Raw genomic sequence first — 288,358 nt, forward strand, 5'->3', positions numbered from 1 at the left:
ATGATAACAGGACATCAGTCATAATCAATCTTTTAGTAGTTTTACTTTATACTTAAGTACATTTGAAGGCAAATGCTTTTGTACTTTTACTCAAATTGAAGTCTAGAGTAAGGACTTCTACTTTTACTGGAGGAATATGTACCTTGGGGTTCTCCACTTTAACTCGAGCACATGATTTGTGTACTTCGTCCACCTCTGGTAGTATTAATGCATCAGGACCTGCAGCAGGATAAACTGCTTGTGGCCTGGTCATTGGGCTAACACAGGCGAATCTGAATATCTGATATCTGTGAAAGGTGGTGAGTTTATTCTGCTTCTGCGTAGGTCCACCGCAGCCTGAATCTCCTGAGGGCAGAGTCGGGGCGCTCTGACGCAGTGCTCCTGACCGTGACGTTTCTCGGTTAGAAGTTGAAACCTGTGTTAGCGGCTTGGAGTTCAAAGACAGAAGGTGATATCTGCCGTAGGCTTTCAACTGCTGGGCTGAGCTGTTCACCACCCAGACATGGCACTGAGTCACATTTTAACACAGATTGACAGTGGAAACGAGGAGGAAATTGAGAGACGTTTGCATGAATACAACAGAGAGGTACGTTCCTGGGCTCTGCTAGCCAGCGAGCTCAGCGCTGCTAGCTTAGCTTTACTGACTCATGAAGACAGACGGAGGCTGAGCGCCTAGCAGCGTAGGCGAAACAGAGGCGTCGCCGGTGGAAATGTGCCTCTTTAACTCTGTGACCGCTGCAGGTGCCGAGGTCCAGGCAAAGTCTGCAAGAGAAATCGCATTTTTGTCATCGCTGCGAGAAAGCTGACACACAGCGTCAGCTAGCTGTGTAGCTACGTTAGCTAACCTTTGCTTCGTTTCTTCCCTAGCCTTGTCAAGTCGGCTCGCTCACTTGTTAACTTGTTTGCTGGCTGTAACTGAAGCTGTCGCTCAGTTTTCATCTGTGTTTTAGGTGTGAGAAGTTTACATTTACAGCATTTAGCAGACGCTCTTATCCAGAGCGACTTACAAGAAGTGCTTTAACTAGAGAAAGTATCATTGCTAGTTACCAATAGCTTAGAGAAAAAGACAGCCCTGAGCTCCGATACTGCTAAAAACAAAAAGGTCACTGTAGACACCCGAGAGAAAAGGAGCAGAGTTGAACACAGAACTCTGTGCCATTCAGAAGTGCCGTGATTTCGCGTTTAAATGTATTTCTCTACTCCCCTGCGAGTGCAACAGCAGTCTCTTCCTGAAGCAGCCTGCCAAACCTCTTATTACAGGAGTGTCCACTGCCATTTGAGTGGCTGCGTTTGACATCCTTTTTTCCATTGATTTGACATGTGAATTCATTTTTGCTGGAGAGGAACCATCCATTCAGCTTTCAATTGGATGATCTCACCCTTGTAGATCTTGCTCCTTGTGTTGCAGTGGAGTCTCTGCTCCCATCCACATTTCCCTACTCTAACAGTTCCAGCACATGGCATTTAACTCAGGGGTTTGCCTTGTGCATGGCACTGAGGTCTCCAGATCTAAATGCTCTGTCGTTTACCTTACCGTTGGATGTCACAGTGATCTAAGGTGATGTCTAGAAGTGATAAAGAACACCCCCTGGCCTGTCCATGATCGTGCTGTATACTTGGCCTTTATGAATGTAAAGTGGCAGTGGGTTTGTGCTGCATTAAAATGCCTACTGTATATTAATGTTTATCACATGGCAGTAATGTTGTGGGGCAAAATTGACCTATGCATTATTAATTGGACATTTAATGTTTAGTGGGGGACAATGAGCAGACGCAGGCACACTGCGCCTTAGTCAAATTAAGCTTTTCACCATCATCAGATGGATAGATGTTCATAGAAATCAAGGTCATTAAGGACATATCATATACATTTGTATTAATTTGACATACAGCTAGGCTGTCCACCAAATTGGCTTAGAAATTCCTTCACTTTTTTTCTGTTATTTTGAGAATGCATGCTGGGCTTAGTCAAGAGACCCATTTGAGAGCGTTTCACAGTTGCTTGAAAGAACAGATTTTACATGACATAAAATAGAAGAGTGTACTGTACTGTTTTCCATTGTTTGAGACTTTGTTCTTATTGTCTTCCAGAACAGTAAGACATTTGCCTTTGACTGTAAAGAAGAGGATGCTCGAATAGTGAGTAAAAGATTGTTCTGTCTTGCCTGAGAGCTGCATATAATGATTTTTTTTCTATCAGTTAATCTATTGCTTGATTAATCAGCTAATTAAACAGTTATACTTTGTACTGTTTGCTCTTTTTGTCTCTTTCGTAGAACCAATTTCATTCAAAGTTAAGTCTGTGTGATGAGTGATTTTCTTCTTTTGTGGTGCAGTGAAACAACAAGACACTTCACCCCTTTTTTCCTAAAGTGTAGTGCAATCTGTCATAAAGATGGTCATGTGTGTCATATAAACATTGCAGAACATTAGAGTGCTTTCAATTATGGATGAACTTCTCATTTTTAGGTCCAGTTCTGATTTTATTTGGTTGTTTTTCTGATTTACATTTGGTTTTAGGCAGACTTTAAAAATCTTTTTCCCCATAATCAACATAGAAGTCAACTAACCAGTTTTTATTGACTTATTGTTGCAGCTCTAATTGCTTAAGCTTTTTGAGTTTGGCAGTTTATCAGTTTGATGCCTAACTGTCGCACTTTGTCCTCCCCTGCAGAAGCTGTGTCAGGGATTGCTCACGGTACTCAGGCGTCCTGTCCAGCCCCAATGCCAAAGTACCTGTCTGGAGACCATGCGCATTCTGTCCCGTGACAAGCGTGTGCTGGGGCCTGTAGTCACAAGTGAGGGCATCCTCACACTGGTGGGACTGGCCCGGATCCCGCTGCCGGATGCTGAGGTAAAGCCTCTAGACGAGGCCAAGTCAGCAGTAGAGGAGCGTGTGGTGGTGGAAGCACTTAAGTGCCTATGCAACGTGGTGTTCAACAGTGTGGCAGCACAGCAGGTTGGTGAAGATGTGCGGTTAGCACAAGGGCTTTGTGCCTACTTGCACTCGTCCAGCTCCACACGACATGAGGTGGGACTCTTCTCTCTCCGTCTGCTGTTCCTGCTGACTGCACTGAGGCCAGACGTCCGTGGGGTAGTGTGCAAAGAAATGGGTGCTGTGGGGCTACTCACTGGAGTACTGGAACGCCTCCTGGACGTGCACTGGGTGGGACCGTATGAAGTCACACCTCCTGACCCCCAGGCCCCACCTGTTCCAAATGAGAAGAGCGAGCAGGTCATGGAAGCCCTCAAAGTTCTGTTCAACATCACCATGTCAGACTTCAGTGATGAGGTGAGCAGGACTGAGGCTGCATGTTGTAGCTGGTACTCTTGTATGCATGTGTCCCACCAGCCATTTAGACATACACTATATGGTCAATAATTATTGACTTTAGATGTTTCAGCCACACCTATTGCTGACAGGTGGATGAAATTAAGCATATAGCCTTGCAATCTATAAAGACAAGCATTGGCAGATTGGATCGTGTTGACCTGTGTCCCTGTGCACAAATTAAGCTCCAGAAAAATGTGGTTTGATTGGTGTGGGGGACCTCCAGTGGTCTGCACAGAACCCTGACCTCCAACCCACTGAACAGCTTTGCTTGAATGGCAATTGTGAACCACACCTTCTTGTCCAATATTAGTGTCTGACCTCACAAATGCTCTTTTGACTGAAAAAGCACAAATTCCCACAGACACTCTCCAAAGTCTTGTGCAAAGTCTTGAAATATTAGCAAAACTTCATATTAATCCCCATAAGTATGGAATGTGACATTTAGCAAGCTCATATGGGTGTGGTGATTAGGTGTCCACATACTTTTGGCCATATAATGTACCTTGGATTGTGATTGAACCAGCGCTTATACCTGAAACAAGTTGAAATAATAGTATAAAATAGTCATAAAACAGTCATAGCATTTTGTTGGCAATATATAATATTTAGTTTATAGGAAATCATAGGTTGAAATGACTGCTTTCTATTTAGCAGTGTTAAATATTTGATGCTAAGAGGAGTGTACACTGTCCTCTGGCAGAGTAAAGTTTCAGCCTACTCTTCAAATAAGAGTCATTCAGACCCAGTGGTAAGAGGCTTATCAGTTAAATGATCTGTCCACTGCAATTCCTCTGCATGCAGATCATGGTCCATGCTGTTTTGCAGAATGTGTGTGTAAAGTAGATTATCATAAATTCATTTACTCAGAGCAAAGTGTAGTGTTGCTCTGTGCTAGGAGGAGAAGCGTGTTTGATCTCTGGACTTTTTTTAGTCATCTTGACACCAGTCACTCCCACGCCGTTCCACTCTCTTTATCTGGTGTAATATATTAATTAACTCAGTTTTTTGTTGTGAAGGAATTTGTTTTGAATTGTGCTATATCTGTGTTACATATTCTGTATAGTGTGTGCCTGTGCTGTGACTGTATTTAGAACATTCCTCTGTCTATTCTTGTTTATTACTATATGGACATGTTTGTCACACCTGTTACTTGTTCTGTATGACCTGGGCCTATTCTTGGCATCAGTCCAGCCATATAGTCATGGTATCCCAATGTCTTATGGGCTAGCTGCGTGTCTGTGGCCGCACGCACATCAATAAACTTCACTGCAACAGACAACAGACTATGTTCCCTGGATTCTGATGGGTTTGAAATTCTACAGTTGTTACTATATGTTGGGGCCTCTCTGCCCAAATGACCTTTTACTGCTTGTGTAATGCACTGTGTAATGCAGACTATTTAAAATAGGTTATATTTCATCTGACTGTTTGGTCACTGTTCTGTTGTCTTTCTTTCGATAGGATAATTACCACCAACTGCGGCTTATAGCAGCCATAATGAGGCATATTTTGATGCTGAGGGCTCAGACAGAGGAGAAAACAGAGGAAACTCACAGGTAAACACTCTACTTGGCTGTTTGTTTTTTTTGTTTTTTTTTTGTTTTTTTTTTAAACATTTAAAAAAAACCTCTGGCACTTCTGAGTGCTCCTGAGTGTTATTAGCAGTTCATCTTGAATTGAAGAAGTTTGCGATTTAAAGTACATTATATGATACCTGAGAATAATTGACTGGTTTATTTTCGTCACACTGCTCGAACGTTTCGTTTCACTTTTTGCTCTAGTGTTAGCCCTACAGAGTTTGTAATGGTTATACCTAAATCCTTACGAACTTTCATGTATGGAATTGCATGTACAATAAAAATATTGAAACAAAATATTGACATTTTGAAAAGGAATTCCACAGCATTGAATGTGATTGAAGGGGTGTCACCTTTAAGTGATTAATGGCACACCCCTTTGCCCTGCAGCAAAGAAGTCAGTGCATTTTGAACCCCCCACACCCTGTTTATGTGGGTTTGACTCATTGTGTGCCCCATGGCTCAGTCGCCAGCCCTTTCACACCCTTGGAATGCCTTGCTGTCTTGACACAAACGCACAATGCATTCTACCACTCTCCGACCCGGCTGACTATATTCTGCCCCTTTAACAAAGCACACTGAATGTGCTGAAGTAGACTTGGGCACTAGTAGCTTGGCTTTTGTTATTCAAATAGGCCCAGGAATAAAGTTCTTCTCTCTTGTCTGACTTTGTCAAATGGGCAGTACAGATGCACTAATACCACTTTTATCCAGTACTGATACCTGATCTTTAAGCATCAGCCGATACTGATATTAGCTCTGTTCAACCTAACTTGCCTGTAAGTCCTGATTTTTAAGCAGTTCCGGTTTGTAAACATTTTCTATTGGTAAAAGCCATAATCTGTGTCACAAATAAAACACCAAACTTGATTGAATTGTGAAAAATGGTTAAAAACAAGACAATGTATAGGTAAACCGGTTATATCCAGGGCAGTTTCTTATTTGTTTTATGGTAACAAAGAAACTTGCTGTTTTTGCTTTTATTATTTTCAGAATGGATTTGTTGTCCACACAGGTTAGAAGGTTGACTTGCTCAGCTTGCCCAAGTTAGTAATGTAATTAAGTTGTAACAAGAAGCAGTAGCTTAGCATGCTGATAGCTTCACACATTACAGCCCTCTGCTCAGTGTATTCAAACATATAGGGTTGTACTCCCCAATGTTGCGGAAGGACTAGCGTTTGGAAAGCGACATGCATAGGGCCATTTTCAATTTGCTTGATTTCAGTTTGTATATTCATAAATCTTCACGTTCTTAATGAGTGGAATGGTGCAATATTAAAATTATTAATGCATAAAATATGTAACAGCATTATTTAGTGATTTTTAATTACTTGCTTTAAATCTAAATATCATAAAAAGAAGCAGTGGAAGAAGTAGAGAGGTGGGGCATGCAACAAACAGTCAGCTTAAGTAAATAACTTACAATCCTGAAAAACTTTCAAATAGATGTTTCAAATACTTGTAGTGTAATCTTTTGAAGAATACTGTGTTAATGTCAAAAGTACTAAGTGATGTTTGTTCAATAATCTCTCCCAGTCATGCCATAAACCTCCTGAGCAATCTTCCTGTATGCTGCTTGGATGTCCTGATTGACGTGCCTTTACAGGGAGGACTTGAGAAATACGGTGGAAAGAACATGGATGCTGTGCAGGTGCTTGTTGACTTCATGGAGAAAAGAATAGACAAGGTACGGGAAAAGAACAGAATTTGATAAGTGAGCCATTTTCAACAGCATCGTACTTGCTGTGTGTATTGTGCAGTATTTTTTTCTGTACTTTCAGGGGTCCAACTATAAAGAGGGCTTGACGCCAGTGCTGAGTCTGATGACGGAGGGCTCCAGATACCACAGGGAGATCCGCAGATACCTCAAGGCTAAGGTAGAGTTCACATTCTGCTGCCTACAAGTAAGCCTGGGTAGTACTCTGCTAGATCAGGTTGTGTTATGTTTTTTTTTTTTTCCTCATTTCTTTAATTTAATTAATTTCTATTGAATTCTAATTGAAAGCGGCTATTGCACAGGTTTTGCCACCTCTAAAAGACGTGAAAGTGAGGCCTGAAGTGGGCACCACAGTCCGGAACAAACTGGTGCGCCTCATGACTCACGTAGACATGGGAGTAAAACAAGGGGCAGCAGAGTTTCTTTTCGTTCTCTGCAAGGAAAGCGGTGAGTGTTTGTCTTGATGCAGGGTTGTTCAACTCCAGATGGTGTTCAGCACAGTTTGGTGATTTTCCAGCTCTAACACTCTAACTCATCACTTAATTGCAAGGTTTAGTGGGTGTGTTTTAATAAGAGGAATTACCTAACTGTGCTAGGCACTGGCCCTCCACAATCAGAGTTGAACATCCCTGACTTAATATGACTATGTCACAGGTATAAGGAATTGTTGTGCATGTGAGTTAGTTCTCATGTTTTTTTGTTTGTTTTTTTTTCAGTAAATTACATCTTGTTAAATGATACATTTTATGATCTTTTACATGGTGTCTCTTTGCCGTCTTTTTTTATTTAATGTCCTACAGTGGATAACCTTTTGAAATACACGGGTTATGGCAATGCTGCTGGACTGTTAGTGGCTCGGGGCCTGCTGGCTGGGGGCAGAGGAGAGACAGAGTACTCTGCTGATGAGGATTCAGATACTGAAGAGTACAAGGCAGCAAAACCGTTGTAAGCCTGTCTGTCTGTCTGTCTGTCTGTCTGTCTGTCTGTCTACACATACACCTGCCACTTTATTATGTTCAATTGCTTGTTAATACAAATAGCTAATCAGCCAATCACATGGTTGCAACTCAGTGCATTTAGGCATGTAGAGGTGGTCAAGACAACTTGCTGAAGTGCAGACCGAGCATCAGAACAGGGAAGAAAGGGGATTTAAGTGACTTTGAACGTGGCGTGGTTGTTGGTGCCAGACGGGCTGGTCTGAGTATTTCAGAAACTACTTGGATTTTCACACACAACCATCTCTAGGGTTTGCAGAGAACAGTCCAAAAAAGAGGAAATATCCAGTGAGCGGTCAGTTGTGTGGACGAAAATGCCTTGTTGATGTGAGAGGTCAGCGGAGAATGGGCAGACTGGTTCGAGATGATAGAAAGGCAACAGTAACTCAAATAACCACTTGTTACAACCAAGGAATGCAGAATACCATCTCTGAAAGCACAACACATCAAACCTGGAAGAAGATGGGCTACAGCATCAGAAGACCACACCAGGTGCCACTCCTGTCAGCTAAGAACAGGAAACTGAGAGTACATTTCACACGGACTCACCAAAATTGGAAATAGAAGATTGGAAAAATGTTGCCTGGTCTGACGAGTTTCGATTTCAGCTGCGACATTCAGATGGTAGGGTCAGAATTTGTTGTAAACAAAAAAAGATTCACATGAAATTTCTGAGGAATGTTCTGAACGCAAAAGGGTGTCCAAACTTTTACTAGCATGGTGTACCTAATAAAGTGGCTGGTGTGTGTGTGTGTGTGTGTGTGTGTGTGTGTGTGTGTGTGTGTAATTAATATATATATATATATATATATATATATATATATATATATATATATATATATATATATATATATATATAAATAAACCGCTGCTGTTGGAACAGAACCTTGTATCTCCATTTTTGTTCATTTGTTTTTCAGTTTTTGACACATTTTGAAAATGTCTGTTGTTCTTTACGTTGTGTGTAAATTTCGGTATGAATGGATCAAAAGAAAAGGTACAAAAATACTTTGAATAAATTCTGGTTCCATGGACATAAAAAATAAAGTATGTTTTTTTTCCTTCTCATGTAAAGTTATAAGTTTGGAGATACAAGGTTTTGTTCCGATAACAGCGATATATATGGAGAGAGGGAGGTTTTTTTTTTGTTTGTTTTTTTTTTTTGTTTTTTTTTAAACATATCTTTGCTTTATAAATGTAGATGGTGGGTTTCCTCTTACTTGTCTCTTTCAGCGTAAACCCGATCACAGGCCACATAGAAGAGCCAATGCCTAACCCTCTTGAGGACATGACTGAGGAACAGAAGGAATATGAAGCTCAGAAACTTGCAAACATGATTGGCGAGTTGTCACGGTGAGATAGCAAGTGTGATTGATTGATTGATTGATTGATTTATTTATGTATTTTGTTTGGTGCACACTGTTCATGACGCAAACAAACAAACAGAGTATAGCTATTGCAAAACATTTAAATTGCCCTTTTATATTTGAGCATAGTTTGTAAAGATACACAAAGTATTCAGATACTGCTTCTAAGTAGTGGATTCTGCTGCTTTGAAGCAGTAGTGTGTAGGGATGGACAAACCACATTAAAATATGGTGTCTGTGCGCTGCTACAAGCTGCTCTGTAAAACTGGAAACAGTAATTTAAAAGTCAGAGGTGTCAGGTTAGATTTCGCAGGAGTTTATCAGATCACGTCATGTCTGTACTTAGAATGGAAGCCCTGGAGCAGCTGCATGTGAGCGTAAACGTTGCGGTAGAGTCATATAAAGTCCCCTAGCAATCCCCAGCTGTGAAGCAGTGGTCCTGTGTTCTCTGGAGAAATGGAGCACCAGCCAATACCTTTGGGATGAGTTGGAGTGGTGTTTTTCATCCAGAAATGATCATCCAATGTCGGCACCTGACCTCACTAATGCAGTTGTGGTTGAAGACTGCAAAGTCCTCACAGAAATGTTCCAACGTCTAGTGTACAGCCTTCTCACAGGACATACTTCAGCAAAGGGGGCAAACTCTGTTATATTATTTTAGATTTCAGAAGAAATGTTAGAAGAACAAGTGTCTACAAACTTTTATAGTGTGTATTCTAAGAGCATACTAGAGTAAGAGTATGTGTATCCCATTCAGCTTCGCTTCCATCAGAGGCTTCTGTAACAGCAGGCTGTGTTCATGTTGACCTTTCTGTCAACAAGTGACAGCAAACACTAGTGAGGTAGCAGTGTGAAGGGACATGGCGTTGCTCTGAACACGTTCCTTACCAACCGCTTCATTAAGGCAGGAATCTCCCGCTGCCTGCCTCTGCCTCATTTACAGCTGGCCTTCCTCTGCGACACAGCATTCAACAGAAGTCAATGCAAGTCACCGGCACCTCAGCTCTGCTGCATTAATTACCAGCTAATTGGCACACACAGTGGGGTCGCAAGCTCAGTCCTTTGTACTCTGCATTCAGTTTTTTCTTTTTTAATAGATATATGTGCCTCTTTTTATACACATACTGCTGTATTCAGAGGTGGTGCAAAGCATTGTCCCAAGGAAAGAAGTGCACAGAGATACAGGCTCAATTAGTGTGGCTTTGGTGTATATGTATGTGTGTTCTTGAGAGTGTTAAATAAGTTTGCAAACACAAGAGGACTTCATTGTTATTGTCCAGCTATAGAGTCGTAATGAGCAGCGTGTGCCCATGAGAGGCAGATTCCTCCCTTTAGAATGGATCCTTGCGGTGTTTTTTATCTACCCATTCTCTCCATCAGGATGGAGGTGGTATAGTGAAGGCAGGGTGACAGTCACCAGTGCGCCCAGTATGGCTGCTCAGGAGACAGCTCAAATCTCAGCAAGAATGCCCCCCAGCGAGCTTTACTCGCTCCAATTAGCACTGACTCTGACCTACCGCCGACACACATATACACACACACTCCCTCACTTGCAGTCATACTTCTGTTCATTACGTCGTCATCTTTGGAACTAATTATTTGGTGTGCTTATGATGGCTTATCACTTTTTATGTTGGACATCTGTATTTATCTGGCACAGTAGAGCAGCACTGAAGCTGATGTACTGCATTTAAGGAGCCCACATCATAAAAAACTGAATTTTACTGAATTTATTTTTACTTTTTATAGTATGGCACTTTTTAATAGTGTAGCATGTAAACACAGTTGAGGTACCACTCACTCCCTAGTCCTAATTCGGCTCAGTCATAAAAATATACTATATGTATAACAAAGATTTGGCCAAACACTAAACAATTTTCCCCTTACCACAAATGTAGCTGATTAGCCAAGACATGTCCACTGTTTTCCTCTTTAGTTTTGCAGTGAAGCTAAGAGGCTAATATATGTACCATGTGGGCTCAACCATTGTGAAAATTTTGTGGCGAGTTTGAATCCTGGCAATACAAGACCAAGAACGCACTATTAATGGAAGACACTGATAATACCACAGGTCACTAACATCGACTAATATTATCAACTAACTGATGTATCAGTCAGGCTCTGCTATCATGACAAAGCTTCCTCTGAACACACAGATGTTTTTGAAGTCTGAAAGGTGAGATGTTAAGCCTAGTATTTATTATTTTTTATGTGGGCATTTTATTTAGTAGCACACCTGGATGTACTGTTTTTGTTGCTTGTTTGTGTGTACTTTTCTGTACATTTAAAGTGTTTTTGGCACTGTATGGGACCAAGTTCAGAAACTGAGTGCAACCCCTCTGTTTCTTGACATCATATTTATTGCCCACGACTCGGTGTACCTCAGATTCATCCATATTTTTCTGAGGAACCTGGAATTACAAGGTAATTGTGAGACCTGCAAATAAGTGCAAATTGGAGTTTTTTTTTTGCAAGCTTTGATTGGATAATGTTCTGATAAATCATCCTGGGCTTTACTTTGATTGGATAATGCTCTGATGAATCATGTTGGGGTGTGCTGGTGACACACAGTGCAGATATAATTGGATTAGCGTGGAGGAGTAGCTGTGGCTTTGAAGAGATTAGAATGAGTACTGATCCTGTAATTAAACTGCAGAGCAGAGGGAAGGGAGGGCCAGGGCTGGGTTCAGGGAGTGTGTTTGAAGGGCTGTCTTTGGGGCCGTGATTCCAAGGGCTCTTATGTGGCCGGATGTAAAGGGAAAGAAAGATGTCCTACACATCAACAGGCCTCTTTAGAGGAAGGACCTGAATGCTACTACAATGGCTGGCACAATGAGTTTCTTTCAAAGAGCAGGTGGATTGTGGTGACAAATTGGTGGCCTGAAAAACCACATTGATGAGACGTGAGGACAACAAATGCATTAAACTGCTGATTCCACTAAGCAGCTATTCGTTACTGTTTTCACAGATTGTCTGGTATCAAATTATTTGCACATATTGATTTAATTCAGTTAACATAGTTGCCACATTCAGTCTGATTAATTTGATTAATTCTTAGCTTTCTAGGTGTTGACACTTTTTTTTTTTAAATTGCAAGGTATGTCATTTGCTGAATGCATTAAATTTAAATAACACTTTTTAAATTAAGGGTCTATTAAGGGTAAAATATAGGGGAAAAAAATATGATTTGTTGATTTCCCCCCCCCCCCCAAGTGAAAATAAACTGCCATATCCTATATAGTAAATGGCATTTATTTATGCCATTTTTCTGCACGTTTTAATGCAGGACTTCTTGCTGAGTTTAATAGTGAGGGGAATTAGTAAGTAATTGATTACAGCTGTACAGCCAAAATTTGAAATTGTCGCCAGCATCTGTCATTCACTGTCTTTTGCAGAAATCAAATCTAGGCCTCTGGTGCATCATATGTATTTTTGCATAGTTTATATTTTTATAGAAATAGTTAAATCCGTTGTAGCCTGTGTATATAATTAGAACTCTGTCATTTTCAACTTCAAAATAAGGAAAAACTAATCTTGACCTCAGAATCAAAAATTGTATTAAAGATGAAAATGTGCATATTGTTAAACAGTGATGCATGATGTCAGAAGCACATCAGTATCAGCAGATAACTGCTTAAAAATATTGTCTGACATGTTTAGATTTGACTAATATTTCAACATAATACGTATGTATTGTACTTTAGCATTTAGGTGATGCTAGGCTACTTTTGCATTTCATTTATTTTAGATAAAAATGGAATGATGTAAGTAAATGTTATTACCCTGTAATGTTAATCCAGGAAGATGTAAGTGATACTTTTTTTTTTATACATCAATATTGTATTCCTTGTTTCTACATTTTATGAATGTTTGTGTATTGGTATCGGGAGATAAGATTAAGAAAAATATTGGTGGCATTGGCCCAGAATTCCCACATCATCCCTATTTAAAATATATAAATAGTATGTTTTTTTTTTTGTTTGTTTGTTTGTTTGTTTTTTCTCCCCTGGACATGTATTTTTGTATAAATGTTTACAGCACTTCAGGATTCCCTGTAGTGTCATTGAAGAAAAAAATAAATAAATAGAACAGGATAAAACAATCAGAACTAGCTATGTTTTGACAACACATCATATTCGAAAGACTCCCTTGGCAGCGTGTGAGGAAGCATAGGTTCAATAACTTAATTAGCGCAGCATCAAATATCATCTGATGCTGTGATGTATTTAGAAAATGCTGTGATATAGGTTTCATCTCTGCCTATACTCAGCACGCCTCTTTAAACACATATTTGAATACCTTTTTTTGTAGACCTAGAGGGCAAAGTCATCTTTGTAGATCTGATAAAATTACTGACGGCTCTTTTCTCTCTCCCCACAGGCAACAGTTGATCAGGCCAATGGGTGTGAGGAAAGATGGCTCACTAGCGCCCCTTGAAGAGGCTCTCCACCAATGCAGTGTTGCAGACAGCAGTGAATCTGACTCAGATTAGCATGAGCCAGTCTTGCTCGCTCAGACACTGCAGGGTCCCCGCTGCCTCTCAGGGCAAAGCCACTGAAAGAGTCTGATATAATCCACATCAGTCTCACATTATAAAAGATCCATACAGAGGTAGAAGCAGGCTGACCTACTGCAGCGGTCTTTTGTTTTAGTACGTCTTGCATGTGTACACTGAGCACAGGGTCAGTCACAGGTTCTGGAGTTTCAGCTCACCTTTTGTAATCATTCCTTTCTTTACTCAAGGACTGAACACTGAAATGTTAGATGCCAGTTTTGTTTAATGAGGATGAGCTATCAGTTCACTTCAGGTGAATGCCTCATATAAATCCAATGTGGCTTTAAAGACACACAGTACAGTAATCATTTGCCTGGAGTGTAATTTTACTGTCACTCCATCAATATTGTTTTTGGAGAACTGTAAAGAACAATGGAAGGTTTATGTGTCAAGGTAAGAAAAGCCATGTAAAAAAATACTGACTGCCTTACTCGGGCCATACAAACACGAATACTTGTTTAATAGATGTCTGAAGTTCTGCTGACAGGCATTTCATCCACAGACATTGGGATGTTTAGTTCATTTCAGCAGAAGCCTTATTTCTGTAGCAGTGGTCAGACAATGGTATTGTGGGTTTTTCTCTGTAAACAGTGAAGCTCTATGCAGATCTGTTCAAACCTGTTAAACACATGGTCATTTCTCTGGCCTTACTGTGGACTCTATTTGTATTGAAGTCTTTTTTTTTTCTTTGTAATCACTTTTTTATCTAGCCTGGAACAAGGAGTTTCAATCAAATTTGTAGCAAGGATTTTGTACACGTCTCCTTTTTGTTGATGTTTCAAGCTTTGTAAATGAATGGTCGTCCTCCATGTTTTCCATTCTTGATCAGGAAGCCGGCTCAGTCATGAGCATGCACAATGTACTTTTTTCCCACCAATGTCCACATAAATTAGATTAGAACTGAGGTTCACTACTCTTGACACTCCACTGACCATTTATCCATTTTTTCCTCTCATCTTTGAAACATTATTTGCACTGTACATATGTGCCTCTTTATGTAATATTCTTAATTTAATCTCAAGACAAATGGCTGTTTTGTCAAAATTATTTGTTTTCACATAAAGCATGGATGATCTTACCAACAAACATGGTGCTGAACTTTCTTACTGTTTGTTACAGTGCAGAAAAAACATGCTACTCTGAAAACTAAGACTAGAAAATATTTGACTATGCAGTGACTTTAGTAACAAACTGGAATCCTTTACAGAACAAATGCCAGAAGTTTGGATACATTGTGGGAAACGGTCATGTAAAAATTAATTGCTATATTTTGGTACACAAATTCATGAAGTAGTTAGTTGACACAAAATGGTCCAGAAAAATGTAGGATATGGGCCCATTAATTAAAAAATGTATTTAGAAAAGCAAATTGGCTTAGATTTTTATTTATTACGTGTTTGTCAACATTACTGGATATGAAACAGGTACATCACCTACAAAACAGCAGCATCTGGATATAAAGAATGCAAAATACGTGTGAGGAGGAAGGAAAAAAAAAAAAACAATTCTAAAAGAAGCATACCATTCACAGGGAAGGCACAAAATTATTTGCATTCCTAACAGTTTTATACTCTTGGGGGTAAAAAAATAAGCACACAGTAAAACAGATGGTCAAGGCTTTGTGCCAACCTATACAAAGAGCCTGAAACATGTTTCAAAACCCAAAACAGAGGATGCGATCAGAGTAGATAAGATCAAGACCACATTATCGTTACTTAATCGACTGTGCAAAATGTAATAATTGCTTTCTCGCAAACACTAGCAAACAAAATTAGCTTTCTCATACAGGCCCCCCCTTCGTATTGACACGCACCTACACACACACACACACACACAAAAACACACAGCAGCAGGATATTGGGGTTCTTTGTTGCCAAGCAGAGACATTTATTAGAGTTTTGGAGGGGGGGCCCCAGCTCAGAGGTTGCATGCATGCACGCACGCACGCACGCACACACACACACACACACACACACACACACACTAGGACACTGCACACTCAGGAGGTCACACCTCCTATGCTAATTTAGCACTGTCCTCTGAGCTGGGCCTTCTCTACGCTCCACAGAGCACCCCTTGACCCAACAAACAAATCCAATCTACATTTATTTCCATTGCATCATTAATGCGGTCCTTCTGCAACACTACCTTGCCTCTAAGGCTCTATGCCCAAAACAATCCATCTTATAACCCATTTATGTCTAGCTACTAAAAAGCTACCAAAGGTGTGATGAAAGTTTTGTGTACCTTAGATGAACATTCAACAGTACTTTGATTACATGCAAGTTTCATATTTAAATTTACAAAAAAGGGATTTTCTGCTGTCTTGCTAAAAAAAAAAAAAAAAAAAGTCAGCAAGTCAATGTGACCAGAAAACTAGATTGAATAAGATGATGAATAAAATGGTATATTGTTTAAATCAGTTTTAAACATTTCTTTGTGTTTTGTGCAGCGGTAAGCTCAGGGACCACATATAGACCAAAGGAATGGATATGGGCATTAATGGGTTAAATTAAGAATGTATGCAGTGTTGAAAGCGAATACATCAGTGTATTCTCTTTTATCCATTAATTAGTAATTTAATATTCCCCATAGATCAGGAAGTGCTATACATTTTTATATATAATTTGTCATAAAAAACCCATATACAGTATTACCTACATTTAACAAGTGGATTAAAAGTGTTGAGAATCATGTTAGCATGTGTATTTTTCATAAAGCTTGTAGAGGTCTGTGGTTACTTAGTACTGATGGCTCTGTGCTCTTGCTCTCCGTCTCTGAGGAGTCGCTCTCTTCACTGCTGCATGAGGGAACTAGAACTCCAGTGCTTGATGGTGAAGTGCTTATCAGCATGGGGAGGGTCTGAAAATGTCAATGTAAATTCAGTGTTTGTTGTTTAAACAAATTATTCAACACTTCCTAGATACAAGTCTTTAATTACGTAAACAAAACCATGCAGGATAACACACCCCATTCTCATGGCTGTTCATCAGGTCCTGAATTTCAGCATGCCAGCCTAGTATCTCTGCCAGCCGTCTGACTGAGTCCACCAGATCTCCCAGCTCCATGTAGTCTCCTCTCCTCAGAGGCTTGCGTTCAAATGGCCCCACTGCGTACCGGTTTAGCAGCAACCGGGGCACGTTAGATTTCACAGTGTTCACCAAGCTGGCAAACGGCTCAATCTGACAGATAAGAGAGGAAGACGTTAGACTAGCTGTCACAATTGATTTTTTTTTGTATATTACACATACAAGAATATGTCTTGAGTGCATACGGATTCAGCATGAAACATACTAAGCAAATGTACAAGAGTGATACAAAATACCACAAGGTTTGAATACAGCAGAAGTATAAAAACAAATGGTGGATATGTAAATATATGCAAGATCTGAAGAAACTATCTAGTATGATACAGTATGAGACACTTGTACAATGATGCTGTGCTACATTCTGGAAGAGTGGTAGACTTTCAGTTACAGTTATTATTTCTTGTCTGAGTAATGAAGCAACAAATGATTTTAAAACGACAAAATCATTGAAAAACAGAGAACTCTGCATTTTTCTCTGAGTCCATGACGCTGATCAAAAGTGCAAGTGTTAAGTGCCAGCACCACTGCAAAGCAAAATCACCCTGAATTAACCTACTGACATAATTCAATTCAACATGGAAGATTCACTAGAGTGACAGTCCATTCCCTGACATTTTCACATTACTCATCAAGTGTAGCTGTTATTTTTGTTTCTTTTTAAAATTTGTGAACTTATTTTAACAAGAAAATTTTTTTCTGTTATTAAATGTTTGCTGTGACAGTAGCTGCCTTGCAGTTAAAACGCCATACTGAATGTGAGAATCATAATGTTTGATGCATTTTTACTTGTAGTTCAGAATTCATTTTGTAGTAGTTTCTGTTATTCAGTTGTGACTGTGTGTCTTGTAATTGGCCATCTACTCTCAAAAAGCCCTCATTACGGTTTGTACTGGCACTGTCCCGATGTCTCTGTGGCACTGCATGTATAAGGTGATTTGATCTTGTTGTCACACCTCTTAATGTGTTTATTGAGGAAACGCCCATCGTAAACAAGATAAAAACACAATTTTTGGTGCAGTCCTACCCCTGATCTAGGCTAATGCGGACCGAAAGCTATCAGAGGCTAGGTGAAGATTTCTCGGCATGCTGACCTGCAAGGAAGTGCCCATGATCATGAGCAGGTCTGCTCTGGGGAAGTCCTGGGCGTGCTGAAAGTATGTTTCAGGTAAATCTTCACCAAAAAACACAACATTCGGCTTGACAGTGGCTGAACAAAACGAACATGTAGGTACACTGTCACTCATGATGGCTGTCTGAAAAAAAGAAAGAATTCAAGTATAACGACTGAAGCCAGATGATCACAACAGTCTTTCAGAAGCAGTTGTAGTTTAGCACTGTTTCTCTTAACCTTAGCTTCCTCAGCAGGAAATGGTGTGTAGCACAGGTGACAGGAGGCTGTGGCAAAACTTCCATGAGCTTCCACCAGCTTATCATCTGGGATACCACACACTGACAAAACGGTAACAGACATCAGTTTTTAGATGCAAATCAATTCACGGCTTGTAACTCACTCTTCAGCAGGCTGAAGATTCTCCATAAGGGGGTGCTGTTAGCTATTTTAGTTGATAGCACTCAATTAGCTTTCGTTGCTTTGCATCATGTGTCCTTGTTTAAATAAAATATCAACAAAAACTTTAACGTTTAACACATTAAATATCCATTTATCATCCGATTGACACTGTTGCCTACACTAGCAGTTCTAGTTTAAAAGACTGAATCGGTAGTTGCTACTTTTTGTAATAAAGCCTACAAATTTAAAGACAGCTATATATCTCAATTAAAATACTATTATACATACTTTTCTCCAGGCCGTCGATGTTCTGAGTGTACATTCGGAGCAGTAGGCCTTTCTGGTGCAGCATGCGGATGAAATAATGAATATAATTGGGACGATGCCGGCCAGGGTACAGCTCTTTGGCCAAGGAGAAAAAAGGACGAGGGTCATCAGAGAAGTAGTCAATGTTAAAGACAGCTTCGGGGTAGGGAACATTGTACTTTTCCAAGTTCGCATACAGGCCTGTCCCTGGCGTCCTGATAAGAAAAGGGAGGGAGGGGGCGGGGGGTGGTGTGGGGTCATAACTTTACTTCAGCATCAATAACTGAATAAGCAAGCTTTATTATTCTGCCACAATTTATAAGAGGAAGTTAGATCCATTCTAGAAGGGAAAAAACTTGTTAAGCAAGTATCCATACAAAGTTCAGGAATGACAGAGAAAACAATACAAACTGAAAGAATTAGTAGCTTCAATGCTTCAGACAAAGTATACCTCTCACCTGAAGTCTGGTATACCACTAGCGGTGCTGATTCCAGCCCCAGCCACCACTACCACATTACGTAGGCGCCCCAGTTTCATCAGCCGGCCCACGGTCTCTAGAGCCCCCCGTGGGGCTGTGCGGCCTGGGGCTCGCACTGAAGAGCCAGAGGGGGAAGGGAGGCCATGCTTAGTGCTGCCTGATGAACTCTCACTGACATCACTGCCTGTCTTTGATGGCTTTCCTTTCCTACATACAGAGTTGGGCAAATGACGAGACAAATAAAAACATATTTGCAAGGGGGCAGATGGTAGTGTAAATAAGGAATCCTGTCCTGCTAACGACAGCCCACTGCACATCAGCCAATTAGTAATACTTATGGCCATTGCATTTTATTGTTGTCATGTCAAAATCAAAGTCCATTTTTCTGGTTATTATTATTGTTATTATCTAACCTCGTTTGATAACAGCAGCTGCCCAAACATGACCTTTTCATAATGAATGGCTCAACAGAAATGGTCCACAACTGCTTTGAATCAAAACTCATTACTTAAAGCAGATTCATGTTAAAACTTTATAAAAGGTTTCCATTTTGGAGATGTCATGGCTTTTATGACAGTGAATTAAAAATGCAATAAGGTAATGGCCATAGCCATTGTATATTTAAAAGAGTAAAAGTATCAGAGCCAGTGAAGGATCTCACCGTGTTAATGAGGTTTGCAGCTCACTGACCCTCATGAGGCTGAGGTCATCAAGTAGGCCCGAATCTGAGGGTCTTCCTTGCTGAGACGCAGCTGAGCCAGAGTCATGTGAGCTGATGGAGCTGCGAGTTAATCTGGTTACTCTCCTGTCTCTGCTGAACCTGGCCTTGCTCATGCCTGCACCTGCAATATTACTCACCATCAGCACCACTAGAAATCAGAGCTAGGCAATAAAATTACAGTTTTTTGACTGTGATGTGATAAATTTAATTAGCATCACATTCTTAATGATAAAAATTACAATGTAATCAAAAACCCTATACTCAAATGTTTTGTTTTCCAACTGAAAGTGGCTATATAACTTCCAGCATATTAACATTTTACCACGTCTTTGATCATGCCAGGTGCCCAGCAATTATCCTAACTATAATCTAGGAATGTTATTTTTTAGATCGCATCCATAGTCGGATTTTGATTTTCTTCCTCCTCCTTTAAATTTACGCACATCCTCAGCCACATTGCACCATACCTCAAGGGCAAGGTTTTCTTAACTCAAAAGAAAAAGGGTCTTTTTCTTCTTGACAAGTTGAATACACAACATACAGAGCCTCATCACTCGTTATTTTTTTTTGTTCTGGGAGATTGTGTTGCAAACAAACTAGTACAGATTAGCATTTCAAAAGACGATAACATTTTTTTTTTATTAATAAAAGCCCCCCTCCTGACTCCCTTTTTAATTTTGGGCAACAGGTTCTTCGCTTTGGCTATTCCAGATCCAGGAGCGTTCAGAGCCATTTTTAAATGGCAGTTAAAATGAAATCACAGAGCAGCTCTTTTGTCTCTTTGCCCTTTGGTGGGTGAAAAGCTTCAATGTTTTAAAACTGTCACCTCTCAAACAAAAGCTAATGGTTGTAATATATTTAGAGCTCCCCCTCTGTTCAGCAGCTATGCTAATACAACCCACAGCTGTGGCAGCTTTACTACCCAGAGAAGGGGAAAAGAAGGAAAGGGAGGGGGTGTTTAAAAGAGAGGTGGGGTAGTAGGGGGTCCAGGATTGACTGTGTGTCAACAAACCCAGCTGGAACAGAAAAGAGGAAGCCCCTTAAAAGGCCCCTCAAACCCTCTCGAAAGGAGGGAGAGTGAACAGAGATAGATGATTCGGAGGTAAATTTCAATAAAGAGAATACACAGAAAACTAGGGGTGGGGGAGCACTGCCAAACGTCTTCTAGACTGTTTTCTAGAGCCTCTGATATGCCACTATCGATGACTGACAGCCACTGACCAACGAATGAAGGAGGGCTTAAAAAGGGAGAAGGAAAATGAGGCGTGAGCAGAAAAGAGAACAGCGGCGATAGAGGAGAGGAAACAAAGAGATACAGCCAATAAAACAAAGCCTGCGTCATGGCATACAAACGTGATAAGGCAGCCTTTTCACTGAGGAACCTTATCACAGGCTGGAGAGGCACCATAATCACATTCAGACGGACAATGAGTCCTGTTCCACTGAGGTGATAAACCCATCTACTATAGGCTGAGGGAAAGCATCTAGGCAAGACCACATGAAAATTTGCAAACCTACACAGCTTTCTGACAAAAGCTCCTCCTGATCTGTTGACAAACTAGGTGCTCTGAAACAGAATTACAAATAAGAACTCATTATTGTTATTTTTTTAAAACACTTACTCCTCATGAGATTAAACTTCCTATCTCCATTACTTTAATTGCCTTTTCTGGGGAGCTATTAAAAACTACAGGGGGTGGGAGTTCACTGCCTTTGTCTCCAGTCCACCCATAGAGACACTGCTGAATAGGGCCAATATATCACAGCAGAGCTTAATAAGACTCCATGCAGATGGCACAGAGCACCTTCTACTAGAGCTCCCTCAAAACAGAGGAATGCAAAACACAAACACGCTGGCATGAAGTAAGAACCTTTTAAAAAGTGTCAGGTGAGGCTGACATTTATACAATTTTCAAACTTCATTAATACTGACCCGATCTGCCACACCCACACAGGACAGGTAGTTTAAGAGCAATTATGCAAAGTTAATACTGAAATGATAAATCTTACTTTCAGTTCTGAGGTGTGGTTTACTAGCTAAATTCAACACGGTGAAAACCCCTGGGGTATTTTCAGAAAAAAAAGAATATTAGGTTTTTGTTTTTTTATGTTACAATATCATGAAAAACAGAATTTTCTTTATTTTTACTATTAAAATAAGACATGGTATGTAAACACTCTTGAGGGTTTCCAAAACATTCACTCCCCAAGACCATATGGTCCATTTATAGAAACTGCAAAAAACATCCCATTCTCAATTCACTGTTTTTGTGATGTCACAAAGTAACAATTTCATATGCATTTGATTCAGTCTCAAGAACTTTTTTTGCCAGGGGCATATTGTGGAGTGTGGTCTGCTGCACCTCAGTGGGAGAGTGACTATAGAGAATTAAAAATAGTTCACATAAATACAGCAATATGTTAATTTTCTTTTTTAATTAAAATAAAAAGGTTTTTGTTGTTTCGAGTAGTTGAAATTTATGTATTTAACACGGGTAACACACAGTCCCACAGACAGGAACCTGGAGTTTTCTCCAGTCAGACATTAACATTACTTTTACACAAATAAATATTATTTCCAAAGCTCCTCACATCGCACTCACCCACAATTTTAAATCACAATGATGTGAATATCTGCTAAAAATTTAACTGCAATCTTTACAGACATTAATGTGCATTTAGTACACAGTCCATCCCTGTGATCTGGCAGAAGTAACATTATTAAAAGTGGTCTACTGCTGCTGCTTCAGCACTGAATGATCAAGAATTATGGATTCAAAGAAGATTAAAAAGCTGTATGAGAACAAGATAGAGAATATGTGACATGTCATCAATAAAATAAAAACTGGTTGTGTTATTTTAGTTTCCTAATGTTAGGTAGATCCGCCAGTGAACTGATGACTGGCTGTCGGGATCTGTGTGCTGATTGTGTGATTACAGTTTGTTTTTCCATAGTAAATGATAATGTTAGTAATATTGCTTAAACACTTAAGTTTGTCTGTTTTCTGATGGATGTTTGTGCATCACATGAAAAAGACGAATATCTGTCTATTCAGCCCACAACAGTTTAGCTCAATCCACTCACACTGAAGCTATAAGGCATGTTTGAGCCCTCACTGCTTTTTGAATGAGGCACAACACAAGGCAGCCAATCAAAACAGTGGTCATTTACATATATCGGTCCAGTTCCAGGAACAAAAACAGCCAATTTCACTGTTAAGTGAGATAAACAGATGGTTGGAAAATGGTTGTGTAAAAACAAATGATGACTGTTGGGGACATACAACCATGCAAATCATAACTGGACCAAGGAAAAAATAAACTAGGATATAGGCCCATTAAGCATGAAAGGGGTAATTGCTGACTTATTTCAGCTTTGCTATCCAGCGGTGAAGTCAGCAAAAGAAAGGGTTCAGAGACAGAGCAGTCTGTGGCTTAACAGAGACTTTACTAAGCACAGGCACATGGAGGCTTCTCTCCAAAGAGAAAGACGAAAACCAACAAGGCCAGCAGTGCGACTGAAACCATGGTGAGGAGACTAGCAACAGGCAGACATGGAAGGTATTAGCTGCCAGTCACACTCAGAAGTAGTAGGACAGCAAAGAGGCTGAACATCTGCACACATCTCCAACTGCGGGCCTGACATATCCACTGCAATTAGTCAAGATGTTTGCTGACCAGCAGAGAACTACTGATGCATGCAATTTCTCAGTGATTATTCTTTCGTAAGATGCGTTTTACTATGAAAAAAACACAGTGAGAGGTACATGCTCATCATTTTTATCTTTTTAATATTTTTAAACTCATTTTACTCAGTTTATGAGCAGCCTTATTCTCCACAGTGATCTAATACTGTAATCTAATTAGTACATTCACACAATGTCCTGCATCACCTTAATACTCACATGTGCATAGCTTAAACTCTCTGACCAGCATTCACACCACTAATCTGGCCTCAGCTCATCCAAAACCCAAGTAAGAGGTTAGTAAGGAGGAGGACAGGCTTTTGCACCAAAGGCTTTCGCCTCAAAGGTTCAGTCATGTAAGCAGCGTGTGTTTGACGTCTGTTGCCCCCTATGCAAGTTCTGGCCTTGGAGCTACGGTCACCATGGTGACCACTTCAGCTCCAAAAGGTCTCTTCTCCTCTTTATCCTGCCTTGGACTAATGACATGTCACTTAGTGTTGGCTCTTTGTTGGATTCTTACATGATACAATGCCACCAATTTGGGCTTAATGTATTGTTTGTTCAGGGGGTGCACATAAGAGTGTCTACATAAGAGCGAGCGAGCACCTGTCTAACACCTTCAATACGCTGGATTAAATCAAAGAAGCAGCACATTGATGCTGATTTACGCTACACAAATTGTACAGATCATTAAGCACTTTGTCGTCATTTGGAAGCCTTTGACGTTACGGCATTAAAAACAATGTGGCAGCTGAATTAGGTCAATTCTTTTGTCCCAGTTGATCGCTATCTGAGATTTAGTCTATATTCAAGATAATGAGAATTATGAACCTAAACTGATTAAATAAAACTAATTTTAGATTCAGCAATTGCTGAAAAAAACTTGCCAAAGGAAGGAGTCACACATGAGCATGGTGGTTGTGGTCCAGAAATAATTATGCAATATCAATACCTGACCTCTCTAATACTGGTGGCTGAATCCTCACAGCAATGTTCCAACATCCAGTGTACAGTCTTTCCAGAAGCATAGACGGTGTTGCTTAGTGGGGACAAACTCCCCATTAATATCCTTGGCTTTATCAGACATGCGGAATAACTTAAGCACCAAGTCAAGTCTTATCAATAAGAAAAGAACTAAGGGACATTCCTATTGGACAAGCCTCAACTGTAAACTTATCTGGTTAACTCAGAATTCCTGGGAAGTACCGCACAAAAAAAGCTGTCATTATTTGAATTAGCCTCACTTTATTTAACCAAATAGGTCACTCCAGGCTCAGAGGGTCCCACTAACACAATCCAGGTGAGACCTGTTACTACTGACTCAAACTGCAATTCAGTAATCAAGGTTAATGCACATGCCTGTGATATTTAAGCAGCCCAGACAGTCTCATAATGGTGGGAAATGTCTTTACGTTCCTGATCCTGTTACATATTCAAAAGTTTGTAAATGGCGTAAATGTCAAAGGCTGTATTATTGTGACAATGTTTGCCAGAGACCCTGTGATTTTCAGCACTACTAATTATCCTCTGATAATGCACATGCATCCAGGAACAGCAAGAGGATTTTCATGTGACAAAGCAGACATTAATGTGAGTAAAGTAAATAAAATGCAGCTGGAAGTCAGCAATTTTGAAGTGGAAATTAAGACAAAAATGAGAAATCCATAAGTAGAGTGCAGTAATTTTACCATGTTAGTTATATATAAAATTAATTAAGGCTTTGTTCTTGGCACAGGCTGAACAAGACCACTAATAAGAAGTGAACCAATGTCCCTCACAGATCCACAGATTCACATGTTATTTTCCTGAAATAAATTGTATCCCTAATGTCAAAGCTAATTAGGCCCACCAGTATATTCATAATAAAATATGAAATATAATGCACTCTTTATGCAGCAGTGCACTGGACAGTATTGAGGCAAGATGTTGTTCTAGAGGGGTGTTTCAACACGTCACACGGTTTGTTCAATAGAATTGATCAAGCTACACTAAGCCTTAACTGTAGCATATGCTGTCACAGTAATTAAACAGGATTTAAGATGATCTTCTTTCATGGAACCAAAATTGATGACAATTAGCCAGGCTCAGTGAAATAAGTCTTATTGAATTAGCCCACTTTGTGGAATACCCCCACCTGGGCAAGCCCCCTACACTATAGCAATAGTCCTTGGGCAAGATTCCTAACACTACCTTTGCCTACTTGTGTAAAAAAAATGATCAAATTGTAAGTCGCTCTGGATAAGAGTGTCAGCCAAATGCCATAAATGTAAATGTCCCCCCCTCTAGCCTTGAAACATTGAAAACAAACCAAAAGCTGCCATCTAGTGGCAAAAGTCAGCAAGAGTAGTGAGAAAAACGTCAAAAATGTCATGTGACTGCAACAATAATTTCACCCTCTACACACTTCTCATAAACAGGCCAATGGTTTTGTAACTTCTTAAATAACACTTGTCATGCTGATGTAAGTGACTATACACTTTTGTGAACATTGTGGTCACTTAAAAACATTGTCATGATAAATAGAAAGATGGTCTGCTCACCTACGTTGCATCCTCACTGTGTAGGAATCTTAATATTTAAAGAAAAAGCAGTTCTGGTATCCCATCCAGACAGGATTTTAGACTGGGTTCAAGATTAATATAATATGAACAATCAAAATGTCCAAATTCTACCTTCACATAGACGTCTGTGCACTACTAGCCAAACAGTATACAGTTGTCAGTACAACCATGCACGTCACTTACAACTGATTCAGCTCAATGGTTTATATCCCTGGCCAAATGACATATTTTGGTGACTTTTGAAGTGAAAAGATATAAAATGACATTTTCTGCACATGCCATTACACGGTTACTTCATATCTGATTAACTTAAAACCAACTAGGGGTCTTTTTATTCATGTTTTAGGACTTTTCACTTACTCTTTTGGCAGAATGCTTCTATTTCTGCAAACTTCTTGGGCTGTTCTGCACACACAGTATGTTTAAGATCTACCAAGAGATATCCAATGAAGTTCAACAGTGCACCACTATTCCTTTGTCAGCTAAACCTTCCTGCAGGCCCTGCTGTCAAATGGGGTTTTATTCTGCTCTTCTGCCACTATATGAGCTGCACTATCTGACCGTCTTCCAGATCACGGCTTGATGTACACAGATCTTCTGAAATTTCTTAAGGTGGCCTACGCTGCTTGATTTCTTGACTGATTTTAACCCCGAATTGGTCCTTGTGACAAGTTTCCATGATCTAAAGTGATTTTCCGGGTCGGCTGATCAGAAGCGGCTGACGGTGTGGACGATGTAGTGATGCGAGAAGAGAAACAAGTCAACCTTTTTCCCTCTGATTGAACGCTGACACCCAGCCTTAACGATGTTTCGTAAAGTGAAAACTGCACATTGGAAGTGCTCTGACATCTTTTTCCAGCCTTCCTCTCCTTTGTAGATATCAGTTAAGCTTATTTTCATATTCAAAGCCAGCTAACAATGTAAGCAGAGTCAGAGAATTTATTACTGACAATAAGCTGACAATTCTTTTTAAGGTTATCTAATATAAGGTAACTGCGTTGACATTTGCAAACAAATGTTATTTTTCCACAATCATTTGTGGCAGAGGCTGTGGTTTACTTCTTTTCATTTCACATGCAATTTGGCCAGGGGGTGCATAAAACTCTCGTATATCCACTGGAATACTGTGGAATTACTTCTGAGTTTCAGTGATATTTCAGATACATTTAAGGATTATCATATAATGCCCCCCCTCCCAAAAAAACAAAGATATCGCTGATGCCAAGCAATGTTTTTAAATTTCTTTTGGGCACCGTTTTGAAGGTATTTTTATTTGGGACCTTTAACAGTTGACTGCAGTGTCTGTTCTTCGCTGTGTGTTTTCAGACTTTTCAGACGTTTTGGAAGAATTATTCAAAGTACATAACTGAAAAGACATTAAGTGTCAGTTCTGGAAATCTGGTGTCTGGTTAAAGTTTACCTTGTGACTAAAATCAAAACAAGCTGTCAGTAAGCAGATGGTCTTTAATTTGACAATTTTAAACATGAAAAATGTTAATGCTGACTTAAAAATGAATATCAAATGCCACCGCAATACATTTGGAAAACGCTGTATACTGTATTATATTATACTGAGTTGAATATTATATTATATTATACTGAGTTGAATATTATATTATACTGAGTTGAATATTATATTATATTATACTGAGTTGAAATCGTCCAGCACAAGATCTTCTGAATGCTCATTTCTAAAAGTTAAGACTGCTGTGTAATATGAACTTTCAAAGTTCAAATCGATCTGTTTCCGTCCCTTAATAACAGCCTTCTGCGTGCACGGCCATTCAAACAAGGCCTGAGCTGTTTTTAAAGAGGTTTATCGCGATTTCGTCTTTCACGAATTTCGACTGAGGCCTCTTAGTTTACAAGGCGAATGAAGCGAAAATGTAAATGCACCCGTTCCGTGGTCAAACCTGCCTCCAGACGGTGAAGAGTCAGTGAAGAGGGAGGGACGGGCGGACAGCCCTCAGACAGACAGACAGACAGACACGCACCAGCCACTCTGTATCCTCCTGAGCTGAAACACGGCGCGCTGACTGAGCCTCCCGTCACATCCCTTTGTGGAGCAGGCCGCGGTCAGGGCTGGGGGCTGTGGGAGCTTTAACGGCAGCGATGCTCCGAGCCCCTCCGCTCAAAACACACCGAGGAGAGAGACGGGAAACACGTCACTCCCTCCGTTAGCGCGGGAAACCAGGCCGCCTCCAAACGCCGTCGCGCCTCCCTCCGCAGGGTCCTCAGAAAGGCCCAGCGGGATGGCTTCCAAACCCAGTTAACATGTCACTCCTTTAAATTTGCCCATGGAAAACATCTATCAAAATTATACATAAAATAGCAAACACCCAACAGGAAGTGGTTTTTGGGGGGTCATCTATCACGTGATCCTTCCCATGCTTCATTATGCACTGCAGAGCCCATATAGACACCAGTATATAAACTACATAGCGGGATTTTACGTTCAAAAAACATCTAGCTGTTTATGTAGTATTCGTTTTCTAAGGCTGAGGTCATAACCAAAAACTACAGGGAGGGATTTTCTTGATTTTAGGAGGGGTATGGGGTCAGTCTACCTTGTCAAGAACAAAACAAAACAATCCCCTTTCCCTACAATTACCACCCGTTTCCCGCTCCGTTTGGATTAATGTTGTTATGTGGTATCAGTTCCAAAAGGTCCTGTCAGTATTTTAGTTCTATGGTCTACATATTTGTGCTTTAGTGTTGTACTGAGGGTGAGGGTTTAACATCAAACCGAGCTATGATAAGAGCACAAACAATTAATAAAGCTTCCTACCACTTTAATGTTATTATAAATTCTCAGTGTTTCACACAATAGGGATGTTATATAGAAATGCACATTTTTACTGCTAATTTGACACCTTGCTTTGCTTACAGTTCAACCACTGACTGTTATTGCCACCAATGCATATGCATTTATCACTCAGGGTACTGGAGAGCAGTAGACCACCTGAACAGGTCTGGGGTCTGCCAGAGCAACACGCATCTGATGTTTTGTGAAAAGGGGTCATCAGATCATATTCTTACTAAATGAGACCTGTACATGTGCTTTAGGCTCAATTGCCTGCATTTTTTCAAGGGGTCAGCTTGGTCAAACTGCCTTCACTGTAAAAAAAAAACAAAACATGAAGCTGCTTTTTTTTAGTGTTGTTTCCTCTTCTGCTTGTGAGAATGAATATATCCTCTTATAGGCAACCATGTTGACTACCAAGAAAAGAGTGGAAGGAGCTACAGATGGCACAAACATATCTTATTGGCAGGGGGTGTGTCATGAGATACCTTAGTGTATTTGAAAAAGACAACTAGATATTTGAAGAACACATTTGACAGTTATGAGAAACATGAGGCAAGTGTTTGTAAAGGAACATGCTCTTTTTCTCTTATTGAAGACTCTTAAATTGTACCACCTGGAGTCTGAATTGAAACCTTTCTTCGTCCTTGTCCTTCGTGTATGTCAAGGCAAACAAAGAGAAAAGAGGGAGAAAACGAAGACGAGTGATGAGGTACAATCTCAGTAACGGTATACTACTTTGTTACTGTAGATGCTATAGATACTGTTTCATGAGGAATATACAGTGTATCATACACACCCTTGTGCAGATGAGATACACATTAAACTGTGGTTGAGTAACGGAAGAGATACATAAACTAATACAGCTCATTCAATACAACAGTCAGAACTTAAATTTGTAACTTGACACTAACCGCACCTTTAAAAGGGAAGAGTGTTTCTTACAAGGAATGCAGGCAGCTTTCACAGGTTTTTATCATGTAGCTGTAACTTTGAGAGCTGTAATTATTTTCTGCAAATATCAGTCAGGTGTCTTCCAAAACATAACCACTAAAAGATATACTATGTTGACAAAACTATTGGGACACACATCCGTATCATTGAATTCAGGTGTTTCAGCCACAACCATTGCTAACAGGTGGATAAAATTAAGCACATAGCCTTGCAATCTATATAGACAAACACTGGGAGCACTGATGAGCTTAGTGACTTTAAACACAGCACTGTCATAGGATGCCACCTCTGCCACAAGTCAGTGTGTGAAATTTCTGTCCTGCTACATCTGCCCCTGTCAACTGTAAGTGCTATTATTGTGAAATGGAAGCACCTCAACCCTGTCAAACACCTTTGAGATGACCTAGAACAGAGATTGTGAGCCAGGCCTGCTTGTTCAACATCAGTGTCTAACCTCACAAAAGCTCTTCTGGATGCATGGGCAGGCAAAAATTCTTACAGACACACTCCAAAATCTATTAGAAAGCTTTCTAGAGGTGTGGAAACTGCTGCAAAGGGGGGACCAATTCCATATTAATGCCTATGGATTTAGAAAAGGGATGTCATAAAAGCTCCTGTGGGTGTGATGTGTTAGTGTCCCAATACTTTTGTCTATGTAGTATATCTGAAGGACACAACCTTTCACCACATGTCTCTGGGACTGTGGGAAATTAATATGCCTCTCATATAGAACATCAAGCCTTTCCAGGTCACTTGGAGAGTTGATGGGTTTGGACATTTGGGACTCTTGGTTGTGTCCAAAACTAAATGCTATATCAGCATATCAGGTATCAAAACCTGCTATATCAGCATTAGCAATGTGTTCATTAGTACAGTGTAGCCCTCAACTCAAAATCAGGAAACATTTAATACGAAAAAAAAAAATACACAATGTACAAGACAAACAGCAAACAGCACATTATAGCAATCAAGTCAGTACATGTCATATGCATATTCACCACTGACCATTGACTGAGACAACAAAGAAAGCAAGGATGAGAAATAGGTATCCAGGTATACAGGTTGGCCTGCACCCATTTTCAAATGAATCTAATTGGCCCAGTAAAGAAATGCAGTGTTTGGTCAACACATGTCAACTCAACTGCCTTTCACACAAGCACGATCAGGTCCGGTTAAGGGTAATTGCTACACTATGGTCAGTTTCCTGAGCAAGAATTAAACTTAGTCCTAGCCTTAACTTTCCTTCCAGTGGGAAAGGTCCATTCAGAATGCTGTGTAGTCCAGAAAACAGTCCCACCGCTCCACCACTTAATGCTAGGAGGCTTTATACCCCTCTATACCCCTCTACACCCCTGTATACCCTTCTGCCCAGCACTTGGCAATGGGCATGGTGAACATGTGCGGCTCCAGACTGGAGCATTCTATTAGGAAAGCTTTTCTATGGATTATAGAAGTTATGTGCATCCAACTGAATGCATGTGTCAGCAATGGATCAACTTAAGCAGCAATTACAAGAGGTGTCTTGATACTTTTGGACGTACAACATACAGGACCTCAAGCAGGATTTTACCCTGTATTGACTCATTTTGGCATGAACTTGCAAGCTGGTAAAAGGGTATCATTGCGTAGCACCATCTTTCCATCTTTGCCATCATGCAATATCATCAATCAAGGTTTAAGCAGTTTCCATATTGCGTGAAGGACTATTATGTGCTAAATAACAATCCTCAACAGGTGGAGTGTTGGAAAATCAACATTTATCTGCATGCCATGACTCGGGGGTAGAAGTTCTGTATCTTGTAAGTACAAGAAGCACAACACGTCACTTCCTTTCTAATGTATCCACATTGGTACTTGGTCAAAAGAGCGAAGTAGGGCGCCACGTACACATCATGCAAATCCTGGACGTGTTGTAGATGAACAGGCTGACAGGACCCACGTACACGGCAGTATTTCAGCGGTGTTGCTTTAAAAATCGTATCAGGAGCAACGTTTAAAGTTTTAAAGCGAGAAGAGGAGGAGGGAACAGAAGTGCTCCAAGTTTAGTGGACAGGAAAAAAAGCAGCGTCTGCTAAACTGCACACGTAAGTGCTTCACGCAGCTAACGTTAGCGGGGTTAGCTAGGTTAGCAAAGTTGTCTGTGATGTGTGGCAAAATTATAGGATAGGTATCCTAGTTATCTAGCCAGTAAGTTTAGTTACATTGAATAACGCAGTTCAATACTTGGTCACGATATCCGTGTTTTGCGAAATCTTCCAACTGGACGGCCGTTATCGATTTTTGCTAGATGGCTAGCTGTTAACTGCTCTCCTCTCCAAGTTCAGCTCATGTTAGCCCTGTTTTTGCTCAGCTCACCTGGTTGCTTTCACTAGAGTCGTGTGACGTATCTGTATTTTAATCCAAACTTTACTGAATTTTATAGCCTCCACGTACAGTTTTTCTTAAGAGGTCCGCTTAAGTGAGCTTACTCTGTAATTATCGTTTAACTTTTTGCTGTGGCCTAATGTTTTCGTTGTGTGTTGGGCGGTTCAGAAGGCTATGATAGTGAAGTATTAAAAAACCCGATTAGTTTAGTTTTCCCCCCTGTTGTATTAGAGAAGTGGTGTTTAAGTGTTAACTACTTGGCGATTGCCGTTTTGCGTAGTCGTGTTTAGCACACGTAATGGAGGAAGCCGACTTTTAGTCGAGATTTAAGGACTAAGTCTAACATAAGGCTGCTTGTCATTGATGCCTACGTGTAACTGCCCTCGGCTCAGTTGTTGTTCTAAGGTTGTTCTTCTGGCCTTTAGTCGGCACACCCAAATTCCCCCTCACAGCCTCGAATGGATCAGGACCCAAATTTCCAAACAGTTGAAAGTTTTGGAAACTTCAGCGTCGATTGAGTTTATCTGATGTTTGATTGTCTTTTTCTTCTGCAGCTCTCCTCACTGTAGGTTAAATAATACTGTCTGCTAGGATGCTTATGTTGTTTTTACAAGAAAGTGGATGTCACTGAGGTCACTAATGTCATAGTGTACTGACTGGTTGTAAACTAGTCTGCCTTGTTTTGTGTTGATATATGCAGCACACCCTAATAGCAAATGGCAAAGAGGCCTTTTCACACACTGCCTTTCACTAGTACGACTGCTGCCATCGTCTTAACCTTTTTTTTGAAAGGTATTTTTATTCAAAAAGTTGTAAATATGATGCATCATTTTCATTTTAATCTGTTTTTTTTTCCTATGCAGAGAAACAATGAGTGACGTGGATAAGCAGCAGGATGATGTGCCTTCATATTTAAAGGATGAACCTCCAGCAGGTAATGCAAATTAAGAGAGTTTTTTGCAGAAGGTCAGTCATTGCTTTTAGTTTTGGGTGATGCTGATAAAATACAGTATCTCAATATTGTTTGAGTAAATCACAGTACCTGATGGTATTTGTTGGCATTACTAAAATTAGTACAGTTAATTGAAGTTGGCATTAGTAAAATTAATGCTTCCTGTGTGCTGTCCACACTACAGTGACTATAGTAAGTTTTTGTGCATTTTTAACTTCTTTCAAAACAACCTGAAGTTAAATCCTGGACCCCATGAGTGCACAAAAACTAAAAATAAGCAGCTTGACGTCAGGGACGCTGCTGTTTTATGAACATGTCAAATACATTGCTAAAGTTATCACGTATCTCAGTATCACAATGTAGACAATGTATATCTCAGGTCTACCTGGTTTATGTGAAAGCAAGTAGTAACAGTATGAACTCACATGGTGGTGCTCTTGTGCCATCCAAGACTCTGTTTCTGTACAGTCAACAAGTTCTGAATTGCTCCCTCTTTCTCATCTGTAATTGGGCTTGCAGTTGAGACGTAGATCATTCTTATGTTGGTTCCTCCAGTTTATACGTTCATTTTCCTTAGATTTGTCACTGCTGGGATGAGAGTGTCAAACAAAATTGCAAAATGTAAAGAACAGAAGTGGTCAAAACTGCTGCTGCGTTGTATAGGTCTCATTGAATAAGCCATTCCCCAGTTCCATGAACCTTTCCTCTAGAATCACTCCATTCATGTACATTTAGCTTTAAGACCACCCAAGGCTCTAGGGTCAAACAAATCAAATTTAGACAGTAATGTGTAATGCTCATGTGACTTGTTTGATCATTCTCTGAAAAACAAGACTGGGGGTACGGTACGGACAAGCCTTTGTCTGAGTGCTGACCATGTAACTGAATATTTGTTTCTTTGACTACAGCTTATCATTATTGTAATTGTTGCCCTTGTATATCATATTTTCACCAGTATAACAGAAGATTATAGTAAGTGTAAAATTGTAGGTTTGCTTGTTGTTCATGTTTTGCTGTCTGTCCTACAGATATTAATAAGGATCACCCCCAGCCTCAGCCAGGCATGTTTTCCAGAGTAACCGGGGGGCTGTTCAGTGTCACCAAAGGTGCTGTTGGAGCCACTGTTGGTGGGGTGGTCTGGATTGGAGGAAAGAGCTTGGATCTCACTAAAACTGCTGTCACTTCTGTTGCTTCTGTTCCTGCTGTGGGGGTAGGTTTAGTAAAAGGGGGCGTGTCTGCTGTGGCAGGTGGAGTGACAGCAGTTGGCTCAGCAGTTGCTAGTAAAGTTCCCATTGGAGGAGCCAAGAAGAAGGATAAGTCTGACTGAAGTGTTGGGGAGGTACTATCAGTGACTATTACATGACTCCTTGGTGGGTTGATGGTTTCTTATTCTGCAACACGAGTGCTGGGACCAAATCCATCTGCTAGATCTGGTCTATAAGATGGTGACTTCAGTATGCTGGGAGCTTTGTTCTGCTCCTCAGATGAGGACCTTTGTTTTTGTGTGTCATGAGTGATATCTGGTGGAATATGTCAAGGAGTGAATATTGCGTTACAAGTAATGCCAATAATGTTTTTCATTTGTGAAGTATTAGTTCTAGGAGAGGTTTGGATATCTGTGTGAGGGACCACAGTAACATTGGCGTCATGTTTCGCCAAGCTACACAGCACAATCCTTTGTCTATCTGACTCCGAACATAAGGAATTCACATTCCCTTGTACCAGAGCCTTACAGCCAAATTAACACAAGCCAAGTGCTGGATTAAGACAGACATCAGCTAGGTGCCCCTCAAGGTACTGTACAAGAAAATCGGAGACTGTAGGGAGGGTTGATGGCACCATTCCATCTGTTGGGATTGATTCTGTTTGTGAGATTGCTGCCCTCTCACACAGCTTTGCTCATCACTCTCTTGCTCGGTCACCTGCAATACAGAAAAACCCTGAGCCTGCACACATACACAGGCTAATGTGAATGTGTCTACTATGCAGCAAAACAGCTAAAATAATTACTTTTTTTCTCTGCAAAAATCTGAATGCTGGTAGCAGTCTTTAAGAAAATGGTTTGAGATGGTTTTTTTCTTAGGGTTTGAAAACTTGCAGAGCTAGAAGCTAATGTTAGAAAAAAAAAACTGTGGGTCACTGGTGTACACTACCCATGGAGTAAAGGTTGATTCGTTTTGACAATACCAGAGTTTCTTTTTCTTGCAAAAAACTATTTCTAGTGGCCTTCCATCTTTTGTCTCAGTCATTTCACAGTTTAGACATTTTTTACAAGGCAATACTGAATCACATTTTATGTTTTTGGTTAAGTATGAATGGGCACAGGCAGTATTTTTCTCCAGTGTGTGTTTAAATGTCTTTATTTTGCTGCAACCAAAGATTGCGAATACATGGTGTGAAACCTTTTCTCAAATGCATTAATATTGACCCTTTTGTATAATAAACAATATATTCTCTGACTTGTTTTTACCAGTATATGTTTATTCGTTTTACACACAAATATGTAAGTCTGTACTTGGAGATGTAATGTGAATTCAATAAATGGATAACACTCAGCGGTGTTGCTTTTGGATTCAGTATTAAGTGAGAAGTCTTAGTAAAAGTAGTTAAGCCACACTAAAGATCTCCTACCTAACCTGGGCCTGACAAAAAGTGATGTTTGGGGCTGGGTTCAGGCAGATTTTAACATGCAAAATCATTCTTTTTTGTCTAGTTTGTGAATTTTTTTTTTGTGTGGTTTTTCTCTCTTGTGAGCAGGTTTGGGTTTCAAATTTAGCGGCAGCAGTCAATTCTACCCCGCACAGATTTGACTCTTAGACCCTTAAGGATGAGTGATGTAGCAAAAATATGAATCTTGAAGACGTTTTCATAATACATGACATGAATCAAGACAGTTTTTATGAAATAGTGCAGAATTTTAAAAAAACCATGAAACCTATTGAATTCAACTAATAAATAAAGTAAGATCATTGTATATCGGGCTGACATCCAGTTGTTATTATGCAGCTCATGCAGTTCTTATACACTATGATAACTGTTTTTTTCAGCGCTTTAGATTCCCTGACGATACCAGTGGCATATTCAAAAAATGTATTCTAACTTAGTTTATCTTAAGAACTTGTTGACTTCTCTCCCACTCTTTCCACAAAGGAGAGTTTGTCATCTTTTGCAGTCACTTTAAATGAAGTCCCAGTTTCAAGGTCATGCCAGATATGAGCAGTGTGGTGCCAGATGCTTTGAGGACATGGCTACAGGGGTCTCCCCCAGTCTGTCACCTTCAGAAACAGTTTCATTCCTCACACTCCTGGTTTCTCTGCTCAGTGAGCACTTTAAAATGCAGGCTGAAAGTGAGGGCTTTAGTCTTGGTGTCAAAAAGCATTCATTGCTGATTGAGATGGCAGCAACGTAGAGTATGGACTCAGGGAAATTGTAATAATGAGTGAGTAATGAATAAGAAATGCTTTATCAAGTTTTTCTTGCGAAAGGCCATATGGCACATCAGGGTTGTGTTGAGACTTTCTTGAGAAAGAGATTTCTGTTGTTCCAGACACTATATCGATAAGCTCATATATGAACTTGTTTGAATGAATGAGGCAGTGTTGTGTGGATGTAGATAAAGATCAGTGTGGATTTGTGCTTACACTTTGTTATATACATGGAAAAGTAAATCAAGGGCATTATTATACATAGAGTGATTAGTAAAGTCAGCAGTTAGGGTTTCAGTGAGACACTGTTGGTGTCATTCAGTGAGGTGAGATGTTTAGGTTTCAGCATGAAAATGAGCTATTATATTTGAAATATTCATGAGCTTACTGTGTATTTACCCTAGATGTGTCACGATTTATTTGATATTTAGATTTAAAGCAGACCTGTGTCATATTGTTTTGTTAAAATTGAAAGAAGTAGCATTACTGAAGAAAATAGAACACACTAAATATGGTGTCTCTGACACCTGCAAGTTGCCCTGTAAAGCATAAATAACCATCTCAAAGTTAGAGACACCAGGACGGATTTGGTGGGACTTTTTCGGACCATGTTAGGCTTTATGTAATGATGTCACATGCACAAGCTCAAAACAATAAAGGCCAGACTCTCAGATGTTTAGGTCTGGAATGCAAAATCACCATCATACCGATAAAGATATGTCAGTCGTAGATAATTCTCAGAGGTCAATCACGAAACCTTGAATGAGTTCTTTATGAATACACACCCGTAAACATTCAGATTAATCCGCTTGACGTTGCCAAAAGTTCTTGTGTATGTTGCATGCAATTACATATTTCCACCAGAGAGGTCTCCAAATCCCCAAATCCTACATGGTGTTGCTTTAATTATACTGTGCCTACATCATTCAAATAGCTAAATGTTTCTTACGCTTTTCTTTGTTCTCTACCATTCTCAGACCTTGTGAGCTTTTGGTTCAACATAGCCGTCGCTCATAAACAATAGCATATGCCCCTTTCCAACCAGTAGCAAAAGGGACTGTAAGCTTGAGTCACCAAGCTTAAATCATTGGTGACAGTGTTCCTGGCAAAGGGAAGGAATTAAATGTCTGGCTCTCTTTTTGTCTCTCTTCTCATTCTGTCTCCACCTCCCCATCCACTCACAAGCCTATGATTCAGACAGCCATTCAGTGAATCAATAATGAGGCCAGTATGTAACTCACAGTTTGCCCAGAGCTTTACACTTCAAAGACCCAATATAAGTGGCTAGGTTGTTAAAGGGGTGGGGAGAGTGTTCTCTGGGGCTGTAAGGAAAATAAACCACTTACCTTGGCCGTTTTGTTCAATGTGCTGTTGGCAAAAACAAAATAGCTCAGCTCAGACAGGCAAGGTGTTTAAGTTGTAAGTTTGCCAGTCTCTGCAATGCATAAATCTTCCTGTTATTGTTTCCATTTTGAATAATTCACAGACTGTAAAGCCCCTGTGGTGGCCTGCTGGTTGCAGTATTTGTATGACTTTGTAACCCATTGAACTAAGCCACCTGCTACGAAAATGAAATTGCATCCCCTTTAATCTCATATCAATCTAAGGGAAAAGCCAGGTTGTTTCACACAGTGTGATATCTGTTTTTCATATTTTAAATTAGGAGGGCAAAAGTGCAGGACTCTCAGCTTGGATGGGAAAGAAAAATAGCACAAATCAGACATGTGAAATATTTCAAATGTGTTCAGTGGTTCAAAACTACATACAGAAATGCAAATGCAGTGTAAAGGCAGAGTGTGAATAACCAGCCTTAAAGTACAATATAAAAAAAAGACCTTAAATTTATTGGTCTATCTATGTATGTTTTCATTTTTTGCCTCAATTAGAAAAATGTTGTTTTTCAGTGTTTTAGTTAGTCCAACAAAATTGGCCTCATTAATAGGAACACATAAAAACTTACTCTAATACTCTCATATACACGTTTTGCCATGTAATTTGAGTTTAGCTTTTAATTATTTGAGGCTGACTTAAGAGTTTGAGTTAAGTGAACATCATTTAGTAAGTAAGAGAAAAACAATCTGTGTCTTGCACTGTCATGTAGATTTCTATTAGTCAGTAATGTTACTTTTTAAACTTAAAACAACATTTTATTTTTCAGTGTATGTAACATTTCATCTACAGAACACAAAAATCTGAATCTAACGTCAGGAGCACCCAACTGGTGCAGTCCCAAGTGGTCATCCTAACATCAGGAGATTATGAGCATGAACCCCAATGTTGTCACAGCCATCCGTAAGTGGGAGCCCAAAAAAAAAAGAAAAAAAAACTTGTCTGATGGAAAGAGTGCCAGCTAGTGAGGAAATTGTACAAAATCTGATTCATTATTGTTTACCTAACTAAGATATGTTAGGAGTTAGAAGAACTTTAGAAGAACTCAGGAAAAGAATGTAATAAATTGCTTTATAGTGTTCAGTTCAACTTTTAATATATTTACAATGTAAGGGGAGCTTTGCTTCACTTGATTCAAGCAATAGTTTATTGAGTTTATTTTTCTAGCTCTGCATGAGAAAGTTTACAGCGAGTTTCAGCAGCACTCACAACAGTCATAATAACCATCGCTTAACTCTGATTAAGACTGGCTCCTGTGATTGACAGCTGTGCTGAGTATCAACTCCAGGTGTGCTTAGAATAACAAAATGACATGAGGCAGCTGTGCTCCTTCACACGAGATTCTAACCCACCTCCTTCGCTTTCAATGTGGGGAGCTCTGTAAGATAAATTGCACGGCAGGAGAGCAGAATATGACGCAGGAAATTGAGGAAAGTATAAATTATTTACGCTCTCCCACTTTGATTAATGTAGCCTTAAACAATAAGCAGCAGCGAATTGATTTTTCCTTTTTTAATTATTTCTGTTTATGACCCAGAGAGCAAGAAACAATCAAAGAGCTGGCTCGGCTTTGATCTCAGAAAAATCATATCATGATTCTCATTGGAAGATGTCTCTTCGTGAGTGATATGGTTAATTGCCCCAAAGAAAACAGATCGCAAATTTCAAATTGTGGTCCTGTTTATTTCTGACTTTAAATAATTTATAACTATACTTAATGAGGTGCCAGATTTACTGCCTGGTCTCTATGCAAATAAAACAATTAAAAAGAACACTCTGCCACAACGTAACTCTTTTATGTGCTCAGCTGAAGACAGCCTTTGTCTTCAAAGTAGCAGGAGCTGGGAAATCAAGCCCTTCTCTCACCATTATTGAGCTTCCAAGGGTTATTGGAATTGTCTATTATAGAGATGCTGTAAAACATTTACACACATTGCAAATGACTGTTTTGGAAAAGCATAGAACGAGCACTATTGGTCCTTCAGAGTAAATTTTGATGCAAAACCCAATTTTATCACAAACCTGTAGCAAAACTATTTCTAGGAAATGGACATGGACTTGTTTTGAATCCATTCTTTGAATGGATCCCTTTGAAAAGGCTACATTACTAAGTGAAGAACATGAGCTGGTCAAAATAAACCAGCACAGCAGTGGGCCCAGTCATGCTTTTCTCTGCAAGTGTCCGTGCATGTGGAATTCTTGATAAGAGCACTTAAGAGCAAGACCCAGGAAACTGAGTAAACAATTCTTAGAAGCATGATTATAGAGTCAGTCAATATGCTGCGGAATCGGAATCTGTAGGCACGTATAACATCTGTCCATGAACGTGGAAGAGTGAGGGAAATGTTTACACTGACACACAGGCTACTAAAAATGATATTTACTTATTTTTTTGTGATTTGTCTCTTTATCTGCTTTCATTCAAAATGAATCAAAATGGTAATGTTCCAAATGGCCAAATAGGGCATGTGGTTTTTAATATTGAGCTTATACTGCATGTTAACAATGCTTATTAAAATAAATTGTGTTTAAAATGTGTTTTTTTTTTCTTTCTCAATTTCATTTGGTTCTCCTTCTCTCTTCACTCATTAACAGCCTCACAATGAGAGTCCTGGGCAGGTACTTTGATTTTCTGTTCCACAGACTTGTTCAGCATTTGATCATTTTGATTAACACAGTGTTGGTACTTCCTTGAGAAAGCACAGATGGAGATTAAGTTTTGTATTCCATCACATATGCACACGGCCAACAACACCCCTTGATGTCTGCAGTTCGCAAAGCACACTTTGTCATCCCGTGGTACGCACAGCTTGCTCCGAAAAGAAAACAAGAGAGATATCAAGAAAATGGATAGATTCTTCTCTGCTATGCTTTAAGACAAAATACTATAAGCTTCAATGCCTCCCCTGAGAAATGATGTGTCATAAAATGTCGCTGTGGCCTACAACAAAGATTGAAGTTTCTTCTCTTAATGAGTCAGACTTCTGTGACAGAAGAAAGTATCAACACTCTCCAGTGACTTTCCTTTCACCGACAGCATGGAGAAGCAGCACAAAGGCTACTGACGTTCTTTCTTAAACGTGCCCCTTGTTGCCAGCCTCCAACTGTCAACAGATTTCAGTCTCGAACAGTTCGCTTTGTTTAAGGGCCTCAGGGAACTCTTTTGGGTGCATTAGTATCATGATCTAGCATGTACACCAAAGAGAATTAATTCATTTACACTAAAAACACCATGTGATGGAACTGCAGGGCGACCTGTGAAGCTCAAAAGCGCTTTGACTCATATCGTAAAATCAAGTGTTAAAAATAGATTAAATGATAAATCTTTTTCCTCCTGTCACTGACTAAAATGCTGAGGAGATTTGGAGAATTTATGCTGAAACCTGGGTACAAACCATCTATTGAATTGATTGTTCAGCTCCTGGGCCTCTTTTCCATTGTCTAGGCAAATGGTTCTCAGGGCCATGCTGTGCCGTTTCACGGACTCGTGAGAACAGTTAACGTTTCTTATTCCATCTGTTGTGTCACTAAATCAGAACCAAAATATACGAAAGAAAACTACGGAAAAAAGACTGGCTAACTGCTGACAGGCTAATAGCAATACACACACCACCCACCTTAACACACATTTGATTCCATCTGTCACTCCAACATTAGTCTTCTGGTGTGCTCTCAAATTCTTTATTCTCAAAATAGGTGTTATTTGAGCATCACTTACTGAAATTGAGCCTGTACTGCAGTGGATAGCACCTCTAACTACACTAGCATTTGTGTCGCCCAGCACAGTAGAGCATAAAGCACCATAAAACAAGCCTATTAGAAATCATTTAGCTGGACCCAACAATCAGTGTCAAAGTGTGTCCATATGGGAATGCCACTGGAACAGTTGCTGTGCGTGCTCAGAACCATTTGAACCATAGTGTAATCATATGCAATTTTTTCTCACTAATCATCAAGTCAGCTCGGGTATTTACTTTTAGCTACAGTGTTGTACACTGTCAGATTTCTCTTACTCCCCCTGCATTTCTAGACTTTCTAGATCATTGGTAGCAACCTTACCCTTTCAGTCCAAGGCATGTGGTAAAGCCTATATTAGTAGTGAATGATGTAATGCAGGCTGGATGTCCTGGGGTTTGGACATGTGATCACTCGCCTCCATCAGCTGTGGATGTGAATGACTCAGAGACCTTCTGAAAGTTCATCCTCCGCCGGAGGCTGCAGACAGGGATCCACGTGTTAATTATCCGCAGAACTGGGTTAACCTTGTCCTGCTTGGATGCTGTGCTGACGCACTTTTGCTTAGGCTGGCAAAGTGCCATGCTCACATGTGCTATTACAAAACAACCTAGCTAAAGTGTTCATGGTGATATGAGATGCAATCAAGGTCATTCTGAGAATTCCAACCTCTACTTTCTCCTCACTCTAAAACATTATAATAACAGCACTAACTTAATTTATTTGGTTTATTTTCCTAATCTGTTAAAATAACACATACTGTTTCTTGTAGAGTCCTTGGTTACTGAATCTAATTAAGATCATCCATACATTTTCTAATCCGCTTCTCCGTCAGGGTCACGGGGGGGTGCTGGAGCCTATCCCAGCATCGGGCGGAAGGCAGGATACACCCTGGACAGGTCACCAGTCCATCGCAGGGCAGACAGACAGACACAGACAGTCACTCACACACTCACACCTAGGGGTAATTTAGCATGTACAATCGACCTGACTGCATGTCTTTGGACTGTGGGAGGAAACCAGAGAACCCAGAGGAAACCCACGCAGACACAGGGAGAACATACAAACTCCACACAGAGAGGACCCCGGTCACCCGGTCGGGGAATCGAACCCAGGCCCTCTTTGCTGTGAGGCGACAGCGCTACCCACCAATTAAGATCAATTAATGTGAATAAATCTGATAGGCTGAAGAGCCGTATGCCTAAAAAGCTTCCCAGTATGCTTTTGTTTGGTTTTTTTTTGTAAATGAATTCTTACTCTTTAAGTTTATACATAGAATTCTCTTTGCAAAATGAAAAAAAATATATGTTTGTGATTTGTTCTCATGTTAAATTAGAAGTCCAGCCTCTCGTTGTAAATGCTAATGCTAACAGAAGGGCAAATATGTGTTAAGCCATTAGAGTCCTCGGAAATGGGTGATTCTGTTTTTATTTAAGGCATGCACTGATTACTATATTTGGATCAAGTTAACTTACTGAATTTAAGAGTGTTAAGCAAAACTTGAAAAAGTTTAGCAGAAACCTTTTCTAATTATGAGGCTGTTTGAGTTAACCTTACAGCAGAAGTGGGGATCACAGAAAATGTCAAAAAAGTCTGTATATCTCATTATAATGAGTTTGCATGATTTTTTTTAAAAAGTAAAGTCAACTAATTTAAGTTTACAGTGGTTATTTTGCTAAAAACTTCCAGACCACTAAGTGCTCTTGTGAGCATTAGCCAACTCTTCCATTGCTTTTCGTGATCCTAAGTCTTGTTCTTTTACATGGAATCACAAAAGATGAAAGGTACTTTTAAGGGCACTGGACCTTTGAAAGCTGGTACAGCCTGACCACAAAGTTCTTTTTTCTATGCCACTCTCAAAGGAAAAGATTGATGATGTTGGTGGGTTTACTTATGTACTGCACAGAAGAGGTTTGTTATTTCCTGCAAGCCATTAGTGGTAGTCTTTGGGGGAAAAACATTAGATCTTGGATACAAATTAAAAGCCTAATACAAAACTTCATGCATCTGTTTACACAGCACTTAAATGAGCATTGAATTAAGTATTGATTGCAATATATTGTGCTGCACTTAGATATTATATTTTATTGTATTGCACTGTGTATTTTAGTTTACTGTATTGTAGTGTGTTGCATTGGAGTTCTGTGTTCACCTCTGCTCCTTTTCTCTCGGTATCAACAGTGACTTTTTGTTTCTAGCAGTACCTGAGCTCAGGACTGTCTCTCTCTAATCCATTGGTAACTAGCAAAAATACTTTCTCTAGATAGATAAAGCACTTCTTGTAAGTCGCTCTGGATAAGAGCGTCTGCTTAATGCTATAAATGTAAATGTAAATGTAAATTAAATATTCCATATGTGTATACCTATTGAAAGCTCTGACTCAAGCACTCCATCAGCCTGTTATCCCTCATATCAGTCATTTCATAATTTCCAGGCTGAACCTGGTATCTCTACACAGCTGTCCCAGAACAATGACATCTCTTGAACCATGGACTGATTTAAAGTCAAACTGAACCAGAAGTCATAGTGCATTTTATTGCCTTACTGTGATCTATCCTGAGTGAAATATGGTATTGGGGATGCTCTCTAACTCAGCTTTTCACTAGTGGTTGGGGGGATAGAGGCAGGTGGGACTTATTCATTTTAAATAAGACATCATCCCCTCCCTGTGTATATGGGGAAATGGCTGTCAGAAAAAAAGTATGTAGATGCTGAGTGAAAAGGCTGAATAATGCAACCCATTAAACTATTGTATTATATTTATACATTTTGATCATCTGGAATTCATTAAGTCTCGTTATGCCATGGCCACGTTACACTAGCTCTGTGTTCCACCTTAAACACCTCAGTCAAAATATGCTGGAAATGCTACCACCTTCAATATTGAAATATTCCTGATGACTGGGTACATGGGTAAAAAAATGATCTGGTAAACCAACTCACACTGTTAAAAATGATGGTTCTTCAAGGGTTCTTTAGTAAAGAAAATGGTCCCACTGAACCTTGAACACTCAAAGAATCATTTGCACGATTAAAGGGTTCTTTGCATCATGAAAGGAATCTTCAGATTGATGTAGCATGTGCTGTAGATGGTTCTATATAGCACCTAAAGCGTTCTTCTATTGTTACAAGCTTGAAATCTTAAGAACCCTTTTCAAAACTTAAAAAAATATGAAATCATCTACAACACAGTTCTCAAGAACTCTTTCATGATGCAAAGAACCCTTTAATCTGGCAAAGGCTTCTTTGACTGTCCATGGTTCTTTATGGAATCATTTTCTTTACCAAAGAATCCTTAATGAACTGTTTTTTAAGAATGCATGATGTCAAACATTATTGTCTGATGTAAAATGTTTTCAGTGTGTATTTATATATGCCTTTTGAAGTGGCTGGCATGTAATGATGTGTTGCACAGTATCTGAAATCAGAACACAGGGAGCTTTGCTATAACTGTCTCACAGCTGAAGCTGTGCCTCCACACCTGACTTCTGCTGAGCACTGGAAGATGAGTTATATCAGTGCTGTGAATGGTGGGTGTTGAGGGGAGTGTTGTGAATAGAGGGTGAAGCTGTTCTGGAGTCTTAATTGGAAGGACCAGCAGAGTTCTGCTTAAGCAAAGTCATGGCTGTCATTCTACTGCAGTAAAGGGGCTCTTGTTCATCACCATCGGAGAATCGGAAGAGGACAGTACTAGAATAATAGACAGGTCACAGCAGAACCCATTCATTACACCAGGTCATACTCTGAGGTGGAAAAAAAGTGGCACTTGGGTGAGAAGAGTAATGAAAATACTTTTGAGGGAGAGGTTTCATTTTTAAACCTGGTGATAGAATGGTACCAGTTCTTAGTGAGAAAAAGACTGACATCAGATGAAATGGCATTATTTGAAGCCTCATTTATTTGAATGCTAGGTGTGGCTGGAGAGTTTTCACAAAGACCATCTTCTCACCCTCCTCCATCCTTCACCACTGTCTCCCTTCGAAGTGGAGTTGAATGTGAATGAGATTTCACACTAACCATCACACGATTTAAGGGTCTTTTTTAAAATATTGAAAGTACAGGCTTTTACACCCATCAGTTTGGCCTGGCTTCTGCTATTTGTCTGAAGAATGAAAAGTCTTTCATTTTGGACACGCTTGACAGACTGTATATTCATCTTTGCAAGTTATTCAGAATATGACTAAGACCACGCAAAAAAGGGGGATTGAAACATGGTCTGACTGAATGTGAGTGCACTTGAACACATTTTTCAAACATGTCTGCACTTTAGATGTTTAATTTATACTTCTGTTTTCTCCTAGATGAAGACTGAAGACTGTAAGGCTATAATACTGGTGTACACATCACATTGCAGCAGTCTATTTTGATGTTTCTGTGAGTTTCATGTAGTTCTCAAGTTTTTCTGTTACTTTTCTCTTTTATCAAAGTGTCTTTACTTTCAGTTCAGTTTAAATGAGAGCAGGTTTGATATTCTTTCTGCAGTCAATATCAATAATGGTTGTAGTACATTTACGGCATTTGGCTGACACTCTTATCCAGAGCAACTTACAATTTGATCATTTTACATAGGTAGGCCAAGGTGGTGTTAGGAGTCTTGCCCAAGGACTCTTATTGGTATAGTGTAGGGTGTTTGCCCAGGTGGGGATTGAACCCCAGTCTACAGTGTAGAAGGCAGAGGTGTTAACCACTACACCAACCAACCACTTTACTGTAGTAGTTAGTAGAAGTAGATGTAGTGGTAGTAAGAGTTGTAGTAGTTGTAGTAATTGTAGTAATAGTCATAGTTGTAATAGTAGTAGTGGTAGTAGTAGTAGTAGTAGTAGTAGTAGTTGTGGTGGTGGTGGTAGTAGTAGTCATTATAGTAGTAGGAGGGGTATTAGTAGTAGTTGTAGTAGTATGATCACATACAGAATTACTGTGTGTTTCAATTAATGATGATTCCTCATTGAAAATCTATTTCGGTTCAAGTTTATGGGAAATCTGCGTCTGTGATCGCATCTGACATTTTGTTAAGCATATTTGTCAACTGTTGGCTGAAATAATGTTGCTGGCCAGCTAAATTCCATGCTGTCAATTAGAGCCGTTTTCTTCTGGAAAAAATGTGACTGAGGCTATGGGGCATATTCTGTACTTGTGGTGATTATCTGGCTCCTCTTCTCTATTCCTGCATATTTGTCAGAATGAATGTTTTTATCGTTTAAACGATAGACAACCTTATCAACCCTTGATCTTCAGCAGCAAACCAACATTTTCTTTAATTTGATGTCAGCCTGTGGACTGTTGTGGAAAACTCTGAGCTCACTCTTCTTTGCAGACTTGTTTTAATTCAGATATCTTGTTGTAAGTTTTCTAGCATTAACTGCTCATTTAAAGACCTTTTAAAGCATCTGTTTTGGATTCAGGTGAGAGCCACTCCATTTTTTCTGCCATTCAGAAGTGGATTTGCTTTTCTGCTTTGGGTCTTTGTCTTGCTTCAAAACTCGATTATGTTTCAGCTTCAACTCATGGACAGATGAACCGATACTCTGAAACAAAACAGAATTCATGATTCTTTCAGTAACAGCAACACAGATGAAAGATTTATTGCTCAATTGTTGCTCTTTGATGGCTTTGGTCACTTAATGGTAATTCCCCTAAAAACCTTTAGGTGAAATGGCACTAGACAAAAAAGGAGACCTTAGATAGATAGAGGAAAGATGAGAGTTCAGTTGCACATAAAGATGAGTGATAGTACCTTAACAAACCTGAGCACAATGCATACATTTATTGAGATCTCTACTAAACTCATGAGGAGACATACGTGAGATTACTGAGCTAAAGTTTCCTTTGTCTTTCTACTTTTCTACTTACTACTTTCTACTTTAGGGTTTAGATACAACTGAGATATTAGGCAGGGCAAGGCAAGTTTATTTATGTAGCACCTTTCAAACGCTGCTGTCATTCAAAGTGCTTTACAAATGAGAAAATTCATAGACAGAGTTGGTTTAAAAAGTAAGCACAAATAGAAGACATAATTAAAACATGACTAAAACAATAAATTAAGAGATAAAATCATACATTAAAAATTCATTTTAATTTTAAATATTGATCAGATCTCTTTGATCCTTCTTTCCTGTGGGAAGTTCCTCAGGCCCTGAGGCAGAAAAGCATCCCCACAAATTCGCACTACCACCACCATGTTATTCCACACTCGCTTTAGGAAAGATATAAAGAGACCTATGCTGTCCAGTTACAGTATGTAAATTTCAGGCTGGTCTGAATAGAACATTATCTCAAAAGGCTTATGGGTTTGTGATGAGCGTCAGTATTTCTTTTGGTTAGCATTGTTTTCTGCCCTGCTGCTCTTCCATGAATGCCACCATTGCCCAGTCCCTTTCAGCTGTTGGCTGGCTTTGAACTTGTGCAGCTCATGCATAAAAGCCGTCTTCTTATGTTCCTGGGGCCTACTAAAGAGGTCAGAGATATTCAGTCAGGTCGAGTGTGCAGCACACTAACAACAACAATTTGTTTAAAGATCTAAAAGCATTCACTGGGAGATATACAGTATGCCGCAATACTTTTTCATGGCACTGTACATATAAAAACTCAGAAGACATGTAGGATCACTGGGCATTTTGGATACTAAATAAAATGACTATATTTGTGTTGTAGGCAGTGTAACCCCTGGCTCCTCCACCACCACTGTAAAGAAATCTGAGGGAGTTTTTCTGCAATGCACTACTTTGCATCACACCACTCTGAATGCCTGGTTGACTGTCTGTTTAACTTATTTGTTAAGAGAGACTAGTATGGTAATGATTAATACATAAATCTTTGTTTAGAATATTTCATCTCGACACAGTTACGGCTATGGAGCAGGATACGCAGCTGTGAGGTAATTGCTTTTAAATGAGTTGGACCTGCCATGAAATAAATGTGAACTATGAATCATACTGGATGGGTAATTTTTATCTTTTCTTTTGTGCAATTGTAGGTTTTCTGAGCACTTAAATCTACAGCTGTGCTTTATTTCAGTTAGTCTATATATGTATATATATATATATATATATATATATATATATATATATATATATATGTGTGTGCACATAAAAGTAAAAAGTAAAAAAGTAAAACCTTTTTTGAAAAGATATTTAAAAGATCTTGGGTTTTACTTCCATTCATGTAGCCTGAACCACCGTTCAAAACTAGGACATCCTGTCAATCCCATTACTGATAAGAGCTCTGATTTTAAAAGCTCTCCCATACACACATGCATTTGGCAATGCATGAGTATAGATAAGCCAATAAACCTCCTATGATCTATTTAGTTCAAATCCATTAGAGCCTCACTCTTTACAGAGGAAACGCAAAAAGATGCTTTGTGAAAACAAGCATGAAGAGGTGCCATTAGATAACGTGGACGGAGAGATCTATCCACAGAACAGCATCTCTGCTGAAGATGAAAGGCTTCTTTAGAGACTAGAGAGTCTGCAAAGGAATCATATTCAAATCTTGCAAAAGAATAAAAGAACATATATTTCTATACTATCACTGAACTGTATTATTACTTAGAATGTTTGAATGTAACTCATTAAGCAATGGGAAACCTACACTGTACTGCTTAATGCAAATGTAGGTTGTTGAGTTTATGCTCTTCATGTCAGGGAAAATGGTCAGATAACGTAGCCTAGTCATCAGTAAGCTGTATGCTCAAGTTGACTGAATATATCTGACGTTAATGCCTCTTGAACAGGCCTCAGAAACATGAGAACAAGGCTATTATGCACGAGTCAAATTGAACCAACAGCTGCTGTTTGCAGAGTGATCCTCACTCGTGTGGATTGAAATTCCTTTGTGATGTTGGCTCAGGTGGTTTGAAAGCCCACTCATTAATGCAGTATGGTGAGCACAGCCCAGGTTAACTAGGCTGGAAACCCCACTGAACCTCAGTCTTACCAGGCCCCTGACAGAGAACAGGGTCTGCTGCATCCCACAGCCCTGTCAGGTGGGGAAATGAAATGAGTTTACACTAATTAAATCTGCCATATGTCATCACTCTTCTCTCTTTCCCATGACAGATGCTCTGGGAAACAATTGTCTATGGACTGAAACACACATAAATATGCTCAGCGACGAGCCACTACAGGCGCTGCTGCGTGTTTAGTTTAGATGATATGTGTGTGTGTGTGCGCTCGTAGCCGGATTCCTAAGTGCCCAAGAAAAGTTCAGTGAGGTGAGCTGATGAGTGATCTATGCATCAGTTCTGTAAGAGTTTAATGCAGTAAGTAGTAAAGTAGTAAGTGTCTTTACAATTCACCATATATTTTGTTTACATTTCAACTATTGGAACAACTATTGAAATTTTGGAATATTGGTGGAATTCTCCTTAAACTTGAATGTACATTATTTTGAACTATTTCTATTGGTCCATTCACCATGAAACCTTATATGTATGAGGTTTTGATAAGACAGTGATGGTATACACACATATGGCTTAAGCGTATGTTTACAATTAAGGAGAATATATACATAATATGTACTGATTAGATACTGATATGATAAATACAAACATTATTAATTAGCTGGGTGGAAATGTCCTACATATTTCATGTTAACATCTGTTATGAGGCATCTTTTAATCAAATTCTTCTCAATCCCACTTGTTTTTCCCACTTATTTGTGTGAAAATATCCCAGGCAAAGACAAGGTCTCAGAGGTTTTCACTTATCTTTTACTGAGGGCTAATTTAACACCCGTCCCTCAGTAGCTCCACAGAACATCAGTGGTATCTTTGTTGTGATCATGCCCTCTCCCAGCACAGCACCGGGTTTAAACCCACTGAAGATCTTGCTCCATTGAAGCCACAGTGCTGTGGTAGATTGTGTTCTCATGTATAAAAGCTGAGCTTCTCAGTCGATGAATCAGCCACCCCAGATGCATCAACTGGGATTACCACTATAAGGAGTTTTGAGCCTGGGCTGGAGCTCAGCCTAATTAGTGGTCTCTTTTTCAGAGTTTTTCTGATGGGCAGGGCAGGGTATCATGGTGGATATGTTGTGTTATTGTTAGAGAAAAACTAACTGAGCTCATTCAGGAGCTCTCTCTGATCTGCAAAGTTCTTCAAACATGCCATGGTTATGAATAGAAATATAAAGTGTATGTCTATTAGCTAGATTTATGATGTTTTAAACAATGGGCCGAAATAAGGGCTGCATGCTGTGGAGAAAACATTATCATGAAAAGAAATCCAGTGTAAACAGTAATAGAAAATGGCCTGATTAACTACAAAATCGCCTAATTAATGATTCATTAATCTAGATACCATTGTTCGATCTCTTTATCCACAAATAAGAAATAGCTGACGTCACTTTAAAAAATCATATCAGCAAAGAACATTGCTAGCTAGTACTGCATCATGCTGTATCACGTCTGATATCAACAATCTATCACTTGTTACTGTTGTTAATGGAGCTCTAGTTGGGTTGTCTGATAAATGGGCTCAGTAATCAGAGTCCTGTTCATTATCAGACAGCAGCACAATGAAGTTCCCTGACAAGTTGTCATCAATCGCATGCATTTGCCTCATGGCTCTCCCCTCTCACTGGATCTGGCTGCATTATCAGAGATGTAGTAGCTTGTATGAAGCACACTTCTCAGAAGGGAATCATTCAGAGCCCACTACAACAGAGTGCTGTGATTATGTTTATGAAATTTGATTAGGCTGACACAGACAGATGGACTGCTTGTTGTGGAGGAGGGTGTCGTTTATTAGCATCACCGGTCGTGTTCGATTGGAAGGCTGCTTGGACCAAAATCGCATGGCTGGATCCAAGAGCAATACAAACTGACTAGAGAGTTCCAGGCTATGATTCACATGCCAGAATCTTTAACAATTTAGTCCCACACCTGCCTGAGGTCTGCTTTGAGCAGCAAAGGAAACGCATGGACTTGATAATGTCAGCAAAAGAAGTGGTGAGGTGTAAGCTTCTGAACGTTAAAAGTATTCGAAACGGTGAATTTGGGGAAAATCTTCCAGTGAAACACTAATCCTTTAGTCCTCACATCATGACTCATCTCAAATTTGTTTTGGTATTGATCACCCCGCTAGCAAAGTGTGACCTATCCCTGAAAATAAGTGTATGTATACATGTTAAAGCAAGCTAGGCACAGACTTTCCACTTTTTTTTCCACTCACTCTCAATCATTATCGGTACACTGTGCCTTTGAGACCTCATAATTTTCAAAAAGTGATTTAATATTTTGAAACAGACTTATAAGAAAACATCTGTGCAATGGCAAGCCAACATCTTATGATGCACCTTGTCATGGATAAACACAACATGCATTTTCAAAGAAGAAGAAAGTATAGGTTATTTTTCGGGCAGTTAACCCAAGATAACAGGGTGGACAGCGATTCTTTGACATATTTAAATAGCTTTATCTTTTTTTGGAAAATGGAAAAATGAATAATTAAAATGTCTGAATTATTAACAAACTTTTTCTAAACTCAAAAGAAATAGAAATGTAAATAAATTGTGTTATGTAACCTCTTAAAAGAGTCATTCAACTTTACCATGCAACAGCTCGAGCAAATCCCCATCTTCACATCAACAGAAATTGTAATAATAATAATAATAATAATAATTGTAATAACTTGTCATTTTAAAGTGAAGGTTAGCATTCCTCTGTATTTGAAATAATATGTTAAGTCAATTTAAAGTGAAACTTGAAAAATTCAAGTCATTGCTCTTTGAGAGCTCCTTCACCAGCCTATGTAAGTCTTTCATTCTTTGAGGTTAGAGGTAAACATGGTGGTGGAATAATCTGGAATAATCCTTTTAAAGCGGAATAAACAATACAGGCTACCTTGCTGCTGTGATTTTCTGCTGTCATCTCTCATAACATTTCCATGACTGAAGTCTGGATTTTTATTGGTTATATTTCCCTCAATATCTCTTCATCTTATGGCTTAGATCAATTATTTAAGTTTTTGTATATATTCACATTACTTAGCCTTTTATATGTGATTACATAATTACAGAATCCACTTTTGGTAAAAATGTGTTTATGGCTAATCAGTGCCATCTTCCCCCGAAAATGTGAGACCAAAATGAACCTTTAAGCAAATTTATTCTTAAACAACAAAAAACCTTCATCCAAAAAGACATGCATCACAATTATTGACACCCTTAGAAAGTCTCACTAATGAAGTGTAACTGAAGCATATTTATATTTCTCTTTCTTTATTGCCTGTTTTCAATGTTAAGGGAAAAATAACAAGGTTAAAACTACGGGTGCTGTAGTGAACGTGCCTAGAAAGAGGTTCACAGATGTGAAACGTGGGCTGACTGAAGCGGAGAGTCTTAAAGAGAAGACCTGCTTTGAGTAGTGGCCTATTTTCTTGAATCTCGTAAAGCATTATAGGAGAAGACTCACTGCTGTTATGGTGGTAAAGTGAGGTTACACAAAATACTAAATCCTGCAATGCCATTAATTATGACACCTGGTTTTTAATATTTTTTTCTTGATAATTGTGTTTTTTTAACTGAACCTAATTGACTTCAATTAAAGTTTAGATTTTTCTTATATCCTCAGTGTGAGGTCACCACCTACGCCATTTTTTCATGACCTTTTTTACATTCATCTTTACCAAAGGTGCCAGTAATTGTGACACAAATGATATTGATTTACAGTTTAAAATCAGTACATGAACAGACTTTGCAAATCATTCACCAATCATAATATCACTGTTAATAAAAAATACACAAAATAAATGAAAATCTCACCAGAATAAAAAAAAAAACACATCATCATTACACATTGTTAGCGAAGAAATGTTCTCTAGTGTTGCCATTTTTATACACCTAAGTAACGTACCCAAGCTGGATTGTCCAAAACTGCATTTGTGGCACGTGAATGACTGTGTCTAGCTCTACCTCCCGCACAAAAATGCCACAATTTCACTGCTCTTCCTGTATTGTACTTATGGACAAAGTGAGCACCAAAGTGCCCAAACACATTGTTTAAAGCAGTGCACTGTAATTCAGTGGAAACTGCACATAAATGGTTTCAGTGTTACAGGATTCTGCTCACATATATGAAAAACTAATGCTTAGCACATCAACCACAGACATTTGCTCTTTTTTCTGTCAGATGTCTCTTAGCAAGGCATCATGGAATGCTTATTATGCTGCAGTTCATGCACATACTGGAAGAACATAAAGAAGTGACATCTCTATGACCGAGGAGCAGGTATAATCAGGGCTATTCTGACAAGAGTGTTCCGTTTCCTTCCATATTTCCTCCTTTTCACTCCTCTCCTTTGTTAGCGCTGAAGCTCCCTGATCTCTCCAGTGGCCCTGGGCCCATCAGGGTCTATAAAAAGCTTCCATCTCATGAAATATAGAAGGAGTTCAGGATTCAATTTTATGACGCCTATTACTTCCAATTGTAATATGGCTAATTACTCCTTGTGGTGTCAGGGCGCTTTAGCAATCATCACATGCCCTCATGGAGCACAGTTTTAGCCAAATGGGCACCTGAGGGGGCGCAATCAAGCATTTCATTATTCTAATTACATAGACTTATGATTTACCTTTGGAAGAGAGCACTCTGGTACATGGCATCAGCCCCCTGGTAAAAGAGTGTAAAGATTGAGAAAAAAAAACAATACAAGATATACTGAACAGTCATTACTAATGAACTTTAGGGGCGCTACAGAAGTTGGAAATATGGGTGCGGCAAAAAAGCTGTGAAAATAAGTGCAATGTTTCTGCAGTGCTGTTGTAAATACATTCGGTCCAAGTCTCTGCCATTCAGAAAAAAGCAGATTCAGTCTTTTTTATTGGTGGTATTGATATTATTGATGATATTCATTTCATTGATGGTGTCCATTCAGTAAGCATCACTTTCAGGCATTGTTAATGTAATGTCTTTGACAGGTGTTACAAATATGAATGAATCCTTTACAGGGTTGGTGCTAGCAGACAGAAGATTTAAATGTATTTATACTGCTTATAGAATTTTAATTCTGCTCTTTACTACTGACTGCGGCATGTTGCCTGTATTTCCTGTCTATTTGAGTGAATGTCTGGAGGTCTCTGTTGAGAAATCTGTGTGTGTGTGTGTGAGTGACAGTGCATTGGTGACAGGCACTGACTGACATATGGCGGTGACTTATGTGTGCTCAGGGACTCAGTGGCATTCAGTGTGAGAATACTGAGAGGCTAGTAACAGTATATTCACTCAGACACAGTCCACTGTTTTAAAAGCTCCATAAGCTCCTGCCAAATGAGAAGGCCAAATATTAAGAACAGTACCCAGAAAAATATAAGAATATACATAACCTGCCAATATTTCCATAGCTGGAATATAGTGTCTATGGAAACCACCGTTATTGCTCCTTAGAATTTTTCCCTTTTACATCCTTTAATTAGCGACTGCAGCTTTCAACTGTATTGACATTTCCTGTTATCTACTGCTTTAAGGATATTGTCACACTGGGTCCCCATGGCCACCATTTTAACAGGAATGTCGATATTTTTTCCTCTAGCAGAACCTCCTGCCTGACCTTTCTGTGATCAATTTTTTCCAAGAGAGGGGTAATTTGTGCTGTGGAGACAGCAAGGCAGCTTTCTTTCTTTTTTGTTGTTGTTGTTCTTCTTTAGTTTCTATTAAGAGGATATCTGCTGTACATTACACCTCAACAACCAACATGGGCATGAAATGTTTCCCCCAAAGCATCAACAGGTAATACACTTATAACACTTATGTCTGAACTAATTGTAAGTGGTAAAAGATTTTTATTTTCAGATGATATTTCTGAGAAGATGTAAGATAGTCCACATCCATAAGGGAAATGAAAGAAAAATGAGTTAAAGAACGGGAATTCAAGGAATGATTAAACAACCCTGCAAGAACTGGTAGACCACCAAAACTGTAATTATCAAATAATAGTACTTAAAGCTTTAATAGCTTTGAGACAGGGGAGAAAATCAAACTCCACTCTTGCTTCAGATCTAAAACCATCCACATGTGTTTCTGTCCATCCCTCCACTGGAGAACATAACTCAATGCTATGGGTCTGAAAGGATATGTAGCTGTCAATAAGCCATTACTGATGTAGTAAATGTGCAAATCAAAGACGCCCATAGTCCAACATTAGTGAACGTGTTTGGTTTACTTGGATCATGATGAGCAAAAAATGCAACCAACTTCTAAGACTGAACTTTTGAGGTGTGGAAAAATATTGAAAGCAAGAATAGAAGCTGTAATAAAGGCAAAGAGTGTACACACTAAGTACTGAACATTTGAAAAATGATATGTAGTTGTGGAGGCTTCTGTGTAATTTTCTGTTATATATATGTTTTATGCAGAGCTAAACTGCTTTAGGCTGAACATGCAGTTATAAGTGTTGGTTGTAATGACATCACAAAACAGGCTGGTTTTGCAACTTAGCTTCCATATATAGACTGTTTAACCTGCATACTAAATGGTACATTTTGAAGCTTTAACAAAGTTTACATATCACATCAAACCCTTTCAATAAGGAGAGGATAATGTGGTTTACCATAATATGGGCCCTTTAAAATGCAGAAACTGAAGTAAATGTTGTTTTAAATGACTAAGGGACTGGAATAAACGACAAAACAGCTTGCCACCCTCACACACATTCAAGAAACCACACACTGTCATGCTTACATAAACATGCACAACCACACACACCTCCACACACACCCACACACATGCTCTGTTCCCAAAAACTTGCTATCTCTGTGCTGCATCTGTTCTGAGCGCTGGCCACTGCCGTCCTCCTCGGGTCTAAATTTGTCAGTGGGGTAAAAAGGAACCAAGGGGGCTGATGCTGGGTGGGAAGAGATGGGCGATTAGTTGTGTGGCTGACTCAGGCAACTCAAGGCTTTGTGTGTCAGCGCAGGATGGAGAAGCCAATGAAACACATCTCCGAGGGTGTCATAAACTCCGCTTTATTGCCAGTTTGTGTTGCCTTGCAGATTAAGTTCAAAGAGAGATGGCTTCTCTTCTCCTTCCATCTTAAATCCCGTTTCTATTGGGTTTCTTCTGTGGATATATTCTCGAGCTGCTGTGAAATATCCCCCGAGTCAGCAGCTGCTGAGGAAAGACTGATTGTGTAGGCCGGAGGATTATTCGCCTAGGGCCTGCTTAACCCTTCAGGCTCTGTGGAGAAACACTGAATAAATCTTTGTTTTCCTATAATTTAGCCACAGTCCATCTGTCTTTATACGTTCAGTAAGATAGAGACATTCATCAACAGATGAAGAGTCATCAACTGCTCGTTAGTTCATTTCCCCTTAGTCATAGAAAACCGATATTTGGCTTTGTGAAAAAAACCCCACCTGACTCTTTTGTACTTTTCTTGCTTTCTTGCTCTTTTATATGGACAATCATACCAAATTAGTTTGAACTGCAAAAACTACTAAAAAATAAACACTCAGATCTTAGTTATTTACAAGTGCTGTGTTGTGATCAATTTAAAGTGCATTAATTGAGAAAACAAAATTATCATTACCATGTATCATCATATATGCTCTCTATTTGAAGGTGTCTGTTCCAAACCTTATGGAAACATACACTTTTTTAAAAATGTTTTTCAGAAGATCTTTTTGATTCATTGAGCTTTATTTAAAAGTTGCTGTCCCTTGTTTTCGTGTCACTGCTGAAACACAAAGAGTTTTACTCCATACGCGGAGCTTCATTTTAGCCATAAACCTACATTTCTGAGAAAGACTAGTGCTTTGTAAAACTGCTGGTCTTAGAGGTGATTTACAATTCAAAACTCTCTACTAACTACAGTATGGATGTGTCAAAGGAGCAAAACATCTCAGTCTACTTTAGTGAAAATGTCGTATAAAGTAGTGAAAGGGGAGTTAAACTGATTTTTCTACATTTTTGCATAGTTAAATCATTACGCATGACCCAAAACACCTACTCAAACGCATGAAGGGATTCAAAATCAAATTGCCATCAATGCTTTTCTTCAAAGAAAAGGTAAGTTATTTTTATCTTTGTCTACAAATTAATGAGATATTTTGTTAGTAATTGTCTTCACAGTGGGTCTTTATATATACGTTTTTGCGATTCTGTGGAATTCCCCTTTAATTCTATACATAGTAAACATATGACTTTATGCCATATAACCGCAATGAATGGATTAAAAAAGTTTTTTTTTCTGCTGTGTTACTTTAATTATATTCAGAATTTCAGGTGGGAATCCCCCCTTCACCTCCCTGCTGCTGCTCTAATCCACTACTGCTTCACCAGACTACCAGAGATTTTCTTGCAGAAGACAACCTTCTGCTGTGTATACTTGGGGGGTTGACGGGGGGCAAACTTAAAGGTGGCTCAGCCAAACATCTCAGACCTGGGGCTCTGCTGCTAATCACTCTGCGTGAGTCAGTCGCCAAACGCTGAAGATGTGACAGGGCTGTAGCTCAAAGCGTGCTGAAACAAAGACCTCATTCAAAATATATAAATATATAAAATATACAGTATACAGTCTGAATCAGTAAGTAGTTACAGAGTGAAGTTGTCTACCTACAATGTGGATGCAAACTGTGGTCAGTTCAGCTGGCCATGGAGTTTCTAGCCGATTGCCTGTGGTAAAGAAAAGGGGAGCAGCCATAAAGCACGAACGCAAGCTGAGGAGCACTGTTTTAAGAATTTAAAGAAACTTTAACTAGACTAAAGATGTTTTTATTTTCATATTTCTATGAAGCATTTCATAACCATGTTTTTAGATATATAGCTATATTTTGTCCCTGAATCCCTCCATTTGTAGATGCTAGTCAAGAGGTGTCAGCTCTGTTGAAGGCCGGTCAGGTGAGATTTTTGCCAGTTCAATCAAAACAAATGAAGTCATTTGGCCTCATTCACCAATATCTTCCTACGTTTTTACTCAAATTTGTTCATGAGAAAGGTCCTAAGAAAAAGTCTACGACAGATTCATGATCTTAAGCGCAGAACTGTTCTCACCTTACCTAAGATTTTTTATCTGGTACAAATTACAGATAAAGAAACATTGGTGAACGTCAGAATCTTCGTGAAAACTGCGTGAGTGGGTTTTAAGAATACATTTCTTTTTAAGAACAGTTTTCTTGTAAATCTGAGTTTAAATAAAAATAACACGTTACTAAACAGGCAAGTAGAGGGAGAGAAAGAAGTAGAAGGACACAGAGCTGAAGAAGTAGGTCTGATAAAGGACAGTCATCGAGAAGAGAGCAAGTGAGTGTTGTTTAGTCTTAATTTAAAATGAATACTGAATTTAGAGAAATGTTACTCCCTTAATATCCCCACTTATGAGACTGAAGAAGAAATTGAGATGATATATTTTTTGTGCCGTCAGATGTCACTGTGAGCAGATCACCTAGACTATTAAACATGTAAATGTAACGATGTAACAAAGTCACACTCTGGTAGCGTAACGTGGAGCGAGGAGGCGGACGCATACGCTGAGATAAGCAACTTTTATTGAGGGCAAACCCAGGGTCATGGTCATAACAGTCCAGGTTCAAACAGCCAACACGGAGAGATCGCGGGACAGACATGACAAAATAAACACAGACTGAAATACACGACAGGCTGGAATAACAAAACATCCAACAAACATACATCAAACAATGACCATCAAACACAAGGGGCAAACACAGGGCTTAAATACAAAACAAGGATAACGAGGGACAGGCGGAAAACAGGTGTAACGAATCAGGGGCGGAGTCAACAAAACAAGGGGCAGGACTGTGAAGAAATCAAAACAAAAGCACATGACAGGTCTAAAAGGTAAACAAAAGCACATGAGGAGACTGGGAGGGGTCAATCGTGACAGACCATAATCTGAGATCTATAATCTGTGTACTTGAATAACATATTTAGGACCTGCAGCTTATCCAAGTCATAAAAGATCTGTGTTTAATACACTATGAACAATGAAGAAACAAGTCTTGTGTACCAACTCAGAAATTTAAACTCTAAGACAGAATCTCTAAAATGATATGAACAGACTTTTTGGGGAGACTAATAAACATCCTCCTGAGGGAGCATGCTTCCAGACTCCCTTAGTAAAGGCTTAGCCCGTATCCACAAATCTCAAGTGACGCCCCTGTTGGAAGCTAAATGTGTGAAACTGTGAATGTGTTGCAGCATTGTGTTTCGTATTTAGCAACTGAGGAAAACTGTAAATGAAGACAGATTCTTAGTTGTCATGTTAATGCAATCACAGTCATTAGATATTCCTCACAGATGGTTAATGCTCAACGACCACAACATAATTACACAAAACAGGCCATGTGATGACAGCAAAAAACCCTCAACCCTTTTAGTTGCAGGACGTTTACTTCCAACAAGAATGTAGTAAACGGCAAATCATTTTTCTACTCAGAATCCAAGCAACTGACAGGAACTTCAAAAGGGTTGTGAGCTATAGACATTATCTCTTGCTAATCTCATTCTTTGATGCACATTTTTGTGCTGACGTTGGGCTTCTGCTGCACCGAAGTTGAAATGATGGTCAGCACTTACCAATAGTTCCAGCCTCAGCATAACAACACTGATGTGTCAAATGCAAGGAGAGCAGAGCTATTTCTCACCCTGCATACTGCACAGCAGCCACAGAAACTTACATCAAAACCTCCAGATTAATATTTTACCATTTAATAGACATACATATTAAATATGTATGAAATAAAAACAACATGGTGCGCGAATCACCACTGTGTTTCTTTGTTGGATTCTTCCCGAGCAACCGCAGTGTAGAAGTTATGTCACAAGCTTTAGTCTACAAGAAGATACCATAGCTTTTGTGGAAATGTCTGTCCTCTTTTCTTGAGACTTCATACCTGAGGCGAGGCACTGATCTTTCGGCAGCATTTAATTCCAGCATTATTGAAGAAGCAGTGTGTGATTCATACATTGATGACTATGAGTGTGATTCATACATTCTCATTAAATCCTTAACAGAGTAACAAGAGAGTTAACAAATCGAAAGAAAGAGAAAACAGCTATGCACATCCAACCAGCTGGTTATTGTTATCATCTGAAGCACTGACATGTTTAAGACTGTGAAATTACAAGGTGATATTTAAAGTCCCAGGGAACACAGGGTAAAATATTAAAAATGGTGTTATGATACTAAACATGAGTGTCATGTTAAACATCTAGCAAACCTGAATGAAAAACAGACAGGTGGTCTGGCTTGCTAGCTTTTGGTTATGCAGGGTTAGACCCTCACTAAGTGTCTCTGACCCTGAAACTGTTTTGTGTGGGCGAGGCAAGAGTCATCAGCCTTGAGGTTGGTAATGGGAATGCTTACGGAAGCTTCACCTAAGATTAGGACCACCCGATTTACATAGAGAGGAGAGAAATCTGCTCAGATCGGCCATTTATTGGTCATTGAAACATTATTCAAAGTGTGTACTTAGGACATGTTCACTGTTGTCTGCAAGGCCAAGATTATCCTAATCAGAAAGGAAACATAGGTTCCCTGGGTCTTTAACAAAAAGTGTTTGCCAGCATTACCTTCAAAGTTTGCAGTTTGCACTGGATTGTGATAAGATGACTTGGTTGGACATTGGTTTATTTCTGTTTGTCCTGCTTTGGAAAGTGATAATTGCATAAGCTACTGTTCAAAAGTTTGGAAAATAATAAAAACTTAAATACGGCATATTATTTGTCATTTATCTTCATTTTCCCCCCAAAAATAATTTCAATAATATCAGAACAGTCTACCCCCTCTTCACCACCACTTTCTTCTATCACGTCTGCCATTTTCTCTTCATTTTAAATCTCTAATAACTTGATCCAACAAAGGCAGACTCAAAACTGGCATGTTCAGAGGGTTTGAGGATGTTAGGGCACTGAAGAAGGTAAATGTGTGAATGTGCGAATGGGTTTCAGCATCTGTGTTTGGTGTTTAGCAGCTGAGGAAAACTGTAAATGAAGACAGATTCTTAGTAGCATGTTAATGCAATCAGTCATTAACAAGTCTCCACCGGCCTGTCACAGTCATGAACCTGTAGCTGGTGATTAACTGCCATATAATTAACTGCAATTAACAATGTAATTGTCTTATTTTGTTCAATGCATGCAACTATTCAAGCCCATAGTGGCCATATTGGTGGTGTAGTTATCTTGCTTGTAGATGCTGATACTTTCAACTTCCAACTGATGACAGTTACAGTCTCAAGCTCAAATAAACAAACATAATTCATTGCTGCCCTCTAAAGGTTTTACGGCAGTTACAGCAAGTTACACCAGCTTCTAAGTTAGAATGTAGCATTTTCGTTGTGTTTGTAAGAACTATGTGTTGTGTTTTTTGCTTAACATTATTTGTGCTTTTTGCAATACTTCATTATTTGCCTCAAAGCAACTGATGAAAAGACACCAAATGCACATTCTGTTTTGTTGCAGCATGAATATATGATTGTAAAATCTAACAGCTGTGGAAATGAATGGTGGTTAGCTTAGACGACTGTGATGTGACGTTTATGTAATAATTATTACAGGCCTACATCTATACTGTATGGGTTATTTCTGAATAAAGGAACACCATTTATTACTATGACAACTACTTCCAAACTTTTGAACAGTAGTGTACACATTTATTGTGATCTTTTAATGCAGCCAAAATTTTGTTCACAATCAACATCATGATACTGAGGATATGGTGGTGAGGATGTGAAATTAATTTATGACTACAATAAAAGACTATGCACAGTATGTCTAAACCTTTCCAGACAGACCAAACTTAAGGTTCTAAAATGTTCTGGGTTCTACTAAACTGTTTGTCAGGTCTCTCAGCTCCGCCTCAGACTGTACCAGCTTGTAGCCCAATAAGGCAAAGGTAGTGTTACATAAAGTCTGCACTGTTTTAACAATGTCAAAGCCCAGGCGCTGTCTCCAGTTGTGGGCTGTAGCTTTAGAGTCTCTACTGGTGGAGTACTTGTAATTCCACTCAGTGGAGGATGGGGCAGTGGCATTAGTGTTTTGAGAAATCCATGTGAGAACTCTACTGCCTATATTTAAGCCGAGGAATCTGTAGATTTCTTTGGCCTTGTCTTCAGGATTTAAAGCCAGGTCCTCGTAGCGTACCAGCAGATAACGTCTCCTCAGCCATGCTGGTCTCTGCAGACCGGTCTCCACAGAATACTCCATGTCTCGGCATGTTCTGGTGATCTGCGACAAGTCCACATAACGTGGCTGCCGGTCTGTGGCGTTCCAGATCTTCCAGGCCCTGAATTGATCAGCGAAGGCAGTCATGCGTGAGGCCAAGATGGCCCTGGGGTCTCTTACCAGGTGGACAATCCTCAAATCCAGACGTGGGTCCTCTGACAGGGTGCGTAGATCTCCGACCTGAGGTATCCGCACCGTCTTTATTGCAATGTGGCTTCGAGCCTGGCAAGCCATCGAGGCCAAGGTGAGGTTTAAGGTCCGGCATTTTTTGGGACACCAGGTTTCATCTGGCTGCCCTGCCTGAATCTCCCCTCCACCCTCTTGGCAGACAGGTGGTGAGCACAGAGCATGACTGGAGCTCCGGCGGAAGAAGGAAGCCGTCACGTGATCCTGCGGCTCAGGCCGGATGTAGTTCTCCAGGAAGGTGAGGTCGCAGGTGTAGAGGTTGAGGAGAAGGTCCCTGTAGGCTCCCAACAGAGCCCGGCTGTCCAGGACTCTCCGGAGACGGCTGCTAGAGTTGGTGAAGGTCTGCTGGACATGGTACAATGGCTCAAACACGTAGAAGATCTCAGGGTGTTGGTTAAACAGCTGGCCAGTAAAGGAGGAGCCACTGCGAGTTTGTGCAAAAAGAAGGATGTGCTTCCGAGCAGAGGCACTGCTACGCTCTGCGGGTACAAAGTTGTCGTCGCAAGAGAATTTCCATCTGTGATCTGGGAACAGAAGGAGACAGTCAGATTTGATGAATTTATGGCTCAGTTGGGCCGGAGCATACAAAACACTAAAACAGGCAATTGCTCTACTTCTTTAAAGGGCTCACATACTACATTTTTTGCTCATTTGTTTTTTTCTACTTATTCACTTATATGTGTTGTTTTATGACCAGAAACAGTCATACATTGAAACCTTGAGTATCAGCCTATACCAATTTTGATCTGATATGTTTTAATAAGCTTTGAAATGAGCTTTTAATTGAAGCACTTCACTTTAGACATATACAAGTAAGTTGACAAGCTCAAACTGCCAAGTTTGGCCTTTTTTGGCCATTTTTTCTCTATGAGGTATGTGACAAGTTCCTTAAGAAGGATGCTATGATGTGTAATAAAGACTTGTTAATGCTCATCTCAAATCCCACCTACTATGGCAGCGGCCTACGGTGCAGGAGTTGCAACAGTGTTTTTACTTTGGGGAACCTTCAAGGCCTTTGTCCTGACTAGGGGTGACTCTTCTTGATGCCATTAAGTTGCACATGAGGGACATTACCTTTGTTGATTGAATCTCACCAATGACACTGTATTCAATTTAGTTTGAGGCCATCTAAGTCTGCATTATAATAGTTTAGATTTGTAATGATCAATCAGAAATTGTATATGTAGACTGTCTGTTTTACATGTAATTTGCTTTGACCAAGTCTGTGTTAGAGGAGGAAGACACCTGTGAGTGTTCTCAACCCTACTAATCTCTCTTTCTTTCTCTCTCTCTCTCGTTCTCTCTTCCTCCCTCAATATTCCTGAAGAACAACATCCCTTTGTTTTTTTTTTTTACAGAAACTAAAAATATGGCAAAAAGTGCAAGCCTGGAATGTGGAGAACAATTAAATCCTTGAACGTCAAAGTGAGAGACAGACATTTGACTGTTTTTGGCTTGAAGTTTGAAAGTAATAATCTCTAAATATAGCACAGAGAGTGAGAGTGATAACATGTAATTACAACTGATGAGGAGTTGATTGCACGTGGGACATCAGGGTGCGCAAGGAAGCGCTTGCTGAAAGTGCAAACAGCTGCTCTATGAGAGCAGATTACTGCAGATAAATTATGAGATGACTGTGAAATAAATTACAGATATTATATCTTTCTCTCTCCGGTGTTGCCTGGGATGAGGAGGGAATCCCTTGCTGTATTTATCAGCCCTTATCCCAGCTGACTACTGTTAATTTCATTCTTCATAAATAAACGAAGTAGAGAACTCGAATGAAGAAAACGAAGAAGAGGCTTTGCGATATCAGCTGGGCAGAGCCTTGTAAGGATCCTCTAAGATTATTTCAGGCAACAGCTGTAAATGGCCATGGGTAGAGTTAGGCTGCCATGCAAATCTGGCACTTGATGTACAATACATACAGCAGAAGTGGTGAAGACACGTTTGCAACACATCAGAAAAAGTAGATGAATTTAGGAGGAGATATGGCTGCCCTCTGCTGGTAGACACACTTTGTGTGGAGCAGTAAATAAGACCTATTCATGAAGTCAAAGTGCCGGTAACAAGCGCAACGGTGTCTTTTTAACGCTACTGTATTTTCACCCATGTCCTAGGCAAGAGCCAATTAAAATTACTATGGCAAACCATTTAAGCTTTTATTTTGTATATTTCTTGAGCTCAGGGTTTCATTTTACTTCAACTATTCAAAAATTTCAGCTAGTAAATATTTGATTCTTGAAATCAATTTTCACTTCCAAATATTAAGTTATGATGAGTAAAAATAGGATTAAAAGTTAGAACTGCTTGCAATAACATCAATTTGAACATGTAATTAGAATCTGAGCATGTCAAATTGCTCTTCACTTATTTGGGTTACAAGCTAAACCTGCTTTCCATTGACAGAAGGGGATTTACCGAACATGGAATTTGGAAGAAGGAAGAAGAGGCTGTTTTAGGTGGAGTTTAATTTGCCAATCTGAAATCAATCTCAAGCAAGTCTTCAGCCTTGTGTACTCCTGCAGCAGCAGTCATAAGGTTTACTGAGGAAAATCACCACCTGAGAGGTTCAGGTGTTTTTTTTTTTGTGGGATTGTGCCACGTGGATCATTTCTGTTGGTGAGAGAACCGTGCAGCATCGCCTCACAGCACACATGTGGTAAATGCCAGTAATCCTCTTTCATGAATGAGCAAACCTGTTACCTCCGTGCTATTTTCTCTTAATGTCACCATAAATCTGGAGGTGTGTTTTATGAACCTGACCCAATGTGAAATAAATTTGCAGGGTTACAGAATGATTGTCACAGAATGAACATAGTCTATGTGACATTTTAAAAGTGACATTTAAATAAAATCCCCCACACTAGTGATATTTTTGTCAGTACAGAGTGGCTGCTGAATGAAGATGCACCACATGCACACTAAGGTGAAGGGAAAAAAGTCTCTGGCTATGTGCAACAGCATTCAGCTAGCCTAATAGCTAACCTCACCACTTTCTACTATTATCAACATTACATTACTGTCTACACTATAGAATATCCACATTTGCAGTGTGGATTCATTCAGAAAGTCTGACACTTCAAGCTTATACGTAGACACATGACTTCGTTCAGAATGGTAGTGTGAAAGAGCTGTCGGAGGGTTGCAAATATCAAATGTTTCCAATAAAAAAAATAAACTCACTATTACAACACAGCCAGTTTTAGTTATAGTCAGCAATGTCTTGTTTGTCTGTGCATTGCAATTTTTCTGATAATGTGATTATTTTCTATAAATTAATTTTTTGGCCAAGAAGACCATTTTTTCAGGATGGGAGCTTGAAAGGTGAACGTAGTGTGCCAGACTGCTAGAGGCTCTGCATTATTACATTAAAATGTGTTAAGACAACTGTGGATAATATAGACTGAAATATAAATAATTTAAAAATTAATCAATTTGAGCTCTTGCGATTTGAAAATTGCACTCTTTCAAAATGCAATATCAAAACACAAAATCCAGAATATTATTAACAATATTATTCATTAATAATATTGTGCACAATATTATTATGTTTAGATATTGATTTGCCATTAAAACATTACCAGTAGATATATGACAATATGATAACTATAACTGTTACTTTAGAGTGAGTGTAATTATCCACCTGATGTTGCCCCTACCACTTGTTACACCAAATTTGCACACCTGCCTCCAGGACTGTAATTAATCTACAGAAAAACACTGTTGTTGTCGTTATTATTGTTATTGGCACCACTACTACTACTACTACTACTACTACTACTAATAATAATAATAATAATAATAATTTGTGACAGAGGAGTGCCTGTATTATCCTTCTGATCCAGTGAGAACATGTTTAAGGACCCTTAGTCATTTGAGGCATATAGCAACCTCCCCACACACAACAGCTCAATAATAGCTATTAAACATTCCTGAGAACACCTTATTACTTTGCACACAGCTACAGCATCTTTCCACTGTAAACTCAGCTGGTGTCACTGTTAGCTGTGCTGACGGGTCCATGACTCACTTTTACCCACGCGTCCCTGGCAGTGTCCAGAGTCCTGGCAGGGCCCCGGGAACAAGTCCTGAAGGGAGCGTATGGCAGTGTACTGCAACCCCAGAGAGGCGCACACCAACAGCAGCACTGTCTTCCACGAGCACTCCATACTGGCCCGCTGTCCCTGCCTCCTCCAGTCTGTAGCAAAAGACACATATAACACTTAGTTTCTGCAATGCCTATATATATATATATATATATATATATATATATATATATATATATATATATCTTTAATCTTTAATTTAAAAAAAAAAAAATATATATATATATATATATATATATATATATATATATAATGTTTTTTAGTTAAAGATTAACCTACATACATACGTACACTTTCTTTTAAATAGTCTTTGTTATGCCATGATGGCTGCTTTTCTTTTAAATACTTAGTTTTTTTTCTTTTTTCCTTTGCAGGTATGGGTGGTTAAAAGCTAACATTAAAGGTTTCCCATTATTCCACTTTTTCAGCCATCAAATAGTCAAGCACAAGGTGCAAGAGGAGGTGCGGAGGAGGGACAAAATGCCTTTATCTCCATCAGTAAGCACAAAGAAACCTGCTCCCATTTGACAAAATAGGCTCAAGTACATCAACCATGACAATCAAGCACTAGTGCTGTAAATTACTGAAAAATTGCTGTCCATCTGTCTTCCCCTCTTTTGTTCTTCTTTCACCTTTACCGTAAATGTCCCTTGATCTCCTGAACCCTCAGGAGATTCTGTGGGGCTGTTGATGTTGCAGAGGCGAGTGAACATTAACAATTACGATGCACTACATTTGAATCGAGTATGGATTTTATTAAAGAAACCAAAACAAACATGCTTAATTAGAAATTTCTCTATTGTCTGTGAGACATACTTAAAAAACAAGAATAGAGATCAAAATAAAAGTAAGGCTAAACTAATCTGTGCTTCACATAGAAATGACCATTTGGTGCTAATGTGTTGAACATTAAAATGACATATTTATGTGAGTTATAAAAATACATGTGGTGTATATGAAGAATTGTATGTTGTTCTTCTGTATGGCTTTATTTTGCCAGTGGCAATGGCAAAACTCACCGGATGCTCCCTGTGCGCCTGCACATAAGTCAAGATCTTGTACCAGAAAAGCAGTGACATGACATGTAATGCTGCTTTTAATACATATGCCCTACTAACAGAGAGGATGTCTGCAGCTGTGCCCCTAAGAGCTCTGCTAGCCTTTGTGTCCAGTGGAGAGGGGTTGGAAGTGGAATTTCTCTTCTTCTACTGCACATCCACACTTCCCTGCCATCCCCCTATTGCCACTAAAAACAAGATGACTTGTGACAGTTTCACAGGGTAACATACTGCAGTTTCATTGCTTACCTTCAATACATATGAACCATGAAGGTTATGCCCACTATCGTTTTCACTGCTCTAACACACCCACTTCAACTCAGGAAGTACTTATTGTTAGACGATTACTAAAATGTGCAGGGCAGAGGACAGTCCAGGACCAGGGATGTGAGGCAGTAATCTAAAGGGCATTAATTTTCATTTTTCCTTTCACTGAAGGTTTGCTTTCCAGGATCTGTCATATCAACACCACATGGCTAATTGTTAGCCTCAGGGTTATGCACCAGATATGTGAATGCTGAGAGAAAATGGTGTGAAGATTCTCCGATACTCGGACCATTGGCTACATATGTGTCAGACACTCTGGCTCTACTGAAGCTCATGTCAAGCCTGGGGCTGTCCATGGACTGGGAGAAGAATTCCCTTCCTCCATTTCAGACCACTCAGTTCATAGGCCGATCTCATGCTCAGTGATGGCCTCAGTGAATCCCGAGACACTCTTGGCCTTTCACAAGTTAGACTTGGCACCCTCCTCACATTCCTCATTCTCTTACATGTATTAAGCATGATGACAGCAACTTCAACCTCCTGCAGCTTTGTTAGTTTCAGATGTGGCTGCACTGCTTAAATCTGTACCCAGTAAAGCACAAGCACACCATGGTGATAGGTAGATATATGACTGCCCTTGTGACCTGGAGAAGAAAACATTTTCACCTGGCTGGTTTTGGTGTGAGTCCCTTTGCACAAAGAGGTAGTCATGACCGATGCATCCCTGCTAGGTTGTGGAGGTGGTTTGGCGCCAGCACAGTTTGACTCTGTGTAGTTTCACCTCACCACAAGCCGATCATCTGCCAGACCCTAGAAATCACGTTCCGGACTCCTTGTCAAGACAATGGCCAGACTCAGTGCTGACTCTAGAAGGGTGGTGAGGTTGTCCAGACGATTTGGGATAGATACGGTAAGGCATGGATGTATTCAAGTAATAGCTTTCTTTGGTACTCTGTTTCAAATTCACCTGTTCCCTCCGGTCTGGAGATGCTGGATTAAGACTGGCCAGACTGGTTGCTCTCCACCTTGCCTCAATGTCTCCTCACCCTTGAAATGTGACACAGAATTCAGAATGGCAAACAATACAAAACAGTATCTCCACTTTGGATTGGCAAATCTTGAGGGACCATCCACTCAGTAGGTGCCTCCTGTTTCAGCTTGGGTACTGAGCGTGACACCCACACCCTGGATCACCATCAGTTAAGAAAGAATGGCAGCAAATGGTCTATGAGCTGCCTGTCTGGGAGGCTACACTATAGCTCCTCACAACACCCCAGCCCACTGAAGTTCCACCACACCAAACTGGTCCATGTCTTTATGGAGTTGACTTTGTGCTTATGCAGGAACATGAAAAGATGTCCCCAAATATTGTCTAAAATCTTTTTGTAAATTGTAGCATTAACATTACCCTTCAATGGTAATGGAACTAAGGGACCGAGCTCAAACTCTGAGAAAGCTCAAGAGCATTTCTCCCTCCACTAAATTTTACTGTTGGCACTATGCATTCCTCGTAGGTAGCATTCTCATAGCATCCGCCAAACCCAGATTCATCAAACTGAAACACCTGAACTCAATAATTAGGAGGGGCATCCACATACTTTCGGCCATAGAGTGTATCTAGCACATATCAGACTAGATATGGTTGTCACTGGAAAACGTTTTCTAACTAGTGTGTGGATAAGCTCACTGACTTCCTGTCTGTTTTGTATTCGACCCTTCCCTTTTTGTACTTTTGCCTGCTGTTTTGATTTCATGGTTTTTGACTCATCACATGTTTTGTGGACTCTGCCCTGTCTTACCCCTGATGGTTATGATCGCCTTTATCTTTCTGCTGTGCTTCCTGGATCTGACCCATGCCTGTACCTTGACTACTCTCTGCTGTCACGATTTCCCAAGTAAAGCTTCTCTTTTGATCTTAAGCCGCGAGCGTCTGCTTTCTGGTCCATCGTCACAAACTGCATGTCCCATTGCATTCATAATCAATCATGTCAGAACATTATTATTACATCAGTGTCTTTAGGTAGTTCCAGTCCAATTTAGTTCTTTTTCCATAACTGGGTGCATACTTCAGCGATAGTTTGTGTGCCTATTTTAGCTTTTCGCCCTGCCATTTCAAATTAGTGGGATTGAGGTCTGGTGAGCTTGCTGGTCAGTGAAACTGTCCCAGTGTTCCATCATGTTCCATCATACTGTAAGATGGGAGTGTCAATGCTGTGTCCTGCTCAGACATAAGGCACTAACTGTGTGGAGTGGACAGGAACTCAAAAGACTTGTGCTATCCTCACCTGACAGGATCAACACTGCTATTGAGGCAATGGGATGTGTAATAAGAAATATTAAGTCTCTGTAGTACTATGACCCCTACTGAGCCTACTGGATTAAGGATGCTCCTCAATTACACCAACACCTCTCGATGTATTTTCCCTTGCTATTATGTTTTTTGTGTGGTCCAGCCAGTAAGTCACTGTCATATACACGCCTCAAGTGGATTTTAAGTGGCGTCAGGTCTGCCTTGTGACCTTCTGCATAAGGCCTTATCTTATCCCCTCAAAATGTAAATCAGTGTATTAAATTGGCTTTTTTCACATATGAGAAGGATTCTTGATGTTCTCTGTTATGGCCCGGGCTTTGAGGCACTAAGTGAACTTGACTGCTACCATTCTCTGAAAAGACCAAACATTTGTCTGCTTCAGTGACAAAAATAGGATCAAAACAAAGGCTTTCACACTAAGGGTGGTAGAGGTGATTTCTAAGGTCATCCAGGTTTTCTGTTGTTTCCCCGTCCAGAGTTTTTCTGCAACATGGGAAATAGTGAAAGGTGTCTGTACAGCAGCTACTTGCTCATCACCTTGAATGTCAGATTGTCTGGGGCTACCTCAGTGTCAGTCTAGATGAGTGCCATTCTTTGTGACTTTGTGATCTTCACTCTGCCTCTGGCAGTCAGTAAGAATAAAACACAATGCTAGTTACAAATGCAACAGTGGTTCCATGAGTCCCGGACGCCTTCCATTTGAATAAGGTGTTTGCATTACTTTATTACATGTCATGTCTGTGTGTGACTTTGTTGGTATTAGATCTCAACTTGTAGATACACATAGAATGTTAACTGTGCTTTACACCACCTCTGGCAGTCACAGAGAGGAAGACCACAGTTAAATTAGCAAGTTTCCAATGATGGTCATAGCCTTTTAATCTCTAATGATTTTAGGAGCAACTATTCAAACTAAGCAATGCAACATTGACAATGGTAATGTCTTTTTTGTGCCTGTTTATCTAGTGAATTTTGTTCCCAACACTGGAATAGCCTACCACTTTTAAAATTCTATAACTACTGTAACATACCACACTCATTTCCTGCTTTGAAGTCAACAAATCTTGAGACCATTAATTCACTTCAGCTCATTTTGTCCATGTACAGAGTGCCTGAGGCATGCCTGATGAATTTCTCCATATTGCATTACAGTAAGGAATCACATATTATGAATTTTGTATATGGGCTAATTCAATTGAGACACATTGCTCCCACTGCTAAGGCAGTACCCTGGCCAGAACCCAAAATGCTAAATAAAGGAATAACTTACATAAAGACACCTGTGAGCCTAACAATGAATTAAAGCCAAAGATCACCAATTAGCAGATGTATAGCACTAACTGCTTGCTACTTGTTTAACAGAATTTATCAGAAATTTTTCAGCATTTTTCTTTAAACTGTTTACATTTGGCATTTTCATGAGAGAGCTGTGCCAGAAGAGCCTGAGATATCTACCAGCAGCAGGAAATCTGCACTCATTTGCTTTTTCATCAATACCTCATCAATCATTTATAAAACAGCATAATTAGAACATGCATGTGAACAATAATTTCCTGTGCTAAACATATTATTATTGTTATTGTTGCGGTATAACTGTTATTTAATTTTCATTTGTGGGCCCAGACAAAAACAGATAAGACTAGAAAAACGCAATTTTTCAAAAATTGGCAAAAAATTACTGTAAATGAAGTCATCAGGTTGGTTTGATGTGAAATGATTTGTTGTAGAGTGATGATACAAACATCTACGATGTAAATATAGCTATTTTATTTACTATTTGATATGATCAGTGAACCCACACTTGTTTTTCGAGTTTTATATGTAATGTTAAACACTTGTATAATAAAAAGAGTCAAAGGGAAAAATAAGTGAAGTGATTCCTACGAACTATGCAAGACCTGGTAGACAATAAAAATGGTCAGATAAACAGTACTTAAAACTTTCCCCTTTGAGAGAGAGAGAGAGAGAGAGAGAAAATCAAGCTCCACTCTCAGTTCAGATCTGACAAAATTCTGAGAAAATATGAAAAATCACCAAAGAAGCTGCTGGTATTTTTAGAACAATAGACTGACCACTACAGAGTCCAGATCTCAGAAAGGAAATGCAACGAGTTTCTAAGACTGAACTTTGGAGGTGTGGAAAAATATCCCTGCAAATTTTTTAAAACTGAAAATAAGACACCAAACAGATTTAAAGCTGTTGTAAGAGGCTAAACACAGATTACATTGATATCACATTTAGTTGTTGAAAAATGAATATCTTAGGATTCATCGTCATTTTGATTGGAAATGAAATAAATGAAGGGTGATCTTTGACTTTTGCACGGCACTGTAGCTTCCAGATACATTAATAACGTTTGGTTCCTGTACCACTGTGAACAGTTCTGAGTGGGTTTCTCTAGAATGACATTATAACGTTGAGCCATGAGACGGACGCACGTGCTGAGAAAATCGAGAGTTATTCGGGGTAAATCCATGATCAGGGTCGAAACGGTCCAGGGTCAGAGAGCCAGCATGGACAACAGGAGGGACAGACATAACGAAAGAAACGCAGGAAAACCACAACGGGGGCTGGAATAAACAAACAGCACGAGAATACAACACACTTCAAACAGTACATCCAACAAAGACCAGCACTAGTCTAAGGAAAACACAGGGCTTAAATACAACAGGGACAACAAGGTTTCACAAGACACAGGTGGAAAAAAGGTGGGAGCAAACAAGGGCGGAGTCAAGAAACAAGGGGGCAAAACCAAACAAAGAAGCACATGGACATGAAAACAGAAGCACATGGAAGACTGAAACACAAGCACATGGAAGAGTGGGAGGGGCCAATCATGACAGACATATTTACATCAAAATAACTTAGTTTGCATCTCAAAGACAATTTTGCAAAATCGGTGAAATTTCCCTGGTAAAAATGTCAACTAAAACATTCACACATTATCAGTCTTTTACATTGTAGATCACCTGTAGGAAAAACTGAATGTAGCAGTTCACAAGTAATAGGCACTGAGTAGTGTCATGCACTAGGATAGCTCTCAAAAACACACTAAGCTTCTCATTCATGAGTGTTTAAGTGTGCACTGTACTATAAGAGATCGGTAGCCTCACATCCACCAACACATTGCTCCTCATCATCCACTCTGTCTTCTTTCTTGCATGGAATGTTCTGTAGGCTAACTTACACATTTAACCCTTTAGGGCAGCAGGACGTAGCCACTGTGTCACGTAAGGTGGAACAGAAATGAAACCGAAGAAGCCGGCATGAATGAGTGAAGATATGAATGTTGCATACACTCTTAGAAAAGATGGCTCTTCAACGGTTCCTTAGTAGAAACAGTGGTTCTATTTAGTAAAAGCGATGATTCTATTTAGAACCATGAGTTCTACATAAAACCAGCTCATGCTTAAATGGTTCTTTGGATGGTGAAATGGTTCTTCAGATTGATGGAGAATGTGTTGAATATGGTGCTATACAGAATCTAACATGGTTCTTTACATGGCAAAATAGTTTTACATAGCACCAGAAAGGGTTCTTCTATTATGTCGAGCTTACGACATTTAAGCATGCGAATGGTTTTATATAGTTAAGGCAAAGGTTCTATTTCTGCTTGAATGGTTCTTTGCGTGGTAAAATGGTTCTTCAGATTGATGGAGAATGTGTTATATGTGTTAAAAATATTTCTTCAAGGGTTCTTTATTATTATTAAGATAGTGGTTCTAAAATATAAAACCACCTCTTGCTTAAAAGGTTTTTCACATGAAATGAAATGGTGTTCTATGTCGTTCTATAGGGAGCATTTTTGAAAATGGTTCTATATAGCACCAAAAAGAGTTCTTCTACTGTTACAATATCAAGCTTTAACAATAGCAGAACCCTTTGAGGTGCTTTATGGAACCATTTCACCATGCAAATGAAATGGTTCTATATAGTAAAGACACTGGTTCCACGACTTTCATTCTTGAATATTTATTTGCACGGTGAACTGGTTCTATAGAGCACTAAAAAGGGTTCTGTTATTGTTATGATGGCAGGCCTGTTTGGTGCTACATAGAACCATTTAACCACGCAAAGAATCCTTTAAGCACGCATACGGTTCTATATACAATTCATGGTTATAAAGAGAACCATTCTCTTTAGTAAGTGTGCGTCTTCAGTCGTTAAAGCGGCGCACATGTGCCCAGTAGGAGAGCGCGCTACGCTAAACCTCGCCTGTTTATACTGTACAATAGGAGCGCAGGAGTTCTGCTGTCTTTAATCTACTCACTGAAACTGTCCTCCACGCACAAACTGGAGAAGTTCCCTCACACGAGGCTGTAAATTAGTGACTTTAAACAGCCCCAGTCAACTGCCGGCTCGGACTGTCCGTGCACAGCGATGCAAGGCGACAATAATCCGATAAACGTCTCCGTGAACGCTGAAGAGGAGCGACGAGCGCGACTCTTACCATGAACAGGTCTGATGCCGCTTTCCTCGGTTAGATCGGGTTTCCTGAGCAATAAAGTTGCTTCAGCGGGCTCAGCTGGTGCTTCCTCCCAGGTGCGAGCTGCATCCAGTGCTGAGTGATATGGAGCTGACAGAGTGGAGCTGGGTTTGCGCTGAGAGCGGTGGGTGGGATTGGAGAGGGAGCAGAGACGCTTCTCCTGCTGCTGACGAGCGCGTCTGATCCTCTACCTGTACCCACTCACACAGCGACGCTCCTCCACCTCACTGCTTTCCATGGAACTGCTCCATCTCCTCTGCTTTGACCCTCAGCTACACTGCATGTCCAAATGTATCCGGACATCTCTACTAATTAGTGAGTTCAACTCCTTTTAGGTCCACTGCATGCATTCACACAGTTTGTATAATTGCATTACCAATAATATGTGATGCTGTGGAGCGCCTGCACATGAGCCTCAGGTCACCGTGACCAAAGCTAGAGGGGTATGAAACGTCCCTGGAGTGATGGAGCTTCATCCTGTACCTTTGGGATGAACTGATCATCCAACATCAGTAGTTGACCTCACTAATAATCTGGTGGCTGAATGCAATCAAATCCTCACAGCAATGTTCCAACATAGGAGGCAGTTACTGCAGCAAAGAGGGACAAACTTTCTATTAATTCAAGTAATACACGATATATAAACATGCCAGTATTGCCAGATATTTATTTTAAAAAATGATCAGTGTTGGACAGATGTTTAGAGTTGACCTATGAACTGATATTTGGTGATGTATTTATTGTACCCCAGAGTATTTAGGTGATGCTGGGCAATAATATCTGCTATTTTATGATGTTTTTACTACATTTATAATCCTACAGAAATAAATGACACATGTCTTTGTACTGCTAACCTAGATGGGTTCAGTCCCAATTTCTACTGTTTATAAATGTGTATCTCAGCTTCAGCAGATACACTATATGGACAAAGTATTGAGACACATACACATTACACCCACTGGACCTTTTATGACATCTCACTCTAAAAGGATCTTCCCCAAACTATTCCCACAAAGTTGGAAGCAGGCAATTGTCCAATTGTCTTGGTATGCTGAAGCAGTAACATTTCCCTTCACTGGAACGAAGGGGCCTAGGCCAACCCCTGAAAAACAACCCCATAGCATTATTCCTCCTCTACCAAACTTTACAGCTGACTCATCCATCAGACTGCCTGATACTTTGGTGAGTGATTAAGCAGAGGATAGGCACTGTGTGCTTCAGCATCTTGGTCCTAGATCCTTCCATTTCAAATTGATAGCACTTACAGGTCACAGAGGCAGATCTTGCAGGACAGAAATATCACAAACTGACTTGTGGCAAAGGTGGCATGATTGACAGTGCCATGATTAAAGTCACTGAGCTCATCAGTTCGACCCATTCTACTGCCCGTGCTGTCTGCAAGGTTATGCGCTTCGTTTTATCCACCTGTTAGCGGCGGGTGTGCCTGAAACACCTATACTTAATAATTAGGAGGGGTTCTCCAATACTTTAGTGTCTGCATAAAGTATGTACATGAAAAACTTATATTGGATATTGGAATCTGTTCACAATTCCCATATCAGTGGATTCACAGTTATTCTTGCTTTTAGTAGAAATGTCGCACGAGCAGGTGTCTACAAACGTTCGGACATATAGGATTGTTTTCTAGGAAGCCTACATCTGGACTACACAGCATTCTGTAGGAAGATTCAACACTGGAAGAAAAATGTCGTCTGGGACTAGGCTTGATCCCTGACCAGGAAACTGACAGAGAATGTGTGTAGCCCATAAACACTTATACAGTTCAGAAAATACATTCTAATACTTTAAAATTCTCTCATATATTCATACGTAAACACCTTTACTGGATATTTGTTTCAGTCAAACAGTGGTTAGGGTTATGGTTTAAAGGTTGTTAGGGCTATTATGTGAGCTGGGGCAGACTGAGGTTCAGAGTGATGCCAGTGTTATAATTTGCTTAGAGTGTTTGGAGTTAATTACTAAATTAGATCCTCTGCCAGCAGTCAGTCATTCCATTTATAGCATACTGACTCCTTGAGGACAATGCAGACAGTTGATGATACTGATTCTGATTCCCTCTCTTCAGGCAAACAGAGAGGCATTGTGACAGCACGGTTCACACAGTATATGTGTGTGTGTGTGTGTGTGATTCTATTTGTGTTGGTGTGTGTATGCACGTGTCTGAGTGTGTATGCATTCGCAATAAGGATCAGCTGTTGTAGGGCTATTTCAGGGGTCATAGCCGGCTCATGACTGGCTGATGCTCATGGTTGGTTAACTTTGTTAATGTGCTTTTTTTTTATTTACTGCGCAGCTTGGCAAAGTCACATTGTCTCATGACACATTTCAGAGTGATAAACACATCTAGGAACAGATACTTCTGGACATCTCTTATACCTGCAAGCTGTAGAGAGATCCTAGATACTTGACATGGATTTCTCTGTACGTGGTGGAGGGGCTCTTGCGCAATCTTCAGGGGTAAAGTAAAAGTGTATGTTGGTGCATTTTAATTATGCGTGAATGGACAAAAATGCTTAGATATCTCAGAAAACTGATTCATGTTGGTAAACACCTATGATATATTTTTTAAAATACATAATTATTAGTACTGTGTAGAACTGATGCTCTGCATCCATGAGCTCCAGCACTTTCTGCTGTCACAGCCACAATGACTGATGAAGTCTCTTTATACAGTGGATGCCTCCTAGTGGATACACATTAAATTACATGATGAAAACACTGAGGTCTGGATGATACAAATGTTTGTCCACCCCAGTTTATTGCACAAAGCAAGCATGTCAGGCTTCATTTAAGATGTCAAAAGCTAGTTTGAGGTGTCTGGAAAGATTTTTAACCCTTTCAATCCTTTATCACATACTCCACAGGGGGAAAAGCCTTAACTCAAAGGAAGATAATGTAAAGAGATTTTCTTATAAGTAATTTTAGATACTATGTATTGGTTGAATTTTGAATACTATGTATTGGTATTATGACATTTTCTCTCGATGTGAAGAACAGCTGCTGTTTTCAAATTATGTAAAAAAAAAAACACCAAAAAATTTAAAATAGAGATACAAGTTTGTTTCTATCAGCAACAATATATGCTTTGCCTCTTCTTACATTGATTAAATTATTTACACGTAGAAGAGATGTGAAGGGTTTTGATCCAAAAATCATTATAGACCACTTTGAAGAATTTTTCATGATTTTCATTATTAAGGGATATCAGTGCTATATTATAATTCATATCTCCATAATTCATATCATTTGACATTTTTTGTTATTATTTCTTGACATCAAAGCAAGTATTAAAAAAACTTCAAACTCAAATTTGTCAATACTGAATGTAACTTGAATATAAATATAAGCTGCAATATATCTATATCAATAATTGTGTAATTATGTATACCATTATGGAGTGTGAATTCAGTGTATAGCAGGACTTCATGTCTAAAGGTTAATAACCTGCATTGGCACTGTTTACATTTTGCAGAAATTTCATTTCAGATATAATTGGCTTTAACATATATAAACATACAGCTCCCCTTCTGAGATTCAACCAAGCAGACAGTGACATTGCGGAGCTCCTTTTCTGGCATCATCCCTGTGAAAAATGTTATGACTAACCTTTTTGCATTAGACAGACAGTTTAGTCAGACTGAAAAGACTTTGAGTAAGCTCTGACTGGATGCATTTCAGAGAAGACTGTGCTGGCTGTCATTGATGTCGGTTGGAGTAATGAAATATAGTTCAGTGGGTCCCACCAAAAGCTCTGAGCTAAAAATCATTCCCAGTCACATAAAAAGTATTAATTTGCATTAAGTTTTTTTGATACATCAATGCATGAAAAGCACAAATGTGGCCATTTCAAACACCCAAGAAAAGGAGCACACTATGCATTGCGAAGACTGTGACCTAGAAAATAGAGTTGCAGTCGATGACCAATAATCATAACCACTTAGGATATTTAAGACCCTTCACAGCTGCTTACAAGTGCTCACATTCTTGAGGCCCTCGAGAGGGACCTCAGCTTTGCTGAACTGCTTGATATAGCTCACCTCTTTGTATTGCTGTGGTTCTCAGTATCTGGAGAACTGAGAAATATCTCCATGGTGTTATATTCCTCATACAGTTCATCTTTGTAAATGTCTTTTCAGTCAAGATTACAGGCCTTGACTGCTTCAGAGAATTTCTTCAAAAGGCACAACACTTGTAAAGCTCATTTTTGACATTTGATTATGAAGGCTGTTTTCAATGAAATCATAGCTACTACTAAAGTATGTCTTTCCTTTCTTTCCTTGTATTTCATAGCTAAATCTTGAGTCAGCTGTCTGAGCCTAACCGTCACTACAAATCCAAAACACAGATTCCTAAATCTAATCTCAAATCAGAGTTACATAACAGAGACCAGTCCAACCAGTCCTGTTACCCTGTTTGGCAGCTGTTTTCTCTGCTACCTTTTAGGCCCGCCTTATCAATACAATTTAATTTTGGGGCAGTTGTGGGCTGGAGGTTAGGGAACTGGCCCTGTGACCAGAAGGTTGCTGGTTCTATCCCCAGTGCCGACAGTCCATGACTGAGGTGTCCTTGTGCAAGACACCTAACCCTCAATTGCTCCCCAGGTTTAGCCCGTGGATAGGGATGCCCACCGCTCTGGGCAAGTGTGCTAACTGCCCCCTAGCGTGTGTGTATTCACTAGTGTGTATGTGGTGTTTCACTTCACGGATGGATTAAATGCGGAGGTGTAATTTCCCCGTTTGTGGGATTAAAAAAGTATCACTTAACAATTCATCTTGACTTGACTTTGTGGCAACAGTAACAGAAATATTTGACTTTTATGACTGCATATTTTATGACTGCAAGTATACTTGGCTATGACATGGTCTGCGAGTATGAGTTGGCTATAAACTTTGAGGATAACTTTTTCAACATTAATGTCCATTTCCTGGATATATTTATATTTAGATGCATTATGCAGTACCTGAGCCAAAGAGAAAGATACTGCTCTGCCTTGTTTTTTAGAGTGGATAATGCTTTGCTAACCTCATGCTCCCCACATCTCTACTGAAAATACCAGCACAGACCAGCATGAAAAGTCTGAGATGGTCTAAGCTAGTTTGTGTTGGTCTAGTGCTGGTCTGGTATAGAGGGTCACCCACCATGGTCATGGGGGTTGGTAGTGACTAGCCATGCTGGTTTATGCTGTTTTTTTTTAGCAGGGATTACATTGCTGAAAATTTTGAGCAGCATGTTGCAGCTTCTTTTCTAATTGTACCTTACTATGAAGCAACAGATGCCGCTGAAAACTGCAGAGAAGTTTTCTTTATGTAGTAAACTAAATAGACTGGCGGGAATATTGGGGGTAGTACCTGGGCTATAGATGGGAAATTCTGAGCCATCTGAAAGAATATTGCTTGTGCAATATATATATATATTTGAACCATTTGAAGAATTTGACAGTGCAACGTCATTAGTTCCTGTTAACAGGCTCTCTCTATCTTGTCTATATTTCATATTCTCAGGAACTGGACTGCATTCTGCTCTCATGGGGCAGTCATGGGCTGGAGGTTAGGGATCCAGCCTCGTGACCGGAAGGTCGCCGGTTCGATCCCCAGAGCCGACAGCACATGACTGAGGCGTCCTTGAGCAAGACACCTAACCCCAAACTGCTCCCCGGGCGCTGTGGATTGGGCTGCCCACTGCTCTGGGCAAGTGTGCTCACTGCCCCCTAGTGTCTGTGTGCTCAATAGTGTGTATGTGGTGGTTCACTTCATGGATGGGTTAAATGCAGAGGTGAAATTTCCCTGGTGTGGGTTGCTTAATCTTAATTAGAGTAGCCTGTCCAGGTCTGCAGATAGCTAACAGACTTCCCCAATATTTTTCTGGAGATAGTAATTATGTGCAGATCTTTACTCAGAACTCATTGTAAAGCTCTAACATACAAAGTAAAAAAGTTACCACACAGAGCAGAAATTATCATTATGTTAGCAATGATAATTGAATGATCAACGTCTACATATAAAGGAAATTAAATGCTTTTATTTTGCATTAAACAATGTAGTTTACATGTTCAGCCAGTGCATAGTTTACACTTTATGACCATGTTTAACCCTCAGGATAAATACAATTAAAAAGTACATCAAATGACAGAAATACTATATTTTTTATTTCATGTTTCCATTGTCAGCTTGAGCTCTCTGTAAAAGTGGTCTGCTCTTTTGACTTTTCTGATTTTAAGCTCATTAATTTGAATGAGGCAGAAGCTAATTCAATCAACTGTTTTGGATTGAGTGACTAATTTATGCTCAGTCAAACATATTCAACAACTGACGATGTTTGTGATTGATTGCCACATTACTGAAAATTTTGGTTCATTCAGTTCAGCAGGTCAGTCTGTCCAGAGAAAAAAAGGACAAGGACTGGCATATACACAGCATAAACACACAATAGAGGAAGCTGCAACCTACTGGGAGACAATATAAACAAAATAGGTTGTTCCTAATATGTGATGATTTATATTAAAAATATAATTCAAACATGATTAGAATTCTGGAGCATATCTCACACACACACACATATTTATTGAATAGAACTGTTTTAAAGGTTTTTTGTTCACATATTGGACATCTCTGGTATAGGTTTGCATTAGAGCTTTGATTTTTAATCATACAGTAGTGTTCAAAATAATAGCAGTGTGTTCAAAAACATGAGTTAAGCACAAAATCTTTATAGTAGTTTTTATTTCCTTGCACTGGGAAGATTGCACACTGTTTTCTAAATTTCCTTTGGGATCAATAAGTATCTATCTATCCATCTATACATTTATCCATCCATCCATCCATCCATCCATCCATCCATCCATCCATCCATCCATCCATCCATCCAGCCATCCATCCAGCCATCCAGCCATCCAGCCATCCTAAATCAAAACATTAAGAGAAAAGCATATCATTTTCAACTACTTTACAGAAAATAACAAAAAATGAACATTGGGCTATTCAAAAAAATAGCAGTGTCTGCATTTGTCTTTACAAACTCAAAATATGTACTTTTTTTAGGCATTCCTGTGACTCACTAACCTAATATTTAGTTGTAAAACCACAGTTTTTTAGAACTGCTTCACATCTATGTTGCATAGAGTCAACCAACTTCTGGCACCTGTCAACTGGTATTCCAGCCCAGGATGCTTTGACTACATCCCACAATTCATTTGCATTTCTTGGTTTTGCCTCAAAAACGGCATTTTTGATGTAACCCCACAAGTGCTCTATCGGATTAAGGTCTGGGACTGGGCTGGCCACTCCATAAACTCAATTTTGTTGGACTGGAAATAAGATTTTGCTCATTTACTGGTGTGTTTAGGGTCGTTGTCTTGTTGAAACACCCATTTCAAGAGCATTTCCTCTTCAGCGTAAGGCAACATGACCTCTTCAAGTATATTTGACATATGCAAACTGGTCCATGATCCCTGGGCAGTGAAACATGCCCATATCATGAGTCTTCAGAGTGTACTGTGACTTGAATTCAGAGTTTGGGGGTCATCTGACGACCTGTCTGCAGCCCTTGGACCCAAGAAGAACAATTTTACTTTCATCAGTCCACAAAATGTTTCTCCATTTCTCTTTAGGCCAGTTGATGTGTTCTTTGGCAAATTGTATCCGCTTCAGTACATGTCTTTTTTTCAACAGTGGGACTTTGCGGGGACTTCTTGCTAATAGATTAGCTTCACACAGGCATCTTCTAACTGTCACAGTACTCACAGGTAACTTGAGACTGTCTTTAATCATCCTGGAGCTGATCATTGGCTGAGCCTTTGCCATTCTGGCTATTCTTCGATCCAATCTAATGGTAGTCTTCTGTTTTCTTCCACGTCTCTCTGGTTTAACTTTCCATTTTAAAGCATTGGATATCATTTTAGCTGAACAGCCTATCATTCTCTGCACTTCTTAATAAGCTTTACTCTCTCCCATCAACTTTTTAATCAATACGCTGTTCTTCTGAGCAATGTCTCGAACAACCCATATTTCTCAGACTTTCAAGGAGAAGTGCATGTACAACATGTGCTGGCTTCACCCTTAAATAAGGGCCACCTGATTCACACCTGTTTCTTCACAGAATGATTGACCTCACTAATTGAACTCCACACTGCTATTATTTTGAACACACCCCTTTCACTTAATTATTAAAATACACAGACTCAAGAGCGTGCATATCATGAATGCTTAGTCTGTTGTTTTTCTAAGAATCTACTGGTCATGTGGTAAAATAATTTATACCAAAAACAGTGATTAATCTGGTTAGTCATATTGGACCGCTATTACTTTGAACACAACTGTACATTAATTGCTTTACCAATATAATTCTCTCTATCTTGTATGAACATATCACACTTTCAGTCACACTTTTGCTGCTTGACATTTTGCAAAGAGATGGCTGAGTAGTGTAGCATGTGCCAGTTCCTGCTCATATCTACTTCACACAGAAAGTATGCAAAAGGCTTTAGATGACATTTCTTGCTTCTCCCCTGAAATGCGTCCATGTGCTTGGACCCCTCTGAATCGTAAAGATGTTTCAATTTGTGTGCTAAGGTAAATTAGCTAAGTTAGTGAAACTATCTCACAATTAATCTGAACCGCTTTAAGGACATCAGAGCTGTCAATTAAATACATATTTTGCTTGACATTGATGTGAACCAGTAAAAGGCAACTCCACTGATTTACAACACAGAATTACAACCAAGACTCAAGGAGATCACAGGACTGCTTCAGTTGAATAGGTAATGATTGATACATGAGGGTTATTTTAATGTACTCGTCTGCATTTTCCTTGTACTTTACTTATGATTTGGTTGGCTACCCTGCTGAATAATCAACATAATATGTCTGAATAGACATGTATAAAGTTGCTGGTTTTAATGTCATTCAGAACAGGCCATTCGTTGCAGCTTTGTTTCCCTTTATATGGGTTGTACATTGGGGAGTGCAACGTTTTACACCATGTTTAGCAATATTTACATATTATATCAGACTCTTTTACTTCAAATAAGTGAGGAAAATGTGTTTTTTCATTATTTGGGCCCTTTAAAAATTCAGCAGTGTAGAGGTTGGCTGCTGCTTTTGCCCACATCATTCTTTATTCATTCATCTTGAAGATTTGAAATGCATTAATTCAAGACAAAATATTACACTTGGACCTTTCAATAATACTGAATATTAAGATTTCAGTACTCTTGCAAACACATTTGTGAACAGGTGGAATTGAAGTTCGCAGCACTGATTTATTTTGCACCACAAGTGTCAGTTATGAAACGTGACTCTTCCCCGCAGGCGCAATCCAAATGGCAGTTAGGGAGGATGATGGCCTTTTCGATGAGTGAAGAGACATTGGGCCATCCCAAAAACCCGCCCGTCTGCATTGCTAACTGTCTCTTAATTAAGAACCTGGTCATGACTCATAAACTTCCACAAAAACAAAAGAAAACATTTTGCAGTTGGATAAGCTGCTGGAAAGTGGTGTGACAATAGCTACCCTCACGCAATGGGAACTGAGATGTAAATGATTATAGTGTTTTCAAAGATAAACAGTATTATGTCTTGGTTGTCCGTAAGGAAGAATACATAAGTCACTTTTATGTTTCTCAACAAGTGGAGTTGCTATGACTGAATACTGTCATAATAAAGAATAATAATAGTTCTCAGGCCTAACAAGATAATCAGTCTGTGCTGTACAACATTTAATAGATTAATGTGTGTCTGTGTAAACAAAGCAATTATAGCAGGTGATTTATTTCCAGCCCAAGTATACAGATATGTATTAATGCTTTCAAAACATCCCTTCACTCGAACATAAAATTACCTTTAATACTCTGAATAGCTGTTTCACACTGACATTTAGCAAACCCAGCTTTAGAAGCTCCCCACTGTTTCCTGTACCTGAGTTTCCTTCTCCTAAAGGAGCCTTCTGCTGCAGCTTTATGCTGCATAATTGGGCTCATCACCGCAGCGCTCTGTTCTCTAGACATTATCAGCGCCCTCCGTTCTCTCACCAACCGATTGCTGCTCACCCACCCAGCCGTTAGACTCAGGCTATTGGAGTCAGGAGAGTAATAGGCTCAAGTGGACAATTTGCAGAAACGTGCCACTGGCACATTGAAGGACAGCAAAGAGAAATGAAAGCAAGGAAATTGTGCAGGTCTCTGATCAGGGAAGAGATGATAAAAAAAAAGCTTTTAGGCCAAGAGACACTGCATGTAATCTTTATTTTATCATTGCAGTGATCAGTTTTTTTGTAGACAAAATGTTCTAAGAATAGCCTTCCTGCAATAAACAAATATATCTTTAAAGTCTAGGGAACCAAGAGTGCAAATTGTTAGATCAGATCTTTAGCTTTCTAACTCTTTATTGCAGTCATCTGAAAAGTTACTTCACAGACTAAAATTTTCCTTGGGTTCATAATTACACTCATAACAACATTATATTTTGGTTCCAGAATCGTTTAAATAGTTCTAGTGCAGCAAAGCTCTTTTTTTACTTTTCCCTTCCCCCAACTCAACTAATCGAAGTCATTAGCTCATTAACAAACATCTGTTGCGTTGAACTGGATGTATTAAAGCAGCGAAACACTACAGTATACTCCAGATGCAAGTTCAACCCACTGATGAACTGATGAGCACCTATAAAAATACTAGAGAAACACAGGGTATGGTATAGATTAAATGCAATGACACATTAGGCAGCAATTTGACTACACTTATACAAAAACGGGATGACTGCTGTGTCAGAAGTCAGAGCAGTTTTCCAAACAATGTGAAATACATGTGCAAGTCATCCCCCATGCAATAGTTAAGATACAAGATAAGGAGATAGGACCCACACTGCCTTTGAAGAATGTTGACAGATAAAGTGTAAGGCCTGCTTTAGGCTGTTGGTTTAACAAATTCTGTTTGCTTGAAGTGTGTACATGTAGTTCTGACATGGAAGCCAACCAACTGGTCTTGTCGCCCCTACATAAGGAAGTGTCGCTTTGTGCCAGGTGTGGTTTCACATTACACTCATGCCAGACTTTATCTGCATAACTACCCCATAAGTCCCACTCAGGATTCCTTTCTTTTTTTTTGTCTGCGGTTTGGGATAACATGCAAGTTCACTTCTTCAGGATCAGATTATACAACTGAATACACACAAGCATTTTCCATTTGCCATCCAAGAGGGTATTCCGCACTGCAGAAAGCGTTTCCTGCTTTCCCTTCTTTTACATGTAAATGATCCTTCCCCCCTACAGCCAATGCCCTTTAGGTTCACTTTGGTAAAAAGCATTAGGTTTGATAATGTGGAAAACATTGTGCCCTTTGTAAAAATGAAATACTGTACATTCATGGACCCAAAGCCTACCAGCTTGCAAGGAGGGAGGCAGGTATGACAGATAATTCTCTGAGCAGACGTGAGGCAGAAGTTCTCTGAGCTTCAGTGTAGGCTTTTCAAATTGACGAGGGGTTCAGATACAGTTTGCTGTTCAGAAGATTCTGTCCTGCTCTGATCAGCAGCTCTTCTCCTGGCTCTCAGCTTTAGCACTACACCAACCGCAATCAAGAGCAGTATCACTAGTCCAACCACTGCAATCACTGCATACAGAAGTGTGCCAGACTCAGAATCAGGCTCAGGTGCAGAATCCATATCTGTGATCATTCTATTACGTGGTATTTTAGTGGTGAATGTAGGCTTAGACACAACCTTCAAGTGGGTCACCTGCTTCAAGATGCAGTTGTCTGTGTTTTCTCCATCTTCAAACCAATAGTCATCAGTCTCGTCATTTTCCTCATCTTCATCCTCTAGGAAATCGTCAGCATAGTCAGTAGAGTCCAAAAGCACCACACACCAGTACATTCCGCTGTCCTCCTCAGTGAATTCACTGATTGTGAGAGAAGTGTTTAAAATATCAATGTTAGTATTTGTGCTTAGAGAAGGATCTCCTGAGTCATAAATGAGGTTGCTTTCCTCAAGTTTTGTCTGTCGATACCATTGAATGTTGGCTGATTCGTCTGTGGTCATAGCGCATTCCAGGGTAACTTTGCTTCCCGTATGTATTTGAATCTCATTTGTCTTCAGTTCTGAGCAAACCGTAATGAAGTATTCCATCATATTAGGGTAACACTTGTACTCCCCAAAATGATTGGGTGTGATAGAGGGAATAACCAGTGAATCATTTCCTGTCTCTTTGCTCTTTGAAATGTACATGTCATTGCTGGTTGGATCTTTATTTTTGTCTGTTGTTGTTGAGTTAACTTTTCCTAAAGGTGTATCCCAGTAAACCTGTCTTTGCTTCAAATAATCTGAGGAACATGACAGAACTGCAGACTCTCCCACACCATAAAAAACAGACTGCAAATCATGTTCACCACTGTTTGGAAGGTACATGTTTTGAAAGCCCATACACTGCTCACCCTCCATGACAAGGCAGAAGAAATTGTGATCGTTCTTCAGACCAGGCTCTGAAATGTGGAGTGAAAAGCCTTCATCTCGCACCTGTAGGATACCTTTCAGCTCCTCTTGCAGTGGCTCCTGGGACTTGGTGTCCAAAAGCAAAGACCTTTTGTATCCACTATACGCCTCCTTGAACCATTTGATAGTGGTGTTATTTTGTCTGGAATAACTGACGTTGCACACCAGATCTACACCTCCATCTGATCCCAAGAAAATCGCCTGAGAAACGGCTTCCCCATCACACACATGCAAGTAGCTTTTATGGTGGTTAACAAGTTCATTGTCACGCCAGCACTCTCTCAAGTAGACACCTGAGTCAGAGAGCATGAGATTCACAACTTGCATACCAAGTAGCCCATGGAGTTGATTGGTAGGACTGATTCGGTCCCTGTAATCCTCAGGAGGTGCAACTGCTGCGTTGGAAGAGTTTCCCAGCAGTTGCTTCCCTTTCTCAGTTAGCTTGTACAATGTGATGTAGTCCACTCCAAAGCAAAAACCCATTTCCAGTTCCCCTCCTACTGCCCTGAAAAGGGGCTCTGGGACCTCCTCAGCCAGAGCCTTAGCCAGCAGCAAAACCAGTAAGAATTTGAATTTGGTCATCGTGTGCATTGCTAGTCATCTAGACTGTAGAAATTTCTGAAGCACTGTCTTATCACACCCTGAGAACTGAGTAACCTGTTTCTGAGGTTTGGCGTTAAGAACCGCCCATGTCATGCTGTGTTTCTTGCCTAATTTGGTTACATTTTCTCTTTAACCTGTTCTCAGGTGTTTTGTAATCCAAAAAATCTGAGACTTATTAACCATCTATGTAGAGAACATGCCCTTCACCTAGCATGCTTTCAGATTTATTAACTTTATCTTTCATAAATAATAGAAGACACAGCTTGTACGTCAGCGTGTAGTTGGGCAGGTTTACTGTTTCTCTGCATATGTGTGTGCACGCAAGGAGCAGATGCCAGAAAGTAAGTTTGCACAAGGGGAAAGTACACAACTGCATACCCATGAAATCACACTTTGTGAGAAAAGAGTGATAAGTCTTAGATGTTTGTTTCAGGTTCATTCACTAGAGAATTGAACAAGAAAGAAAAAGCTCACAGCACAGTCTGTAAATCTGTCATGCCCTTACAGATATTCAGACTAAGTGTTCTGTGTCGCACGACCTTTCAATGCAGAACCGGTAGTAAAGGTCTGACTTTCATTGCTATTGCAACATTACGATTTTCACCCACATTTGTGGTTTAGTAAAACATTTGCTAGGCTCGGGGGGGCCGGGTTGCAATGTACAGCTCAGTGTTTTTTTATGGGGAATACACTTTTGAGTTGTAAAAGCTCTCATATTAATCTACCTTCATCAACAATGAAAGACAACAATGACAGTTAGTGTTTCTTATGCCAACATGCAGAGATAAAAGTTAATTGGCATGGTGCATTTTAGGCCTTAAATCATTAACTGGCAGTTCTTTTTTTTCCACACTGTTTCACAGTGCGTCTTTGTAAGCTGTGCTAAATGGTCTTATTGTATTGCTTTGCATTCCTTATGTTTTTGCAGACAAGTAAGCACAACATTTCAGTGAAGCTCTTAAATGAACTTGCAAGCTTACTGCTAACTCTCTAAGGACCAAAAATCACTAATTGCACTAATACCAATTATGTTACATAGATTATTACTTCAATTTTGGGAACATTCCAAAATAGCAAAACACATATCATGCCATTATCTCACTCTTCTCACTGTGCACTCTTATTGTGTACTTGCCCCTGATTTCATTCTTCTCCTTAATATAAAGCAAATGTTTCATAGAGTTGCCAGATTGGAAGGAGAGACTGCCAAGGGTGTGCTGTGAGAACAGCTTGAGGAGGCAGTCATGATCCAGCATTGTGATTAAACTCCCACGGTGATTCACTTCTCCTCCACTGTTTAAACTAATTGTGCTTTGTGTTGATTATGGTGCTTACAGTGCCATTTTAGGAAAATCTGCTGCTCACGACAGACATTTTCTCAATCAGTATCACTATACCTCAGTTTTAAAACTTAGTTTTAATGTGATCAACTGACAAGTAACTCAATAAACCATTAGATGCAGACTAGGTGATCTAGGTGTATTAACTTTATTATTAACTCCAGAGATATCATTTACTCCATGCAGTAGGACTAGGAGTCCCAAAAAGAGTGGATTCTTAAATTCCAGGCCACTCATACATAACTAGACTAACTTAACAAAGTGGAAAACGAAGTAAAATGTATGATTTGTAACAAAATCAACTTTGCTCCTGCTGAAACACTCACTTGATGCTGACAGGAGGATCAGGTACCATTGCCGTTCAGTTAAGCCCTGACAGGCTGAACAATTTGAGTAAAATATCTAAATGCAATTGTTGTGGGCAATATTGTGATTTAAATGCTATTACCCTCTATAAATAAACTCCTGAGCAGCGCAAAGCGGTATAAAAACAGTTGTATGTCACTTGCATAAAACTGTATTTAATAATAAATATTTTTATCTTAAGTAAAGCGTAAGGAATAAAGATTAAGCTGTAAATTTACATGTTAAACTAAAGTGCTCCAACTAAAACGTAGAGACTAAAACAATTTACACTTTTTCACTTACCAATAAAACATTTCCCTAAAGGGATTTTAAGCATCTTAAGATACTTCAGATAAAAGGGAAAACTGTAGATGTTTTCTGCAAGTGATCACAGGCCTGTTTCTGTCAACAAACACATCCATTTTCTCAGACTTGCAGCTTGAACGATGAATGTCAAGTGCCAAACTAGTGGGTCTCAAGGTTTGTGTTATTAGGTTACATTTATATAAATAAATAAATCATACAATGAAAATTGCAGCTCTTGCAATTTGGAAACTGCACTGATTACGATGTAAAACGATTAATTGTTCAGCCCTGCTTGACAGTGAGCTAAGTTACCTTGCTATTACAGTCACAGGATAGAAGATTGGGCAAAATGTTAAGTGCAATATAATATACTATTATTGATGGTATAACTTCGTGTGTTACCACCTCACTGACATCTTCTTTCCAACTGAGGTGGTAACACATGAAGTTAACACTCACTCGCCATTTATACCATCAACAAAAGTGTTTTATATACTTCATATTCTACTTTATATTTTGCCAGATCTTTCCTATTAGTTGATTTTTGGAATCAAGATTTTAATTGTGGACTTTTGTGAAATTGTGGACTTTTGAGAAATGATGTGGACTCTTGGAATCGTCTCAGCTGAGTCCTTGGAATCGGAGTCGACTCCGGAGTCGAGCAGCTCAGCCATGCAGGAGTCAGGTTGTCAGTCTCGCGCCTATCCGGAGGGGGCGGTATAAAGCAGTCATTTCATGGCGGTTACAAAACTGAGAAGGTGTAGAAAAGCTGCTCCTCTGTTATGGTGTGAGGAGTTTTCTGAATTTTCAGGCGGGCGCTTTTCTCGGGAGGTTAACTCCTGTGTTCCCCTTTGAAAAGAGCGGCTTACTGATTCCTCTTCATGAAGGTCAGATGTTGTTGCACAGTCTGTTACTAACTGTAAGTAGTCCTTGTCTGAGTATCAAAAGCCTAATATAGCCTAATGACCAACAGTTGGTCAAAATCTGTCTTGATTTGTTTAAGGACGTTCAAAGATCCGTCCCGTCTGCGATACACTATCCAAATGTTTGTAGGCACCCCTTTGATGCAGTAACAGCCTCAGCCAGAGAGGATGTAAATGAGGGGTCACTGGTTGAAAAATGAATGGGAAAGCTCGTAACACTCAACATTGCTTCTGTTTGTGGGGCAGTCGTGGGCTGGAGGTCAGGGAACCGGCCCTGTTACCGGATGGTCGCCGGTAGGATCACCAGAGCCGACAGCACGTGACTGAGTTGTCCTTGAACTGCTCCCCCAAGGCTGTGGATAGGACTGCCCACCGACACAGGCAGGTTTGTTCACTGGCCCCTTGTTTGTGTGTGTGTGTGTGTGTGTGTGCGTGTGTGTGTGTGAGGGTTAAATGCGGAGGTGAAATCTCCCTGTTGTGGAACTAATAATTGTCACATAATCTTCATCTTGTTTACAGAGAAAATCCGCCCTTCAAAAACAACAGCCAGTCAGGTTGTTGGGTGTGCGCAAGCGCAATAGCCAGAACAACCCCCCCAAAACCCCACATATTTTGTATTTAGTCTAACCCTAACCTATTTTGGGGGCAGTCGTGGGCTGGAGGTTAGGGATCTGGCCCTGTGACCAGAAGGTTGCCGGTTTGATCCCCAGGGCTGACAGTCCATGACTGAGGTGTCCTTGAGCAAGACGCCTAACCTCCAACTGCTCCCCGGGCGCCGTGGATAGGGCTGCCCACCGTTCCGGGCAAGTGTGCTCACTGCCCCCTAGTGTGTGTGTTCACTAGTGTGTATGTGGTGTTTCACTTCACGGATGGGTTAAATGCAGAGGTGGAATTTCCCCGGTTGTGGGATCAAAAAAGTATCACTTACTTACTTATTTACTGAGTCAAACTACAAAATATTGAGATTTCTGTCAGATTTTATCAGTGATTTCAACTCACCCGGCCCTCCCAGTTCATGTCATGAATTTTCTTGAAAAAAATCTAATTTGCAGCATCTTTTCATCCGAGTAGATGCTGAACGTTTCACAGTAAGCAAATTATAAATATACTGTAACATCTAGAAGTCATTTGGTCCTTCATGAAAACCTGAGTGCCACAGATCTTGCTAAGCATAGCTTCACAGCTGAAAACGCACTTTTTAAGACTGTTTTTTTTCAAGAAGGATTATTTGAATTTGCTTGAAACTTGTTCTTATGGGAAGGTGTTAATATATATTACAGGTATGTAAAGCGTTGTTACATTGCTGTTGCATTTCTCCTTCATTTAATGATTTATGGAAAATAACTACTTTTTCATACTTTTCACTGGCTGTAATACGTTAAGTGGTTTTATTTCATGGGTAGATATTTCTTCTGTTGAAGTTTTTCTATCTCTGTGTGATTCCTGTTGAGCCGGTGTTTTATTGGGTTCAGGAAATTTGCAAGTTACAGCTTGTAATGGCTTAATTTGTTGCAGACTGATGTCATCTTGCTCTGTGTGTAGACAGCTTTAGATATACACAAGAAGAGATGTTAAATCTTGTTTGCTATTGATATTGATATTGACATGTGTGCTAACCTGTCGTGAGTATGGAAGGGGTTGGGATGCCAGACACCACTGTTGAGCCTTCTGGAGGTGTTGTCGGTTTAATTCCATGAGACACGGACGAAAGAATGTGCCCATTTGACAACCCCTGTGAAATGCTTGAGATGGTTGTTGTTGTTGTTGGTGGCTGTGGTCATGGTCGACCAGTGTAATACTCATAGTAAACCCTGTTGTGTTAGGCTAGGTTGGTGGCTATGAGTGCTTGTCTCTGACACTGAGCGGTTTGGCTGCTGTGGGAAGTCCCCAACCAATAGCAGAAGAAACATATTTCCTGTGTGTATCTATAACTGTCCACACACCCGGAGCAACATGACATCACCTAGTCTGCTACAAATCCAGCCATTACAAGCTGTAAGTTGCAAATGACCTGAACCCAGTGAAACACAATATGTATCACATAGAGATAGAAAACCTTAGTCAACATAGTACAAATATCTGCGTATGAAATAAAACCACTGAATGTAATATTACCACCAGTGGAAAAGTATGAAAGATATCTATTTGCAATAAGTTATTAAAATATTAAATCATCAAATTATGAATTATTTTAAGAACTGTATTTTTCAGTATATCTGCAATGAATATTAAAACCTTAAAATGTTTTAAGCAAATTCAAATAATCCTTCGTGTGTGTGTGTGTGTGTGTGTGTGTGTGTGTGTGTGTGTGTGTGTGTGTGTGTGTGTGTAAAATATATATTACACACAGTCGAAATATCTTAAATTGGTATATTTAGTAAGCTCTGTGGCACACAGTTATTTATGCAGTGCAAAATAACTTCTACAAGTGATGGAGCTAGACAGAATCCAAATCTGGTTGGATGAAAGTGAAAACCAGTGTAGATATTAATTTTTCAAAATTAAAGATTGTGTTTGTTTAAAAATATTTTATTTTTATTATTTGATTACTGTGAAACATTCAGCAACAACTGTTTACATAAATACACATTGCAGATTATCCTTAGGGTTTCTTGGATGTCCAGTACAGATGTCAGCTTAATCCAGTGAAAAATAAGCAATTAGTAAGGCTAGAGTGCAAAAACACAGAATTGTTTTTTAATATATATATATATATATATATATATATATATATATATATATATATATATATATATATATATATATATATATATATATATATATAAAATTCATAACTAAAAAGTGCTTGGAGTAGAGCAATAGGGTTTTGCAAGTCCCCTGAATTTGACAGATCACATTTTTTTTCCAAGAAAATCCATGGACTGGGAGGATTGGGTGGGTTGCCATGGAATTTATCTAATTTGACTTTCAGGTTTGGGGTTTTTAGGTCTCACTCTTTCAAAGGGACAGGAGCTTAGTCTTTATAGCCCTCTAACTGACACTTGGCATTGGACATGGTGACCCTAAGTTTGTGTGTAGCTGCTCAATTCTGTTGGTAATGCTTTTCTACTGTGCAACTGAACACCTGTGATGCCAGTAGTTGCACTTTGAAGTAGCCGAAGTCACTCATTAATGTTTGGATGCTATCAGACACTTGGTGTATTTAAGGGCTTTAAGAGTGCTAAAAGAATATTTATATCTCCTACAGGTATACACCACTGACCTGTGACACGTCCAACCATGTTGCGCTCACTGACTGTATCTCTATGCCAGCGGGCCCAACCACTTATCTGCCTCACCAGCAGATACTGCTCCTCCATTCCGGCAGAGAACAAACTCACTGTGAATGCACTTTACAACCTTTCAGTTGACGTATCTAAGATCCGGAAGCTGAAGGCATGGGTGTTGCACCATCACCCTGCTTATGTGATGGAGACAGCAGCCCTGCTGAGGGACCTTGGGGCCAGCAGGCCGGTTGTTGCTCGAGTGTTGGAACTCCACCCAGAGGCCATTCTCTGCAGGCCGGAGCATTTGGAAGCTCAGAAGGAGCTGTGGATGTCAGTGTGTGCCAGCCAGAGGGACTTGGTAGGAATCATTGAAAAATTCCCCGCCTCTTTTTTCACCTCACCCTGCCATCTTGACAGCCAAAGGGCCAATGTCATTTTCTTCCAAAGTTTGGGCCTTAACAAGCGCATTGTTGCTAAGCTGATGGCCAGTGCACCACAGAGTTTCAGTAGATCTGTGAAACAGAATCAGGAGATGATTAAAACACTGCAGAAGACATACCTGGAGCTAGGAGGCAATGAGACTAGTTTAAAGGTCTGGTTGCAGAAGCTGCTTAGTCAGAACCCATACATGCTCATGAAGCCTCCAGAAGCCTTACAGAATAACTTGATGTTCCTGCAAGACCGGGGCTTCACCAGCATTGAGCTCCTCCAGCTGCTCTCCAAACTAAAAGGCTTTGTCACTGAGGTCCAGCCAGAGTCGATGGGCCTCAGTCTGGGTTACTCTCAGAAAATATTGGGCTGCACAGAGACTGAGCTCCGGCAGATTGTGCTTAAGTGTCCGGCTTTGCTCTACTACTCTGTGCCTATCTTGGCAGACAGGTTTGAAGGACTCCTCAGTGCTGGAATCAGCCTGCAGCAGATCATGGGGACACCCACAGTCATGGAACTTACCACACAGATTGTTCAATATCGTATTCAGAAACTGCGCACTCATGGTTATGATATTAGGACAGGCAGTCTGGATGTCCTCAGTGGCACCAAGAAGGACTTTGAGATCAGCTTTGGAAAACTGTATCCGAGGCGAGAGAGGCCACTCTTTAACCCTGTAGCCCCCCTCAGGACTGATGAGTGACGATGAGTGAGAACGCTTCTTGTGAAATGGTACCTCCTATTAGACAATAAAATGCACTCACTGGTCCTTTTATTATGTGTAACTGTTTTGTATGTACACGATCTATTTTATCAGTTCCACTTACCATATAGGTGCACTTTGTAGTTTTAAACCTACAGATTGTAGTCCATTTATCTGCATAATTTGTTAGCCCCCTTCACCCTGTTCATCAGTGGTCAGGACCCCCACAAGACTCGCACCGAGCAAGTATTTTTGTGGATGGTGGGGCATTTTCAGCAGTGCAATGACATGTCTGTAAAACACAGCAGTGTTGCTGTAAAATGATCCATAACCCAGATAATACCTGCTCAGTGGTGGTCCTGTGGATGTCCTAACCATTGGTGAATGGTGTAAAGGGGGATGGTAAATGAACCTGGTTACAAGGTGTACCTAATAAAGTGGCCAGTGAGTGTACTTCTTAAGCTTTTAATTTAAATCTAATCTATTTATGTTCTTGCATGTGGTCCTGAAATACTATAAGAAATGTTTTATTACTAAAATTATGGGTTATTATGGTATTATGGATTACTGAGCATTGCACCATTTTTTTTTCAAAACATGGATTTTACATCACAATGTTTTGCTCATAGATTTATACAGCTTTCTAAGTGCTCCATAAGTCTTACTATGCTGTGTGTTGTAGAACAGAGCAGGTCTGAGGAGAATGCCTCCTGAAACGGTGCATTTAAATAAATTAGTATTTAAAATCAGTGAATAGCCCTCCTCAGCTTTAACACAGTGCTGCCAAAGTCTAATTTGAGAGTTTGCAGTACTTTTCTGGCCTCTGGGCTATTATTTAAAGTGATTTGAAGTGTACTTCTTTTTAATCTTTAAGTGCAAACCCTGCAGAGCTTCTCTAGCCTTGTTAATCAGGCTACAGAACTTAATGTTTTATGTAAATGTCCGTTCATGCTGTGCACTTTGTGAAGCCATTAACTCAATGTGCAAATCTGAAGTTTGTCTGAGTTTGCGTAAGCACAAATCTGAATAAGGTTCTCATCATTCATATCATATGGCTAAAACATGAGCATGTCACTTAATTTTTCATATTAAATTCAGTCATTTGACATGGAATTACTGATTTTTAACAAAACGGAAGCAAATCCAAATTTGGTTGTGAATGAGTGCTGTTGGATTTTATTAGAGATATAATTATACCTAAATGTGTAAAAATCACTGTGGACCAACAAGGATAACACCCATAGCATTTTCCTTATACGAAATTTAGATGAATAGGTTACAGATTCTGTAAGGCACATTTTTAATTCTCTTATTCTAAGTTAGTGTTTTTTTTTTTTTTTTTTTTTGGTAGCTTTATGTACTAACATTAAAATGTTTAATGTTTTGGCACTTTGATACGTGATGCAATTTCACATATATTATTTAATCTATGCCATTTATTTTAAAATGATCGATTATTGACATAAGAACTTTCTAATTGCCAGTTACCAACAAAAAACCTAATTTTGTACATTTTGTCTCCAGTCATGTCTTAGCCTATTGTTCTCCGTGCTTTGTCCTCTTTTCTCAGTCAGTGCTGGCTGAGCATCCCTGGCCCCTGCCTGCCGTCTCCTTCCTGCTAATGACACAGTGAGTTATACCCAAAAGCATAGGAGGTTAATAAGAAGGAGTATAAATAGTTCTTTTTCATTTAAAACGTGACACTGGGTATTATTAGCGAGTGTTATACATTGGTTTTATGGGGCATAACTCAAGGAAAATATGAAAATAGATGACACATGCAATTAAAACCTCTCATTTCCTGCTTTGACCCCAGTGTGGTGGGATATTAAGGTGGTAAATATTCCATGGTCATGTAGATGAGGCTAAACTGATGTGAGCTCTGAGACGAGTCTTCTGCGGCTTCCCTCCCTCCTCCTGCTATTCCTCTAAGCGGAGTGGCTTTAGAGGTTGTTCACCTATTTCAGCAGGAAAACAAACTGTAAGGAGAAATAAACAGCAGCATTAAATGACAGAAATAAAACATGGTATTTTGAAAAATGAAATCAGATTATTGATGAAGAATTCCTGAAAACCTGCGAACATCTAAAGTGTTACGGCACAAAATGTGTTGATGTCCTTCACCATCTTTATATTGATTTTTTTTTTTTTTTTCTCAATAAAAATACCGTTTATTTAGTAGCTTTGGTGTAAGTACTGAGTGTGTAAAGGAAGAAACAAGTATTCAGATGCTTATTCTTATTTAATATGCATCCAGTTCAAATGTACACATCCTGTCTTTTGACTTGACGACATGCTTTTTTTATTTAGAAGTATATTCATAAACAAAAGAGAGGAAAATTTTAGGAATTTTATAAAATAATGTTAAAATAATACTTTCTTGCAAAGCTTCCTCTTGTCACACTGTCTTAAAAACCTTGTTTCTTTTAGAAACCAGTCTTGACTTTTTTGGCCCTATATTTGGGGTCGTTGTCTTGATGAAATGTCCATCTTCTCCCCAGATACAGATTTTTTTGGCCAAGAATGGGTCTGGTATTCTTGGACTCGTATGCGCAGCCCTTCTTTCTCCAGACATGACGAGCTGAATTATTTCTGATGCGTTCTGTTCTTGTTTTGCCTGATCAGAGTACATTGCTCCCAAAGAGTTCTGATTTGTCTAAGTGCTCGTGGGTTGAGATTTGATGAACTTTTCACTTGCATATTACTGATGTTTAAGTGGAGCTGATGACATGGACAGTGATTGTACCTATAAGGAAGTGTTTCTAATAAAAGTGCTCAGTGAGTGTATATACTAGGAGTATATTAAATAACAAAAACAAGTGTTTGAATTTGTTTCACCTCACTGTATATAACAGTGAGTACTGCTTATAATTAGTCTGTTGTACTAGAAGTTAGTATATTGTCATTGTCAGAACAAAACCTTGCGTCTCCGAAATGGTGACTTTTTTTGGAACATTTCAGTTGCGTCATTCCTCATGAAATTATAACATAATGCACTGGAGTGTTCCGATTATGTATGAGGACAGCAATCATATGATTGATATATATCACGATTCAAGTTCTTAATCAAAAGAAGTAGCATTCAAACAGCAGAGAGCTGATACACCCCCCCCCCCTTAAATACTGCTAGGACTGAAGTGGTGTATATCTTACCCATGCTGTTGGCTCCATCTAGTGGCAAAATCTTTGCTTGCATATCAGTACCCTGCCTCTTAAGTCTAAGCAATATTTAGTAAAGTATGATGGATGGACAATATTGAAAATTAGAATTCCTTTTTTTTGTCTCCATGGTTTCATAAAGTTTTATATCAATGTTCTTTGGAAAGCGCCGTGTTTAATTTCAAATAGGGATGCACCAATTTTCATGGACACTTTTAGAACTTTCCTGGATTTCCAAAAGTAGACAAAAGCAGCGTGAGCATATTACACTAACCCATTCTATATTAAGCAAAGGGATTTGGCTTTACCTGATGGTCAGCATGTAGATATCCAGTCAAAAAAATCTTCCGTGACAGCTAATCAATGCACATTATAAAGGTAATTGATTAGTAGCCTGTGCAGAAACTAAACAATAACATTTTTATTTTATATTCATTAATGTCTTCAGGGTGGTGTAGAGAGGCATGGCATAGATCTACTAGCAGATGGTATGTTAATACAATTTATGTGTTCGGGGTCCAGAAACGCAGGAGTCCCACTGTCTCTTGTCCCTCTGCTGGTCTGCTTTATCTTTGTTGTGTAACCATGGTGACATGGTGGGATGAGTAACAGTGGATCTGGTGAGTGGTTACGAACTGTTGTATGTTTCTTTGCGAGAGATGACACGCTAGTCACTGGCACCCGTTCCTGTTTGCCCATCTGCTGTATCCAGTCATGTGGAATGTGATTTGTTATGCAATACATCTACTTCGGAGACTCGGCACAGAATCAGAAGTCAAGACAAGACGTCTTCAAACATGGCCTTGGTACAGTGACATTAGAATCTTTACATGAATTACAGTATAACAATGTTGCAGTTGTAAGAAATCTGTAAAGTAGTTGTGTACTACATACTATTTATGTAATAAATATGCAGTTTATTAGAAACTATTCTGGTTTCTGGGCTTTTGATAGTATGAAATCACAAAGTATGACTCAGAATTTTGTAAAAAGTACAAAATTAGTTATGATTACTAAAAATGTTTTTAAAAAGTAGATACATAACTTCCCTGAGTCATTAACTCAGTGGGCACAAAGCCACAAATAGTCCCACTATCTGCTTATTGCTTCTTCGTCAGCATTCCTTTTTAAAGACTTGAAACTGAAATTTTATGCCATTTTCCTCTTGAATCTCATCTGGGACACCAGGGAACCTGTGTAGAAGTGAAAATAAAGACTGAGTTCAGAAAGGGCTGAGCTATTTTGAATGTCTTGTTTATATAACAACATTATTATGCCACTGTAGGACATGTGGTGCAGATGCTCAATTAAAAAGCCACTCAACATCTAAAACGTCAACATTTCTGCAAAATTAAATATATATATATATATATATATATATATATATATATATATATATATATATATATATATATATAGAGCGCGCTCTGGAAAACAATGAGACCACTGCAAAGTTTTGTAAGATCAGCATCTCTACATGTATGACAGCCATTTCATTCAAATGCAAGTAAACCTCATTCTACTTCATGTGGTTTTGATTATGTGATCATCTGAACCAAATCTAATTTAAGGAGGATAAGTTCAAAAAACACTGCTGTGGTCATCACTATCCTCTTGCAATAGGACAAGCTAGATGGCAAAAAAAGTGCTAGAAATAGCTCAAAAGTAATTTGAATTAAAAAAAAAACTATTCACCATGCCAAGAGAGTTGAAAAGAAAAGTTTTAAGTGAGGAAAAGAGGGGCTTTACTGGCAGAGGGATACAGTGAGTGTCATGTTGCTTCCATCCTTAAAATTTCTATAATGGCAGTTCATTACAACAAGGTCAAGTAGCAGACATTGGGGCCAACAAAGCTACAGACCGGCAGAGGGCGAAATCGACTCTCCACTGACCAGGATGACCGTCAGCTTATTAGAATGTCAGTCGGAAACTGTAGGATGACATCAAGTGACCTACAAAAAGAATGGCAAATGGCAGCTGGGGTGGAGTGCACAGCAAGAACATTTCGAAACAGGCTCCTAGAGGCAGGGCTCAAGTCACGTAAAGCTAGAAAAAAGCCCTTCATCAATAAGAATCAAAGAAGAGCCAGGCTGAAGTTTGCAAAAGACCAGAAGGATTGGACCATAGAGGACTGGAGTAAGGTCCACTTCTCTGATGAGTCCAATATTCAGCTTTGCCCAAGACCTGGTCGTCTAATGGTTAGACGGAGACCTGGAGAGGCGTACAAGCCACAGTGTCTTGTACCTACTGTGAAATTTGGTGGAGGATCGGTGATGATCTGGGGATGCTTCAGCAAGGCTGGAATCGGGCAGATTCGTCTTTGTGAAGGGCACATGAACCAAGCCATGTACAAGGTTATCCTGGAAGAAAACTTGCTTCCTTCTGCTCTGCCAATGTTCCCCAACTCTGAGGACTGGTTTTTCCAGCAGGACAATGCAAGTCTGCAAGCCTAGGTACTTGGTTTTATACACCTGTGACCATGGAAGTCTAATAATCATTTTTCAGAGTATTTAGGTTGAATAAAACTAGTTAGTTTACGCACCACATGAAGTAATTTTTTGATCGGACAAGCCATTTTTTTGCGGTGTAGCTATTTTATTTACTATCTAAAAATGACTAGGAACCTACACAGAAAAATGTTTTCTTCAGGTACTGTTTTACTTTTAGTGCTCTGTATATATCTCTTAACCATGAATGGAATAAAAAAAACAAAAAACAAAAAAAAAACCTCTGAAAACTCATAAAACAGTGTCTCAGACTTGAAATGGTATTTGCAACTAGAGATGACACAATGCCACTTTTTCATTTCAAATGCTAAAGCTGAAAATGCTGAAAAATCAGCTGATACCAATGCAATATTTTCCTTTAAAAGCTACTAGGCTTTAAAATGTTATTATATTATCTAATATATCATCTAATATTATAATATTAGAATTTACTGGCCGAATATGTTGACACACATAAGGAATCTGGTTCCAGCCGCTGGCATCTCTCTAGTCTAGACACATACAATGTACATATAATTTACAATGTTCAATATATACAGTTTACACAGTACAAGCAATATATGAAGGACCTAAAAGTAGGCCACTACGCAAACATCTTACAGGAGTAAATACACAGCCAACAGAATGACAACATGAGCAGGTTTTTTATCAGTTGAAAAGGCTAGATTTGTTATGGGCTATGCAATTCAGCATTTTCTGGAATTATGAAATGACTAGAGTTGGGGAGATGGACCATGCCTGAAACTCCTCCTCTTTCCAGTCTAGCATCCTATAAATTTCCATCCCTAACCCGCACCCCACCACCACCCCATCTTCTCCCAGTTCCTCAGTCCTACCTCTAAGTTTTACTTCCATATCAATAGAAGTTTGGCCTCCTGTCTTAAAGTAGAAGCCATCCACAACTCCAGCCCAGGTTCTCAGACTTCGCCCTCCTTCTATACAGTCTCTTTTCATTCTCATACTACCACCACATATTAAAGGTGTAGAAAACTGCTGACATCATCCTTATATTGATTCTAAGACTGGTGCCTTCTCTATTCGTAGCTCTAGCTTCCTGTGAGGGAGCTTTTAGAGGCATTAAAAGCTTTAGACATCTGGTTCCTTTCACCACCACTAAGAACAGTTCTCTAGAATGGTGCATTTCACATCAAACCTCTCTAAATGACTTTAATTATGGAGTAATTTTGTTTATTCAAGCAAAGACAGAAATCCTACCCGCTTTGTTTCCTGTAAACATTCTTGTCAAAATTTGGAAAGAAAACATCACAGTCAAAGTCAGCCATGATGTCAGTCAGGTAGATAAGATCACACCACGGATGCTCCATAGCTTCCTGTTAAAAAATGAAGTGCTTTGATGAACCATGCGTTTTGTTTCCAGTGTGGAAATGCTGCGTCTATCAGGAGGTCATTGTACACCAGCGCGCAGATGGCAAACAAATGTTTAGCAGCACTTGTGCCCTTTCAGAAAACCAAATGGAAATGTACTAGCTCGAGCTCATTTTCAGAAGGTTTTTGTTCTGCTTACTACTGACACAAGACACAATATGGCATGTTGTCCCAAAGCTCCTCAAGAAAAGGGCTGTTATCTTTCAGGACTTTATGGGTACAAATTCATAGCTGATTTACTCAACAAAAGTAAAGCTTGAAAGATGACTTGAAAATCTCACCCTGTAGACGTTAGTTCCCCCTATGACCCAGACGATCTCTATCAGGTCATTGAGAGGGGGCAGGGAGGCCAAGCGGATCATTCCATCAAAATCCTCACACAGGTAGTGGGCGAGTTTTGGGACAGACCTGATCAGAATGCAGAATTGGAAATATGTAGTTTGAATTTATCAAGCACTTATGTGCATTCTGCAGATATTCATTTATTATAACTTCACTATTGATTCTATACAGCTTTCTCAGTCATTTCAGAGTCATAAACAGCCCTGCTGATCATTCTGGACTCCAGATTTTTTTTGCATCATTTCCTAGCTTCCTATTTATTAACTAAAGTTGCACAAAAAGCATATTACAATTATTTTACCCATTTATCTGCAGTTATATTGGTGTTAAATGACTAAAAACCTGATTCCTAACATCGTACAGTAATGTATCTTGTGTTAAGGAATGTGCTGACTCCATAACTAATTAATCGTACCAATGCACATCAGAGCAATGCCATCATTGTTTATCTGCATCTACAGCCACACATTGTTCTTCTTTTATTACCTGGATCTAAAGGATTTGCGTACCTCAGCTTTTTGCTCAGAATCACATGGAGGGTATTGGGCAGGGGCAAAACACCCTCTGGGCAAGAGAACCAGGTACATCTGCCCCAGATCAGCAGGTTCTTTTTTCCTAAGTCAAACAAGACAGGACATGCACTTATATTTGATGCATGTGGGCATTTATTAAAGCCCTTAAAATTACAGCAGTAATAAACTTTGTTTTCTGAGGCTGTGTGCATTTGTGTCATGTCCCACAAAGGAAGAGAACACTCAAGTGAATAATTCGACCTTGTAAATGTCTATATATATATATTGTGATATATATATATAATTGAAGTATAGAGGTGTAATCAGTGAAGAGGATCAACTACATAAACAACTACATAAATAAAAAGGCATTAATTTTCATTTCAATTAATAAATGACAGTTTGATTTGCTCCTTTATTTGCTTTTGTTGATGCTCCCTCAATGCAGCCACCCCACTCACCTAAATATTTACATTACACTACATATTTGGGTTTTGAAATATTAATAATAATAATAATAAGTCATCTCTGTCAGAACAATACCTCTTATATCCAAAACAGTAACTTTACAGGAGAAAAAATGTTCTTATCTTGTAATGGAGGTTAATGGAACAATCATTTTTCCAAGTAATTTTAGACGATCTCTATTAGTCCATTCATATTATTTTAACAGAGGCAAATCATTTTTTAAAAGAAACAGATTAACTGAAAGCACAAAAGTAGCACTGAGTGACTTATTGAACTGCAGTGGCTTTTCTAGCATCTGTCAATATAGGACTGACGTTTGTTACGATCTATTCACTTCTTTTTCATGCACTCCTAACCTAAAAAAGATCAAGCTTAGAGGTGTAACTAATCTATGTGGTTCACGGTTCTATATAGAGCCATGCGCTCTGTATCAAACCATTTCATGCTTAAGTGGTTCTTTGCGTGGTAAAATGGCTCTTCTGATTGATGGTGAATGTGTTGTACGCGGTTCTATTCAACATGCAGAAGTGTTCTGCTATTGTTACAGTGTCGAGCTTGTAATAGAAGAATACTTATTGGTGCTACATAGAACCATTTTCAAAAAGGTTCTGTATAGAACCATATACACCATAATCTCCATCAGTCTGAAGAACCACTTCACCACACAAAGAACCATTTAAGCATTAAAAGCTTCCACATAGAAAATTCTTGGCCTTTACTAAAGAACCCGTGAAGAACCATCTTTTTCCACTAATGTATGTGAATGTCATAGTTACTACACACATCTGACTGTAACCAATGGCAGCAGAAAACGATATCTGATCACTGAAGCTGTAAAAGTATAAAGATCGTTCAAAGGTGACAGCAGTCTATGGCAGAGGCCACCTCCCTGTGTCTGTTACTGCACTGCGTAATGTGCATGAGAAACGGTGATTAAAGACATTTATTAAGACATCTGGCTGACACTCTTATCCAGAGCGACTTACAGTTTGATTGTACAAGGTAGTGTTAGGAGTCTTGCCCAAGGACTCTTATTGGTATAGTGTAGGGTGCTTACCCAGGCGGGGGATTGAACCCCAGTCTATAGTGTAGAAGGCAAAGGTGCCAATGTGGAGATTCAGAGAAAGTCTTTTCAGCACTCGTGTGCGTCTGATTCTACACCTGCAGTGTAACTAAACCCAGCTGAGAGCAGACAGATGTGAGGATGGACTGCTTACCTGGTTGGCTCACAGCTGTAACGGTGTCCAAGAAGAACTGAAACTCTGACCTGTTGATTGTGGAGAGAACTTAACTGTGATACTATTTTCACATGCATTACACAATTCCACACAAACTAGCCGCCTATTGTTTCGTCCAGTGGAATTCAAGTGACTAGCAATACGTAAAGCAGGCAATGTTGCAAAATCACAATTATTGCGAAATGCTGTGCATTTATTAATAAGGCTTAAACAAACTCCGTAGGATGTTGAGCTGGGCAAAGACCACCAGGGGAGGTCACGTAAACAGCGATGTACCGCACAGCCACGTCAGCCCGGGCACAGCGTGGGGTATTCTGGGGCAAAAAGAGACGAGCTGATAAAATCGGTCTGTTCTCTTACGGAATGTTCCACGGAAGCCGTCCGTCCTTCCCTATGCCCAGGTTATTACACGCAGCCGCGATGAGGCGGATCGGCTTCAGCTGAGCTCCATCTGCCAGGCTGCTCATGATCCCGCTGCTCCTCCACGCTCCTCACGCGAGCTCCTCTGAGGGGCTCCTGAAGGGGGGGAGTGCCCTCACACACGGCGGCTGGTAGGTGGAGGCGCGTGGACGTTGAGCTTATTGATCTGCTGCTTTGAATTAGGATTAAAGGGTCCACATCTCATTTTTTTCATGGATATTTTTTCCAGCCTTTGTGTCGGTTCATGTATCAAAAACAGCCATGATTCTTTTTTTCCCCCTCCATCGTTCAGTCTCCACCCATCACACCATCTCTGCTGAAAAATCCCATAGAAACCATTAAGTGTTTCTGTTGGTTCCTGGTGGTTTTGTAATGTGTTTTGGCTTTATAATGGATTGATTACACAGTATAAATCATCCTACTGCTTTAACAGGTGACCAGTGGCTGGTTCTAAATGCATTTGATAGTTTCCTAATGGGATCTAAAGGTGAACAACAAAAAACTAGTGGTCTCTGTTCAAAACCATTAAGCCAATTCCAGTTAGAAAGCAAAATCATTTAAGTTTGAATGCTAATGGTTTCCAATGGTCCTTTTTCAGCAGGAGTGTACCAAGCTGGGAGGGTGAAGACTAGCACATAGTGCATCTCTAGACATGTTAAGACAGTAACCATATCATTTTGAGCTGCTACTAATGCGCCATCATTGAAGAGGAGAATCCTAAACACCAATTCTGTAATGTCAGCTAACAGACTTGCACTGGGCTTAGAGAGAGTAAGACCAATTCTGCCCTCTTGGATTCCCAGCCACAGGTGGCTGTGGCATGACTGGGGATTAAATTTGCAATCTCCTGGTGTTGGGGCCAGTCATATTTCATTTTACATGACCATTTCCAACCTCTCTTTATCCCTTAGAATTAAACAGGCTGTGTCTTTAAGACTATATGTTACTGACCCTCTGTTCTAATTCTACTAACAAAGACTCTTGCAGCTTCAAAGTTAAGATGCAGTGTATGCAAATGCATAGTTTATGATATTATAAAAGCAATGAATTCAAAATGGGGTGTTTTTGCTGGTTAGTTTCCATGTATAGACTGCATGGGCTGTGGAGTGAGTGGTACATTTTTAAATTTAAATAATGTTTGTATAATATATCATTATATATATATATATATATATATATATATATATATATATATATATTAAAATGTAGTTTTCCATAATATAGGCACTTTAAAACGAGTAGAGCAAAAGTAACAAACAGACAGTCCCACAGCTGCTCATCAACAGGGGGTATTTAGAAGGTATTTAAACAGTATTTAGAAAGCAGGATATCTGTGCAAACTGTATATATATATAAAAAGATTAAGTGATCCTTATTAGTCCCACAACGGAGAAATTTCACCTCCGCATTTACCCCATCCATGAAGTGAAACATCACATACACTCTAGTGAGCACACACACACTAGCGGGCAGTGAGCACACGTGCCTGGAGCAGTGGGCAGCCCAATCCACAGCGCCCGGGGAGCGGTTGGGGGTTAGGTGTCATGCTTGCTCAAGGACACCTCAGTCATGGACTTCCGGTCACAGGGCCAGTTCCCTAACCTCCAGGCCATATATATATATATATATATATATATATATATATATATATATATATATATAATCTTTCAAAGAAACATCTCTGCTTGTTAAATAACTGCACTGTTAGAAATAAAGGTTCCGTGCAGGTAGATTTTTTTTGTCAGGGTGCAAACAATGAAAATGTTTCCTCAAAGGTACAACAGTGGTTTTAAGTTTCAATTGTGAATTACAATAAAATAAAAAGCCTGGAGACAATACGGGGTGTGTGGAGTCAATACAACTGTTCCCTGACTAAAGGTACTGAGATGTACCCTTGATGGTTCCATCCCAGTGACAGTTTCATACCTTTCTTCCTGAGAGTGTATTTTGAAATCAGCACATATCATGTAAAAACTGACTCTTAAGAAGAACTTAAAAATAGCTTCTTTACAAGCACTGAGGTTCTTTCTAAAGCCTGTATAGACTGATAAATCAATATGATGAGCCAATTATTAATCTGAGCATTAGAAACTTTTATGAGGGATGACTGAACTGAGTAGTGGACATTGTACTGGACTTTTGCTGCAAGTTACATAATTATCATTCGTTCTTGTGTTCTGTGGCAAGTTACAGACCTATCATTGACGGAAAATCACGTTTGATAGTCAACTTTGCAAGATCTAATTAATGGGATATGGTGAACTGTTCACTTAGGCAGTGGGATTATGGGAGCAGTGGTGGACAAAATAATGTTGAAAATGATATATTCATAGTTAATATGAATAATTGAATTTTTCATAGAACATATTCTTAGAAGAATTGCACAAAAAAAACCCTGCCAACCAGTAACAGCGAGGAACATCCATCCATCCATCCATCTTCTAAGCCGCTTCTCCCTCAGGGTCGCAGGGGGGTGCTAGAGCCTATCCCAGTGGTCATCGGGCGGAAGGCGAGATACACCCTGGACAGGCCGCCAGTCCATCGCAGACAGTGAATTAAATACAAATGAAAGCAGTTCTCTCCATGTACCTTATCTGTGTGTACTGTAAATGTATTCTAAATGTATTATGACTCTAAATGAATGTTACTTGTTATGTATTGTAATGGAATACATTGCTGGATACATTTAGTACAGTATATTCAGTATTCAGCCATCACTACTTTTTCCAATTATTCTGCCACACTCTGTGTATGACTTATGCCAAAAGTTGAGAGATGTCCAATCAGAATGTCCTTGAACTCTACTCTACTTACTATTGGACAGACGTGACTCTTGGCCTGTTTTATCTGGATATGTGATTCTGCTTTGTGAAATACCATCCATGCTTCGTTTGTGTGAAAGTCTAATTTGTAAAAACACTATGTTCAGAAGTATGAAGACACCCCCAAAAAACGCTACTGAAAGCAGTTGCATGGAATAAAGACACACCTCTGAATAACACCTTTGAAAGGAATTTGGGCACCATGACTTCATCACCTATATCTGCGCCTGACCTCACCAAAGCTGAACAGAATCAGCTACAGCAATGTTCCTGTATCTAATGTAATGCTTTCCCAAAGGAGTAGAGACTGTTATCAAAGGGGTGACAAATTCCATAGTAATACCCTTAATTTCAGAAGTAATGTTGGACAATTTGATGCTGGGATACTTTTGCAGAGTATAAACATCACATTTGTGATGTCTCATGCACAACTTTACAGAAGGTTTGCTCTCTAGTGAACACTCTGTAAGTAAAGACTGCTCCTCACAGTTACCTGGAATCACAAAAGGTTCTTAGGTGGCAGTTTCTGATTTATAACCAATATCAGGAGAAAGTTGTATCTAATCTCTGAAGCCATTCTAGTTTGTTCAAAGGTGACACCAGTTTATGAAGTTCTGGTTAACTCCTAGTGTCTATTATTTAAAACAGACTCCTTCACCAATATCTTCCTAAGTTTTTTCTTAAATTTATTCTTGAGAAAGATCCTAAGAAAAAGTCTGTCAGATTCATGATGTGTTCTTAAGCCACAGTTCACACCTTTGTGCTCTTGAGTGCGTGTAGATTCTGTTTCTTACCCAGAACAAATCCCATATGAAAAAGCATTAGTAAATATCAGAATCTTGGTGAAAACTGCGTGAGTGGGTTTTAAGAAAGTACGGTTGGTTTGAACATTTAGATCACAGTGTTAAATAAAGAGCACCAAAGTCGCTAATCAACATGTATATTGTTTATGATTTAATGGAGATTTATAAAGAGCACATACCAATAATTCAAAAACAAACTGGTATCGCTTTTCATGTAAAAAAATAACAGTAAGTCTGTAACTAAGCAAGAAAAAAGTTATATATACAGAGGTATGCTGACTTAAGTACTTACAATACATGCATATATACATAGCAGGCTGTATTGTCCCTGTAGTTGTACAAAATCAGACTAAAATGGACTCTTAAGCCATGCACTTCTTTGATATAATAATCATCTCTGCTTTATACAAAAATAAGGAGTGGGGTCACTTTTATTCACTTGACCAGATCTGACCTTAAATCAGTGCATGAAACGCTGGTCAAAATTTCAGTATTCAGTTTGAAAAATTCAATGTGAGCACATCAAATTGCCTGAAATTCATTTAGCTGTTTCTACATTATGGCATTGTAACAAAATGTGATATGAATGTTACATAGCTGACTTGGCACGGTTTGCTTTTTTTATTGTGCTATATTTACTGCGCTCACTGCAAAACAGTATCTCAAAAATGGGGGTGGATACACCAACATGAAAGAAGACTGTATGCAAGACACACTGATTTGCATATGCAAAAACAAGACAAATATACATGTCTGGAGAGCATGAATGCTCACATGAGTGGGTGAACAGCACACAAACATTTAAAACAGACACAAATTAAACGCTGTACATACTTACAGAGCAGTAAATACATATAGTATGCCCCACTGCACAGCTTATGAACTGGGTTCAAAGCATGAACCTACATAAGCACTATATGGGAAACGGCAAAATGGCCTAGCATAGAGGAGAGACCTCAAAGTGGAAGTGCTGTCAACAGGTAACTAACATCTAAAAGGTAGTTTTAGGGAACACCTATCATTTGGAACATGTCCCATTGCTGGCCTGAGGAGAGACGTATATGTCCTGCCAAAGAAACATCCTTGTAAGTGTGGCTAGTTGCTGTTCTGTCTCTGAATCTTGCACCCATTGCTTGATGCTGGCTCCTCACTGTGTCGCTTCATATGGAATGTGCCTCGTCCTGGGAATTTTTTGAACAAAGAAATAAATGAATAAAGGTAGTTTTATTACCTGAGGTAATTCTAACATCACAGTTCCATTTCAAATATGCAAAACAAGATTCATTAATTTAGTAATCGGTATGTGTTACTAATATTCCATCTTGTTTGGTATGAGTGATATGGAGTGCTTGGCTCACCTCGCAGTGTCTGTTTTGAATCTTCTCTGTGAGATCCAACTCTGCCTGCTCCTGAGAAACCTTAAAGAGGAGAGAAAGACCATTCATTCAAACAGAAGAACACAGGCTCCAGTCCTTGTCTCCAAGAGGCTATTTGACCAGCTTCTGGAAATCTGGGGAATTCATCAACACTGTTTCCAAAAATGGCATAGACGAAAAAAAGAGACCCACAATTTTTTTAACTCCCATTAAAGTCATTTCAGACCTTTATGTTCCTATGTTCACACAACATTAATAATATATAAACATTGTTTTCAATGGAAAAAAAATGTAAAACATGAAGTCTTGATATGACATCTACTGCAATTCCCTTGTCACTACAATAATTTCCCTTTTGCTGTGGAATGCAGTTCAACAAGAACTCAGCTTTGCAAAATGACCATCCTATAAATCTGTCTCTTATCATACTCTGCATCTGTACAGAGCAGACTCAATACTCACTGGTCTGGGGCTGGACACTGATGCCAGGCTGTTGGTCACTATGGGAACAAGAGAAGGTGCTTGCTGACAAATCTTCTCGAGGGTTGGCTGGGGTTAAGTGCACTGGTAGACAGAAAAAACACTTAATCAGTAAGGTTTCTAAGCAATTCAAATAGCAAAAAGAAGCTCCTTTTAGAAAGGCAGCAATATGTCTGCCATTCACACTACATGCCATTCATGCTTCATGACTACAGGATATGGAAAGAGGAGCCAAGTGCAGCAAGTCTGTCTGAGCAGCTGTGGTGCTTTCAGATTTAATTTTTGAGGGTGAAAGAAGAAGGTACTCATAATGAACCTTGCCGATCATAGGTCAATCACAATCTGAACTCAAACTTGTTTCACTGTAACTGAATGTTCTAGTAGTCTCTTATTTTATAACTCTTCTGGGTGACATCATTCAGCTCCCTGAGTCATCAGCCGCTTCCTCAGTGGAGCTCAGTTATAACGGGTAAATTGCCAGCATTAGTCAGTGAATGAGCAGTGAAAGTACCTGCAGCATTGCTCTCCTGTGTGCTGTCTCCAGGGCCTGCTCCTGCACCATCACCATTACCACCAGAGTTGGACGGCACAGTGGCCAGAAGCCCTGAGATACAGGAGGGTTAGAAATTAGCTTTTTCTTAAGAGATCCTGTGAATTTTTGTGTTTTTATGTACATTCATAAAGATGAAAACCAAAGTTATTTCCTAGAGATAATCAGTTACTATGGCTCTGACCAAAAACACTAAGTTTTTTGTGTATGTACATATTTCCTTATACTTGGGCAAATATGCTATACATGTGCCAGCTAGAGGCAGGCAACATGACAATACTTTGTTATTGTAATAAATTTATTATCATAATGAACAGTATGCATTTCTGAGTAAATTGTGGCTATATACTGTACTTAAACATCACTCATTTCATTAAAAAAGAGTGTAATTAGTCCTTTTCAACTAAATTTAGTGCAGTGCAGCATGCAAATTGTTGAATAAAAATTTATTATACTCAGTTTCTGATGTCTGTTTTCAAATGCTGGCACTACTAGTGCTTTGTGTGTGTGTCCAAATATCACGATAAGTATCATGTACTGTGAAAATGTCTCAGAGTATCGTGATATGATATTTTTGCCATATCACCCACCCTTAGTTGCAGTATCTTTGAGCAAGTGAGTTGAACTCTAATGCACACATGCAGTGGTCAAAACATTAATTGTTAAAACATTAAATGCAATATGACTAAACAGGTCTTCTACATCTATGTGCCTGATGCTTACCAAGGCCCCTGTAGCAGGACAGCTGCTGATAGATCTGTTTCATGCGCTCAATGTTTATTCTGCTGGCCTCAGCATGGTTGACCATGGGCTTGGGGTAGTGCACCCCTATGATGCACTTAGCAAGCTTCTGAACACCCTCTGGTGCATTCCAGGGATCATAAATGTATTTGGCAGGAAAACCTCTCAGTATGGGCAAATATCGACTGTAAACAAACAAAGGTTAAATATGAATATTAATGTCTTGCTTTAAATGGTCAGCTAGAGAAAAGTACTTCGTGTTAAATATAACTGATCTGAAGTAAAACACCAGTTAAGTGGTACCGTATATAATCTCCATTAGGGTCAGTGCGACGTCCAAAACCCACTGGGCAGTAGCAGTGGAAGAACTGCTGGAAAAATGAACTGCAGGAAAGCCACATCCAGCTCCCTGCATTCACACTCCAATCTGCATCCAGCAACAGCTCCTCAAACACCTGGAAACAAGGCACCCAAAAAAAATAACACATAAAAAAATGGAAACACATTTAACAGAAAATTACACAGAAGCTTCAGCAACTATTAGACGCTTCAGCATTTAGTGTGTCAACCTTTTGCCTTTTTTATAGCTTTCATTCTTTTCAGGAAGCTTACTTATAGTTTTTTAGAAACCATAAGAAACCTGCACTGAATTTTTCCACATCTCCAAAGATCAGTCTTGAAAAGTTGGCTACATTTTCTGTTTCTCATGATCCTTAGTGTCTTTTACCTAATATTTCTTAGAAATATCTCCTGAAAAATGAATAATTTGTTCTTAATGGACAACTGGAAATTGAGGAAGGGTGGTCTCTGTGTTTTGCTGTACTCACTGTAGTCACCCAGGTGGCAAATATTATAACCATGGTAATACTTTGAAATTCCAGTACGAAGGATCTTAATGATAAGTAAATCACTCAAACCCAAAGTAGTGATCAGTAAGTCATTCAGCTTTCTCTACCTTCATGCCCTCCTCCCAACTGATCCACAGGTCTCCTCTGGTGAGAAAGCAGGCAATGGCATGTCGGGCCAGGTGGTGGATCCAGCCCTCCTGCCTCAACTGGGTCATGATGGCATCAATCCAGGGGAAGCCCGTCCTGCCCTCTGCCCATTTGGCCAATGCCTCCGGGTTCCGGTCCCAGGGGATCTGGACGCAGATTGGGTTGCCCTCCATTTTGTCAAAGCGCGGGTTGTTGGTAGCAGCCGTGTAGAAAAACTCTCGCCACAGTAGCTGGCCATAGAGGGACAGGGGAGGAATGCTATTCTTCTTCACCTGATATTGACAGAGAAATAGAGATGCACAGAAGTCATCTGCTGAACTAACACTGATGGTCCTTTGGCAAGATTAGTCATATTTTGATGGAAGCCCATCACTTCTATGGCCGGATTTTTTGAAGGTCTTTCACATGAGTAATTCGCCTTACGAGTTCTGTCTTCAGCTTACCTTTCTGTAGAGGTCTGTGAGTTTGAAGTAGAAGAGTCTACAGGAGAGGCAGCCAAAGCGAAGATAAGGGCTTAGGCCTGTGGGACTGGCCAGTAAGGAATTTGCATTCATCCTGGGACGCTCAAAGTTAGCCACCCATGCCTGAACAAAGACATCAAAATCATATTAGGAAAAAATAAAGTAGCTACATGCAAAGATAACATGCATATAACAAATTATAAAAATGAAGCAAGATAATTAGGTGGATGTTTTGCATTAAAATCTTTAGTGTTATAGTCTTCTGTAGCACTCTCTCTTCCTCCTCATCTCCTTCTGCCTTTTCACAGTTCGTCTTGCTTTAGAACTCTCTGTACCCTAATGTTCAGAAAAAATATCACAATGTCTTGCTCTGCTTGGAGCTGTACCGATTAGCAGTTAAAAAGAAAACTACTTTAATCATTTGTTAAAGCTACACTGAAGAATGTGCTGTTGTACCTTTCTGTCACAAGAATCAAGACAGAAACACTGGTAGAATTTCTGAAGTCAAGAAAATACAGGCCTTGCTTAGGTAAAGAACAATTTATACTTGACCTCATATCTCGTCAACTGCCTGATTGTCATTATTGCAAGAGCAAATACAATTCATTATCCAAGTATGTAAATCATATCCATCAGCAATTTCAATTCACTCCAATTCCCATTCTCTTTGATTTGCACTAAACTTAAATTATTTCTATGATGTAATGTCTTGCCCTGTGATGGACTGGCAACCTGTCCAGGGTGTATCCTGCCTTCTGCCTGATGACAGCTGGGATAGGCTCCAGCACCCCAGTGACCCAGAAGGAGAAGCGGCTTAGAAGGTGTGTGTGTGTGCTGTAATGTCTCAGAATGTCCCTAAAATCTACTGTTATACAAGTCTAAGATCCTGCTCACCTTTCTCTCCAAGTGTCTCTCCAGACGAGTCAGAGCCTCAGTTTCTCCTCCTGGCCACACAGCAGATGATAGGCCCTCTGTCTCAAAGCCTACAACACAACACAGATTAAGCAATCAAACTACATACAATTTGTGCATGCTTTTATTTATAAGAATGAAGTAGCAGCAGTTTTACCAAGCTCCTCCAGTGAGGGCACACCAAACTTCTCGTCATGGTCGTCACTAATAGGTGTAGCACACCTGCCCATGATCTCTGCAGTAATAGTTTCTGCTGGCATTTCCACAGCATCCATTTTGCTAATCAGAGTTTGAAACCTCTTATAGGTGAGCGGGGACTGCCCTCCATTCAGTTCAATGATCCTATTGACACAGAGAGAAAGACAGAGACAAAATAAAATAGTGTATATCACAGTACACAATGCAATAATGTTGGATTCAACACTATTTTGTAGCCAAGATGTGGTGTGGCCACAAATGACACACATTGCATATGTCTCCAGTTACCCCAGATGTAGACCATCAGCAAAGAGATGTTCAGTGTCTAAATTTTGCTTCATCAATTTAGCGCTGGAGCTATGAGGCTAACATTGCTAAAAAACACTAGATGTCAAAAGACACCCATATCCTTTTCATAAACACATTCTCAAAACCTCTCTCAACCCACTCATATCCCATTCAGGTCTTCATTGAGGTGCTGACATGTTGATGTGTTTTAGGACATAGTATAACTTACTGTGAACTAGAAAAAAACAAAACTTTGCCGTGTATGTGAATTCTGTGGGCAGCCACTTTCGACAACTAGTGCTGTGCCAACTGTTCACTGCATGCATGCAGGTCATGTGGACACTACAAAGTACCTTCTGTAGTTTCTTTTTATAAAGAACACTTCATCTTGATTTTTTTTAAGTGAATATATATGCATAAAAAAAAGAAACAACAGAAACTGCAAATCTAATCTTAGCGTCCATGTGCCTCTGAGACCTGTGTGCATGTTAAAGGGAAGCTGGATTCTGCGACTCACTGTTGTCTAAAGTGGTGGACCGCAGTGTTCTGCATTTTGCTTAAATTTTGTTCATTTTTATAGTTCACAGTAAGCTGGACTGTCTGTGAAACATTTACATTTATATCATTTGCCTGATGCTCTTATCCAGAGCGACTTACACTTTGATCATTTTTACACAGGTAGGTGAAGGTGGTGTTAGGAGTCTTGCCCAAGGACTCTTATTGGTATAGTGTAGGGTGCTTACCCAGGCGGGGAATTGAACCCCGGTCTACAGCGTAGAAGGCAGAGGTGTTACCCACTACACTAACAAACCACGCTGACAAGTCTGCATGACCTTAATGAAGATCTGGATGAGCAGGGATGAATTTATGGAAATGATTTGGGTGTATATTGACTTTTAGGGTTTGTTATCAATGTTAGCCTTGTGGTTCCAGCACTAAACTAAAGAAGCTAAATTTATCACTAATCACTAAACATATCTGAGCTGACCAACTGCATATGAGCTAAGTAGAAAACTATAAATTCAAGTTTTTGCAGAATCATTCTTTAATATAGTATTATATCAATACTAATGCAAAAGTGTGGTGAATTAGATACTGTTCTATATTGGTGTGCCACATTCTGCATCATGATCATACGCTGTGCTCAGCTACTGACAAATCAGTGAGTCAGTCGAGCCATATGGCACTGCATGTGTGCATCCACACACTTACTTGTCCAGATCGTAGAGTGTGTGGGAGATTCTGACAGTGACCTCCACCCCTGCTTCACTGGCCAGCTTTTTAATGGCAGCATCCCGCTCCTTCCCAAATGGTTCAGAGTCATACTCGTATGACAGACGGGTGATCTTCCACTCCTGCGGCACAGAGGAGAAAGTGTGAGTCAAATACGAAGCCGCCCACACCTCTTTACTAAGGACTTGCAGCTCCTACTAACCAAACCGCTTGAGACAGTCTTGCTGGAATATCATGAACAGGATATTTATGCAGAGCACAAACGTAGCCAAGGCAGTGAGGCGATCAAAGCATCAGTGACTGATCTAACACAGGCACCTGATAAAGCAGTGCTGTACTAATTTATACTAGTGGAGTGGCTTGAATTTATACCAGCATGTATCTACACAGAGTCTTCCTGCTAATATCATCTCATCAAATTTTACAGCTATGATGCCTTATGCTGACAGCATTGTCTACTCTCTTCCTTCTCAACAATGGCTTTCTAATGGTGACCTCTCTGACAGTGCAGCTGTAAGATCATGTTAAGTATGTTAAGTATCTAATGTGAACAAACGTCTTGTTTGTCATGCCTCATTAAAACCAATGTCATGTCAAAAACTACCTGTTTATTCACAGAAATCAGTTTAAAACACTGTCACCTTCGCAAAACGCGACTGATAAAAATAATGCAAGTGGTTAGGTGAACAGCTGTCAATCACCTTAAATAGCCTGGGAAAGACATCAGTGGGCTGGCCTCGGATAACAAACAGGCGTGAGTTGAGCTTGCGAAGGCTGGCATCCAGGTCCTCCAGACACTGCAGTAAAAACCTAAAACACAGAAAAGAAGCAGACCGTCAAAATTAGCACCTAGAGAAGGTATAAGATATGGCCACAGTCGTAGACATTGTTATAGATAACGATACTGTTTTTGCCTCATTAAAAGTTTGATAAAATTAAAGAAATGTCCATGTGCTAACTAAAAAAAAAAATTCTTATCATGTGCTTCATGTGTGGAAAGGCTGCAGAACAGCGCTACACCAGCCCTTGAGCAAACAAGTGTTTGACTTTGTATGTTAATTAACACAATATAGAGCAACATTAAATACTATATAGTGCAGTAAGTCTCTATCACAACCAAAATAAAATGTCTTTCAAATCAAGGTAAGTAAATAAACTTTATTTATATTGCTCTTTTCTAAGACAAACGTTAAAAGTTATTCACAGTAATATAATTCAAACAAAAGTTAAAATAATAAAAAGACATTAAACATATAAAAGTGAGTCTTTATGCACAAGAAGATGTATAGGGGGTTTAAAGGATTGGTTAGAACATTTTTAACACCCTATGCTGCAAAGGCCTGTATGTGGACCCACACTTGAACTTACTACTCTCCCAACTACATAAATCCTTTATAACTACTACTAAGTAAATTATAACAGCCGCTGAATAATAAGTCTTCAGATTATTAACCGAATAGTAAGCCGGCAGTTTAAGGCATTAACAGAATGAACGCCATAGCTAGCAAATACTACATATCCAAGGGCCTTCAGAGTCCCAGTCTCCCTTTATCTGAGAAATTAATATTATCCAAAGCAAGGTGATCATTAATTATGTTGTTCTGACAAACCACCAAAAAACATGAATAAAAACTAAGCTTTAAAAGATATGAAACCAGACGTTATTTACTTTACAGGTGCCTTCTTTACTTTAAAAAAAACATTATTTACTTTTTATTCTTTTTTTTTATTCTTTAACGTTCAGGACTGCAAATGTAATTCATTGAATCACTGTGAATCAATCACACTGAATCACACAAAATATTCTGGTATCAGTGACTGCATGACCTTCATTGTTGGGAAAAGCCTGGAATGATTTTCTTCTAGCTGAACTCAGATATTAGGCACAATTAGACTCATAAAGACTAAATCCTGTCTGAGCTGCAGCTGTACCTCTTCTGCCCTGTCAGACACACCACAGCGAGACTGGGTCAGCAGTGCAGAATCCAGTCCAGTCTGTCTGCAGCTTTTCCACAGACGTCTGATCCACTCTGGGCTGGCCAGGCCAAGAGACAGTGGCATACAGCATACTTACTATGACTCACTGGGTATGAAACACTATTATGGCCTTCCTTCCATTCTCAGGTGTACAAGTACATATTATGCCCAAGACAGATATTTGTACGAATGTCTAACCTAAAAAGCAATACAAAAATAGCCCACTTGTTAATATGAAAAGAAAGGATTTTCAACAAAACCAGCAGGGTCAGTGAGAGAAAAAGAGAAATGGAGAGTAATCTGGGTCAGATTTTGTAACATGTACAAGTCAAAGATGATTCATTAGCCTACACAGAAAGATGTATGTCAGATTTCCAGAAGGGCTGTTCAAATTACAAATCAGTTACACCCACACATTCAAGAAGCTTGAAAGCCAGTAGCACTATTTCACACATTAGTTCAAGGTATCCAACATATCTTGTGAGGAGAACTGTACAGCACTTTTCAGTAGCACACATTGAAGGCAGTGCTAATGTAGTGCTAAAAGACAACTCCCAGCAATTCAGAGGACACTCTGTACAGTGTGTACGCTCCCCACAGAGCTTTTGAGGGAGCGGTGCTTATGAGCACAGCTGCCTTGTAACAGTGGCTACCAAAAGAGGAGCGGCAGCAGCACTGTTCAAAGGAGAAGGAAAAGTAGGTCAGGTCTGACGGGGGAATGCGGTAACAGCCTCTGCTGACACACTGACCCAGTTCCATCTGCCCTGCACCAGGGCAGGAGACGCAGGGCCACTTTACGTTACATCATCACCAAGCTATGGGAGTAAGTGGCCAGGCCTTCCACGAGGATCTCCCATCATGCAGCCAGACTCCAATTACTACAGACAGGAACTATTCTTAAACAAGGACATATGTCTGCAACTGTAACAAATCTGACCTGGGCTTGTACCAGTACATTTAGGTGTACTTATATAATGTAACTTTACCACAAGTGAATTGAATATATGTTATAATCCAGGCATTAGTTATGTTTTGGTTCAAATGCATATGCAAATGGTTCAACATTTCAATGGGGAATTCCTGCATAATTCGATCATTGAGATGTAAACAAAGTCAAAGTGATTTGGTGTAAAATCATTAATTGTCATGAAACTCAGTGACTGGTGATTAGAACCGGGGGTTGGCATGTTTGCAACACAAATATAGGCATTTTATTTACTATCCAAAACCACCAGCAAACCGCTGTGTCTTCTGAGTTATAAATATGCATCTTATACATGTTGATGATGATGATAAAATAGTGGAATATCTGAAAGAACATGTTTCTGGGGAACCATACTGCCTCAGAATGTCCTGCTCCACCATGAACAACTTCAAAACACCCAATAAAACAATGTCTCAGGCCTAAGGCAGTGCATCTGTAACTAGTTCACGCAATAACTTTCTGTAAGGGAGCTTTTAGATCAGTGAAACCTTTTCAGACGTCTGGTTCCCATCACCACCACGGTGAACAGTTCTGGACTTCTGGAGTTTCTCTAGAATGGGACATTTCACATCAAACAATTCATAACTACTTTAATTTCCATCTCAAATATATAATTATGCAGAAATTTTGCAATATCGGTGGAAGTCCAAATTCATAGTAAACCTCTGGCTAGACTAAAGGCTCAACAGTGAAAATGAAACCTGTTAACCTATAGAAAAGTCTCCAAATCGGTTAAATTGTCATTTCCAAGACATTACGTCTACTAATATGACACAGTTACTAAAGGTAGTTAGTCAGCTAGAGGCAGCTCAGATACTGCTACTACTCTGAAACCTGTTCATACACGTGTTACTACTCTGTAACTACACGCTTCTCTCGATTTTCGGTGGGAGTTTTGTCTTATTTCGTTACACGCTTTATCACTCCTATCTCTGACAGGCCTCGCGCGTGTCGTCTCCTCTCTGCTTCGGCAAAGCACTTGTAGAACACGTGCTGCGCCCCGAGGTCGAAGTCGCCAGTGCCAACTTACTTACCTCCATCTATTGATCCCAACGTTTGACGAGCCTGCAAACCAGGGGTCCAGTATGTACACACAGCGCAGAGTGTCCGCCCCCGCTATGGAGTCACGGAGTGAGGGGTTATCGTGCAGCCGCAAGCCCTTCCTGAACCAGTGCACCGTGTTAACCACCATTACTCCCCGTTGGCTGGCGGTAATATCAATAACGGTCGGTAAAAACGAATCACCGGCAAGCGTCGCTTCAGATTCCGAGTTTTAAGCAGTCAACAGAAGTGCGCTCGCTTCGACAGTTTGATTTAACCTTGCTCCAGAAAAACTTTTCCCATGTTGACGTTGCTGACGCTGGCAGCTGCTGTCGGCGCGTCTGTGAGCTGAATCATCCAGAGCAACTTCGCAGACACGGCTCACATACGGTAGATACTTCAACAGCTTAAACAGACCAAAACCGACCAAAGCCGGGCGGGCTGGTTCAGGAGTTTCTTCTTTGAAACTGTAATATACAACCAAGTCCACGCTGCTCCGAGCAGAATAAAAACAAAAGCAACTGCGAGGAGAAATACCAGAAGCAGCCGAAAGGAGCCTCCTGGCCTCCTTCTTCAAAACAGAAACGGTTGCTTCGCCAGCTAGCGTTAAACTCAGCTAGCTAACGAAACACCTTAACCAGACAGCGCTGAAAATGGCAGCATGGGTAAGGAAAACAAACAGAGACCGTCGAAATTTCGACCCGAACGCGGTGTTTTGACTCGGTTCGTCAGGCTGGGCTCCGACTCTAACAGTCCGTGTTCCGTCCTGGTCGCTCTCGGTTGCCCTTTTGTGAATGTCAGCGTTAATTTAGCTCGTCACTAGCTCCGCCCACACCACCGACTCGCCCAAGCTGATTGGTCAGATTGGTCAGTATACGTAACGCGCGGTCACGTTTTCATGGTGTGGATGTTGTGCTGTCAAAATACATGACATAAAATAGCGTTAAATGAGGTTTGATCAGCCAATGGAGCTAATATTGGTTATGTGTGATGTTATGAAGAAGATGTTTAAGTCACTTATTAGAACTCTTATGCGCTTATAGGGAAATAAAAGGAAGCTTGCATGCAGACTTTTTAGGCGTGTTGGTTGGTTCTGCAATCTGATTGGACAGAGGAGGAATACCCGGATGGGCACATGAACTTAGGCAAGAGGTTTGATGGCAGCGGTTCTCCGTGCTAAGGGTCATGTAGTGGTTTTTGGACTGATCATAGTCTGTACGGGAGGAGATACAATAGCTATTCCAACGGCCATATTACAAAAACCTGATGCCATATAGATTTCTTCCAATCACATGCAGTGTTATCAAAGAAAAAAAGAAAAAGAGAAAGAGAACATTTTGAACATATTTCTTATAAGCTATGCACTGTCTTAAAGGGGCAGTAGCATCATTTAGTTTCTTCGAATGAATCAAAACAGTTATAGTCGAAAAAGGTGGGGTTTCTCTGTGTCAGCTCATTTCAGTTGTGCATGGCAAGATTCACAAAATTGCCTCATATTTTCTAATCTAAAATACCCAGTCCTAAATGTCTAAACTAAGAAGTCTGCTGAAGAACCATTAGGATTAAAACATGATAGTTAGGGTTCGAAACATCAAATGCATCTGGAATCAGTTCCAGGAACCCTGTTAAACCATTAGAATCCTTTACGCTGTCATATCAACCAAAGAGGAAAGCACAGAACATCATTAGTGGCTCATCATTAGGACACCACCAGAAACCAACACAAACATTTAAGTTAAGTTAAGTGATACTTTATTAATCCCACAAACGGGGAAATTCCACCTCCGCATTTAACCCATCCATGAAGTGAAACACCACATACACACTAGTGAATAGACACACACACTAGGGGGCAGTGAGCACACTTGCCTGGAGTGGTGGCAGCCCTATCCACGGTGCCCAGGGAGCAATTGGGGGTTAGGTGTTTTGCTCAAGGACACTTCAGTCATGTGCTGTCAGCCCTGGGGATTGAACCGGCAACCTTCTGGTCACAGGGCCAGTTCCCTAACATCTCCCTAGCAACCCATGACTATCACAAACCATTTCATGGTTTCTGTAATTTTTTTCAGGAGGGTATTCAAACCCTTACTTACAAACCTCAGTACCCACCCATAAGTTCCAGACAATTGCCATATTCAGACGGTGCTTTTGGAACATCCAGCTGAATGTAGCTATTAGAGTGTAAATTGTATTGAGACTTATTTGTTGATATGAATGCAGACAAATATGAAGTAAGCTGACCAATAATTGCTTCATAGACAAAAATTATCCAATGAATTTGTCTTTGCACTGAAAGTGAAGGCCATCCAACAATTTCATAAAGTTCATAGTGATGAGCTGAGTATCTAGCGCCAGTTATAAATCTTAATGCTGAATGATAAATAGAGTCCGGTGAGTGCAGCATAGTCCTTGAAGTGTACCTATAAAAATATCAACATAATCTAAAATAGGTAAAAAGGTAACTTCAATTAGTTTTTTTTTTCATGCCTATTGAGTAAAGAAAAACTAAAATTGTAAACTAAAATCCGAACTTCAACTTTAATTTCTTTATCAATTGTTCAGCATGCAGTGTGAAAGACAAGATATCATCTAATATAAAACCCAAATATTTATAAGATTAAACTAATTCTATTGGTCTGCCCAGCAGTGTGTAGATTTGTGGAAAAGATGCTCTGTGTATCAAGTTTTTTTATCATTAAGGACAAGCATTAGAGAGCTACGATTGTGCTGAACTGTCACAAATGCTTCCTTTAAATTGGAAAGAGCCTCTGCTGGTGATGAAGCAGAACAATAGACAATAGCATCATCTGCATACAATGCATATCAGCATTTGAAACATTAGTGCAGAAGTCATTAATGTCGGCCAGGCATGCTAAATTGTCTTCATGGGGACAATATGGTAAGTACATAAGGTTTGAGCAATTTGGAAAACATTAGCCTATTTGTCAACGGTCACTCTAAACATTATGCAACTGTAATGATGGAGTACAACAGTTTTAAAATAGTCTTATTATCATGGATTATAACTCCTACTAATGGATTCTACCAAGCTATAAAATGGGAAATCATTGTTTTATACTCTATACTTTAGTTGTACGACTGAAATCCATTACTCTCTTTATGATAATAAAAAAAATAAATACAGAGCTGACATATCAAGCACAGAGTGTATGTGTGCAAACATGTGTCTGAATGGGTGTGGAGCTATGGGCTTTTATTTATACGTGGTTAAACCTTCAGGCAAACTGATTTATGCTTCTACTTTAAAGAAACAGACAAGTGCATACCATTCAGTTGAAGTATGAGAGGGATGACAACGAACACTAGATGGCAGACTACTATCAAAAACTGAAGCCACGTTATATAAAGGGTGCAAGAAGACAAATAAAGCATAAATAAATTATGAATTGCAGAAGAAAGGGCAACGCATAGGTTAAGTAGGCTATCTAGTATAATTTTTCCTTTGTCACACGCAGGCGCTCGACTGACAACACTATTGAGTGGAATTCAAAAACTTTCATGTTCCAGTTTCTGATGTGAGCACTCATCTTCTAAACGATACAATGCATTCTCTCTGCAGCCAGAAATCATCAATGGGCCCTTTGAGTGGATTGAATGTTGAATACTTTTTAACTCTTTAGACTTTAGACTAAACGCTAAACATCTGGATACTTTGTTTGATCTTCAGTTCCTGAGAATGAGAATGACCTTCACAAGCAGTGTAAATGCCTTTGAGCCCACAAGAATCCCCCATTCAGGAGAACCAATACATTATGCATGCCATTTATTATTAATCACTAAGAGTCTTGTTACGTTCAGCTCCATCTCTGGACAAGACAGGTATTCACGTGATCCCTGCCTTTTCTCTTCAGACACATGCTGCTCTTTGTGGCCTGATTTAAACAGGAATATCTCAGAATAATGTGTATTGATCTGTACTGAGCCAGAATGAGGGCTGTACGATATTGACCTAAAATGCAATACAGCTATCAGATATCATGATGACAATATGAGATATAATAAATAATAATTATAGTGTGTCTATAGTGTGCCTCTGAATGGATGTGACGCAAGTACAGACTTTTTTAGATGTGTTAACAGAAAACTAACTAATCTCAAATAGCAAAATGCAATATTACAAAAGCCCCATTTACTATTGTACGAAATAAAAAAAATGAACTACTAATAGTTACTTACATCAGAACTGCAAGCACATTTTTGTGCACTTAAAGGATGAGAAATAGTCAGCATTACCTCAGTAGCTCAGTATCAGTATATATATATATATATATATATATATATATATATATATATATATATATATATACATATTTTTGTTAACTTATTTTTGCTTAGTTATCAAATCTGTTTGTTGTGACAGTACAAATTACAGTCTCACATACTTGAAACACAATACTGGGTGTGAGGACAATCCTAAAGTTTGATGTGTTGTTACAGGCTTGTAGGTCAGGATGGAGTAGTTTTTGAGTTATGAATGGTAATGACGTCTCTTTGGTGCTGTGTAGGAGGCAGTCTTATCTGTTCTGTCATGGTCGCTTTGTTTATTGCAGAAGCTCATACTGTGATAACAATAAAAAATGAGTTTACAGCCCCAGCAAGAACATATACTCCTTTCTTTAGAAATTCATTTTCTATGAAAGTATAGAATGACTCATTTATATTTTTTCTTCAGCCTCTTTGGCGGGACTCTCAGCCTACAAAGACAACATGGACATTTAAGACCAAGTGTTCTCTTCAGTTCTCTGACACTGATTTTCAAATGTCGATGTTATGCGTGTTTACAAATGGAAAATGTGCAAATTCAGAAAAAGTCCAGACTCCAGGATGACAGGGAAAGTACTGAGATTTGTTTTTGAGATTTCTAATTGAATAGAGATGATGTAACAAATACTTCAGGAGCATTTCAAAGACCACCAGTGTACTTGTTCAGCTTTGCACTCCTGGATCTGTCAGAGTGCTGGATGTGTGCAACATTACCCAGGGCTCTCTGCGTTTTTTTATTCCACCTGTATTTGGACAAACCCCACCTCCTGCATTAGGACTGGCTAATAGACTAATAGTAACCTTCTTCTTATACTCAGACTGGTTTGTAGTACTTTCCTTAAGCACAAAGAACGGCTTATGATATCCCGGCTCCTACACTAGAATTGGCTTATAGTATCTTTCCTCGTGCGTTAGGATTGGTTAATTGGGTCCTGCCTCCTGTGTTTAAACCGAAAATATGATTACCTAAGTGTGGTAAAGCATTGATGGACATGGTGCTATTATAGGGACAAAATGGTCAGCAATATGAGGCTATGTCTGTGATTGAGGAGTAGTAGTAGGCTTGGTGTCAATATCTCACTTTTACATTCACACATTTAGATTAAATATGTGTCTTTTTGTTCAGTGTGCTGTTCACTGAACATTTGTCTATGCTAAAAATGGTTTGTCAAGAACATTTTGTTGACACCACAATGGGCTCCACAACTATTAGCACCCTTAGTAGGGGTGGGGGAAAAGGTCATAAAAATGTCTCTGTGGTTCAGTCTCACATTGAGGTCAATTTAAATGTAATTTAGATCAATTTGTTCAAAGAAAACAAGAACTATTTTTAACAAAAACATATTTTTAATAAGACCATGTGTGTCATTATTACAGGTTATTAATGGTTTGATAGTGGCAAAATGGAATGTAATGTGTTAATAATATAATTCAATCATAGGGTCACTCAAAGGAAAGGGATTTACTTTGAAGTCTAAGTGTGTTATAAGACTGAAATGACTCTGAACCAGTTCAGTAGAATTCACCAAACAGGTAGATTCACTTTCTCTATTGAGGGGTAATATAATAGTTTATAAAGTAAGAGCTAAAGGCTATCTTGTTGACGATGGTAGCGAAGAGGGGGCGGAGTTTCTCGGCACAAGTGGGATGGCCGGTCGGAATACGGGTGGGAAATAAAGGCGGCCCCTCCCCCTCGGCTGCTTTACTACAGCGCTTATGCAGCGCTGCAGTGAGTGAGCCACACACACACACACACACACACACACACACTCACTCACTCACTCACACACTCAGCGCTGTCGAAGTTGCAGGCGATCAAGGCAGACGTTTCTGCCGAGCTTTATTTCACTTTCCCCGCTCACACAGCCGCACCGACCCCCTCCACGCTGGGCTCGTGACCGTTTTCTTTATTCGCTTGAACTTTATTTCTCGCGGCGCATGAGCTCGCGGACAGCATGAAGCCGCGCTATGGCGAAGAGGGGTAAATCCGTGGCGAGGACGCTGGAGGATCTCACGCTCGACTCGGGCTACGGCGGAGCCGCCGACTCGTTCAGGTCGTCCAACTTGTCCCTGTGCTGCTCCGAGGCGCACGCGCCCCACGCGCACGGCTGCGGCGGCGACTGCTGCTGGCACGTGACCGGCGGCGCGCGCGGCAGCCTGGAGGACGGGGCGCGCGGCGAGCTGGCCGTCGCCGACGACGTCGCCGCAGAGACGCTGGAGTGCTGCGGCCACTGCGCGCGGCTTCCCGAGCTCGAGGACGTGCCCTGGAGCCTGGGCGACGTGGAGCGCGCGCTGCGGCGCGACGAGGCGTTTAGGCAAGCGAGCGCGAGCGCGCCCCCGGCGCTCCTCGCCAGACTCTCGGCGCTCGTCAGCCGCGCACTGGCGCGGATCGCGCGGGAGGCGCGCCGCCTGAGCGCGCGCTACGCCAAATGCACGCGCTACGAGGTGCAGAGCGCGGCGCGCATCGTGCTTTCGTGGACGCTGTCGGCCAAATGCGCAGCGGCGGCGCTCGGCGCGCTCTCGCTCTACAGCATGAGTACGGAGGACGGTTACAGCCGCGGCAAGTCGGAGCGCTGCGGGCTCGCGCTGTCTGTGGGTCACTTTTTCCGCTGGATGGTGGAGAGCGGCGTGGCCGTGAGGGTGCACGAGCACGCGGCCATCTACCTGACCGCGTGCATTGAGAGGCTCTTCTGCGAGGTGTTTGGCCGCGCGCTCCGAGACGTGGAGCAGGACAACGGGGTGCCCGCATTTACGCTGGAGGCCTTCGAGCAGGCCATTAACAATGACTCGGAGTTATACGGGCTGCTTCAGCCGTACCAGCACCTCATATGTGGGAAAAACGCCAGCGGTAAGTCGCCTGAGAGAAGAGCTCACTACAGCAACAGGTTACACAGAGTACACTCCGTTTGACCCCAGTGGTTTGTCAGCAGTCACTGTCAGCACAGCAGGACCAAACATCACACAAAGTAACAAAACAAGCATAAAGTGCACAAAGAAAAGTTGTAGAGCACGTGCAGTACACGCGCTTGTAAACATGCACGTGCATACACACTTATTCACATTATAGGCCTGTGTGAATATATAATCTCTGGCCAAACAAAGCTTGCATCTCCAAATACAAACTTTAGAGAAGAATAGAAACACTATGTGCAGCAAAAGCCTATTGCAGGTAATTGTGGACATACACACACACACACATATATACATACATACACACACACACACACACACACACACACACACACACACTCTTCCTGTCCATTTTGGCCAACTCTTCCACAAACCCGATGTACTTTTCAGCCAGAGTTCATGTGTGCCTATTTCAGTATTTCATCTGCTTTTCCAGAGTAAGAATCACTGAATTGATTTCCATTTGATTTTGCTGGTCAGTCAAACTGTCCCAGTTTCCTGTCATGTCTGTTGAATCAGTCTCTGACAGTCACCCTACAGTTGTCATCCGGGAATGTGTCAACTTTGCGTTCTACTCAGACATAAAGTACTATGTTTGTGGAAGAGTGGCCTAAGAGATTAGTGTAATTCTTACCTGACGGGATTGCAGTTGTCTTTAAAGCAACTGGATGCTTAACAAAGTTTCTTTTTCTCTGGGGAGCTTATGTCTACGTACATATACAAATTATGTGTCTGCTACTCACACATTCATATGTGTCCATACAGTACTGTAAAATAGCACTAAGCAGGTCTGATGCTTCTTATTTAGGCTGTGTACAATCATGTTTACTTACAACTCAAAGTACAGGAGACTATCTGCACTACACACTTAAACATTTTCAGTCATTAACAAAGATTTGGCATGGGAAGAACTTTCATTTTCTCCTGCTTCGTGTCCTCAGACTGAATCAAAGTGGAGCTGTCCACTCTGTGTGTTGATGGATCTTGCAAGTAACCCTACTATTATGTTTATCCAGCTAAATGATCTTTCGGGCCAGTTGCCCAGGCTCTGACATCATCTGTGCATGTTGCTTTAGCCCATATGAGGATGTTTGGGCTGAGGTCCATGAGTGCGGAATTGCTGGGTTACTGGGATGAGACAGACTTGGTTTTTCAGGCAGTGTTAGGCTCTGAGTTTGGGTTGGGCTGCCACAGTTTAGGAATATCTTTTGTTTCTGACTTTCAATGCAGTGACCGCAAGCATTGTTTGTGGAGCCTTTTCTCTCATCGAGTGTGCTTCAGCACTCATTGATGTTTATGAATGCTATATGAGGTTTTTTTTCAAGCAGACCTCAATCATTCTTTTGGGTCTAGAATTGACATGGCATGGAAATGCCAGTGACTCAGTGTCCTTAAGGTTTGTGGCTCACATCTGTGTGTCAAGAGGCCCGTGCTCTTCCCTCTGTGGAGGATGACATAATCAAGTGATGCTCCCTCCAGCCAAGCACCAATTCTTGGCTAACCTTCCTACGGTTCTTGCACAACGCTATGTTTGCTGACCATAATGTGATCTTGGGGAAGCAGATGATGCCATAACAGCCTTTATATATCTTCAGGCTAGAGCGATGACTGCTGATGGGCCTTTTTTATTTACATCTAACTTTGCTTCTCTGACAGAACCGTTGGAGATGTGCTTTACTCTTGTATTTGCATCAGTACTCACAATGAGCACAAACATGTAATGTAACTGTTGTTTCAAAACCTAGTTATGATTGTGTTGTGAAGTACAAAGTATGTAGGGGATTGGTTGCTTCTGATTGGTCCAACTCATCTACAGGCAGTTTGCAAGCCCCATATTATAAGGTTAAATTTCCCCACTTAAAGCTTATTACGATATTGATGATAATATAGGTTATAATTAAAATTAGAATTAAAATGCAATTAGAAAATCGCACTCCTTCAAGTTGTGATTTTGATGTAAAAGCTTCCAGCCCTAATTAAAAGTAATAAAGTGGTTCCAAATTGTTTGGATAGTCTCCTTTAGGAGTAAGCAATATAATAATAATTTCACATCACAGTCATGGCAGTCGTGGGCTGGAGGTTAGGGAACCGGCCCAGTAACCGGAAGGTCGCTGGTTTGATTCCCAGAGCCTACAGCATGTCACTGAGGCAAGACACCTAACTCCCAACTGCTCCCCTGGGCGCTGTGGATAGGGCTGCCCACCACTCCGGCAAGTGTACTCACTGCTCAATAGTGTGTATGTGGTGTCTTACTTCACAGATGGGTTAAATGCAGAGGTGAAATTTCCTCGTTGTGGGACTAATAAGCGTCTCTTAATAACAATATGGCACAGTATGCTTTTCTGAGTGTGTCATCAATACATAAAGAATGCTGCTCAACTGTGTTTCATTCAGAAAATAGTAAGCCTGTCCAAATAATCCCTCAGATTATCTGTGTTTAGTGCAGGGCAGTGTATGAAGTGTTGAATAAAAATCATTATATTCATAGTTTAGCTTTTCATCGCATTTTTAAAATGTGGCACTGCTGGTGGATACTTATCAAACCTAAGAAAAACAGAATATCTTGATGCATGTCAAGTATCATGAAATGTCTTCCAGTGTCCAAATACTTAAGGAAAAATAAAAGCGCCACCAAGAAAGTGTACCACCAGGGTTTTTGCTGAAGAGCCTTACTGGGTGAATCATATACAGCAGTAGACGTTAACCCAGGTATTTGAAATTGACTCTGACATTCCTCCCAAACAAGTTAAACTGATTACAGCTTCAGCCACTCATTACTGGGCTGATGGATTGGACCACTACTGCATACCTTATGTGGCCAGTGATTTCCATACTGTAATAAACAGTTATGCAGAGATCTCATCTCCCAGCATGCAATCTAGATCTTTTCCCCCCGAGGGCCACTGGAAGATGGGGGCTGTTATGACCTGCACTTTCTTCTGCTCCTGAAGGCAGATCATATTGCAGATTTAGTTTTTTGTTGTTCTTTGATGTGAGTTCACAGCACAGTGAGTTAATGGCTTTGTCTGAATGTGTGCTACTATGTTGGTGACTGTTTTTAGGTGCAATATGCATTCTTACATATATCTTAGAAACCTAATATGTATTGATGTTTAAAATGTGGTCTATAATGGAACACGTAGGCTTCCTCCACCTCGCTGCAGTGTGTGTGGAGGCTGAGGTGCAGCTGCAGAGGTAGGCAGCTTGGTGTAACAGGTCTGTTGTGGAGCTGCGTCCACTCTGTGCCAGGCACTGACGTGTGTGTGTGTGTGTGTGTACATGTTAGGTGGTGTAAGGGTGTCCAGGCATGACACAGCTCTGTGGTTGTACCAGGCTGTCCCAGCACCAGGGTCTATAAGAGCTGTTGATGTCAGGGTAAGGATTCAGGCACCGTGGCCGTTATTATTGCTGACATATCCAGTAGCAATTTGTAGCAAACTCATTATTCATTTTACAGTATGCAGCTGAGAATAGTGCGCATAACACCATGAATTTTCCATCTGCCAGCCTGCAGTCTTGTGCTGTGCTTAATTACTATTTTTTCAAGTCAGGATCCTTTGTGGACTTTCTGAAGTCATTAGTAAGTTCAGTAGCAGTGAGACCCATAGGACTCTATATTCTAGGATTCTATAATTGTACAATAAAGGTGCCAGAAAGGGTCCTTTGAAGTGATGCCTTAAAATAACCACTTTTGTTTCCCAAAGAACCTTTCTGGTGGTTCTTTCAAGCACCAACATTTCATTTATAAATGTGTAAAGGTGAAGAACCTTTCTGAGGTGTAGACAACTTCCGCATAATGCATTGGTTTTACGCCAGTTAAAAAAGACCAACCATTTATTTTATTTTCTACCAAAATGGCCATTAAATACAAGTTATTCATATTTTAGCACCAGAAAACATATGTAACAGGTAATTGTACAGAAGCCTCAACAACTAAATATAATATCGAAAACATAGACACATCCTTTCAGACTCATGGTGTTGAGGTGTTTTCTCACAGCGGAAAAATGGCAGAAACACCTGTGGATTTTTTTCAGACCTGAAGCAAAGCACTACTTATTTTCTTCTCTCTTTCAAAGATGAAAGCTTAAAGTACTGTTTATCTGATGGTGACAGTTTTGGTGGTCTACCAGGTCTTGCACACTCTGGAGTCCTGTTTTCTCTCCATATTTTAATCACATGATTGTCTTATCGAAAGTAATTTAATTGCACATGTTTTTTAAACATTAACTGGTGGGACCAGAAGCATTGGACAAGTGTTCTTAATACAGAGTTTCAGAGAGCTCTATTATGCTCTTGTCTTTCGGGATTATTTATTAAATTTGGTAAAATCAAAACAAGCGATACCATCTCTGTGAAACTAGGACTAAAGCTGTACACTGATAAGACAAATAGACAACACAAATGAGGTTACAGAGAGAGAGGAGAGTGATGGCACTGTGTAGTCATAGGTCCCTATTTCTTTAGGATAATACCAGAGAATACCAGAATCCTGTCAGACCTGACTGGCTTTTGAGCTTTGAGCACCATTTTTTTTTGTTGTTCATCAGTAGGAAGTATCGGTTGACCAACATGTGGAAACTTGTGAGTTTTCTCAGTCAACATGGTATCATACTCTAGCTCTAGGGACATTCCAGCATTAGATGTGGCTGACAACTGTGAGTATCAGAGGAACTGATTATAAGAATTACTCTCCTTTTGTGTAATTCTTACCCCACGCAGACCATGTGCTGCCTTGCTATTGCATGGTCACAAGATTTGGCACAGTAGCATGTGAGCTGTACAGTAGATTCTCCCCTGCAGACATCTGGTGGCATTTCTGAGAATGTGCTGAAGCCAAGCAACAGAAGGTTCTCAGCATGAAGTGGCAGGTCCTGACAGAGGGGAATGCATTATTACTGTACTGTGAAAAACAATGAGCAGCGCATTACACGCTCTCTCACATGTTCAGAGTAAACAGACGTTTAGACTTTCTCATGCATGTTTGCGAATGCGTGTGCCATGGACACTCTAGAGCTGCACGATATAAATTAAGTATTAGTATTGTGATTATATTCAGCATATTCTTATTGTTGGGAAAGCAATTAGTGTGACATGGTTAAAGGAGAGGCTGAAAATATCAGATTGACACAGTTTCTCTTTTATCGCAAAGTTAGTTGATCAGCCATGACATTTTTGGTGTCTGAAGTCTGTTGCTTGCATTTAACATTGGAGCTATGAGTAAGTAAAGAAAAAAGTAATGAAGGCCTGTGGCACCCAGTCTTTTTATGGCATAAACGTCTATGGGACTGTGAGAGTTGTAGCTCCAGTGCAAAACTAATGACGCAAACTTTAGACACCTGTGTTGGCTGAGCAAGTAGCATAACCAGAATTTCATTTCAAGTGGCCAAATTCTTGCCAACTTCATTACAGCTTAATCATTTGAAGATTACCCACCCATTACCACTATCAGGAAAAAAAAAAATTTTGAATATTAAATGCAGTATGTCATTGCTAACTTGTATTTTTTGAATGATGTTAGTGACTATAACAGCTGACTGCATACCACGTAACGTTCAAGATAGTGATTTTCTCATTGTTTTCATTGTTTTATTACAGTATTAAACTTTTTTAAAGTACTACTCAAGTACTACTACTAAGTAAGCAACCTATAGGAAGTAACACAGTTCTCACCATCAAGAGAAAGAGTAGAGCAGACTGATGCTATTTTTACATGTTTCTGTTAAAAAAAGTAATTCCGTGCTTTTTTGCACAACTGAAAGAGACATGCAGCCATGTAATGGTTTCCATGACGATAGCAGCTGTCGACTTTTGGCATCAGAGAACTTTTTGGCCTTTAGGAAAGGGGATCCTAGAAGCCCCCCGACCCCTGGGACCCTTCTTTAGGTATGACCCTGGGCAGCATGCCTATATTTGCAGTAAGTGCAAATTTATGTAAATTACATTTTCCTTTAAAGACTGGAAAGCATTGTTTTGACTTTTGTACATTAATACACTGATGCATCAAAACACTCATTAGGAGCTATGATTAGTCAAATTATTCACAGAATATTGGATAACATATTGTGATTGGTTAGAGGCTCATTTGCATATTGCAGCCTTCTGCAACATTAGTATTATTCAGATAACACTCAACAAATAACATGTTGTGTAGCCCTATTGCACACAGTGAGTAAGCATTTTTATGAGTACTTGCTGTAAGTCTGTTTGCATTCACTCACTTCAAACAGAATACGTTTGCAAGCTGCTTTGCTATCAGCAGTCATAAAAACCTCCCTTGTGTTTGGCCATCGGCTGCAGGGAGATTACCAGCAATCTTCACTGCAGCAAATCCACTGCACGGGCCACGACATGTCACATAAATCACAACACTGACGAGCAGGTTTGAGCTGGAGGAGAGAGCACATTTTCTCACAGTGAAATCTGAAGCTCAGAGGTTATCATGGGTCACCACTGATAACGGATCAATGGAGAATGAGTCTATTGGAAAGATTCAATGCTGCGATGTATGCAGTGGACTCTGTAAGCTAATGACAATGATTATGTCAGTTAATCCCCAAACAAAGTTTGCAACAAGTACCCAGCAACAAGCTGACAGATTAATGCCAATAAAAGGTCAAATGGTCAGATTTAACACCACAGCCTCATGCAAGTTACAGTTTCAGCTTAACAGTCTGTGGTTGTTCTGTATTAAAAAAATAAGCCAAGGCTGTGCATTGCAGTGATTTTACCAGTATTTTATGCTTGCCAATGAACATAATAGTGAAGGAGTATTTCATTACCAACACCGACCCTTATTTATCAAAGCTGTGTAAAAAAGAGTGCAAATTTGACCACTTTTAATGCTGTACAAACTACTTTGTTTCTGATTCATGAAGCAAGTAGAGATTTTAGTGCAAATGATGAATCAGCTGCATTGCATGAAATCAATTCAGTGCACCAGCCTATGAGTACCTCATATACATGAATCACACCCTAGTTTGTTTAGGGAGCCAATATAGCATTTAGTGGCTTGTGAGGCAATGGCTGTGCTTATAAAGAGAGTTTAAGGTTTGGCAGTGAGGGATCTGGTGAAATCTCACTGTTAAAATAACAATGATTGAAAGAATTAAATGTGTAATAAGCAAAGAACATCTTAATTTGTAAAAAGATGGTATAATAATCTGTTTAAAAGCTGTTTTATTGCGATGTATTAGATCTGTGTTTTGTATTTCATATATGTCTCTAAATGAAACAGTTTTATATATATATATATATATCGTGTGGATAGGGCTGCCCACCGCTCTGGGCAAGTGTGCTCACTGCCCCCTAGTGTGTGTGTGTTCACTAGTGTGTATGTGGTGTTTCACTTCACGGATGGGTTAAACGCAGAGGTGGAATTTCCCCGGTTGTGGGATCAAAACAGTATCACTTACTTAGTTGCAGCATTTATTTATACTAAAGTGCATGTAAAATAAACACATACGTTTGTACTGGATTGCCTTGTGCAGGAATTGGTAGCATTATTATTGGTAGTATAGATGATGTTGCTTATAGTGTTGATCAACCACTTGTTTTCACGTTGTTAAACAGTTATGTTCAAATGTATACTCTTTGATCGTCCGCATACGCCAAAGACAACATTGATGAATAAAAAATTGCTGGTAAAATTTGTGTATGCTCGCTTAACGATCAGGGGAACAAGGGCCAAAGTCTTGTGTTAATACAAGTGTGTGTAGCACGTATTTTACAGCACCTTCAAAAATATTTCAGTTAATCAGATTTAAGCACCAGAACTATTCATTTTGTTATACTCTTTATGAACAGCTTCTGCTGTGTTCTGTGCCACAACATGCAGTATAGAGGTTAACTCTAAAAATAATACTTGAATATTTTGCCTGTGTTGGTGGTTGGATAATGTCTGGCAGTATGTCACCAAAATTTCAGTGTTTTTGAGACAGCATGGTAAATCATCATTCCTGATGCTCAGAAAGGTAACCTGCTTTCAGCTTATGTTGCAGTAAGAACTGAACTTGAATTCTCTCTAAAATGTGCAAACAAACAAATATCCTGACACTCAGGCAGAGTGAGGTAGACCATCCCCTACTTACTCCTTCATACTGGACCCCTTTCTGTGCCCTGTGTATATGTGCCTTCTGTACACACAGGATGGAATTACTGTTTTGATGCTACTGATCACCTTTCCTGTGGGGGAACTGAGAGAGGTGACCTGGAGAGAGAGAGACAGAGCAAGAAAGCACAAGAGAGCAAGAGAGAAAGTCTTTATTTAAGTACTGTTTTCAACATGCCTTTACTGACTTTGACTCAAAGCGCATTGAACCTGCAGTTAATAGTCACACTAAAATATTTTTCAGCAGTGTGACCAGAGCAGGATTTTACATGCACTTTGCTAGGCTAGCCTCAGTGAGCTCAGTCAGCAAGTGAAACTTTGTAATGCAAACTGCTTTTGAGAAGTCAAAAAATAGCAAACATAAACTTTAAAAATCATGTTCTGGCTTCAGCTTCCAGTTTAGAATGGGAACTGTGGTGCATTGTCCTTCGTTTCTGTTGTTGCTATCTGTAAAACTAGCAAGCTATCAGAGTAGAATAACAACGTTAATTCAACTGTCTTATAACATACAAGAGATTTCTGCGTAAATCACAGGTTGACCATTGCAAATCAAATATTTAAAGCGTTTTACTCTCTTTGACTCATAAACAACTTTGTCTGCCGTTTATCAGGTTTTCCTCAGGAAATTGCCTCACTTCTCAGTGATTTCTGTGCAGGTTATGCTGCTGATGTTTGTAATTATGTTGACTTGATCCTTTACGCCTCCAAGGGGTCATCTAGCATACCTCACTTGAGCTGATACAGTAATGGTACAGGCCATAAGATGGTGTCAGGAATTCCCCCTAGGGGAAATAGCAAGGCTAAGTCGTTCAGGGCATGTTAAAAACAGTATGGAAACAGAGGGAGAAAGACTTTAGACCTTGTGCCTCCTTTAACACAGCTGTGGCTGGTAAGGAGCACACATGTGGATGTGTGTATCTTATGGTGTTTTGGTGGGATCAAGATGTCTGTCAGTGTGGGCTATTTGTCTTACTAATCCTGTTTTTGTCCTCTCTGCCTGTGCTGTAGTAGTGCTGTTGACACAAACATATTGGCCTTTACTGCAATTCTGTGTTTTGCTGTGGGCATATATATAGACATTTCACTCAAACCTGTGCGTGAATGTGTGTGCATGCTGTCATGGCTGCTTTGCCTAAAAAACAGTATTGTGTGTGAGTATAAAATGTAACTTGCAGACAAACTGAGTAGCTCAGACACTGCGCTCTACCACATTGCTGTATTCCTCTCAGCATTAAAAAGCAAGCTATGTCTGTGTCCTGGACTCTCCCCTGCAGTGCATGTTTTAGTCTTTTCACTGCTCCAGCATTCATTTGAAACACAGTAAGGCTGTGCTAATTAGCTGATGACTTGACTCAGATGTGTTGAGAGCAGGGAAAACACAAAAAATGTGCAGTGTAGCAGTACTCCAGCACCAGGGTTAATAAATACTGCTTCAGATTGATTGCCACAACTCCATCTTATACAGCTCGCATATGGGATACATTATTTCAAGGTGTGTGTCTGTCTTTTTCTTTTTTTCATGACATTCTTATTGCAAACACATGCTCTTTCCTGCATAGACCTTATTTCATGCAAGATGTTCATTCCTTTTTATAATATGTAAGAAATGGACTGCTATGAGGGAAAGTGGTTTAAAAGTGCGTAACAAAAAGATGGTCAAAGATGCACAGCAGCATTTTTCAAGTTGATACCAGAATGATAGTCATTAAATGAATGCACCATGCATTTTCAATAATGTTAAAATACCATGATGAGTGGACCAATAGAAATGGTCCAAAATGACTCAGAATATGATTTTGCTCCATTAACTTTCACTAAAGTTAAGGACCTTTTTCTTCTTTTGTAAAGTTACCACAGCAGTTATATATCCACCTATTTTGACTATAGCAGTTGAGACCAGCCATTTACATTGAAGTTATAGGGAGTGTTTCAGCCCGGACTGCTTTAAATTAGGCACATTACAGGGCATCTAGTCAGAACATATGTCATTAACATAGATGAGCCTTCTTCATTGTCAGGGTTATAGAGAGTTTAGAAAATGTTTCTGATATATGAAACCACACAAATGTTAAAGGTGGACATCTTGGGAAAAATAATAAAATACAAGAAAAGTACATATTCTGAAATATGTATCCTGAATATTTTCATGGGAAAAAGAAAATCCCTCGTTTTACAAACAACACAGTCTTAGCCTTAAATACTACACCCTCGTCAGTTAAGAGTTAGGCAGGCTGTCTTCAGTGTACAGTGTATATTTTTAAAATTGGCAGCATACCCCTGTAAACTCTTTGCTTTTCTCTCAGAGAGATCGTTATTTGGCATTTTCCCATAAGTTAACCTCTTCTCCTTAATCAGTAATGGCATTGAATAGAAATGTACCTCTTTAAACGCTTCAGCGTCATATTCCCTAGTGTCCGAGTGTGCGCCAGTGTGTGTATATGTGTGGAATTTAGCCATAGGGAGTGTTCCGTAACTGAGTAATTAGAATATTCTTATTGTGTCCCATGGCGACAGAGGTGGATGCACGCCTGGCTGGGTGTCTGTGATTAAGCTGATGGATGACAGAGTATGAGATGTATGCAAGCAGTGAATTCATTAAGGCTGAAGATGCTAATGAGCTGCCTTTTTTAAGGCTTGACCCAGGAGAACACATCTGGATCCTGGTTTTGCATTCTGGAAGGTTGTAGGCTTGGTGGGTTCACCCTATCCAGGGGAGACGGATGGTGAACTTACCAGAATGTGGCTGCACTCTCTCTTCCCTTTTTTTTAGCCTGCCATTTTCTAAGAAGACAGGAAGAGATGAAATATGACTAATACCATTCCAGTCATTTCTTTGTAGTCATTACAAAAGGACAGGATGTTTTCAATTTCTTTACTATGCCTAGGAGATTTTTTCCTTCCATTTCCAGTGAAACTTTAATGCCACATTTAGTGCATGCTCTTGGTTTTGCACAATGTGAGTGGTCCCAAAGTCGGAGGTCTAAATGGCTTATGTAATTTGAGTGGTTTAGGTGCCTTGAACTAATATGGGAATTAAGGGAAGGGACCTACAGGCAGACGGTTGGGAGTCATATTGTGGCCATTAATCATGCTCTTGACCCTCTAAAATCTAATGTGATTTCAGCCTCACTATTCAGATTTAAATGAGGCTGTCGCTTGTGCTTATGTGTTTTTTCTGCTTAGTGTGACTACTCGTAAGGTCCTTTTAATGTTTACTCATATAGAGGGTCTGTGATTTGTCTCGGTTGTATGTATTGGCACTACAAAATGTTTGCACAATTTAATTGTTTAGATGTAAACAAAGCCATCACAGTGATTTCTCTATATGTTCCATTCTAGAGAAACTTACTGAGTCAGAGTAGTTCATAGTGGTGGTGATGGGAACCAGACATCTGAAGCATTTAATGCCCCAAAGAGCTCCCTCGCAGAAAGCCATTACACTAAATGGCTGAGAATTGACAGGCTGATGCATAAGACAATGTTTTCCAATCATTTTCAGGTAAGGTTGAAATGCAGTCCATTTTAAGGCAAAATATTCCCCCAAAATCACTTTTTCAGAAGCTTCCAGTGCTGGCCTGTCTGACCTACCAAAAAGACTTGAGAACTTGTGCTGAACTCTTTGCCTGCATGCACGGGCAAGTAAGTGTTTCCATCCAATTGAGTCCATTTGTACCGAAGCCGAAAGTAGGCCAGCCAATGTCTAAACACAGAGCCGCCAAACCGCCTGCACAAGTCTGCGTTTGACAGTAAGGATGAAGCTGAGGCTGGCAGTCACTTAGGCCTGGGCAGGACACAGAGATAGTGACAGAAAAAACAGCGGACTTAAATCAGACAGATTCACAAGACGCCCGTTTACCCTGGTCAGCAGACCACATTCTTAACACAGCTGTCAAACAATGAGGTGGTGACCTCCTGGAAAGCAAAGTCCTAGACCATACATAATAAGTCATAAAATGTTTAAACTTTCCCATTTCCATCACACTTTAAGAGCCCACTCACCAGCTGTGTTTGTCTTCAAGGCAGAACTAGAATGACTTCAGCATAGGGTAATTTTTGGCTCTTCAGAACTACACACTATACAGGATATTCAAGTTTAATTCCTCCAAGTTAAGTTCTGAGAATAGCATAACCATAAAAAGAGGAACATAGAGCACCTGCAGTTGATTGTACAGCTGAAAACATCTCACCAATGACTCAGGCATTTACTGTCTTCCCACACAACTCTAAGAGTTAGCATGAATATTAGCCACTCCAGGGAAGTGACAAACTTGCTTGTTTTGCTTTTTTTCCCACACTTGCCTGCCATTGTAACTCCCTTCATTGTAAAACACCATAATTGCACAAGATCTGTCATCAGAACATGACATCTTTTTTGTGGCCTACTTTTAAAAGCACCTAGTGATTGGTTATTCTTTCCTGCATGATAGTGGGATTGTGAATGGTGCAGAAGACTTTCAGAATGAAAACGAATGAACTGCCTGTACTTTTGATGCAAGTTTGCGCACACTTCATTTGATGTGGAAATCAGCTTGTGCTGATAAATGCTGCGTTTCTCTCAGCTTAAGCCAGTCTTCACATCAAACACGGTTGCAAAAACTTTGTCAAAATGAGTTCTTTCATCTGAGAAACTGTTAGCTTGCAGAGCTCCATTTAAAAGGAAAAGGAGCATTTTTAAAAGCATTACAGCAAGGAGGAAGCATCAATGATTCTCCTTTTATGGGCTAGAGAAGACAGTTTAGAGATTCCCCTCTGAAGCTGAAACGAAGTCGAAACACCAGGAGATTTTGTGAGTGACGCCATGGCTGTTTAAATGAGTCAGATCAGAAGTGCGTGGAGTGTGGGCAGAAGGTCATTTACTTGACCTGAGCAGATACATTGAAATTTAGAGCCAAGTTCTGTATTCTGGCAGAAGAGAAAAAAAATCAGCAGTCCAGTAGTTATGCAGGTCATTTGGAAATGATTTTGGAGGGCTTTGGCAGTGTTAGTGTTTTATCTATTTGCTGTCTTAATCTCTGTAATACTGTAGCATAAAGTTAGAGTTTTCCACATTATTCAGACCTCAAGATACTTCAGGAAGCAATGTGGTTGCATGTATGACAACAACCATAGTAATGCACAGTGTACATTTTTAGAGTAAAAATAAGCTGTAAAGCCTATATATATATATATATATATATATATATAAGCTTCAAAGAATGTACTATGAGCACTAAAACTAAATAATGAAAGATATTTAAGAGACTGGATAAAATAATTAGATAAATCTAAATAAATAAAAAAAATAAAATGGCAATTAAAGTACTAAAAACCAGACACTGATTTTAATAGATTCTCAAGTGCATGCTAATGTTAAATAACTTTTCCAAGAGTGGCATAAATGAAGGAGTGAATGAAAGAATGCATGGATGAAGTTCATGTAAAAAGGAAGTAGAAAACATACAGGACCATGAAGTAAGTATAAAGCAAGAAAGTGGTAATTAAAAGAATTAAATAAAATTTTAGGTGTGGATTTCAGTAGATACTGTGTGCTAATGACAATATTAAAAACTAGTGCAAGAGCGACAAGATATCCACACTCCAATAAATGAACATTTTAAGCACACGCACCGTGAAAGCTTTGATTTCAGATGAATATCTGCCCTGAACACTGTTGGGTTCGGTTTGCTTGAATGAGTGCTGTAGTCATTTGAATCATTGAGGTTGTGCCAGTGGCAAAATGCTTCATTATTAGCCCGATTCCAGCATGAGCAAAGCTGTCAGATTTTAGAAGGGAGGCTTATAAAAGGTCATTGCTCCGGGACATGGCTGTCACCTGCGTAAAGTCTTATGGCACACTCTACTTTCTTCTTCTCTCAGATGCTTCTCTCTGAATTTCTGTGCCTGTATGGCAAGAATCGCAGAACATGTTTACATGAAAAATAGCAGGCCATGCTAAGGGGGCCCATGTCAAAAGACATCAGTGAACAATAAAACAGTGCCCCCTGCCAATCCCTTTGGCTTTTGTTCAGAACTCATGCAACCATCCCATCTGTCCTGAGATGCTCCATCAGAAGCTCTCCTGTCTGGCTGCCTTTATATTTATCTCCCTGCCAACACCACATTCCCCCACGGTCAAGCTGTACTGCAGATGGGAAAAATGTGTTGTGCCTGTGATTATGATAGATGGCACACAGACTTCTGTTACATATCCTCCCATCTCTGGAGGGAGGATTTAAATCATTCATCTATTTTTCAGCAATGCCGGCTGATTGAGGGCTGTTTACATAAAGGTTCACTAAAACATGCACAACTGAGTTTCTAATGTGTGTTCCCTTTGTTGGACGCAGGATTGGGTGGTGTTCTTTTCAGCACAACAACATCAGGTTAAGGTGATGAAAGGGAATGTTCATTCATGATAAGGGAGAGATGATCTGTACAACAGGCTTTGCAGAACACACATGTGGACTATGTAACATTGACAGGGTGTTGATTGGGTGATGCTAAGGGCTCAGTCAGGCAGCAATCAAGAATGAAATGCATAGGATTTTTGTTACCAGATGCATATTATATGCAAAGGAAAGTTTAGAGAACTATGTAAAACATGATTGAAATAATCTGTAGTGTTTTGATGCATGATAGATGTAATTTGTCATGGCCAATATGTCACATATCGCGAAATGTTGCAGATATTTCAAAACTTCACATGTTTATATTTTGTATGTCATTGTTCTAAGCATAGGTGACTTGTTAATCTTGATAGTCTAACCAAATAATCCAATTGACAACTCAACGACATGAACGTTGTGATATTATGAAATTGTCAACCACATGCTAACATGCTAGGTCAGTGTTTGGACACATAAAGGTATTATTGCATTAATTTTGTGTCCCAACAAGTTTACAACTCTTAAGATATAACTATATAGGTGAAATATAATTTAGATCTTTTTAGCATCTTATCATTAACATCACATCCTTTTCTGTCATTCTCATTTCAGGTGAGTAAACAAAGACAGGGTGGGTAAGAGCAATCTTGTAATTAGAATTAGAATATTGTATTAGTTGTTTACTACGTCTCAACTGCGTTTTAAAGGAGAAGGACTTAGGCTGGCGTTACATGGTGAAACTTTAACGCAACTTCGGTTGCGTGCAACATACGTAAAACTAAATTGCGCTTAAGTTGTATGATGTAATGTGTGCAGCAACTCACTTGAAACTCAGTCACAACAGTTAACTTAATGGATTAAGTTTCATGTAACAGTCAGTCAAATAGCAATCAAACATCATGTTGAGCAACATATTTTAAACCATTTTTTCCCCCATTCAAACAACTTAGAAACCATTAGTGGACAAAGAAATTAAGCAGAAGTTGGTTTGTTGGGCCGTTGAAATATCAACTCAATGGTTGATATTTTTTCTTTTTGTCAGTTTCTTGAGCCATGACAACAAATGTGCATTTCTCAAAGCTTGCATTTCTGTAAGCAGCTGTGGTAACTAAACAGCTGCTAAGTGATTATTCTTTGTTGTTTTCCTGCTGTTCATGTGATTTGCATGATTTAGCTAGATTCATTTTCTTCTCACCCCCTAATTTTGCAGAGAGCTCAAATCATTTGGGATTTAAAGGGTGATCATTATTATATAAGAGAAGATGTGCTCTTCAGTAAACTTGTGCTTTTAGGACAGGATAAAGGATAAAAACTCAAATATAGTAAAGAACTCTAGATAGATAGATAGACAGATAAAAGCCAGATATATGGATACAGAAAAAGGGCAGTTACAGCCTTTGTGAAGTGTCGGGAGAGGACCCTCAGGTCTTCTCCACCCTCAACACAGACTGGAGAAAGCAGCTTGATGTCTCTGCGGATACATCTTTACAGAGCATCAAGTAGGCTATAAACATAATGACTAATTAAACCTTGATTTTCAAAGGCTTAATGTACAAACAGCACATAAAATACTCAAATACAGTAAAGACTTCTAGATAAATAGTTAAAAGCCAGATGTATAGATACAGAAAAAAGGTCAATTACACCTGGAAAAAATATGCAAAGGTGATGAAAATGTAAATTACACCTCACAGATGACTTTATAGCAAGAACAATATGTGGTATCAAAATTATGAGCTATGTATTTAACTAGTGTAAACTTTGGCTTATTTGCAGTAAAGTGTGGCGACAATGTTATTGCTTAAGTTCAGTCACCAAGTCTTGAACGGTCTTAAATAGCCTCTACAATTTCTTTTCTCTCAGTTTTTCAACTGCGGGCCTCACTGCCATGTATCCTAGAAATGTATGGAGGTGGGCATAAGTAAGTCCTTATCTCAGTCACAAGCTGCACACGCTGTCATATAGGGGCTGATATATTGAGGGTAATAAATAATGCTTTCAGATATAAGTCTGAGAATTGACTGAGATATTGACTCAAATAATATGTTTTGGCTTTATAGAGTGCCGGTTATCTACATGTCCCAGTTTTATCCACATGGCTACAGTGTCTCAGTTGAGTGGCCAATATAAGGTAGGCAAGCAGGACTTCCTGACCTGGGTCAGCATCCGCCGCACTGTAGATTGATGCCTGTTTATTTGCCTATGCAGGCTTTGGCCCAGTGCTCTAAAAATAAACCTCTGGCAGGCTGCTTCCGCCCAGCGGGTCGGCTTTGTGCGACTGAGGCTCCCTGATACTGGGCTCCCTGGTGCTCCCTGGAGCTGCCTGCTGTTGACACAATTCACACCTCTCATCTAATAAAGGAGCTGCTGTTCAAATGGTGATCTACAGGGCTTGAGCTGAGATCATATACTCAGTCTATGAGGTCTAGTCTTTAGAATGTGAATCATTAACAAAGATCTTTTCATCATGAATAGGGTTCTGTCTAATTGGCCGGTAGATGCATGACTCAGACTCTGGCTAGTCTCCATTATTTAATATGAGACAATGATGGCATGCTTGACCAGTTCATTCATTTCATTTATTTCTCATTTGGTAGGCTAATGTTAGTCGTTTATTGCCAGTGGCATGGCTTCAAAAATATTTAAGCATCATTTCAGGAGCTATTAAGAAAGCCCTCTTTTGATCATAATTACATCATTTGCAGTTGAATAAAAAAAAAAAAAAAAAAAGCTGATTTACTTGTGGTTACGATACCACATGGATGCTAGCTCTGGACACCTGGCTCAGTACTCAGATTTATGAGTTTGTTTGAAGGCAGCAGAATAAAACATTATCTACCTTTTTAAAGGTATTTGCTTTGATAGTCAAGCGCTAGTTAGTCAAGCTTTAATTCAGTAGTTTATGCTGCTGTGACTTCAACAAGGCTCTTCCTGTGAAGTGTGTTTGTCCTTTCTGTTTGAAAACACTGCATGGAACATTCCTCTTCTGCGGTCTCCAACACTGCATCACTGGAAATCATTATAGGCATCTCTTGCTGACACCCAGCAAGCTGACATCACACTTGAAATATTTCAAGTAAACAAAGGCCCCTCTTCAGCAGACTGCAGAACACTGTAAGTTGGTAACCTAGTGTACAGTTTATTAGGCATGTAACAATACAACATGTCATATTGTAATGTTAAATTTACTAATTAACTGAAAATTTAAACACTTAAGCTGCACTATATAATATTTGGGGATTTGGCGACCTCTCTGTTGGTAATGTGTAATTGCACACAACGTGTGGAAGAACATTTTGTCATGTATGTTAACTCTATTCGGAATTCGGTCACATCTGACTGATGCTGATTATTATATCAGACTTTTGCAGGGTGACTTGCAGCAGTGCACACACACTGTTTTAGTACAATTTTTTTCCTGACTCAGTAACGTAACTGAAAAAAAGTACATAGTGCTGCTTTAACATATTCATCTGAAGCATGTTTTCAGCCACTTTTTATTTTTTTCTCAACAAAAACACATTAAACATTTTGTGAACAGCTGCACCACAAGGGAATATCTGTATTCTTTGCCGTAATTTGGGAATTACACGTTTTATGATTTTGTTACTGTTGACTCAGAAGTAGACATAGTGGCCATAGTGGCCACAATTATAGAGCAATAAAACGATTGTGTATTAGAGCTCCTCTTGGGTTTTCTCAAGATCAGTATGATGGCGAGTAAGGACTAATCAGAGGCTCTGCCATCATGAAAATAAAAGTTTCTGAGTGGTATTTGGGTTTGTTTGGCTTTTTTATGCAAAGGGACAAAAATAATGGGGGGAGACATGCCAGTCAGCATGTTTTATTGATGTTGCTGATAGGATTGATGGCTGTTGGGCATTTCTGCTGAGTTAAAAAATAACTGGAAGTTATTTACATGGAAGTTATTGATTGGCATACCAGAAAAATTCTCAGAAAGAGACACAGAATCAGAGGGAGAGCAGATGGGGAGACAGCAATGGCACAGAGGGGCTCATGGAGTCTGAATCACATGGATCAGCTGCATTTCTGGGTAGGAAAATAATCCGAACACATGGTCAGGCCTTTAATATGGACCCAGTCCACAGTCAGGTGAGAGGAGAATTGTGGTTTACTGCACTCAACAAGCTTAACCTAGAGTGTGGGGTTACTCTGGAATTAGATTTAAACTCTACGAGCCTATAAATATCTTGCATTAGCACGCATCTGGATTCCATATACACTACTCACTAAATTGTTGATGCATCAATATGATATGCTACATTAGTTACCTTTAGATTGAGTTGTGCGAAAGTGGAGAAGAGTGGATTTTGTTCTTCATCAGAATAGCACCTCTAGATTTCACACTGGGGAAACCTGATCACAAAAAACGCATGGTAATGTAAGGTGTAAACAGGCCCTACCTGTATCAAAACTTCAAGCACCAACCTGGAACAAGCTATCTTTCTGAGTACTGTTGAACCACATAAGTCTTGTTTTTTATCAGAACATCAGCTTTCTTTTCCAGGCACAGGGGAAGCAAATAAATCAATAAAGCCTCTTGATCTTGGCTGATTTCATCAGCAGCACACCTACCAGAATTACTTCGCTCGGTTTAGGAGCCAGTGTAATAAACTGCACACCAAAAAATTGAACAGATTTCCAGTTAACTTCTCTGGAGTGTTGTTTCTGAAAATGCTTTCAGTAGCTCTGCAGGTGTTACTCAGACAAGACTGGATTTCTGTACCTGTGTCAAAGTTGTTTTTTAGTTAACAAGAAATGCAAACTCATGTCTAGACACTACTTTTACTTTTGCTTCTCAAAAACTGTTGCAAAATGTTTAATTTATTTTTATCAAGTGAACGGAAGTGAAACTGTTAGCGTATTGCCTGGGATTGTGTCACGCAGCTTGTAACTGTACCAGTATTCATCTTGATATTCAATGCATTACATTTCATTAATTTAAAAGGGAGATCCACCAGTTTTTCATATTTTCTTTCATAGTTCTGTCATTTAGTCATTCAGAATGGTTTGATGTGAAATCTGACGTGTTGAATGCCTGCACAGGCTAATGTTATTACATGAAATCTTTACAGATAATGCTTGTAACATTGTTTTAGAGTTTTTTGAGGTAAGATTCTTCCATAAAAAATACTCCTGGCAGAGTGGTGCTGTTAAGCAAGATAGTACCCAAAGAATTTTTTTTTTCAGATCAGAGTATTTAACTGTCGTTATCAACATTGCATATCATTGCTGTCTGAAAAAAAGTACCTGCAAAATGTTAAGAGGAGAAGGCAAAAACACTCAAAATTGTAAGTCAAAGTAATTTGAGATCTTTTATTTTTTTTTTTTTGGACCATTTTCTATTGGTCCATTCATCATAAATTTTGGCACATCATGAAGGGCAGCTGCTGCACAAAATGATGCACCAAAATAAAAAATGGGAAAAAATGGAGATGCATGCTTTACTTTGGGTACTGGTGATATAAAACACAGAAGACGTGCAAGTTCACTGGTCTATTTGAATAGTGAATAAATTTCTGTATTTGCTTGGCACATTACTGAATGACTTATGCAGATCTGTTTTAAAAATCAGTGGAATTCCTGCTTTAACATACAAGACATAAATAATATTCATGCCTGGAGTGATTGGACCTAAATTTCCAGTAAAGTATTACTTTTTAGTTTTTTATTCGATATGAATAGATCATGTGCTGCCCTAATTTTGTCCTTTGATTACATTAAACCATTCAGTTGCTTAATAATCTTAATAACCCTTTGTTTTATTTGTATGCACTTTAATATAATTTAATATAATTTTTTAAATTGAGAAAGCTCATGAAGGTCGTCTCTTTAGGGGAAAGGATTTTTGCTTTTTGTATCTGTAAAAGCCGCTGAGGGGGGCAACTCAGGAGCTGACAAAGCTGATTGTATTTCATGCACCCTGCAACAAATCTGTCTTTCCTGTGCAGGCAGGCAGGCCCGTTTCATCTAAAGGACAGCCGTATTGCTAGCTAGCCTTTCAGCTAAAACTTGCCGATCGTATCTGCCTGTGTTCTATCTTGTTCTTGTCTGTAAAGCTGTGATCATCATAGATGTTATAAAAAGATCAAAGAATGATTGCAGATGTTACACTACACATTTGTGAGAAAGGTATGCTAAATGTCTCAGCTCTATTTTTAACTCTCCCAGGGAACACGACTCTGATTGCCATGGGGAAAGAGATTAGCAGACATGTAATTTCTTTTTCTATTGTAGTTTATCATAATATGCACCTAAGACAATATCTCCATGGCAGTCTTACAGTCATTTAAGTATGCACGACTGCACATTTTGAAAAGGCAAGAAAGGTTCTGAAGCTGAGAATCCTTATTTTCAGCCAAAAGTTGTATTAAAGCTAGACTTAGCATGTACCATGAAACCACCCCTTACATCATAAACATAGTGAAGGTGTATTTAATTGTAGTCCTTTCCTATTATCTTTAATTAATGAGATTAGTAATTAGATGCCTAATTGCACTGGCTAAAATTATGATTGTGATTAATATACAATTAGTTGCACATCCCCAGTAACATCCATCCACTATTGATGGGCTTGCTTAGTGTTTCTCATTGCCTTGAGATATGAACAAACAAGAACAGTAATCAGAGGAAATGAGCTATTGATTATCTGAAAGGTGCTGTGCCTTCACACAGCCCACATGCTCAGCCTTTTTCCAATTCAAAATCCAATAAAAGAGAGTGTTGTACATATTTTTTTGTTCACATATTTAGTGAACTTGTCCAAAGGGTTTTTTTTCCTGTGCTTGGTTATTTCTGTCCAATTTTTGTGTCTAAGAAGAAGCTTTTACTGAAGTCTTGTCCCAGTTGAGAAGCCTATCTCCTCGCATTAGCCTTTCATAAATGTCACTCTGTCCTTAAGCATTTTGCATTTTGGGGTCTTACACTATAATTACAGCATGAACTTTTCTCCAAGCCTGTTCTATTCAGCACTTTCATCATTTGTAATTGCTGTAATCATTTTTTGTTTTGTGAAAAGTAGTAGGGCTTGCACCACCATTTGCATGTTCTGCTGGAGGTTGGTGGAGGACATGACGGGCAGGATGAGACATGAGCAGACATGTGAGGGATGAAGATGATGAATGGTAGAAGAACATTGCCTGTCACACTGGCAGGATCTGCTGATTTCATCGTTCTCATACGCTAAGCCATGCGAGGTGTTTCTGCTAGATGTGTGGGCAACTTCAAAACGCCATGGCGCCCACACAGAAAATGACAGTGTTATGTTGCGTGGAGACAAAGTATGTTGTCACATTATATTTTGTACAAATATTTGTTGTACGATTTTAAGGACACTGTCAACTTGTAAGTATACGCTTAAAAGTGAAGATGCCTGAAGCATTGTTTGGAGCAATGCAATGGAAGAACCACTTCTGGTTCCTTAAATAACCTTTCAGGTGAGAGGTTTCTAGGGAGTTTTGTTTGAAGAACTATCCATTAAAAGTTCTTTATTGATCCAAATATTGTACTGTAGTAGCATGACATTCAACCCGTTTATACAGCAGCCATTAAATGTAAATGTTTTGAAGGTTCCTTAGTTGCCCTACGCACTTTATTCTTCAGTAACATTGATAGTATATTTAGATGGAAGTACATAGGATTTTGCTAAACCAAAAGTGAACTGGAGTTTTTTTGTCTTTGCTAGTTTCCATTTATAGAGTTATTGTTTATTGTGTTTAAAAGCTATTTTTCATTGTGACAAAATTTTTGATATTAAGAAAGCTGCAGTTATGCTGTCCGATCTATTTGAACGTGACTGTGCTTATGAAGAAGTGTGATTTGTTTCTACAGCAGGGGGTTCTCAGTCCTCCCCCTTTCCCCTCATTGCTCTCTAGCAGCTCAGTAGACTCAACAGAGACACAACATTTCACACACAGAGAGTAAACAGTGTCTTAATTAATCTGATTACAGAGTATGGGGGAAAATATTGTATTTTACTAAACTGTAAAAAATGATTAATTAGTTCAACCTAAAAAAGCTTCACGTGGTAACAAACACTTGAACTAGTTTAATTTAGCTTAATTGATTAAATAGTTTGAATGAACATATGTTTCATTCCAAGTATAGAACCTTGACATCATGTAGAGGTTCTTTAAACTTCAAAAAGGTTTTCAAGATCTTTGTGCTAATACCAGCACGCTTTCGGCGAAGCAGTCACTTCAGTTTTTTATACAGCATTTGATGCATTAAATCGACAAGCAATATGGTGACACAATTTACCGTTAGGAAACTTGAAATCTCAGGATTCCCGTGATCCATTTCATGATCCATAATTCACAGCAGTCATGGTGTGGCAAGTACGAACGCAAGCAAATCTGTGGGTTCTTACTTTTAAAGCTTTACCACTGTCCACAGAAAAATCATAATCCAAAGCCTGTGCCGTTGATAACACAGCAAGAGCCAGAAATCAGTTTAGAGATCAATGATCCACGGTATGTGGGAATAGTACTCCTTTTACTTTGGGTATGCCATTTCCAGCAAAAAATGGGGCGACAGCTAAAAGGTTAAATGACCATGCATTGAAAGTTTTCATCACTAGCAGTACTCCAAAGAGCCTTTTCAGCACCTCTATATTTAAGAGTGCAGTCCTCGACTAAAAAAGTTGTTAATGTAAAGGAGTAATCTCTACTTAGAGTTTAAAACAGTTGAAGATTAATCTTTTTCTAAATAACCAGGCTTAAATGTTCCTCATGTTTAACCAAGACAGAACAGTGTCTTCTATGTTCATTGGTTAATTTCAGACGTCTTAGTTTTGCTACTGTAAGGAAATATGAAAGAAACTTTAGAGAGGGGTCAGTTTTTCAGTGTACAGCTGTGTTACCTAATATCTTTCTGTGTACTGTCCTTCAGACATCACTGAATACTCGTCTGAAACAGCTATTTCTGTCTGTAGTTAGAGAGCAGCATCCTACCCTCCAAACTCCTACAGTCTTGCCATAGTTTATAATGTTCCTCTGTGTCCACTGAGACTGACTCCCCCTCCACCTCTCAGATGCGTTATGCTGTTTAGCTTTGTGAAGCTGTCTTCTATTTGGAACAAACATGTGCCATTAAAAACCTGAACTGAACATTTGCCATGGAGTATTTGTCATGCAGTGACACTAAATGTGGGTGGGAACATAGACTTATTAGAGCGGCAACAAACTGAGTGCGAAATTACTAAAAAAATCCAGTGCTCCAGATGTGGGTGTGGGTGTGCGGGATGATGCAGTCATCAGCTGTTAGCCCATAGATGTAATGTAAGTTAGCATGATTTAATGTATGTTACATCAAAAAACCTCCAATTAAACTCATAGATGGGTTGGAAGTGCAGTTTTGCTAGCTAGCTAATTTTGTGTCATAGATTGTGTCCCAGATGTTAAGAACAACATAACAGAACGACATGTTAAGAACAACATAACACTTGGGCGTACACCTAAGTAACAATCTTCCCTGGAGTAATAACACTTCCAGCCTGATCAGGAAGCCACATCAGCGCCTCTGCTTCCTCAGAAGGTTGAGGCGTGCTGGACTCGGGAGCTCAGTCCTCATCTCATTTTACAGATGTGTGGTTGAGAGCGTTCTGTGCTCCGGCATCACCGTGTGGCACGGAAGTGGCTCAAAAGGAAAGCACTGCAGAGGGTGGTGAAGGCTGTGCAGAGGACTGTTGGAGTCAGCCTTCCCACCGCCATGGACATTTACACCTCCAGATGCAGGAAAAGGGCTACTGGCATCATGAAGGACGTCCACTCATCCAGCACACACACTTTTTGTCCCGCTCCCCTCAGGTAGGAGGCTGCGGAGCATTAAGAGTAAAACAACCAGACTGAGGAACAGCTTCTTCCCTGAAGCCATAAGACTCTTAAATTCCAATTAGACAATCACTGCAATGGCACTTCATGTCCACTTATTTATCTCCGCTGCTGTACTGAATCAGTGCCTCCATTATATCACTCCCACACGTCACTTTATACATGTCACTTTATACATTACCAGTATTAAGATGTACACCTTCTCCCTTTTACTCATGCTGCTGTGTTCCATGCTGCTGTTATTTGCACCTTACTATTTGTTGCTTACTTTTGGGAGTTAACTGAGTCCTTGAGTTCACTATTTCATTCCACCTCATGTACCACATGTGATGCGAATGACAATAAAGCCTTATCTTATCTTACATAAATCTCAATCTACCAATGGGTCCTGGCAATTTAAAGGAGATGCTGTTATATATCACTGTATAGTCATTTCTACATGACATACCTTAAAAGCTTAGGACTAAGACATGTTGGGCATTCAGTTGAGTTCTTTCTCTTTTTCTTCATGCAAAGTACATGCCCTCAAAAACTTTTTATGAACAACTTGACATTTAAACACAGAACACTATTGAACACCATTAGGCCAGTAGTATTATTAAAAGAAAATAATCTGTGAAGCTAAAGCCAGAACAAACTTCTCCCTTGATCCACCCATGGTTGGACTGGGATGCAACTTTGGAAAAGGCTCTTGGAGACTGGCGTGATTTTCTTAACGGGCGTCCACCCTCTTTTCCAAAACACAGCCCTCATCAAGAGCTTGGCTGTAATTTCTCTGGCAGTCCATTCAGCATTATGTAACACACGTGAATGTGCCCATTGTGGAAAATGCAAAAATATGATTTTAATGGATAAAGCTGTGATGTGTAGCATGAAAACAGTAAAAATGAATCACTGATAGTCACATTAACATGGTTAATAGAGTGAAACCTGGTATGAAAGACCACACCCTGCATAGAAGATCCAGCAAAGACACACATGGGGCAGCTTTCCTCTGGTCTAATCTCACTCCTCATCTTCCTGCTGCATAAAGCTCAGTTTTGACCTTGGACAGCCTGCTGGATGTGAAGGCACGAGGCAAGCCATGCATTTGGAAAACAAGTTAACACTTCATCTATTTGAGTCTCTGGTCTGGAGTTGATTTAGCTTTGACAGCGAGTTGGGCCTGAGTTCAAACCTCTGAGTCAGGATGATGCAAGCGGGGACCCGCCTCCATGCCCTTCATGCCGGACAGAACAACACTTACACTTCGGTTCCATAAACAATACCTTTGTTGTTTTAAATGACGCAAAATTGGAATATATTTAAACTTGCTTGTCGTGAAGCAGCGCACCAGCTGTTGCCGTGCATGCTCAGCTGTCTTAGCGTGGTTTGTTTATAAAGGTCAGTAAGCACAGTATTTGTGAATTCACTATAGCTGGCAGAATCATGTCATTAGTCATAAAGTCATTAAACTACCAAGATGTGTGCCAGTGGAGCAGAAAAAACAGCAACGCTGGCCTGTGAGCATGAGGCTTGGAGCGGCTCTGCTCTTGGGCCTCAGCCACCCTTAATGGGATCTAATCAGTTGAGCATGAAGTGCCTCATGGCTTTCTGCTCCATGTGGAGCTGCAGCAGAGGTTGAAGGAGAACGCTAGTGATGTCGGCGCTGCAAGAAAGCAGAAATACTGTCTTTAAAGGGTTCTGCCCCATTGGATAGCAAGTTTAGAGTCACTTAGATCATCAGAATGTAAATTGAGCTTTTTGCAATGAATTAACATTTTTTTAGATCTTGCCAATTTTCTTTGCTAATACTGAACCTTATGAATAATGCCAAACCCCATACCTTTTCCCCTTGATGTGAAGTCAGCACTCATTATGCTCCAGGTGTTTAAAATGAAATTCAACAGATCAAAATTCTGCATAATTCAATGGTTAAGATGTGAACAGAGTCATTCAGAGTGGGTTGATGTGAAATGCTCTATTCCAGAGAAAGTAAGATTTGTTTGCAGATGTGTTGATAGGAACCAGATATCCAATGAATTTAATGCCTTTGATGTTCAGTGTTCATTTTGGATAGTAAATAAAATACTTCCTCTCTTAGATATCATGATCCCTGGTGCCCATCACCACCACTGTAAAGACATCTGAGTCAGTACGTTTCTCTCCAATTAAATGCTTCACATCAAACCACTCTGAAATACAGTTTGTACTGTCTTGAGAATTGAATCATACAGACATTTGTAAATAAAAACCAGCGTAATTCTCCTTTATGATTATACTGATGTCTGAGACATCGTTTTACGATAGCTTTGAGAAGGTTAATACAAATCTGTAATACATATTTGTATAATGGGTTTAGATGCTTTTATTTACAACTAAAAACCTAATAAATTAATCTTATTTTTTTTTCTAGTCCTAAACCTGACCTGACCTGAGTTTCATCAGTTAATCTATAGATCTGTAGGGACCACATCATAGTATACAAATAAAATGAGACCCCAGTTTATCACCAACAGCGTAATGAAATCTTCATTTCTTTGTGCTGCACTTTTTTTTACCAAAATTGGTGGAATCCCCCACAGCTTAGAAAAGAAAACTGTGAAATCATCATGATCATACTCTTCATACAAGGACAGACTTTTGATGGGCAGTGTGTAAGCAACTAAAGAGAAATTTGAAAATAAGTGTGCATAAGGCAGTGATTGTAGTGTTGTGTGTAGTGTTAAGAGTGTGTGTAATTTCAGTATTCTCAGGCACTGACTGTAAAATACTCACATGTGCTGTGATACACATGTGCTACACACTTCCCTGGGGATGAAAGCAAAGGATATTATACAATGACTGCTTTTTGACATCTTTACTCTTAGTATGTAATATGAAGCAATGACAGGAAGTGGGAGGGGGGCTTTTTGCTGAGGCGGCATGTTTTGGTTTTAGCAAGAGAACTCTTTCTGTGGCAGCTTCCTTTCTTCTCTAAATTCCTATATATATTTTCCCACAGCTTGTGGGTGTGAAAGTACGAGAGAGAGAACATGTAGTTTAACAGTAATGCTTTAAGGCTTGGAGTGGAGACTGAGAAAACAAACAGGAGCCTAATGTGTGTGTTTACCTGTTATAGCACACTACTATATATGGTGTTTTCAGTGTTTGGTCTGAAACATGAAGGAAATTGTAAGCTTGGGAAAGGCATTTATAACTTTAACATGTTAATCTATTCTATTAAGAGAGACTGTGGTGTTATTTTTAATTTCTTCTGTGATTTCTGGGACTATTAAGTGAATCCTTTTTTCACAGTTGAGTGAGAGAGTGAGAGGTTGTTTATCTGAAATCTCCCTGTAGGGTGTAGCATATGGATTGCCCTCATATGCTGTACCTTTATGTCTGTGTGTTTCAGTAGCGGTTGATCCAGTGTAGGTCTGTTGCCCATGTATTGTTGCTGTTATGGTTTCAACAAATGGCTCAGGATGTGTAACTGTATGTTGTTTTCACATGACACAACCACATCAGCATCAGCGTGATACCAGATCCGTTTGAAGTTTTAAAAATGTGTCTTTACATTCTGATTGAAAGAAAATGCAATCAACCCTCCACAAGCACATGTCAAAGATATTCGAGTACACTATAATTGATTATAGGTCTAGTCATAGTGCAGTCAGCCTAAGTGGTGCAGAGCCTTCAGAATCAATCAGAATCAGAACTGAATTCACATTGCAGAATTTATTTAATATTTATTTATATATTTGTGTGTGTGTGTGTGTGTGTGTGTGTGTGTGTGTCTGTGTGTGTGTTTGCCCCATTTCATGTTTACGTTATTTGATTGCCAGCTGGGTGATATGGGCTTTGTGTCATAAGTGGACCAATTCAAATGATATTGAATTACTTGGAATAAAATCTTGTTTTTCTAACGCACTTTCTGCCCAATGACCACTTGTATATGCTCCAGCTCCCCCCACGGCGCAGAAGGATAAGTGGTTTAGAGCCTTAGAAAATGGGTGTGTAAGGCACTTTCCAGTTAGAGGGAAATTCCAGTGCTTCTTCAAAATAATCAGCATAATTCAGTCATTGATATGTAGACAAAGTCATTTAGAGTGCTTTGATGTAAAATTATGTATGCACCCCTAAACTTACTCATGATGTCTACTTTTGCTGTCACTGATAGCATCTCTGCTATATAAAATACACCAAAATGCTATATATACATACACACACACACACACACACACACACACACACACATTTTATATATATATATATATATATATATATATATATATATATATTGTGTGTGTGTGTGTGTGTGTGTGTGTATTTCACTATGTACAGATTGTATATACAGATTAAGTGGTATACACAGAGCAACTTGTTGTGCTTGCCATTCATGGTACCACCATCTTATTTTCCTCCATCACTATGGAGTAATGCTTGCTGTGAGAGATCTCCGACAGGCTTCAGTCTCATCAGTCACCGCCTGCATGTGCGTCCACGGTAAAGCTCCAATAACATGGAGCGCCCCTCCACCAAGTCAAAATGATGAATCACACAGGGCCAGTTAAGCAATTATGGCACAATTTAGAGTTCAGTTGCTCGCAAATTACCACTGCACTCTGGGAAGAATGAGAAGAGTAATGAGAGCGGACTCTGAAAGAAAATAAAGGTCCCGAATATGAATGAGTCAGAGGAGAAGCCTTTCGGGAATGCACGGTAATCTGCTGGACTTTCTGACCCACATCAGTGTTCTGGTGGACGAGAGGCAGTGCTTATCCCTCATGGGCATCTTGGCCTGAGCGTCCTACAATGGCCCTACTCTGTGTGAAATGCGAATGCTGTGTATATGTGTGTGGGTTTGTAGAGAGCTCCACTGTGTGTCCCAGATTGCTGATAAGTGGAGGGCCAAGGCTGATGATGGGGTGGGCCATCATCAAACACAGCAGGCCAGAGAATCCTGAGTTTTGCTGGATGGGTGATGTGCTTGGAGGGGGTCACTGCATGAGGCAGTGATTTCCATTACAGGTCCTGTCGGAGGTTTGAAAGCGGTGCCGCGGGGCTTCCGGGGCTGGCTATGACACGGACGTTTAGCTCAATATCATGCTGGCACACACAGCAAGCACAAACAGCACAGTCATTACCCAGCAGCCTCAGAGAGAACATGTTTCTGCATGACAACGTGACTGTGAGTGTGTGCATGTGTATGTGTGTGTGCCTTCATCTCTGGCTGTTCAGTAGAGATACTTTGCAACATTTTAGCTCACAAGTCTAGCCATACTGTTCACTGAAGCAATGCAGTGAATTTTCATGACTCAAATGTGCAAAAACTCATAGAAGTTTTTTTTTTCTTTTCACCTATTTGTACTATTTTCCACATTTTAGATTAATAGTGAAGACATCACAGGTATAACATGGACTGTGACATAATATTGGGGCGCTTTTCCAACAGGACTGAAGAAGATGCAGTGGCGAACTGTGGCCGTCATATCTAAGCCTTCAGTTCAGGCTATGTATATCAAAACACAGTCAAAAACAGCATAAACATTAATGTTAACTTTTGCCAGTTTCCTTTTGTGATTCTAGTAGTATGTTAGCGCTAATCTAATGACAATTATTGGCTGTTTGTGATTTAAATTTGTTTGTAGCAGTTTTACAGTGACTTTCAGTAAACAGCCCTGACATAGAGCTGCTGCTGTTTTTCAATTTAATTTCTAACAACTGAAATGCATTGTTCATTCGCGCTTGCAGTCAATGGTGTATTTGGGACTTGATGGCCTAGAGTGACACATTTTCTCACCACAATTGATTGATTCCTCTGTCAGTTCCCTGTAATTGCAATGATAGGCCTACAGTTTACATTCTGAAGTCCTAACCAATTGGTGAGTTTGCTCGGCCATATCAACCTAGATACCATGGGAGAAAAGCCCAATCGGATCATTCTCTGTTGGGCGTTTCAAGAATTCAACCCTTTTTTCCCCCAAAAAAACTATGCTCACAGAGTTCAATTACAGCAAGCATGATGATTCTACATTTTAAAAAATGAGCTGAATGTGGACATGTATTTTTAATTTAAATTTTTTAGGCCTTCTCTGCCTATTCAGTGAGTGAGGGTTGCCTGACTGCCATTTAAAGGGCATTTTAATATTTTTTCATTGCTTTGTAATTAAATTTAAATGTTTGCTTTAGAAATACTTTTGTATATAAGCATCAACTTCTGTTTTTGTTTTTGTTTTAGAAACTCATTTGCAGGTCTTCAGATCACGGTATCTTTACCCTTATTAAAAATACATGTTCAGTCTGTCTAAACTTTGACTGATAATGCATATAATTTTCAGAAAAATACATCACATCAACACACTTTTGTCTTTAAGTTTACTTACTTTGGGCAATAACTGTGGTTAATATTTCACCCATCACTTTTCAGTGCTCCTAATTTTTTTACAAGCATCAATTCTCTCCATTCATTCACAACATAGCAGTATTCCCCTGTTGTAGCTGCTGTCTATTTTGTAGTGAGTCAGCCTTGTTTGAACATGACACTTTGTCAATAATAATAATTCTCTCCAAGTGAATACTTGAGTAGGATGTATAGTGGGCTTTCTGACTAGAAAATATTGAGACCTGGATTATCCTCTTGTTTGAGATGATGGTGTTAGCTCTCTGGCCTTCTCTGGAGACAGGGAAGAATGAAGTAGATGGCTGTCCTGCAACGTGAAGGCCAAGGATTTCATTCATAACTGTTCTTTCTCAGTAGGCAGCCAGTGCTTGTGTGGTCTTACAAGCTGATGAGAAATAAGCACTGGTGTTTACTGAAGACTGTTGTTGAGCTGTTAAATACGTTTTATTGTATATTGTTGAGTTTCAGTAGTCAGGATGCTGCACCTGTGCGGTAATATAGAAGGAGAGGTTTTAGTCTGATCAAGTGTCCATGTAATTTCATGCTGTCACTTTAATGACTAGCTGGATATTGTTCAAGATTTTCTGGTACTGAGACCAATTCTAAGACCTTGACTTCAATGCTGATGCATGAATGTTTTTTTTCTTTTAAATTACAAAGCAAAAGAGCGTGTGGCTTAAACCAGAAATTACTGTAAAGTTATTTTTTCTGCAATAGATGGCAGACTACTTACATGTGGTGCTTGTAGAACGTATATATGGCCAAAAGTATATTGATACCTGACCATCACACCTATATGAACATCCCATTCCAAATCATGCACATTGATATAGAGTTAGCTCTATATGTTATAGCTTTGCAGCTATAACATCTCTTGTACTTCTGGGAAGGCTTTCCAGAAGATTTTGGAGTGTCTGTGTGGGGGTTGTGCCTCTTCAATCAGTAGAGCATTTGCGAGGTTAGGCACAGGATCAGAAGACAGGCTTGCAATCAACGTTCTAGTTAAAGGTGGTCACTGGGGTTGAGGTTAGAGCTCTATGCACACCACTTGGAGATCCTCCAAATTCATCAAACCATGGCTATGAAATGGACCTCGCTTTCATGTCATGGAACAGGAAAGGGCCTTCCCTAACCTGTTGTCACAAAGTTTGAAGCATAAAATAGTGTGTGTATGCTGTCTTTGTATGCTGTTGCTTTAACATTATTCTGCATTGAAGTAAGAGGCCTGACTAGGGGGCCAAACCCTGAAACACCGCCTCAGACCACTATCCCTTCTCCACCAAACATTATGTTGGCATTATGCATTCTGATAGGAAGTGTTCTCCTGGCATCTGGCAAACCCAGATTCATGCATCAGACTGCCAGATGCCTGGTCAGTGAAGTGTGATTAGTCACTGCAAAGAAAATATTTGCACTGTGTGGGAGTCCAGGGGTGGCATGCTTTACACCACTACAGCCGACACTTGGCATTGCACATCATGATCTTGATCAGCCATGGAAACCCATTTTGTAGCGCTCCTGATGCATAGTTCTGTCAATGTTATTTCCAGACGCAGTTTAAAACTCTGTAGTGAGTAATGCAAATAGCATAGATAATAAATTATTACACGTTATACACTTCAACAGTTAGTGACCCAGCTCTGTGGCTTTGTGTGGTGTACCACTGACTGAGCTGTTGTTGCTTACAGACAACTTACAGTTGGCTGTGCAGATCTAGCAGGGCAAATATTTCACTATCTTGTGGCAAAGGTGGCATCCTTTGACAGTGACATGTAAAGTCACGGAGCTCTTCTGTACATCCCAGTCTAGTGCAATTGTTTATCTGTGGAAATTATGTGGTTATTTGCTTGATTTTATACACCTCTTAGCAGTGGGTGTGGCTGAAACACCTGAATACAGTAATAAGGAGGGGTATCCACATACTTTTGGCCATAAAGTGTAGTTTAAACTGCTACTCAGCAGTCTCAGTTTTGTAACAACCATGCTTTTTGGCTAATTTGTCTTTGGTAAGATTTGTCCCGGTATTAAATATTGACTTTAAAAATTCTATTAAAATTCTTTATTGAATCACATTGAATTTTTCAGTACTTGATATTATTGATGTAACTCAGTCGGTAGGTTTAAATTTTAATACCAAGCCCTAGTCATTAAAAAAAAAACCCTCTTAAATGATAACTTCATAGAAAAAATACTCTTAGTTTTAATGCAACAAGATTTTATTCCAAGTAGTTTTTGACATTTCTATTGCTCCATTCATCATAAAATCTCCGCACAGTATAAAGGGCAGCTGGGATTTTCAAATGGTGTGAAAAAGAAAAGCGAAGATCCTTCAGGGTATGAGGTTTGAATGTGACAGCAAAGATATGTCACTTTGTCATTTAGTTCTTATGGAATAGATGGTTGTTAGCACAAAGGACACACATGAGTGTCCCTTTTGTGTTTTTCTATTTCAGTAAGATGGACTGTTCACTCTCAAGTATTTATTTCTAGTGTTTCAACTTTTCTGCTTGTCCATTGGTTCAGTGTTTGGTTTGTCCATTGCTGAGTGGAGTGTGTACATTGCGAGCACTCGGAGTACTGCATGTCAGGGTGTGTGTTTGTTTCTGTTAGACTTGTGGGAATGTTGAGGCTTTTGAGGGTCTGTTTCTCACCATCACTCATGTCTTAACTCATTCAGGCTTGTAAAACGCAGCCAACAGTACGCTTCTAGACATATCCAACTTTCTGATCACCCAGCAACTCTCAGCAAATCCTGTTGGCTAAAACCAATAAAGGGCTGTGACCATTTCTGGGTTTCGTTGCAGACCTTTAGTGGATCTAGACATGGCTGAACTCCTCGCACTCTCCCACCCTGTCTCCCTCTCTCCCTGTTGCAGGCTTCCTGAGCCTCATTGCTGTACATATGGTCTCCATCTGCTGTGGGTGCTTTGTGCGATAGCAGTTTCTAGAGATGGTTGGCTCTACGAGCAAGTGTGATTTAACCCATTAGAAAAACACACCCACCAGGCTCTATGCTTTGTGAGAGCTACATGCTACATGACTGAACTGATTTTGGCATGCGGGCAGATACTGGAGGGTGCTTAAAAATGTGGCGTAGAAAAAGACCACCGCCACAGCACAGCTATCGCTCAAGTCCCACAAGTGTCACTAAAATACCAGCTTCTGCTGCCAAGAAATATTAGCGATTATTTTTCTCATGTGTGGGTTTAGCTGAGTGTAGTGCCAGTGATGCAGCTGAAGGAGCCCATTGCCATGAGTGCAAGAGGTTGCTGTGGGTGTAAGTTCTACATGCTGCAGATGAAATTACAAATGAAGTGAGGTCGTACAATGCCTGGTGTGGGGTCTGTGCTCGGTGAGAACGACCGAGAGGTGTTTTTCCATGCACACAGGGGAAAAAGAGCAAATGTCTGTATGTGCATGTGGAATGGGCTTGGCTTCACTTCCCTTCAAAATAGATTTAAATACAGAGTGTGAACCGCAACGAGGTCAGTGGCTGATCCACACTCAGTGGCCAGGCCTGGGAATGCTGGGGAAACCTCCCAGCTCCTTTCCTGCATGTTGCACTACTACACGGAGCAAGCTTTGCAGGAGGGGTCTGAGCTCAAGCTTGAAATGGGGCCCAATTATTTACATCAGGTCATTTTTTTTCAAATTTTTCTCATTGTAGATTTAGGTTTCTCTTAGTCTGTCTCCCACCTCTCACAGATTTGGATTAGCAAATTTGGCTTTTGCTTTTAGTGTATCTTCCTAATTTATTACCTTAAAGACTTTTAATCTAGCGAGCTGAAGTCACTTGTGGTGTTGGCACTGCGGTACACTGGTGACCAATTCCATCCATCCATCCATTTTCTAAGCCGCTTCTCCGTCAGGGTCGCGGGGGGCTGCTGGAGCCTATCCCAGCAGTCTTCAGGCGAAAGGCAGGATACACCCTGGACATGTCGCCAGTCCATCGCAGGGCAGACAGACAGACACAGACAGTCAGTCACTCACACACTCACACCTAGGAGCAATGTAATATGTCCAATTGGCCTGAATGCATGTCTTTGGACTGTGGGAGGAAACCGGAGAACCCAATTATATATCTGAAATATCCGGCCTCAAAGACTTTGGAGCCACGTTTGTTTTGTTTATTAATGCGCCCAATGTCATCATGTTGGATCTGGATAGTTAATACTGACACCAAAAATCTGCAGTTTGTATGAGTTGCGGTTTTTTGCTTAGTTTCTAAGCTATTTGTTTGTCTTAAAATTTGATTTGTGGTATACTGAATTTTAAGTATGGGCTTGCATCCCAGTTGCCTTTTCTGGAAGGTCACAGAAACTCTACATTCTCCACCTTGGCCTACATGAATAGTAGAATTAGACAGCCCAATGGACTTTCTCAGTAATGCTCACCTTAAATCTGCAAGTCGGGAGAAGACCAGAGATTTAGACTGGACATGAATTGCCAACAACACAAATGATTCCATTATTCCAGATTAAAAGTCCACTGAGGTCTACTGATGTTGCATGAGAACAAGGCAAGTTTAAATTAATAGGCAATCATTAGGAATATGGAGAATGTGAAGTAAAAAATTCTGCCTCCAGTCATGTTTAGGTAGGATTTTTTAGGCTACACTAACAAAAACAAAGATGAAGTGTTCTTTGGAGCGATGCCATAAAAACAGTTTTGGTTTCCTAAATAATCTTCAAATGAAGGGTTCTTTAAAGATTATGGAAAAAAAACTTATAATGTTGAAAGTTTCTATTCCAACTGAGTGATTTCTTTTAGAAAAAATGTTCAAGCCAAGAATGATATAGGAACCTTTTTTATTTTTAAGAGTGTACAGTAGGGGTTGGATTCAAAACTTGGCAGAAGTTCTTGGGCTGTATTTGGATTTGGACACAAATTTTAGGCTAATCTGAGTCTGAATATAGTCTGAACATCCAGGTAAAGCTTTTCTTTTTTCCCCAAGGAACCATGTAAATCTTGTTCTTGAGGGTTTCGTTAAAGCCAACAGGTTTGAAGCTGTAGACCCCAGTGACACATCCATCTGCTGCTTTCTTGCCAAAACCAGCCCCTCAGGCCTTGGCCTGCATGCTGTCCAGCATATTGCCAGTCTCATTTTTTTCAGCTTTGACATTGTTGTGGGGCACAGGATTGCGTGCAAATGTACAAACTAGCTCAGTCTCCAGTTGGCTCAGGCGTGTTTATTCATAAGATCACTGCTCCATGTCTTTGTGCAGCCTGCATCAAATGAACCGTGCCATCTTGAGGTTTGCAGGCTAAACATATAACCTTGATTTATTGGGGTTAGTCAGCTATAATGTGGAGTTCCCTGTAAATACTAATGGCCTTGAGTTTCGGAGCAATGGCTGGTGTTTTGATAAGGTCAGTGGTTATCTCACAAATATCCTCCACAGTTTGACGGCGCATTTGAGGTTGACCAAATAGTTTATTTAAAAAGCAAACTCCAGCCCATTATTATTGCTTATCGCTGTTAGAAAAACACACTTGCTTGTAATGTGGGCTCCAGACCGCAGGCCCTGGCCAGGCAGAGCACTGCAGATCTTTTGTGTGAGAACGTCTTTCTGTTTGGATCTCTCTGACCTGCAAGCATTTGCCGGGGAGAATGGGGCACATGTGCACGGGGGCTTTACAGTGTACTTTTCCAATCATTTCTCCTTCAGCTGGGGGGCTTCTGCTGAAATCTTTCTTTCTCTCTCTTTCTCTGTCTTTTTCTGACAACACACACCATGAGACGCGAGCTCTAAAGACCTGTTTACTCAGTGGAAGCAGCACTGTGGACCTGCTCTGAATAGATGCCTGGAGCAATTGTGCTGGGAGGGAGCTGGAGATGGAACAGGCTTAATGCACTGTGGCGGTGCTGGTACATTCAGCATGTGCAAGTGAAGAGCTGGAAGACGATCATTCAGTGATAGAACATGAAGCTGCATTATCACTTGATTATTAATGAACTATGCAAATGTTTTCTTGGATTTTTGACACATACTTGCGATGTGTTGAATGTCCAGGCGATGGAACCTTATGGTAATGTGACACGAAGACACGCCAGCATCGTTCAGTTATTAATGTACTATGCTAATATTTTTTCATTAAAATGTTTTTGGACTTTCAGCATGTACATGTGAATATCCAGGTGATGCAAGCTCATGTAGTGTCCATTATGCAGATCTGCCAAGCAGCAAACTTTTTCACTGCATCTCTGATTGTAAATATGGACAGAAAATTTCCCAGCAACCATCTGGCCACTTTTCTTCCACAGATTTCTTCCTGCTGGCTGTCAGGATCCTCAACCAGGTGCCCTCTCTCCACCCAAACCCACACTTCACCTCGCCCACACCGCATTTAACAGACGTGGTTTAAACTCTCCTCTTTGCACTAGCCACTTGATTAGATGACTGTCTTTTTCTCTGGACTGTCAACATCTACACTCATTAGGCTTCTGATTTAACATATTATTATGCAGCTATCTGTAATCCTCTGCCTGTCACTTTGCTATGCTGCTATTACAGCATAATTTACATATATAATCTACTCAGAACACAACCCATATTCTGTACATTTCTGTCTCAAATTGTCTTGTCCTGTGTATCTATTGTGCTGTATTTATTATTGGACCTCAAATCTACTTGCACACTGTTGTATTTTGATGTAGTTGGTCAGAGGCGTGGAAGTGGGTCCTGGACCATCGTCTTTTTTGTATACTTTGTTCAGTGCAGCCATTTTGGTTCTATTGTTTGTTGTTTGAATTACATTTAAAAAAGATTTTTTAGGTTGCTGAGCTAGTTTTAACTCTTTGTGCATCCCATTGTGTCTGTCATGGTTATCTGTGTACCGTGGACTTTATTTTGTTGCATTTATTCAGATGGGCAAAAAACATACAACCGTACACACATAGAACATGCAGTCGTTAAACGGCTATGTCAATCATTTTTGTTGTTCAGTGTTGAAATAGCATTAAATTTGCTGTAGAATGCACACTGATGTGTGTAGGATAGTTCTGTGGAAGGATCCATTGGCTGTGTATCAATATCAGCCAGTTTTCAGCCCAAATATGCGAGCAGCGATCGGCCCGCTTTTATCTAACTTTTAGCTGATGCTGAGAGCTGCTTAGCCTCTTCAACTCCTTGAGACCACCGCTGGTTCCAAAACGCACTTTGTCATATTCTTCATAAATTTCATATTTCATAAGCTACATTCAAAAAGTGGATGTCAGATCAGAGCTGTAACTGTCTTCTTTCCAGTCAAATAGATGGGTAATGTCATTTTAAAGCCTTATAATAAAAGAAGCTGAACTTACAAGTTTTTTGTCTACTGAAAGTCGACCCATTTTTCCACAAATCTGGGCTATAAACTATAAACAGATGGTGTCTTTTCAGTGATATACTCTGATTTTTATAACATCATACAAAGTGCATCTAGGATTTTTGGCTTTCAGCAGTAAATTGTAAGCATATAGGAATATGTGAATGATAAAACACATTTTCTGTTAATTTGAGGGGAGCTTTAAAAATAAATAAATAAAATTTGACATTTATTTCATGCAGTTACTGAATAATTTGCCTTACATTTTGTTCATGTAAATTCAGATGGACAAACCTAAATATACCCTGGAGAATAAGAGGTTAGTGACCTAAAACATGTGAGCCAGGATGTAACTGCTGTACCATATAAAGAAAAGGAAAACTTGAGTAAGAAGATGGTGGACTTCATCCTTGTCATATGTTTCACTGATGAAAAACTTTTTTCCTGAAGTATATTACATATTTGGCCCCTGTTTTGCTGTAAACTCTTCGTGTGAAAGTGCAGAGCTGTAATTAACGGTTTGTTGTCAAAGCTTTGAGGATTCCTTTCTGTTAGCATGTTAGTGCTTGTATGTCAGACCTTTTTTATTGCATATTTAAACATCCATGAAGCAGGAGGACTGTTTTGTCCTATTAGCTTCGCTGGTTATTTATATGACTATCTTCACTCCTACACAATTTAAGGTGGTGAAAAAGAAGCCGATTTCAGCCGATGACTAATCACAACTGGTAGATTTGCGGTAGAAATTGTAGTGACAGTTTACTAACCCACAACTTAGGTAACATTAGTTATCTAGCTATTACTTGTTGGTTATGCTACTTGACATTACGTGGTTTATGGCCATGGAAAGCAGAAAAAGTATGGATTGCCTTGGCAGTGCATGTCCATGAATTTGGGGGTTGGAGCTTATGAAGGAGCATTGAAGAGAAGAATGTATTTGATATTCATACTCTAGACCCGCTTACTGTGCCTTTAAATGTGGCCTCCAGCCCCACCATCGGTTGGTGTTGGCTATCGGCCAATCACGCTGAAAGATGACCAGTGATTGGTATCGGCCCCAGAAACACTGATCAGTGCATCTCTGATTTAGGACTTGAAGTTTAGTACTCTGGGCTTGGCTTGAGTACTTGTATGTATTGGGATTTGAAATAATACTTGACTGTCTTGATTTGGGATTCACCAGTCAGAACTGGTGATTTCCTCGTTACTTACAGCTTAGTGCTATTGTGCCGTAATTAGGGTTGTCACCCCAAGCTGTGTTTTTTCTTGAGTGAAAAAATAAAAACACTCATTCTGTAAGCAATGCTAAAAATGTTAGAATTAGCCTCATAGCTAACAAATAAACAAAAATGACTTATGCTGCCCTCTAAACATGTCGGATCACCAAGCTAGAAGTTTGAACTTATGACTTGTCCTTGTGGGTCTTGGTGTGTGTTCCTTTGTTTACATTTATTTGCCTCAATCCAACAAAATCAATTCACATTTTGCTTGTTGTGGCATAATGATTGTGACGACTAACGACTGTGGAAAAGCATTACAGTCAGCTTAAATAATTGTGATCATCTCCAGTAATTACCATCATCAAAAATAATTGCGATTAGGCATTGGTGTAATAATAGTGGCAGGCCTAGCTGGAATATCTTGTTTAATTGCACTGTGGCAGTCAACGTCTTTTTCACTTGCACTTTGTGTTCCTGTAAACACAGGCCTTATCATATGTTGCGCTGAGGCCCTGTAGGAGGTTGGGATGGCAACAAACTTCTTTCGTGATGTTGTTCTTGAACCTTTACTGGTGCCAAAAGTTCTGTATATACCCATTAAACCCGTGAAAGCCATCAGCAAAGCGTGGAGTTGAGCAAGCTGTCTAAAAAGAAAAACAAAACCTCTTTGACCAAGCTCCTGTTCAGTTTTTAGCATTTTCTCGTTGGTAAACAAATTTGCTTCTTCAGCTTGACAGGGAGTGGGCTAAATGTCAAAAGAAAAGAGAGAGAAAAAAGAAATTTTGAGATGATCTTCATCTTCGCCTTGCAGAAAGAGCTGGACAGGCAGCCTCTGTCTCGTTATTCTTACTCTCACTTTGTGTAAAGCAGAGATCATAGGCAGGAAGTCTCACCAGGCATTTTAAACGTACAGCACATTAAAGGTGTGCGTGCATGTACAGGCTTTACAGGCTGCTGTAATTTCAATCTTTTACTTCAGAAGTGAAAAAGAAATTGAGGTGGTGAAAGTGTGTGCACAAAATGCCAGCTTTTACCACCCATTGCTTTAAGTGTTTCAGGCTGGCTGAACTGGATCGTGGCACCCTCATTTGTCATGTAGTCCCTCTCAGAGCACACTGAACATTTCGCTTTGCTCTGGAGTTCTGGGTGGAAGTGGCAAAGAGGAAGTGCTCTGCCTTGTTCATCCTTGCGCTATCAACTTTTTCTCTCTGTGGACTTGGTGCAGTATCATATTGCTTAAAGTAGTGAAGGTCTTTGTTGGATGATATATTTAAGCAGTATTATATGCGAAAAAGCTCATGGGAATTGGATTTCATGAATAACTCCTACAATGTGATCATTATAAAAGTGATACGAATGAACGAAGACAAACAACACATCATTTGAATTTGCCATAGTTTGAGGAATGGTTTAAACAATCAGGATTATTAAAGAAAGTAGGCCTAGCATAATCATTTCTTGAAACAGGGTAATTGGGGTTAGGTGTTCCAGTCAGATCAGGTGTGGAGTTGACCTGCCCTACCAAATGAAAAAATGATTACATGCTAATTGATACAGAAATATCATATGCAAATGTATAAAATGTCCCGATTAAAAGAGATTCTGTAAAGATTGTGGAGTAGAAATGGAAGAAATTCAGTACCATTGCAACTCTCCCTAGAAGTGAGTGACCTACAAAGATCAGTGCAAGGGCGCACAGCATAATCCTCAAACAAGCGTCTAAGAACCCTGCTGTGGCAGCTAAGGGTCTGCAGACATCTCTGACACTTAATAACCGGTGAAACAGATGCTCTCCGGAAAATAAAAAGGGAAAAAGAAAGGAAAACATGGAGAGAAACTCGTGTCACGTTTGTTCAAGCTCATCATAGCAATGATCTCTATACAGGTCAGATAACATGCATACATTTCTTTGAGAAATATGATCATTAATAGATTTCGGCAGTTAGGATTATTCAAGTGGCCATGTAAACGGCATACTCCGATTTCTTAGATTAGATTAAAGCTGTGTATTATAATAAACAAACCTGGATTGTGTCTTAATTGTTGTGTTTTTCAGCACATATATCTGGCAGAGACCAAAAGGAGATAAGCTGCCTGGGAAGCAGAAACACAAACACAAAGTAAACTCTTATTTCAGTGCTGCAGCTGCATTGACTGCATTATGTGCAATTTGGAGCCTTATAAACTCTCAGGTAAACATTTAGTGACTCTTTTGCCAAGTTGGTCAGCTACAGAAGTGGGGCACATTGTGTTTCCAGAAAGAAATCTGACTATTGAATGGCTCATGTGGACCTGGGATTTTCTCATTATCAAACTAAGTAATTTTATGCAGCTACCGGATTATTATGTGCATGTAAACTTACTCAGTGATGTACAACCCAAAAGAGAGAGTCCAAGACATGAGAATAAATCAGAGTGACTCAAACAGAGGAAATTTTCCATTTTTTCGTTAGTGACCTAACCTCAGTCGCCTTGAACGTCTGCGGTATCATCTGATGCAGACCGTTCAAGCAAGACACCCCATAATATACATGACCTGAAACAGAGAAACGGACCAAAATACCACCAAACCACCGTGCTGATCAACTACAGCAGCTACAGAAACCTTTGGATAAGATTGTCATTAACAAGGTCCAACTAGCTTTAAGTGTATGGGCTCACCCACTTTTTCCACCATTGTTGTTTAAAGAAACTTTTGTTTTTATGGACTGTTTGTCTAAAAAACTTTAAAAAACACTCTTTTATAACTTAGCCGAAGATCACATTTTAATAGCTATTTATACAGACATCTAAGCAATTTCAGTTGGTGCATAAACTTTGACGTAACTATATATGTAAATGATATCCTTGTTAGTTTGGTTGCCTGAATGTAAAGTTTGGCCTACAGTGTCCTGAGGTGATTTGTGCTTTTTACTGCATGAATTCCAGCCGAGTCTCTTATTTTGATACATGCGCCGGGCCTGGCATATATTCTCAGTGGAATGCATAAGTATAGCAGGCCGTGGCCATTGAGCAGTGAGGTGTGGTTCTGCATCTCTAAACACCTGATATCCCTCCCCTGCCGCAGGCAAGCAACCCTCCCCTGCACCCCTGCCCTGTCTCCATGGCAACCCAGGCAAAATTTTCAAGGATGTGTTTTTCCCTCACCAAGCAGAACACTATGACTCTGAAATAGGCCTTTATGACTTTGTGATTCCTATTTGAATAACCTCATTTGAGCCATAATGAATTTTTGAAGTGTATGCTTACAGTGGAGTGTTTCGTATGCACAACCGTTGCCTCTCTATGAGGAGGGGGACGGCTCACCTCAGCCTCTGGCATTCCTGAAATTGTGTTTACCTCACAACTGTAAATGAAACAGTTCAAACAAAAGGCTCCTTTGTTGACTGCAGGAACAGAGTCATCTTTTTCTGTCACATCATAATTTAACACACCACTGGCTCCAGCAGATCCCGTCGGCAGGAGGAGTGAAGGGAATGGAGGCGAATCCAATTTTCCTACAACACCGTCTAAGTAAAAAGCAATAATAACTCTAATGTAAAAACAAGTGGGGCTTCTCGCCTCAGTGGTTTAGCTTCATGTGCTGGTCAATGGCTGTCTGTGTTAATAAGCTCATGGGTGGTTTTAGAAAAAAAGGGACAATTTTAGCCTAAATCAGTCATTTGAAGGCTTCATATATACAGTTTGTATATGGTAATACTGTAAATAAGAGTTTTATTTTCCCTCACCAATTGAATTGTGGTGGAATTGTAAATGAGAGTACATGTAGAATATGACAAATCAGAAGTGAACTCATTGACCTAAACACTGTGTTAAGAGCAAGTGCTTTATCTATCGTCAGTGACAGGAACATGTTGTTCCTTACTGTAATTGCTGCTTGTTGAGAAACATAATAGCACTTCAGTGCTCCTTGTCAGAGAGTGCAGATAGAGAGCGGTTAGCCAAGTCTTTCACCTTACACCGTCTTGGCTCAGCTGCCTGCCTGGCTGCAAGAGGTTCAGAAAGGTCGGAGCTTCTGCAGACTTAAAATACAAGCCATACAGTCTCATTATGATCACAATTAAAAGCACAATAATAAAGCTGTCAACCCCTTAAAATTCCAGCCTTATTACATACTAAGGCATATTATTCAGTGTGATTCGCTCCCTGTGCGTTATTCATGCCTGTGTGTTTACTAATTCAGAGGGCTACTTTTGGCTCTGCTGATTGAAAATACTGTCAGTACGTCTTCTCCGAAGTCCATTATAAATCAGTAGACTCTCAGAGCTTGAGATGCTGCTTGAAGTCACATCTATCTCCTACTGGATGAAACTTTCATGTATATTTTGGGATGTCTTGCTTGAACGGCCTGCTTCAGATCACACCACAACACTCCAATAGGATTGAGGTCCTGGGCTCCTACTTGGCCAGTTTATAATGCAATATGTCTTCAATATGAGCCACTTTGTTAGACTACAAAAATATCTTTGCAAGTGAAATCCTAAATTTAATAAATTATGTAATATTTATTGTTGCTTCTTAGATGATTGTATTCCAATGGCAGACAAATTTGTTTGTTTTAAGCATTATATCTTAATTAGGAAATTACCTTTAAGCTTGGAATGCAATGATCACGAAAGCTCACACAAAGCTCATGCTGTATGGGATAAACAAACATATGAAATGCACGAGTGTGTTTCCAGTACAAAAGTACAAACCTCTACCGCCATGACACAAATCCATAGCGCTGTTCATGGCATTAAATAGCCTTAAAACATGGCTATGGACAACAAATCTCAACATCTCCAGTACTTTCTAGTAGCCAATTTTGCAATATACATAACATAACTTGCTCTTTAGTATGCACACAAACATTCACACATGGCACAAGGGCACTTATCTGTGCGTCCCTTCTTGAAACAAGGACACACAGTATCATTGATTTGCGCTATTTTAGTGCAGGATCTTCAGCCTGGTACACATGAGTGATTTTCCACAAGCCAGGCCCATGAGGTGCTTCACATATAACAAGTAAAATGTTTAAATCATCAACTATGAACAATCCTATTAGATGCCCACTTGTTTTACCCAGCTTAGATGTATAAATAGATTCCTGAGATTGTCCTGAAACTAACTGTTATTTGTGCTGTCATCAAATTTTTAACTACTTTATTCATGAAACTTAGATTTAGGACTCTTGTTTCGAAAAATCAGGTACATGCAGAAGTGTCACTACTTTTTTCAAGTGATTAAAACATTCTTCTGTAGAATTTTCTGATATAGCATGCTATTCTTCAGGATGCTACTGCAATTATAATTGAATCTTAGTCATTATTCTCACATGTTGTAGAGCTGGGATGATGTTTTGGTGTTGGTTCGCAGTGTTTCCTCTTAACAAATCATAGTTTGCATTTACCAAAATGTTATACTGAATATCAGGAGTTCCTAGTAAATCAGATGCTACTTTGAATGGCATTAATATTGGACTGGATAAAGCCTTGTTTGAGTGTCTGTAGTATGACTAATAAAAAGTGAGTGCAGGTCGTCTGCTGCCAGATTTGTGGTGTGGAGGCCATGGGAAAGTGTAAAGTGTGCTGCGTTGGATGTCCTTCAGCTTCAGCAGTGAGCAGTTCCTCTTGGCTGGCCTACAGGGAATAATGGAGCTGAAACATACTAGCTTCTCCTGATGCCAAATGTTTTCCCATTAAGTCAGCTTTTCTTACCTCTAACTCTCCTCTCTCTCTCACTCTCTCAGGGATCCTCAGTCTGCCAGACTGTTTGAGCCTGCATAGAGAGCAGCAGCGGTCAGGGAAGGCGGGTGATGGTCAAGCCTACAGTCAGGCCGAGCTGCGCACAATAGAGCAGTGTCTGCTGGCCACGCGTGTGGGAAGCATCGCTGAGCTCAGTGAGTAAACACACATGCTGCTCTTCTGGAGCAGCATCTCTTGGAATAATGGTGTTAATATTAAATAAAAAGCTCAGTTACAATTTCCATAGATTACAGAAAACTGTGTGTGTGTATATGTGTTTGGTAGAGCCTGACTGAGCTGGTAATTTTGTTTTAAAGTGCTTAAAAAAAATCAATTGAGATATGATCAAAAATTAAACACGCAGTTTACCTCCATTAGTCCTCATCCAGGCTTTAAGGGCGCTGGTTGAAAGAATGCAGAGGAAAAAATTTTAGATTTTTCCCCAAGTATGATTTTTTAAACATTATTATTATTATTGTTGTTGTTGTTGTTGTTATTATTGTTATTATTATTATTATTATTATTAATAATAATAGTAATAGTAATTTAGTAATTTAATTGAACATCAGCAGAAACCCATAATGTGTTAAATAATATAAAAATTGCAGTGCGGGGATGGAGCTTTTTAGAACCCTCAGACAGTCCAGATTTTTTCTCCAACTTAACAAATAAGAACAGTACGAAAACATGGACAGTGTGATGGTCCCTGAGGACTTATGAAGTGTTAATGCTTTATCGGCAGGATTTTTGCCCTAAAATCCACGGGAACTAAATATTGGCTGATATTGTCAGCTATTCGATATATGGATTGGGCTCTGGTGTTTGAGGATGAGTGTGAATGTAAAAAGGAGATTAAAGGGATGCAACAACCTCAGTTTGCGCCAAGAGTCACGCAAGGACTGAATGTGTGTTTACTCAGCTACAGCAAATCTGCCCCTCACTCACTCACTCACTCACTCACTCACTCACTCACTCACTCACTCACTCACTCACTCACTCACTCACTCACTCACTCACTCACTCACTCACATCTGCATATTTAAACACACAACCTTATTTCAACCCACACAGTCCCTCTGCCACTTCACTACCTGTGTTTTACAAGTTACTGTAAGGCTACAGTTATTGCCTGTGAAGCAGCAGCAGTTTTTGAGAAGGAGATGCAGTTTTACACTACAAGACCAAAACACACATTCTACAACATTCAGCAGTCTGCTGATATTTCAGTTTTAAACATAAGAGATTCATGTTGCACAGTGCTGTTTTCTCTTTCATGGAAATAGCTGGAAAAGATTAAAGCTGGTGTTTGATGTACTCGTCTGTAATTGGTTTTGGAACGTCAGAGAAGCCATTTCTAAAGAAGCCAATGACCTTTCTGTGTAACTCGATATGTTCTGCAGCAGTAAGTCTGTTCTATTCTGGAGCCCATCAATATCACATGTAATAATATACATTTAATTCACTTTCACATACAGAACAGACTCATAAGCATACGGCTAGAGTATTGCACTTTCATAACCAGCACCGAATACATGATTCTTCTCTGTTTGAAATAAAAGCAATAGACTCAGCGTCTATCTGGTGTCTCCATTAATGCTGTTTTGCGTCGCTATTGCTCTTTATTAGTTGCTCTTAAAAAGCTTACTTTGTCAGCAGGAAGAGATAAAACCAGAACGTTCTGCCCACTTCCTCCAAAACACTCCTGCACCCCCAAACTTGAATATCACATCTCTGCAAGTTCACTTTTATATACACTGTATCCATGGAGACTTCAGCACAGCATTTCCTAACATATCACTATGTCATACTGCCTCTCTCTCTCTCTCTCTCTCTCTCTCTGTCATATTCTCTTTCTTTCTGTCATATTCCAGCTCTCTGTCTCTCTCTATGTCTCTGCCTCTCTTTCTGTCATATTTTCTCACTCTTTCTCTCTCTCTCTCTCTCTCTCTCTCTCTCTCTCTCTCTCTCTTCCTTTCTATATTTTTTTCTGTTTCACTCTCTCTCTTATTCTCACTCTGTTTTCCCTCTCTGTCATTTTCTCTGTCTCACTATACACCTCTCTCAGTTTTTCTCAGTAATGTTTTACACAGTCTCTTTGTTTCTCTCTCCCTGTTTCTCCCTATGTTGTGTCGTACTCTCTCTCTCTCTCTCTCTCTCTCTCTCTCTCTCTCTCTCTCTCTCTCTCTCTCTCTCTCTCTCTCTCTCTCTCTCTCTCTCTCTCTCTCTCTCTCTCTCTCTCTCTCTGTGGTTGTCCTGAGTGACCCTGTGGGGAAAGTTGAGGGCATTTTGAACTCTGGCTGGGACGGCACCCCTCCCCATTGCTTTACAGTCCTGCATGCTGCCTGCAGTAAGAGGGAGATCAGGCTGTCACACTGTGTGTGTGTATTTGTATGTGTTTGGACCGCAAGCACAGAGCACACTCAGAGGACAGAGTGTATTTTAAGAGATGTTTCTCCTCCAGAGAAGCGTGTTTAATTACATGACTGTTACAGTGGTGTGCATGAATGCATTTGTGAAGCTCACAGAAGTATTTTGGGAGTAGTGTTTTGACTGTACATATATTGTACACACATGACTTGCAGGGGTTAAATTGGGTCACAGTTCACTGAAGCATATCTCTGGCACCGTTGGTTTATTTGAATGGCAAGTAGTGCTAAGGTCTGATACTATAAAAGGACTTACAGACAGTTTTCAGATCGCTGATGTAGCTGCATGAACCATGTCTTCATATGAGAGGCAAAAGTTTTTCATATTATTGCCTGTTTGCAGTAATTCCTATATAAATTATCTTCCTTGAGATTTGTCCACCTCTTTTCAAAATCCAAGGCATTCTAAATGTTATTTTGTATTATTATAAAAAATAAGTTAATTTAAGTTAGTATAAGGTAATTCTTGGTGTTGCACAGTTTCTCAATCATTATGGAATCCAGTATTTATCTATTTGTTTATTTGTGTTTATTTATCATCTTGTAATATGTTTTTGATTTTCATGTGTGTCGTTCCTATCACCACTACTGTAAACAATTCTGACTCTGAGACTTTCTCTAGAGTGAAGCCACTCTGAATGACTCTGTCTACATCTTAACCATTTAATTAGGCAGACATTTTGAAAAATTGATGGCATTCCACTTGAGCCAAGTGGATGTGATGAGGGCTACAATAAAACCCTGCAGGATAATCACCCAAAATAAATGGAGAATCAGTTGCTGATTCTACACAGCTGCTGCAGACATCGAAGTCAAACATATTACTAATTCAAATTATCATTTAAAATACAGTTAGTGCTGCTTCAAAGCTTCAGGCCTGTAATGTATTGCCATGTGCATTGTACACATCACCATGCCCTCTGTGTGTTCACACTAGCATACAAAATGTCATTGATCTGCTTTGTCTTGGCTCCTAGTTCAGCCTGCCAGCCACAGCACAGTGGAGTGGCCTCCAGTCCTTGTCTGGTTAGCTCTGTCTTCACCAGTTTAGTACACACAGAGAAAAGTAAAAATCCCACTACCAATGTCCACTGCCGAATACATGAGAAGTCACTTAGAAGACATACATTTCTTGTTTTGTTCCAGCTCTTTTTCTGCTCTCTGTACTGACTACACAATTCTAAAGCATATTAGAGCAGAAAATGAAAGCTGGGGTGGAGTTGCAGTCAACTGGCTCCTCCAAGGTCACTGTGTTCTGCTCTCAGAGCTTCTGTCCCAGGGGAAGCTCAAAATTCATTTCAGTCTCACATTAGTCATGAACATCTAAGGCATTAAGCTTAAAAAATTGAACACTCCTGCTGGACCATGTGTAACCCCTTCCCTTTACTTGAGTTTGGAATTTTCCGCCATCCCTAAGATCCAGTGAACCACATGTAACTGTAGCAAATGATATCTCTCTCTGCAGAGCCTTGGCAGTTCAAAGAGTGCGTGTTAGGATCAGCATTAAGCCTCCATCTTTTCAGAATTCATCTCGTCAGTAATTTCAGGTCATTTTGCTGAGACATTTTCATTGCTTTGACTTTTGTTTACTGTAAACAGATAGAAGTAAAGGTGAGTGACAATGCATCATTGCTAGAGACAGAAGGCATCAAGTGTAATTGCGCTATTATTGAAATACTGACAGTGATGTTAATGCACAGACAGCGCAGTGTGCTGGAGGGAGAGCAGTGTGCTGTTCAGGGAGTGCAGAGGCACTTTTATGTATAGTGACCTGAGGGCAGAACCTCATTCTGTCTGATCAGGCTGAGGACGAAAGAAACAGTGACAAAAGAGGGGCTGCTCTATTGCATCTTATAGATTTTCTCCTCTATGCCTGATCCTGTTCATCTAGATGCCGTATTGGATTCGAACAAGACTAATTCACTGCTTCTTATCGCAGAGACAACTCTTGGTGTGTATGGCTGAGTGTGTGTGTGTGTGTGCTTTAGGGGTGCGGGTAAAAATATATCATGATTCTTGAAGAAATTTTCACAATAAATGATATGTCACAATATATTTTTTCAGTATCTGAAATGTTGGACCAGGCATAAAAACAGTAGTGCCACATAAAAAAATACAATCAGAAAGTTACAATAAAAATTAGTTTGAACATTCACATACTGTGTTGCACAGTCCAAACAGGACTAATTACGCTTTTTTTGTAATGAAGCATGCAGTTGGCCAGTGTTTTAGAAGTATTGGCAATATCCATGATTTGCTCAGAAAGCATATTCTGACATATTGTGAAGTGATTTGTCACAATAACAAAAAAATTTTATATTATATCGTACCATTTCATATTGCTCAGCCTTACTCACGGAATGCATATAAATATTAGAATATTAAATTAGTGTCACCCCTAGTGTCCGTGGATATGAGTGTGTGTGTGTGTGTGTGTGTGTGTGTGTGTGTGTGTGTGTCTGTGTAGGTGTGTAGTTGTTCTGCTCTGTGTGAATGAGAAGTTAAACTTCCACAGCCATCACATGCAAATTCACATTTGTTGGTAGTGATTTCAGCATTAATCCTCACTAATTCTTCCAGCAGCCCTAAAGGATCTACAAGCCTCAGAATAAACAAGCAGGCCTAAGTAGCTGCCATGTCTGACAGAAACCTGTTCCACAGTAAAGAGTGGTCATTTGGTTTGGCCAGAAGGGGCCAATTAAAACATCATGGCTGAATGGCCGTCAATGAGCACTTCCATATTTCCACTCAGTATTTTCCTGTTTTCATAAGAGACTATAACTATAACATAATGACCCTATTCCCATCTGTCCTAAGACAAATTTTATTACAGATCATGGCCTTCAGAATTTTCAGCATTTCTGCTTATGCTTTATGGTCAGGCTACTATTTACCATTAAATCTACGTATTTCATATCACTGCTTTTGGAACAAAACCTCGTATCTCCATTTTTGGAGATGATTTCATGATGAATGGACCAAAAGAAACGGGTCAAAATTACTTGGAAAAAATGTTTGGTTCCATAGACTTATGTTGAAAGTGAAGAATGTTTTTCTTCTCAATTTGGAGATACAGAGTTTTGATCTGACAATGACAATATAACAAAAACACAAAGGCACAAATGCCTTGGTGTTTACTTTTGGCTGATGTTGATAATTGGATAATTGTGTAAATAATCATTGATTCATTCATGTTGAAATGAGTTTTAATCATGAAAATTCAGGGCATCATGTTTCTGATTTTATCTGGTTGTGCCCAAGAAACTAACAAAAGTGCAATTTGTTGAAGTTAAGAATTCTAAGCAGTGAAATACAGAATACAAAAACACAGGCATCAATGCTTTTTATAGGAGCAAACTCCACTTGAAATGCTCTGATAAAGCTGCAGCTTAACAGTTTATCTGTTTGAATTAAGAGAGGAGACCCATTTTATGTTCTTCAGGTTTGAGATTCAGGTTCATCTGAACACGCAGGATGAAAGAAAATACTTGTTTGACAAGCTGCTGAACAGGCCTTGCTCTGATAAAGACTGTTGTGTGCTTCTGTGACAGCGTAAAACGGAGCAGGCCTTGCACCTGGTGTCCATCACAGTTCTCATTCCTTATTCATGCTGTAAAGGAGGACGGATGAACCATCTATTCAGCTCAGCTTTCATGGTTAACCCTTAGAAAACACACTTGTCACTTGCACTAACAAAAGCATGATGTAGTTTTAGATTCTTTCTTTTTGACCCTTTGCTCATTGAAACAAACCGAAATTGTATTGCACATGCAGATTCTTAACATGTCAATTCATATTATTATGATTTCAGATTGATAATATAATTGCTGAGTGTAGTGTAGATTATTCAATGCAGAGTGTAAACTGAATGCAAATGTCATGAATTATGCATCCAATTATGTCATTAGTAACATAATTAAGTAATTACATTCAAATTGGATAGCAAAACCACATTAATGACTTCAATCTTTTAGGAATATAAAGAGTGTCCTTTGCTGTATTCCTACCCTTGAAGGTCACCATTAAGGTGCAGCATATTATGTTCATCAGACAGAGAGGAAAGACGTGCAAGGAAGGAAAAAGTGGCTATAGCTGCAGGGAGTGTTTCTCCCTGCTGGTTAATCTGGAGTGGATATCGTTCTCAGTCAGCTCCTGCTGCCCCTTGGACTCGCGGGAAATGTCATGGGCCGTCATGAATAAGAGATGAGAGTGCTGGCCATAGAAGTGCCCAGCAGGTGCACCTACAGTCTCCTTTTCTCGTCTCTGGAGCCTCTCATCACCATATCTACCTGCTCGCACTGTGTGCGTTCATAGTCTGTGTGGGCCTGTGTCTGCTGTATGTATGCCACTGTCTGTGTGTGTATCTCTGAGACTCTGAGTGCATAGTGAGCGTAGTGAGCATAGTAACCAAAGGTGTAGGTGTCAATATTTTTGATGTTCTTTGGGGAGATTAACCCAAATACTTAACTTAATCTCTACAATGACTGGTTAATACTTTTACAAACCTTGTGATCCTGTAATTTCTGAATATTAAACCTGGCCATGCTCTACAAACAAACACATTCTTTCATAGCAACTGTGGTTTTCCAAGATTGCAAAATCCTTGTGGGAAGTTATAACAGACTTTAAGAATTGCTACATGATGTCGTGTTGGAAGTGAGAAATTTTATGATGTTGTTGTTTAAACAGTTTTGAAATGACATGCTAATTATCTGATCTTTCCCAACAGTGTTCCCCTTCACATGCATGCAAAATACACTATATTGTCAAAAGTATTTGGTCGTCTGCTTTCACACAGATATGAATTTGAGTTACATCCCATTCTTAATCCATAGGGTTTAATATGATCACCCTTTGCAGCTATAACAGCTTCTACTCTTCTGGGAAGGCTTTCCACAATGGTTAGGAGTGTGTTTGTGGGAATTTCTGACCATTCTTCCAGAAGTGCATTTGTGAGGTCAGACACTGATGTTGGACAAGAAAGCCTGGCACACAGTCTCCGCTCTAATTCTTCCCAAAAGTGTTCTATTGGGTTGAGGTCAGGACTCTGTGCAGGCCAGTCAAGTTCTTCCACACCAAACTCGCTCATCCATGTCTTTATGGACCTTGCTTTTTGTACTGGTGCGCAGTCATGTTGGAACAGGAAGGGGCCGTGCCCAAACTGTTCTCACAAAGTTGGGAGCATGAAATTGTCTAAGATCTCTTGGTCCGCTGGAGCATTAAGAGTTCCTTTCACTGGAACTAAGGGGCCGAGCCCAACTCCTGAAAAACTACCCCACACCATAATTGCCCCTCCACCAAACTTTATACTTGCCACTGCTCTAGAGTCCAGTGGAGGTACTTTATGCCTTATACTGCTTATACAACTTACAACTTATACTGCTTTTGACATTTTGCATTGAGCTTGGTGATGTAAGGCTTGGATGCAGCTGCTTGGCCATGGAAACCCATCCCATAAAGCTCTGTACGCTGTTCTTGAGCTAATCTGAAGGCTGGATGGGTGAGTAAATAATTTTGACAATATAGTGTAAATATAATTTGAAATGAACACATTCTAAATGTAGTTACTTAGCTATGCACTATGGTTTCTCTTTAGGTAGAATGGAATTTTTACTAACAATATGTAAACTTGTTGAGCTTAGCAATGAACAAAAACATTTGTGGGTGATGCCTGGATCGGTCAGCTGCTCTCAGCTCTCAGCTGCTGTCAGACAGTTCACATCGCAGGCATTCAAACTCTTCAGTATCTCTTATGAATCTGCATACAATGTTCCCTTTATTACATTGTGTTTTGAATTCTACAGCCTTGACTGAGAGGAAGCCACAATGGTGGCAGTTAAACAAACTGTTGATTTCTGGAAACGATGGGGCCTATAGGGCCAATCGGACACTGGCTGTGGGGCTGTAAATTCATTTAGACAGAGGGATGTGTGAAATGGACTCCAGAGAACAGCTGAGGCTGCAGCACTCTGATTGCCATGTAATAGATAGAGGCTGTTTCACAGTAGGTCTCACAGCATGGCACTGTTTGTTAGCTGCTTTATTCAGTGGGAAGGGCTGTTGTGCTCCTCTGAATAGATTAAAAAGTGCTAAGGTTCATGGATTCATAAGATTTTGCAAAGAAATCTAAAGGCTCATAAAGAGAGAGAGAGAGAGAGAGGGAGTCTCTCTGGGTCTGACCCATTGTCTCTGTACTGTCATTTTTCCAGTAACTTGTGCTGCACTTCTGGCATTATTTTAGTCATTTTTGTAGTATTATTGTCATTTTTTCAACAATTCATATTCAGGTCAATTTTTTCTACTAATTTGTAAAGTATACTGTTGTTTTTTCATTATTGTCAGTGTTTTTCTCACAATGCTGACACTAATGCCAGTGAAAACATTGGTAAAATATAGAAATCGGGAGTACATCCACCAGGGTTACCATAATGGAGGAATCATTTATTTCTATTGGAGTGCAAATCTATTTGCATTTCTGTATTTGTAGTTCGGTATTTGTACTACCTATATTTGTTCATCCTGTTCATCCCATCCTGTTTTTAGGTTATTTTCCTGGTGAGAGATGTGTATGTGTGTTTATACTCCTATGTGTAATATGACCACAGGATAAGTGCAGCCATACATTGAGGGTGTTATGTAACAGGTGGAGATGACAGTTGACTTCAGTCAACAGTTGCATCACTGAAAGGCATTCAGAGCAGTCCTGACCGGAAGAGCAAACAACAGTTGTCATTTGACACACAGCAGGACACTAATGCAGTAATGCAGTGTGTTATGTGGCCATGGCCCTTTCAGTCCTTTGTATTAGCACTGGCTAAGCATGACTCTGTTCCCTGTTTGCAGGTGACCTGGTGTCTAGAGCTATGCATCACCTGCAGCCACTGAGCGTAAAGAACCACAGTAACAGCACACCTGTGCACCAGAAGAGCGGCCTGACCCACTGGGAGCCTGAAGCCCTTTACACTCTCTGCTACTTCATGCACTGCCCTCAGATGGAGTGGGAGAACCCCAATATAGAACCCTCCAAAATAACCCTTCATACAGAAAGGTGAGGCTGCTTCTACTGGGCCGGGAGCCACTGTCATACCACCTAGTAAAAAAGTGTTATTACATTAAAGCCAAAGCAATAAAACTGGTTATTATTTTGTTTCACTACAAACAAATTGTTGTTTTGAGAAAGACATCAGCATGAGACACATCAATAATAACTGCTTCCACAGTGGTGTGAATTCTGTTCTGAATGTGTGTGCACATTTGCTCAGAAAATATCACAGTGTGGACGCCCTTCTAAAAGAGTAGGAGTGAAGGGGTCGAAACACTTGGTGTCAGATGACCATGGCTGGTGACGTCAGTGGTGTTGCAGCATGAACCAGAAATCATTACCACTTTGCTATAAACAACATGGACATTCACACTGTCAAGGAATTCTGGTGGCAGATTTATTAGTTAGTTTATAAAATGTATGTGTTTTTTGTACCATTCATTTTTACATGACCACTTCTTAAACCATTAGAAGTAAACAGACTGATGTATCTAAGTTATGTCTGTTCCGATTGGCTAACCTGTATTGTACCTCATTCAAAAGGCAGTCTAGGCTAAAACACTCCTTATATCTAGATGAAACATTCCTTATACAGTATCTTCAGTCTGAATGGGTGGGGCTTAATTGCTTAATATGTGGATATAAGTATGTGCAGTTTTCATGACATCACAAAAGCAATTAAATTCAATCAGTTTCTATATATGGACTGAATGCACTGGGATACTGTTATTTAAAAAAGTAAGGACAATTGGTGTTTCCATAAGGAACTTATGCAGTCATTTTCTTAATGTAACAATCATATCATATTTCTTGAGTTTAGTTAACAGTGCACAAAATGCAGTTAGCTGAACTAGACTTAACCAAGTGTCAATAAAGTGTCTGCAATACATTTTCATAGGATGGTGAGTTCTGTTTGTCTTAAATACAAGTCTTTTAAGTAGCACCTGGTTCAAATGTGTACATCGTTCCATACAAATAAAAATATTGCATACATTTGGCTTTACAGTTGACTTCATTTTGTCTAGACTTGTTTTGATGACACATTTTATTCATGTGAACAGGTGTACATTTTTTCAGGGGCTTTAACTTGTATCATTTCCTTACACCTGTCACTGCTTACCTTAGGGAATTAACAAGGAACAAGGAAATGTTGTATGTAGTTTTACTAGGTGAGATGTGATAAAACTGTTGCAAATAAACATATGGAGCACAAACACAAAGAAATATGCAAAACTTTTAACGTATGCAAAAAAAAAATTACATCATCTTGTAAAAATGACAGCATAATGACAGCATAATATATTACATCTTGGGATTATTTAAAATTTTGGTAAACATTTAGATTAAGAAGCCTCAGGTTTACACTTCCAAGTGAGCAGTACCCTATCTGTCAAAATTCTTTGGATTCAGCTGTGAAATGCTTCTTGCCAGTGCCTGGAGAGCTTGCGCATGCTGAGCTGCTATAAACTGAATGATATAAACTGAGAATCTGCTTGTTGTCTCCCCCTGCAGGTCATTTATGGTACTGCCTCCACTCATGGAGTGGATCCGAGTTGCTGTGGCCCATGCTGAGCACCGCCGGAGCTTTTCAGTGGACAGTGATGATGTCAGGCAGGCAGCCAGACTCTTACTGCCTGGCGTGGACTGTGAACCTCGGCAGCTAAAGTATGGGCCTGTTTAAAATCAATGCTGCACTACCTAGCACAAGAAATTTGGAAATAAACAACCTCTTTAGGGCTAATGAAGCCTACAGCTTCCCAGTACACAGTCTGTCACACATATGGATACTCCTTTCTCCACAGTCTGTTTAAGATAATAGGCCATTAAGATAAAACGGCATGCAATAAGTTTAAATTGCCTTCAAAATGTACACAGCTTGAAATTGATTCTGTACATGGCTCTTTAAAAGTGTGGAGTCACTGTTTGGAAGTTTGGAATTTCATTAATATAAAACTAGTTTTATTCCAGATTGATTTACGAAATGATTTAATATGCTAGTCCTTTGCCACTTCACACGTTTCAAGTTATACAGTTTTCATTGTCCATTTCAGTGGCGCAGTGGTAACCCCATGGACCGCCGATCAGTACAGTGGCAGTTCTTACCTTGCTCCAGGTCACCTCATTTAGGGGCAGTAGTGGGCTGGAGGTTAGGGAAGTGGCCCTGTAAGATCCCTTCGTTTAGGGTGCTGAGTCGGGCAGGCTGAGGGGGCAGGTCTCCAGTTCGATCCCCAGGGCTGACAGTACATGACTGAGGTCTACTTGAGCATAACCCCTAACCTCCAACTGCTCCCTGGGTGCTGCAGATAGGGCTGCCACTGCTCTGGGCAAATGTGCTCACTGCTTCTTAGTGTATATGTGCTCATTTGTGTGTATGTGGTGTTTCACTGCACGGATGGAGATGAAATTTCCCTGTTGTGGGACAAATCAGGATCTCTTAATCTTAATTATTTTCTGACACATATCCCAAGCTTACCACATGTTCGTGAAATAAATAGAAGCAAGTATTAGAAACTGGCTTAAAAAAATACATATTTAATACATGAATTGTTTAGGTTCAGAATAATGCTCTCATCATCAAAAGGTTTATAAATAAGAATTGCTGTGGGGGTATATAATGGCTCTATATTTACTTCGTTTTCTTATAAGCTTATATTTCTAATTGTTGGCTTTTATATCATAAATCAACATACAACTGATTGCAGTTTTTAAGAATTAAATTTAAGAATTTTTTTTATTGTATTTGACACATTTTGACTGCAAAATATTTACTCAGGGAGACATTGTTTTAACAAAACAAAAAAAAATCAAAAACATATCCCCAGCTTATCCCACTTCATTAAGTAAACCTTCATATTTCAACACTCTTTGTCCAATTTATCGGATCTACTTACCATATCGGTGCACTTTGTAGTTCTTTCGCAGGCTATAGTCTACCTGTTCGTCTACATACTTTGGACCCCGCATAGCAGGTATTATTTGGGTGGTGGATCATTCTCAGCACTACAGTAACCCTGACATGGTCATGTGTTAGTGTGTGTTGCACTGGTACAGGCGGAACAGACACAGCATTGCTGCTGGAGTTTTCACCTCAGTCACTGCTGAACTGAGAATAGTCCACCAACCAGAATTAACCAGCCACTGATGAGGTAGCTTTGTCAAATAGAGTGAACAGTGGACACAGTGTTAAAAACCTCAGTAGCGCTGCTGTGTCTGATACACTCACACTAGTGCAACACACACTAACACCCCGCAACCATGTTAGTGCCACTGCAGTGCTGTGAATGATCATCCACCCAAATAATACCCACCTCACCATTGAACAACTGGGTGAAAGGGGCAGACAAAAGTATGGAGAGAAACAGATGGACTACAGTCTGTAATTGTGGAACTACAAAGTGCATCTATATGGTAAGTGGAACGGATGGAATGGACAAAGAAATACAAGGAGGTGGTTTCAATTAAGTAGCCGGTCGGTGTCTGTTATGTATATTACATTACAAAAAGGTTGACCATCACTAATGATTCAGACAATGATGTAAGTTAGACGTTATTAATGTTCTTTAATGCCCCCTTCAGGACGGACGATTGTTTTTGTGTCTCGCGCAAGCTGGATGCTGCCTCCACTGAGGCGAAGTTCCTGCAGGACCTGGGCTTCCGCATGCTTAACTGTGGCCGCACAGACCTGGTCAAACAGGCCATCAATCTGCTGGGACCTGACGGCATCAACAGCAGGAGTGAACAGGTAAGACATGCCATATACACACAGCTCTTTAATACACTTACAGGAACAGAGACACATGTCCAGTCCTAACTCATTTGCGGAAAACTATGCAGATGTATCAAAACGCTCTCAGTACTGGATTAAGAAAAGCAGTTTATTTTTAGCAGCACAAGGCTTGTGCACATATATTCCTCAGTCACATCAGAGCAGAAAGCAACATGTTTGTCCTGTGGCAACCCGAACAGGTTTCTCTCAGCACATCAACACACTCGGTTCACTTCTCTCAGACTCCCACAGTATTTTATGCTCGGCTGTGTCAGTAAGATGGAGCTTGCAAGCCGCGTGTCACCACTCTCTCCATCACTCTGCTAGCTTGGCTGCACTGCTGAACTCTGGCAGGGGAATGTAAGCTGTTCCTGGCCTTTTTCACAGCAACTGTTGGATTTTCCATGCCTGTGTTCTTGTGCTGGATCCCCTGGGGTCTCTTTTATATACAGGCTTTCAAGACTCCCCTTTAAATAAATACTTTAGGGTTTACTATGCTCTTAAAAATGAGTTCTTAAGCGGTTCTGGGCTTGGATGAATGGCTCTATGAAAAACCTTTTTTTTTTTGTATAGAATCTTTACATTAACTTGCATGAACATTTGAAGAAGCCTTTACAATTGAACAGGCTGTTTTTGTTACTGTGGCTTTAAGACTGGTATATATTAATGACCTCTAATGATGTTCTAATTGGCTGCTTTGCACTATATTTAAAAGGCAATCTAGGCTGAAACACTCCTTATAACTTCAGAGTGAATGGGAGGGGCTAACCTGCTGTAGGTTGAATAAGCGGGTCTATGTGACTGAGCCAGTTTTCATGACATCATAAGAACATTGAATTCAAATGGAAATGTTAACATTGCTTACATACCACAACTTCTACTTACAGCTTTTATTTCAGAAAAAAATCAAGGACAATTGAGTTTTCTGTGATATGGCCACATTTAGAAACTTGATATGAACATGCAACATTAGCATGTTTATAAAATAAAACAGACATAACATGTACAGTTTACATATATCCTACAACACTCAGCTGCAAATTCAAAGTGTCTTATTTGGTATGAAGAGCTAGAGTTTGGTCTAAGTGATGTAGCTGTAAGGGCCAGCAATAATGTTCCCAAGTCAAATTGACCTAATGCATGTTTAACTGAAAGTAATTAAAAAAAAGTATCCATACACATTATCTTTAGCTCAATTAATGTCAATATAATCAATATTTAGTGTAATCAAGTTGGCAATAACTAGATATTCAGCACAGTTGTTTTATTTATTCTTATTTAGACTTTTTCAACATTTTTGTGTCATATTTTCTGTCATGTTGATTAATACAAACATCTATTCTGTTCTGGATCAAATTAAACCTTTCAATTCAAATCACACTAAATGAGTCATAAGTCCAGCAGAAAAGGTTTTATGCTTCAAAAATTGTATAAAAAATATGTACATTTTGGCAAGTAGCTTAAAAATAAATACAGTAAAATGAAATACAGTATTAAAAATTTCAGCTCTGAATTTAAATGCATTGTAAAGTGTGCAATAAGCCTTTGTGTGTGTGTGTGTGTGTGTGTGTGTGTGTTTGTGTGTGTTAATAAGGGTATGACCCCACTTATGTATGCTTGTGCACGAGGGGATGAAGCCATGGTTCAGATGCTACTGGACGCTGGAGCCGACATCAACAGTGAGGTCAGTGACAGTGGACATCCTACTGCTCTACATATTCATCAAAGCCATGCGTTTATTGTGTGCCATGTAGTTTCATTTGTTGTTTTCATGTGCTGTGTTTGATTTGACAGGAGAAAACTCGGAATGCATTTCCCTTCTCCTAGTACACCCTTTAGCCTTTAGTTTTATTTGTTTGTTTAGTATGGAGTCATATCTAGGACATGGGCAACTAGAGGTGCAGCACTCAGCCGGGACTGTTTACCCAGAACCTATACACTGTAAAGCAGGAGATGATGAAGGATGATTTAGCAATAACACACACATACTCATGCATTAGTCACTTTTTCATGGTGCATGACGTGCTAGTGTGGCCTGAATAAGTCATGCCTTAAGTAGGATTTTGCCAGCATTAATGCAGCAGGTCACAGTCAGTGAGACATGTTTTTTGAGAAATAGAGGTTTGTCAATACACCCTTCTACTAAGCTAGTGTTGAATCAGTACAAGAGCAGGGTGTAACTGTTTCACAATGAGATCACAGTAAGGATAAGTCACATGGTTTTCAGGACATATGTAAGCTTAGTCCTGAAGATTTTCTGTAATAAGATAAAATTAAAATAAGATAAGATAATCCTTTATTAGTCCCACAGTGGGGAAATTCACAGTATTACAGCAGCAGCAGAGTAACAGGAGTAAGGCACTCAGTAATAGAAATGGGAATAATAATAATAATAATAATTTATTTCTATATCACATATCGTACTTTAAAACCTTAAAGAAAGAAAATTAGTGAAAAAACAGCATAAGACATCAATGGAAAAGAAAGAAAATAAAAACATGGCCGAAGGAAGGAATAAAAATAAAATCCAGATGCAATTTAATAATAATTATTGTAATGTTACTGTAACGCAGAGCGAGGAGGTGGACGCATACGCTGAGATAAGCGAGATTTATGAAGGGCAAATCCAGGGTCATAGAGCTAACATGGATAGATCAGGGGGCAGACATGACATAAACCAGAATAAACACAGCAAACAGAGAATCAAACAACAAACAGAGACCAAACATCAAACAAAGACCAGCCAACACAAGAGGTAAACACAGGGCTCAAATACACAGGGATAAGGAGGGTCAGGTGCAAACAATCAGGGGCGGAGTTACAAAACGAGGGGCAGGACTACAGATACCAAAACAAATGCACATGGAAGACCAAAACAAAGGAGCACATGGAGTAGTGGGAGGAGCCAACCATGACAGTTACACATTATAATATTACTTGTTCTTTACAAAAAGCTTCACAAACACAGAAAAAAGTGGAAAAAAACAGCTTTCAACAATATAAAATAAAAATTGTACAAGGAAGGGAAAAAAAAATCTATGTATTTCAAAACATATCAAATATATATATATATATATATAAATATAATATATAGTAATTTTTAATAATAATCATTACTTGAAAATAATTTTATCATTACTTGAAAAGTAATGATAAGAATCATTACTTCTTGTTAAAAAGAGGTTATTATTTTATAAAATTATAGTTATAAGGATAGTAATAATAAATCAAGTTATACTTGAGCTAAAAGAAAAAAAAAGCTTAAAAAAAGAATTAAAATGTCAAATAATGCAGAGCAATTAAATGTAGCCTTTTAATGTTGCTAACTGAGGATGCTTGATGTATGTCACGAAAATGTGAAATCTTAAGCTAAATCATAAACCTGCTCAGTTGCCCATGTTAGAGTTTAGAATAGACAATAATAATAAGTCTTTACTCATGTCACTGCTATGGGCACTCCAAAAGACTATTTCCCCCCTTTTATCAAAGTCTTGCACTAAAACTGACAGAAGTCCTCTGTGAGTGCTGGACTGAGTCGTTTTGCTGAGTGCTGCGGAAGTGTTTTTCCTGGGCCAGCACTTTTCCCAATTGTGTGTGTGTGTGGGTGTGTGTGTTGTGCCCTGACTGTCCCCTGTACCTCCCCCAGGTGCCCAACACAGTGCACCAGCACCCCTCAATCTACCCCGAGACCCGGCAGGCCACAGCACTCACCTTCGCCGTGCTCCACCAACACATCCCTGTGCTGCAGGTTAGCCCCCTCCCACCTGTCCTGACCACACACTGACCACAAACACCTGTCTGAGATCCTTATAGCGCACACTGTAATTTAATTGCATTGTTATGGGGATATTATGCATCGTGCATAATAATTCTCTGTGCGTTCTCTCCTGACTCTGTGCTCTGTGTGTGTGTACACTTGGGTGTATAAAGCTCTTCTCTGAGTCTTTGTTTAGTGACCGCGCTACACCCCATTTACCATCCTTCTCATTATCAGTCATTTCAGTGTGTTTTGCGTAGTTACTGTGGATTCAGCTGCTGATGCTGGCAGTCTTATCTCACACAGCACAAAGACTGTCTAATAAGCAGTTTAGTTTACAGCCTAGATCACATTTCATCAAGCTGTTGATGGTGGTCAAGTCTGAACTAATCTTACTTCCCCCTCCCCTCCTCTTTCTCTCTCATGCTCATTTCTCTTATATCTCCCACTCTCTGTATCCCTACCTTCATTCTCGGAGTCTCTCACCTCTCTTTCTCGCTCTTTTTCTCCCTCTCCTTCTCTTTCATCTCTTACTGTCTTTCTACCGCCCTGCCTTCTTTTTCTGATTCTCTTTCTCGCTTCTTGTTTCGTGTTCATCTCTCACTCTCTGTCTCTGCATACTTTCTCTCATCTGTCTGCCAATTTCTCACCTCTTTCTGTTTCTCCATTTCTGTTCCTCTTTCTTTCTGTTTTTTCTCTGTTTCTCATCTCACGTTCTCTCTCCCTTCTTTCCTCTCTTTTTCTTTCTTTCTGTCTATAATCTTTCTCTCCCTCTCTCTCTCTCAGTTGTTGCTGGATGCCAGAGCGAATGTAGAGGGCTCCCTGCAGGACGGTATGGAGAACTACACAGAGACTCCTCTGCAGTTAGCTGCTGCTGCAGGTGAGCGAACACTGAGGCTCACTTTACTTGATTTAAATGTTTACATTATTTTAAAACGAGTAAAACATACTACAGCAAGAGAGTCATTGTCAGAAGTAAATAAACAGCAAGACAACATAGTGTTGGTGTGATATATTTTTATTAATGTGCATGTTCAATTCAGTGCAAGTTTTTTCAGCATGTAGAGAGATGAAGCGTGACTGCAGTGTCTGTGTGTCTCTGGGTCTGTGTGTCTGTGTGTGTGTGTGTGTAGGGAACTCTGAGCTGGTCAGTCTGCTGCTGGAGAGAGGAGCTGACCCTATGGTGGGAACCATGTACCGCAACGGCATCTCCACAACTCCACACGGTGAGATGAACTCCTTCGGCCTGGCTGCGGCACATGGGCACAGGTAACACACACACACAGACAGATACATAATCTGAGTCTGGTATCATAGAGAGTGGTGTGCTTTGGCTCATAGTCACAACTAGCCATGACGACACCGAGGTCCAGACCTTTGTAGTCTCTGAAGTTTTTTTTCATCTCATTTTGTGAAATTTTTGTGAGATCAGAGCTCTGACAGTGCAAAAGCTTACTTAGGGGCGTAGCCATGGATATTACAAGCCTACCCAACCAAATGGGGACAGGTACGGGGAATGTTGATTTAGCTGCGTTTTTTAAGAAAATGAAAACTGATTTGTTTTCTACGAGTGCTGTATTATGACCAGTCAAAACCATTACACAATCTGCCAAGCTCTGCCTTATTTCGTCAGCCCTCCAATCACTGCTCATCAACCACTGCTATCATTACCTCAAGCTTTCAGTTTGTTATCATGCTGTTTTGCTACGCTACTCAAAGTGGTTTTGATTTCTTGAGATGTTCCAGTATGCAGGACAAATACAATAGGCTAACACACAACATACAGTATATTGCCAAAAGTATTCACTCACCCACCCAGATTGAATTCAGGTGTTCCAATGACTTCCATGGCCACAGGTGTATAAAACCAGGCACCTAGGCCTGCAGACTGCTTCTACAAACACTTGTGAAAGAATGGGATGCTCTCAGGAGGTCAGTGAATTCCAGCATGGTACCGCGATAGGATGCGACCTTTCCAACAAATCCAGTGGTGCAAATTCCTCACTACTAAACATTCCACAGTCAACTGTCAGTGGTATTATAACAAAGTGGAAGTGATTGGGAACGACAGCAACTCAACCACAAAGTGGTAGGCCATGTAAAATGACAGAGTCAGGGTCAGCGGATGTGGAGGCGCATAGTGAGCAGAGGTTGCCAACTTTCTAGCCTTCAGGTTAGCTCAAGAACAGCGTAGAGAGCTTCATGGAATGGGTTTCCATGGCCGAGCAGCTGCATCTAAGCCTTACATCACCAAGCGCAATGCAAAGTATCAAATGCAGTGGTGTAAAGCGTCGCCACTGGACTCTAGAGCAGTGGAGACGTGTTCTCTGGAGTGATGAATCACGCTTCTCCATCTGTCAATCTGATGGACGAGTCTGGGTTTGGTGGTTGCCAGGAGAACAGTACTTTTCTGCCTGCATTGTGCTAGGTGTAAAGTTTGGTGGAGGGGGGATTATGGTGTGGGGTTGTTTTTCAGGAGTTGGGCTCGGCCCCTTAGTTCCAGTGAAAGGATCCCTTAATGCTTCAGCAGACCAAAATATTTTGGACAATTTCATGCTCCCAACTTTGTGAGAACAGTTTGGGGATGGCCCCTTCCTGTTCCAATGTGACTGTGCACCAGTGCACAAAGCAAGGTCCATAAAGGCATGGATGAGTGAGTTTGGTGTGGAAGAACTTTTTTGTACAGAGTCCTGACCTCAACCCGATAGAACACTTTTGGGATGAAGTAGAGCGAAGACTGTGAGCCAGGCCTTCTCGTCCAACATCAGTGTCTGACCTCACAAATGCGCTTCTGGAGGAATGGTAAAAAATTCCCATAAACACACTCCTAATCCTTGTGGAAAGCCTTCCCAGAAGAGTTGAAGCTGTTATAGCTGCAAAGGGTATTAAACCCTATGGATGAAGAATGGGATGTCACGTTTATATGCTTGTGAAGGCAGATGAGTGATTACTTTTGGCAATATACTGTAGCTATGATAAAAATGTGAGAGTGTATGAGTAATTAAGAAATGATGCTTGTAAAATACAAACCTCATGGTTTTCTATTCTGACTACTGTATAATGTTATGCTTTAGCCTAATTTCTCTAGCTGCTCCGTTTAGGGTACAGGCTCCATAGTTGGCTATATTAGCGATTAGATGAGAAATTAAAGTTGTACTGTGGTACCTTCCCATAACATACAACAGCACGCATGAGTGTGTTCACTCTGCACTAGCATATTGTCAGTGTAGTATCATGTAAGTCAATTAAGAAATCAACAGATGTATTTAGATGTATTGTCTCATTAATTGTGTGAGCAGCCTACCTTTCCCATTAACTGGGGTTTGGTAGAAACAGCCTTTTATGTCCTATATGTAATGTGGCTGACTTGAGTCAAATCAGTTCATGGAACAGTTTGTGGAAGAATGAAGGGATGAAATGACAACAAATGAAAGGAAAGGTACATAATTATGAATAAGCAGTGAGCAAAAATGGGCAATTATTTGTTCATAAAGGAGAAATCGACTGTGTAATACACACATTCAGGAGTTACCCTGTAAAAAAAAATACTGTAAAATGTCCTGTATTTTACTGGCAGTATAAATATACAGTAAAATATTGTTAAACACTGAGGTTATTTCTGTAAATAATTTACAGTACTTTATTTATGCTCTACAGTTATTTAGATTATTTCTGCCTCCAGTAAATTACAGTAAATTTTACAGTACTTTTTTCAGCATATACTTCTCAATCTTTAACAGTACGATCTTGTGAGATAACAAACAAGTATTTCACTGTAAAATAAATACTGTAAATATACAGTCATTTTTACAGGGGTTCAATTTTTCTTCTCTTGTAAAATTGCAATTTCAAACACAAGAGTTATTTTTATCACAGCTAATGATATTCCTCCTTTCTGATCAGGAACGTGTTTCACCAGCTGCTAACTCAGTCTGAGAAGGGAAAGGGGGATGTCTTGTCTCTGGAGGAGATACTGGCTGAGGGCTCAGATGTGGGAGAGAGAAGTTCTCTGCAGATGGAGGCTTCCCGCACTGGGAAGGCCAAACTCAAAGCCTTGAGAGAGGCTATGTACCACAGCTCAGAACATGGATATGTGGACATCACACTGGACGTACGCAGCCTAGGTTAGTACCAACGCATTTTATGATTTTTTTTTCTCACTATATTAAGTCCAGCAAATAAAGAGTAATTGTGCATTAAAATGTGCAGAAGTGTGTTCTCTCTAGAGGATGTGTTAGTTTATACTAATACTGTCTTTACACTAACGCTGTTTGCTATCCGGTGTCGACCAGAGGAGGATGGGTTCCCTTTCTGAGTCTTGGTTCCCCTCAAGGTTTCTTCCTCTTGCTCTTAGGGAGTTTTTCCCTTGCCATTGCCGCCACTGGCTTGCTCATGGGGGCTTGGACCCAGATTTTTCTGTAAAGCTGCTTTGCGACAACAACTGTTGTAAAATGCTCTATATAAATAAACTTTGCTTTGCTTAATTTATTTAAATCAACAAAACATGTCATTTCACCAGGTGTGACAGAAACCTTTGCTCACGACTCTATATGATTGCGCACATCACACATATACTGGAGTATATATGATAGAGTACACATTATTACAATACATTATTCTTCAGTCAATGCTGGTTTAGTTTAGTGTTTTAATGGTTGTGTTACTGGCCTCAATTCTGATTTATTGTTCAGATCCTCTCAGATTTTTATTGCTTAGATTTTCTACTTATTTGTGTATATAAGTGATTTGTATTGGTCATCAGTATAAACAAACCTCTGGCCATTAAAGGACCAGTGTACCCACATTTTAGCATAATGCTAGCATCGGCTGACATGCTGGATGATGATGACAGTGACAGGCATATGTTTAGTGAATAGTGATATTAAAAAAAGAAACAAAATAAAAACACATAATTTCTGATCTAAATATTAGGACTGAACATATCGTGCATGTCTTCAGTACTTGTAGAACGCTGAACAACTGCCTGTTTCATTATAGAGAGAGCAAAATTAGTCCTGCTTAAATGGATTAAGTCCAACATAGTATGCCAAATATTGAATAAAAGTAATTGTATTCATAGTTTTTGATAGTATTATTTGGAACTGATTTTTTTTCTTCAGTTCCAACTGAGCAGATATCTGAAAAAATAGAATTTGTGATATATTGTATATCATGAAAATGTCTTGAAGTATTGCGATATTAGATTTTTGCCATGCTGGCCACCTCTACTAAATATTCTTGCGTTCAAACGTATTCAAACTAGGACCACATACAAAAGTATTTCAACTCAGATTTGGATAGGTCAGATTTCTTTTGTTCACACTGCTCTGAGTCTGATTTCACTTCAGCCCTGTAATGTGGAGATGTGAATTTCACTGTGAATAACCTCACAGTTATTTAATTCTTTTATGATTATGATTCCTTTGAAAAAGATTAATTACGTCATACGTGATATTTCACATAATTCAGCTTGAATTAATTATTTAGATTTGATTCTAAATTATTTTTAAAAGTATTCTGAATTTATAAATGTGACTGGAAGAACTATTTACACTGTAGACCATACAAAACAAAATACATAATAAAAAAATATCACTTTGGACTTGTAGCGGTGAAAGATTTGCTGAGAATTTTATCTTAGCCAAAATCTGAGCACAGACATTATTTATTGAATATTGTTGATTTGATTGATTTTAATCAATAATAACATTCAGTGCTGTTGAAACACCACCTTCATTTATGCAGTTCTACTGTAATGTGAACGCACAGTTCTACATTAGAGTGCATTTTTGCAGAGTGAAACATTCTGACACTTGCCACAAATATGTTGCATTAAACCTGTAATTTTGTGTGTGTGTGTGTGTGTGTGTGTGTGTGTGTGTGTGTGTGTGTGTGTGTGTGTGTGTGTGTGTGTGTGTGTGTGAGACAGGAGTGCCTTGGTCGCTGCACACCTGGCTGGAGTCTTTGCGGACATGTTTCCTGCAGCACAGGCGACCGCTAATCCAGGGCCTGCTGAAGGAGTTCAGCTGCATCGACGAGGAGGAGTACACGGAGGAGCTCATCACACATGGCCTGCCCCTCATGTTCCAGATCCTTCGAGCCAGCAAGGTCCGCCCCAACCTGCACTTTCCATACAAACACACACACACACATAGCCCACACAGCCCACTCAGCCCACACACAACACGATGAAACACTTTTCTTATTAGTTGGTTTTAGGGACAGTAGTGTAGTCAGTATGGAGAAGATTCTGAGCCCAATCTTAAAGCAATCAGAAGAAAAAGAAAGCTACAAATGATAAAAACAAGTGCCAACCGAAAAGCAAAACCTTCATTGCGTTGTTCTGAGGTCACTTAATCTCTTTACTGAAAAACAATGAGCAGGGATTTGCATTTTAAATGGAAAACCTGTAAATATAGACCCATTCCTATATGATGCCTGCAACACGTTCCAAAAAAGTTCTGACAGCTGCATGTTTACAACTGTGTTACTTCACCTTTAACTTTTTACCAACACTTAATGCAAGTCTTCAGTTGTGTAACGGTATGAGGCTTTGTTTTTTTGCACTTCATAAAGTGCCACACATTTTCATTGAGTGAGGTAGGCCAGTCTAAAACCCACACTGATTATGCAGCCATGTTGTTGCAACTTATACAGATTGTTTCTTGGCATTGTCATATTTAAAAGGCAGCATGCTCAAATAAGTGTATATATCTTTGTGTTAATGGTGCTTTTACAGATGTCCAAGTCACTCAGCAATACACCCCGCACCATGATAGCTCCTGGATTTAGACCTTTACACTGGTAACAATGCGTGCTCCAATTTCCCCTCCTTGAAAAGGGCATTTGTGGCTGTAATTGTTGTTTGTTGGTTTAAGGTGTGTATGTGTTGTTTGTGCTATTCTGCTGGGCTGTGATGAGAAAATGGAGGCTTGTGTGCCCAGGAGAAATCGTATGGCTAGGAGTGACCTGCCTGCTTTGCCAGCCTACACACATGTAGTGTGTGTCTTTTCTGCTTGTGTGAATAAATAAGCACTTCTCATGGCAGAAATAATGACCTCTCCTATTTCTTGTTCTATGCTGATGCCACAATATTGTGAACCATATAGGGTGAAATACCTAAAATCCTTGCAATTGTTCATTGAGGTACTTCTTAGTTGTCTAACAGTTGGAATATTTGCTGAAGCATTTTTTGGCAAAGGGCAAGCCTTGACACAACCTTGGTCATAAAAGCTTAGGCCTTTCTTGGATGCTTTTTTTATACTTAAGCATGATTACATGACTGTTTTTTGAACATATTTGTAGTCTTAAATTTCCCCGTTCCAACTTTTTCTGTTTAGCCGCAATAGCTCAGTTCAGTTTTCAAGCATAATGCAGCTGAATAACAAATGTATTTAATAAAAAAATAGTTTACTTTATCCTGTATGGGGATTTCAGAAACTTCTGGGCCCTCGAATCAGTGTATTGAAGGTTTTGCTTTTCAGTTTTGGCATGAAAAGGAATTTGTGCATAGGCTAAAGGCAGTAACTGTTGTGACCAAAATCGGGGGCCTGAGGATCAGCTTTGTCTTGTGACAAAAGTTCTGTGCTTTGTTCCAAAGAACACAGAGCGTGATCGACAAAAACAGTACCACAGCAGAACTCTAAAGCTGTTTCTCTCAGTTTCTTTGCTAGCATAGATACTGCTCTCTACTTTGAAGGACAGTTTTATATATTACATTTTTTGCTTTACAATTTGGCCCAATGTCTTCTCCATCAGCCAGTGACCCGTTAGACTTTCTAATGGGGAGATTGCTGGGATGCAGCGCTGCATTATATAACAGTGTGAGCTTTGCTTTGACACTGAGTGGATTTCTCTCACATGCGCGCTCTCCCACCTGTCTCATGACCCGTTCCTCCTGCCAGCCCTGGCTGTGTGTAGCGGAGATGAGGTGCATGCCAGGCAGCAGAGACACATTCACTTCTCTCTGTCCTCCAGCAGAGAAACTCTGCAAAACTTCTCATAAACCTGACGTGCCAATCACTGTGACCGCCAGCCTGAGCCTCTACAAATCACCTGCTGTCAGAAACATGGCTGATCTCCCTCTCTGTTCCTCTCTGTTTCTCACACACTCAACTGGCAGCAAGGGCTTGTGTGTTTGGATATGTATTGTGTGTGTGTGTGTGTGTGTGTGTGTGTGTGTGTGTGTGTGTGTGTGTCTGTGTGTCAGTAGTCATCTGTGGTAAAGCCACTGAAGCTTATTTCAGTTCTGCAGTGATGACTGATGACTGATGTGCTCTGTCATACCTTCACTAATGATGTGTGTCAGAGACCTGTACCCATCACCAGAGAGAGGTAGATACGAGTCTACCTCTACCAACAGGGCCAAGAATTCTAATAACGGAGAAAATCTACATTACACTTCTATGTTTATATTTTAGATTTAAATATTATACTCAAATAGTTTTAATTAGTGTTTTACTGACTGATTAATGAGTCATTTCTCAATTGTAACATATTTCTTAAACTCAAATAAGCAGCAGAAGCTCAGTCTTGAATGAATTGAATAAATAAAGCAATTCCACTGCTCTACAGCTTCACTACATTTTAGTGTTTTCCTGCTCCAACACACCCAGTTCTATTCAGTAAGGTAGTATTGATGAGCTGCTAAGGTGTTCCAGAAAGGGTAGATAGATAAAAATGTAGAGGGCAGGGGGTACTCTAGGACCAGAGTTACGATGCTCTGGTCATTGCTTAATAGTGTCTGCGGTAACCTTAGGCTTATGTGTGACTGTTCCAGAGCATCTCATTCTATCGGCCAGGTGAGTCAAACTCAACCACTAAAAGTACTATATTAAAAATCTCAGCAAATCTGTGGGCCAGAGAATACCTGCATTTTTAATGCTATAACCCAGGCTGACCATTGTTTATATAAATGTGCAAAAATGTCAACAGAAAAATATAGACATTTGTAGTTGACCTTGAAATATTACATGAACACTTGAAATATTCAAAATTTAAGTGTCTCTCTGTGCTTCTGTGAGAGTCTCGTGCTCCTCTGAGAGCAGATACTCCCCGCTGCAGAGAGACGCGCCCTGACGGAGCGGAGCAGAAAGTGGCGACCTTCTCTATGAACAGTTAAATTTGAACTATTTTGTGTAAACGCTTCATTTCAACGTTAACCTTGTGTTCACAGAGAACTACTTCTTTAAACTATTAGCGAGAGGTGCTAAACGTTTGAGGAGAACAGTAAACTGTAAACATGAAGTAGGACGGAATTGAACTTTAACATTAGCGAACTAACTCGCCAGCACAACTATCAACACTTCTGTGCTTCACACGCTACACTAATGAGTGGACTTCTAATGGTAGATGCTCTATTTTTACACACTTTTTAGTGTGCTAGTACACGGTTTGGGACACGACGTATCTTACTGAGATGAACCCTCTTCATCCAGTGAGCCACCGTGTTTCCTCTTCAGATTCTCCAGCATGGAGGATGTACTGTAGTGGCAGATGAGTTCGGCTTTACAAACAGCACAACTACAACCTTTTTTCTGAGTTTTGAGGATTTTTTTCTTGAGGCTGCGGTCGCGCTGTTGTTAACTCTCTAGTAAGTGGTAATGTCAAAACGTTCCTAGTGAGCACAAGAAAGACACGTAATGACGGCACCAACCAATCGACTATTAAATTAGTTGCCAACTTATTTGGTCGTCAAATTTTAGCCAACTAATTCAAATAATCGTTGCACCCCTTGTCTGGATAATATAACATTTTCATTTATTTATTTACTTTCTTGGAAACACATTTAACAGAATGTCTCCAGAACTAAGAACAATGTCAAATCTATCAATATTTTAATGACCACTGTTTACTTTTTCCACCCTTCTGCAGCTTTAATTATTCTTCCAAATAGTGAGTTGCAGCTGGTGAAATGAGATTTCCAAAGAGATTAGATATAATCAGAAAAATCAGCCAACTTTTAAGACAAATATCCCAGCAAAGGGCCAAAAGGGGGCACAACAAATACTGAAAAATGTAATATATTCAGTTGCTCTGTAATTTTCTATATGCTTTCTTTTTCTGACACTGTAAAACAAATAACTTGTACTTGGCAGTTTTGATTGGAAATTAAGTATATAAAAGGGTGGACTCTCTGGTGCTTTGGTACAGCAGTGTATAATGTATGCATGACCCCGAGTCCTGACATTGCCTGAAAACAAACCCTTGTGTGCATGCGCAGGCATGTTCTGACAGCAGGTGATTTCACAGCAGTGCAGAAGAGGTACTCAGAGTGAAAGAAACGTCATGTTGATGAGGAGCTGCTCACAGCTTCTCTGATGAGTCACAGTACAGAGAGTCAGAGCAATTCAGCAGAGGATTTGGTCTACCCGTGTTCCACCCACCCATATAAAAGAGAGCTGCTCCAGAAGGCACTTCATCAATCAAAATAACATTAAAATCCCCTCTCATCTGCATTCCGACCCTCCACTGGGTTCACACGCTCACGCCCCTGCAGCACTTGTTTGCTGCAGCATCAGTGAAGCACTTGTGGGCAGTATTTGTGATGTTCATGTTTTGGTGTTTGTTTTGCAGAATGAGGTGATCAGTCAGCAGTTGGCTGTGATCTTCACTCAGTGCTATGGACCTTACCCCATTCCTAAACTGACAGAGATCAAGAAGAAACAAACCTCCAGGCTGGGTATGTCATAAATTACGCAACTTCAAAACATGTTGCTTAGATGTTCAGTCTTTTATACTGAGTACACCTACATTGTACCTGCCATCATTGGCCGTTTTATCACAAAAGTCTGCCATGAAGCTGCATTTTGTAGGTTTACAGTTACTGACTGTAGCAGCAAATTCTGTGTCTTACAAAAGTGTCCATTAAGTTTGTTTTCATTTACCACTTCATGTCCTTTAGTTATCCTGACCTCATTGAGATTAACTCTGTGAATATTGATGTGCTAATGCAAACCCTCCTCATAGGGCTCACATGCAGTTCTAGCAAACGCATCCATGCTGTTCTCTTTCTGTTTTGGGTGAAGAAGCATAGCCACATCTCTCAAATTAGACCTTCTCTGCCATCTAGTGTACGATTTTCAACAATGCATTTTATTTCAGTTTATGCAGTTTGTAAGTTTATGGAATTAGTTGCTTATGGATCTTTCCTGTGATATGTTGATGTATTAGATCCCCATTTCCTGAACAACAAGGAGATGTCAGATGTGACCTTCTTGGTGGAGGGAAAACCATTCTATGCTCATAAAGTTCTGCTCTTCACTGCCTCCAGCAGGTAAGACAGTGCATTGCACTCACAGTCACAGTTGGTCTGCAATCAAGTGCAACTCCACAATGCTTACATACCAAAGCAAGTGCATACATTTACTGTGCAAATAATTTAAACACTGCATTTAAGAATTACCTCTGCACTGTGATTCTGTTTGGAACACCAACAAAATTATTTAGAGATTACATAATGCCTCTCTGTTTCTTTGACATTGTGTCTGTCTTTCTTTCCTCAAAGGTTTAAATCCCTACTAGCAAACAGACCTCCAACAGAGAACACCTGCATTGAAATCAGCAATGTGAAATATAATGTATTTCAGGTGCGTAGATGTTGTTCTCCACACATGATTCATAAAATCGCTCCACAATGTAAGACTTTAAATGTGGCTGCTTATTTTATACACTGTTGACTGTACACCTACCATCTAATATATCCCAGACCTTGGCATGCACTGTTGTTACAACATATCCAAGACCTTGGCATGCACCACTGATATGTAATAATTAGTGCTGTTTGCTTTGTCTGTGAGTGGCCATAAGGTTTTGGCTCATTGGTCCATATGTAGTAGATGATGATCACTACTTAATAGCAGGCATTTTGTTACAGCTGGTGATGCAGTACCTGTACTATGGTGGAACAGATTCTCTACACATTAGGAACACAGAGATTATGGATGTAAGGCCTGTTAAACTGCAAGGATGTCAATCAACTATCTCAAGCATGGTAAATCATTATCAGTAGAGTATGATACATTTGAGCTTATGACTGAGTGTGTATTCTCCTCTCCCTCAGCTCTTGTCTGCTGCTAAGTTCTTCCAACTGGAGGCACTACAGAGGCACTGCGAGATCATCTGTTCCAAGAACATCAACACTGAAACCTGTGTGGAGATCTACAACCATGCTAAAGTAAAGTTCTTTCTCACTGATATGTTGCTGCCAACTCATCATATTTAGTTTATCATTGTAGGTTTACAGTTCCTGGCTGTAGCCCATCTGTTGCTATGTCAGCCACCCTCTATGTTGTTGGATATGTGTGTCAGATACATCATCATCATCATCATCATCATCTTTTTTAATTGATGGATGAAGTAGAGGGATGGTAAATGAATAGTGCAGCACAAGATGTTATAGGTGTTTCTGATAAAATGGTGGTGTAGTGTAGGGAGTAGGCAGAGATTTAATTGGGCCTGAAATTTTGGTCCAAACCAGGATACAGCCTGAAACTGCCCTGAACTAAAGAAAATTCTGTCCGAATGTGACCCGAACCAGTGCTGAAAAAACATGTATATTTAATGATAATGCTGGTTAAATTACACCTCGGTTGATAAGCTGTTTTATTTCCTGCACATTTCTCCGCAGTTTCTAGAGGCGCCTGAACTCTCATCCTACATTGAAGGCTACTTCCTGAAGAACATGGTCGTGCTGATCGAGTTGGAGCCATTCAAGCAGCTGCTGTATGACACTCCGGTGGACAGCATGGGCAGTGACGTCCTACAGGACCTGGAGAAGACTCTGGCCACACGCATTCACTCCATTCACTTGTCCTCTTCCAAGGGATCCATCGTTTGAGACTGTCATGTAGCTGCTCATGGCCCAGAGTACACATTTTGTCCAGTGCTAATGTGCACAGGCTTAATGTGCACTCCATCCAGTAGCATAGCAGTACTTGCTAAGTGCACTTCATCTAAGAGAGCAGCTGTGTTAGGCCTTTTCAAAGGGAGCATTTTAATGGGAGGTTTCATATGTGTGATGCAAGACAGCCATAAAGAAGACAGCATCATTGATTTTTTTGCCATTGTTTATTTCAGATCTGCTCACAATAAATAATGCCTCTGTGACAGCATATGCCACATACAGTACATTTACAAATGATGTCAGATTATATTAAATACAAAAGGCTGAGCTGAGTGCTGTAGAAAAATATTTAATGTATAATGGAAATAATTGTTTAGGCATTAGTTTTTCTTACAAGAAGCAGCTGTTTGCAGCAAGAGTGGCCTCAGTGGTCGTCCAAAATGTGTCACACAATGGAAAAAAATAATGCACTAAATTTACTTAATTTAAATGTGTATATCATTTCCACATTAATAAAATATATTCCATCTACATAATTATTGCCAAAAGTAAGCTGTCTATGAAGACCTCCTTACTTCATTAGTTCAGTTTTTTTTTTAGATTGCATTGTGTGAACATGCAAATACGCCTAGCAGAGGCAAATCGTAGAAATCAAAAGATTTCTTAGAATAATAGGTTATTGCATTAACTTCCATTACACATCACCATGACTGTTTTCCTTGTAAACTGATCCTTCTGGTTTTGTTACCACAACAACATTTCTTAATGTGGAAATGATGAACACATTTAAATCAGGTAAACTGAATTCATCACTTTTTTCAGGGCAGTCTGAGTTCTGCCCAATGCAAGGATGCACGCAAACACTGTAATACCAAATTAAGTTTTAACAGGTTGTCCAGTTCTAGTAGATTCAGGTATGATGAGAAAAAAAAAACAGCTTCTCACGCTGGACAGTCTATTGCAGATGTTCCATGTCCTGCCTGGCTCACACGCTTGCTTACAATCAGCTCATAGGTTGTAAAAGTGACACTGATACTGCCTTTATCATCACACACTGTAGAGCAGGAAAGAAAAATATTATATATGGCCACATGTAAATATGCAGTGTAAATCTCTGATATGGAGAGCTGTCTCCACCTGTAAGTATATGTACATAACAGATCTTCATTTTACGGCCCCACTCACAGTGTATGTAAAGTGTTCTTTAAATCAGCTAACAGTTGTAAATGTGCAGATGCATGTAGCTATTTTTATGTTTGTTTTTTAATTTCTATAAAACTTTTATGTGCACTGAAAAAGTAATGCATTAAATTGACTTGAGTCAAACGTTGACATCATTAACACATGAATAAAATACAGCGTATATCTGGAAGTTTGTAGACACCCAGTCTAATTCATTATTATTAGCTACGCATGAGCCATGGCCAATTCTAAGGGTCAGTTAGAGAGGTATAAAGAGTTGGACTGTAGAGCTGTGGAACCATGTTCTGCACCATCCAATACCTTTGGGATGAGTTGGAGTAGCATTAGTGATTCAGAACTAATAATTCAACATCAGTACCTGACCTCAGTAAAGCTCTTGTGGCTGAATTCAACCAAATCCTTAAAATAAAGTTCCACCATTTAGTATAAAGCCTTCTCAGAAGAGTGGAGGTTGTTGCTGCAGCAAAGGCGGAATAAAGGTCCTATTAATTCTCTTGATGTCGGAAGAAACAATGAAGTGTCAGGTGTCTACAAAGCTAGGATAAAGCCTAGTCCTTGACTGCACAGGATTATGAATGAAGATTCTCCATTGAAAGGAGTCCATGATTCGGCTTAATCCTTTTTGGGAAACCATCCCACAGTGAATGTCGCAGCAACAGATTCAAAGCCAAAAGTACTGAAAGGCATAAATGTGTGGTTGTAACATATTTTATTTATGTACAGTTGATGTACATATTTGACTCAAGTCTGCTGAGCACATTACCCTTTTCAGTGTAGAACTTTTTTGTGTTAGGGAAAAAAAAAGGATTATTATTGTCAGCATGAGGTTGAAGAGTTGTAGCTGTAAATGTCTTTGCTCCCGATGAGAGCTGTTGAGGATGACTGACTCAGTATGTGCCTGCAGTATGTTCTGATGTGTTCCGTTGTGTCTCTTATCATGACGTTTGTGCAACTATGTGTAAATCCCTCTGTGACTACATCTGTTTTCTTTATAAAGATTAATACAAAAAAAATGTTGTTCTCTTAAGTTATTTTGAACATGAACATTTTTCAGTATCTGAACTTTAAACCATGTTATTTATTTTATTTATTTATTTTCCTTGCATGCAGAATGAAGCGCCCTGAACTGCTTTGCTGATCCTCTCCTTTCTTTTGCTTTATGGAAATGGCTGGTTGTGATAGCTGAGTGCACCTTGCCTGCAGTGCTTTCACGAGCAAGCCAGGTTTAATCGCACCAAACCAGACATTTATGTCAAGGACATTTTCCAGAACAGTGCCCATTTTCAAACAAGGCTTTATTATTGTAGCACTTTCACTTCGCAACAAACTAATTCACTTTATCTATTCTCAGATTTGCACAGTGCCCTCAGCAGCAATTACTATGAAAGCTACACATTTCTGATATCCTTTGTAGAAGACAAGTACAAACCAACTTACTGTCTGCATCACAGTCACAAGGGACCCTTTTAGAAATAAAAGGCATCAAAAAGGGTTCTTTGGAGCACTTTTCAGTGGATGCTTTTTTTTTAAGTACTATCAACTGAGGGGTTCTTTAGGGCAGTGGTTCTTAAATCAATCCTTAGGTATCCCTGTATGGTCCATCTTTTTGCTCTTTTATGTGTTGGGAGGTGGGATTGAGTAACAATGTGGATCATGTGGGGGCCTTGAGCACTGGTTTGAGAACCACTGCTTTAGGGAATCAAAAAGAACAGTGGGCCTTATTCAACCGCTCTTAGGAACAAATGTCTTCCTAAATCCGATTTATGAAGTTTTCACAAAGATTTACCAATGTCTTTTTCATATGTGGAATTTGTTCCTAGGTAAGAACAGAGTCTATGCACTCTCAAGAGCTCAAACAATGATGCAGTTTAAGAGCATGTCATTAATCTAACATACTTTCTCAAGAACAAATGTAAGAAAAAACAGAAGGATATTGGTGAATTACGTGTTTCGTTGATTTTCTAAGCAAAAATAAGTTTCACACATCCTCTACTGTGAGCACAATTTCAATTAATTTTTTTCAATTTATTACTTTGTTTTTTTTCCAATGTCAGATATTCAGCAAATAAACAGTAATTGTACATGAAGTGCAGAAATGTGTTCCCTGTAGAGGATGTGTAATTATTTTCATTTAGAAAATCAACAAAAAATGTAATTTGACAAGGGGCATCCAGACTTTTGCATATTACTGTAGTAAGGCCCTGTCCCAATTGACACACTGGCAATGTTGTGGCTGTCTTTTGCGGGTGTTTGCAAGGAATGTGAGGCTGTATTGTTTCCCATTTGACATCTTGGGCTTCAAAGAGTGCTCTTGACTGCCCTCTGTGCACTCTTAGTGTGCCATTTATCAAAGCCAGCATCAGTGTGTACTTCCAGTTGGTCTACTAATCGGAATGAATGTGATTTCTTGAATCACATAGTAATTTACTAGTAGTTTACTATGCCTTTAAAAAATTAGCCAAAAAAATGTCATCTGTACAAACGTTATGGCACAATTTATATTTTAGGTTGTACAACCCCAATTCCAATGAAGTTGGGACGTTGTGTAAAACATAAATAAAAACAGAATACGATGATTTGCTAATCCTTTTCAACCTATATTCAGTTGAATACACTACACAGACAACATATTTAATTTTAAAATGGATTAACTATTGTTTTTTGCAAATATTCACTCATTTTGAATTTGATGCCTGCAACACATTCCAAAGAAGTTGGGACAGAGGCAACAAAAGACTGGGAAAGTTAAGGAATGCTCAAAAAACACCTGTTTGGAACATTCCACCAGTGAACAGGTTAATTGGGTATAAAGGGAGCATCCCAAACAATAAAGTTTATCTTTTTGAACATTAAATATCTTGTCTTTAGTGTAGTGTATTCAATTGAATGTAGGTTGAAAAGGATTTGCAAATCATCATATTCTGTTTTTATTTATGCTTTACACAACATCCCAACTTCATTGGAATTGGGGTTGTAATTTTTCAAATATGTTTAACTAGAAATTATGCACTATTTCACATGCTTGTAATCCATATTGAGCCACTGTACATAAGTAAATTAACTCATTTAAAAATGTATGGTTGACAGTGCAGGCACATGCACGATCAATAATGCCAAGTACAGTAGATTCATAGTCTGTACATCACTCTAGTCTGTTCCAGATGCATGCTTTCATATCAAACACCCCTGAAGACTCTTACCCTGTACAGCGTACACATTGCTGTCATCACCATAGTGCTGACTTTGAGGAGGACTTAGGGTGGCATTTAGGACAAGCACGAACATTAAGTGGAGTGAGGCGAGGAAGCCTGAAAGATGAAAGGATGAAAGAGTCTGAGCAGAGAGGGGTATGAGACAGAGAAACAGAGCGAGGATTTGTGGCAGCTGTGAGGAACAAGGAGATACATTGTTCCCTGCATTGCTGGAAGTGAGGACACGGGTTAATCCACACCAGTGAGAGCCACAATACTACAACATATTCTTCTTACATCATCTTTGTGCTGGCAACTTCAAGAGGAACTGTGGCAGCACATAACAGGCTGAAAATGAGCTTTGTTGTTCTTTGGCAAGTGTAGGGGAGATACAGTGTGCACAATCACAAAAATTAATGTTAGTTACATATATTGTATCAGGCCAAGAGAACACAGGTTTCTAAAACATTGTGCAAATATTTATGTTGTATAAGTGCTCACGCTAGTTGTTTAGAATGGTTGTTTTGAGAGTAACAAGATGTGTTGTCCTTAACTGAACAAACATATGAAAAGAGAATGTATGTCTATGCATGGAAGGGTAAGTCCCTTAAGTAAGTTCTGCATTCTCTGAACTAGAATACTAGAAGCCTAGAAACAGATTTTCTGAAATGTTATTTTTAATTTTATCAAGCAAAATAATTTCACCATTCAGGCAGAGAATTTTATTTCCTTCAACATTAATTTTTAAAACAAAAAAAAGATCTAATCTGCCAGATTATTTGGCCAAAAAAACCTTGAATAATTGCCCTTCTAGCAGCAAATACATAATGAAAACAGAGGAGAAACACTAGGTATACTGCTTACATGTAAGATGCTTGCCAAGATATATTTTGCAGTCATTGGTTCACTTGGCAAACACTGATGCTAATGCCACTGTACTTCACTGGGACATCAAATTTGCTCTCTCTCTCTCTCTCTCTCTCTCTCTCTGTTTGTGTGTGTGTACTGCATGTGGAGCAAGCAGAGGAATGTGGAAGGGGGAGAGGGAGTTCCAAAGGTAACCATGGATACCGCCATTCAAGGACAATACTGAACTGGAACTGTACTGCTGTAAAAGCATGCGAGTGAAAGAAACCCTAACTAAAAAAGGACAATAAAACAACACTGACTCATACACATAAATAACAGATCATAGAATCGTAGAATGTCACTCTTTATCTTTTTCCCATCAGGACTCAGTGTACCAAAACTAAACTCTCTACCATGGCGGCACTAGGGAAGTGCACACAGTCTGAGGCGGGCCCTGCTTTAGATTAAGTCACGTGAAATGGGCTGTGGCAGTGTGGAACATGTGAGTGAGCTTACTGCCACTGCATAGGACATTTCTAAAGCCTTGTAGGACAGCCAGCCATACTGAGCTGTTTGTTCTCCACTGTGTGGCCAGTAAGGTGGGGGGTTGGCAGCAGCCAGTAAAGTGAAACACCCCTTTGAATTTTTATTCACAAGGTTCCAGTGTAATAATAATAATAATAATAATAATAATAATAATAATAATCCTTTGTATGGATCCTTTATAAGCGCTTTACACATGAAGATAAAACATTATGGCTCAAATGAAATAACAGAACAACTAGAAACTACTGAAATAAAAGAGAGACTGTACTCTGGACATAAACATGTTTTCAAGCTGGATGCAAGTTCACACTGTTCTGTTATGTGTTCTCACATGTGCTCACATGCATTTGAGTTTGTTGTGTTTTTCAGGGGGAGATGGGGGTGGGATTGTTTTATGTGTCTGCGAATTGTGTTGGACAGTTTGAAGCTTTGGGCCCCTGCATTGAGCCCCAGCCCCTCTCTTCATTCTTCTCCCTCTATCCTCTCCTCTCTTCATTGACATTCACAGCCTGTCTCTTCTCTGGCACTCAAATTGCCTGGCACAGCAACGCGCATCCAACTTTTTTGTTCTTCTCTTTCAACTGCTCCAAAACTTTCAGGGGGGAGAGTGAGCAAGGAAGGGAGAGAGAGAGAGAGAGAGAGAGAGATTTTCTCTCTGACAAACTAACGAGTCTGAATGCCACGAGTGCATCTGAAGGCAAACTGGTGGGCTGATATAAACTGTCTGGAGGAGCAACACGAAACTGAAGAGGTGAGTGTGGGAGAGGAAGAAAGACGGGAATAAGTACATGAGACAGGTGTATGGTATGAGGGAAGTGGGGCAGACAATAAAAAACACAAAAACACGTACAAGAACAGCAAGGGAGGAGGGAGGGCTTGTTGTTTTTTAGCTTTTTAATGAGTCCGTGCCCTCGTGTGTTCCTTTCCAGTCTCTGTCTCAACCTATTTCTGTCACTTTGCTTCGGAAAACATGCAAATTAGTGTAAACATTTGTGATCTGACAGTGATAACAGTTTTTTTTCACTGTTATTGAACTTTATGTTAGATTTGTTCATGGGGTACGCTTGCTTCAGATACTCTCAAAATGCAAAAAAAGGAAATGCTATTTAAAGAAGGAATCTCCCTGTAGGCAACAACGTACTGGTACACTGTACAATATTATAATGCTTGCAATATGATTATGTCATGGAAAAAGCCTTTACATTAGCTGTAGATCTCTATTGCTGTTATTTAGGCACAGATTGAAGAAAGCTCCTTATTGTTAATAATATACTGATTTGTTGTGCAATATAATAGAGCTTGCATTATGACAAATGCCCTAATCCCTTTGATATTTTATTGATCTGCATGTAGGTAATATCTAAACTTGAAAAATTCATTTGAATTTGAATCATTTGACTCAACTTTCCCACAGCTGTGATTTCGAACATCTTAATCAGCCCTACAGAGAGTCACATTAGCGGATCATGATACAGAGGGAGGAAGTTGTGTCGGCGCGGGATGAGTTCAGCTACACCCACATCCCCACCCTGGACCGAATAAGTGGGGGTGGGACGCTGAGCCGGAGGATGGAGCGAGAGAGGGACAGTTACACGGTGGACGTGAGAGCCAGTGACTTGGAGCTGGACCGGGCTGAGCCACTGCACCCCTGCTTCAGCTACAGAGCCTGGCTTTACAGCGTCCTCATAGGGGTGAGAGCTTTGAATTGAAAGATTTTTAGGCAACCCAAAATGGTTCTTTTACAGCATCGCCACCTCTTGGCATCTTTACTTGTAAGAGGACGGGGTCCTGGACAGCTACCTTCCTGGGTCCACTGACTAATCAACCTCTTCGCAAGTCCCTGATTGGTTGGATCAGATGTATTAGAGTTAAGAAAGGGGCGGGGCAGCTTGTTCCATACAGGCAGAGACTAAATTTTGCAGAAAGGCAGCTCTCCAGCACCAGGACTCTTTAAACCAGGGCTGTTCAACTCAGGTCCTGGAAGGCCAAATCCCTACAAAGATTATAGTGCTCTCCTTCACCTAACACTATGAAGAAGAATGCTAAATTCTGCAGAGCTGTGACCCTCCACGAATGGGGTCTGACAACTCTTAAAGTCTTAAAGGGACAGTTTGGTGAAATGTCATATTTACACCATTTTGCTCTTATCCCAAATGTAGTCAGTCAGTGAAACACATTTGCTTCTTAGCTTTTGCACTGGAGCTGCAAGGCTAATATAATTAACCAGTAATAGAAGCTCATAACCCACCAATGAGCATTGTGTAAATTGCACATCTAAATTATTATACAAGTGTCTCAAATTGTATTAAGTTATTAAGTAACCTACACCAACCTATGTGATTTCTGACACTGATGTTCTGCCATATATGAAAAAATTCAGGCCTCATATATATGAAATTCAGGCCTCAGGATGGCTACTACTACTGTTTTTAGCTATGAAACATGGCAATTTTTTTAGATAATATAATATTATGTAATACCCTGACATTGTGAAGTAAATGTGTGATGATTTAGGCATACAGTTTACACAATGCCAATCATCAATAAAGCTTTAATGACTTTTCAGTCACATTAGCTTCGTAGCTCCATTGTAAAACCTAGTAAACAAACTTTAGACACCAAAAATGTCTTGACAGATTGATTCTGTTTGCAGTACAGGAAAATTGACCTAACCATGGTCTGCCCAATTTTTTTCCATACCAATGGCAAAAATCCCACTCAGCCTAATGGGAAATTGTAGTGCACAATTCAGTTTTTGTCAAAACATCTAAATTTAAAATGCATGACTAATTTAATAGAAAAGATTTACATCACGTAGCGTGAAAGACTCTGTTAAGGTTTTAAACATTTTGTAACTGTGCTAATGTCAGCATGGTTGCAAATTCTACCTCATTGCTTTCAATTTGCTAGTTAGATTAAAACAAGAGCCATAACATTTTCCTTCTGTATCATGATATATTTCCACTTTGATGGAAATATAGCACCATGTTTTATTTCATTTGATAATATGTGGAGGTGGAAGGAAAGTGAATTGAAATATGATATTGTTTTTTGATGTAGTTTTCCCCACAGCACTGGTACATGGTGAAGCAGACAAAAATAAGAAGACATTTCAGAGGCAGACAAAAGTCATTGCAGTTTGATTGAAGATTACAGAAAGATTTTTGTCTTTTAAATGTATTATTACATGGTGCGTTGTATTATTATGCGTTGTGTTTAATATGACCAGGAACAGTAGCCAATAAGATAAATAAGTGTTTTTTAAACATATATAAGGTTGACTTTAAGTCTAATAACTGAATAATAATCTTAGGACTCAAGGGGTTAATACTTTCTCTCAATATATGTTTGTGTCTGTGGGTATAATTCTCAGTGTAGTCTCCTGATCACAGCTGGCTTCTCTCTCTACTTGGGAAATGTGTTTCCTGCTGCGATGGACTACCTGCGCTGTGCGGCTGGTTCGGTGAGTGTGTATGTAATAAGCAGCAGAACCAAACCAAATTCACCCTGCTTTCTGTAAATAACTCTGCAGTCAGAACTGCTCAGCACTCTATCTCCTGCTCTCCTCGCTAGTCCCTGCTTGCACTGTTCTTCAGTTTGGTTGGTTGTTTCTTTGTTTTCCAGAGCATCCCAGCTGCAGTGGTGAGCTTTGCTATCGCCACAAACTGGCGGGTTGCAGTAAGTATATGAGCATCACTGTGCACGATATGACGTTAATTTAGCACTCTTGAATGCACTCTTGACAAGGGTTCTTTGGTAAAGGGAAGAACCATGAGTTCCGTATAGAACCACTTCATGCTTAAATGGTTCTTTTTATGGTGAAATGGTTCTTCAGGTTGATGGAGAATGTGTTGTATATGGCTCTTTATAGAATTGTTTTGAAAATGGTTCTGTGTAACATCTTCTACTGTGTCAAGCTTGTAAAATAGAACCATTCCTTTTACTAAAGAACCTCTGAAGAACCATCTGCTTTAAGAGTGTGTGATCTTCCTTCAGATGTTTTGTTTAACACATGAGTTACTTGGTGCAAAAATAATATCTTGTAGGTGTCAGATTTTCAGCTGGTGTTTGTTTCTACATTCGCTGTGACCACAACATGCCTGGTGTGGTTTGGCTGCAAGCTGGTTCTCAGCCCCTCAGCCATCAATGTGAGCATGTCGCCATGTCACATTCACCAAGATGACAGCTTTCACTGAAAAACTGAAGTATTGTGATATGTTGTTTCTATAATGTGTACACATACCTATTTATACACATCTTCAGCAGATACACTCTATGTCCAAAAGTTTGTAGACACCTACTCACCTAGCATTTCTTTTGAAATCAAGGTTATTAATAACGTGTTTGCTCCCCTTTTCTACAGTAACCACCTCTAGATGTTGGAGCGATGTTGTGTGAAAATTTGATTCCTTCAGCCACAAGAGCATTAGTGAGGTTAGGTAATGATTTTGTCCTGATTAGACAAGCTGGGTGTGCACACAACTGAATATGAGTGTCAGAAATGAGTGCACTTTGAAGTAGCTGAATTCACTAATTAGATGGGGTGTCTGGATACTTTTGGCATATAGTGTATATCCAATACACTGGGACAGTAACAGTTTCTGTCTTCCTGGCCAGATCAACTTTAACTTAATCCTGCTCATTCTCCTGGAGGTCCTCATGGCCAGCACTGTCATCCTTTCAGCTCGCTCTGTAGAAGACTGCTGCAGCCACAGCAAGGTTTGTGTGTGTGCATGTTTATCTGTTTACGCATTTGTAGTCATGGCTTGATTTTTCTTACAAAACCTACAGGACAAAACCCTTTTTACTGTTACAGATGTTAAGGTTATACATCACTGTGCAAAGGTTTTAGGTTCGTGAGAAATTTAGAACTGAAAATATGTGTATCTGGGCAGTAAACATTTATTTGTTCAGAAAAAATAATATTAGAATGAATACATTAATATATATACATTAAAATAAGTATTCACTTAACATACGGCAATGTATTCATTTAAGCCTTTCCAAAGATCCCCACTTAGCAAACCAGTATTAATTATACTTATCCTCCACTACCTTTTCTTGGCTAGTCAGTCTTAAAGAGTTATATTAAAGGTGCTGGTGAAAAAATTTGAAGCACCTTTGAAGTCATCATTTAAAACACAAAAAACATCTGGAGTCCACTTAATTTTAAACCAAGTTCCAGCATTGGTGATAAAAGGAGACAGCAGATATTGGACCATCCTAAACATAGTTTTCCCAATTTTAGAGTAGATAAAATTCTGACAAATATCATCAGCATATCAGATAATATACATGAAATTATAACAACACAAATGCACCCATTCCTCGAGCCCCAATGATGGCAGCAAGAGTCGTCAAAAAGGCAGGGCCCAATCCCTGACCGAAGACGAAACCCTGCAAGGAAGTAGTGGACAGCACTGTTCCGCAGCGAGTCCGCTATACTACACCACACATTTGATCCAGGTAGACAGCATAAGGGCCCATAGGACTACACAGTAGACAAGTTTATTTAAGAATTTTTTGAAAAATCTGAATCTTTCACTATTTTTATAATATTATGCTATAATCCTCATCACTACTCCACCTTATTTGTTTGTTTATATGAGATGAGGCAAAGCAGAAACAAAGCTCCCACCATAACTTTAACACCAGAAAGATTCTGGCTTTCTGTCACTCCAGCATCATTCACTCGATTTCGCTCGCTCAGATCTGAGTCTTAATTCTATGAACTTGTTACTGTGTCGGTGAGCTGAAATGTACCTGTGTGGTTGTATGCATCTGTTTTACTTCTCACCAGGCTAATGTTAGCCTCTGACACACAAAAACAAAAACCTGCTCAGATTTGAGTCTTTTTACCCTAAACTTATATCAGTGATGCTTCAGTGAGCCAAGATGAACCTGCGTGGTTGTGCGAAACTAACGCTAGCGTCAAGTGCCAATGGGAATATTGAAGCAAAAGTAACTTAAGCTAACAGCTACACACACAAAAACAAGTTGAACCTTTATTCTCAAAAGCTGGAATGAACCTGTGCTGTGGACTGTGACGCTATAGCATGCTAATGTACTGCAGCAGAATACGACCTGGTACTAGAACAGTCCTACACATCACATGTGAGAATTTATTAGATAGATGTGGAATATAAATTTGGTGTTGTTATATTTTTAAATACCAACATCATTGATTGTTTAGTGAACAGACTACTGAACATTTCTTTCTTTCTCTTTCTGCATTTTCCTAATGGTACTCTTCTTTCTTCAGCCAGTGTATGATGGCCCTGTGGCTGTGACCTCTGTTTCATTCCCTACACGTCTTCTCAAGGCCTATGCTGTGAGTCACCCACCAATGAGAGAGAGAGAGAGAGAGAGAGAGGGAGAAAGGGAGAGAGAGACTGGCCCAGTGCAGACAGTCTGATGCTATGTGATCTGAACTGTAATCTAAAGTGCTCATCAGAGTCTGCAGCTTCTGCTGAGTGCGATAGCATACGCAGGTTCAGCAGCTGAAACCAGGGCAGCAACTGAAACACTAAAAATGATACACACTGAGAAGTCAAGCACTTAACAGTGCCCTTATTCCACTTTCGCATGGACTGCAAGGTCATTAGAAAGCTGCAGTGATCAGTACTGCTTTTCAGATTTAAAGGGAAATTCCCTGTTTTTTTTTTTTTTTTAGAATTTCTGTTTCTGTGTCATTTAGTTGTTGTCACTAAGAGTGGCATCAGGCAGCACTTTCACAACTATTTCAAGTAATTGGTTTTGTGATATAGCTTTTTGAGGCATTAAACTCTTCAGACCTAAAGATATCTGGTTCCTATCCCCACCACTGTGAATAATTCTGATTTAGAAAGTTTCTGTAATACAGAACGTTTCACAATAAACCACCCTGAACAACTCTGTTCGCATCTTAACCACTGAAAAACACAGTAAGTTGGAAAAATCTATCCTAACTGTGCCATATGCACAGTTTTTCACTGCCTTACTTTTGGTATTGATCTGGCATGTTCTGATCTGCAGGTGATCGAGGTGATCGTTGGTATTTCGGCAGTATTTGGAGGTATTATTGCTCTGAACATGGATGCTCTGCTGCCAGGACCTTACCTCTCTGTCACGTTCTTCTGGATTCTAGTGGCTGTGAGTACAAAATGTATTAATATTGATTAATAAATCATAGCATTAATAAATCAATGTTAATTCTCCTGTTTCTTTCTCACAGAACACAAAGTACCAACATAAGGATCAGATTGCTTATATGTTCTATACAGGCTTATGAAAGCATCTAGAACTGTCACAATTCCTCAATTAATTTGGATGATTATTATTAAAAAATGTTTCAAATATATATACCCTTACATTTTGTAAAATATATATACATATATACTTTTTGAAGAATCAGCAATAATTAGTTGGCAGTGTGTGTGATCATAATGCATTTTTAAAATTCTGTCTGATAGACAAAACCAAACTTATTTCAAAAAGCTGTACATACTGCATTATTGTTAAGTCAATACTAATATTATACCAATACTAATTATACCATACTAATAAATACTAAAATGATTGATTGCATAAGTTAGAATGTTTGAATATTTGCATATTTGAGTACATATTTGATGTCTGTTCCATTGATTGTTGTCAGTTATGTCTGCGTGATAAACTTTTCAAAAGTTATGAAGGCTAGAAGGCAGCCATGCACACAGCAGGCTATAAGATTTAATACAGCACAGTGATAGTAAGATGCTGAGTGGGGTCACGGTCGCTGATCACTCTGGTGAAGGTAGCCTGTAGCCAAGATTCCTTTTTTCTGTTTTTTTTTTCCTGTGGGGATGGAAGTTGGGGGTATTATTCAAATACTTTTCGAATAATGACTTAAAAATACAAATATTAAATCTGACTGCAATGCCCCAATCCTAAGAGCATCACAGCTATAATGGCATCTCATGATCTGTTTCTGTCTTAAATATTCCTGTGTTTGCCTTCTAGTGTTTCCCCAGTGCCATAGCCAGCCATGTGGTGTCAGAATACCCAAGCAAGTGCCTGGTGAGTCATCTCAACTGCCAGAGTTAAACCAGGGCAGACAAATGCCCCAGTGGGAACGCACCATTCTCATTACTTTAGTTTATTTTTCTGTCCGCTCAACAGGGAGATGCTATAGGGACTTGCTCTTCTATTTCTGCTGTATCTGTTTCTCTATGTGTCCCTCTCTTTGCTGCAGGTGGAGATGTTAATTGCCATCAGCAGTGTGACCTCGCCCCTGCTGTTCTCTGCCTCAGGCTTCTTGTCCAGCAGTGTGCTAAGTTTTATTGAGATCTTCCTGCATGAGGTGCCTATTGAAAAGGTAAGTCAGTTTCAAAGTAGGTCTCCAAACATCAGTGATTAATGTGTATTTTTGTGAAAAAAAAACAGCACCAGGCATCACATTCATTACATCTTAATAATTAATCAGCACCAGAAAGCGTGTTCACTGACAAAAAAATCTTCAGCAGAACTTTTGAAAAATATGAGTTAAATGTACTCAGTAGTGCCAGCAAAGGATGGACACAGGTAATTCACTTTTTTACCAGAATTATGTTAAGTGGAAAAACAACCATGTGCTGAAGTCTTTACACTAATTAACAGTTTGGTCAGACATCAAATAAAAAAATATGATGTGGTGTCGATGGTTACCGCTGTACCTGTAACAGAGCATGTGGTGTGTGTGTGTGTGTGTAGCAGTCGTATGATATCCTGTTGCTGATCTTGATGGCGCTGCTGCTAGCACAGGCTGGCCTGACTCTTGCCACTGTAGTGCACTGTGCCTCCTACAAGAGCCAGCTGCGCATGGGAGCAAGAGAATGGGATGACAGTCTGCAACAGGGGTCAAGGCAGTGCGAGGTAAGAACACACACCCACACACACACTTGTTTTTGTTAGAACATGAGGTCATACATGTCTCATGTGTATTATATATAAGTAATTACACATAAGCAAAAATTTCTAAGCCTTACTCTAAAACCTCACTCTAATCTTAACATCTTTTACCCATTTTTATTGAAAGGTTTCAGAGCTATACAGTACTGTGCAAAAGTTAGAGACCACCCTTTCATTTCTTTCGAGCTAAAATGGCCATTAAAGACTTACTGATGCTTCTTTTTTTACTTTTTTGTCAGACAAAACCAGAAAACATATTTATCAGAAAATTACACAGAAGCATTGACAATTAAATATAATATCAGTTTGTTTTGTATGAGCCTTGTCCACCCTTTTGGTTTTGTGACACACTCTTAAAAAAGATGGCTTTTCAAGGGTTCTTAGCAAAGAGAATGTTTCTACATAGAACCATGAACACTCCAAATGATTCTTTGCATGGTGAAATGGTAATTCAGACTGATGAAGAATGTGTTGTATATGGTTCTATATAGAACCTTTTTTAAATGTTTTTATAGCACCAAAAAGGGGACATCTGTAGTTACTTAACATCATAAAAACAGAAAAACCCTTTTTTGATACTATGTAGAATGGTTCTATACATATACACTACTCACAAAAGTTAGGGATATTTGGCTTTTGGCTGAAATTTCAGGATGAGCCTAAAATGCAGTCTAACCTTTACAGGTGAACTGAATGTGACCTTCTCTAAACTTTTGAATGCACATGTCCAACTGTTCAGTGTTTCATTAGTTTTTGCACAACTTGCTGTTCTCTAACAAGGAGCTTAACGGCAAGGTGGTGGTGTGCGGCAGTGTGGGCAGGTGTGTCTAGTCAATAGAGAACTGCTCTAAACTTTGTGAATGTTACAGTGACAATCTTCATGGATGACAATGCTCCAGCTGATCGAGGCCATTCTTTAGGCCATTAGGGAATGTCATTAAGGAATGGCTGCTGGAGACTGGGGTACTTCAAATGGAGTGGCCTGCACTTTCTCCAGACCTGAATCCCATAGAAAACCTATGGGATCAGCTGAGTCGCTGTGTAGAGGCTCGTAACTCTGTACAGCAGACCCTCAATGACCTGAGGGCCACTCTTCAAGAAGAGTGGGATGCCATGCCTCAGCAGACAATGAACTGACTTTTGAACAGCATGAGGCTTCGTTGTCAGCTCAAAGGCACATGACAAGTTCCATCCATCCATCCATCCATCCATGACAAGTTATTAAGATAATTGGGATATACCCATTACTGTTGTTGGCTTTTGTTTTAATAAATTGTTTGAGATGAGGAAATCACCATTGCATGCTTCTAGTTAAGTGTATATATATAACTTTCTGCCTGAGGTGAGGTCTTCCTGCATATACAACATATTTTCCCTCAATCTGAAGAACTGTTTCATGATGCAAAAAGCCACTGTTTTACTAAAGAACCCTTGAAGAACCATCTTATTTAAGAGTGCAGCTTCCATTCATTTGAAGAGTCTTGTGAAGTGTATCAGGCTTGATAAAATGTTATATATGATATTGATATGATATTGGGCTTTAATATACATCAGCTGTTTGCTGTCTGAAAGTACTATCAAAAGGCTCCATGTGTTTCAGTGGAGCTCTGGCTGAAAAAGGCTCTATGTGTGTCGATGGAGCCTGAGCAAGGGGGCCCTAGTTTTAGGTCCCAGGAGAGAGTTGGGCCTCTCTCTCTTTCTAGAAGCTGAGGCCATAATAACAAAAACCAGATGTAAGCCATACCATAAGATATTGTCACGTGCTAATGTATGGATTTTGCGTTGTGTGTACGTAAATTTTGCTTTAAAAAGATGAAGCATCTCGGACTTTGGGGAGATTCCACATTGGCTCCTGGGTATCTGCAACATCGGCTTTAAGCGCTATCTTTTAATTTGAAATAAAGTTGTTCATGTTTAAATCCAGATAGTGTCTACAGAGCTTTCGTCATCCCACCTACACAATTTAGAATAAACAACACTTGCTTTCAGCTTTTCAAAAAAAATGGATATTTTTCACCACCTCCAAAGTTCAGTCTTAGCAGTTGGTTGAATTTCTGTATCTTCTGACCCAAGCAATCTCGACATAGACTAATGAATTTAAACCAATGAGTCCATCAAACATCACTCCACATCTCAGATACCTGTTTTTGGCAATCTAGCGCATATTTCTCTCTTTTATCTGTTTCATTTTCTCAGTACACCTGTGAAACACCTATAGATTTTGTTCACATCTGACACAAGGTGGAACATGATTTTCCCCTGACCTTTAAAGATGAAAGCTTTAAATGCTTTAAATTATCTGACTGTAACCGTTTTAGTGGTCTCCCAGGCCTTGCATGCTTGTTAGAAGTCTCATTTTTGGTATCGTTTAATTTCTTTTAACGACATTTATTTTAACGAATTTCTTTTCTTTTGTTAGTTTTTAAATTCTAGCTGGTTCAATTTTTTGGGAGGACACACCTGTAACTCATTTGTTTTTAAGATTGGAAAGATGGAAGAGTGAAAAAACTGACATTAGGATTGGCAAAAATAAAAAATGGACAAATTAAATGTACACAGATGAGATATTATACTGTGTTGGATGCTTTTGTGTAATAATGTATAAAATATGTTTCCTGTTATATTTCTCACCCTGAAAATGTTGTACTTAATGGCTGTTTTGACCTTTTCTTTTATTCCCCTGAAAACGTACCAAAACACATATGAACACGTGTTCACATAACATGCACAGCTGCAGCCCCAGAACATAAGCATGTGTGCACAGAATGATATAGTCACAGCCATACACTTGAGTCACTGATTTCTCAAATGAATCACACGTTGCATGACCGAGAGATTCAGAACAGAGGACAGAAAGTGTCTCAGGCAAGTGTGACCGAGGGTGGCCGTAACTGTAGATAGGATAATAATGTATAGTGTGACATAAACAGGGCACTGCCTACAGCCAAGGCCTCACTACCATAAGCACAAACATGGCATGACTCAGTTGAGCTTTAAGGGAAGAATCCTCTCCTGCAGAAACTGTACATATGAAGCAGCACACACTCACTGATGGGAGCATTTTTGATTGACACAATAAATGCTACACACTGACATACACACATGACAGCTCCCTTTTCCTCTTCTTTCTTTCTCCTTCCTAGCAACAGGGCTCCAATGGCACACTGCGAGATTTTGACAAAGAGAAGGCCTGGAAGGCGGTTGTGGTCCAAATGGCCAAATAAGCACATTCCCAGAAACAGAGAGGAAGAAAAAAGAGAGAGAAACAGATGTGTGTGGAGGAGGACATGAAAGGTGGGCGTAAAGGAGGGAAGAATGAACAAACAAATGTTGCAGATAATTAAAGTGGACGATAAGAAAGGGCTCAAAAGAGGGAAAAGGTCATTGAAGGCCACTGGAGGTCTATGATGTTGTCACTGTGTTGTAGTCAGGAGAGTTACTGACATTTATCCAGGAGATTCAATCATGAAACCTACATCTGTATTGAATGTCACCTGACACTTCTGATAAACATGTACTGTGTGTCTGATTTTAACAATTTAATAGAATGAATGTGTTTCTCAGAAAATGACTCAGCACAATGAATCTGTCTGTGGTGATGCTTCATGTAAAGAGATAATGTTCATATGTACAGCAAGGTTGTGTAAGAAATGTGAGTGAACGTAACGCTGGCATAATAATCTGTAATCTTTATGCTGCGCACACTGCGTACGGAATATATCAACAAGGTAGATTAAGACATGAAATCTTGAATAGTGCTTCTGATGCCATATCACATGCAGGTAAATGTCATTTACAAAAGCACAAAACATATTTTCTACTACATACTCATATTACACTGAGTTTAGATATGTGAAAGCTTTATGTTCTTGTCTGAAGTTTTTTTAGATAAATAAAAACATTATATTACAGTCATGTGTGTGCAAATCTACTTACTGGGTTTCAGTGGTTCTGACATTTAGGAACATTTTTCACTAACAGTAGTAGCTAATTTAATGACTTGCTGTAGCTTAATGTGTGTTGTGCTGGGATGAGAGAGCAGTGTGCACTAAGGAAAAAAGGATAACCTACACACCTAAAAAAAGATGGTCCTTTGAGGATTGTTTTGTACAGAAAACGGTTCTATACAAAACCATGAATATTCAAACAACCTTCTGAATGATTAATGGGTTCTTTACATCAAGAAAGGGTTCTTAAGACTGAGTTCTTCAAATTGAAGAGATATTTAAGTGTGTCAAGCCTGGCATCATAATGATGACAGTGTACTTTTTGGTGAAATATAGAACCCTTTACAAAAATGTTCTATACAGAACCATACACAACACATTCTCCATCAATCTGAAGAACCCTTTCCCAATGTATGCATGGGTCTATATAGAACCATTTTCTTTAAAGACCTCTTGAAAAGACATCTTTTTAAAAGTGTATAGTAATTGAACAGTGCCACAACTTGTTATGGTGGATCCCTCCACCACTCCAACATGAACTAGTCTAGTTTAATTCTGTGGCATTTGTATCTGCACTACCCTCTTTATACATCATTTTCCCCAACTGGTGGGATCATAAGTGTTTGGAAAGTTGGCTGTGCAGTTGCATTTTGCACAATGTAATAACATATTCATCCACAAGAGAGCTCAGAAGGTCTAAAGTTGATTCAGAATTGAGGCATTAGCATCTTGTCTCTCAACATGAGGACCAAACAAGCGTTCATGTCAGTACAGCAGGCCATCATGAGGCTGACAAAACTGAATAAATTAATCAGTGACAAAGCCAAAACAAGAAGTCTGTCAGCATCACCTGTTTTGTTCATTGCTAAGAAGCAAGAATTCATGGGTGAACTATGCAGGTCAAACAACCTGGCAGACATAGAGGGGGCAGTCGTAGGCTGGAGGTTAGGGAACCGGCCCTGTGACCGGAAGGTTGCCGGTTTGATCCCCATCACTGACAATCCATGACTGAGGTGCCTTGAGCAAGACACCTAACCCCCAATTCCTCCCCGGGCGCTGTGGATAGGGCTGCCCACCTCTCCGGACAAGTGTGCTCACTGCTCCCTAGTGCCACCTCAGAGCCCAGACTTCAGCTTCATAAACTACACCAGAACAGAAGGTGTGAGGACAAAATGCAAATTTCTTTGAAAAACTCAAACTAAGTCTCTCAAACAGAGTAGAATATGTATTAAAGGCAAAGAGAGGCAACATTAAATACTGAAAAATGTATATAGTTCTTGTGTCTTCTGTGTAATTTTCTGTTAAATATGTTTTCTGCTTTTTTCTCCTGATGCTGAAAAATTAATAACTTGCACTTAATGGAAATGAAATCAATAAAGTGTGGTCTCTGGCTTTTGCACAGAACTGCAGATGTGTCAAAGACTACCATAAAGAGAAGCATGACGTTAGAGGGTTTCATACCACAAGTACATTCAAGATCAGAAAGAACAGATTTGCAGGTGTTTAAAAAAGACTTATGAACAGATGAGACAAAGATTAAAGGATATCAGTGATGAAAGGAGGAAAACGTGGAGGAACTACTCACTTATTTTTACTGATGATGGAGCAGCAGAAGGAGGAATTCTCAGGTGTATGGAACCATTTTAAGAGCTCATATGAATGTAATATAGAATATAGAAGTACGACATTCTCAACCTTAAACACATTGATTTAACTTCAATGTGCTGGAGTTCAGCACCACAGCAATAAATGCAGCATCACTGTTCAATTACTTACTCACTGTTTCTTACATCACACACCAAAAAAAGATGGTTCTTCAAGCGTTCTTTAGTAAAGAAAATGGTTTTACACAGAACCATGAACACTCAAAGAACCTTTTTGCATGACTAAAGGGCTATTTGCATCATGAAAGGATTCTTTAGACTGATGGAGAATGTGGTGTACATGGTTCGACATAGAATCTTTTCAAAAATAGTTCTGTATAGCACCAAAAGGGGTTCTGCTATGTATGATATCAAGCTTGTAACAATAGAAGAACCTTTTCATCAATCTGAAATACCCTTTCATGATGCAAAGAATCCTTTAATCATGCAAAGGGTTTTGAGTGTTCATAATTCTCTATAGAACCATTGTCTTTACTAAAGAACCCCTGAAGAACCATCTTTTTAAGAGTGTAGAACCACTTCATGCTTGAAAGGTTCCTTGCATGGAGAAATGTTCTTCAGATTGACAGAGATTGTGTTGTACACGTTTGTGTACTGAACCTTTAGGAAAATGCTTCTGTTTAGCACCAAAAAGGGGTTCTACTTTTATGACCTTGACATCATAAGAACAGAAGAACCCTTTTTGTTATACAAAACATATTCACTTTGGTATATAAAACACATTCATTCTAAGCATTAAATGGTTCTACATAGCACTCGTGGTTCTAAAGAGAAGCACTGCTTTTACTAAAGAACCCTTGAAGAACCACCTTGCAGCGCGCAGGTTTTTTCTGAAGCTGCCTGTTTTAGAGAAGTGTTACAGCGGTTCACGGTGCTGTGACTAAAACTCGGTAGTGCTTTAGTCTAGTACGCAGATGCGGGTTTAGCTTGCACGTTCATTTTAAAAGCAATCGAAAAAATCCTTTGAACGCCACTTGCCACCACTACCCGGCGCATCCAGCTGCAGTGGAGTCTCGCCTCGGCTATATTTGGAAGCAGTCGCGCTAAGCTTTGCCCTAACCGGTACAAACTGGCTTTGGAAGGCGGGGTGGGGGTGACATTATCGCGATGAAGTCGTTTGAAGGTGCGACACTCCCTCCTAAAGTTAGCAGATCCAGAAACGCAAGGTAATCTGCTCCCTGCTCACCTGGAAACGGGGCTGCACCTCTTGTGAGAGACCCCAGGAAGGTTCTAGTGAGAAGGTGCAGAAGTGCCTTAATTGTGTTTGGCGTTCAACGTGTATGTTAGGACAGACAAGTAAATGCTGAGCGAAGTCACGTCTTCGTGACGTTATTTGTCAACTTCTTGCAGAAGGATGGGGGATCGCCTCCCGCTGTTTGGTGAACTCCTGCCCTGCTGCCTGCTGTTAATGTGAGGAAGCGAACCAGCGAATTACTGTGCGGTGCAAGCGCCTCTCCTTGAGGACTCCGAGGATAAAGGAGAGAAGGAGAAGGCAGAGCAGGAGAGAGAGAGAGAGAGAGAGAGAGAGAGAGAGAGAGAGAGAGAGAGACAGAGGAAGAGATGAGAGATTGGAGGGAGGGGTATTGGGGGGTGGTGGAGGGGGGAGGCGGTCCAAACCGGTGTGCCCGGATACACGCTATAACGGCTCGCCCGCACTGCAGATTAACCCCTGAGTCGCCGGGGGATGCTCACGAATCGGTGAGTACAACATATCTCATATCTTTTCTGCGGGCTTCATCAGCGATGCTGGGCTCTGTGCTTTTCCTAGATAGCAGCAATTTCGTCGTCATTTCGTCATCTGCCCTTCTGAGACCGCTGTCAGGTGGACGGAGACCGCTGGTACAGGTATGTGCCGTATCGTAGCTGCCAAATCCCCGAGCGTCGTCTGTCCACTTCAGCACCACAGAGTGGACAGCTCCTCTTACTTAATCAGGCGGCGCGCGCTTCCATCGTTCTGTTTCATGCACAGTCAGCTGCGTGCTTTAACACTATGATGTGAACGTGCCATTCAGTCCTCTGTTATTTTGTCAGCACATGTTTTAGCCGGTTGGCTTTTTAAAGGTAGGCAGCTTGTATCTGGTTGGGAGATCGCGGTCAAGTTTTCAAGTTGTAGGCCTGTTAACACTCATGTGAGCTTCACATTAAATGACTCGTGGGTTTTTGTTATAAAGAGTAGGTAAATGGTCAGGTCTTAGCAGATGAACAAGCACAGCTTCCCAGGAGAGAGAGAGAGAGAGAGAGAGAAAGAGAGAGAGAGAGTTTAAGTGATTTGTCTTTGTCATTACGAAACTACACAGCACCAACCCCCCCGCCCCCCCCCCCCCCCCCCACCCCCAAACACCTACTGCACTGAATTAACTCTTGTAGTGTTAAGTGAACACACAGTGATGCATTCACTCATTCATTCATTCTCTGTTTTGCTGTGTGATTATTTGACAGAGAAAGTTTGCGTGTATCACCAGTCTCCTGTTACATTATGATTTCTTTTTAGATGGAAAATGCCACTCCGAAGTTCTCAATGTTTACAGCCATGGAAAGGGATTTTTGTGTGGAGGCATATTGACCATAGGTCATAACACGTGGTCAGTATGAGGTCCACTCCAATGTGCTGAAAATAGAAATGCCATCAGATTTGATTCCACATTAACATGACAGCTGATGCTTTCCCCCAAAGCAGTTTACCTCAGCAGGCAGAGCAAGACTAAAGAGGCTATTACTGCAAAAGACGATGCTGTGAGCTGGGGGCCAGAGACCCCAGTTTGATGGGAGAAAAAGCCACCCTTAAGAAAACAAATAATTTTCTACCAAACAAAAGAAAAGTTTTGCAATGATTATATATGATTATATAATGATTATATATCAAATTTGACCTTGAACAGAGAGTGTACACATATCTACCTCTAGCAAAACACACTCCTCACTATGGAACAAATAGACCCCCAGAGTACCTGTTCTCAATTCAGATCCAATTGGCAAAAGCATTTTAAGAGGGTTACGTAAACACAAACACTTCCAGCATTAAACTCTTAACTAGGGTGAAGGTCATTGCCTTCATGTTCATCTTTTTCCAAGTATTCCATAATATGTTACTATGGATAGAAAACCACAGTATTGACAATAAATGGACAGGGAGCATTTTATCTCAAATAGATTTTTCTAATGATGTTTCTATAAGACTTTTGTAAAGTTTTACCAAATGTAATCACATCTTGTACAAAGTATCCTCAGGAAAATAAAGAGTAATATTTATATAAGAATTTAAATAAGAATTATTTTGATTGTATATTTAATGAGACAATATTTGTAGCTAAGACTGCATTCAAAGAAGGTATTGAAAGGAAATTTAAAGAGTTGGTAAATAAATAACCTTGGATGTTCAGGGGTCAATTAAAACCCAAAAAGGACGCACCTCATGCTTAATTACGTTTGTATAACAGTGAACATATCATACTATTCACATTGTATGTGTGAAAGGACAGAATGTCTCGCTTTATAAGTGAAATACAGTATACAATCCATGATGTGACACTAGAGACTGGCTGCATTATTCTGACCAAAATTACTTATGATTATTAGACTTCATCAATGTTATGATTCATCAAACCCCTCGCAGACTCTTTAAGAATGCTCACAGTTCACAGTACACAATTTTGTTATTCATTAGAGGCTTGTTTGTGTATTACAACCTTCTGCAGTATTAACATTGCAGAGGTCAATACTGCAAGAATGATTAACATATGCTGTATAGTGCAGCTATAGTGCAGCTATAGGTGAGCAGTGGTAGCTGCATAAGAATGCCAAAGGCCTGAAATGACAATAATAAGGTAGGGTGCTTTTTTGATGACTGTATATTTACAGGAGGTGCAAACTAAGCTTTTCAGATACATTTTCTTGGCATTTATGCTTATGCCTCATTTGTCTTGCAATTTGGAAGAACGATCTTTATTGATACCATAAACTCAAAGCAAGGTAAATTGATTTTAGCACAAAAGGGTAAAAATATCTTGTCCTTATATTTTTGGCTGTGGGCAAGGACAGTTTTTGGATCAATCAAAATTTTCCCTAAGAAATATTTCTTTTTGCAACATAAAAGCTTTTTAATGATTGTTGAGCTGTGATAAGAACATGCTGAAGTATATGAAATAGGGAGGGCATTTTGCACTTGGCCACTAAATAGTATGCTGTCTGTGGACTGCCCACAAAAGAGTTAAAGGAGTACACTGTTAAAGAGTGTCTCAGTGTATGGGGGTGTCACAAGGACAGCATATTAAAAAAATCATATCATAATACTAAATAATGCAGGTTATGATGACCAAGCTAGTATTTTAGAAAAATATAATTTCCTGCTGTCAGTGTATTTTTTCATGCTCATCATAATTACAATGATCAAAAATATTGTCTTACTAGCACATGCAGGTGCAGCCTATAAATCTGTTGTTACAGTCCATAAGATAAAGGGTACATTTGTGTATATTATATTATATATTGTGTATATTATGATATGTTACCATTAATATTGTATGTCCTTTGTCCACAGGCTTAGTGTGGGAAGAGACCATAGATGACTCCATTAGTCCTCATTAGAAGAACGCAAGCGTACATTGACACTGGATCTCCCTTTCACTCAACTTCAGACTGTTTGGATCAAGCCTGGCACTACACAAATTAAGACAAACATCTGGACAAGCCATTTCAGGCCACTCAAAATGGTCCCACTGTGACTGTGTCCATTTTCATCCCTCAACACACAGCGTCCTCTATGCAAATACATTGGCTGACTGGTTTGAGGGTGGAGATCCAAACCACTGAGTCAGGAGCATTGTGGGATTAGTTCTGGGTGGGCCCTGGGTGCCAGATGCAGAACCTCTTTGAGCAGAACTTGGACATGGCCACGGCTCTGCTCGCTGGGGAGAAGCTGAAGGAGCTGATTCTGCCTGGCTCCTCTCAGGATGAGAAAGGTGGCGCTCTCGCTGGTCTCATGGTACAGCTCAAACTGGAGCTGCCCTTTGACAGAGTTGTCACCATAGGAACGGTCATCATCCCCATCCTGTTAGTCACTCTGGTCTTCACACGGAACTTTGCAGGTTGGTGCTTTGAAAAGTGTGTGTGTCTCACTTAAATGTAGCACATATCAAAGTACAAAGTGTCAAATTGAGTTACACTATATTGCCAAAAGTAATCGCTTGTCTGCCTTCACACGCATATGTATTTGAGTGAGATCCCATTCTTAATTCAAAGAGTTTAATATGATGTCAGCCCACCCTTTGCAGCTATAACAGCTTCAACTCTTTTGGGAAGGCTTTCCACAAGGTTTAAGAGTTTGTTTATGGGAATTGTTGACCATTCTTCCAGAAGCGCATTTGAGAGGTCAGTCACTGATGTTGGACAAGTAAGCCTGGCTCACAGTCTCCGGTCTAATTCATCCCAAAAGTGTTCTATGCGGTTGAGGTCAGGACTCTGTGCAGGCCTGTCAAGTTCTTCCGTACCAAACTCGCTCCTCCATGTCTTTATGGACCGTGCTTTGTGCACTGGTGTGCAGTCATGTTGGAACAGGAAGTGACCATCCCCCAACTGTTCCCATACAGCATGAAATTGTCTAAAATCTTTTGGTGTGCTGAAGCATTAAGAGTTCCTTTCATCACTACATTCGACACATACGTTGCGCTTGGTGATGTAAGGCTTGGATGCAGCTGCTTGGCCATGGAAACCCATTCCATGAAGTTCTCTAGTTCAGCTAACCTGAAGGCCACATAAACTTTGGAGGTCTGTAGTGATTGACTCTGCAGAAAGTTGGTAATCTCTGCACACTATGCGCCTCAGCATCCGCTGACCCTGCTCTGTCATTTTACGTGGCCGACCACTTTGTGGCTGAGTTGCTGTTGTTCCCAATCGCTTCCACTTTGTTATAATACCACTAACAGTTGACTGTGAAATATTTAGTAGTGAGGAAATTTCACGACTGGACTTGCTGCACAGGTGGCGTCCGATCACAGTACCACACTGGAATTCACTGAGCTCCTGAGAGCGACCCATTCTTTCATAAATGTTTGTTGAAGCAGTCCTAGGTGCTTGGATTTATGCACCTGTGGCCATGAAAGTGATTGGAACACCTGAATTCAATTATTTGGAGGGGTGAGTGAGTACTTTTGGAAATATAGTGTATTTACTTGGGAAAATCTTCCAACCCCTTTGAGATGCATCAGCATTTTCTGAATTGCAGATGATACACATATTTTTCCAGTCAGTATTTTTTTATTGTTATCTCATTATAAACAGTACTCCAACTCTTCACAAAGGTATTCCATTGTAGGGCATTCCCTTTGTTTCTGAGCCACACCAGGGTTGCTTTGGCCTTGGTAGGATGAAACAAGTTTGCTTCAGAATATTCCTAGAATTCTTTGCTGTCCATTTTCATTCAGTTTGAATAAGATCTGTGCTTGAAAAGCATTCCCACAGTTTGATACTACCACCACCACACTTCACTGTAATGATAGCCTATTTTTAAGAAACGATCAGTGTTAGGTGTACTACACACCTATTTTCATGTGTGATGGCTTATTTCTTGCTCTACTCCCTTACAGGCCAGTTTTATACACAGTTATTGATTTTGTTAGCCAGGGCACCATTATTCAACTCTCAGTAACTGACTTTCTAGCTCTCTTCTCTCACAAAGCCTGTATCTTGTTCAGATGCTGACATTTCATGTGTGGCCTATTCGGGTGTCTGTGTTCTGTAATGAAGCTACAATTTCCGTATTGAACCAATTGAAAATGTTGCAGTTCATTTGAATTGTTTTTTTTTCCTTCTGTGCAGTCTTGGAGCTCGCAGAGCTCAAAGGGTTGAATCATTTTATTTGAGCTTTTATCAGGTACTTACAAAGACAATGTTTTAAAGATGTATGTGTGTGTATGCATACATCATTACACACTGTTATGAAATTCTGCATGAACAACACTGTTTTGATAAAGTGACACTGCTGATTAATGGTTTAGATGAGGCATTGTTTTACATTCTCTTCCACTAATGGCTTTAGTGTTCTTCACCTGAGTGGGACATGGGCTCACCAGTGAAGAAGGGGTTAAGTACGCAGTGCTGAGTTTTGCAGTCGAGATCAGTGGATAGATTAAAGAGAAAGGAGGGTGAGAAAGAGGGGTAACAGTGAAAGAAAGAGAGAGGGGGTTCAAGCCGAACGCTGAGTCAGTTTGACTGCATAGCAGCATAAACCATACTGAGACCTACCACAGAGCTGGGCAGGCAGGAGGCAGGGGAAGAGGGCAGTGGGATTCCAGATGGGATTTTTTTAGCCTGAGAACATAAACATGATATACATGAAAGGTCTAAATAGACTGGGAGGTTAGGAAAAGTTAGACTGATGCGAGAGCGTATTTGGACGTATGATAGTGATTTTAAAATGTAAAATGTAATGAAGAGAAGTTAGAATAAAGATCAATTTGTTTTTTACTTGTTTTGCAGTTTGCTTTGGAATAAGCATAGGTTGTGCACAGTGGAATCTTTGGGGGATATTTTCTTTCTTTAAGGGAGTCCAAAATATTGGGTACATACAACACTGGAGAGAGGTGTTTACACTGGACTTGGCATAGTGTTGTGTTACTAATGTACCATTCATGTCCATTATATCAGAATTGCTGGCATTCCTCAGGGCTGTACTGTCTCCTCTGCTGTCTGATGTTCTGCAGCACAATCTAATTAATGGGAAATTGATGACAGACTATTCCCAAGAAGACACTTCTACAGCTCACACTAATAGACAGTTTTTGCCTCAAGTTTTTGTGTAAAAGTATCTATGGTTTAGTGGTCGTTATGATTCCTATCATATTATAAAAAGACAAACACATAAAAGAAGCCTTTCTCTATGCTTTTGCTTGTCATTCTTTTCTAGAGGAATCAATATACTGCTATACCCCGCACAACTTCACACGTGACCAGGCCCTCTACGCCAGAGGCTACTGCTGGACAGAGCTACGGGATGCCATACATGGTGTTGAACCTGGACTCCGGCCGTCATTGTTTGAGCACAAGTTTCTGCCATATGCCCTGCTGGCATTTGCAGGTATCATGTACATCCCAGCATTGGGCTGGGAGTTCCTCGCCTCCACACGCCTTACCTCTGAACTCAACTTCCTCCTCCAAGAGATAGACAACTGCTACCACCGTGCAGCCGAGGGCAGAGCACCCAAGATCGAGAAGCAGATCCAGTCCAAAGGTCCTGGAATCAGTGAGCGGGAGCGGCGTGAGATCATTGAGAATGCTGAGAAGGAGAAGAGCCCTGAGCAGAACCTCTTTGAGAAATATTTAGAGCGACGAGGGCAAAGTAACTTTTTAGCCAAGCTCTATTTGGCAAGGCATTTAGCCATCATCTGCCTCAGTTCTATTCCCATTACCTACCTGAGCACATACTATGCCTGGCAGCGGCAGAACGAGTTCACCTGTGCACTGGGCGAGCCACCGGACATCAGCAGCATCCCTGAGCTGCGGCTAAATGTGAACTGCAAGCTGCCAGCTGTGCAGCTCCAGCGCATCATGGCTGCGGTGGACATTGCGCTGCTCTGTACCATGAACCTCATCATCTTACTGAACCTATTACATCTGTTTGTGGTGCGAAAGTCCAACTTCGTCTTCGACAAGCTGCACAAAGTTGGCATTAAGACACGGCGGCGTTGGCAGAAGTCACAGTTTTGTGACATTAACATCCTGGCCATGTTCTGTAATGAGAACAGAGATCACATCAAGTCTCTCAACAGGCTGGACTTTATCACAAATGAGAGTGACTTGATGTATGACAACGTGGTGCGACAGTTGTTAGCCGCATTAGCACAGTCCAACCATGATGCCACACCAACTGTTCGAGACTCTGGGATCCAGACACTTGACCCAAGTATGGATCCCTCTATACTGGGGGTGGGAGAGATGGGAGGAGAGACCGTTGTCAAAAGGCCCCGGAAGAAGATGAAGTGGATCCCCACATCTAACCCTCTGCCACAACCCTTTAAAGTAAGAGTTATCACAAGTAGAATTAACATCTCAATCATCAAAGTCTTTAGTTAAAATACTTTTCACTGATAAAAAATGGTTTAGGATATCACTTTGTTTTGAAACAAGATGGCGACCAGCATGGAAACATTTCATGATCAATGAGAAACAGATTGGATGATCAATGAGAAACACAATGACAAGCCCTTCACTAACACATTTTAACATACAATGCTATAACTTTATTAATTGAAAGACTTTATGTCAATATAGGAACAAAAGAAACACTTTTTAATACCAGTTTGTATTTTTGATAGGGACTATTATAAATAAATATGCAAAAAACATATATAATGCATGAAAAAAAACTTTACCTGCACTTTTATGCTTAATTCCTATGAAATATTGTATTTTGTGCAATGGTTTAGCTACTTATGCACTGGATTAAGTTTTTTACAACATGAATATGCATCTTCGTATAATATGCTAAGTTAGTAGTCTCCACATTAACAATAATACCTACATAGTAAACCCAGCATCCAGTCATCCTAGTGCTACTTTAAACTTTAAACATATTCCTTATGCAGAGGTATTTTTAAGGATACTTTCAACAGGCTTTCAAAAAAATGAAGTATTATTATTTTCCAGCTGTTCTACAGCCAGCAGGTATACTTCAGACTGTACTGGCAGTGTTCTTGCTTATTTATGAGTTACATTATGACATCATAACCAGTAACCAGTTAAATTAAATATTATAACCAGTATCCTGGCATCTTAATGCATGCAAAATGAGAAAGAATACATGGGGAACTATAAAGTGACCAAAAGTGATCATATATTTTAGATTATCATATATTCTTCAGAATAGTACTTATGACAGTTTTGTGCAGTCTTCGCATTCTTTCCAACTTCAGGAACACCCAAGGTGCTTTTCCAAATGTCATGAAGAAGTTTTAACATAGCCTGAGCACATGCTGTGATGAGTTGTTAATTTGGAAAAAAAATCATACATCTCTAAGAAAATAATTTCAAGCATCAAAAAGCCACAGCATTAAATGTTGTATAAAAATCGTTGTATAATATTCCTCAAAAGTGAACTGTCTGATAAACATCATTTAAATATCATCTTTCAGATCTATTCATTGAAATCCATTTTGTCTTAATGACTGTACAGGAACCCTTAACACTGACTCGGCTGGAAAACAGCATCAAAGCAGATAAGCCTAAACCTTTGCGGCGGAAGACTGTTGCAGATAACTTCATTGCTCCTCTACTGGACAGCAAGAGCACACAATACCCACCCAGAGGTAAATGACAAATAGTTTGACATCACCAGACATGTAACGCAATGATGATCATATTGATTTTTTCATTAGAACAGAACCTCAGGAAAGAAATCAATTTGCTCTTTAGAACTCCTATCAGGAGTCAGTGCTAAGTACAACTGACAGGCCAGTTTTTAGTATTGTTACAACAAGGTTGTAATGTCCTGACTGTTTACTATGTTTTATAAGTAAACTCGTCACTTTTTCAGCAATTTCTGATCAGCTTTAACAGGTTTATCTCCTTTATGTAATTAAACTCACTTTTTTGTCATTTTTGACAGCTTCAGAAACAAATAATGGGATGGAGAAGAAGCACACTCGTAATTTCTCCCTGGATGTCCATCCATATATGGCGAACATTCAGAAGCCTAAATCAGAGATGACCAATCCAGAGCCACCAGCTGCAGAAAACTCTCTGGACACTGTGTACATTGAGGGCACGCACTCTGTAGTCCACGTCTCCTCTGCTCTCACTGGTAATCATGCGCTTTCTTATGAGGGTATATTGTAAGGGTAAATAATCGAGGGAGTCTTTCTGATGAATATTGCATTCACCTAAAACAGTGATAATACAGATTAGAACACTTATCTTATTAATTCTGTCAGCAGTGATTCTCCATGGAAAATGTGGTTACAGGTTTACACGTAATAGTTTATGACTAGACCTGATCTGCAAAAAAACATGTTGTCTACTTGTTTTTGTTTATATAAACACTAATCAAAATGACTGTTACCCACTTCAACCCTTTAGAAAAGAATGATGCTCCTCCTCAGTCCACCACCACTACCTTCTCCACAGTGACCCTCCCCACCACTTCTTATATGAATGGAGGGACAGCTAGTTTGCCTCCGCCCGACTCCCCCCAGACCAAGGAGCCTCTCAAACAGAACCCAGAGCCTGAGAGCCAGCCTGTGTCTTTCAGCTGCAATCCCTCACACCCACTTCTCAGCATCCACCACACCCTGTACGAGGAAGAGGAAGAGCAGCAAGGCCACAGGGACAAATTGGTGGAGAGACCTGCTGAGCTTATTGCTGCTGGAGAGTGCTGAAGACACACATATAGAAGTACATATGGTAACACGCTTCAGAGTTTGCACATATTTCACCTCTCTCATCTCTTGACCTCAGCACCAAATCCTTAGTAGGTTAAACTGTGTGCCAGCACTGCACTGACCACCTCATCTGAGAGCACAACCCCTCATGATGCAGCACACACCGTCCTTGCACCTACTGTGCTTTAGGTGGAACCAGTGAGGCCAGAGATTTGCACTGTCCACCAGGGAGTTTGTGGAGTGCAATGGACAAGTACATGAGACATGTGTGGTGTGCACATACAGTTATCTCAGAAAATGGTCCTCTGCAACTACAGGATAATACTAGTAAAACATATCAGTGAAGAACAAGAGGTCATTTTCATGACTAAGTGCAAAACTTGGTGCTCACTTGAATGGAATGCTTTCCTGTGACATTCCAAAAGTTTTGTGGGGGGAAGGGTATAAAATATAACTTCTAATGACAACTGTCATGTTTTATAAACCTCACAATACATGTCAAACATCAAACACAACCTCTCACAAGTTCACCTTTTTATGTGTGTCCTTCCTTTTATTGGCAACTTGTTTGTGGACTTCAACAGGTATCTGACGCAATATATTTTTCCCTAATTATGCAAATATTGTTGTTGCAATAATATGCTGTATAGAGAACACAGAAACACATCAGCTCACCATAAACGTCATATAATTCTGCAACTGTAACGTCCTCTCATCTGTCTACCTTTGGTTATCGTCCCTCGTGTTTTTTGTTTCATGTGCATTTATTATTTTGGCCTGTCTCCGCCCCAGTCATCTGTCCGACCTGTATGTTGTTTGTAGCCACACCCTCTCATTAACACCAGGTGTTTCTCATGTGTTCTTCGTCTATTTATTCCCTTTGGCTTGGTCTGTTCCTTGCTTGGTGTTGTTTGTTAGTGTGTTTTGCTGGTCCTTAGTTTGAGTTGTTATACGTATTTTGTTCTCTGCTCTGTTCTTTTGGTGGTTCTTTTCATTTCTTTAGTACTTTCCTTATTTCGCTTGGCTTCTCTTTCTGGTTTTTTACTTTGCTGCCTTCTCACTGGCCAACAATAAAACTGCTAGGTCGCACTTGCATTCTGCCTTCTCGTCTATTTGGATTCCAACACGTTACAATAACCCAAGGATAATATGGTTTTTCCATCAATGTTGTGAACTTCTTGGGCATTTTATCCACATCCTATTTGTGCATTTACTCACTAGGTGTCATCCTTCCAGCATCCACATCAGGATATAAGTATCTTCAGTATGACCTAACCATGATGAATTCAGTGACAAGATATGGGTACTATATTTATATCTAATGAAACATATATGAGGGCATCAGTACTTACTGAAACTGCATGTGATCTAATGCACTTAATGGGATTCCTGCTTGTTAACAGGAAAACCTGGAGCCACACAGGAACACTGCCACCTCTCCAATACAAGCGCCAGCAAACTTATCACATAAAAGGCTGTGCGAAAACCTATCACAATGAACTCATGGATATATGTTACACCATCTTTACACAGTCTGCTAACAGCATTTGAAATTCATTGATACAGCTTGTCCTGACACACATAACCCCAAAGACAATTCATTGACTGTGAAGAAATACAAAGTAATCACTAGTGATCATAAGGCATGGCATAATAAAGCATACCTGTAGTGTTATTCCAAGTATAGAAACATGAAAATACAGCTGCCCAATTCCTTTTAACCAGCATGTTCACTGAGGTTCATTTAACACTGTCTTTGTAGTTAGAGATCAGAGAGAAGTTGGATATGTATCGAGTATGGCTGTACAAAGATTAAAATAATCACGACTAATCTCATTTGTCTCTTTTGCTCAAGTTTGACCCTAAAGATAAATTTTTTTTTCATTTAAAAGCAGCGCATTGAGTTATAGCTATGTGGTCAAAATAAATGCCAGCAGATTATATTTACTATCTTTGGTATCTTCAGAAAATCACGTGAACACAGGGTGAACATCGAAATAATATAAAAATAGTTTTTATCATTGGACATTACTTTTGTCCATTGAGAGCAAGAGTGGCTGCATGTTCCAACTCCTCTATGATTGTAAATCTCTTGTCCTCATACTTCTCACATGTGTATGTTATATCTTTTTTCATGGGACTTGGAGCTGTCCACTTTACTATCACTGTTCAATGATTTATCCATAGTCTTCTCATGAGCATTGTCCAGAGTCATCTACTTGAAGGTGCCTTTTGGTGCTAATGTTACTGATATTACATCAGCGGTGTGTTTTGTAGGGGTAAATTGAGGATTTTGCAGGTGTTATAGGAAAGGATTTCAAAGAGAATTAAAAAAATACATATATATATATATATATATATATATATATAGTAGCGTGTGCAAGAAATGTTTTACATGTTAGCTTTAGATTGGTGTTCTTCAGTATTTATTCACTGGTTTTATTCTGCTTAGGACTCTTATTGTAGAGGGTGAGGAGCCACCGTGGTGTGTGAAAGTGTCAGGAGATGTGAGCTGCGTAGTGAATGAGCTGTTAGAGAAAGAGAACTCTGGAAAATGGTATGTACGGTGTAGCTGTGGCCAGCAACAGCTGGAAAATAAAGCACCATGACTTCAGTGAAAGTTGTCTCTTTTAATCGCAGTGAATGCTACAATATATTCAGAAAATAATTTTGCCTCTTTGTTTTGTTCTATCATTAATAATCTTGTCATCATTTATTATTATATTTGTTAGTAGATGTCAGTTTCAGCATGTTTATGGATTATCAGAAGTTTGTATTCGCTCAAATCACTGTGGTCTTTCCTTTTTTTTAATAATTGGACATGCAGCAGACCTCACATTGGAAAAGGCCTTGTCTCAACTCACCCCTTTTTGGTTAGACAGATGTGTAGCCTACACACACTAACTAATAAATGACTAATAAAGTTTTTAATGCGTGCTATCAGGTTTACATACATAAGCAAAGACCACAATATTGCCAGTTATTCAGTATCAGCATTGGTGGGTTAAGTAAAGTTTCATACCAGAATCTTCCATTCAAACCTCAAAATCGCAGAATGAAGGGAAGAACTTGCAGGATAGTTGCTGGTTGTTTGCGGCAGCCTGCAGTAACAGTGAAGGGAAAGACTAACAAACTCTGAGGACTTAAATTTATTTGGGAAAGAATAGACTTGGGAAAATTACATTTTCAGAGGGGCTAAGATGAAAAAAAAGGGGGGGGGTCAACCTGCATTTGCATTATTTTCATGTTCAGGATAATATTTCATTATTAAGGATGAATACCTTCTATGGGAGCTTATTTGTCTACTCATGTAACTTAAACCAAATGCCCTGCATTTAAATGGAAAAAAAACTTTCTTCAAAGTTAAATTTGACCAACTGTGAATTAATCACAATTTACAACATTTAAACATGATTTAATACAATTAATTGTGATTAATTATTTTTATCATTTGACAGCCCTATTATAAACAAATTCACAGCACAACTGCAGCTGGAAATAAGGCGAGGGACTTGCTATTTAAAAGCTGTATTTAAATGTGGATTCAGCAGTGGATGGTTAGACCAAACTATGGAAAAGTAGGAAAATGCATTACCAGTTTTTTTGTTTTTTTAAATAGTGTTTCTAATTTTTGGCATCATTAACACCTTAACTTTGTTACCACTAGCATTCAGCAGTAAAAGAAAGCTGGGATAAATAAGCATACTGCTGATTGAGACACTCTATGTATTAATATATCATCACCTTTCTTTTAAGGGGTAAATTGTGGCTTAAATGTAACATTTATATATACTCATATAAAGAAAACCCAATTAGAAAACCCAATTCTCCTGTAGGTCCACTACAAGTAGGGTAGAAGATAACATTTAAAGGAAAATAACATGAAAAAAATCAAGTTACCATAATAGTTATATGCTGCATGCCATATTGAACATAGTTACATTATTGAAACAGTAATATGATTGATAAATATCATGTGGTTTGTCTTGCACATGTCAGCCCTTCACTATATTTAAATTAAGAGGCACATTCAACTGCATTTAGATTATGAACTGTAGCACAAAGGGATCTAAACATTGTTTTCAGGCAGGTCAGTGGTACTTCTACTGTAATCAGTTATAGGTTAGTGTTGTTGGACATGTCCTAGGATCACTGGTCACACTTTGTTGGGACATGTTATCACTGGAAAATGTTTTGAATGTATGTAGTCATGAAAAAATATATATATATAAAAAAAGAAAATTAAAATGAATTATACCTTAACTGCGTTTGTGAATTTATCTTAGATATTCTTACAGCTGTCGCTGAAAGGGCTCTTTAGTAAAGACAATAACCCATGAACACTCAAAAGAACAATTTGCATGCTCAAAGGGTTTTGCTTATCGTGAAAGAGTTTAATCTCAGATAAATAAGATTTTAACCGCTTGAGTAGGAAGATTTTTGATGGATTTGGCCCTGTAATAAACCCATGTAACAGTGAAAATCCAGCTTAAAATCACATATGATCTGTTCATGGGGAGTGTGTAACATAATGAAGAGGAGAGGTCCAAGGACTGAACCCTGAGGAACCCACTGGTGACAAGAGAAACTGAAGAAGACCTTAGTCAAATCAATGTCAGCACTGTAGTGATCAGTGAACTAGACTGTAAACGTTCAAAAAGACAATTGCTTTCCAAATAAGCTTGCAGTTGATTAGCAACAACTCTTTCAAGAATTTTAGACAGTAATCGAAGGTTTGAAACTGCGTGGAAGATACTGAAATTATTTGGATCATGTTGATTAGTTGGATTAGTAATTTTTGAGAGTCAGAGTAAGTGTGGCTAGCTTATTGGCAGTGGGAACCTGGTCAAGAAGCAATGACTGGTTAATAAGCACTGAGAGATGGGCAACCAGATTGGTACACAGGCTTTAATTAAAATGGTTGTGATCAAGGAATCAAAGCTTAAGAGGCTGTGACCTTTACAGTAAAACAGCATTGTATATACATATTAAATGTACAGAAATCTGATGACAATGGGTCTCATTCACCAAGATCTTCCTATGTTTCTTTTTTTCTTAAGTTGGTTCTTGAGAAAGGTTCTAAGGAAAAGTCTAAGTCAGATTCATGATATTGTCTTAAACCGCAGACTTTTTCACAGCTTTGTGCTTGACTGTGTCTAGATTCTGTTCTTACCTAAGAACAAATTCCCAAATGAGAAAACAGAGAAAAGTGGAAACAGAGACATTAGAATAAAAACTGTGTATGTGGGTTTTAAGAAGAAATTTCTTCTGAAGATCAGTTGGTGAATGAGGCCCATTGACATTTGTTTTTGGACTTGGATGAGTAGAAAACAACATATATAGCAATGATTGCTGAGCAGTGATTGGAAGGCTGATGAAAAGATTTCATTGGCCATAATACAACAACAGCACTTATACAAATAAATCAAATTTCATTATCTTAAAAATTTAGCTTAGTAATAATTCTTTCCCCATTTGATTGGGTAGGCCTGAGATCATTCTGGCTACATCCCTGCTGTGCAAATCTGCATTTTGGATACTTTTTATACCTTGTTTTAAATTTCAGATTTCTGTTGGTGACCTACAATTCAGAAGTCTTCACAGCCACTAGAGATTGTAATGCAATAAATGATGATTTTCATGTGAATTTATGTAATATTCTTGACATAAAACATTCAATGATTCTGTGATATTTTCTTGTATTACACCTTTTCATCGACATAGGCTGTTTGATTGAAGTATTCCCAGTCACAGAGTGCAGATCCTCCAAAGATAAATGTTAGAGAACTCACATGTGGAATAGGCATCATGTTGGAAACAAGTACATGTATGTTTATGCCATATAATTTGACAAAGAAATTGTCTTTGTTCGTGTTTAAAATAGTTTTGATAAAATTGTGTAAAAAGGGACAATATTAAAGTTAAGTCAAGTGGTAAGCTGAGTATAAGTGAAGCTGAAATCTCTGGTGTTTTTCTGCAGTTTTGTTCTGTCCTGCCCACTGACCTTTCTGCAGGTGGTCCAGCTGAGGCTATCTGTTGGAAAATTAAAAGCAAAGCTTTAATTAGTGCTGTGTAAAGCTCAATGTATGTCAGTCACAGTGGGCCTTTTAACTGCGGATCTCTCCCCCCTGGAATTGTCATGGTCTGACTTAGACTTGATGAGGCATGGCAGGAAGAAGGCTACCCCAGCACACAGACGCTGCTTACCAAAGCCTGACAAAATTTAGTTTTTAGTTGATTTCTGTTCAGTTTCATTGTTTTATAATCTGGCATCAGATAAAAGATTTCAAACTATTTCCTTGTGTACATCTTTTGACCTGAATCAAACATGTAATTTGACTTTTGCATCATGTGGCAGTGATAGTGTGACTAATCACACAGACACAGCATTACTGTTCATATCCAACATCAGCAAGAGGAAAAATATGAATGACTATGATAGTCTGAGGATTTCACTGCTGCTTCAACTGCTGATCTACAGCATAATGCTCAAGTCTATAACCTACTATTAGACTGCATATTATTAGCACTACTATGATCTTCTATATTCTGTATCAATCTAAATCAAGTACATATGAACCATCAACCTAGCAAACTATCTAGCAATAAATCTAGAGCAAGCGATCCTAGCTAGAATCTAGACAGCTTAACTAGCTAGCAAAATGTTTGTGTCTGGGGAGTTAGTTACCAGTTACCAATTTCCGTAGTTAGATTGTATGATTGGTCATTTGGCTGGCTGAACACAACCATTTGAGAGAAGGAAGGCAGTGAGGACAGCAGTGAGAAAAGAAAAAAGAACTGTGGTGTTGAAACAAGAATTCTGTTGTTATTTCAGCACCTTGGACCAATTTTTCTCTCTGTCTGAAAACTGAGACATAATATATTTGTGATGGTTTAAGAGTTTTATTTCAGTTAAACATCACGGACACTGCTCAATTCTGATCAGTAGTGTGTTCAAGGAAGTCTACCTAGCATTTTCTGTGATCAGAGGAGCTGGATACGGAGACGTATCCAGAAATAGTAAAACAATAGGATAAGAAATTTAAATAAAATGCTTGGACTGAGCTAAAATGACTCCCTTCTTCCACTTAAGCCCACTTGCGTCCCCAGTCTGTGTTTTATTTCAGAAAAGTATAAGTTAATAATTGGTAAGCTCAGGAACAAGGCAAACACCCTTTTAAGAGGGATTAATAATACATATTTGAACTCTGTCTGCTCGACTAGCTGACTAACTGTAGCAAATTGCTTTTACTCAACTTGTGCTGTGAGTTGACAGATGCAGTAGAAATGAGTTAGTGGCTTATTAAGACCCACAGTGTCAAGTAATTTAAGAATGTAATTTTCTGTCATGCTATGCATATGCATATTTACACATATGTATATGCATTTACATAACATATGCATATTTACACATTTTTGCATATCCATCCATCCATCCATCCATCCATTTTCTAAGCCGCTTCTCCCTCAGGGTCGCGGGGGGGTGCTGGAGCCTATCCCAGCAGTCATCGGGCGGAAGGCAGGATACACCCTGGACAGGTGTATGCTGCTGTTTTTCCCACAAGAGTAATGGTCTCAGTATGTCTCTTAACTTTTGAGGGTTTGAAATAGTCAAACAACACTCCACTCACTGGGCTGAAATAGTTCACTCCAAACCAGGTACAAATGGTGCCGAATAACTTGAAGAGAGGAGAATTACACTCTGTAATGTCTTCTGGGTTTACAAATGCTAGAGGGCGCTCTTGAGCAAGTCCAAAATGAATGGGTTAATATGGAGCATTTGGGTAAAATCATAATTCATTTCACAGAACAGCATAAAACTGTTTAATACTGCTTACATATTTTTAGGTGCTTTGAGTTCATCAAGTTTAAAAGGCACTTCATGTATGTTCATGATGTCAGAAAGCAGAGGTGGACGAAGTACACAAATCAAGTACTTGAGTTAAAGTAGAGATACCCAAGGTAAATATTACTCCAGTAAAAGTAGAAGTCCTTACTCTAGACCTCAACTTGAGTAAAAGTACAAAAGTATTTGCCTTTAAATGTACTTAAGTATCAAAAGTAAAAGTACTAAAAGATTAATTATGGCCCTAATATCCTGTTATCATTTTTGTAATAAGACTCGCTTCATGAACTAAGTTAGGGGAAATTCCTACAGCGTCTCTCTTGGTAAACCAGTCTTTTAATAGAACGTCATTAATTAGTGACGCTGATGTCTATTAAAATGACGTATAAGGACAAAACACTGAGGGTAAACAGGGTCCGTCAGGGAGAACCGAGTGGCTCTGAAATCACTTTTTACACACAAGCAAAGTTTCAGTTTAAGATTACTTTGTAACTTAGTTACAAGCTGAAAGAAAAACTGGCTTTAAACTCAGGATCACAAAAGTTTTCCTTTACTATATTGATCTGTAGACCTCTGTGCATAAACATAATCTAACCAAAACTAATTTACTATAAAATTAAGGTGTTTGTATGAATTCAGAAAAAAAGAAACACGCCAGTCACGACTGCATATGTGGACATATTTCTATATTGTGGTCTATTTACACAAAGTTAGGTTAGTTCATCATTTAGGTGACGCATGTGCTCCCAAATTTTTACGCTGCTGCGCTGACGTTGAACCGTGTGCTTGCACTTAGGGTTAGTATGACCAACAGGTCAAAACAAGCTCAGAATAAAGTGACCGCTGTGGCCTGATTGGTGTTCTTGCTTTGCACTTTTTATACACACAAAAAACAAAAGGAACGACAGATTTCTCAAAATGTAGTGGAGTAAAAAGTAAGATATTTGACTTTGAAATGTAGTGGAGTGAAAGGAAAAAGTCACTCAAAATGGAAATACTTAAGTAAAGTACAGATACACGAAAAAACTACTTAAGTACAGCAACTAATTACATTTACTTAGTTACTGTCCACCACTGTCAGTAAGCACAAACAGCCATTGAGCTGCTCCGCTCGCCAACCAATCAGCACTCAGTAGCAGTATCACTAGCCTCCTACTGCCCAAAACCTGTTTGCTGTAGAAAAAAGGAAACATACAGTGATGAGAAAGTATTTTAACTTTTGGTTTTTAGCCATTCAGCTCCATTCAACCCCATTCACTGAAGACTCGCTCACATTTTGCAGTAATGTTGTATAGGCATTAACACAGAACAAACTGGTTAGTCTGTCTTCACATTAAGAGTCATTATATAATAAACTCAGAGAAGTAAATGCCAGAACACATTTACCAAAAACTAACATGCAGAACATTTTTGAACACATTACTTTAATTATTTGCCCTGACCCTGCCTGGTACCCTGCCCAAGAGATACAGCTTCGGGCTCAGCGGCCTTGTCTCCCCATCCCCATAGCGCTGCCAATGAATCAGCCCTACTCCCAACTGAAGAAGGAGGTGAGCAACTTGTGTCAGTTGGCATAAATGCAGGCAGTCTGTGGGAATATATTTTTATTATTATTTAAGTTCATTAATATTAAGAGAATGTTTCATTAAATAATTTTACCATTGAAATACATTTAAACTAAAAGATGGCCTTCAGCACATTTACCAATTATAATATATACAGTATATTATATACTATATATCAGTCTTGCATCAAATACTGAATTCTATTGTTTGCAGAAAATTGCATGCATGTCTGCACAGTGGAATATCTTGGCATGGACTGTGGCGGTGAGTTGGTGGAGCCCAATGTGATATCTTTCAATAAAGCCCAAAATCTCTGACAGCACCCCTGTTTGTTGATACAGATTATCACTGAAAGGTGGGATATGTGTGCAGCCTGCTATTCACGCTTGTGTTTTGAAGTCAAACAGCCCTGATGTTGTGATCTTTACAGCACAACTATAAACTCTATAGAAAGGCACCATTAGCCTAGTTTAGCCTCATCATCTGTTTTGCTTTAGCTTATATTTGATTTTGGTCCCCTGTTTAAATGTCGGTGCAGAGAAGCAAAACTCCTTAATTTAATGGTGCTGTATGGCCGATCACACTGGACGGATTAATCCAAACAGCTGCAACCCCATGCAAGCACACTTCCTCCTGTAAAACATACTGTAGTGCTACCCCAGGCTCAAGGAGGACGCTGGAGGCAGGTTCAGGATTGCAGCAGCCATTACTTTAATTCACTGAACAACACAAGAACAAACCAAACACAACCAATGCTATGCTGGACACTTTTCAGTGGCTTACGCTAGCTAGACTTTTCAGTCCTTTCTTCACTGGAACTTTTCTGCGCCTCTCTCTCCCGCTCTGTTCCCTATCAGCTCTTTTTAAAAGGCGCTCACGCTGTCATCCAGATCAGCATCAGCTGGCTCTCATTCAGGGCAGCTCGGGCTTTGCGCTCTGCCCTCTTAACCCTCGCCGAGGTTCGTCACCACTGGGTGTTTGGCCCCCACCAGCTCTCGCGGCCGTCATCATCGGGGCCTGGGGGGCAGGCGCATGCCACACATACACTGCTTATTTACTTTTTGCTTTGCACTACCTCTTTGATCCTGGGATGTACATAGTGATCGTTTCAAAGTGAGGGTGGTGAGGCTTTGGTTGTAGCATGGGTGGTGTGGGACTGATTTGATGTGTTGTACACCATCAGCTTGCAAAAGAGGAAGCAAACTTTGGTGACATGAACTGTGGCCCATTGACACATTTGTTTTGGTCATTCTGTTTACCTTTACCTTCAAGGTAAGGCACCAAGTACTTAGCTGTAAACTCTAAGACTATAGTCTTTAAGACATTGTAGTGTGATGTTAAGATTGCTCAGGTGTAAATCTTCATTTTTAGAGTGACAAACTTTTTAGAACTCTCATCAACCTGCATCTGCAGATAGGCCAAGCCTGCAAACGGTCATGAATATGAAATAGAACGCATTGCTCAACTGACAGCACTGGATTCAGTGTGACCTTCACAATCAAAAACAAATTTGAATAAACCTATCATTTTTCAGAACAGGTATGACAGGAATTGACAGGGTTTGATGCCAAGTTTTCTGGAAATTTCCTTCATAGTACCAAAATCATCCTTCAGTGTTACAGAGTGCTTATTTAGAACAACTAGAAGAGCTCTGTTTTTTATATTTAGCATATAAGTTTGACAAGTTTCCTGTCACAATCCTCTTAAGTAACATATGGACCATATGTTGAAGCACATCTGTGTCACACAAAAATGGCCTTTTTAAATGCCTTTTTTAAGGTTTTAACTTAAAAGGTTAGTGTTCAGGCTGCCTTAAACGTTTCAGTTCATTGAACTCTGTGTTGTGGAATCAGGTTTGACACAATACCAATCTTCTATATAATGATAATAAGCTGTCCAAGACGTGTCAAACATTTAAAAAACACATTTTTGCATGCAGGTGATCTTTAACACAAGCGTGGCCTAAAACTAGATATTACAGCTGAACTTTTGGACGCTGAATTAATTTGACCAAAATTCTCTTATGTGATTGTTCCCATGTTTGTGGAGAGCGAGATTTCACCTCTGTTTGGTGCAAGCTGATAAATACAAAGACAGTTTTTCAGTGCTTTTCTTTGTATCTTTACCAAGGGTCTTACTCAAATATGGAATTTCAGGATGATCTGTCAGTCTTGAAGCTAACACTATACAGTAACGGTTCAGGGAGAATGCTTACTTAATATAAGTATTTGTATACAAGTCCAGACTGTGTTTTGAACTCTTCACTTTGAGCCAGTTTGGTCTACATGTAAGATCCATATACGGTGAGCTATATACAAGCTTAAAAATAATAGAGTCTGTAGCAAATGTTTGTCTTCCCTGTTCATTTCAAACAAATGAAAATTGAATCACATCTTCCTGGTGAAATAAATTAGTCTCTTTCTTGCAAAATGACATGTCTTTTTGTCTGCTCTGATTAGACTGTGAGCTTTTTCTACTTTTGTAACCATTTCTGTTGATAGTTTCAACACAGATGACTGTATTGAGCTCCAGGTTTTGAACAACACCATCTGATGGCTGATTCAAGCTGTTAGACTTAAATATCAGACTCTTTTCAGCACTTGCTCCTGGAACACATGATTAGGATTCTTTCAATATGTAATAATTTGAAGGACACAATATCCTCAGGAGAAAAGGAATGATTAAGTACAGAACATTTTCCCCTAAACCAGGTATTTGGCCAGTGGTAATGGTATTTAGAGTGGAAGCAATGTGAGCTTGGAGCTGAGAGTGATAATGATGATAATGCTGTGCCTAATATTAACTTCTGTAGATCACACTGTTGCTGCTCCACATATAGGGTCATCAGGACACAAGCTCAGGCTGCTGCTAGAGACAGCTGTATCTGAACTCACTGCTGGGCACAGAAACTCTTTTAGAGCAAATTTAGTGGACAGAGAAGCACAGTGAGTGGGGTCACTGGTCTTGGACATGCACAGATTTTTATTGGTTAATAAATCACATTTGAGGCTGTCTGCAGTGGCCAGTGAGTGTCCTTCAAAATGAAGCTGCACAGCTTGCCCACTCTTCATCTTTTACACAGTACTTTTCCTCTTCCTCTGTGAAGCAACAGACTGGTTTAGAGTCAATCAGCAGAGCATTGTGAGGGCTGTTAATGCCGCAATTAAAGGAGTTTAGAGATCAAGTACCCTTTTTGTATCTGTATATCTTCTTCACACCTCTCAGCCACTCCAATCAGTGCCATATTGAACTTTGGATTCAAGCCCAACTGGATCTGGGCCACTGTAAAACAGAAATGGGTTTCATCTAATAGACTTTCGGAAGCTGTTTGGGTGGTATGACGATGCATTATCAGAACTATAATGATGTAGCCTGCCAAAATACATTGCTAATTGGAACATAGGTTAAAATATGACTTTGACACTTTGAATTATATGTTCCCTAACATTTTTTCGTAAGTGAGAACTTTTTCTTTTATGTTTGTGTATTCATCATTTAGCACTATGGCCAAATGTGGGCACCAATTGTGCATACCACAGCACTGCAACTGATGACACATTCACTATATTAGAGAGTAAAGATTTTTTAATCAAATAAATCAGCTGTATCTCTTTTACAGCCCTTTCACAAGACATGCACACACTCACAGTAGCTGTAGCTGCTGTAGAGGGCGCACATGGCTGTTAACTAGTAACCCGCTGATGTTAAGCTGTGATTCCAGTAACTTGTTGCAACATGCTGAGAAGTTACTGAATCAAAAAGTCAGTATTTTAGTCAGTGGCACCACCAGGACTGCCATCTTTGGTGGGCGCTGTAAACTGTACGTGGGTGTCTGAGAGAGTGCTTGTGGCCCAGGAGGGAGAGATAATTAGTAAACACCTAACAGTTATGATTACTGGTTATAATGCAGTATATTTAAGGAGTGTATTTTTCCCCCATGTTATTTTAAATAATACATATATGTATGAAAATAAATTGAGCTGACATTTTGAATGGGCCAATGATAAAAATGTGTCGGCCTAGGACTGGGCCTAATCATAGCGCTGCCGCTGGTTTTAGCAGAACAGACACTGCCCTGAGGAAAGGAAAGCAAAGGGAGCATGTAAACCTGTTTAGAACTTCCTGAAGCCATCGGTGATGTTGGCCAGTAAGAAAGCACAAGCCGTGATGAAAATTAAACAGTACATGCCTACTGCAGATTTAGAAATATATATATAAGTAAGACACAAATTAAAATATAAACTCCACCTTATAACAAGCACATATAGGTCTGTACCATGATCAAACTGTGTAAGTTATTGGTTTTAGCAGTTGCAGTTAAACAATCCTGGAATCTCGGAATGCTGCATACACTTAGCATCCACATGTCCATGTCCCTGTATCGTTTTTTTTTATCGGTTTGATAAGAAAACGGCTGCGTTTGAAACATCACGCAGTGTATAATCTAAAAGTTATTAAGGATTTTGAAGCGTTTAGTAGCTAGCTTAGCCAGACAGTTAATATATAGCTTGAAATCCAAATAATCATGTAAAGATGTTGCTTGTCATTGGACAGTAAATCTGAAAAGACATATGTAAACTAAATATTTCAAAGATTCAAGGCTGCACGGCCAGTAAAAATCATCATACATGAAGTGGCTAAATCAAACTTTTGTTAAATTTGCATAACAGCCGGTGAAAGAATTGGACTTCTCCACGTCCTGAATCACAGTTCAGCCCCTAATAAAGATGTCTGAAATAACTAACGCTCAGGTTTTTAAATTAAATTAAAAATCGCCTCCAGGCCTGCAGCGGTGAATACATTTGCGAGCTTAGAAAACAGTGAGAAAACTACAATACCCAGAAGTCAGCGCGGGGGCCGGGGCTTGAGACTTACGAGAAGAGAACTGTCTCACCAGTGTCCGATGTAAGTTTGGTTGTTTGTTCTTTCTCGTCTGTTAGCGTCCTTCGCTAAGTTTCCTATTTTTTTTGCCTTTCTTTGGTCTGTGTGCGGTAGTAATAGTTTACTGACACGGTCTGTCACCAATATGAGAAACTTTGAGTAAACTATGGGAGCTGTCTGCTTTAGCAAAAGTCGGCTCCCTCCGCAGTTACCAGACGTGAGTAACGCCGCTAGGGTTAGCTGTCTGAGTCTCTTTGCTATCTACAGCTGTTACTCAGCGAGCTGCCTAGCTGGCAGCAGTTCACCTTTCTGAAGAAAGGCTTTTAAACCTGCTCATGCCGACACTAACGAAGGGGTATGGCAGACTTGCTGGGGCTATCTTATTAGATGCCAATCGTCTGAATGACAGCGATTAATGGGTTCTGAGATTGCAGCTAGTCGTGTACCTGGCTGTACTCCACGTAACGCTAGCTGGCTCCGTTAGCTGACGTTAGCGCATTTCTGTGTCCGAGCGCTGAATGAAACAGCCGGCTAGCTTTCTAGCTGTGTAGCTTTGGCATTGACTACATTTGTCGACTGCTAGTTGGCTTACCTCGCTTGCCTTACGCTGGTTATAGCAACATTTCGAAATACTCAGGTGGTAATTATTCATAGTCGCTCTGTTGTCACATAACGTGATCTGACTGACGAAGCTTGAGAGCAAACATTAGCTAACATAACCGGCAAAGTTCTAGCTAGCGTTAGTTGGCTAACGTTAGCTGGCTGGCTAGGTAGGTAGGTATGAAACATGACTGTGGATGTTTTTAACACCAGTCAGGAGTGTTGACAGGTTTGTAGGCCAGTTTGATGAAATTTGTCGTCCTGCTTTTTTCTGTTATGTTAACTCTTGCTAACTGCATTTCTGAAATATTTTTTTTTACCATCTGTTCTTCCTGATTTAACGCTATTCGTGGAAGTAAGCCTGTCTGATGCCTGGTAGCATTAATTGGGAAGAACCCGGGGAGTATTTCATTATTCGTTATATTACAGAGAAGGCAAATCTGCAAACTACCTGCGTGTCTGCCAAAGACATCCTAGGGTCTTTAATTTACCCAAATAAACTTTTGATTAACTTAAGCTTGTCTCTTGCTAGAGAACTGAAGATTAGTTTTAATTGACGGTGCACCATGGACCAGGACAACAACTCGGAGGTAAGACTGGGTCAGTACGCAGACAAGTGGTTACCCTACACTTCGCCTGTTTGTTTTAACCAGCTTAATATGTGTTTGTTAAACCACCTGTTCGTTTTCTGTGGTGTGCCGTGGTACTTAACAAAAACGTTTTTGGCCTCAAGTAAGTGAGTGTGTCAAATGAAAGTTTTATTTGGCAATCACAGCAGGCCTGTGATGTATCTGTATAAATTTTTAAAACGTTTGTCCTCAGCACAAATTTAGGTGATCAGACAAAACAGGTTTGGTGTCCAAAGTTTGATACTTTAGTTTTGTGCTGGTGCTATAAAGGTTATGTCACTAACTGTGTCTTAATTTGTCTTAAAAAAGTTTTTGGCTGTTGTTTTTACCTGTGAAACCTACTTTGTACGCCACCAAAGATGTCTTAGTAGATTGATTGCATTTGGGATTTGGGGTAATGGAATTATTAAGTGAATGAAGTATATAAAATTCAAAAAGGAATAAAGTGAATACAAGCTTCGAGATGGTGGGAAGTGGAAAGTTATGACACAGAAATGTATCACTATCCAGATCCAACATAAAGACTAATTAATGTAACCCAACATTACAGCAATATTACACATGGCTTTAACATGCATCTTTGTAGATTTGAAGATACAGTAGATATAAAAAAAAATCCATGATGCTTTATTAAAAGGTTTTGAAGCCAGAAATAAAAAGATATGATATTATGCAGTCAGCTTTTTTTTTCTAACAATCCTTATTCAGATTTTTCTTGAATGTTCCTAAACATTAAAAATGGAAAATAACATCTAACACGATTAATCTTGATTTCTGGTTTAACCTGCAATTTTAAAGCAGTTGTGAGAAGTGGACAGTACATTTCCAAGGTAAACTTTCTCAAGTCACAAAGTCCAGTCACTGGAGACACATTCAAGACACTTGGAAATGCCAAGTGTGAATGGATTTACATCCCACTGTCCACCTGGGATCAGATAACTCAAGATAGAAGTTAAGTCAGTCAGATGTGAACACCAGGTATGAACAAGGCCTGATGTCACTACGTTCATTAATGTAGTGACTTTAAGACATGGCACTCAGACACCAGGTGTGAGGACTACATTTCAGCTCAGTGTGTTAATTTCTGTGCTGTGGCCCTTCGTGACTAGTATTTGAGAGACTAAGTATTCATTGTGGATGGTGTCAATTTTTTCATTTAAGATGACAACCTGTAAGGGCTGTGGGTTCAAAGTTACATCTGAGCCTCTACTCATGAAGTGTCTCAGATTAGAAAAGCAAATATGGGATAAGATGGTACTCCTATTTACAAAAAAAAAAAGTCATGCCAGTAAGAGAGCCTATATCAGCGCTTGTACAACAACAAAAAAAAAACCTCTTGTGACCGTATGGAAGTTTTCACTGTTAAACACTTCTGAAACATTTCCTTACTTTGTTTTTGCTGTTGTTTATTTTGTGGTTGATCTTATGTGTGTAGGATGAGTCAGTTGGCCCATCAGAGGATGACACACAACCTCGGTTTCCTCTTGGACTTTGTGAGTTTTGGCTGTCTTGCTATTGAAACCACCAAGTTTGCACTCATGCATTGTCAAGTACAAGTGCAAATATGAAGGGCACTTTTGAGTAGCATGAACTGTGCAGAATCTTGTCAGATTACTGTTTAGAATCTTCCAGTGATGCCTTTTTCATCTTTTTTTGTAGCGGACTCTGAGGCAGTGGAGGTATTATGGCAAGTGCGGGCTCAGCGTAGGCAGGCGAATCCTGATCTGCCCGACACCGTCACTCAGCTCACTACGCCAGAAGGTAGCGTGGTCTACTTGGTAGGCACAGCACACTTCAGTGACAGCAGCAAGAAAGATGTAGCTACGGTAAGAATGCATCACCCAGAGTCTTGAGAAAGAACTTGAGTAACTCTTTCAAAAGGCAAAGCATTTAATAGTACTACATCAATGAAGGGCTACTGCACACTGGTACAATGACTTCATATATATAATATTGGTGGTGGAAATTGCTGCAGGCCTCACAATTTAGAAGTGGGCAATATGGCAAAAATACAACATCACAATGCTTGACATTTTCTTGATTCCCAATATATCTAATTTTTTGTGGTTTGGTAAGTTACAACAGACAAAGGACCCAGGAGTGGCACATTTCTACATATTAAATACAATTAAACAGAGCTATTTTTGCTCTCTTCTTAAATAAAATGTGTTTTGTAAGTACAATGTATTCAGAAAACATTTTGTAGTGTAATAATAATTCATCACAAAAACATAAAATGTTGTCATATCGGCCACTTTCTCCCATGATAATATAATCTCATGATAATTCAGCAGTGATGTAATTCAAATGCAATATTTAAAGTTTTGTGACAGTAGACAGTATTATTGTCATTTTTTATATGAAGGCAATGCTATTATTTGTAAAGAAAACAAACATTTAAATGGGCTTTATGCTAACAAACGCATCTGTCTAGGTCAGTTTAAAGTGGCAGGTGGATGTAAAGAGCTTACTGGTGTAGTACAGTGGTTGTTTCTGATTGTCTGAACCCAATGCTAATAGAAGTCTGTGCCCTCTTGTGGATTAAGAGAGAAATGCATTTTGGTAATCTGTTAGTCTAGCAAGTGACTTAATAAACATAAAAAATATTAATAATAAAATAATAAAAGGTAGATATTCACCTGCCTGCATCAATACTTTTTAAAAATAATACATTTTTTCCCTTCCTCCACCATTGAATAATATAAAAGGCCACCATGTGAGTGAGCAGATTATCTGACTTTAGTGTGATTGTTTAGATTTATTAATTTGCTTTCAATTAAATTATGAATTAAATTAATTAATAATTAAATGTATAATTTACAGTATTACAGACATGCAGACTCCTCACATTTCAGCGAAATTTGCCATTTAAGATCAGAATAGGTCACATACGAGATTTGTGCAGATCCAAGGAGAATTTTTTTGGAAGGTGGGGGGTCAGGCAGACGGCCATGTGACCTACAATGGCAAAAGTTTAGACTCGATTATCTTTGCTGGAATACATTTCCCGCACCTGCATTCGGTGAAGACATAGAGTAGGGTGGGTCTTTGCGGAATATTGGCAGAAAACGCCTCAGTGTTTATCTTTTTGTTCTCCAAAGCTGAGGAGACGAAAGGGAAGAGGAGTCTGCCAAACATGAGGTCAGTCGTACGTATTCTACTAAATCTAGCAGTCCAAAATGCTTATTAGCAACAGCCATTTGGCCCTATGTGCTCACTATTCATGTTGCCTAGGGCCCTGCAATTTACATAAGTGCCCCACATCTCGCTTGTGTCAAAAATGAGAGGATAAACCGAAACTATCCATCTGGTCAAAGATATAAAAAGAAAAAATATGAGAGCGAAGAACAGCTGTTTATTGTGTTGCTAATGCCTACGGGCAGTGGTGTTTACAAAGTGCAGCTTGGAAAGGTAACCACATCACGCATAAACGTGTTCATATGCGTGTGCACAAAATGAAACTTGCAGTGGTGGCCTCTGTGGAATCCAGTCCAGACAGGATATGGGCATGATGCCTTTGTAGAATTTTGTTTAGGACCCTGGGGAGGTCAAGACCAGCTCTGATAACAATAAACAGTAATATTAGACAGCTGGAGGTAAAGGTATGGCAGTTGTGTGTTGGTCAACATAGCTGGCTTAGCTAGGTAGTGAGCTCAAGATAGCTGGCCAGCTGTGTGGTGCATAGTTATTCTAAGGTGATGTGATAGAGAAATGTGAAAATGTCAACTCCTGATACGTTGGATTTTGTGACAACACAGACATATTACTTGGTTTCATAAGTCACACTTGGGTTATGTTTAAGGGTATGTTTAATCTGACATTGGACAAAGGGAAAGTGGTCCATGGGTGTCTTCAATTGTTTCTCTATTGACACAATATTCTCACCTTTTTACCCCTTACTTGTTTGCATCACTGATATTAGTATAAAATCATTATTCTGTAAATTAACACCACAGCCCCACTGTCATGTGCTAAACCTATTAATTTTCACCCTTTAATGTTTTTTAATGACTTTTCTCTCTAATGTAATAGTGCCTTAAATGTTCAAGCAAGGTTTGTGTTTACCAAAGCCTCTCAGGAAGAGAGGCCAACTCTGGTGTGGCCATTAGGTATTAGCATAGTGCTTGATGTGGTAGTTCTTTATTTCTTTTGTTTCCTTTTGTTCCCGCTCAATCAGACGATCCGTGCGGTGCAGCCGGATGTGGTGGTGGTAGAGTTGTGCCAATATAGGGTATCTATGCTGAAGATGGATGAGAAAACATTGCTGAAAGAGGCCAAAGACATCAACTTGGAGAAGGTCCAACAGGCCATTAAACAGGTTAGGCATGCAGCAGACTGTTGACAGTTACCCTGAAATTGCATCATCTCCCTCATACTCTCTCTGCTGTGTTTTCCCATTGCAGAATGGTGTAATGTCAGGCCTCATGCAGATCCTGCTGCTTAAAGTCTCTGCTCACATCACAGAACAGCTGGGCATGGCCCCTGGAGGAGAGTTTAGAGAAGCCTTCAAAGAGGTTGGCATAGACACAAGCCATACATGCAGGCTTCACTGATCTACATACAAATGTCTAATTCTGCTATGTTTCTTTTTGGTTACTGTTGCCATTGGAAGCACATTTTGTCTGCTTGCAAACTGTGACACAGTCAGCAGAATCTGTAAAATGTTTAACAATCTCCTTTTGTCCCACAGGCAGGTAAAGTGCCCTTCTGCAAGTTCCACCTTGGGGACAGGCCAATCCCAGTGACGTTTAAGCGTGCCATTGCTGCTCTGAGTCTATGGCAGAAAGCACGGCTAGCCTGGGGATTGTGCTTCCTGTCTGACCCCATCAGGTACCTTAGAACCAGCCTCACTCTGAATATCTGCTCTTTATATGCAGTCTTTTTATTGCACATCACTGACAAATGAAAAGATACAATTACTGCACCTGTAATGTGTGGTGTGTGCTTTTTTTTTTTGTCAGTAAAGAAGATGTAGAGAAGTGTAAACAGAAAGATCTACTGGAGCAGACAATGTCAGAGATGATTGGCGAGTTCCCTGCATTGCACCGCACCATTGTGGCGGAACGAGACATCTACCTCACGCACACACTCAGGCAGGCTGCCCGCTGTGTTGAGGCGCCACCTAATGCTCAGAGTGAGTAATACATACTGCCACATTATTCAGTGGTTTCCAGCGCCTGTTCTGGGGACCTACTGAACTGCCTAGTTTCTGTGATTTCTATTCCCTCCCCAAAACACCTGATCCAGCTGATTAGCTAATTATCAAGCTGTTCATGAGTTGGGTCCACTGCACTTCTTAAAATTATTTGAGATTTTGTGGGTTCCTGGAATGGTTGTCAAAAATGACATGGATTGTTTTATTGATTTATATTATTACAGCATGTTTTTACAACTTTTTAGTCTCCACATTTTTATTGAAACATGTATTTACTACTATTAATTGGTAGTTGAATTTTGTCGTAACAGTGATTGTAGTCCTTCCACTTTCCATATCTCAAATCATTACTTACAGAAGTATTGTGGTATTTTGCTAAATGATTTATAGCAGCATGCAGAACACAATTTTGGTGACAGTAGAAAAATCTACCAATGTAATAAAAAGTAATTTCTACACTGACAGTGTCTCAAATTCATGATGCTGTTTTTCACGTTAATAATATTGTTGGTCTTTGTGTTTTAATATTGACATATAAAGCACTTGACATGAAAATATGGCTCAAACTGTAGGTGTGTGCAGTTTGTACAGTTTACCTAGTTGTATGTTTACATTGCTGTATGTAGATTGTACCTTCATAAGGTTTTTCCCCTCCCCCAAACTGTCAGACCTGTTTTGCACCCCTGGCTGGATCAGATGTGTCGGGGTAGAGAATACCTGAAACTACTGTACAGGGCTGTGCGTCTCCAGGACTGCAGTAGAGAACCATTGGAATAATTCACTGAAAAAGCTTGTTTACACAATTTTCCTCTTGCCCAAAACTCACTCGATTGGCCAGGACATGCATACAAAGTATGCTTCTATAGCTTTTGCACACAACAAGGTCTTTATAATGGCATAAAAAGAACAAAAAACATTAAGAAGACATATACATCCATGAGTTTCTACCTTAAGTTCCAGTACAAAATTTATGCAGCACACTTCAGACACCGAACATAAGGTAAGGGGGAAATTTTTTGCCATTAATTTAATGCTAATGGAATAGACAGCTATAATGCATATATGTTCATTATTAAATTGTATATAAATTCATTTGTGCAATTGTTCATTTATCTGGAACAAATTCCAAATTACACTTGATAGTGCTTTCAGTGCTTGATGACTATATAACAAATGGGAATGCACCACATGAAATGCCTGCTCATTTTGGCAATTGTGTTCCCTTGTAGAAGTGCCTGCTGTGGTGGTGGGAGTGGTTGGAATGGGCCATGTTCCTGGTATTGAGAAAAATTGGGACAAAGAGCTCAATATTCATGAAATCATGAGGTGAGGTGTTTTTTTTTTTTTTTTTTTTTTTTTTTTTTTTAACTGACTAATCAAACCAGTTTTTGACCAGTGTCATGTATTTTTTACTCCTTGCCACCTGTTTAATACTATATCCCTTCCATCAGTGTGGCACCACCATCTCGATTCGGCTGGGTGTTGCGGACTGTGTTGAAGGGGGCAGTGCTAGGCGCTCTAGGGTACGCCTGCTACCGTGCTGGAGGAGGGATGGGGAGGGCCTTACTCTCCCTACCCGCTGTCCAGTCGCTGCTGGAGAATTTACGACCGCCCCCTGCCTGACCTCTACGTTTTTCAGTAGACCTTCACAAGGAGGATGTTACGCTTAAAACACCAGTGGCCTTAAGTACAGCAGAGGGGCTGAGGTAGATAAGAGGGTGGACACAGCCAGCGTCCTCTAAACACAACTGGAATTCGGGCAGTTGGCTTGGAGCAGCCTTCTCTCATCTACCTGCTCTCTTCTCTGCTCTGTTCAAACACAGAGCAGTACTGCCAAAGAACTCGGACAGTACTTATCTTTCCTTTTCTTCTGTTTTCCCTCTTTCTTACAATTCAGTACATGACAATACTGTTCCAGTGCTGTTGTAATACATGTTTCATCCAAGTGGTTTATATTATATACCCACATCTTCAGTGATAATGTGGGGGAGATCTGTATTCAGTTGTGCTGAATGGTTTTTAACATGTCAAGTCTGTCAACACAGCATTGTAGGTAGCAGGGCAACAAACTGAATATGCAACGTAACATTTTTGTTCTATTCATCAAGGTTTTTGGCCTAGTAACAAAGGCCCGACAGTGCTGCAGAGTGAGCACTTTTAAAAACGCTACACCAAATTTTCCATTTCTACCACAGAGATATTTAAACTGGGTAGAGTGTATTATGCATTACATAGATTATAATTTTATCACAAATGATTATATTAACATGGCCACGTAATTAACATCATATGATTTTGACCAAAGTAATTTTATGCTTTTCAGAAAGTATTTCTTTGTGGTATGATTGTGAAGAGAAATGTGATCTAGAAATTAATTCCTTAAGACCCTTTGGCACCCATCAAAAGTGGGTCTGTTTGAATGCAGGTGTATGTTCAGTTTGGAAAGGGGGGGGGTAATCGACAATTACTTGTTTGTTCTTTGTACAACTAACCCAAACATCAAATCCCAGTTCAGAGAAATGCCCTCAAAATTCATCTAGCCACATCTGCTTGAAGGAAAAATATATATTTTGCAGTGGCAAATAAACTTGGCAATATTGTTGAAGCACTAATTGCATTGTTTTAAAATGACACCTGAATGTCTCTGCATTGTTGATCTTCCAAAGATGAAAGTCTGTGATGCAGTGATACAAATGAAAAGGTTCTCGATGTCTCAGTATTGAGTTTGGACCATAAACTATGCCCATGTCAACTGACAAGTGCCTCCCATTCGATGAGCCAGAAAAAGGGCTAATAGACAAAAGCTGGTTAGTTTTATTTGATCTTTCACCATCTGATCATAATAAATGGGTACTATTTAAACTGCAGTCTTCTGTTTTATGTATGCTATTTTCAATTTGTCATTTATTTATTTTCACTGTGCAGTTGAGTGGATGGAGCAATATACGTTGCTGATTTGAGATGTGACGAATATTGCAGTATATTATGTTTTTGGCAGAACAAAAGGAAACCATTGATTTGTATTTAAAACAATACGTCATCTGAGAATATGAGGCCTTAATTACAGTTCAGTGGACCAACAGCAAAAGAGGTTAGGAGTCTACTGACCGATTCTGATTTTCAAATAGAAGCATTTAATATATTTGTTACTCTCTCTGCATTTCTAAAGGGGAACGACTGGTTAAATATTTTCAATTTACATACCATTTTTTAAAATATTAATTTAATTTATGTAGCCATATGAGAACATAATTAGACAATGATTATAAAAAAAATGTCAGATGCATTTAAGCTTGAAGGAATGTACTTGATGTCCAATTGTCAACACCCCCCCCTCCATTCCCAAGTTCATAAATGATTTTAACCTGATTTATTTACTATGATCTCCAGATATTATAAATATTAGAACATGTAAAGATTAATTAATTGTATTAAGAACTTTGTAATAGAGGTTAGGGTAAGGGTCATGACTTGGACCAGGAAATGGTCATCTGATTAATGGTTTATGGAAATGGAGCAAATTGCTGCATATGAATTGTCTTGTTTTTATGGGGTTTCAGGGTCAATGTCTTACACTTCTTTCGCTGTTGCTTTTTATCTGTTGCTCATACTGGGGCATCCATTTAAAATATTGACAGTTTTTTGCGTTCACTTAAAACTGCAAGCATGAGCAGAAATTTTCAGTTCTGGAAAAAAGATTGTAAATACTCTGAGAAAAAGCCCTGCAAATCTGCCCTCTTAACGATGCATTTTTTGCTTATGAATATCAGTACGGCTGGTGAATGGAGAATGCAGTACATACTGAGCCATATGGGTTCCGCTAACTGGAGTATTAATGTAAGCTTGCATGTTTATCTTAGTCTTTAATCGTTATGCAATAGGTCCTTATTACAGAGGAAGGTGCTGTATGTAAATTTGTCTCTATTGTCACCTAAACCTTCTCGCTATTTCTGATGGTTGTATTCATTTTGAGAGAAAAACTATAAAGTGTTTCATGACATTTATTATTGACAGACAACCCATCTTTCACTCTCTCTCTCTCTCTCTCTCTCTCTCTCTCTCTCTCTCTCTCTCTCTCTCTCTCTCGTTCCATTAAGGGGCCTACATCCTATATTTTTCTTGTATTTATTTTTTCTCAGGTTCATTATGGCTTCTGTGTGGTTTTATGTACCCTAAAAAACACTCTTAATTAATGTTTTACATGACCTTTTTCCTACCTCTCTTTAACCTTTAGAATTAAACATGCTGTTTTTGTTACTGTGCCTTTGAGATAAATGTAAGTGATCTCTATGATCTGAAAAAGCATTCCAAACGGAAATGCTCCTTATAATTTCAGCATGCCAGCGCAGGGATAAACTGCTGTAGGTGGATAAATGTAAATGTGCTGGTTTTCAAGACATAACAGAAAGAATAAATCCAAAACATGCTGTTTTTGCAGGCGACTCTGCGCTGGTGAGTGAACGGTGAACGTTAACAATGTTTACTTGGCACATTTTTCTAAGCAAAAATCCGAAGAAAATTCAGGCCAATAAGACTTTGGGCCTCTAATGATCAGCGTTTATTGCCTTTGGCAGCCAAAACTAGGTCAGTGTTTAATTTGCGTCAGTCATAATAAAATGCCATATTGCAGCACCACAGTACAACTTAGAAACCCTCAATAAATATTTTCCAACATGATCTGTGGCTTTATTTATCCTTTTTGTTTGTTTGCTTTCCATGATTTGGGATCGGAGTAAAAGACAAACATTGGTTCCGGGTGTGGGCATTGTAGGGGGAACAAAAACAAAGGAGGACCGATGCAGGCACAACAGACGTTTCGAAGATAATGTTATATTACAGTGAACAGAAATAAGTCGCACAAAAGACCGGTTTTGGGGGAAATTATACTGGGAACTGGTTTTCGTATTGCTCTACGCCGGCAGAAACACGCTTCTTGGACCTCTTCGCTTCCCGTGGTTCCACCGTTGCTTGGCGTTGGGTTCTGGGCTTTGAACGCGCGTCTGTCAAGGGGAACGTGGTTTCCAGGGGGAACTGAATCGCATACAACACCGGATCTCAGCGGCACGCTAATAAAAGTTACGTAAAAATGGCATCAGCTCTGTAATCATAATGAGATTAAGCACGACACAGGCAATTTGTGAATGGCTGCCAGTGCGTTTCGTCTGACACGACCCTCTATCTGGTATCCCAGCGCTGTTCTGTGCAGGTTTTCTTCCTTGGGAATGGACAATATGGGAATTGGGGCGAGCCGCTCTCCTCTGGAGCGGCTGCCCTTCGACAACGTCGTGCTGAGGAAACTTCCTCTGGACCCGTCCGAGGATCCCGGAGTGAGGACAGTCCGGGGGGCCTGTTTCTCCAGAGTCCAGCCGCAGCCGCTGAAGAACCCGCGGTTCGTGGCCGTGTCCAGCGGGGCTCTGGCGCTGCTGGGCCTCAGCGAGGAGGAGGTGGAGAAGGATCCGCTGGGAGCGGAGTATCTGAGCGGATCCAGACTGATGCCGGGCTCCGAGCCCGCTGCTCACTGCTACTGCGGACACCAGTTCGGCCAGTTTGCCGGGCAACTGGGCGACGGAGCTGCATGCTACTTGGGGGAGGTGAAAGCTCCGGCCGACCAGAGCCCTGAACTGCTGAAAGAAAACCCCAGTGGTCGTTGGGAAATCCAGGTGAAAGGTGCAGGGCTGACTCCTTACTCCAGGTAGGCTTCCTCAGGCACAGGGGCGTAACGTTAGCTAGAATGAAACGGCTAAAACCGTGTATATAGCATAACTATTATGACTATTACATTGCGCCATACACGTTTTAATGTGGTAAAATGTCAAAATACTGAAAACTGCAGAAAAAGCAAACCTTTTCTTTCACAAAAGTGTTGGGCAAAAGCAGTGTAGGAAGTCTTCTAGGTTGTACCCTGTTCATACATTTACTGGGTAAATGACTATGATGTTAGAGTAGGTAGGTCTTCTGGTTTCACACACTCTGCCCAAATCCTAACGCATTCGAAAAACACACAAAAATGCACCAACTGCTGAAGTCATCTCAATACTGTGTTGCAAGCAGTGTTGCTTGTCCCCTTTCTTATGACAAGTAGTTAAACACACGTGTGTCCATTTCCTCATTTCATCCTTCAGGCAAGCAGACGGGCGTAAAGTTTTGCGCTCGAGCATCCGTGAGTTTTTGTGCAGTGAAGCAGTGTTTGCCCTTGGCATGCCCACCACACGGGCTGGCTCCATAGTGACCTCAGACTCGCAGGTCATGAGAGATGTGTTTTACAGCGGCAATCCACGCATGGAGAGATGCTCTGTGGTGTTGCGCATTGCTCCCACCTTTATCAGGTAAACAGTGTCTCCCCCTATTCTTACATAGGTACAAAACACATTGATGTTGACAGCTGATACCAAAATGATCAATTCAAAGTGTTATTGATTAAATGGTTTTTGATAGGCCTTAATCATCTGAGTTTGTGCACACTATTGGCTCTGTTCAGGTTTGGCTCTTTTGAGATCTTCAAACAGGCTGATGAATTTACAGGCCGACAGGGCCCCAGCTATGGACGTGATGAGATCAGAACTCAGATGCTGGATTATGTTATTGAAACTTTCTACCCAGAGATTCAGCAGAACCATTCAGACCCAGTGGAGAGGAACACTGCTTTCTTTAGAGAGGTAGGACATACAGTCATGGTCAAATAAATTCTAAGATTTTAGTTCATCAGAGATTGATTTGATGTGAAATGGTTCATTATTTAAGAACCTTATCAACACTGATTTTCTTTACAGTGCTGATATAGTGCTGATAGGTGGTAGTTTTGTCTACAATGCAAATCTAACAATTTTATTTAACAAAATGAGTAGTCAACTTACACAGGTTCTTGAGTTTTTATATATAATGCTATTATTATAACCAGGAGTTTGTTCATTTTTTTTTCTTTCTTTTTTATTTTTAAGGTAATGCTGAGAACAGCCAGGCTGGTGGCCCAGTGGCAGTGTGTGGGTTTCTGTCATGGAGTCCTTAATACTGATAATATGAGCATTCTGGGGCTCACACTGGACTATGGACCCTTTGGCTTCATGGACCGGTAAGGCCTTAGACACACTCACTGCTGTTTTCTCAGAGATAGCCTAAATGTATCTCAGCTGGGCACCTTGTTTCTTAGAAATGCTGTTGAAAATGCATGTTGTGAATTGTAATTTGATGGGGGTAATGGACCCCCATTAAATGTATATACAGCTTTTAATTCAAGAACAAAACCGATATAAAAGCTGTAATTTGCATGCATTTGCTCAGTTTTAACAGTTGAGTTATCTTAACTTTTAGCTTTTAGCATTCAGTGGAGAACAGTTCTGTTTGGAAAGTACTCTGGAAAATAAGGCATCTCAAGGTGTAATCAAGAATGTGTGTAATGTGAATTTGCTGTGACCACAGAGTTCCTGTTTGAGGCTTTAAAATGCTTACCTGAGTAGGTTATCAGTCAAAGAAGTACTTACTGCTTTATCTTGTACAGAACAGTTAAGATTTACATTTACAATTATGGCATTTATCAGACGCTCTTATCCAGAGCGACTTACAAAAGTGCTTGTCATTACTTCAGAATATCTCATGTTAATAAAGGTCGACATAATTTTAAAGAGCTTTGCTCTAAATTGCTACCTGAAGTTATCTATGCATTGAGACCTAAAACAAATACAACAAGTAGAAAAATACCTACAACTCAACACAGAGTCCACTAAACCTGCTGAAAAAAGTATGTAATAAAATACAGTGAACAAAAAGAGGTGAAGATCTTTAATAGACAGTGTTAGTGATTAGATAAGTGTAGTGTAAAGAGATGGGTCTTCAGACGTCGTTTAAAGACAGCAAGTGATTCTGCTGTTCGGACACTTAGGGGAAGTTCATTCCACCACCTTGTGAAGTTTTGTTTCCCTTGTGAAGTATTAATGTCTCAAAAGATTTAAGCTGAGTGCCACTAGCACTCAAAACAACTGATTTTTTTCCCCTGAATTAATTCTCAGGACCCCTCATGTCTGCATGAACACAAATATATTTCAAAATAAACATTTCCTCATGTGAACTTTCTCTACCAGTAGGCCTTTTTTGACATATGCACTCTTGTGTTTATGGTCCATACAGCCTATTGTACAATACTTAATCTCTGTGCTGTTTCTACCATTGAAGCTTCGACCCAGACTTCATCTGTAATGCTTCTGATAATTCCGGCCGCTACTCATACCAAGCCCAGCCAGCCATCTGCCGCTGGAATCTGGCTCGTCTGGCTGAGGCCCTGAGCCCAGATCTGCCCTCAGAGAGGGCTCAGGCTGTGCTGGACGAGTACCTGCCCCTCTACAACACTTTCTACTTGCAGAACATGAGGAGAAAGCTGGGCCTCCTGAGAAAGGAAGAACCAGAGGACGAAGTGCTCATCACAAATTTCATGCAGACTATGCACAACACTGGTAGAGTGGAGGCTCAACTTTTACTCACTTTATAAGTATAGTCAGGTATTTAAATAATCCTATGATTGGATGACCCATCTCTGCTTCTCTTCTCTGACTGCATTTTCAGGTGCTGATTTCACCAACACTTTCCGCAGTTTGAGCCAGATCTCTTGTCCTGTAGAGGGAGAGGCAGCAGATGATACTGAGGCTATCAAGCAGGCCACTGAGCTGCTCTTACAGCAGTGTGCCTCTCTACAGGAGTTGAAAGCTGCCAGCAGACCTACTATGGATCCTCGGTAAGGTTTTCTTTCTTATTTTTTTTTTCTTACTCCATTCTTGTAGGGGTAGAAAGGTTTTACAAATCTCATCACTAAGGAAACAGTTGTATTTTGACACATCCTGTGTTTGGCTGTGTTCATCAGTTTTGGAACCTTCTGGTAGAATGCTTGCTAATCTTTGAATGACATATGTAGACTGAATAAATAGTCCTTCCCTGATTTAGAAAGCAGTGTTTATGTAAATCTGCATTAGATCTGCCAAGAGGAAATCGTATTTGTTTCAGAGACATTCACTGTAATGTTTCCAAACCCAATATACAATTTTTTGTTTACACGTTATTTATTTATTTATTAAACAAACCAGTTCTCTTTGCACACTCTTGCTTTCTCATAGTGAGTTAGCAATGCTTCTGTCGATGGCCCAGAGCAACCCCATGCTCTTCAACATTTTATCAGATCGGAAGACGGTGGCACGGCAGCTAGAGAAGCTCTCTAGACTGAAAGAGCTGTTGGAAACCACAGAGGAGGAGCTGAAGGCCAAGCAGACAGAGGACTGGGCCTGCTGGATCAAACAGTACAGGTGCAGTCAGGGATGAAGCACTTTACCTGCAGTCAGCTAGAGCAAAGTTGGTGCTAGGCAACAAGCAAATATTTTAAAGCCCAGATGATAAAAGACTCAGGGGCTTCATTAATTGTAACAGATGGTAAAAAGCCAAAACAAACAGAGTTTGTGGTCAGTTCCTTGAAAATGCTTGGAAATGCTGTCTCATAGGTCCTTTGCTTTTTACCAAAGAGAAATGTATTTATAAATAAACATTTACATGACTGTGTTTGACTGCAGGCAGCGTCTTGCTCGTGAGTGTGAGGGAGTAAGTGACGTTAAGATGGTGCAGGAAGAGAGAGTGCAAGTGATGGACAGCACCAATCCATGTGTGGTGCTCCGGAACTACATTGCCCAGAATGCTATAGAGGCAGCTGAGAATGGTGACTTCTCTGAGGTTAAACTTTCATCAGTTTAATTTTCACCAATTGATACAAGGGAAATTTCATGAGTTTAAAAACGATCATCATTCAGAGTGGTTTCATGTGAAATGCTGCATTGTAAAGAAAGCTACCGAATGATTTATTTACAGAGGTGATGATGGGAACTAGGAGTTGTAATGCCAACAGCATAAATCTGGCAATTTTTTTCCTATTCAAAACGAACAGTGAACCCATGCGTGTCCTCTGAGGGTTTGATATGTATTGTTGAAAATGGCAAAAATAGTGGTAAAAATGCCTTACAACACCCTCCATGTACCTCTCCACCATGAATTGATTTTAAAAAGTATGTTTCAGGCCAAAACTTTGTCTCAAAACTATTGAAAAATAATGGCTTAGACATCAGGCTACGTATTTGTAACAGGCTACCTGTTTGTAACAGTTTCATATAACAGCTTTCTGTAAAGTAGCTATTAGAGGTATTTAATGCTTTGGATGCCTGGTAGAAAATCACCACCATTGTAAACATTTCTGACTCTGTAAGTTTCTCTAGAATGGCCTATTTTACATCAAACAACTCAGGGCTGGGTTTCCCAAAAGCGTCTTAGCATAAAAGATGATTTTTTAAAAAATAGAGTGAGTGTTACACTGAACACACTCTCTACCAGTTACAATGATCTTAACAATGATTTTCTACTGTTTTGGGAAACTGGACTCCGAATGACCGTTTTCACCATGAGGAAGTGTTAAATTTGTGGAATGCCCATTTTAAGCATTAATAAGGAGTGTAGTGTAACACTGACATTCATTTAAATGTAATATATGATGTTAATTTGTTTGTAATATTGTTTTAAAATGAACTTGACTCTGATCTCTTCCATCAGGTGCAAAGAGTTCTGAAAGTACTGGAGAAGCCATTCTGTGTGCAGGAAGGCTTAGAGCAGCTGGCCTGGGTGGGAAGGAGAGGAATGGAGGAGCCAGGAGAGAGGGATGAAGGAGAGCAAGGAGAGCCTGAGGAGGATGGTAGAGGTGCGGGGAACCGAGTGCTTGTCCCTTATGACAGCAAGCCGCCAGCCTGGGCCAATGAAATCTGTGTTACCTGATCCTCCTAGGGCCTTCAGCATGTGCTACTCGCCCACATATATAGAGGAAGCTGAAGGGTTCTCTTCTCTATGGGCTGGGTATATGTTGCTGAAGGCTAGTGAGGTACTAAGCTCCTGTTAACCAGTTTTAAAATACATAGGAAGGTAATGTTATAGTTGGTTTTAAAAGATGTTTAAAGGGTTTGCAGCCTGGGATGACTTGTGTCCAGAAAATGGCATGTGCAGAATTTGAAGTAAACACATCCAGTTATCTATGCATTTTTCACTGGTTATAAATGATGACTTAGACTACCAGTCTTAAAAAGACAGGTCTCAGTCTGAAAGGCAGGGGTTGTAGTACAATATAAACCAAAGTAAATTTGTGTGTGTGTGTGTGTGTGTGTGTGTGTGTGTGTGTGTGTGTGTGTGTGTGTGTGTCTTTTTGAGAAAGAATCTTAATGTCTCAACGCACAAATTAATGAGGAGTAAAGCTCTACATTTTAAACGCACAATTTGTTTTACTTACATATTACTCTCAAGCTACAGCAGTAGTATTCTTATGCAATGATTTATAACTAAGGTAAGAGCTTGTGTTGGAAAATTTACAAGGTTTTCGCAGCTTGTTTTGCAACACAAATGGAAGATTTGCCAGAGTGCAGACATGTAAGAGGACTATTCTGGAACTGGTGTCTTTATTTAAAAAAAAAAAAAAAAAACTCCAGCAAGCACAGTGAAAGTAGTGTAATGAAACGAGTGACAATGAAGGTAAACAGTTGTTTAGAAATAAAAGTCTACCAAAGTGATTGCTGTCAGTGTCATTCATGTTCTGTGCTATGAATTATGTGTGTATGCATTTTTTTCTTATTTTTGAATGTTAGCAAATCAGCAAATAACTAGAAATTGGGCTATACACTTGGCAGAAAATGTCATACAAGTTTATCAGTAGAGGATGTTTATCCCTTAGAAAATCAACAAAATATCCAGGGCTCTTAAAGCTTTTGCAAACTACTGTACACTTACTAAAATACAGCATGGTGGCTTTCAGTGTTGTCTGGGTGCAATGGTGCCATTTAGAAAGAGCTACTCAGCGTTTAAGAGGAAAGAAAGAAAATCTTTTTAAGGTTGGCAAACCTTTTTAAGTGAAAGTCATATAAAATGTGGTAAAACCACATTTGCGAAGAGAAGAAGTTCTAAGGAAAACTCTGAATGTAGTCCTCACTTGACACAAAGGAATGTCTGTGCCCTGAGGCCTGTGAGTTGGTAACGTGTTACCACAAGCCTCCTGGAGCACAACACGGGTTGAAAAAAGGTTGGAAATGGAACATCTGTAAATATATCGCCTTCTCGTTTTTCCTGAAAAAAGAAGGTGAAGGGCAGGGATGAGTGGACTGCTAATGAAGTATATATGTATTTCCAAATCTTAATCTGTCATACCAATTGTTTTCTTTAACCGGCCATTTTAATATATATTTTAAATTAAATCCAATGTGTATTTGATTGCTGAAAATAAGTTACTTGCACATTAGAAGTGTAGAATAACAAACACTACTGCTCACTGTGCACACTGTGTATTATCCAGGTATAGAGTGATCCTGATTTCTCAACCTTTATTACAATAATATGTTGATAAATATCTGTATACTGGCCTAAATTGGAAGCTTTTAAATATATTGTATTGACTATTGGCATTTTGGTGAAACCCCTTGCAGAAATCACAAATCTGACATTTTTACAATCTTAATTTATTTACGTGTCGGTAGTGACGCCAGCCTTCATACAACTAGGTATCGAATCAAAAGGAAATCGATCGTGTCGCCCATACCGCAGCCTTTTTATTTTTTCCCCCTGAGACGGTGACGTATGCGCCCTGCCTTGTGTGACTGTGTAGCGCTGCTGCTGGGAGCGGCTTCAGAGCTGCTCAGGTACACTCGACGTGTAGGTGTGTTTACTCAGACACGTCCAAATCACGGCTGCTGGGACTGAAGCGGGAGTTTGCGTGGAAGTAACGCTTCCAAAACGATGACCAACCGATCAAGACCTGGCTATTATCGCCAGGAGGTGAATAAAACAGTGTGGGAAGTACCTGAACGCTACAGAGACTTGAGGCAGGTGGGGACGGGGGCGTATGGTACAGTATGGTAAGTGTGATTTCTCTCCCTCAGGACACCCGACTGAGCCAGACGCCATGTTAATGCTTCCCGTTGTTGAGAGGACGTAGAAAACGAATGGCTTGCCTGGCACTGTATTTCTAACATGTTTTAGCGTGCTGTGCAGTGGGTACTTATTTCCTGTTTCGGTTCTAAGGTCTAGGCCGAGGTCACACCAAACATGCTGCTATTAACTGCGGTTAGAGAATGAACATGGAGCGAGGCGCAGGAAGTACCACAGTATTGGATCCAGAGATTGTACTGGTGCATTAAGGTTGCTTTGTGTGTTGTGTAGCAAAATCAGGCCAACAACTAGTCAGATAGCAGTTATAACAGCGTGGACATTCTGCTGTGTATTTTTCTTTCTTTTTTCTTTTTGAACTGTGCCACTTGCTTTACACGGAGCTCCTGAGTATGAAACCTGTCATAACACCCGTATAATGACCATAATACCAGAGCTCAAGCTGCAGAGAAACAGCAAGAAGCCTGGTGGTGCGCTGTACCATACGGTGTATTTATACATTTTCTAGGGCTTGTATAATCTGGTCCTTGGTTGTTGGCCTTGATGAGAAACGGAACATTTCTGGGCTGTTTGGGTTTTACACAGAGCCCATCTTTTAACAACAACAAGTTAAGTGCACAGATTTAATGTGCATCAAGAAATTAGTATTCAGTACATCTAAAACATACTTAATATAAAATGTTTTATTTTCATATACTGATGTTTCACTTGATTTTTGTATACATGTGTGCAAAATGTGTAATTCAGTGAGATGTTCCTTCTCTAGTTATTCTATGGACCGGAGAACAGGGTCAAAGGTGGCCATCAAGAAGCTCCATCGTCCCTTCCAGTCAGAACTTTTTGCCAAGAGGGCCTACCGAGAACTCCGACTGCTCAAACACATGAAGCATGACAATGTAAATAATGCTATTCACTGTCTCATGCACAATGATCATTCTCTTTGTGTTTCGCTTCAGTGGGAAATTCCACCAATTTTCCTACATTTCTATAGTATGTGATTGTTAAAATGTAAATAATGTAATTCAGAGTGGTTTGAGGTGAAATGGTTTAGAGAAACTTTGTGTGTCAGTTGTTCACGATGGTGGCGACTGGAACTCAACGTATGTTTTATGGCTTTAAAAGTATCTTTGCACAAAGCTGTTAGACAAATGTTTACAGATATGTGGCTGATGCTTGAGACATTGTTTTACACTAATTTAGAGATTTTTTAAATTCATTGATAGTGGAGAAGTGCATGTGTCGCATACACCCAAAGAATCCCCAATTAAAGCTTGTTTTTCAAATTTACCAGTAGATTAGCATTATCAATATTACAAATCTGAAAAACGTTTGGATGGCAAATGAAATGACAGTATGCGTGTTGTTGGCACGAATGGCCGCTGGTTTATATTGCCGCTGGTTTATATTGCCACCACTATAAATAAAATCTGAGGCTGTGAGTTTCTCTACAGTGTACCATTTCACAACAAACCCCTGTGAATGACTCAACAATTGAGCCTTCCAGAAATTCTGAAAACTTGGTGAAATTCCTTTTTAATAGTCAAGAGTGTGGTTAGGGATGAGTGTTGTGGCAAAGTTGAAACCTCATGAAAGTCTTGACCTCATTCATGAGTTGACATATAGGCTTTTTACAATTTGATAAGTTAAAACAGGAAAAAGAAATACTGGTGCCACTTTTAAAAATTATGTCGAAATTATCAGCACAATGATTTTTTTATTTACTGTGTCACATATTGGACTGACCTTGCAGCCTTTTTATTGAAAAATGCAGTTGTTCAGTGTTCTTTATGTACTAACGATGGCTAAGAAAAGCATATTGTGATGTACACTATATTGCTTCTACAAACATTTGTGAATGAATGGGTTGCACTCAGGAGCGCAGTGAATTCCAGCATGGTACCGTGGTAGGATGACACCTGTGCAACAAGTCCAGTGAAATTTCTTCGCTACTAAATATTCCACAGTTATCCCTCAATGGTATTATAACAAAGTGGAAGAGATTGGGAACGACAGCAACTCTTCCACAAAGTAGTAGACCACGTAAAACAACAGAGTGGGGTTAGTGGATGTCAATGCACATAGTGCACAGAGGTCACCAACTTTCTGCAGAGATTTAATTTAAAATCGTAACAGACCTCCAAAGTTCATGTGGCCTTCAGATTAGCTCGAGAGTGTGTAGAGAGCTTCATGGAATGGGTTTCCATTGCCGAGCAGCTGTATCCAAGCCTTACGTCACCAAGCTTAATGCAAAGCGCCGAATGCAGTGGTTTAAAGTGCTGCCACTGGACTCTAGAGCAGTGGAGACGTGTTCTCTGGAGTGATGAATCATGCTTCTCTGTCTTGCAATCCAATGGACAAGTCTGAGTTTGGTGGTTGCCAGGAGAACGGGACTTATCTGACTGCATTTTGCCAAGTATAAAGTTTGGTTGTGGGGGGGGATTATGGTGTGGGGCTGTTTTTCAGGAGTTGGGCTCGGCCCCTTAGTTCCAGTGAAAGGAACTCTTAATGCTCCAGCAGACCAAAAGACTTTGGACAATTTCATGCTCCCAACTTTGTGGGAACAGTGTGGGCACGGCCCCTTCCTGTTCCAACATGACTGCACCAGTGCATAAAGTGAGGTCCCTAAAGACATGGATGAGTGAGTTTGGTCTGGAAGAACTTGACTGGCCTGCACAGAGTCCTGACCTCAACCTGATACAACACCTTTGGGGTAAATTAGACCAGAGACTGTGAGCCAGGCCTTCTCGTCCAACATCAGTGCCTGCCCTCACAAATGAGCTTCTGGAAGAATAGACAAAAGTTCCCATAAGCCACACTCCTAAACTTGTGCACTTGTGGAAAGCCTTCCAAGAAGAGTTGAAGCTGTTGTAGCTGCAAAGGGCGAACCGACATCATATTAAACCCTATGGATTAAGAATGGAATGTCACTCAAGTTCATATGTGTGTGAAGGCAGACGACCAAATACTTTTGGCAATAGAGTGTGTTTTATCATGATAAATATATCATCATATTGCCCAACCCTAGGTTCAGAACCCTTTAAACTCATTTCACTTTCCTCTGCTGGCTTTAGGTTATCGGGCTCGTGGATGTTTTCACTGCAGACCTATCATTCGACAGATTCCAAGACTTGTGAGCTAATACTTACCATTACATTAATACTAACCATCATACATTTTATTATTTTACTAAACTTATTTGTCCCTGAAATGTCTTTTAATCATTGATGCCCTTTGCATGTGTCAAAAGCAGAAAAGCAAGTCAATTATTATTTTCATTTTTGTGAAACATGTTTACGTTATCGCTAGAGCTATTTAATAGCAAATACCTTGACTAGTCTGCAGAAATGTAACCAGTTGCTTGTTTGGACACTTGCATATTCATACCTGTCTCTGTGTTTCACAGTTACCTAGTGATGCCGTTTATGGGTACTGATCTTGGGAAACTGATGAAAACGCAAAGGCTTACAGAAGACAAAATTCAGTATCTGGTCTACCAAATATTGAGAGGGCTTAAGGTGTGTTTCTAATGCTTACAGTCATATGCAAAAGTTTGACTACAATATAAAATGCACAGATGTGATTTATTTATATATATATATATATATATATATATATATATATATATATATATATATATATATATATATATATATATATATATATATAGATATATATATATATATATATATAGATTAGTAGAAGAGTATTTATTTTCACTTGAACCATTAACAAAAAGTGAGCTAATAAATTAGCTATTGCACACAATTGTATATGTACATACAGTCTCACTCATATACAGGCTTGTATACAATATCTCTTCTTGTTCACAGTATATCCACTCAGCTGGTATAATTCATAGGGTAAGCTGCATATATTTACCTAAACCACTCCATATCACTGACTTGATTATGCATTTTTACTCACTGCTCATTTTTTTTAACTCACAGGACTTGAAGCCAGGTAATTTAGCCATCGATGAAGAATGTGGGCTTAAGGTAACTCCTCCTATGTTATAGAGAAATCATATCTGATTCATGCAAATGATCTGCATGAAGGTATTAAAGTTAATTATACATCTTGTCTCCAAGATACTGGATTTTGGTTTGGCCCGGCAGGCAGATAGTGAGATGACTGGGTATGTGGTCACACGCTGGTACAGAGCCCCTGAGGTGATCCTCAACTGGATGCACTACACACAGACTGGTGAGTCACATTATTGTCGAGATAGTGTTTCCCCTTTGACCTACCCAGAAACTCATCTGATGCCTCTCTGGTGTCATGGCAGTGGTCAGACTAGACTTGAATTACATGGGCCTGTTTGATCTGCTCTGACTTGATATTGATGATGTTGAGATTTGATATCTCATTACTTTTATTTTTCAAAAAATGGTTGCAACTGTAATAACTGCAGTTTCCCTCTGGGATCAATAAAGTATTCTGATTCTGATTTTGTGTATTGCCTACTTTTTGGTTATAATAAGCATTCTTTAATGCGGTAGTTTGAAAGAAATGATTTTGTAGTTTTTCAGGCATAATGTTTAAAAATCTTTCCTTGTCCCTCTCTCTTTTTCTTCTCAGTGGACATCTGGTCTGTTGGCTGTATCATGGCAGAGATGCTGATGGGGAAACCACTGTTCAAAGGGAATGATCGTATCCTACCATTTAATAAATCAAATTTAATGGCCAATGAAGGCTAGGGCTGAACAATTAATCAGTTTTACATAATAAAGTTCTGATTTGAAAGAGAACAATTTTAAGTCGTTTGATATATAATGCAGAGTATTTGAACTGACACTCTGACGTGCCTGAAAAAATTGAAGTGCTAGTCTTCTTGGCAGAAAGAGGCTTAATTAATAAAAAATAATCATTTAAATCTTGGTCAGAAAAATCAAAATGAGATATTTTCCCCAAATCTTTAAGCCCTAGTGAAGGCTCATTCTTTTGTGATATGGTCAGTATTTGTCTACGGTCACATGATGCTGTATCAGTTGTATTTTTTGACCTTTGACTTGTTTGCCTCAGACCTGGATCAGCTGACAGAAATTATGAAGATCACAGGAACACCTACACAAGAATTTATCTCAAAACTGCAATCTCAGGATGTGAGACACTAATGAGCGTCAAATACATTGTTGAAAATAAAAATTATTCTTTAAATTGATGCTGCAAACGAACCTTCCAGAGGATGGTTCTTTCTAGATCATTTTTTGTTAAAGTTTAAAGACCTTCCACCCAATGTAAATGTTCTGCATTAAGTATGGATTTGGGTTGTACACCCAGACAAGTATCCATTTAGAAATGTTCATTTTTAACACTGTAGGACCTTTTATCCCTTCACTGCCTGGAAAGCTCATTCAAAGCCATTTCCTTAAACTGCTCCAACTTTTCCCAGGCTAAAAATTACATTCTGCGGCTGCCCAAACTTAAAAAGAAGGATCTTCAGGCTTTGATGCCAGATGTCAATCCTCAAGGTAAAGAGTTCCTCACTGTATAAGAGTGATGGAACCCATGCATTCTCCACACATTACAGATCAATGCAGTTCACATGCATTGTTAGTCATAGTCTCAGAAGTAATCTTTCTAAAATCTTAAGCCCTCATTGCTGTTTTGAGTGAGAGAGAGTTGAGTGCATGTGCTTTGTTGCCTCCAGCGATCACTGTGCTTGAATCCATGCTGCTACTGGATCCAGACAGCAGGGTGACGGCGACTGAAGGCTTGGCTCTGCCCTACTTTGCTGTGTTCCGTGAGCCAGAGGAAGAGACCGAGGCGCTGCCTTATGATCACACACTGGACAACGTTGAGCTGTCTCTGGACCAGTGGAAACGTATGGAACAGGGTTGCAATGGACATGAAATTTAAAGGAAAAGTTTGTCGAAAAATAGTTTTTTTTCCCATCTAGTCATCTAATTTATGCAGGTTTTCCCTGACCTCAAATGTAGTCGATCAGCTAAGACATGTTTTAGTGTCCAAAGTTTGCAAGGGTAATGTAGCTAACAAGTAAGGGAAGCTTAGACCTCACCAGTTAGCACTGTGTGAACTGTGCAATTGTGCCTAAATCAGTGTTTCTTAAAGGTGCTTCTGAGGACCCACTGCTCTGTACAGTCTCATCTTTTCCCTGCCTTAACACACCTGATCCAGCTTATTAACTGATCAAGCTGGATCTAAGCTGGATCAGGTGGGTTGGGGCAGGGGAAAATTTAAGCAGGCACAAAGCTTTTCCTTTATTGCATAAGAAGCTTCTTTAGACACTAGTTGTTTTTGTTGCATGGTGGGTAATACCTCTGCCCACCACTTCATAAGACTAGGGTTTAATTCCTTTTCAACATTTACTGTAATATGGTTATAAACTGAAAGTCACTCTGAAAATATTGACACATTTATTATAGTTATTTAGCGTGTACAATGCGTGTACAATTATCAAGGCTTAGTTCTCTTATCTTTAACTCTGTTGCATTTGAGTGAATCTCTGTTGTGGCATTTACTCAGTCAGCATGTACTTGATGATAACATTGTTTTTCCCTTCCTTCTCTTTCTTTCTACCTTTCTCTCCCACTCTCTCCTTTTTTCCAGGGCATGCATTCAACGAGGTTCTTAACTTCAAAACAACACCACAGGGTCCTGTGCCAAAAGAGACGTCACTCTGAACCATGTTGTGGCTTAACCTCTTCCACATCTTCAATCAAGTGTGCCTTAGCTCACTCTGTGTGCTACAGTTTGTCTGAGTGTCAGGAATATATCATATGTGCTCTGTTTACTGTGCATCTTTTCTCAGCCAGCATGCTCTGGTGTTACGGAAGACATAATAGTCCTACATAATCAAGACCATTGACGTGCTCTTTTTCCCCAAGCAAGAATATAAGCATCCAGGCGTCTTAGTACTGTCTGTCTTAGAATAGCTGTAGTGCTAGTAAAAAAAATCCAAGACATTATGCACAACTTATCTCTGGTAATACTGGAACACTGTGGTGTAAATGCATGTATTTCTTTGACCATGTGTTTGTGTTTTTGCGGTCATCCTTTTAAAATAGATAGTTTACACTTTTGAGTCCACGTGGGACTTAAAGGTTCAGTTCTTATATTTTATACCTATGAGACTATGATAAACCGAATCTTTTTTTAATGACAATTTTTAGACCAGATTTTCTATGTCGTGATTGAGTACATGCCTTATGTCCATTAAAAACAATTTGGTTTCGTAAGTGATGCAGTTTTATGGCTTTTGTTACTTTAAGTGTTGCAGTCATATTTTGCTCCCATTTTGTGACATTTTGATTAAGAAAATATCCAGAATTTATTCCTAGAATTAAGTTTTGCTGTTACAGGCACATGATGCTTATACAAGATACAGATGTGGTGATTCTGTTTCACAACCCACCCTGCTTTTTTCATGGTTTAAGTCAAATAATTTCAGTAAAAATGTTGTGTTATATGTTTTATTTATATATATATATATATATATATATATATATATATATATATATATATATATATATATATATATATATATAAAACAAATATTTATTTTTACCTTACAGATTTTAGTCTTTTTTTTCTTGCAAATAGTGATGATCGTAGACATATTCATCATAAACAGTTAACGGTAATGTTTTTAGATGGCCAGCAGAGGGCAGCACATATTCAGATACGTTGCTCAGAAAGCCAACTAACTACATGCGAGACGGTTTATGATTCATGTATATTACATTTTCACAGGTAGTCATCAAAGTAGTGTAATTATGTGATTAAACAGCTAAACAAAAATGCATATTGCAATTGCAGTTCATGCTGCTTCCCTTTCTGATGAAATACATTTAAGTCATCAGTTGATTATTAAAGCAGTACTGTTTACTCTCTCTGCCACATCTGTAATCTTTAGGCGTTGCCATGTACAATCAATTTGACCCATTTCCCTCTACTTAGTAAAAGAAAAGAAATCCTGATGGTTCAAAACACACTTACAATAGAAGCCAGTGGGCCCTTGCATACTGATTACAGGGGACATGTTTGAGTTACAGAGGATGGTTCTTGTGGTAAAAGGTTAAGTTGAAAATGCTGGAGTGTTTCTTTAAGATAAGCTTTAAGGAGTTCTACACTGCTGGGTGTTTTGGATCCTGTTACAAATTCTAAATTCTCAGCTTTTTTTACTTTAGCTCTAGGGTTAGGGAGTCCGAGTTCACCCGAGTGTGTCCTTTCTTTAACCTCTGTTTGGGAGATCTGCAAAGTTCATATATATGTCAGAGAGTGTTCTGTCCAGAAGGGTACATGGTGAGGAAAAACACATTTCTCAGCCTGACAGCAGGCAGAACTTACAGTGCTACACTCCTCGACCTCCTTCCTCAGCCTGCTGCTGGGTTGTTTGCCTGTTGAATGTGATCGGTGTGATTGTTCTCTGTTTACTGTGAGTGCTCAGGCTGGCTTCTGAAACCATCTACTCACCCACACTGTAAGAGTAAGGCTGGAGACGGTAATGTGCTTGCAGCCACACAGATATTAAGAAGACTTGTAACCGTAACAACAACTCTCTTCAGCCTTTATTTTTAAGAGTGGAGGCAAGTGAGAGCTCCTAAGATTGGATGCTTAAAAAATGAGTACAAAGTACGTCTGCCAGTTACAATTTACATTACTCATTTACTCATCAATTACAATTATTGATTCAGATATTTATTCAATTAATGAGTCCTTGTTTTTCATAGTTTTAGTCGAATCCCTGAGAATGTCCTCTTCACATTTTAGCCAAGTCCCTGCACAGAAAACAAATTCTCTATAAAACTGATTGAGACATTATACTCAATACAAAGCTTTTGTACTTGTTTCATCAACGTCGCTCATTCCTTAGTCTGAAATAATAAGCTAATTATATCCAGAATATGCATAAATCATAATTATTATCAGAATGAATGCTTGGATGTATTACTTACAAATAGACATCGTAAATGCTGAGTGAGCGCTATTTGATGTGCTAAATAAACTCCTGCAGTGTTCCAGATGTGTAGCTTTATCATGGCTCAGTCTTCACAGAGAACACTCTGTTCTGTGGTCAGACTGTGGTAAGCTGCCCTTTTTCCGTCATCTGTAGACTGTAGACGTCAAGTTGTGCAACAGTCGTGAAAAGTGATAATAAATCGCTCATTGTTTGCTTGTATGTTTACATAGTTTGCATAGTTCTAGTGGTTCACTCCAATGAAAGGAGGCTTATTTTTCTTTTTATTTGGTAATCATGAACCCGACCAAGCATACCCAACTGTTAGTGTATCTTAGGCTATTTGTTCACTGACTGGGGTCCAGGGACTCCTAGAGGTCGGTGGTAAAATGTTCCATTGGGAGGAGAGATGAACTTCCCTAAAATGAACATTTTATAATTGCAGTAATTTGGGAGATTTGTATCCAAATAAGTATATTATGTCAATATATTTCTCTCTGCACACAAACCCAACTCATGATATATGTGTAATGTCCGCTGGGATGAAGATTTGTTTTTTTATAATTCAATGAATAATAAAGGAGCTCTACTGGATGTTTAATCCTTTTAACTTTCCTCAGCCAGAAATATTCCTTACCCAGAAAATGTTTGGGAACACCCAATTGAAACTCTTTTTGTTCCCCACAACATTATCACTTGCTGTAAATATACAGAGCCTGTAGTGTTTCCACTGTTTTCAGTCAGATGCTGACCTGTACAATCTGTCTTTTTTTGTTTGGCTTCATACTCCCTCTGTATGTTTTTCTCTCTGTTTACTTTCTCTCGTTCTCCTCTTCAGAAGCACGATGCACAGGGAGTCACACGTGCCTGCAGACTGTTTAGTGGATCTGGAGGAGTCCCCAGACTTAGCAGACAGCACTAGAGGAAATTCCACAGGCTCACATGTTCCTGGTAAAGGCCCCAGTGTGGATCAGGGAGCTGGGATCCCTCCAGCCCCTTGGTGGGGGCAGCTGAAGGGGGAAGACGAGGACTACAGAAGGCTGAACTGTAGGCAGACCCTGGTTAGAGAGGCATTTTAAGTACCATGGTTGGAAAAATAAATGTGTTCCAGAAAGTTAAACGCATTTAAAAGTACTTTGCAGTCAGCAAACATAGGATCATTTGGCCGTTTTCCCTTTGTCTCCATAGTGTGTCATCTCTGAAGTATGAATGTCTTTTTTTATGATCAGAAAAGTTTGAAAAGCTCTCTTTATCATAATTTTGAGTGAAGTTTCTTCTATAATTTACAGGAACCATCTTGAATGAATCATCTCCTATCTAAATTTATTGTGCACATTTAGAGGAGCATTAATTTTTTTGTTTGTGTTTACAATGTGTCCAAAACACTTTCCATATGCAAGGATCACAGTAGCTTCGAGGTGGATTAGGTTTGTGCAAAGTCATCTGCTCTTAGTTGACTCTGGAGGGCACTTGGACTCCAGAGTCATGCCCCCTCCTCACTGTCCCCCCAGCAGGCCATACCTGACTGCAGGGGCTTTCATTTCCCACCCTGGCCTGAGAGAATAGGTGTGAAAGTTTTGGGGTTTTCCATTACATTAGACACGGGAAGTCTAGTGAAGTGGTTTCCTGGCTGACTTGATCATTTTAACAAAGGATCTTAACTGTGGGTTTACGAACAGAATGTTCTGGAAGTGGTGTAGCGCGAGCAAAACAACAGCCCACTCCTCATGAAGTATTTTGAGAGCCCTAAGCTTTCTTTAGCAATTCTCCAGGAAAATGTGGTCACTTCATAGTTTGCAGTCTATTCATGAAGTAGATGCAAATCAAACCAGCTTTTTAATGACCAGACATTAGACTGCTTTGATCAAAATCATTTCTAATGAACTTCAGAACTACAACAGTATATGATAACAATATATGATGATGATGACGGTGATGGAAATGATAGTGATAGTGGTGGAAATGATGATGGTGATGAAGATGATGATTGAGATTATAGAGATGATCATGATGGTGATGGTAATGATGGAGACGATGATATATACGGTGGCACTGGTGGAGGTGATGAGAATGATAGAGATGATGATGAACGTTGACTACCTGAAAACTAATTAACACATTAGTATAACACACATACATTATCTAAGCCGCTTATCCCTCTGGGTCATGGGACACATTAATATAGATAGATGGATTTCTGTGAAAACAATACCATAGTTCAGCAGTTCAGTAAACATTAACCCATAATTAAGATAATGTCCACAGAGACGATTCTGACTAAATCATCTTGACCAGCAATGGATTACTGTATATATTATGCCATAGCACAAGCAGTACCAACACAATGTAAAAACATGGGCTGCAGTTACTGTTAAAGCTGATAGCCAAACAAAGAATGGAAGTTTTAAAGAGAATGAGAGAGTGTGGTGGAGAAGTGCAGTCTGTCTCATCAAAAAGATCAGCAATGTCCAGTTGATCACAAATTTGGGCATTTGCCACACCATCTCAAACTTTCACTTCACTATGTTATTATCCCAAACTACCACATGGTAATGTGTACACACCACCCAAATCCACACATGACTGTTTCTCTAGTATTAAGGGGTGGACAAAATCTGTGATGGAAAACAGAAGTTCAAAGTTAAGAGCTTATTTATTTGATAAACACTCTCCCTCTGTTTCACGCCTTAACTTGAACCCGGCTACCCTTACATAACATTCTTCTCTGAACTAGAAGACACAAGGTAAATCAGGACTTTATGGACACATAGTTTTACGGGACCCCTGGTCCAGCGTCTGTTTTACACCCCTGTGCTATCTGTATAGTGTTAGTCAGTGCAGATAGCAAGCTTGAGGGACCATATGGCTGGAATGCAGAGCAGGTGAGGGGGCAATAATGAATCACAGTGACCACTCCTCTTCCTCAGCCCTGGAGCATGGTGCCCAGTGGACAGGTCAAGGTTTAAAGCACTCTGTTCTGGAGTCTAATAATAAAAGATTCCATTTGGTTTAGTCAGAAACCTCCCCGTTTTAGAGGATCTGACTTAAAACCTGCACCAAAACACACCATGATTTCTAGAGAAAACAAAGATTCTTGGCTTATTATAGCAGTACCTCTGAAAGCAAAGGACACAGCATGGTTCTTTCTGATTTTGGTAGAAAGTTTAGACCTGGTTGGTGCCATAAACGGTGTAAATGATAGGAAATATATATATTTTTAATATAATCAATGTTATTAATAAAATTTTCTTATCCTTTTCTATCAAACAAACAGTTTTCCTTAGCAAGCAATTACACCAACACATTTAATGCCAGCTGTGCTATTCACTTCGTCCCTTTAGCCCAAACAAAGGCACTTTCTGGGGAGAATACTTGTGAACAGAAGCGCATCGCTCAATTGTCCTCATCCAAACCGAGCTCCATATGTCCATATGTCTCTCTAAGCCCCGCCCCCGCCCCGCCCCCAGCCCCCAGTGTCGAATTACAGCTCTGCCGCTGCATCGCTGCGATCTGCTTCGCTCCAGCTCTGCGATTATCGGCCCAGTACTGAGACACTGAGAGGGCCACTGCTCATAAAGCTCTGTCCATACGCCTCCGGTGGATTTCACTGCACTCCACTAATATGATAGAGCAGCGCTGTGCTGGATCGCTTCGTCGAGCGTAGACTGGGGGGTTGGGAGGGAGAACCAAATCTTTTGACCCCAACCATACCATCATCTCCTGACGAACGGGCAGAGAGCAACACCCCACAGGCTCGATTGTTCCCCTCCTTTTGTCGACATCTCCATCGCGTTTTCCTCTAATCCAGAGCTGCTGTTTTCTGAGCGGGATGTGAGGGACCGGTCTCCTTTCTCTCTGCCTGCTTTGGAAATCTCTTTATTTATTCGGAGCACAACAGACGTACCGTTTTTTAGTTCATTCATTCAGCGTGTGGTGAGCGAGGATCTGGAAACATGGAGAGTGTGGAGAAGGAGTGTGGAGCTCTGGGGGGATTATTCCAGGCGATCGTCAATGATATGAAGGTACCAGACCCTTTAAACGGTGTATAATGTGCAATGTGCTGAGCTACGAAGGCTGTAGGTTTTTACTGCCTTTGTTTCCATTGGGCTCCAGCTGCCTGGACCATTGATGCTGGGATTGATGATGAGGGGGCGCAGCATGGAGGAAGGGGCTTTGTTGTGAACCCCAAATCAAACCCCGTGTAGGGCAAGATCTGCAACCTGCCTGGAAAAATCATGAACGTGTTTCTTTGAGAGCGTGGCCATCTAGCCACCACCCACCTAACAGAGTCTAGAGCTAAATGGTTATTTTTTGTTATGATAGCCATGTGAGTACTATTATTGCTGATGTCTTGAAGCAACTGTTATGCATGATGCTGGGGTGTCAGTTTCTTAGTTGTTTGGTCATTTAGTTGTATTTCAGTTTAAAATGAAGAGGCTGCCAGTCATTGCTTTAGTAATGACAGTGCCAAAACTCTACCAGGCATGATATTAGTGTATTGCCCATCTAAGCACCTGTGCGATTTACCTTGTTATACATTATGTATAGATTACCATTCCACTTTTGTTGGATTTGGTAATGCACAATACTCATGATACAATAGTGCATGCTTTAATGCACCTATTGGTTTGTGGTAGAGTCTGGATTAACACAGAGTTTACAAAAAATCCCCCATTTCTGTTAAGATAAAACAATAAGGTTGGAAGAAGTCACCCTATGTTGTTGAATATTGGTGAACAGCTACTGATAAGACATCTGTAGAGCAGATAACGATAGACTAGATTATTATAGTGTCACTAGTTAACCTGCCATTAAGAGGTCATGGGTTATCAGGCCCCAATTTAATTTGTGCTTCACTTGTTACATTAAGAAAAAGAACGCTACTATAGGTAGGGACTGCATTACGCTATTAGTACAAATGCTGTATTTCCATATAAACAAAGTGTGAACATTTGAATGATTATTGTTTTTAAAGGTCAGTCAAACGTGATAGCTTTTCTATAGTGTGGAGAAAGTTACTGAAAGATGAAGAAAACTGCACCCTCTCCCGCTGTCATTATCAGATACTTGATATGCTATACATAGTCAGCCCGCCCACATATTTGACTTTTGTGAACACTTTTCAACTCCTCAGTCTCAAATTGCTGTCCTCCAGCACTCAAAGCTCACACTCTACAGTAGTTTGCAACTTTCTGGGGAGGCTGCCAAGCCATCGCTTTGTTGTAGCAGAACATAGTGGCTGTGCGTAGCATTTGATGGATGGCTACTATTTTCCCATGTTACTCCCATCTTTCAGCATTGATTGTTGTTGTTGTTCACAGAATGCCATCATATGAGTGAACTTCTTTGGCTTGAAGCCAGAACCGATGACCATGCAGTGTTGATGGGTGCAGTGCTGGCTCAGGTCCAGGCTTGGCTCTGTTCTGCTTGTTCGACATGTGGCACGTTAAGGAGAGAGTGGTGATGTCAGCGATGTTTGTGGTCAGGGAAAGCCCTCTTTAGCCACCTAATACTTTGAAGGATTTTTTTCCATTGAGCATCCATAGATTATGATAGCTATTACATGTAATGTTCTGTTTTTGAAAAGGTTATATTTTCAACTGTAATTTGATAGTCGAGCTGAACTGAGAGTTAATTCTGTATCATTTGGTGGCATGATGGCAGCTAAAAGAGATCGGAGGCTAGTGTGAGACGGATCTACATACAGACTGGAGCTGACCTTTGGGTTAAGCAGACTTTTAAAGGATTTGAGGATGCAACATGGAGGCTAAGTAGGCCTAGATATAGACATACAATGAAGGGCAGATTGCAATGTGTTGAAATAAATCACAAACCCTTAGAATTCTAGATGAGGTTTCTATTCATAGAAAATTCTATGCACTCATTCCATTCATAGAGAATACTATACACCTTTTTAAAATAGAGGTGCTAATAAAGGATTCTTGGAAGCAAATGTCATAAATAAACTACTGTAGGTCCTTAAATAACTTTTCAGTGGATACTTCTGTAAAGAGCCATTTGTGTAATTGACATGTGTCCAAAACCTTTTTGACCTCAAAACATAATTTTCTATCCCAATGAAAGATTTTTACTAGAACATTTTTTACTAGAAAAACCCTTCAAATCACGGAAGTATTACCAGGTTTTCATTTCAACAAAGAGATAATGGACCAAAACACAATAAAAACAGTGTTTTATATATGAGTGCTCCTCAAATGTGAAGGGTCCACCTGGATTTGGAGGACTGTGGGCCTTTTTCGACCTGCAACAACCACTTCTGTTCATCTGTCTCAGACTGAATCTCTCCATAGCCTTCAGCTCTCCACACGACAGGAAAGCTAATTAGCCACCTGTGGCTGTGAGAGTGGACACAGCATTAGTTGTGGAAGGAAATGCGTTCAACATGGCAGTAAAGCCTCAAGAGTGCATCTAATTCAAAACCTCTGCAGCTCTAAATACATTGGAATGCCATAGCAACTTTTAGAAGAGCAACGCAATGATTTTGTGTTTGGTTAAATATAACAGCGCTGTTGTGTTATTACAAGTTATAAGTGTACTCTGTGGTTGGAGATAAAGTTATAACAATAGAAAGTGGTTTTCAGTTGTTTTTCAAGTGATATTTTCTAGGAAATTAAGTTTAAGATAATCTACTTGCAGAAAGAAGCAGAAAAAAACAGGAATTTCCACAACTGGAGTTTAAAAGAGTACTAAAAAATATTGAGAAAATGGGGCTTCTAATAACTGTGTCAAACCTGGTAGAGCACCAAAACAGTCACCAAACAGTTCTCAAAAGTTTTCGACACTGGCAGAGATGAGAAAATCAAGCTCCACTCTTGCTTCAGATCTGAAAAAATACACGCGTATATTACACTATCCATCCTTTCACTATGTGAAGATAACGGAATGCTAACCAGGCTTAGGATGAAAGGGTGTGTAGTTGTTACAGAGATAAGAAAATAAACAAAAAAGAACATTTGTAAATCAAACAGTTGCTATTCTAAGAACAATGGACTGACCAACCCAGACCTCAACAATATGAATGTGTTTGGGATTACTTGGATTGTGAGAAGCAGGAAATGCAACCAACTTCTAAGACTGAACTTTGGAGGTGTGAGAAAATATCCATGCAGGATTTTTTGCAAAAACTGAAAGTGAGCTATATATATTTATATAGAGCTTCTGTGTCATTTTCTGTAAAATATTCTCTTTTTTTTGTGAGGCAGAAAAGTAATTAACATCTATTTACTTTTCCTGTGAATTAATTAAAAGAAGGGTGATCTTCTTTAATCTGGCTGTGCAACTTTCACAGAACAAAATCCAAAAAATACATGAACTGGCCAGAGACTGTTCATCACACCCAAAAGTCTGACTTGATTACAGAAAACAGATTGGTCAGCCCAAATGTTGTTCATTAAAGCTGAAATGTGCTTAATAAAAAGAATGAGCTTTGTGTCTAAGATGTCTTCATCTCATTACTTTTTTAATGACTAGGCTTGTGTTTTTTATTAGTCAGTCCTAATGTGACAGGTCTGTGTACAAACACACTTTATATATCACTATATCTCAGTACAGCTAGTCTGTTCTGGATCATAAGATAGTGATATAAGAAGCGCATTTTACAGATAACCTTCAAAAAGGAACTGGGTGTGCTGAGCTACTTTTCTTTAAGTTATCTCCAGGACAGAGATGATATAAAATCTGTTGATGATGAATCTCATTGTCCATGGCCTTTACTGGCTCTCATTCTTCTATACTTTGGATATAGATCTAATGTTGAACCCTTTACAAAACGATCATCTTTGGTCCTTTGTTAATAGACGCTTATTCTTGGAATGCTTTTGGTGTGTTTTACAAGTTGAATTCTTAGACCCAGATGCTGTGCTCTGAGGGTTTAAGAGGTAACTGGCTGTTCTCATGTTCTTCTACTCTCTGTCTGAGGAGCATCTGCTGAACAAGGCAAATCTGTTTTTCATTGGAGCCATAAAGCTGTTGTACAAAGCCTTCAAGGAGATAGTTGAGGAGAATGATTGTAAACAGAGAAAAACATTCTCTGTGAAAGGCTCTTAATACCCAATATCATTTTACTGTTGCCATTGGTAGATGACGCAGCACTGAAGAGGCATAAGGTCTCCCTTGCTTAGTTTCTCTGTAATAGACTGGTGGTAAGGCAGAGAATGATGTGTGGTGGAGGTGAGCTTATGTCTGTTTATGCTTGACTGAGCATCTGTTCCTCATCTGAGGTGTTTTTCCTTCTTGGTGGAATGTGAAGGCTGTTGAGCATGCGCTAAAGTTCTTGTATACCTATGTGCATGTGTGTGTGTGTGTGTGTTTTCTTGAGGGTATATGACTTATTTGACTGGATATATTGTCCTTAATGACTTTCTAACTCAACATGCATGTTGCTCTTCCTTTAGAACTCATACCCTGTGTGGGAAGACTTCAGTGCCAAGGCCACAAAGCTGCACTCCCAACTCAGGTGATAAATAATGTGTGCAAAGTTATGCATACATTTTTCTTGTGTCTCCAAAATGATTTTCAAGAGCTAAAAGACTTCAGTCCTTAACTATAAACATCAACACTGTTTCTTCACGTTTTCTGAGTAATTCAATAGAAGAGATGGAAGGTCACTCAGAGGGGTTTGATATGAAGTGGTTCATTATACAGAAACACACTGACTTGGGTTTATTTAAAATGGTGTCTACAATGCACATGTAGTCATTTTATTTACTATACAAAGCCACTCTTGAACCTACACGTTTTCTGTGAGGGGGCTTTTAATAGCATTAAACACTTTGGACCTCTGGTTCCCATCACCATCACTGTGAACAATTCTGACTCACATTTCTCTTGAATGGTGCATTTCACTTTAAACCACTAAGAGCGACTTTGTTTACACCTTACCCATTTAATCCTGAAGATGCCTTGGAAAATCACATTATTGTAAAGTAATTTTGGACTATTTCTTTTAATCTATTCATCATGAAATGAAAAATGAATAAATAATAAAATAGAATCAAATGAAAAACTGGAATTATGTGAATTTGTTCTGATGATATATTACCATATGATTGTATTATACAGAGAATATGAGAGAATTGTCAGTTCAGTTATTATTTTTCAGGCTACCATCATTTTAACCCTTGGAAGTTTAGTTAGTTTTGTTTTGCTACACTGTTTAAATGTGCATATTTAATCACACAACAAGTTACACAATGAATTATGTTTACATTTAATTTAAAATGTGTGTCCATTTAAATGTAACCACTAATAGCAGTGATGTGTTCTCTGTGCACTCCTCAGGACCACTGTACTGGCTGCAGCAGCTTTCCTGGATGCCTTTCAGAAGGTGGCGGACATGGCCACAAACACAAGAGGTAAAGATTTTGAGGAAACTAGCTGGAGAATATAAAATAGTGAAGTCATTGTGGTGAAGTTTTTTTGATAGGGTTGCCTGTTGCTCTAAGAGCCATGAACAACTTTGTCTCCACGTGGAGTTAGACATCATTATGCCAAGTGCACAATGTAAAGTGGTCTCACTTACAGTAAAATACAGAGCCTGATAACCACTCAAAGGTTTTTTAATGCTTTCCTAGTTTATTTTTTCCCCAACAAATTATCAGAGTCTTTGAGAGGTCATGCATGGTTTGTTATTGTTCACTCAAACGCTGATTACTTGATTAATCATCAAAATAATTGGTAGATTACTCTGTTACCAAAGTAATCCATAGTGACAGACCTACTTAGAGTCAGTGGTACAACAATGGTAATTTACTTGTGTTTGAGTTCCTTTGTCATTTGAACATTTAGAAAAACTGGACACGCTGTAGGACATTTCGTCATGTCCTCCAGTATTACATTAACTCACAAGTGACACTGCCTTTTCTGTTAGGCTCATATAGTGATTTTGGGCTCAAAGAGGTCAAATGAATTTGGTCTTTGTTGGCACAGTTTTAAGATGTGGGTCAGACACAGCTGTAGGCATGGAACAGGATTAACAATGTTAGCATCTGCCTTTTTTATCTGCATACCATATCCAACTGGCTTTATAAATGACTCTGCACTCAGTAACAGAATCTTACTGCTCCATGAAGTGTATGCAGCATCCACTGCAGTCACAATCTTCAGCACTGATTGCGGTTGCCATGGGCTACAACAGTTTCCAAGGTTATCACCTGAATAGAGTTGCTTCCAAACTCAGGTATCCAGTGGACATCAGACACAATGATTTGCCTTTAGTTTAAAGAGAGCAGACTAAGAACACTGGATTGTATCAGTGTGTTATCAGTACATGTTTTTGCATTTAAATCAGTGAAGTGTTATAAATAGGGAAGAAATTCAGACCAGATCCACTTGGAATAGCATTACAGAGTTGGATGGACTATCTAGAATACTGTCTAGAATCACTGTCCTGTTCCATTACCTGCCATTAAAATTTAGGAATGTGAAGTTACCATTTTTGAGATTTGAGGATTTGTCCCAACAGCAATTATTTCTGGAATTTGTGTCCAGAATGAACTACTGGAATACATCAAATGCTTCATTAAATATCAAATCTGTCACTTGCATCAGTCCAATGCTGAAATATTTTTCAAACAATTATGCCCATACTGATACGACTTTGATATCATAGTGCATTGCTGCCTTTAAAAACACTATAAAGAGTGAGTTTCTTTGAGTTTATTAGAAGGACTGCTGTTGCTGGGGTGTGGAATCTGGTGGTACATCCTAGTTTTAGCTACAAATCCTGTGGGGCAAGCATGCTCTATCTTGCTCAGACTTGCTCACACTCACACTCACGTGGTCTAGGGAGCCTATCACCTTTATTGTTTTAAAATAACAGAGCTTGAAGAGCGTAGTAACAGCTGTGCATCTAATACGTGCCATAGAGGCAAACATCCTACAACAGTCTACATATCGTACGTATCAGTGTCGTAGCTAAATCTCACATCTCCAATATGGTAACTTAATAGGAGGAAAAAACAAATCCAAAATTTCAATGTATGATAATGTAACATGATTTTATTTATATTTTTAGTTTGTTCACATTGGTCAATTCATCATGAAATGTTCAATGTATAGGCCAGCCTGGTTTTAGTATAAAAAGTTAAAACTAGAAAACCTAAGATTAGGTTTTGACATGATATCAATGATGTTGGCCCATATAAAACTGTTGCAAAGTCTGAACCTACCCCCTATTTCCGTTACCCCTCCTCTACTCAATCATTACTAGACATCAATGAACCAGCTAATTCAATTTGTCCTTAGGGAATACTAGGGTCCATACTGGGCTTCTAAAACTGCAACTTAGCAATAAATTAGGCTTGAGCACTGTCACTGCTTTGGAGGATGGCTTTAAGAGGAACATTTAAACTTTCCTCCTTAAATCATCTGCCTGAAAGCAGTTTATTTGATTAGATGATTTCTTACATGCTAAAAATAGAACCAAAGAATGTAAAATGTAAACTGGATTGGAAAAAAATAGCATTTAATGACAGATAACTGCATTTTATATTATTTTTACAGTGCTTAGTTTTGTAACTGGCATTCTTCCAACAAGGATTGCATGTACGTGTGTGATGGCCTGATTTTCAGTATGTAGTGTAGCAACATAGAAGATGTTGTCTGCTCTAGTGCCCGCCAATAGAAACGGAGTTGCTAATCCCTGGTATTAAGTATTAGCAGTCAGTCATTTCTGAATCAGGGGCAGGCTGGAAGTGCTGGCACAGCTGGAGATTTCACTAAAACACTGCCATCAGGTCACATCCTCACCACTCTCTGCTGACACACATTC

At 39.6% G+C, this 288,358-nt stretch overlaps 14 protein-coding genes and 1 long non-coding RNA gene across 30 annotated transcripts in view; 10 read left to right on the forward strand and 5 right to left on the reverse strand.

Moving 5' to 3' along the window:
- Window positions 1–343: 343 nt before the first annotated feature.
- Window positions 344–14,631, forward strand: ric8b (RIC8 guanine nucleotide exchange factor B). The gene is made up of 10 exons (XM_017690272.2): window positions 344–586; window positions 2,092–2,139; window positions 2,675–3,292; window positions 4,796–4,890; window positions 6,448–6,598; window positions 6,693–6,788; window positions 6,931–7,075; window positions 7,429–7,573; window positions 8,857–8,976; window positions 13,371–14,631. The coding sequence occupies exons 1-10, from the start codon at window positions 503–505 to the stop codon at window positions 13,480–13,482; spliced, it is 1,614 nt and encodes a 537-aa protein (XP_017545761.2). The 5' UTR covers window positions 344–502; the 3' UTR covers window positions 13,483–14,631.
- Window positions 14,632–14,914: 283 nt separating this feature from the next.
- si:dkey-103i16.6 (uncharacterized protein LOC557125 homolog) lies at window positions 14,915–28,096 on the reverse strand. 2 transcript variants are annotated; one of them, XM_017690257.2, is made up of 8 exons: window positions 27,892–28,096; window positions 19,591–19,771; window positions 18,909–19,136; window positions 18,433–18,665; window positions 17,983–18,083; window positions 17,726–17,887; window positions 16,515–16,727; window positions 14,915–16,407 (listed from the first exon to the last, which is right to left on the reverse strand). In XM_017690257.2, the coding sequence occupies exons 2-8, from the start codon at window positions 19,761–19,763 to the stop codon at window positions 16,258–16,260; spliced, it is 1,260 nt and encodes a 419-aa protein (XP_017545746.1). In that variant the 5' UTR covers window positions 19,764–19,771; window positions 27,892–28,096; the 3' UTR covers window positions 14,915–16,257. The 2 variants fall into 2 exon arrangements, with proteins under 2 accessions (XP_017545746.1, XP_037395834.1); XM_037539937.1 differs by lacking the exons at window positions 17,983–18,083; window positions 18,433–18,665; window positions 18,909–19,136; window positions 19,591–19,771 and having other exon boundaries at window positions 27,892–28,081.
- Window positions 28,097–31,479: 3,383 nt separating this feature from the next.
- tmem263 (transmembrane protein 263) lies at window positions 31,480–35,525 on the forward strand. Its single transcript, XM_017690210.2, has 3 exons — window positions 31,480–31,738; window positions 32,882–32,952; window positions 33,999–35,525. The coding sequence occupies exons 2-3, from the start codon at window positions 32,889–32,891 to the stop codon at window positions 34,295–34,297; spliced, it is 363 nt and encodes a 120-aa protein (XP_017545699.1). The 5' UTR covers window positions 31,480–31,738; window positions 32,882–32,888; the 3' UTR covers window positions 34,298–35,525.
- A 23,709-nt stretch (window positions 35,526–59,234) lies between these two features.
- si:ch73-62b13.1 (uncharacterized protein LOC100002270 homolog) lies at window positions 59,235–75,460 on the reverse strand. The gene is made up of 3 exons (XM_017694134.2): window positions 75,081–75,460; window positions 66,919–67,086; window positions 59,235–63,409 (listed from the first exon to the last, which is right to left on the reverse strand). Exons 2-3 carry the CDS (start codon window positions 67,055–67,057, stop codon window positions 62,283–62,285), a joined length of 1,266 nt encoding a protein of 421 aa, XP_017549623.1. The 5' UTR covers window positions 67,058–67,086; window positions 75,081–75,460; the 3' UTR covers window positions 59,235–62,282.
- A 15,511-nt stretch (window positions 75,461–90,971) lies between these two features.
- Window positions 90,972–99,009, forward strand: mterf2 (mitochondrial transcription termination factor 2). 3 transcript variants are annotated; one of them, XM_017693855.2, is made up of 3 exons: window positions 90,972–91,126; window positions 91,377–91,515; window positions 94,339–99,009. In XM_017693855.2, exon 3 carries the CDS (start codon window positions 94,371–94,373, stop codon window positions 95,487–95,489), a length of 1,119 nt encoding a protein of 372 aa, XP_017549344.1. In that variant the 5' UTR covers window positions 90,972–91,126; window positions 91,377–91,515; window positions 94,339–94,370; the 3' UTR covers window positions 95,490–99,009. The 3 variants fall into 3 exon arrangements, with proteins under 3 accessions (XP_017549344.1, XP_017549414.1, XP_017549499.1); XM_017693925.2 differs by having other exon boundaries at window positions 91,377–91,511; XM_017694010.2 differs by having other exon boundaries at window positions 90,972–91,094.
- Window positions 99,010–99,054: 45 nt separating this feature from the next.
- Window positions 99,055–105,782, reverse strand: zgc:153031 (uncharacterized protein LOC557552 homolog). Its single transcript, XM_017690193.2, has 6 exons — window positions 105,462–105,782; window positions 105,081–105,130; window positions 103,393–103,498; window positions 102,823–102,949; window positions 102,371–102,486; window positions 99,055–99,841 (listed from the first exon to the last, which is right to left on the reverse strand). Exons 1-6 carry the CDS (start codon window positions 105,566–105,568, stop codon window positions 99,763–99,765), a joined length of 585 nt encoding a protein of 194 aa, XP_017545682.1. The 5' UTR covers window positions 105,569–105,782; the 3' UTR covers window positions 99,055–99,762.
- A 3,492-nt stretch (window positions 105,783–109,274) lies between these two features.
- On the reverse strand, window positions 109,275–121,167 carry cry1b (cryptochrome circadian regulator 1b). The gene is made up of 13 exons (XM_017690177.2): window positions 120,377–121,167; window positions 117,082–117,190; window positions 116,360–116,502; window positions 114,819–115,003; window positions 114,644–114,732; window positions 113,732–113,872; window positions 113,249–113,560; window positions 112,597–112,748; window positions 112,276–112,478; window positions 111,514–111,606; window positions 110,985–111,086; window positions 110,505–110,564; window positions 109,275–110,327 (listed from the first exon to the last, which is right to left on the reverse strand). Exons 1-13 carry the CDS (start codon window positions 120,532–120,534, stop codon window positions 110,242–110,244), a joined length of 1,833 nt encoding a protein of 610 aa, XP_017545666.2. The 5' UTR covers window positions 120,535–121,167; the 3' UTR covers window positions 109,275–110,241.
- A 5,255-nt stretch (window positions 121,168–126,422) lies between these two features.
- btbd11b (BTB (POZ) domain containing 11b) lies at window positions 126,423–204,584 on the forward strand. Of its 2 annotated transcripts, XM_017690153.2 has the most exons (17): window positions 126,636–127,515; window positions 172,530–172,679; window positions 181,794–181,998; window positions 183,505–183,657; window positions 185,569–185,734; window positions 187,353–187,442; window positions 189,405–189,506; window positions 190,302–190,395; window positions 190,649–190,784; window positions 193,419–193,639; window positions 195,445–195,623; window positions 200,091–200,196; window positions 200,688–200,790; window positions 201,022–201,103; window positions 201,391–201,459; window positions 201,577–201,690; window positions 202,144–204,584. In XM_017690153.2, exons 1-17 carry the CDS (start codon window positions 126,636–126,638, stop codon window positions 202,351–202,353), a joined length of 3,060 nt encoding a protein of 1,019 aa, XP_017545642.1. In that variant the 3' UTR covers window positions 202,354–204,584. The 2 variants fall into 2 exon arrangements, with proteins under 2 accessions (XP_037396130.1, XP_017545642.1); XM_037540233.1 differs by lacking the exon at window positions 189,405–189,506 and having other exon boundaries at window positions 126,423–127,515; window positions 202,144–202,353.
- A 4,161-nt stretch (window positions 204,585–208,745) lies between these two features.
- Window positions 208,746–220,966, forward strand: mlc1 (modulator of VRAC current 1). Of its 3 annotated transcripts, none has more exons than XM_017693557.2 (12): window positions 208,746–208,899; window positions 209,563–209,839; window positions 211,522–211,611; window positions 211,773–211,826; window positions 212,195–212,296; window positions 212,766–212,867; window positions 214,411–214,479; window positions 215,163–215,279; window positions 216,129–216,185; window positions 216,361–216,483; window positions 216,858–217,019; window positions 220,199–220,966. In XM_017693557.2, exons 2-12 carry the CDS (start codon window positions 209,615–209,617, stop codon window positions 220,277–220,279), a joined length of 1,182 nt encoding a protein of 393 aa, XP_017549046.1. In that variant the 5' UTR covers window positions 208,746–208,899; window positions 209,563–209,614; the 3' UTR covers window positions 220,280–220,966. The 3 variants fall into 3 exon arrangements, with proteins under 3 accessions (XP_017549046.1, XP_017549213.1, XP_017549125.1); XM_017693724.2 differs by having other exon boundaries at window positions 220,205–220,966; XM_017693636.2 differs by having other exon boundaries at window positions 208,795–208,899; window positions 209,588–209,839.
- A 3,309-nt stretch (window positions 220,967–224,275) lies between these two features.
- On the forward strand, window positions 224,276–236,397 carry panx2 (pannexin 2). 2 transcript variants are annotated; one of them, XM_017690118.2, is made up of 6 exons: window positions 224,276–224,364; window positions 227,204–227,750; window positions 230,567–231,678; window positions 232,832–232,964; window positions 233,264–233,458; window positions 233,734–236,397. In XM_017690118.2, exons 2-6 carry the CDS (start codon window positions 227,522–227,524, stop codon window positions 234,030–234,032), a joined length of 1,968 nt encoding a protein of 655 aa, XP_017545607.1. In that variant the 5' UTR covers window positions 224,276–224,364; window positions 227,204–227,521; the 3' UTR covers window positions 234,033–236,397. The 2 variants fall into 2 exon arrangements, with proteins under 2 accessions (XP_017545607.1, XP_017545623.1); XM_017690134.2 differs by lacking the exon at window positions 224,276–224,364 and adding an exon at window positions 224,373–224,511.
- Window positions 236,398–246,452: 10,055 nt separating this feature from the next.
- LOC108418077 lies at window positions 246,453–249,003 on the reverse strand. The gene is made up of 3 exons (XR_001857450.1): window positions 248,920–249,003; window positions 246,635–246,728; window positions 246,453–246,544 (listed from the first exon to the last, which is right to left on the reverse strand). It is a non-coding gene; the product is annotated as an uncharacterized LOC108418077 (long non-coding RNA).
- Window positions 248,287–257,578, forward strand: trabd (TraB domain containing). Of its 4 annotated transcripts, none has more exons than XM_017690081.2 (10): window positions 248,287–248,351; window positions 249,460–249,517; window positions 250,992–251,049; window positions 251,216–251,382; window positions 253,734–253,874; window positions 253,960–254,070; window positions 254,247–254,386; window positions 254,518–254,690; window positions 255,941–256,037; window positions 256,163–257,578. In XM_017690081.2, the coding sequence occupies exons 2-10, from the start codon at window positions 249,494–249,496 to the stop codon at window positions 256,332–256,334; spliced, it is 1,083 nt and encodes a 360-aa protein (XP_017545570.1). In that variant the 5' UTR covers window positions 248,287–248,351; window positions 249,460–249,493; the 3' UTR covers window positions 256,335–257,578. The 4 variants fall into 4 exon arrangements, with proteins under 4 accessions (XP_017545570.1, XP_017545522.1, XP_017545538.1 ...); XM_017690033.1 differs by lacking the exon at window positions 248,287–248,351 and adding an exon at window positions 248,358–248,544 and having other exon boundaries at window positions 256,163–256,334; XM_017690049.1 differs by lacking the exon at window positions 248,287–248,351 and adding an exon at window positions 248,551–248,682 and having other exon boundaries at window positions 256,163–256,334.
- A 1,902-nt stretch (window positions 257,579–259,480) lies between these two features.
- On the forward strand, window positions 259,481–266,281 carry selenoo1 (selenoprotein O1). Its single transcript, XM_017689975.2, has 9 exons — window positions 259,481–260,403; window positions 260,834–261,037; window positions 261,190–261,367; window positions 261,650–261,780; window positions 262,878–263,155; window positions 263,265–263,433; window positions 263,810–263,995; window positions 264,257–264,413; window positions 265,281–266,281. The coding sequence occupies exons 1-9, from the start codon at window positions 259,853–259,855 to the stop codon at window positions 265,506–265,508; spliced, it is 2,082 nt and encodes a 693-aa protein (XP_017545464.2). The 5' UTR covers window positions 259,481–259,852; the 3' UTR covers window positions 265,509–266,281.
- A 1,055-nt stretch (window positions 266,282–267,336) lies between these two features.
- Window positions 267,337–274,850, forward strand: mapk12a (mitogen-activated protein kinase 12a). The gene is made up of 12 exons (XM_037539708.1): window positions 267,337–267,616; window positions 268,414–268,543; window positions 270,719–270,777; window positions 271,051–271,162; window positions 271,478–271,507; window positions 271,595–271,642; window positions 271,736–271,850; window positions 272,226–272,297; window positions 272,670–272,749; window positions 273,040–273,118; window positions 273,298–273,471; window positions 274,218–274,850. Exons 1-12 carry the CDS (start codon window positions 267,498–267,500, stop codon window positions 274,289–274,291), a joined length of 1,092 nt encoding a protein of 363 aa, XP_037395605.1. The 5' UTR covers window positions 267,337–267,497; the 3' UTR covers window positions 274,292–274,850.
- Window positions 274,851–280,060: 5,210 nt separating this feature from the next.
- The window catches only part of mtss1la (MTSS I-BAR domain containing 2a), a 36,286-nt gene continuing 27,988 nt past the window's right edge, over window positions 280,061–288,358 (forward strand). For 3 of the 6 annotated variants that reach the window (XM_017689710.2, XM_017689757.2, XM_017689797.2), the window contains exons 1-3: window positions 280,061–280,589; window positions 284,982–285,043; window positions 285,868–285,941. In XM_017689710.2, the coding sequence (XP_017545199.1) occupies window positions 280,521–280,589; window positions 284,982–285,043; window positions 285,868–285,941 (205 nt within the window). In that variant the 5' untranslated portion in view covers window positions 280,061–280,520. The remainder of the gene's footprint in view (window positions 280,590–284,981; window positions 285,044–285,867; window positions 285,942–288,358) is intronic. The other 3 variants (XM_017689833.2, XM_017689869.2, XM_017689901.2) reach the window with 2 other exon arrangements.

This window comes from Pygocentrus nattereri, chromosome 7 (genome assembly GCF_015220715.1).
Source record: "Pygocentrus nattereri isolate fPygNat1 chromosome 7, fPygNat1.pri, whole genome shotgun sequence".
NCBI lineage: Eukaryota > Metazoa > Chordata > Actinopteri > Characiformes > Serrasalmidae > Pygocentrus > Pygocentrus nattereri.

What these genes read in the sequence shown, in the direction of transcription:
- si:dkey-103i16.6 (XM_017690257.2), bottom strand. Translation starts at nt 19,763, where the DNA reads ATGAGCAAGGCCAGGTTCAGCAGAGACAGGAGAGTAACCAGATTAACT. An exon ending in CTGCAAACCTCATTAACACG is followed by an intron (nt 19,137 to 19,590) that starts GTGAGATCCTTC and finishes CTCTGTATGTAG; the next exon opens with GAAAGGAAAGCCATCAAAGA. An exon ending in AGTGGTATACCAGACTTCAG is followed by an intron (nt 18,666 to 18,908) that starts GTGAGAGGTATA and finishes TTTTCTTATCAG; the next exon opens with GACGCCAGGGACAGGCCTGT.
- btbd11b (XM_017690153.2), top strand. Translation starts at nt 126,636, where the DNA reads ATGGCGAAGAGGGGTAAATCCGTGGCGAGGACGCTGGAGGATCTCACG. An exon ending in AACACATCCCTGTGCTGCAG is followed by an intron (nt 189,507 to 190,301) that starts GTTAGCCCCCTC and finishes TCTCTCTCTCAG; the next exon opens with TTGTTGCTGGATGCCAGAGC. An exon ending in GCAGTTAGCTGCTGCTGCAG is followed by an intron (nt 190,396 to 190,648) that starts GTGAGCGAACAC and finishes GTGTGTGTGTAG; the next exon opens with GGAACTCTGAGCTGGTCAGT.
- zgc:153031 (XM_017690193.2), bottom strand. Translation starts at nt 105,568, where the DNA reads ATGAGCAGCCTGGCAGATGGAGCTCAGCTGAAGCCGATCCGCCTCATC. An exon ending in TACAGCTGTGAGCCAACCAG is followed by an intron (nt 103,499 to 105,080) that starts GTAAGCAGTCCA and finishes TGTTTGACTTAG; the next exon opens with GAAAAAAGAACCTGCTGATC. An exon ending in GGGGAACTAACGTCTACAGG is followed by an intron (nt 102,487 to 102,822) that starts GTGAGATTTTCA and finishes ATTTTTTAACAG; the next exon opens with GAAGCTATGGAGCATCCGTG.
- panx2 (XM_017690118.2), top strand. Translation starts at nt 227,522, where the DNA reads ATGCAGAACCTCTTTGAGCAGAACTTGGACATGGCCACGGCTCTGCTC. An exon ending in CTTCACACGGAACTTTGCAG is followed by an intron (nt 227,751 to 230,566) that starts GTTGGTGCTTTG and finishes ATTCTTTTCTAG; the next exon opens with AGGAATCAATATACTGCTAT. An exon ending in CTCTGCCACAACCCTTTAAA is followed by an intron (nt 231,679 to 232,831) that starts GTAAGAGTTATC and finishes ATGACTGTACAG; the next exon opens with GAACCCTTAACACTGACTCG.
- si:ch73-62b13.1 (XM_017694134.2), bottom strand. Translation starts at nt 67,057, where the DNA reads ATGGAGTGCTCGTGGAAGACAGTGCTGCTGTTGGTGTGCGCCTCTCTG. An exon ending in CCAGGGACGCGTGGGTAAAA is followed by an intron (nt 63,410 to 66,918) that starts GTGAGTCATGGA and finishes TTCTGTTCCCAG; the next exon opens with ATCACAGATGGAAATTCTCT.
- trabd (XM_017690081.2), top strand. Translation starts at nt 249,494, where the DNA reads ATGGACCAGGACAACAACTCGGAG. An exon ending in TCCAACAGGCCATTAAACAG is followed by an intron (nt 253,875 to 253,959) that starts GTTAGGCATGCA and finishes TTCCCATTGCAG; the next exon opens with AATGGTGTAATGTCAGGCCT. An exon ending in GGCGCCACCTAATGCTCAGA is followed by an intron (nt 254,691 to 255,940) that starts GTGAGTAATACA and finishes GTTCCCTTGTAG; the next exon opens with AAGTGCCTGCTGTGGTGGTG.
- ric8b (XM_017690272.2), top strand. Translation starts at nt 503, where the DNA reads ATGGCACTGAGTCACATTTTAACACAGATTGACAGTGGAAACGAGGAG. An exon ending in TGGAGAAAAGAATAGACAAG is followed by an intron (nt 6,599 to 6,692) that starts GTACGGGAAAAG and finishes CTGTACTTTCAG; the next exon opens with GGGTCCAACTATAAAGAGGG. An exon ending in GCAGATACCTCAAGGCTAAG is followed by an intron (nt 6,789 to 6,930) that starts GTAGAGTTCACA and finishes GCTATTGCACAG; the next exon opens with GTTTTGCCACCTCTAAAAGA.
- mterf2 (XM_017693855.2), top strand. Translation starts at nt 94,371, where the DNA reads ATGTTGCGCTCACTGACTGTATCTCTATGCCAGCGGGCCCAACCACTT.
- mlc1 (XM_017693557.2), top strand. Translation starts at nt 209,615, where the DNA reads ATGATACAGAGGGAGGAAGTTGTGTCGGCGCGGGATGAGTTCAGCTAC. An exon ending in CCACAAACTGGCGGGTTGCA is followed by an intron (nt 211,827 to 212,194) that starts GTAAGTATATGA and finishes AATATCTTGTAG; the next exon opens with GTGTCAGATTTTCAGCTGGT. An exon ending in AATACCCAAGCAAGTGCCTG is followed by an intron (nt 216,186 to 216,360) that starts GTGAGTCATCTC and finishes TCTTTGCTGCAG; the next exon opens with GTGGAGATGTTAATTGCCAT.
- mapk12a (XM_037539708.1), top strand. Translation starts at nt 267,498, where the DNA reads ATGACCAACCGATCAAGACCTGGCTATTATCGCCAGGAGGTGAATAAA. An exon ending in GGGGCGTATGGTACAGTATG is followed by an intron (nt 267,617 to 268,413) that starts GTAAGTGTGATT and finishes TTCCTTCTCTAG; the next exon opens with TTATTCTATGGACCGGAGAA. An exon ending in ACTGTTCAAAGGGAATGATC is followed by an intron (nt 272,298 to 272,669) that starts GTATCCTACCAT and finishes TGTTTGCCTCAG; the next exon opens with ACCTGGATCAGCTGACAGAA.
- tmem263 (XM_017690210.2), top strand. Translation starts at nt 32,889, where the DNA reads ATGAGTGACGTGGATAAGCAGCAGGATGATGTGCCTTCATATTTAAAG. An exon ending in AAAGGATGAACCTCCAGCAG is followed by an intron (nt 32,953 to 33,998) that starts GTAATGCAAATT and finishes TCTGTCCTACAG; the next exon opens with ATATTAATAAGGATCACCCC.
- cry1b (XM_017690177.2), bottom strand. Translation starts at nt 120,534, where the DNA reads ATGGTGGTTAACACGGTGCACTGGTTCAGGAAGGGCTTGCGGCTGCAC. An exon ending in GCCCTCACTGGAGGAGCTTG is followed by an intron (nt 114,733 to 114,818) that starts GTAAAACTGCTG and finishes GTTGTGTTGTAG; the next exon opens with GCTTTGAGACAGAGGGCCTA. An exon ending in TTCAAAACAGACACTGCGAG is followed by an intron (nt 110,328 to 110,504) that starts GTGAGCCAAGCA and finishes AAAAATTCCCAG; the next exon opens with GACGAGGCACATTCCATATG.